We start from the raw sequence: 255929 nt of genomic DNA on the forward strand, positions 1-255929 counted from the left end.
CCTAGACTTATTAAAAGTTCTCCCCTGGGGGCTGACCCCGTGGCCGAGTGGTTAAGTTCATGCGCTCCGATTCAGCGGCCCAGGGTTTGGCTGGTTCCGATCCTGGGCGCCGACCCAGCACTGCTCGTCAGCCCGTGCTGAGGCGGCGTTCCACATGCCACAACCAGAGGGGCTCACAACTAGAATCTACAACTGTGTGCTGGGGGGCTTTGGGGTGAAGAATGGGGAAAAAAAAGAAGATTGGCAACAGACGTTAGCACAGGTGCCAATCTTTAACTAAAAAAAAGAAAAAAGTTCTCCCCCCAAATTTCCTAGCATCTCCTGCCTGCCTGGTGCCTGTCCCTTCAACCCAAACTCGGAGGCATTATTTAAAGTGGTCTGTCGGGGCTGGCCCGTGGCTGAGTGGTTAAGTTTGCGTGCTCCGCTGCAGGCGGCCCAGTGTTTTGTTGGTTCGAATCCTGGGCGCAGACATGGCACTGCTCGTCGAGCCACGCTGAGGCAGCACCCACATGCCACAACTAGAGGGACCCACAACTAAGAACATACAACTATGTACTGGGAGGCTTTGGGGAGAAAAAGGAAAAAATTAAAAAAATAAAATAAAAAATAAAGTGGCCTGTTATTTAAAAGCAAAATTTCTAGGACTGTTTAGCTTTCTAATTCACTTTAAAATTAATTCAATTTCTGCATATAAAAATTTTACATTGTCATTAGGAAAATTGCCAGAGTTTCCTACCATGTTTATCTATACTGTCACCTCACCAATTTCCCTGCACCAGCCCCTCCTCACTTCTGTATTATTTATACCCCAGTTTGATGCCCCTCCCACTACATTCACATTTTAAGTAGGAAACTCTTGAAAGCTTGGCCATTTTAAAACTCAAAGGAAGTGTACCTCCAACAGTGAGACTCAGGCTGTGTGACAGATGGTAGAAAGAAATATTTACACGAAGGCTGTGGCTGGGAGGGCAGACACGCTCACTGTTGCCGTAGGTGAACTTGTGTTGCTGCCTGTTGGACACGCAGGCACAACGTGGCAAAGCCTCCATCAGTCCTGACGTGTCTTCCTCACAGCAAACAGCCGCCACCTTTAGTTACTCCTTGGGGACCACGATTTTTCTCAGCCAGCCTCCTTCACGATCTCCTCCAAAGTGCGCTTGGCTCTCCCGGGAGAATCGCAGCTGAGAATGACAGCTGGACGGTTGCACCTGGCTCACCAGCTTCGCACACAGCTTGCTTTCAAGGAAGTGGGGCAGCAAACTGGCAGGTAGGTGATGGGGTGGTGGGACAGGTGCGTGAAGTCGAGGATTGGGAAGAATCTTCCCTGGGTGTTAGTGGAAGGACAGATCTGTGGGGGGCATCACAGCGACGGGCTTGGGAGTCAAGGGCAACTGGTGACATGGGGAGAAGGGAGGCAGCAGCTCTCACTTCTGCCATTTTCACGAAAGCCTACCTTGCTTATGTTTACTAAAATGCTTCAAAAATAAAATGTAGGAAAAGCAAAAATTTTTAACAAGTTTAATACAGGAAGGTGTTATGGTCTTTCTGCCCCTACAAATTTGTCTCCTCCAGGGGTCTCCAGGCAGACCCTGATGGGCTCTCCCCGTGTGGGAAACACTGCCACCTGCTGGGCATTTGGAGACTGTCAGCAGACCCTGCTAGTCAAACCGAGGCCCACTTTCCCAGCAACCTGTGTGTCCGCAAACTGGGCCACCAAAGCAGGGGCGCACAGCATCCAAGAGCTGTGACTGCCTTTCCCAGTGGCCCCAGGGAGGAATTACTCAACCGATCAGAAAATAGAGATAATCAATTCGACCTTGTTCTTAACCTTTAAGAGAAATGTATTAAATTAAAATTCTAATACTTGCCTTCTGAAATGATTTAATTTGTCCTACAATTATATTACCTCCATAGAAATGAAAACAAACAAAATAGCGTTGGATTATATGAGCAAAACTGTCCTTTTGCCTAGCTTCCCCCTTACCACCTATGACACATGAGGGGAGCCTCTGTTCCATATCTACACTATAGGGTTGTTATAAGGATTAAAAAATCCAGCACTTAGTAAATGCTCAATAAATGGTGGCTCTTATGCTTAATTTGGTTCTAAAATTCTATGAAACTTAGAAAAGTGGTAACATGTTAACCCATTATTAACCCAATACTTCTTCCAAGAATGTTTTTTAGAGAATCCTCTTTGTGCTCTTCCGTTGGGGTCCAGTCCTAAGTGAGACGTAGATCATAGGAATCCTCTGTCCCAGCCCTACCCTCTGTTGTTCCGAGGTTACCCTACTGCGCCATCTTGGTTTTCCTGAAAAAAACAAAACACACTCCCCAACACACATGCACACCAACAATTCTGACCAGAATGTGCCCAGAAGAGCTGCAGTGGACACCATGGGGGAGGAGAAAGGCTATGAGGATTTTTGGGCGGGCTTTTGGAGCCCACTTTGACTTTGGCACCTCCATCACCTATTTCTGGCCTTAGAATTTTAATCTAAGCCACTGATTGAAGCCCAGATATGATTCAGCAGCACATGGGGAAAAAAATCTTAGAAATACATTGAATCAAAACAAAATGAAAAAAGAAAAAGGCCATCTAAGGGAAAAGCCTCTGTGCTGGAGGTGGGGGTGGAGCACCGGGGAGGGGCCGTGAGAGGTGAGACAGCTGCCTTAGGGAACAGCTAAACATTTGCTAAGGGAGTGATAGAGAACAGAGGAGTGGGGAGAGAGAAGTGGAGAGGAAGTGCAAATAAAGTTCACTAGAGCTGGGAGATGACCTCCTGAGCCCATTCTTCATTCCACACACGCTTCCTACCCTCCCTCTCTGTGCTAGACTTGGGGTGGGGGCGTGAAGTGTCACCAGATGCAGCTCCTCTGGAAGGGAAACTCAGGCCTATGATTGCTCTTTGGAGGTTCAAAGCCTTGCAGGACTGTTCCTGAGCCTCAGACCGTGACAGACGTCATCAAACACTCTTCTGGCCTGTGTGAGAACAGGCAGCACTCCATTCACACTCATTTCTCTTTTGTTCGCAGAGGAATAATCTGCACAAAACATGCAGTAGTTTTGTGCCTGGCTTTCCAGCTGTGGTCTCGGGGGAGACATTATGTTTGGAGCATCCCAGCTTTGGAATCCGTTGACCTAAACATTATCAGATGTGTACTCAGAACCAATGAAATTGTGTTCTGTGGAAATATAAAACAAGGGCACTTCTGATTCCTGCAAAAGCAGTTAACTGTCTTGTATTCATTGCTGACAGACTAAAGACCACCCTCAAATTCAGCCAGCCAGGACTCAGCAGTGCCCAACATGGGCCGTCAGAGTTCAGTGACTGCGTTGTGGGCTTAGGCATTGTGTCAGTTCATGAGCAAATTAGATTAATTGAGAAAGTAAGTCATTTGTGTTTGGTCACAGCAATTAGACAAAATGTGAGATCACAACATTATGAGAGCAAAAAGTTTGAACCAGTCCTTCAAAATATGAAGCAACTTGTTGGGGCTGGCCGCATGGTGTAGCGGTTAAGTTCAATGTGCTCCAATTCAGTGGTCCAGGTTCATGGGTTCAGATCCTGGGCATGGACCCAAACCACTCGTCAGCCATGCTGTGGTGATGACCCGCATGTAAAGTGAAGGAGGACTGACACAGATGTTAGCTCAGGGCTGGTCTTCCTTAAGCAAAAAAAGAGGAAGATTGGCAACAGATGTTAGCTCAGGGGGAATCTTCCTCAGGGGAAAAAAAAAATAGAGCAACTTGCTGATGTGTAACTTCAGCTTTGGGTAGTTACAATAAAAATGAGGGGTGGGTGGGAGTACAGTCTGCAAGTTCATTAGGAGGTGGGTGGCATGTGCTTGATTTCTAAGCCAATCTAAAACCATAGAAACATAAGCATAATTTGGAAAACTGTGGAGCAGGATTCCACCATGCGATTTCAAGGCAACATTTTGCATGTGATCTACGATCCCCTTGGGGCCATATGATTATCCAAAGTAACAGAGAGTAACTGTTAATGTAGTCTTTTTCCAACTAGAACATTCTGAAGGACTCCTCAAGTTATAAATTAGCTAAACACTGCTAAGACTTGGAGAGCTTTAGAGCTCCTTGCAGCATAGTACAGTGACAGAGTAACCCCAGGGACGTTATATCTCAATGCAGAGTGGAAGAATCTGCTGTGTTCCCTAAAACTCCTTTCCTTTTCTTCCCAGACCCCCGGAAAGACTCAGTTTCCCCACCTTGGCTGCATTTAGGTGTGGCTGTGCGACTGAGTTCTGGCCAATGAAGTGTGAGTGGGAGAGGCCACTCACTAGTTAGAAACGAGTCAACATCACTGGGTACAAGGTCAGTATACAAAAATCAATTGTATTTCTTTACACTAGCAACAAATAATTTGAAAGTGAAATTTCAAAAAACAGTTCCATTATCGATAACACCAAAAACGAACCCCCAGGAATAAATATAATAAAAGATGTGCAAGACCTCTATCAGAAAACTATAAAACACTACCAAGAGAAATTAAAGAAGCAGGGGAAAAAAGGAGTTACATATCTTGTTCATAGATTGAAAGAATACTGTAAATCTGATAAATCTCCCCAATTTTATTTAGGGGATTCAGTTCAATCCCAAACAAAATCCCCACATGAGTTTTTGTGTGTAAAAACCGACAAGGAAATTGTGAAATGCAAAGTGTCAAGAACAGAAAACAATCTTGAGGAAAAACAAAGTAGAGGATGTAAATCACTGATTTTCAAGCTACTATAATTAAAACTATGTGGTATCAGTGAAAGGATAGACAAATGGGCCAAAATAGTAAAATAGAGTTCCCCAACTCAACCCACACATATATAATCAACCTGATTTGCAGCAAAGGTACAGTGCCACACAGCGGAGAAAGGAAGATCTTTTCAGTAAATGGTGCCAACCCATTGAATATTCAAATGGGAAACACCCTGACCCCTACATCATGCCAAAGACATAAATAAATTACAGAGAAATCATAGACCAAAATGTGAAAGGTAAAACAGCAAAGCTTTCAAAAGATAACAGAGGAAACACAGAACATCTTCATGACCTTGGGATAGGCAAAGATTTCTTTAACAGGACTCAAAACATACTACTCATAAAAGAAAAGATTGATACCCGCTATTTCATTAAAATTTAAAACTTTTGTTTATTTAAAAAAAATGAAGGGAGTGAAAAGGCAAGCCACAGAGTGTGAAAATATAATTGCAATCCATATAATTGACAAAGAATTCATATCCAGAATATATAAAGAACTTCTTCAACTCAATAAGAAAAAGAGAGACTATCTAAAAGAAAAATCAGCCAAAGATTTAAACAGGAAATTCTCAAAAAAGAATACTAAAGTGTCCAACGAGGCTTTAAAAAGGTGCTCAATAACATGAGTCATTAGGAAAATGCAAATTAAAAACACAATAAGATACCACAGCACTCACACCAGAATGGCTACATGAGAAAGACAGACAATACCAAGTGCTAGCAAGGATATGGAGCAACTGGCAGCCTCATGCAATGCTAAAGTTGGGCATGTAAATTTGCAGAACTACTTTGGAAAACTATTTGGCAACATCTACTAAAGTTTTATGTATGCACGCTCTGTGACCCAGCAATTCTACTGCTCGGTACATACACAACAGAAATTTATAGATATGTGCATCAAAAGACACATTCATAATAGCTTTACTGATAATAGTCCAAACTGAAGACAATCCAAATGCCTGCCAGCAGTAGAATGGATAAACTGTGGTATATTCATGCAATGGAGTATTATACAGCAATGAAAGAGAATTAATCGCTGCTTCAAGCTACAATATAGATGAATCTCACAGACGTAATATTGTATCAAACAAGTGTGTGTACCTTCCCTATGCTCTCTTTCCTCACCTGCCAACTAAAATGATAAAGACTCCGAGGATCTAGAAGAGGTTTGAGCAGCAAAATAGAGCTTGGGGGACCCTGAATGATCATGTGGCCAGGAACACCCCCTTTGTGCTGTGACGTCAGTGAAAATGACTTTTTGTGTTAAGTCACAAAATCTGGGTTTAATCTGTTTCAGCAGCCATCATTTCTTACCCTCAGTGGTAAACAGGGCAATGTATAGTTAAGTGAGAACAGGTGGTACCGTCAGAATGTGCTGGAGAAGCTCATAAGAAGGAGAGGCCACCAGGAGCTGGTGTTGTCAGGAAAGGCCTTTTCCCATATACAAAAGCTGGAAGTCAAATGGAGAATGGGGCTTGGGTAAGTTACAGGAGAAATTCTTCCAGGTAGACGCAGTGGTTTGGGGCCTGATGCCGATGGAGGACAAATGGAGAGCATGGCGTTCCTGCAGGTGGAAGAGAGGTTGGGGCCAGTTTCTGCAGGTGCCCCTGTCATCTGCTGAAGGATCTGGGAAAAGAAGGGTCCATGACTATTCTTTCCTCTGTAGATCTGTGACCCACAATTTGAAATGACAGATCTGCTCAGCTTACACATTCAGGGCAGTTTCAAGTGAGATGTATGTAATTCCTTTCCTCTGACAACATGCTCTGTTGTCCCTCTCTGTTTCATAATTGTCTACTTTTAGGAGAATTTATAGAGCCTGATGAATAGCTTAACATTTCTTCCTTTGAATTTCCAGATGTTCTGACCAAATTCCAACTTCCAGTTGGACGTTCCCAGCCCTTCTCGAGGGCTGTCTGGTAATTTTCTAATCCTCCCTGGGACATTCCTGTTTCCTGCTGAGAAATAAGAAAACAACAATGCTTCCCTAAGGGTGGTCTGCTTCAGCCCTGGGCCCTGGGATGTCCATTTTAGGGAAAGTGTTTACAAGGGTATAAAGCTCTGAAAGGAAGCGGGCCTGTGAGTCTCCTGGGAAAGAACATGGGCCCCCGCCATAAGGATTTGCCGCAGAATTCTGCTGCATTCCTCAGCGGGACAGACTGTTTAGGAAGTTCACTTTGATTAAAATATAGCTACATGTAAGTGTGTGTGAGTGGGTGTGTGAAACAGATCTGAGAAAAAGGCAGGCAAAAGTAAAGGGAGTGAGGGAGATAAGGAGAGAGGTCACAGGCAAATAGTTCTCTCTCGGTGCAAAAAGATTTCTTCGGTACACTTGAATTTTTTTTATTATGGAAATATTCAAACATACACAAAAATAGAGAAAATAGTGTAGTGAACCACCACGTACCCATCATCCAACTTCAACAACTATTAACATTTTGTCAATCTTTTTTACCTATCTGCTCCTCTCCTTTTTTTTGCTCTAGAACTGGGAATTGGCAAACTAGCACCCACTGGGCCAAATCCAGCTTGCCTCCTGTTTTTGTAAATAAAGTTTTATTGGAACACAGCTGCAACTATTCCTTTATGTATTATCCACACCTGCTTTCACATCACACCAGCAAGGCTGAGTAGTTGGACAGACATTGTATAGCCCAGGAAGCCTAAAATATTTCTATGTGAACTTTTAGAGAAAAAGCTTATACTGGGCATCATACCATTTCACTCATAAATGTTTCAATATGAGTCTCTAGCAGATAATGTAACTGTGGGCCTCCAGGACCAGTGCAACTGACCTCGTCTCTTACCACCAGAGTGATTAAGAATTGCCTTTCAGAAAGTGTGCAAAGTCACATAGCCAGGGCATGTGCAAAAGAAGAAATCGTGACCTGAAACGACTTCAGAACCAAAGATCCTCCTTCCCATGGAACCCAAGGACCAGGATATGACTGGAACTTGAAAGTCAGACTCTTCTCAGAAGTGAGTGGCCCCTCATTCAGGAAGATCTGGTGTTAAAGTTCCTTCCCCACACTGTCATAAATATTTAAAACCTCACCATACATGCTTGAAGCCCACCAATCAAAACCTGTCCCCCCAGTGTTTCCCTGTGCCAGCCTGTTCTCTCTAACCTCTTAAATATCCCCCCAAGTCCTGAATCGGGGAGAAAGATCTGAGGGCCCACGCCCCCTGTCTCCCTGCAGATTGATCTCGCAGAATAAAGCTGATTTCTCCCCCAAAGGTTGATGCCATAATTAATTGGCTTGTTTATGTGCATCGGGCAGAGAACCTTAATTTTGTGTGGTAACAATAAGAGCTTTATTAAAGCCATATCTATAATAGAATTATTATATCTAGCAAAATTAATAACTCCTCAGTCTCATCTAATACCCAATCTGTGTTTACAATTTCCCTATTACTTAAAAAACTGTCTTTTTACAGTTAGTTGTCTCTTTCACATCATGATCTAAACAGGTTCACACATTGCCTTTGGTTAATATGTCTCTGAAGTGTCTCTTAATCCATTGTTTTTTCTCCCTTACCTCCCTCCCTCCCCCTCACTGCCTTCTTTTGGTGACATGTATCTGTTGAAGAAACCAGATCATTCATCGTATAGGATCACCGCAGTCTGGATGCGGCTGGTTGCATCCTCACTGCATCATTTAACATGACCCCAGTGCATTTTTGTGTCTCGGCTATGTGTGGTGACATGGGGAACCTCCATTGCCCTTTCCGTGGGAGGTGTGTGGAGAGATGCGGAATGAGAAATCAGTCTATTCAGACCCGGGATTGCCCCTCCAGGATGGCGAGGAGAGCGTCAGTTACAGCTATCTGTAAGGCTCTCGTAATGTAAGCCAGCCCCAGGAAGGGTCCAGTGCTCCTTAACTCAACCATGTCTGAACTTATGTTGCACAAGGGTTAGAATAAAATAGTATTAACGTGAGGAACGCCAGTAGAGTAATCAAAGTAAGAAACAATGCTATTGACAGTGACACACCGTTTATAAAAATTAAAAGTACAAAACAAATCAAAACACCCCTACCTATGGGACAAGGACCCAAGCCTCTTCAAGGACCTACAGCGAACCCTTGAGGGAATGCCTTTGGGGAGGAGGCAGGGAAGGGAGAGGCCGTTTGAGGAAGAGGAAAGGCCAAGCAGGAGGGGATGAGGTAGGGCACTGACCCTCGATGGTGGGTTGCCTGGAACTGGAGAGGAGGAGTGACAACTCTGCATCAAACAAATAGACCATCCGGGAGGGGGTCTTCTCCTTAAAGGAGACTAGGCTATATGGTTGCCAAGAAAAGCCAATGCTTGTTTTGGAGTGATTTGGTAGTTTTTTTGGGAAAAGTGGTGAGCAGATCTGTCACACCTCTGGCTGGTGAGGAGACTGAACTGAAGTGGGATCCCCCACTGTGCGGCCACCTGTCCCTCTAGAGTCACAATGGCTTAGCTGAGCAGCCTTCACTAGCAGGCGGCAAGAACCCAGAAGAGGCCTCCTCCTATGGGCAGTGGCAGAGTTTCCTGAGGGGAGGATAAGGAGCCCTGGATCAGGGCATGTGCAAAAGGCAGCTGCCTGGAAAGGGGAAATCGGGGAACAGAAAGAGAAGTTGAGAAAGCCACCCCACAGGATGACCTTCCTTTGAAGGCCTAGGTCTGCAACTGTTATGGGTCGAATTGTGCCCCCACTCAATGACATGTTGGAGTCCTAACCCCCAGCACCTCAGAATATGACCTTACTGGGACACGGGGCCTTTACAGAGGTAATCAAGATAAGGTAAGGTCATTAGAGTGGGCCCTAATCCAATATGACTGGTGTCTTATCAAAAGGGGAAGCTTGAGACACGTACACAAGAACAGCACGTGACAGCTGTAGTTATGCTGCTGCGGCCAAGAAGCAGGAAGACAGCCTTCCCTACAGCCTTCAGGGGCTGGGCCTGCAGACACCTTGGCTTCGGCTTGCAGCCTCCAGCACTGGGACACAACAAATATCTGTTGTTCTAAGCCACCCAGTTGGTGGTGCTTTGTTCTCACAGCTCCGGGAAACTGATGCCGCCACACTTTTCCCTTGTGTTGTTTGAGAAGGTGCCAACATTGTATAGTTAGAACCTCTGCTCCTCCCATGGTGTACTGTTCTTCTCAGAACCACCTGACCATCCACAGAAGATGGATGCACATCTCCTTGGCAGCCCGAGGAAGACAGCAAGGCGGTTTGCACGCAGGTGACACCATCAGGTGTCCTGCCGGGACACTGGCGAAGTGCCACAGCCCGCAAGGATAGGGTAGTTCCCAGACCCAGGCATCAGAGGTTATGGGCAGCAGCAGATGGACCCATGGGGCTGCTGTCAGCAGAGAAGATTCTCCTGAATACCAGAAGAGCAATTTTCTGATTGCTCACCTCAAAGTTACAAGGGATGAGATAGGCAGGAGAGAGGCTGCTATACCTGCATCATGTAAAGTTATAACACCCGGACCCCAGAGTGTCTTGTCCTAAAATTCTCACAGCTAGACCCACAAAGCTGGGCAAGAGGCTTGAGGTTGTGAATCCTTGCGTACTTTCTTAGTCAGTTATGTGGGAGTGACTTTGGGAGAGTAAGGGCAGGCATCAGGATGCAGGGAGAGGCAGGCAACACAAGGGGAATGTTCCGGGAAGGTTAGAAGGAAGATGACAAATAAGGTGCAAAAGCCACGAGACTGACCCTTGAACCAAATTCTGAGGAAGGAGCACACAGTCAAAGAAAGTGGTGCAGATGAACCGCACTCTGGAGACAGAAAGCTCCTTGCCCAGAGGCAGGGACCATGACCTTGAATGGCTGGGTCCCCTGCTGGAGGTCAGACTGGGATGCCTAGGCAGGTCTGGAAACTGGACGGCAGTGCAAGCTGTTGTTTTGATCCTCTACCATCCCCCGCCACCCCCCAGCCCCTCTGCTCTGAGGGTAGGCCGTGCCTCCTTCCTTTGAGGAGCTCCATGTGGTCTTGGTGAGGCACCTATCACAGTCCCCTGCCTTCCTCTCACTACAGCCCAAGGGATGGGCCTGAAACTCAGGCCCAGCCACTCAGAGCCCTTCCTGGGTGTTCTGTCTTCTAAAGCAGGAAGTTCTCTTCTGTAGTGTTGCCAGACTGGCATGATGTGAGCCACGAGCTGCCTATAGCCATGTTGAACCTGGCTCAGTAACAGTCTCATCGCCGAAGGATAGTGAATCCTGATAACAACATAAGGTCACTCGGTTCCGTCCCCACCCAACCCATGGACACAAGTATGAGAACTAAAGAAAGAGGCTGTGAGTGAAAATGAATTATTTCAGTAAAATCGCCGTAAAACTGGAGGGCGAGGGCAGCACACTGGAGAGGAGAGAAGCATCTTTTTGCCACTTCTTCACAGAGCAGCTCCCAGCTTTGGTCCAGTGAGTTCTTCAGAGGCAATACCAGCGCCCGGTGGGAGACTTTGGTGCTTGGCCAGGAGCACTGACCCCTGGTGGCAACAGTGGTGCCTGGCAGGAAACAGTGATATCTCGAAAACCATTAGCAGTAGCCAAGGAGAGACAGCAAAACAGCACCCAGGGAGAGTCATACCTGCGTGAGACCTATTCCTCTTCTCCCAATTCACAAACATGCTTCTATTTTCCTATGGGGGAGGGAATGGTTAATTTACAGAAGATTCCAGGTCTTGCTTCAGCAGGAACGGCAAGAGCAATGAAATGCACATATTACTCTCCCTGTGTCCCCTTTTGTATTCATGGGCTGAGGTGGCCTGGGAAACTCAGGTTACATCTGGGTGACCTTAGTAAAGCTGGGCCACCTTATAGCCATTGTTTGAGTTATCCATTGCTGCACAACGAATTACTCTAAGACTCAGAGATTCTAAAATAACAGTAAATGTTTATTATCTCACACAGCTCAGTAATTTGGGAGTGGCTTAGCTGAGTGGTTCTGGGTTGAGAATCACCAGTGAGGTCGCAGCAAGCTGTTGGCCAGGGTTGTGTAGGACCCACTTCTTGACTGGGGCCAGAGGATCCACTTCTAAGAAAGCTCACTCATATGGCTGGAAAATTACGTTGGCTGTTGGTGGGGGCCTTGGTTCTTGCCCACGTGGACTCCTCCACAGGACTGCTCTAGTATCTTCACAACACGGCCGCAGACTTCCCTGAGAGCAAGTCGTCCAACAGAGCAAGGTGGAAGCTGCAGTGTCTTTTAGGATATAGCCTCAGATGTTCCACTCTTTCCTTTCTGCAATATTCCACTGTTACACAGTTCATCGCTATGCAGTGTGGGGGGATGGCACCAGGAGGCAAGGCTCGTTGTGGCCTTCTTGGAAGCGGACTGCTACAGCCAGTCTCAGCATGGTACCATATTCAAAAGAAGCACCTGTTTCACATCCAAAAGCACTGAAAAGCAACTAGAGTCTATACTGAAGTCTCCAGAAGGAGCAATTACATTGCAGCGTGCCCAGCAAAAGTTCTAAAGTTCCTCTGCACTCGTCTATTTCCCCAAGTCCCACTCATCACTCAAGTGCTCTCCAAAATCTCTCTTCCAAACTTACTCAAATCTTCGCATCTCTCCTGTCACCCCTCCCCACCTCAGTTATGTAGATTGTCAACCTCTGTCGATTCTCAACTCTCTTCTTTGCCTTGACGCCCCAGGAACCAGGTAGGCAGCCACAGACGCTCGAGCAGGGCACCGGGAGTGGGGATGAGGGGAGGCTGGGAAGAATGGTATGCTCACATTTTGTGCCTGTATCAGATTTATGGCCTAAGAGCCTAGAATCTAGTAGGTACTCAATAAGTGTTGGTGAATTAATAGATAGCAGCATTTAACAAATAGGAAATTCAAAATGAAAATGCTGGTATTCAGTGATAATACACAGCAACAAGGTAATGGAACACAAACATGACATGGTACTATCTTGTTTAAAAATGTGCATGATAAGGACAGGTAACGTTGCTACTTTTCTGTGTATGTAGTTTTTGTGTTGTCCTCGGAATAAGCCTCTTGAAAGCAGGATCTGTGGTGGTTTCTTTGTTTTTTTGTTCTTTTTTTGGTGAGGAAGATCAGCCCTGAGCTAACATCTGTGGCCAATCTTCCTGTTTTTGCCTGAGGAAGATTGTCAGTGAGCTAACATCTATGCCAATCTTCCCCCATTTTATGTGGGACGCCACCACAGCGTGACTTGATGAATGGTATGTAGGTCTGCACCCAGGATCTGAACTCCCAAACCCTGGGCCACCAAAGTGGAGTATGCAAACTTAACCACTATGCCACGGGGCCAGCCCCAGATCTGTGTTTTATTCATCACTATATCCTCAAAGCCTGGCAGTGCCTGCCTTAGGGTAGGCAAGAGTTTTGTCAGTAATTTATTGAACCCTTACAATGTGTTCTCCAGGGCCCATACATATATTAACTCAATTCTCATAGTAACCCAATGAAGTAGGTTATATTATTATCATGTCTGTTTGCCGGATGAGAAAATAAGGCACAAAGGGGTTGGGTAACTAGCTGGAGAGCACAAAACAAGAGCTGGGATTTGGAACAGGGCAGTCTCGTTCTAGAGTGTGCAACCACTGTCTCCACCACGTCTACGGGGTTTGCGGAATTGAATTAAAGTTGAGTGAGGGGATCTGTCAGACCTCTTCCAGGGAAAGCCTGTAAATTTACACCAGACACATCTAGGAAAATACTGAGGAAGTCCTGGAAACTGCCAGTGTGCCTTAAGGTGAGTCATGGAGAGCAGGGAGGAAGTCACAATGCCCCTGAGGGCGGTTGGTTTCGAGAAGGATGAACTATGTCTGGAAAATCAGTGAACACACAGATGGTTTTTAGGGCAGTGAAAATACTCTGTATGATACTATAATGGTAGATACATGTCCTTATACATTTGCCCACACCCATAGAAGGTACACCGCCCAGAGTGAACCCTAAGCAAACCGTGGACTTTGGGTGATAATGATGTGTTAGGGTAGGTTCATCACTTGTAACAAATGTACCATTCTGGGGCAGGAATGTTGATAATGAGGGAGGCTATGCACGTGTGGGGGCAGGGGGTTATGGGAAATCTCTGTACCTTCCTCTTAATTTTGCTGTGGAATCTAAAACTGCTCTAAAAAAATAAAGTTAAAAAAACATTATCAGCAGAAAAAAAAATCAATGAACACAAATAAAGCCAAGCAGCTGTGTTCACATTAGTGTCAAAACAGAAACCCAGCTGGAGCAGGAGCCTTTCCACCTGTCCCCCTTGCCTGCGTGACCAAGAGCCGGGTGAACATTCAGCTGATGCTGGGCCCATCACAAGTTCTATAGCTCTGGTCATCACTAAACTCTGGTATGTTGGATTCGTGTTCAGTCTCATCTGGCTGTTAATGTCTCAGTGAAATTTTTTAAATTACCATGGAAACCAGGAAGCAACACTCCTATTTGGGGAACTAACTAATGGAAAGTTTTATAAAATAAGTAACACAGCTTATGCTTCAGCAATGGGATTTGTGGCTCTCTCCCATGTTACACAGCTAATGTCCACCTCATTTCGTACCACATAATAGTATACTTGTAGCCTTCCGAATTTTGAAACTGCACAATTATTGGAGAAGTTTAAAAAGAATGAGGATATAGTGATTTCCCAAATATATAAAGAAAAGAGTTTGCACTGCTGAAGCAAAAGAAAGCAGAGTTATGGTAATGAGAGGCGGTGGTGCACCAGGGTGCAACTGGGCTGGCGTCGGGACACGTGGGTTTGAATTTCAGTTCTGCTATTTACACACTCTATGTCTTTCCACAGGGCACTTAACCTGAGTCTTACGTTCCTCACCTGGAAGTTGAGAGGGTTGCCCTGGCTAATCCTCAAGGACCCAGCCAGCCAGAGGTCTGAAGCCAGGAGAAACGTGGTGCGGGTTAAGGTCGTGGCGCCAGCTTCCACACGGTTCGTGTGCACAGTGAAGCCCATGAGAAGTGTTCTGTTTGGAGAAGCAGCTCCGACAACTGGGAGCAATGCAGTCATCTGCAAAGGAAGCAGCCTTCAAAAGTGCTCCCAGCCTGTTGTCCCAAGAGGAAGGAAGGCGTGAGCTCGTTTCTGAGGGCAGATCCGCCCTGAAGGAGCACTAACTAATTTTCCCTTTGCCCCAGTTCCTTGAACTCGTTCTCTCTCTTTATTGTGCATATTTTTCTAAACACCTCAAATCCTTTTATGGAATAAAGTTAGGATATAAATATGTTCATTTTTAAAAAAATCCTGAAAAGTGAGTTGCTTCAAACTACCATAGAACTACCATATGACCTAGCGATGCCACTTCTGGGCATATACGCCAAAGAATTGAAAGCAGAGACTCGAACAGACTTTGGTACACCCGTGTTCAAAGCAGCATCATTCACGATGGCCAAAATGTGGAAACAACCCAAGCGTCCATCAACAGATGAATGATAAAATGTGATACACACACAGTAGTATATTATTCAGACGTAAAAAGGAATGAAATTTTGAAACATGCTAAAACTTGGAAGGACCTTGAAAACATTATGCCAGCAATAAGCCAGACACAGAAGGGGAAATATTGTATGATTCCATTCATAGGAGGTACCAAGAATAGGCCAATTCATAGAGACAGAAAGTGGAATAGAGGTTACCAGGGGCTGGGGGACGGGAGAAGAGGGAGTCATTTAACAGACAGAGAGTTTTTGTTGGAGATGATGAAAAAGTTTTGGGTGTAGATAGTGACGATGGTTACATAACTTTGGGAATGTGTTTAATGCCACTGAATTGTACACTTATGAAGTGTTAAAATGATAAATATTGTGTTATATATATTTTACCACAATAAAAATAGTTTTTTATGGTGAAAAAATTATATTTGGAATTGGTCAGCTGGACTCAGTTCAGAGGATCCCAGCTCTGTTGGCAACATCCAGAGCATCAGAGTCAGGCCAGTGGCACGTATACCTTCTCTCTGTCAGGCCGGATTGGGGTGTGGACCTTGGCCGCATCAACGTCATGGAGCATCTTCACAGCCTGTTCGATCAGCGTTTCTGGGACTTGACATCCACAGTGAGCAGTGTGTTGCTGTCTTTTATCTTCTTCACAGCTGACTTGGTGGGGGGGTAACGTGATGATGAGGTAGTGGTCAAGCTGGTTCTCCTGGGGGCACTCTTCCGGGGGTATTCGGGCTTCCTTTGGAGGCTCAGAATCTTGGGCCGTCGGAAGGTGGGTGACGTGCAGATATTCTCTTTTCTGTGTGGCTGTGGGTGCCTTTCAGCGCTGCTTTCTTGGCCTTCAATGCCTTTGCTGTGGCTTCCACTTTGGGAGGTGCAGGGGCTTCCTTCTTTGCTTTCAGCACCATCCGTGTGAAAGCGTAAAAACAGTTTTTTAAAGTGAGCTGCTGTTTGTGCTTCTGTTAAAAACTTTTTTTGTGCGTGTCAATTGGGTCTCTGTAAAGTGCAAGGGAAAGGGGAGGAAATGAACGGGGAGGCAGCTGCTCCATTGTGAAATCTGCCTGGAAATCGCAATGACTGAAACGTCGGGCTGTGTATGTATTTGTGTGGGTTTGGGAGGATGTGAGGAGGACGTGGATCTGAGAAAGGGCAGAGAAAGTCAGAAAGGCAAGAGGGAGCCAAAGACTGAACCACAGAGCAGCTCCTCCCCTGAGAGGATCGCTGTCTCCAGATCCCAGAATCACAGAGCCCAGCTTGCTCCTGACTCAGCAGCTGTGGCCGAGTCAAAGTCTGTCCTTCATCCTCCTCCCAGGAACGTCTGGTGGCCATCCTTCCAGAGCTTTTCTGCTCCTCTTCACCATGGTAGGTTTTCAAATGGGCACATTTCTTCCACAGATAACAGACTCTGAACAGAATTGGGAGGTGACCTCCCATCTCTTCTTAGAGCTACCGTTGCTTACACAACCTCTGTGACTTGGGGTCCCTGTCCGTAATACACAGGTCACACTCACTATTACCTTTGAATAGCAGTAAATCCTTAAACGTGCACAGTGCTCGACAATTTGGAGAACACTCTGGTAGGCTGCGCCCCAGATGTCAGCTCTGTGGGGCCAAGGATTCCTATCTGTCTGTCCTCTGCTGTTTTCCCAGCACAAGGAACCATGGGGCCATGCGGCAGACGCACAATCAACTTTGCCTGACTATGTGACGAGCCGCTGTCTCATTTAGCCCCCAGAGCAAAACTGTGAGCTATTTTTCTCTTCATTTTACAGAGGAGAAAACTGAGTCTCAGCAAGACTGAGTAATTTGCCCAGTGACCCGGGATTAACACAGGTTGTTTGGCTCCAACTCCACTGAATAAGAAGTACATCAAAATAAGGGGCCGGCCCCGTGGCCGAGTGGTTAAGTTCGTGCGCTCCGCTCTGGCAGCCCAGGGTTTTGCCTGTTTGGATCCTGGGCGCGGACGTGGCACCGCTCATCAGGCCATGCTAAGGCGGTGCTCCACATGCCACAACTAGAAGGACTCACAACTAAAAATACACAACTATTTACTGGGGGGCTTTGGGGAGAAAAAGGAAAAATAGAACCTTTAAAAAATAAACTTATTTTTAAAACACCTATGAAGGTACACGAAGCAAATACTTTGAGCCCCTGGTTGATGCTGTCTCCTCCCACCCACTTTTTCTTGCCTCAAGCTTTCCTCCCCTCTCCTCTATCAGCTTCATTTTTTTCTTCCCAGCATCCAGCGTGCTGCTCTCCCAGACATTCTAGAATGCCCTTGTGGGGTGTCACCCTCCTCTCCAAATGGCTTGTTGAAGAATTCCCTCCAACCGCTCACATTCTCTCCCTAGGAGGAATCCTGGCAGACACAACCGCTTGTGTCCTAACACTTTTCCAGGGATATTGTTGGTCCCTTGTATACCAGATCTGGCCTCTGCCCTGCTGGCCCACTGGTCAAAGTGTATCAAAGGGTTTGTCAAGTGGGGCAGAATTCCAGGCTCTTGTAATCTTCCTTCTCAGGATATGACTCCAGGTCTTTGGTTAAAAGTCCCTCTGTGTTTACAAGGAATGGACAAATTGATGTCATGCACCTCCTAATATGATGCCCTAAAAAGAGCACAGCATCATTTTTGTGGTATTCTGCCCCAAACACAGAAATCATGAGGAAGCATCAGACAAACCCAAATTGAGAGGCATGCTGTAATGCAACTGACCTGTGCTCTTCAGAAATTTCAAGGTCACGAAAGACGAGGAAAGCCTGAGCACCTGTTTTAGAATGAAAGAGACAAAAAGGACATGACAACTGAATGCAACATGATCCCGGTGTGGATGCTGGACCTCTTGTGATGTGACTGAGACAGTCAGCGAATCTTGAATGGGGCCTGTGATTAGATGGTATTACTGAATCAGCGACAATTTCCTGATTGTCGTGGTTGAATGGTGGTTTTGTAGGAGCATGTCCTTGTACTTGGGAAATACACACTCAAGTGTTAAGTGGGAAACAGTCTCTCTGCCTTTGGACGCAGGACGACAGCGAAGTGGGTAAGAGGACGCTTACCCGCTTTGAAATCCAACACGCCTGACTCGCATCGCAGGCCACGTCTCAGTGCCCTCACCTGTAGAGTGGAGCTCACACTAGACCTACTTCCGAGGGTATTTTAAGAATTCGATGAGATACTGTTTGTAAAGAGCTGAGCCTGGTGCCTAGCACATACCAAGCCCTCCACGAACTCTAGCTGTCTTTATTGCCTGCACGTGTTTCAAGGGGATGAACCACTTTTATTGTACTAAACACTGGCTTTCCAGCTTAGTGGCTGTGCTTCGAGAACGTGTCACCGTAATCATGGGCATTGTTGTCTTTGGGACCAGCCACTGGTCAAAATTATTTTCTTTGGCCTGAATTCAAGTTCCCAAGTTCAAGCATTGACGTCTGAAGGAAAGCTCCAGCACTGAGCCCCTGCTTCGCAGTCTGGTTTCCTGTTCCTTGTGGCGGCATGCGGGGGCTCACTTCTGTCTCTTCCTGAACAGCCTGGGGCTTGATTGAATTTCCTCTTGGCCTCTGGAGGGCGTGACTCTGGATCTGGAGGTGGTCCATCTAAATCTCCTCGTTTCAGAAACTCTGGAAAGCAGTCAATTACTCTTGGCCAGTTGCTTCTGCCTCAAAGCTGGCCATCAGTTTCCCTTAAATGTAGGCAAGCTGGATTGGAGATGCATGTGGGAGGCCAGACCCCTGAGGGTCCGGGTATGTAGCCGCTGGGAGGGGAAGTGGCTTTTCTCCAGGCCAGACATTAGAGCATGTGGTTTGGGGCCTCCTCTGCCTCATCGTCTAAAGCACCTGTTTAGCAAGTCCCCAAAGGAGAGTGTGTCCCTAGATTAGGGAAGGTGTGCTCAATTTTCACAGATTTGATAGCAAAGCTTTCATTGCAATTTTAATCTTCACTCTCTTTAGAGACCTATGCAACTTGGTCTTTCAGGTATCGAATCGTCTAGATAAAAAATTTTTGAACTAGGTCTTGAAGCAAAATTATTTAACCATTTGTTATCTCAAGATCTCTGTTGGTTAGGAGTTCAGACCAAACGCAGTAAGGATGGCTATTCTCTGCTCCATGCTGTCTGGAGCTTCAGATGGCAGGCGTTGATGCAGGCTGGGGGCTGGTGTCATTCAAAGGCTGCCTCCCCCGCATGTCTGGTGATTGATGCTGGCTGCCAGCAGGGGCCTCTCTGGGGCTGCTGACAGGAAATACACACATGGCTTCTTCATGTGGCCTGTGCTTCCTCACAACATGGTGGCTTCTTTCTAAAGGAAAGTAGCCAGAGAAAAAGAGAGCAAGGTGAAGGCTGTATTGCCTTTTATGACCTAGTGTATTAGTCAGAGTTCTTGAGAGAAATAGAACCAACAGGATGTATATGTATATATGTGATTTATTTTTAGGAATTGGTTCATGTGATTATGAAGTCTTGCAAGTCCAAAATCTGCAAAGCGGGCCAGCAGGCTGGAGACCCAGAGAGGAGCCAATGCTGCAGTTCAAGACCAAAGGCCATCTGCTGCAGAATTCCCCCTCACTTGCAGGAGGTCAGTCTTTTGTTCTGTTCAATCCTTCCACTAATTGGATGACGCCCACCTACATTATGGAGGGCAATCTCCTTTACTCAAAGTCTGCAGACTTGAATGTTAATCTCATCCAAAAACACCCTCACAGAAACATCCAGAATAATGTTTGACCAAATATCTGGGCACTGTGGCCCAGCCAAGTTGACACCTAAAATTAACCATCACACCTAGTTTCAGAAGTCACACAGCACTACTTCTACCACATTCTATTGGTCAAGGCAGTTACAAAGGTCCACCCAAGTACAAGGGAAAGGAACATAGAACCCCCCCAACTCAGTGGAAGAATGTCAGTGTCAGGTCATAAGAAGAGTGTCTGGAATGCGGTATCTATTGGTGTGGCATCTTTGGAAAATAGAATGTCACAAATGCCCAACTGTAATATAAGGGAAAAGGGAACCAATTTATAATAAAATATTACGTCTTTCAAAATATAACTTCCCAGGTGTGGCTGCACCAGAAGTTCCAGCAGAGAAGTCTGATGTCCTGCACCTATACACAGCATCGCTTTGAATGTGAGCACTGCAGGTGCAGCCTCTACAGGCGTGTTGTGTGGGAAACTCAAAAAACACAAGTGGAGTTGCTGTGGGTGGTGTGACTTTCCAAAATAGTGAATACTGTAAAATTTGGCATAAGACAAAGTACAATTCTCCCTCTGTTTACATGGTAGTTGCATTCCTGGGAGTGGGGTGGGAAATCTGGGCATATGAAACTATGAAAAAAACACATTGTGTTTATGTGTAAAGTGGAGTTAGGTTTCAAGGCTCAAAACACTATAGATTGTTTTCTCCATAGAAATTCTCATGGGACATTCAAACATCGCATGAGCTACAGGACAATTCCTGCAGAACTTTCCAGCGCATTGCAGGAGGACTCCTGGCCTGCCTGACCTCTCCCTGTTAAGAGCCAGTAGTGCCCTCCGCAGCACTGAGACAACCAAAAAGAAGCCCCCAAAAATTTCTGAAACACCTCCTGGAGGGCAGTAGCACCCGCGTTGAGAACAAGCGCTGTAAAGGAAGGGAACAGAGACATTCTGCAGATGCCTGTGGAGAAAACAGGGAGAAGGTCTGGGGAGTATAGAAATGAACCAACCAGTGACAAAATGGAAATGGAAGGCAAAAAGTCCCATGCCACATCTGATAGGTGGGACCACCACATGTACGGGGGGTTGGAGAGTCTGGTCCACCCCAGAGACCTCAGGGAGGCACCAGCCTGCTTCTCCAGCACCAGCACCGGCCAGGATCAGCCAGAGGAGAGCCCTTTTCTACAGGTCCACTGTCATCTACATGGAGGGACCCTAAGCTTGTAGGATGTTTCCCACACCGAGGGTGAAGCATGAGAAAGAGCAACTGGAGGATCATACTGTGTTCTTTTTGATCATTGCACCCCAATACTTGGGCCTTTCCTTGGTTAAGGATGAAAGACAAATCTTAGGCCTTACTGGGACTGTTTGATAAGAACTAGAAACTTCGAGGAGCTCTCTGTTTTCTTTTTAAACAAAGCTTCATTCAGCAACTTCTCTATGTCTTTTAAATTCCTACCCCAGGGTCTTTGCACCCATCCTCTGCCCTGTTGGAATGCCATCTCTTTCACTGAAAACCTGTGTAGAGCCTGTCCATCCTCAGTCCAGTTTCCTTCATGAAGTCTGGAGTTCTCAGCCCAGCCAAGAGAATTCTCTTCCTCCTCAACATAACTCTGTCTCTTATGGCGGGAACATTCATGGGACCCTCAGGTGCTGCATCTATCTTTTATCAGGCTCTTCTCTCTCACTAGGTGCTTTCTTAAGGACAGAGACTGATGCCTATTTTCCTTTGTACCTCCCCACAGCACCTAGCCCAGGGCTTTGATCAAAGTACAAGTATTTTCGATTAATTCAACAGGAATGAAACTTTATAAATTCTACCACTTGACATATGATGATTTTAACATCCTGAGGTCAAACTAAACTTTCACATCACTGGGAATTAATTGGCAACATTTTCAGAGCTTTTCTTCTTCCTGCTAGAGGCTGAAGAGTTAACTTTCATTTTAAATAGTAGGACATTGATTTTGTTTAAACGAATGCTGGGAACAGCTGCAGGGAAGGGAAGCTGCAAAGGCAGGGGGCAGGTGAGGAAGGGAGTGAATCCTCTTTGGCCTGACAGAGGCATGGCCCCGAATCCCTCTTGAGGAGGAGGAAGCCAATGTGAGAGTTTCTTCGACAACGTCAAGGGAGTTGTCAAGAACTGTCATCCTCAAACGTTATGACCTGTTCCCTGCCCACATTTCCATGTCTAAGCATCCCCATAAATCATTCCAGACACTACCCCTGTATGGAGTTTCTCTGCCCCCAGATGGTGAGGACTTTCAGAAACTGAATCACGAGAACTGCTTCACTTTAGTTTCTTGGGAGGCTTTTTTGGTCTTGCAGGCTCTGGATTTGATGTCTCAAGAGCGTCTGTGTTCTGGTCCTGTCGCCCAGTTCAGTCCCCAGGTTGGGCTCCCTGCATTACAGTTGAATAGCTGCCCGAACTTCCCTTTTTGGCGTTTGTATGAGTGTGCTTAAAAGTCTGTTTTTTAATGCTCTGTTTTGTGCCTTCTTCTGCTGAACTGTATGCTCCATGAGGGCAGGTGCCAGGCCCGTCTGGTCCGCCACCGTGCAGGTGGTTCCCGGTGGAACAGCAACGTAGGTGTCAGTTAATAACTACTGAGTGGAAAAATAGTCTGGAAGGTCCTCAAAAAGCTAAACATCGGGTTACCATATGACCCAGAAATTCCACTCTGAGGTATATACCCAAGAGAATTGAAAACATGTGTCCACACACTAAACTTGTATGTGAATGTTTGTACCAGCATTATTCATAATAGACAAAAAGTGGAAACAAGCCAAACATCCATCAATTCATGCATGGGTGAATCAGCTATGCTGTATCCATGCAATGGAATATTATTCAGTCATAACGAGGAATGAAGTTCTGATATGTGCTACAACACACACGAACCTTGGAAACGTTATGCTAAGGAAAACAAGCTGGACACAAAAGGTCAAGTATTGTGTGATTTCACTTATATGAAATGTCCCGAATAAGCAAATCCAGAAGGATAGAAAGTAGATTAGTGGTTGCTAGGGGCTGGGGGTAGGAGGAGGTGACAGGGAATGACTGCTGATGGGGTTTCTTTTTGTCGTGATGGAAATGCTTTGGAATTAGAGAGTAGCAATGGTTGCATAACATAGGAAATATACTAAAAAACCTTGACTTGTAAACCTTAAAGTAGTGAATTTTATGTTACGTGAATTACATCCCAATGTAAAAAAAAATACCGCCATAAAATATTTATATTGATTGAGTGGACAATTCATCACTGAAAATGATGCAAATTTGGGGGCTCTGGCTCAACTCCAGGCCTTTCTGGATTTTCCTGCTAGCTATGGTTGGGAGGAATAGTTGGCCCCTGCAGGGTGAGATGTTGGCACTCTGTGTGGAAAAGGTGTGGCCGTGCCTTATCCGTGGCTGTGGGCTGGCTGCCGGCACTCCTGCTGGATATGGTCCGTCACCAGCAGTTTTATTACCTTCAAGAGAGGAAACAGGAAAGGGAGGCTTCCACCCTTTTTTCTTAAAACTGATTTCCCGAGGTGTGTCAGATCCACAAATACGCCCTAGATATGGAGGCCAAGTACATCATCGCAATCACATGGGGACGGGGGCAGGTGGCAAATACTCAAGGTAGAATTTTGATGTCTTGTATTCTAGGCTTTGGAAGTTTACAGAAGAGGTGAAAGAAAACCGGTTGGAGCTATCTGGAGCCGTGGCTTAGAGCTGCCATGAGTCCAGGAGATGTGCTATGCCTGTAGTTCAGACCCCAGCAGGGCATGTGTAGGGACGGGGGACCCTCCTCACGTGAATATTCTCAGGGGCCCTTGTCAGTTTGGTTGAACAAGGGGCATTTTCAAGGTTTGTCCTCGAAGATATGGCTCCTCTGAACGAGCAGGGAAAGCTGATCCTTTACCAGGTTATCTCTTCCTCTTGAGAAGCAAAGAGATTCTGAGAAAAAAACAATTTGGAAAAGAGTGAAACCACTTTTGCAGGAGAGACACAGTCACACCTGGAGCTGCACCGGGTCCCGGCCAGGGCCTCCTGGAGGTCGGGCCTGACCCGCTGTCACGTGCATGTTTTAAGGCTCCTAGTACTGAATATTAAAATGTGAAGAAATGGCTCCCCCGACCCCAAAAACAGTTGCTGAGAACAGCGGCATATTTTAAATGTTTACATTTAACAGGTTAATACTGTTACCACGGAAAAATACAGTAAAAGTAACTGCTTTTACAACATAATCCCAGGACGTACTTTAAATATATTACACGCGGTGCCCTATTGGCAGTGACGGAACACGGATTTTGAGTTCTATCCTGAACGTCACCTTCTTTCAATCCTGCATCTGGAGATAATCTCGAAAGACAGAGTGTGGAGCCCTTTGTGCACTGTGAGACCAGAGCCCAGCGCCCCTGTCTACGCCACCCTCAGCCCTAAATAGGCCCCACAGGCCGAGGCAGCTGCTGCTGTTCCCGGGGTTGGGGCGAGACGGTGCAGTCTCAAAGCCGTGTTTTTGTGCTGATGCCAGTTCTTATAGGGACCTTTCTCTTCAGTCAATAAGCAGTTTGCTCTTAAGACCTTAGCACTCTTTCTGGCCAATCCACATGCTTGTTTGCTACTGCCCTGAAATGCCTGGGTGTTTTTGTGGATTTTGTTTTTGTTTAATTTTAGTCAAAAGCAGTAGCTCATTAAAAGAGAAAAGGCAGTAATTATTCATTCCCCAGCTGCAAACAACCAAAGTGTCAAGCAGGCTCACACCTCAGCCTTCCGAAGTCTTGCGGGTTGGGCTGGCTCCTGTGAAAGGGCGTCTGTGAGGCCTTGGCCTGCCCGGGGCCCCTCATGCATCTCTTTTCCCGTAGCCTCAAACCCAGATGGCCACACCCTCAGGTGACTTGGTAGTGGAACTGTGAGCCCGAGGACCCACTAAGGACTGACCTTGAGAAATCTGGGAAAGGAGGGTTTGGCTTCTTTAGAACACTTTTAAACAAGAGTGACGGGACACATGGCATTTCAGATCATTGCAGAGGTCAAGCTGGAGTTCCCTGAAGGAGTCCTTGGATACTACGTCTCTGTGTGGGACACCAATTTTGAACTGCCTTGCCATCTCCCAATTGTAGCAGTCAGGGAACATTCCAGAACATCTATCATGTACCAGGTATTAATCTAAGCACTTTTCACGGCATCGTCTCATTTCATCTTCACCACAACCCAGTGAGAGAGCTACTATTCTCATGCCCATTTTACAGATGAGGAAACCAAGTGTAGAATGTGTAAGCACCTGCCCCAAATCACACAGCTAATGATTAGCAAAGCTAGGGTTTGGAGTCTGGTCCATCTGATTCCAGAGTCCAGGATCTCAGAAGCCCTATTTCTGGGTTTCTAGAGAACTTTCCTTTTCCAACCCAACTTTACTTTCCCCAAGGCCCTTGTGTGAACAGAAAGTCCACTTTACATTCCACACAGCAGTGAAAAGAGGGCTCCTACAATGTGGCTTTGTATGCAAACCACGGGGACGCGCAAAGCTCTGAACCAAGAGAGCAGAGTGGCAGGAGGTAGGTCTGAGCCCTTGTGAGACCAGCCTCCCAAACAGGTCACCCAACGATTCCCTGTAGCCTCTCATCAGGGGCTTGGGGTCCAACAGAGACAGAAAGAGACTTGGGAATCTCGGAGCAGGAAGGAGTTCACCCTCTCGTGTAACAGACAGGGAAACTGAGTCTGGGAGATTGAGTAAGGCACACCCTGTCTGCAAGCATAACCTAGGTCTCCTGGCTCCCACATCATCAGAAATGGGCCACTTTCTAAAGTAGGAAGCCAAGGCCCTGAGAGGTGATGTAACTGACCATGGACAGGGACCTAAACTTGACTCCCTGGGGGTCCGCCTCATGCTGAGGCAGCAGCAGGCCATGGATGGGAGGTGTTCTTCAAACCCTTGTAGGATGAATGAATCATAGGCATCCATGTTTTCCAAGCTTGCCTGAGCATAAGAATCATCTGGGGGCACGTGTTAAAATGAGAGCTCCAGTCTGACTATGGATGCTGCCCTTGCTATTCTGTTCTCACTCCTGGTCCAGAAAATCCCCAACTTGTTATCACCAACTTTTCATGAACTGAAAGGTGTTCTTTTTAGATCTATTTCTTGCGGGCCTGGACCTGCCTGGATTTTGCCCGGATTTTGAGCACACTTTTTCACTGGTGGCCTTCCTGCCTTTATTTCAGTGGTGCAGGCTGCATCCTCTAGGGGGCAGAAACGAGCCACTTGTTCCTTCTTTGGAGCTGAGCCTTCAGACTTCCCCAGAACTTTAATGAGAAAATAAATAGCCAAAGGTGGTTGGAAAGGAAGTAGATCTTACATATGCTTTTCTCCTTAGATTGAGATATGATCTAGAATCCTCTAAGAGACAGAATATGGGTAGGAAACTTGAATTCAAACAGACCCAAGTTTATGGATCTAATCTACAGCATGGTGACTATAGTTCACAACACCATATTGTATACTTGAAATTTCCTGAGAGAGTCTATCTTAAATGTTCTCACCACACACACACAGACATGCACACACACACATGCACAAGGTAACTATGTGAGGTGACGGATGCATTAACTTATTGTGGTTATCATTTCACAAAATATATGTATATTAAATCATCATGTTGTTCATCTTAAAATTCCACAATGCTATTTGTCAATTATATCTCAATGTCAGTTATATATCAATAAAGCTAGAAAAAAAATAAAACAAGAAAACAGACCCAAGTTTACATCCAGAGTCAGTCATCTACTGTCTTTATGACCCCAGCAGCCTACTTATTTATTTTCTTATTTTTATAGTTTTTACTTTGTTGGTGAGGAAGATTGGCCCTGAACCAACATCTGTTGCCAATCTTCCTCTTTTTGCTTGAGGAAGATTGTTGCTGAGCTAACATCTGTGCCAGTCTTCCTCTATTTTGTATGTGGGACACTGACACAGCATGGCTTGACGAGCATGTGTAGGTCTGCACCAGGGATCTGAACCCACAAACCCCAGGCCACCAGAGTGGATCTTGTGAACTCAACCACTATGCCACCAGGCTGGCCCCCCAGCAGGCTATTTAAATTCATTAAGCCTCAGCTTCTTGTTCTGTAAAATGGGAATAATAATACTAGGTAGACAAGATCAATGTGATCCTTATATTGCAATTGTGGGAAAAAAAATGTTTACTGTTATTCTTAACAGTATAACCTCAGCTATTACTGCTGCTCTCTAAACAGCACGACTGTTAAGTCTGGAGGGAAGGTAGACTCCACTTTCTTCAATAGTTGGCTAGAGCTCTTGAAAGAGGCATCCAGCCCATTCTTTTCCAGGCTCTGGCCTAGGATGACATTTCACATCCTGGAAACCAATAATATGAAGCACAGAGGCCCACTGGACAGAAGGAAATGTGTCGGCTTCCTTAATAAAACCAAATCTGCGTCCTCCAGCGTCGGCCGGCTGCAGGGGGGTCTCCGCATGAGCAGGGTGGCTGGATCTCTTGGCTCTGTCACCCGAGACTCACCCTCCCCTGGAGACCTCCCCCTAACCTCACCGGTGCCGCCATGGGTAAGGACAGCTGCACCCCGTCCCTACCCCCGTGAGAATTTCGTCTTCACCGCCAACGTTGGAGGACCTGGGTTTGATTTTATGGAGGGTGTCAGTGAGTGTCTTTACCCTGAGACTTGAGGATTCTCTTCTTTTTGGCTTCACCTGGAATAGCTTGAGATGTCAAGATCCTTAGTTCTTAACTGGAAATAATGATAATAACCACCACAGCAGCTACCACTTTTTGAGCCCTTCTTATGTGCCAAGTGCGTGTGGGTTCTCATTCCATCTCTGCTACTATCCAGTGGGGTAGTTCCTATGACCACCCTCATTTGACAGGTGGAGAAACTGAGGCACTGAGAGGTTAGGTAACTTGCTCAAAGCCTCATGGGTAGTCAGTGAAGGAGTTTAGGAGCAGAACTGGGCAATCTGACTCCAGAACTGAATTCCAGATCACTTGGCTAGGAGAATAAACAGGGACGCTTCCTTCCCACCCGTCCTTTCCCTTGGAGCATTGATAACGCCTAAGGTCTTTGATAACACCCATTTCATCAAAAAGTCTGACTACAGCCTGGGCTTCTTCTGGCCAGTCCCTGAGTCAGGTCAAGGTGTCAGCGACATCAGGGAAGAGTTGACACATAGGGAGAGAGCCAGCACCCCACAGCCACGCTCCCTTCCAGCACTTACTCTCTTTCCTACATGCTGCAGCCCTCCTCTCCCCAGCAAGTTCCCTCCCTGCTTGAGCCACCAGAGACAGTTGAAGGGTGTGGAGCTCCTCTGAGGCGCAGTCAGCTTGCAAATCTCTGGCACAGGCAGGAAGAGAAAGGTCCTCCCTTGTCAGACAAATTGGGCCCTGCCCTAAGCGCAAATGCTGTTCCTTCTTGTCTTACCTTTTCACCTCCCTATTTCTTCACCTGTGAAGGCAACCCTCTAGAGGGCATGTAAAGACACCGTCCCTGCCCTGGAGACTCAGAATCTGTCGCCGTGGCTGTGAGGTGAGAAGGAAATTGCAGTGTTGAGGTCCCTTGCTTCTTCCTTACTGAGAGAAAGACCCCACCTGTCAACAAACCCAGAACCAATCAACCAAATGATGCTGGGAGGTTGCTGGGCAGCAGGGCTGCCTTTGTGGCAAGTAAGATGGTAAGTTATCTGGGCACAGAAGCCAAGATGACCAAGGACAGAGGAGGAGAAGGAGAGGAGAAAGCTTGAGGAGAAGAAGGCGCTTGAAGCTCAAAGAGAGTGAGGCCAGCGTGCCCAGAGGGCCAGGAGGTGGGGAGGGATTCGAAGAGAGGGATCTGTATCCCAAGAGGTAAAAGAAACACATTCAAAAGAAAAGGGAACTTTCCAGAGAACCAACAGGATTAGAATGTTAAATATCCAGACCTGCTGACCCTGGGGTGTGGGGGAAGCCTGCACGGGGGCCGTTGTGACACAAAGGTTGTGGGGGGGCGGGGGGCGAGGGGTGAGGAGACTGCGAGACTGCTGCCTGTCCAGATTTGTCCATATAAAGCAATTTGCAGAGGAGGCGGAGTGGAGAAGAGGAGAAAGCTGAGGTAGTTAAGGAGATATGTTTGAAAGTTTAGCACAAAAGGCAACACAGTCTATGATTTCATTTATACAACATTCTGGAAAACACAAAATCATTGAGACAGAAAACAGATCAGTGGTTGCCAGAGGCCAGGGGTTGGGGGAAGTGACTGACTGCAAAGGGGTGCGAGGGAACTTTTTTGGGGTGACAGAACCGTTCTGTATCTTCATTGAGGTGATGATCGCACAACTTGTCAAAACTCATTGAAACGTACACTTTAAAAGGGTGAACCTGACTGGAAAACAAGCTGAAGGAGGTGTCGAGAATTACATACTACAGCTCAGCTGCAGAGAAAAAGAGAAAAATTTAGTCTCTTTATTTTTTAGAACCAAGCTCCTTCTTCACTTCTCATTCCCATTAATATTAGGTGGGAGAATTTAAACTTGCCAATTAAAGGAAAACCAGTCTGTTCCACTGTAAAATAGTTTTATTAAAGTAGATCAGCCTCTTTGGGATGAATGATCAGTCCAATCCCTGCCTGGACTGTTAACTGCTCTCAGGGTGTCCTCCCTCCCCCCTCCCCCCTCCCCCATCCTGTGTATAACTCTGGGGCAATGGGGGAAGATGGGTGGTCTGGGTGCTGAACCCTGTGCTGTCCTCTGGTCCTCAGTGGCCTCTGCAGAGCTGTCCTTCACCCACCTGGCCTGCTGGCATCCATGGCTGAGGTCCTGGCTGGTGTGGCCTGATGGCTCACCTGGCTCATTGGTCGTGTCTCAGCTGTGCTGGTTCAGGTACAAACTTGCACCTGTTCCATGTCTCCACATGTTTCCCATTTCCCAAGGCAGGTCCACAGGCTCTCAACTCTCAAGGCCCTTCTGCATTCCCTAGTGGCTCTAGAAACTTCTGGGTTTCTCCTGGGCCACATTCAAGCCAAAGGGAATTGGGGTGCGGCAGGGTGGGGTGGAGGGACATCTAAAGTCCCTCCCCCGTACTGAACATATCATGCAGTTGTCTTTACTTTGCTGCAGCTGCCCCAGGTGGACAAGGGACACACTGTGACGGGGACTGCTCCAGGGCTCCAATCAAGGAGTGGGACACAATCCTTTTTGTTTCTGGCGAGCTCTCAACCTCTGCGGAGGTTTTCTACTACTCTCCACACTGGGGTCAGGTTTAACATGGTGGGAGAGCACTGGCTTCTGGCCTCCTACCCACTCCCTCTCTCCCTCCAACACCAGAAGGGTTTGTACTTCCTCTTTCTGTTTTTCACAGGCTTCTTTAGTCATATCTTCCTTCTTCCCTGCCCTGTGGATTTTGTTCTAGATGGTATCCACCTTTCTCCTTCCATAGGACAATAAGTCCCATGGTTCAGTAAGAGAATGTAGCTCACTGATAGTGAAAATGTCTTGGAAAGTGTTTCCAAAACAGTATCTCCATTACTGTAGGATTTTAGGAATGAGGTAGTCATTTCCAAGGGAGTATTTTTGCTGGCATGTTAAGGGACTGGCTTTAAAATGATACAAGTTTTCTGGGGCTGGCCCCATGGCCAAATGGTTAAATTCGGCATGTTCCGTTTCGGCAGGCCAGGTTTGGTTCCTGGGTCCGGACCTACACCACCTGTTGGTGGCCATGCCATGGCAGCAACCCACATACAAAATAGAGGAAGACTAGTGCAGATGTTAGCTCAGGGCCACTCTTTCTCAAGCAAAAAGAGGAAGATTGGCAATGGGTGTTAGCTCAGGGTGAATCTTCTTCAGGAAAAAAAAAGATACAAGTTTTCTAAAAATGGTGGGCGTCTCATCCACTTGCATACACAACACACACTTCATCATCTTTCCCCAAGTCATCTCATTATCTTTTCTCCCAAGCTGGTCCTCCTGTGTTTCTAGTCTACCCAGGCACCCAAGCAGGAAATTGAGACGCCTCCTAGACTAGTGCTTTATGTCCAGCCTGCCCTTAGTCTTTCCTTAGACTGGAAGAATTCTTTTCTCTGTCCTCTCTCTCATCTCCACTGCTGCAGCCCTAGTTTAGGCCCTTGTATGTCTCACCTGGGTTGTTGGAATGGTTTTATGACTCATCTTTCTACCCCTAGACTTGTTACTGACTTTCCTCTACCTATCCTTGCCACTGGCATGATCTTTCCAAACACAAAACAGACTGTGTCATTCCTCTCCTAAAAACTCTTCTATAGGGTCCCCATGCCTCCATGACATGGCCCCTGCCCATCTCTCAAGATTCATCTCCTCAAACAAGCTCCAGCCACATCACAGGACTGGCTGTGCTGGGCTGGACCCCACCTCTGTGCCTTTGCACATGCTGTTCCCTCTGGCTAGAATGTCCCTCCTCACTTTCTTATCATGCAGCATTTAGCTCAGAGATTTTCTTCTCTTTGAAGCCTTTCTTGTTGCTCCAAGCAGGAACTCTATGCTTTGAGTTATCATGATACCAGCTTGCCTCTATTAAGACACTTGCCACACAGAATTGCATTGCAGTGCTAGGCTCCTTGGGGCCAGTGATGGGCTGTAGTAATCTCCGTTTCCCCACCATGTAGCACAGTGTCCAGCCCAAGCCAGTTGAATGAGTGAATAATGATGAGCATCAGCCCTGGAGTGGGAAGAGAGCTTGAAGGTCACTGGGTTCAATGTTTGCATTTTCCAGATAAGTCTCAGAGAAGTTAAGTCACTGAGTTGACCGCACACAGCTAATTGATTTTATAACTAGACCTGGTCCTTTGACTGTGGCACAGAGCTCTTTCTACTACTCTCAAGGCCTCTAAACCTTGAGGGGAGGGGCTTAGAGGTGGGGCCAGGCTGTGGGTAGGGGTCAGTGAGAAGACACCAGAGGCAAAAATAGCTCAGGGCCTGGTATAACTTATTCTCAAGCAGGAAAATAGGTCCACCCCACAAAGGGTTTTTGTAAAACCCTCTCACCTGTGCAGATGGAGTGATGTACACAATGTCAGCATGAGCAGCTGGCACCTGAAGTCACAATAGCAATACTGTGGAAGAAGTTTCAATAGCAAGCTCGCTTGTCCACTGCTGGGAGTTTGAGGCCCAGAGAGTTGATCTAGGCTAATTACACTACCATCATTGCAGGGATGTCATTGCTTTATTTCTTTAAGAACAAAATTTATATTTTATGATTTTCAAAAAGTAACCACACTGGCTAAGCCCTCACTTTGTTCCCTCCTGGAGACTCAGTGTGGGGTGATAGGAAGAGCATGGGATTTGTGGTCACAGGCACAGGTTCAATCTTGGGTCTGCGGCTTACTTACAGCACGACGTAGGGCAAGTCACTTAACGGTTCCGTGCCTCAGCTTTCACATCTGTAAAAATAGAGGTCACGCTAGTATACCCCGCCGTTGTCATGGGGATGAGAATAAGGCAGTAGAGAAGCAGCCAGCAGAGTGGGTAAAGCCTGGCCCTGGTGCCAGAATGCCTGGGTTCAAATTCTAGCTCCACCCCTTGTAAGGTGTGTGACTTCAGACACGCTACTTATCCCCTCTGTGACTCAGTTTTCTCTCTTCACAGGGCTGCTAGTGTCTGGGTGGCACTCGGACAGTGCCCAGCTAGTAAAAACACTGAGCATGGTGCCAGGCACTCAATACATGGGAGTTCCTTTCTCTTCCTCCTCCCAGAGGGAGCCCAGTCTGTGCATCCATCTGGTCATGCTCAGGACCTTGGCTCATGCCCTTCAGCCCACCCTGTAACAGCTCACGACAAATCTGGAGAAACCCTCCCTTTTCTCTGTTGAGCCAGTGACAAGTAAACTCTCCTGGTCACTGGAGTCACCACCTGTTGACCCACTGCTGACCCCATATAAGGGGCCTGCTCTCCCGCACCCCCATGTCTGCACATCAGGGATAATAAAAGCAAGCCCAGTCCTGGGCCATGGCCCCTGCTCCCAGTCCAGGGCAGTGTGGTCTCCTGTCTGTGTTGACTCAAGGTGCTTTGTTCAGTTCTGTGGCCTGGGCCCTGGCTCCCGAAACTTCCCTGAGGCCTGTTTGGACCTGTTGTTTCTTGGGTTTATTAGTCTCAGCTCACTTGCTAGACTCTCAACTCTGCATGCCAACCCAGTCACCTTCCCCATTCGGACACAGCCCCAGGCTCTGAGAGGAGCGCTCAGCCCCAGCCCCCAGTCACAGCCCTGGAGCAGGTGGAGGGAGGCCGGTGGGCCAGGGGCCAGACCCTGACCTGAGAAGAGGAGGAGCCTGAATCCTGCTGCTGCCGAGAAGTTGAAAACAAAGCCAGAAGAGGTCCATCTTCTGACCTTGAAAGTACTCCTTCCTAAGGACCCAGAAGGCCAGGTTTGAGGTCGGAGTCATCAGAGTCCTTGGAGTTCTGCACGGGAATGTGGCAGCGCAGGGAGAGCTGGTCTGGCACTCACACCTCCCCCCGCCCTGTCTTCCCACCTCAGCTCTGACCTGCACCTTGAGAGGCCTCAGGAGCATGCCAGTGGGCTCTTCAGCTCACACGTTCCAGTTCCAACCACAGCCTCCCCTTGGCCGCCCTTATGGCTAAAGGTATGCACACTGGTGGCGGGATCTGTCCTTGGGAGGCCGGACCCAGGGAAGACACCCTCACAGGCCAAGTGGGCTGGGGGCCTTTTGACCAGGGAATCCCGGAGCATGGTCAAGAGCAGTGCTGTACAACAGAATATTCCGTGAGATTGGAAATGCTCCACATGCGCGCTGTCCAATATGGTAGTCACTAGCAACACGTGGCAATGAGCACTTGAAATGTGGCTAGTGCACATGAGGAACTGAATTTTTAATTTAAAAAATTTTAATTAAGTATCACGTAAATTTAAATTGTCACATGTGGCTAGTGGCTATCATATTAGGTAGCATAGGTTTAGAAAGTGGGGGTGGTGAGGGACTCTGAATGGACATGTCCTGTGGACTTCATCCCATGGGGAAGGGACCGACTGGAGGAGGATCAGAGTGGGGCTCCCAGGTCTCAGAAAGATACTGGAGAGGGAAATGAGATTTGTTCCCAAAGTGAAACTACCATATAAGGCCACATATTCCCAGCCAGCTGAGCTCTCCAGATCTCCAAGGAGAGAGAGGCAGATGGCCGTGGGCCGGAGGAGGGGGTGTGACTTCAGGGTGCCCCCAGACAAGTCTTCCTGAGATTTTTACGGGGACCTGTTTCACATAAGGGGCCTGCCTTGGTAGTTCGGCCTGCAAGGACTGTGGGTCTTGGCAGAAAGAGAAGGCTCTGTTATTTTTTCTGCCGAGGCCATGTGAACAGGGCAGACCGTGTGCATAGTTTCCATGGCATAATCTGACTATAAAGCCCTGTGTGTCTGTGGGGGAGGGACGAGGAGGGGCCCTCAGTCAGAACTGGGCACTGGCCCAGGAGGCACATTCTCTCCCGATTCCTGCAGGGTCCTGAGCCGTGAGGCAGAGAGGGCCGTGCCTGGCTGGCTGGAGCTTCTGGAAGCTCATTTGGTCACTGACTGTGGTGAGGGTATCGGCTCTTCCAGACGTGAGGTAGAGGAAAGATAATCTCCCAAGAACTGGGCCGGGTCGGGGCTCAGGCAGAACACGAGATGTGGACTCACGAGGAGGCAAAGCAAGCGGAGGCAGGCGAAGGAGGCCCCCTGTCTGCACCTGGCCGCCAGCCCCACCTGCAAACAGAAGCTCCCCGCAGGCTGCCTGGGGCCCAGCCCCAGGAGGAAATGGAACAGGATCATTTGCCTAGAGCAATTCCAAGAAGGTTCCCTGAACACATTTCGCTGCTGGAGAAAAGATGTCTCTAAGAGAGAGAGGCCACTCTGCAGGCCCCTGAAAACTAGGGCTTTTCAGACAGAAGTCAGGGGTGCAGAGCACAGGCTGACGTTAATTAAGCAGTTAGAGGTACCAGGCTCCGTGCTAAGCGTTTGGCATTTCTGATCTCATTTGGGACAATATAAGATTAACAATCATTATGATAACTGATAGTTCTTGAGTGCCCACCAAGGGACCAGACATCAGCTCATTTAATCCTCACAAACCCCCTGTCTATGGGGTGAGGGAAACTGTGGACCATCTGTAATTTTGCCCCAAGTCACTCAGCCAGGAAATGTCGCAGTTGGGATTTGAACCCAGACACTCCGACCCCGCACCCCCTGCTCTTAAACACTGAGGGTCCTGACAGACGTTCTGGATGGAACGTTGGTTTTGTGAGGCTCCTCCCAGGGCCTTCGAAAGGATCCCTCAGCTCTGAAAGATCAGTTTGTCCAAAAGCTCCGGCTTCCCCTCTCTATCCCTGCTCTTTGGGTCTCGAAGCCCGGAGTCTCAAAGGCTCCCTGTCCTGGGAGAGTGGCTGTCCCTTCGCCTCCTCCGGGTTTGTTGTGACGTGCAGGGTGGCAGCCCCGGCCACGGAGGTTGCCCAAGACAATCCTGCCTTTCTGAGGGGCGCACGGTGCCTCCAGTCTCACGGCACAGCCGGCACTCACAGTGGCCTCTGTGTCTGCCAGGGCAGAAAGGCACATTATTGCTGTCAGTCGGGTGACTCGGGCTCGGCTGGGGTGATGTTTGCAGTCTGCACATCCCCCACTCGGCGCCTCCCCAGGCCAGCAGGCTGACCAGAGCTCGGCGGGGACTGGGCGTGGGCGCTCAGGCCTGGGGGTCCCTTCCTCTGGAGGCTCCTGCCATGCCTCCCACGTCAGACTTGCCCCCTCACCCTCCGCCGCCTCCTGTGGGTCCTTCCCCAGACCCAGCGCTCACACTCCTGAGCCTTGAGTGCTCTGATTTAAATTATTCCGGGAAGCACACAGCACTGAGCCTGGCACAACAGGCCCTCCCCAAAGTGACTTTCTCTTCTGGTTTCTTTCTCTGGCTTCTCACATTTGACTCTTTGCAGATTGGGGACAATTTTGTCATCAGGAATTTTGACCGAGACCCTGAAAACAAATGTGTTCTTAGTAGCACTAACAGCCACGGTTTACCGAATCCTCAGCATGTGCCGGGCACCGACCGGGCCAAGCCCGTCTCCTCACGACGGCCTTGGGAGGGCTGTGCTCGTTCTAGTCCCACGTGAAGTGTAAGAACCGGAGGCTGGGAGCACTTGAGGGGCTTGCCTGAGGTGGCAGAGCCAATGAGTGGTACAGCTGAGAGTCAAACTCACTCCTGAGTTCAAGTTCACGTGTTTGACCCCTGTGTTATAGCATCTGTGTTAGTTTCCCAGGGCTGCCGTCATAAAGTACCACAAACTCGGTGGCCTAGAACAGGCACTTATTGTCTCACGGTTCTGGAGGCTGGAAGTCTGAGATCAAGGCATCGATAGGGTTGGTTCCTTCCGAGTGCTGTGAGGCAGAATCTGTTCCATGCCTCTCTCCCAGCTTCTGATGGTTTGCTGGCAATCTTTGGTGCTACTTGGCTTGTAGCTGCATCACCCCGATGTCTGCCTTCATCCTCATGTGGTGTCCTTCCTGTGTGCCTGTCTCTGTGTCCATATTTCCCCTTACTGTTAAGACACCAGCTGTGTTAGATTTGGGCCTGCCCTAATGACCTCATTTTAATTTGATCATCCACAAAGACCTCATTTCCAAATAAAGGCACATTCACAGGTACTGGGGATTAGGATTTCAATATCTTTTGGGGAGGACACAATTCAACCTGTAACAGCGCCCTTCCTGGCACAGGAGCCTAGTGACCCAGGCTTTCTCAGGAGCATTAAGAGGAGGTGATGCTTCCCTCAGCTCCAAGGGCAAGGTGAGCCTCCTTCCAGGACCCCTTTCACTTGCTTACACAGTGTACACACACACACACACACACACACACACACACAGATGGCAATTGTCAGGACGGAGGCTGGATTGCCACATCAACATCTAGACCCCACGGAGATAGTGGCACAGCTGGCCAAGGCGAGGCATGGAGGGTGCCAGGTGCCCCAGCGGGATGGATAGGAAACAGCCAGCCGTGCAGGCACTCAGCCCCCAGAGCAGGCAGTGTGTATGAGGCCACACCAGATCTGTTCTTAAAATAACCGACATTTTGAACCCTCATACACTTCTGGTGGGAATGCAAACTGGTGCATCCACTATGGAAAACAGTGTGGAGATTTCTCAAAACAATTAAAAACAGAAATATCATACGATTCCGCTATCCCACTGCTGGGTATTTATCCAAAGAATTTGACATCAACAATCCAAAGAGACTTATGCACCCCTGTGTTCACTGCAGCATTATTCACAATAGCCAAGACATGGAAGCAACCCAAGTGCCCTTCATGGATGGAGAGATAAAGAAGATGTGGTATATATATACAATGGAATACTACTCAGCCATAAAAAAGACAAAACTGTCTCATTTACAACCACATGGATGGACCCTGAAGGTATGATGTTAAGCCTCATAAAATAAGCTAGACAGAGAAAGACAAATACTGCATGATTTCACTCATATGTGGAAGATAAACAAACACATGGACAAAGAGAATAGATTAGTGGTTACCAGAGGGGAAGGGGGTGGAGGGTGTGCAAAAGGGGTATAGGGGCACATATGTATGGTGATGGCTAAAATCTAGACTATTGGTGGTGAGCACGGTGCAGTCTATACAGAAACTAGTAAATAATAATGTACAGCTGAAACTATAAAGTGTAATAAACCATTATGATCTCAATAAAATAATTGGAAAAAAAACAAAAAACATCCCCCACTTCCTCTCCTATCCCTCTACCCTCCCAGATTCATCTCCCCCTTCCCTTAGCCTCGAGCTTTCCCTCTCCTCCAAGTCGGGCAGAGGCAGGGGGCCTGTCTCTGCAGCACTAGCATTTGGCGCAAGAGTGATTATTTACGGAGCATCGAGGGCAGAGGGAGGCAGCTTGCCAGTTGTGACATGAACTCTTCCATCCGTACCTCCAGCTACACCCAAATTTTCCCTCCTAGTTAGTTACCACTCCTGCTGGGTCTCAATTAACCAGCCCCCACTCATCTGGTGTAGGTGGGACCAGGGGAGACCTCAGCTGGGGGTAAGAATGTTGCTCCCTGGGCCCCTGGCATGAGGGGTTCTGGCCGTGAGGTCTCTTGGACCCCAGGCACGGTGGTGCTCTTCCAGCCCACTGAGCCTTCTCTCCCAGCTCCTCCCCTCAGCTCCACCCCAGGTCTGCCCCAGCCTCCACCCACTTCCTCCTCCCACTTCCAGTGGAGGCTCCTGGTTAACTTTCTGTCTCCTTGGCCTCTCGCCAGACTCCATGGTTGGTTTCCTCCATGTCAGACCTCCCAGGCCTTAGTGCACACACTCATACATGCTTTACACAGTTACACACATGCTCATACACACTTGCACATGCTCACACATGTTCACAGTTGCATATCCACGCATGCTCACACACACATTCACACACAACTACACACACTTACATAGCCACACACCCACACATGCTCACACACACTTTCACATACAACTACACACATTTACATAGCCACACAGGCTCACACACGTTCACACAGTCACACGCAATCACACACTCACATATGCTCACTTGCTCTCACACAGGCTTGCACGCTCATACATGTGCATACATTCACATATGCCCACACACTCACACACACCTGTGCATACTCTCTCACGCACATGTTCATACACATTCACACTTACAAATAAATGGCAAGCAATAGGATATATTGGAGTATGTGAGGAAGCCATTTGGTGCACACCTAATTAGGCCTGACTTTGTTTTTCCAAAAGGGCCTGATGTGGCAGTTGAGCACGCATTGTATATCTGCTTTAAGTATTTTCTATGTCCCAAAGACAAGAACAAATGGCGTTAGGATAAGGACGCAACTTCCCCCACACTGGCATTTCCTTAAGGATAAGCATTTCTCCCGAGTCTGGGAACTGACTGCTGTGCTCACCTGTGACCATCCCGCTGGAGACAACAGACCTGCTTCCTGCTGTGTCCACCAAGACAGCAGACCTGCTACCTGCTGTGTGAATAGCTGGGCTGACAGAGCAGTCTTGTGACTGCTGTAAAAAGGGCATTTCAATCACGTGTGAAACATGCTCTTTGAGGGTATACAACCACTCTGTACACCCCACTTCTTTGGTGCCCTTCTTTCCTTGGGGAAGGAAGGCCCTGGGCAATATGATCCTCACATCTGGCTCAGAATAAACTCACCCCAAATTTTCATGTATAGATTGATTATGGAGTATTTTCATTGACAACACACACACTCACATACACACAGCCTCACACACGCTCCCAGGACCTCCCTGCTTGGGGCTTGTCTGTGCCTGAGCAGGGGCTTCCTTGAGTTGGCTCCTTAGTGGCTGTTTATAAATGAGTCTCCTGGGATAAAGCACCCATGGGTCTTGCTGGTAGAAAGAAAACTCAGGTAGAAAGAGGGGTTCATCCCTCAGATCAAACATAGAAGCCTGCAGACTTAAGTCCCAGCTCCACCATTTTGTGGATGTGTGAGCTGAGACACTTGCCTTATTTCTCCAAGTCTCAATTTTCTTGTTTGGAAAATGGGGTAATGTTACCCATTTCACAGAGTTGTGCCAAAACCAAAAAATGAATTTGAAAGATATAGCTTGGCATAAAAGAGGCATTTGTTATTATTTATTTCAAAATTCTATTGTAGTTACATTTTAAAATAAGTAACCATCACGTGGTTCAAAAGGCAGAAAAGGGCACGTAGTAAAGTCTCCCCCAAGCTGCTCCCAAACAACATACTTCCGGCCCACAGCCACGACCACTGGTCTGCACCTTAGTTTCCTCGCTTAACAGCATATCTTGGAGAATGTTCCATATCAGAACATAAAGGGCTTCCTCACTATTTTATGGCTGCATTGAATTCCATTATATGGAAGTACCATCGTTTATTTAACCCATTCTCAGTGGATGGGACATTTAGATTGTTTCCAATCTTTTGCTATTTCAAACAAAGCCGCAGTGAAAAATCTTGTACAGACATCATTTCACCCACAGGTGTGAGTATATACATTAATACTGTAAATATTGTAAAATGGACACCAAAAGCCACTTTTTCTGGCCCATGGGTCCCTCCTCCTCTTTCACCGGCACTCAGTCTTACAACCAAGAAGTGTGATGGGCAATACTGCACACACCGAAGGACACTGGGTTTTCCCAGTGCCATAAACCAACCCCAAAGACCCTTGATTTGGCTGAAGAGACAACCCTTTCCTTTTGACTCTTAGTATTTCAGTTGGATTCATTCCATGTGTAACAAGCTAACACTACGAGGATGTGGGAGGACAGTAAGGAATAAGTTATAGATCTGCTGAGAAGGGTATTTGCAAGCCAAAGAGCCAAGAGCGCCTGCATTTGCCTATTGCTTCATTTAGTCAGCAGATCTTCACCGGACACACGCAACCCGTCACACACTGTGCTGGGGATGAGATAAGGCAGGGCAGGCTCTGCTGTCACGGAGCCTGTAGTCATATGGTGGAGACAAACACAAGGCAAATAATTCACAGATGATATGAGACATGATGGAAAAGCAGGGAGTGGAAAGAACATTCCTCAGCTTAGGTCAACCCCAGAATTCAGAGACAGGCGGGGGCCCGCCTTGACTCTTCTTTTCTGAAGCCCCTTCAGGTTTTCCCTAGAGCCTCCCCAGAGTCTCAGCCTTCTTCCCTGGTTATCCTTCTAACTGTCACACCATTTCCCTCAGGGGTCTGAGTAGGCAGGGGCTGTGGGCTAGGTTGGGTGGGTGGATGTTGTCCCCGAGGCTGGAAGCACATGACACCTCAGGCCTCTCCAATGCTGCCCAGGAGCAGCCTCACTGGCCTTGGAGAACGGCTTTGGTCACTGGTGAGAGTGGGAGCTAGAAAGTGAAGAAACCTTGGCTGTCACCCACTCCCCTTCCCAGGAGGGCTGGCCAGGGCTCTGTGGCTGCTTGGGGCCTCTGCTTATCAGGGCCAAAGCCGGCTCACCCGTCCTGACACACAGGAAACCAGTGATCTGATAAAACTGGGTTCCTCCTAGGTGTCAGCCACTTAATGTGGTGGCCCTCCCAGGACTATTTGCATGTTAGATGATACCACATTGAGGGCTTTGCTCAATGCAAAGGAGTGAATTGCTAATTATAGAGGCCAACCAGGCCTGCTGGTGGGAAGATTTTATTTGGGAGGATCATAGGGCACCTTCTCGTATTGACAACAGTTTACCTCAGTTAGGATGATGTTCTCCATAATCTCTGCCCTGATTTTATTGTTGTTTTAACTGTGAGGAATCTGTAGAAATGAAATGTTTTCTTAAACATGAAAGCCCCTCATATTCACCAAACACACCTTCTGAAAGGGCATCTCTGTTGTGATCATGAAGCACCACGGAGCAGGAAATGCAGTGTTGCCACACTGAGGGAACCACACCCACAAAGTCACATTATGTAAGCATGGTGGGTTGGTTTTCAACTTCTAGAATCAATCTATTGTGAAAGGGAGAGATTAAATTAAATGTTATCCACCAGAATGACATAAATGGAGAAGTAAAACTGACAGAAGTTGGAGGTAGAAGGGGACATTTTGGTGGAAAGACAGGTAAGGGTCCTAATTAACTCACTTTCCTGGGGAAGGAGGCTATTGAAAATGGTTCTAACCAGATCAAGCAAGTTTTAAGGACATTGTTTAAAGTGACAAAGATAACCAATAGAATAACTGAAAAGTGTAATGACTAAAAATGAGAGGATTGGGGAGGCAGTAGGGGCTTGGGTTAGCGAGCTGAATCCTCTTGTTTCTTAGGAAGGAGTCAGAGATGTCCGAAGTTGGTAAATAAACACGTAGCAGTGAATTACTTAGTGTTGCAGTGATGACCATCTAAAAGCAGAAAGGGGTAGAGCTGGTTCTCTGGAAAGGAGGACCAGAGTCAGGCAGGGCACTGTTGCTTTTCTCTGTAATCCCTGTTGTATCACATTTAAATTATGGACAGGTTATATTTTCACAAAACTTACAAGAAATTCTTTCTCGGTTTTCCACATTCTCCATAATGGGCATATAGGATAGTGATAATATATGATAAAAGGAGACATAAAAAGCTTAATTTATGTATTAAAAATTTTTAAATTGTGGTAAAAACATATGACAAAATTTACCATCCTAACCATTTTTCAGTTTCCAGTTCAGTAAGGTTGACTGCATTCACAGTGTTGTGCAACAGATCTCTACAAATTTTCATCTTGTGAAACTGAAAGTCTGTGATTATTGAACAACTTCCCATTTTCCCCTCCCCCAGCCCCTGGCAACCACTATTCTACTTTCCGTTTCTGTAAATTTGACTGCTTTAGATACCTCATAGAAGTGGAATCATATAATATTTGGCTTATTTCACTTAGCACAATATCCTCAAGTTTCATCCACGTTGTAGTATGTGACAAGATTTCCTTCCTTTTTAAGGCTGAATAATATTCCACTGTATATCTATGTCACATTTTCTTTACCCATTCATCTGTGGATAGACACTTGAGTCGCTTCTACCTCTTGACTACTGCAAATAACGCTGTAGTGAATATGGGTGTGCAAGCTTAATTTGTTTTTAAAAAAGGAGACCCCAAATAGATGCAGAAACTATGGTCAGAGAAGGCCCAGAACTTAAGTCCCTTCTGGACCAGAGCAAGCCCAAGGCATGACCTCTTGGGCTCCTCCCTTCAATCTCCTGACAGCTGGAGAGTTTGTCAAGGCCCAACCTCTTGGGATGGTCTGGAAGCTGGAGGAAGCATGATACGGAGTCATGGAATAGTGTGGAAGGTGCACTGAAAGAAGCCAAGTTGGCATCAGCCCGGCACATGGTCCTCTTTGCCATCCATCTTCCTCCACCGTATTTCCCACTGTCAGTGTTCTCCTAGCTCTGCCCATATCTACCCAGTGCCCCTGGTCTGGCATCTGGTGCCAGGGAACAGCTGTGATCTGAGTGCAAAGGCATTTGACTAACTATCTTATTTTCTCACAAGCTCGCTTTTTTCCTTTAGGCTTGGGCCTGTGCCTCGGTGTTAATTTGCAGGGCTGGTTTAGGTCTCTCCTGGGTTATCAGGACCTGTTCACCTAGTCCCTGTCTGTCCTGATAGAGCAGATCTCTTTCTAGGCTGGAGGCTGTGGGTGGAGCCGTGTGACTCCTACGGGCTAGCTTGGATGGTTTCCCATTGTGTTAGGTGACAGATTGTTCTTGGACAGGAAATTATTTAAGTTCAGCTTTTCCTCTGATGATCTGGGAGGCACTCAGTCAACACATGTAGAACTGAAATCCCGCAGAGACCTGGCCATTAACAGATGTGTGAGCTGGGTCCTCAGGCACAGCGTGAGATACTTTCCACAGTGGGAGAAGAGTGTGGGATGTGGGGTCTCCAAAACCATGGGGGGCAGGGGAGGGTGTTCCCTATGGGGCTATCGGGAGGCATGAAGTTATTTCCTTCCTCACTGGACTGTGGCTTTGGGGCCACCTGGTAGCCTCAGATGACCTTTTGTGAGGTCTTTTTCAGAGGTGGTGGCTCTCAGAGAGAGATGCTAGGTGACAGTTGCCAGAGTTCAGGCAGCTGATGTCGGTATCTGGGAAGGAGGTTGACACCAGGGTCTTCCCCATTTCCCATTCTACACCATCTGCCTTTTCTGACGTAGATGGTTGATTGGGAAGTTCCGTTCCAATTTATCCTGCCTTTTCCCTTCCAAGCCTTGCAGGTGGGTAGAGGAAGGATGTCCTCTAAGGCTTAGTGTCTAATACATAGCCATTAACCACATGTGGCTATTGAAATTTCTATTAGGTAGAATTAAAAATTCAGTTCGTCAGTTGCACTGGCCACATTGCAAGTGCTCGATAGCCACATGTGCATTGGCTATCGTAAGGGACATTGCAGATACCGAACACTTTCATCATCACAGGAAGGTCTGTGGGACAGCACTGCTCTGAGCCTCCTCTCTTTTCTCCTCTATGCTTCGGATCTGGAGTGATTGGAAGTTGCTGCTCCTTTAGGCGGGGGCCCCCAGAATGTGCTGCCTATTGAGAATTCAAGCAGGGCCAAAAGGCCTTCAGTCCTCATCAATACTGAGTCCAGGGCAGCCTCAGGCTCTGAAATCTTGCTCTTCCTGACGGCGACACCTATAGCTCTGAAGCTGCCACTTAAGTGGGTTCTGGCCTGCAACAGGAATTCTGTTCTGTTCACTAGCAAATCTATTTCATGAATTTTCCAGGGTGTGAGGATACACTGGCCTAACCCAGTCTTCTGGTCTAGGTCCCTTTCCTAAAACGCCACATCTCCTTGGGTGTTTATCTAGTTGCTAACCCTGCTTTAGTGTCCTGTGTTAGATACCTGTTGTCCTTATGCAAGCTCTCTCAGCAATTAAACATTTATTGTCCTGTGAAAAGAGTCTGGCCATTAGGGCTGGGAGGAGGTGGGGACATGTATTTATCTGGGAAGTCTGTAATACGGGATGAAGTTTTCCAGAATAATGAAGCACAGCCTTGCCTTCTTCCCTAGATCAGTCCAAGGCTGCCCTTTTAGTCTTTTGGGTCCACCGCACAGCACCAGGTATTCCCCACACGACAGCCAACTTTGGGGCTGCATCAGAGAAACCTACTTTGTCAGGGATCCCGACAAGGGGCCAAGAAGAGAGCTGGGAGGGAAACGTCCTCTCTTTCCACTGGGGTTGGTAAGCTCAGAGAACACAAATCTAGGGTTGTCAGCTGCTGGCTTCCTTGCCTCACAAGGAGAGCAGGGAGGTAATGTGGATCTCAGTGAAGCAGGAAAAGGAGAGAGAACAGAGCCCTGCAGTCTTATTAGAGGCTGCTATGCCTTAGTACTGTGAAAGCTAATGGACCTCCAGACCCAGACCTTCCAGTTATGAGACAATTAAAGCCTTTTCTGCTTTAGTTTGTATTCAGTCTTTGTCACTTGCAACCAAAGAATCCTAACTACTACAGAGTCATTAGGTCTGAATAGTTGGGAGGAAGAAGACTCTGCTTGAAGACCAACTTCAGGTCCTTGCCAAGATACCTGCATGGAATGACCGGACTGAAATAACAAATGATCCAGAGGTGGTCACACACAGACCAGTCATGATGTAGCTTTGCCTTCCCAGCACCGTCTTCTGCTCTTGACATTTCCTCTCCCCTTCAGCTCCCCCAAATCCTCCCTACCTCTCAAGGCCGTGTTAGAATCCACCTGCTCCAAGAAGCCGTCTCTGAGCATCCAGCCTCTATCCTCTGGCTGCTAGTACCAATTATAATTACCACAGAATTGTGAACTATCTTATAGCGATGTCTGCTTTCACTGTCTAGAATGGGTCTTTAAAGATTTTGTTGTTACGTGTTTAGAGTTTGTCACCTTCTTCCACCTGGTTAAGGTCAGAGATGGGGTCTGATGCTTTTGTGTCCCTGACAGGAGCCAGCATAATGCCTGGCACATATCAGATCCTCAGTGAATGTTTGTGGATTAGAAACTTGTGGAGGGGCCAGCCCCGTGGCCGAGTGGTTAAGTTCTCACGCTCTGATTCGGCAACCAGGGTTTTACAGGTTCGGATCCTGGGTGCAGACATGGCACCGCTCATCAGGCCACGCTGAGGTGGCGTCCCACATAGCACAACCAGAGGGACTTACAACTAGAATATACAACCTTGTACTGGGGGGCTTTGGGGAGAAGAAGACTGGCAACAGATGTTAGCTCAGGTGCCAATCTTTAACAAAAAAAAAAAGAAAGAAACTTGGGGAAACAAGTGTGAGAGCAACAGGAGTCCAGTCTGTATCCATGTAAGTGTCCAGGGTGAGTGGGTTACATCCTCCAGGAAAGCTGTCTGGTCTCTCACCAGAGGACTCTTTCACATCAGGGAGTGAGGATGAAGGAGGCAGAGGAGCAGAGGAGGAGAATGGAGAAGAGGTGAGAATGGAGATCCTTGCTTGATGGCTGAGACCTTCCAGGGAAGCTTCCTAGGTCACTGGTGTAGTGGAGAAGGGAAGTGATTCTGTGCCTCAGACATCTCTGAAACCCTGGGGAGGAGTGCAGACCTGGAGGGTGGGCATGTGGCACAGAAAGGCACAGGTCTGAAACCGCTCCTCTGTGGAAACGCCTTCAGAGCTGGCTCAGGAGACACGTAGGAGAAACTAGTGTCCTCACTCCACTGCTCATTCTGCATCCATTTTAATGCAGCTGGAAATTACATTTTCCACCAGACAATGGGTCCAAATTACATTTGGCTATTTCCCAAACATTCTACCCCAACCTTTAAAGACCAGGATTTGCCAATATTGAAGTCAACATATAATTTAAAGGCTTTTTGAGTGATGAGAAGATCTTTGACATAAGCACATACCCTGATTCTTTGAAAGCTGACACTATTTGAATAATGTGCATTCTGAGTCATTCATAAAAAGGGAATCACTTTCCTCCCTCCAGGTGTGCTAATCACATTGGACAGCACAGAAAATACCGCACAGTTAGGCCCTCATCTGTTCTCTCATTGTTTTCTGGCTCTTCTCTTTTTCATTTGCTTATGCACTTGCCTCCTGGGGCAATGCCATGTCTTATACTAAGAGTACGTCTCCCAGCAACCAGGACACTCAATGAGTGACGATTGGATGGACGGATAGATGGATGAATAAACACTCGGTAAATACCTACCCAAACAACAGCAAGAAAATTTGTACTAGTCAGGGTTCTCTCTCTCTCTCCATATATAAATATAATAAATATATTTATTTATTTATTTAATATAAGCATATAAATATAATTAATATAAAATACATAAATATGTTAATATAAATATGTAAATATACATATATATGAAGAGATTTGTCATAAGGAATTGGCTCATTTGATTATGGAGGCTGAGAAGTCCCATGATCTGCTATCTGCAAGGTGGAGACCCAAGAAAGTCAGTGATATAGTTTGAAGGCCCGAGAGCCAGAGAGCCAACGTAGATTCCAGTCCGGGTGTGAAGGCCTGAGAACCAGGAATGCTGAGGGCAGGAGGAGATCAATGTCCTGGCTCACAGTCAGGCAGAGAGCAAATTCAACCTTCCTCCACCTTTTTATTCTATGCAGGCCCTCAATGGATTGAATGATGCCCACCCACACTGGAGAGGGCAGTCCACTTTACTCAGTCTGCCATTCAAATGCTAATCTCTTCTGGAAACATCCTCACATACACACCCAGAAATAATGTTTTGCCACCTATCTGGGCATCTCTTAGCCCAGTCAAGTTGACACACAAAATTAACCACCACAAACCCTCACATTTACCAAGCATTTACTATATCCCAGGCATGTGCTAAGTACATTACTGATATAATCTCATTCTTAGAGACAGTATAATCTCATTCTTAGAGATATACATGTGTGAGAATTACATAGAGGAAAAAATTCTCTTATTAGGTGACTTCTAGGGTCTCTTCCTGTTACAAGATTCTTTGACGTGATATGACATTAGGGAAACTAGGATATTGAGGTGGGGCTTGAGAACCTAACACCTAGAAGCAGAAATAAAAACAACATTATTGGTCACCTCCTTCTGTGGACTGAGAACTGTGCTAAGTGCCTTACAAATATTTTCTCACTAATTCCTGAATAACACCCTATGAGATAGGTACTACTAGACACTCCATTTTCAGATGAGGAAATGAAGGCACAGAGAGGTTAAGTAGCTTGCCTAAGAAACAGAGCTGGCATTCAGCTCTGTTGACTCCAAGTCTGTGCTTTTAACCACCAGGCTTCCAGAGGGACTGCAAAGCCCTTTACCATGGTCTGGATGCTGGAGAAGGTGCCTTTCCACGGGGCCATAGGGGTGCAGGTGAGCTGGAGAGGGAGGGAGAGGGAGAGCATTGTCATAGGAACAGGGAGATTTACTGCGAGGACGGGTGGCATGCAGGCCAGCTGGGGCTGAGGAGTGTTCTGGAAACAATTCCAGAGGGGTCTCTAACTCCCATTCCCTTCAGCAGCACTTGGTAAACCTCGGCTTCGCTCCCTCTGTCTCTTCCAGGGGCAGGCAGGACAGGATGTTCTCCGAGTTCCAGCAGCAGGACCATCCCTCAGAACGCGCAGCAGAGCCATGATTAGGGCTGAAGCCTGGTTGTGGGGCAAAGGCCTTGCCTCACCTTTCACCACCGTCTCGCTTGAGATGTCGCAAGTATTTAGAGACTTGCCTTTTCCCCCCCTCTCATCAGCTTTATAACCCTGAACACATTCTTATTTTTCTTCCCATCACTCAATTTATCAGCCCCTGGAACAAGTCTGTCACTCACCCGTGAGCCTAGAAGGCTCTCTGGTGAATTGTAAGGCAGTTCACACTGGCTTGATTGGGCAGAACAGGGTGGTGGTGGTTCTTATCTTGGGTTTAATTTGCTTAAGTTGTTCCCACCTCCTCTGCTCAGGTCTAGCGGCTCTTTGGGAGCTCTGGTCGGGTATTTCGGTAGCAGGATAAGAGTGGTTAAGAGCATAAGTTTAGGCTGCGGAGGGGGCCTGGGTACATGGCCCAGGTCTGCCATTAAGGGCCACATGACCCGGGACATGTGGCTTGACCTCTCTGAGCCTCAAAGTTCTCATCTGTAAAATGGGAAAGAACATTACCTGCCTCAAAGGATTGCTGGGAGGATGGAACGAGAATGCTTATGGAGCACTTAGCACTGCTCGAGGCACAAGGTTATCCCCATAATCTTCCCAGCAGGACAAGGACAACCACAGGTCCGGGATAAGGGTATTGGGATCAGAGAATCAGGGGTTATGAAGCCAGGCTTTTCGCCCTAGACAAGGGTGGAAGTGAAGAGGAAAGAGCTTGTTCTAGTTGAAAGATCCAGTCAGGGTTCCTTAAGGTGGTAAAAGCCAAGATTTTTAGGATTGAAAGAGACCCTGGAAATCCTCTGACTGAAAAGAAGGTAGCTCTGTAGCAGGAGAGTGAGAAAGAAGACGGGCCCGAGTGACCTCCACAAAGCACCACTTATGAAGGATTTGAGGTTTTGACGGGAGTGCCTGGTGGCTAAAAATAGGACAGGACTGTGTGGGCTCCGTGAGCCTGGTTGCTCCTCAGGTGGAGAAAAAAGTTACCCCATCCACCAGAGGGTCAGTTCCTCCTTTCCCCTGGAGGAGATGCTGGAGACTTAGGAAACTGGATGGACCAGGTCCTCGTTGCCGTAATCTAGTTATAACCAACCCATGTTTCCCGTATGGTCTGGCACAGAAACCAAAGGAAGGGTATGCAGAGCTGGGCCCCGCTGGTTCCTTGGCATGGCTGCTCTGCCCTCTGGGAAAGATGGAGAAACCAGGGCTGGGAACCCATAGGCCCCTAAGAAGAAAACATCAACAACCAAAATTACAGTTGGGAAGAACTGCCTCCATCTGCAAGTAACTGGGCAATTACCTCCTAATTAAGCTCTCATTAATCTGTTTTCTGAGGGTGATAGTACAGTACTTGGTAGGTGCACCCCACCCTGCTTGTCACTAAGGTGTTGAAGATTAAGCATTTCACATCAATCAAGGTGGAACTCTTCTATCTGATTAAATATAATAGTCTGATTTATTCCAACATGATGAGGTCTTAAAAGCCATGCCCTTTTATCTTTGGAGCACTGGGAGGGGTTGCAGGATTTTCATTTTGAGTCCTGTGTTACAGGGGAGGAAGAGGAAGCACCAGGAGGGGAAAAGACACAAGGCAGAATTCAGACCAGTGTTTTTCAAAGTGTGGACTATGGATCTCTCTTGCATCTGAATCACGTGCCTATTAAAAATGCAGATTCCTGGGCCAGCCCTGATGGCCTAGCAGTTAAAAGTTTGGTGCACTCCACCTCAGCAGCCCAGGTTCAGTTCCTGGTCACGGAACCATACCACTCATCTGTCAGTAGCCATGCTGTGGTGGTGGCTCACATTGAAGAATTAGGACTTACAACTAGAATACACAACTACGTACTGGGGCTTTGGGGAGGAAAAAAAAAGGGAGGAAGATTGGCAACAGACCTTAGCTCAGGATGGAACTTTCCCAGCAAAAAAATAAAAACAAATAAAAATGCAAATTCCTGGAGTCTGCTTCAGTCTTGAGTCTGAAACTTCCCACGTGATTCTTACAAACACCCAGGTCTGAAAATCTCAGGGAGAAGCAGAAAGTCTTCAGGGATTTTAAAGACACTGATAAAGGAAGTACACAGACAACTCAAAACACCATTTCAGCCAATCATTTCTAAACCCATCCCAGAAAATCTTTCACTTTAGCATTTAGCCTAGGTAAAGCTTGACCATTCCCCTGGTTACACTTCATCCATCTACAGGTGGTGATGCAAATAGAAAAACATCTGGCCCTTTTGGGCCAGAAGGTCAGAGAAGGAGGAGCATGTTTGTGTATAAACCAACCTCTAGATCACCAAAGGCTGATGTCTTGGTTCTAACTCCCTGGGCTCAGGTGTTGCAAATGCTGACTTAGGGCCCCCTTATCTACTGATAACAAAGGTGAACAGAAGTGATCTCCAGAAATGGTTCACACACAGCTCCCAGGTTCTTGAAAAACCACAAGTGATTGGCAAATGTTTCTACTGTAGACACTAATTCAAACAAACAGCTCATTTCCTTCAAGAGCTGTGGCTGCGAGCCTGGACCGAGCAAGGAGGGGGGAAGTCTTCCTCTCCCTTCCCCCACACCTTCTTCCTTTTTCTGACATGGAGTCCGGACTGGGGGAAAGAAGCTACTGATAAAGAAGGTGGATCCCCCTTCCCCTGCCCAGGCCACTGTCCTCTCAGAGTTAGTTACAGACCTTCCATTTTACTCATTTCAGGAAGCCTGGGGGCCACAAGGCTCTGAATCACTGTCTTGTAAGGCGTTGTATTACATTGAGCTTCATTCAGCATGCTCCAGGGAAATGCAGAGTTGGGTCTTGCCCACCAAAGATTCTAACAGGATTCTGAAAGATTCTGATTAGAGGCAGCCTGCGTAACTCCAGAACAGGTGAAAGTGGCTCACACTTTTTTTTACATAACAGATTATTGAGATATATTTCACATACCACATAATTCACCCATTTAAAGTATACAAGTCAATGGTTTTTTTAGTATTTCAATACTTTTAGTATTTGTACCACGCCTAAAAGAAACCCTGAACCTGTTAGCAATCACTCCCCATTTCCTCCAAACCCCTTCGTCCCCCAGCTCTAAGGCAACCACTAATCTACTCTCTGTTTATATAGATTTGCCTATTCTGGACAGTTCATACAAATGGAATTATACATATGCGGTCCTTCGTGACTGGCTTCTTTCACTTAACACAATCTTTTCAAAGTTCATCTATGTTGTAACGTGAATCAGTACTTCATTCCCTTTTTATGACTGAACAATATTCCATGGTATGAATATACATTTTGTCTATCCATTCATCAGCTGATGGACATTTGGATTGTTTATACCTTTTGGCTATTATGAATAATGCTGCTGTGAACATTCAGCTACAAGGTTTTGTGTGGACAGACATTTTCATTCCTCTTGGGTATATATCTAGGAGTGGAATTGCTGGGTCACATGGTAACTCTAGGTTTAACCTTTTGAGGACCTGCCACTTTTTCCAAAGTGGTTGCACCATTCTACATTCACCAGCAGTGTACAAGAGTTCTAATTTCTCCACATCCTCGTTAACACTTAGTATTATATGTTTATGATTTTACCCATCCTAATGAGTATGAAGATATATTTCACTTTTTTTGATTTGCATTTCCACGGTGGCTAATGATGTTGAGTATCTTTTCATGTGCTTGTTGGCTATTTGTATACCTTCTTTGGAGAAATATCTACTTAGAGCCTTTGCCCGTTTTTAAGTTGGGTTATTTACCTTTTCATTATTGAGCTATAGGAGTTCTTTACATATTTTAGATCAAGTCTCTTATAGATGTGTGATTTGCAAAAATTTTCTTCCCTTCTTTGGGTTGTCTTTTCAGTTTCTTGATGTCCTTTGAGGCATAAAAGTTTTAAATTTTGATGATGTACAATTTATCTGTTTTTTCTTTTGTTGCTTGTGGCTTACAATTTGAGAAACACTGCTAAAATGCCACTTGAAACTCTAGAAGCTTTGAGACCACAAAATTTGTAGGTCGTCTTTGACAGGGATTTCCTCCAAGTTTGGGAGTTCATTCCCCATCCCAGCCAGCCCTGGCTCCTTCTCCGGGCTGCAAGCATAGAGGCCGGGGGCCCTTCACCGTGTTGACATCTCCTCCCTTTCCTGAGGTCTACCACAATAGAGCAGCTGAAATGACAGTTTGGAAATGTCCTTTATTGTGAAAACTCAATGGCCTTTGTCTCTGGGATTTGAAATTTTGATGCAAATGTTGGCAGCGAAGAGTTAGGAAGGAGGAGGGGAAGGACTGGGAGAAGAAACCCTGCCATTGATTTCCATGGTGAGTCATTCCGACTCTGTGTTGTCTCGGTTTTCTCACCCATAAAATGGGGGAGAATACCTCCATCTCCCCAGCTCAGTGCGGGTACTGTGAGGATGAATTCATCTGTATTGGTTAGAACACTTTGAGATCTTGGATTAAAGGCATTACCGGGGCACAGGGTATTATTATAACAATAAATGATTTAAGAGCAGGGAAGGTGAGGCCACTAAAGCAAGAATCCACAGGGGCAGGAAGAAAAGAGGCTCTGAGCTGTGAAGAGGCTGTGGGTCCTAGAGCGCCTGGGCCCAGACAGAGGTGTGGAGTCTTAGACGTGAGAGGGTGTGATTTCTCACAAACTGTTTGGGTTATCTCACCTGAATTCGCCATGGCTTTACTGAGTGCATCCTGTGACTTCTGCCCTAAGGAAAGATGGCGATCTTTATCGGAAATAAGCTATATAGATTAAAACAATTAGAAACAACGCCAGACATTATAATCAAGTGTTGAACTAAATATAACAAGTGTCAAAAAGAAAACAGAATAGGTGGTGAAGAGCAGCGTTCCCCTGTTACAAATCCCAGGTCTACCACACACTAGCTGTGCGACCGTGCCTCAGTTTCTTTCTTCTGTGACTGCAATCGTTCCTATAAAGGGCTTAGAATAATGGCTGGCACATAGTAAGCACTCAGCAGTTGGCTGGATTTGGGATCTTGTCAGGCTCTGCTTTTGCTGGTTATGTAATCTTGGCTAAATTGCTAGATCGGTGCCGGTGCCATCCTCAGTTATTCTTTCTGTAAAATAGGGATAAGGACACTTACTAGCTTAGAAGGCGGCTGTGAGAATGGAGGGAAACAATATTTGTAAATGGCATAGCACAGGCCCTGCAAACAGTCAGCGTTCACTAAGGAGGTATAATTACCGTCACGAGCACCGTTACCAGCGCTGGCGGAGGACTGAGGGGTGTGCTCCACAACGGCTTAGTGAAGTCAGCGGCCGCCTTTGGAAGCTGGAGTTGGAGGTAGTCAGGAAGGACTGATAGATGCAGTGATCTATCAGAGGAGGCGGGATCAAAGAAAGGCGGAAGCCCGAGGATGGACTGCCCTCGAGACGGCAGGAAGGGACTGGGGCTTCTCGCTTTTTCCTCCAGTCGGCAGCCTGGCCGGCTGTACCTGGGAGCGCAGAGGCTGTTCACCTCCGACCCCCTTCCGCAATCGCGGCTGGGACCTTCCCTGTCGGCGGGAGCAGGGCTGGAGCAGACCCTCCCCGCTGAGGAATGTGGGTCCCGCTTCCTGGGCCGCCAGGCAAGCGCCTACCTCTTCCCCCGCAGTCTGGAGCGAGCAGACCCGCTGTCTTCACCCCACCCTCCGCTGGGATCCTGTTTCAAAGTCACCTGAAAGCCATTTCCTCCCGCGCCCGCCCCGCCCCTCCCCTCCCCTCCACTCCCAGTAAATCACCTGGAGCTTGCGTTTGCCTGGAGCAGTTTTTTTGTTTTTTGTTTTTAAGGAGAACTCTGTGAGCTGTTTGCCAGACACACTTGTCTACACCCGGATATCAAATATACCCAGTGGTTCTGATACCACTGTCCCATTCCTCCTCCCTAGGAGCTGGCGATAACGCCTGACCAATGGAGCCTCTTTCTGGGTCCCATCCTGGGCTGCTCTCCTCCTGCCTTGTGCTGGGACAGCATCTTTCTTTCATGGCCTTTATTGATGAATTATTTCTGGTTTAAAAAATTATGTTCTTGCTCAAAATCCAGCCTGTCTTTATGAACGTCCCTGTCCCCTCCCCCCTACTTTCCAGGTGTGTACCTTTCCACGCCCGTATGATTACAAACAGACATAAAAACAAAGAGACAGGTTATCTGTCTTCGTTTTACAAAAATGTGGTTTTCTAGTACACAGGTTTCCCATCTTGCTTTTTCCCACCTAACAGTCTCTCGGTGGAGCTCCCTTCAAGTTATCGGCTTCAATCTCTTGTCAGCTTCTTTGAGGTTTGGATTTATATTCGTAAAGGGTCACGGGGACCGAGTTTCGCTGAGGAATTCAAGACGTGTCCTTCTGGCTCAGAAGAGCAGAGGTGACCCGCTCTGGGAGGATCAGGATCCCCAGATGCAACTCCATCTAATGACTCACTTGAAAGCCCACTTTCCTGTCTCTACGATGGGGGAGCTTTTGGCTGTCGGGTGCCCTCTCGGGAGGCGGTGATATCAGGTCTGTCACACCAGGTGACCTCCACCACGTGCGTCTTTGTATCTCAGAGCGTCTGGGCTGCCCGGGAGCGGCGCGCGTCGGGCAGGACCCACGGCGCGGGCCGCGCGCTCGCCCCACCTGCGGGCGCGCATCACCAGCCGCACGCGGGCCCCGCCGCCGCAGCCGCCGCCGCCGCCGCCGCCGCACCCCGGGCTCGGGCCTGCAGCGCCGCGAAGTTTCCCGGGGCCCCGGCGGAGCCAGTCGCCGGATTCCAGCGCGGACCCGAGTCTCCACCCACTGGAAAAATTCCTGGTCCGCCCCTCCCGCCCTCCTCCCCTCGCGCCGGCTCCGGCCTGGCTCCTCCTTCCTGCCCCGCGCTGGGGTCCCCGAGGGCCGCGCGCGCAGCTGGCCGCGTCCCTGGCCGCCGAGGGGCTGGCCGTGGGCGGGCGCGGCCGGCAGCCTCAGTCCCTTCCGAGAGCGACTTTCAAACTCTCGCCCGCGTCGCCGCGGCACCTGGGCAGCCTAGCGTTCTGCGTGCCCGACCCGCCAGGGCGGCGACCGCTCGGTGAGTGTCCCTCGGTTCTCCCCTCTCCCTCCGCCAGTGCAACCGGCGAGGTGGGGGGGTGCCCGGATCCCTCCGAGGCCCCCACCCTCCCGGGGCACCCGCCCCAGCCCTCTGCGGGGTGAGGACTCGGGGCGGCCGAGGCGGGCCAGGGCTGGGCGGGCTCCTCCAGGGCGACCCTTCCCGCAGAGGGCTGGCGCGCGGGAGGCTTGTGAAGGAGAAGTTTTCTGTCCTTTCGCCCCCACCCCGGAAACAAAAGGAGCCAGCGCGCCGGGTGGCTCCGGGAGACTCACTTTGAAACCGGGAAGGCCGCGAGGTGCGCCCACCCGCTCCCGCTGCGCGCTCGGTTGCCCGCGGGCTGGTCGCAGCCTCGGACTGTGGGCCTGGGCAGGGTGGACTCTTCTGGGGAAGGACCCGAGCCTCTGGTCCCGGGAGCCCAAGAGGAGCCCGCAGCCTGTTCCGGGTTGGTGCCACACGGCGCTCGGTCTTGGGAATCTCAGCTCCTGTGCTGGAGGGAGTAGAGTGGGTGCCGGAAATGGGGTGTCGGGAAGCCGAAAGCGCAGAGATCACTGGCTGCCACAGTGCACCTCGACCTCGCCCACTCCTGAAATCGGTTTGGTTATTTTGCTCCCCATCTTCAGCACTTTGGTTTGGAAAGCCAGGATAAGGCATGTAAACTTGAAATTTTCAAGACGTTTTTAGGTAGCAACTTTTATTCTTTGGAGCTGCTTTTGGAAACAAAAGAAAGAACGGAGTGGGAAATGTAATGGTGGGAGGCTGGAGAGGTGTGGCCTGGCGGAGGGCGGTGTTAGTGGCCGCCTGAAGAGTTTCATCCTTGAGGTCACTCGCTAAGCTGTTGTCAGGTGAAGGGACCTGTCCTCTGCTCTGGGGCCCCCAGGAGGGACCCAGACTGCATCACCCTACAGGGAACCCTGGACTGGGGCTTGTCAGAGTCTCTCCTGTCCTGTCTCTGCATGCAGCCCAGTCACACCCACCTTGCTCGAGAAATAATAAGCTGGGAGAGTAATGACAGCCCGGAGCGGGCTCCCACTGAGAACGTCACCTGCCTCGCTTCAGGAAAATGCCTTTCCAGCCCCCCCCCCCCCCCCCCCCCCCCCCCCGCCTGGCCTGGGAGTGGAATCCTGAGTGATTTAGGTGGGAGTGACTTCACCCCAGCTATTCCCTGCAGAAAACCTCGGGAGTGAGAATAAAAAGGTGTCCCCTTCTGTTTGTTACTCGCCCCTTCCCTGGGCTCCGGGGACACCTCAACTCCTCCTTCTGTGCCTGCTGTTCACACTCGTGCTGCCCCCACTCCCTTCCAACTCCTCGGCTCCCTGGGCATCTTGCTCTGGGAAGGGGCAGGGAGTTGGCATGGGGTAAACTAAGTCCTAGAAGCAGAGAGAGTGGATTGTTTAAGAGCTGTTTTGGGGGGCTTTTCTACTGCCTTTTATTAGAAGTGGCATGAGGGAGAGTGGGAAGAGCACTGGTCTGGGAGTCCAGCACAGCATTTTTGCCTGGGTTTTAGTCCTGGCTCTACTGCATGGCCTCAAAGGTTGATAGAGTCGCTGGGCTGGAAGGCACCTGAGATTAGCCTACTCCTTTTACACATGAAGGCAGCAGAGCCCGAGAAGTGAGGGGATTGAGCTTGGTCCCCGTTGGCCAAATAGGGACCAGAACTCAGACTTCCTGGCTCTGTCTAATCCATGCTTTTCCCCTAATCACCTGGGCAAGTCACGGATCTTTTCTGACTCAGTTTCCTCTCGAAGTAAAGTGGAGTACTTGCCTGCCCTTTCTCATAGAGACTGTGGGTAAGGACTGTGGGGAAAGTGCTCCATAAACTCAGACAAAATAAAGGGCTCACTGTGGCTGAGAGTGGCTCTCAAGAGCTTTACGATTTACTGGATATGTCCCACGTGTGCCATAAGGACATAATAGATACCAGGAGCCAATGGTGGAAGTCTACACCCCTGGCCTGTAATATCTCAGCTCCTGAGTAAACATTTGCCTTACCAAATCCCCAGCTATCCCAGGGTCACTGTGTTTACACTGGGGGAGGCCAAAGGCCGTGGTGTGAGGGATGACCAGGGCTGAGGGGAGAAGGGACTGTGTTCCAGATGTGTGGCTTGCCCCTTCACCTCCACCTGCCCTCTCAGACCCTTGTGAAAGCTCTGGCGCTGACCTTGTAGAGTTGATTGTGAAGCTATCGAGAGCCATTCTCTGTTGTGTTGGAGATTGAGGGCACTCTGGTGTTGGGAGGGTGTTGCTTTTGCAGCTGCACTGAGGACTGTCTTCAGCTCCTCATTTGTCCCCCTCCCCCATCCCAGGCCACTGCTCCGGCTCTGTCCCGCCTCTCTGGCCAGCTGCGTGTCCAAAGGCCTTTGTCCCAGGGCTGTAAGCCCGCCCTGCTTCCCTGGCAGAAGCCCTCATGCTGGGACCTGGAAGCTGGAAATCACTACTGCCAGCAGGAAGGATCCTCATTTCCAGAGGCCCCCGACTTGCCCCTGGCCAGATTCTCTCACTGACTTTTCTCATCTCTTCTTGCTTCCCCTGAATGGATGGATCTTCTTTGTTTTCTTCCTACACACTTGTCTCTTAGTTCTATTTTAAAGTATTCATTCATTCATTCAACAGTTATTTATTTGGCACTTACTGTATATGAATAGAGCTGGCCAGATGCAGGGGCACAGATATGCAAAATATATAGCCATCATGGACCTCATGGAGCTGACTTCTAGTGGGGAAGTGGACAATAAGCAAGACAGATAATTGGAATAGAAAGCATGTTAGTCATAAGCAGAAAAATATGATGGGGAAGGTGGATGTGAATTATCTTAGAAGGGGTGAGATGGCGTTTAGATGGGGTGGCCTGGGAAGTGTCTCCAGGAAAGGACCATTGAGGTCATGCCTGGAGGAGGTATTTCCCTTCATCTCTGATATCCCTTTCTTGAAACACAGTTCAAGCAACACACTGTGGCCTGGAGGAGCAGGGTTTGCAGTTGGACACACCTGGGTTCAGATCCCAGCCTGACAGCTTGCTAACCCTGTGGTGCTCAACTCCTTTGAGCCTGTGTTTCTCACGTGTAAAATGGAGTTAGTCATCATACCTACCACATATGGTATTGTGAGAATGAACAATGAGATAACATATATTAAGTGCTTAGCAAGCCCACAGAGATGTTCAATAAATGATCGTCTTTTATTGTTTCTCCAACCAAGTTCTGCAGGGGTAGCTCAAGATATTTAATGGCTTTGCTAAGGACTCTAGATGAAAGCTTTTCATTTCATTAGGCAGGAGTGGAGAATTAGAGGGAGATGAAAATAGAAACTCTGGTTCATGCAGATTTTCTAGTTAGTAAGACTTTCTCTCCTACCCCAGATTTCTGATGGTTGAGGATGCAGGACGCCCAGGTGTGTCCTGCTTCCCCTGGGGACAGGGTGAGCTGGGGGCAGCCTTGACCCTCCCTTGCTCTGGAATTCCCCCTGCTTCTTAACCAGCCCTGATGAATCACACCTTCGTCCCTGGCCTCTCCACTCTGCCTCACAGCTGGAAGGCTCTCCGCCCCTCCCCCAGTGTCCTGTAGAGAAGTTATGCTCCCAAGGGGGATGAAGGGGTGGGGAAAATGAGGGAGGGGCTCGAGAGAGCTGGGCAGATGGTGAGTGGAGGTGTTCTAGGAGGCCTGCAGAGGTGGTGAGAGGATTCTGATGGAGGCTCCGAGGCAGCCCTGGAAGAAGCTGCAGTGGACCAGAATTTAGAGTAGTAGAATGCACAGACACTAAGAGATCTCCGGGTCTGGCTGGAGTTGGACTGCTCAGCTCTGCGCTGCTTCCACCAGCCAATCTAGGAGTCTCTTCCCCTCTCAGCTGGAACCACAGACCTCAAAGGGAGGGGCCTGATCTGAAAGACTGCTGTCAAAAGCTGTGGTGAGCGGTTTCCTGGGGACCCTGCCCTGGCTCAGGAAGCAGGGATGGGCAGTGGAGGGTGAGGCCCAGGGAAGTGGTCATCAGCCAGACCACTCCCCCTGAGGGCCCCGCTGCACATGCAGGACAGCCAGGCAGGCCCTGTGGTGAAGGCACTTTCCAGGCCTGCCTGTTGGTGCCTGGAGACCCAGTAAAGCTAGATATAATCTGGCCTCAGAGGAAGTGGCAAATAGGGCTCTGAAGAGCTGGGGCATGTTTGTGATGTGGGGCGACCTCAAGTCAGAGGAGAAAGAAACTGGGCAGGTCAACTAACCTGTGATCCGAGGCAGGTGCATTTAGAGACGCTGGCAGCCCCTCTGGTGTTAGCTGTCTGGGGTAAAGCCTGGCCTTATTAACTGGGTCTCTCTTCTTATTTTGATCAGAAGCTCTCTGAAGGCAGGATCTCTGCTTGACTCATCGTTGTTCCCACATAGCATCCAGAACAGTAGAGAGTGTCACCAACTGGGCGTGATGGGCTTGCACTGGGGTCCCATCCTGAGAATAACTGGGGCCTGGTGATCTCATCTGCTCCAGCTTTTGTCCCATGGAGTTAGGGGGAAGAAGGCCATGGGGTGGGGGCAAGCCCAGCCCTGGTGGGCTGTTGCCCTCTGGCAATGCAAGCAAAGGGAGAGTGGGGGCTATTTACAGTTCTCTTGGCTGGCTTTTGGAGAGGCAGCCTTGTTTAAGCTCAGAGAATAGATTGTTAAGCATTCAAACTGTTTCATGGTGAGCAGACTCTAGGGCTGAACACAGGACCAGAACAAGGTTCCAATGGGTACAGTGGTGGCTGTGCGTGCAGCCTTTGGGAAGCGCAGTTTGAGGGTCCTTGAAGTCACTTTGATTGCTGCGGGAGTCTGGTTGAGAAGGCAGGGAGGGAGGCAAGAGCAGTGAGGAGTGAAGTCTGTTTTACTGTGGCAACAGGATCCTGAGAGGAGAGATGGGTTCTATACATACTGGAAGCTCTTAAAAACTCATATCCTTTACTCCCCAGGCTGCGAGACTCTGTGTGTATGTGTCACTCTCAGAGGTTCTTGAGCAATAGGTGGCAAGTGTTTATTGAAAGGAGAAGGGAACCAGTGTTCTTGCAGCCTCTATCTGCCCTCTGCATTTCTACATCTCCAGTGCTTGCTGCATGCGAAAAAATGTTTGTTGCATGAGTAAAGCCCTATTGTGTGATGAAACCTTAGGAATTAAAGAAATTTTCACCCTCTTCACAAATGTTCTATTCCTGCCTGAAAGTGTCTAGGTTATAAGATACTGAGAAGTTAACCTGTGGTCAGCTGCACTGGCAGAGGGCTAGGCAGCCCTGTCTTCCTGCAGTCTGGAAAAGCAAAAGGATGCCTGGGGTCTTTGGGACCAGTGCTCCCAGGCCTACTGCAGAGTTTGCCACCATGCAAGTTGGGCCCAAAGTGGACAGTAGGTTGTGCTTATAGTCTCAAATATAGTTCGTCCCATAATGTGTCCCACATAATATTCCATAACACCTCTCCTGCCCTATTCAGGACTTGGTCACCCGCAGCCTTGCTTCTCTGTATGGAGCAAAGAAGGCCTCACATTAGCCAGGACTCAAGTTCCTACATTTTTTTTCACACTAGCCTCCTCAGGCCCTGTTTAGCTTTTATATATAAGCTGTGTCATCCCATTTCCAAGCCCCCAACTGAAAGGAAGCAGCAAAGGGAAGAGTGTAAAGAGACTGGCATGGAGAGGAGAAATGACCACAGTGCACTGAGAGTTGACAGATGGGTGGAGATCTAAACATCGTGTAAAGCTGGTATTGGTGTAAGAGCTGGCGGTCATTTATTTCGGGGGATGGCTTGACACACCTTGGCCCATGTGGAGATCATCATTTTGATAATTGATGCTTTGCTGGTAATTGTGACCCTGAGTCATCAAGAAAAGGTTAAATTATATTCCCTTGACCGTTTGGGAAGGCGAGAAGGAAGTGTTTAACATGTTTTTAAAAGATTCCCGATCAGATTAACAAATTTTTAAGTGTTGATACTTAGGTGGTAATATCATTAATGCTCTCAACAAGACAAGATGAGTGGTGTTATCTCCACCTTAGAGAAGGAAACTGAGTCTGCACTAGGTTGGTGACTTGTCCAGGATCACTTGGTGAAGACTTGGCAGCAATGAGGTTTGAAATTCTGAACGACTCCGGAGTGCATGCTCTTAGCTCTACCCCAGACTGCTTTGAAAAACTCGAAGCTCGGCACTTCTCTCGAAAATGTAACTTTTTGGACAGCTCTCTGGGCAGGGGGTCCAGCTAGTCAAGGTTTTACTGTGTTACAGCAGAGCCAGGATGGGCCCAAACTTAATTCAGCTCTACCCAAGCAGACTGCCAGTTACCCACAGAGCACTTGCTTCAGTGGAAACAAGAATGCTTTCGATATATTTACGTTTTAATCACCTACCTGGGTGCCACACAGCACTTTCTGAGGCCAGAAAATGACAGGGAGGAGCTGCAGTTAAAAAAATTCCAGGCCTGTTTCCATCAGGAGCTTTGTTCCTTTGTTTTGGTTCTGGATGCTGCTGAAAGATGCTGTGCTGTGCAGTCTTGGTGCTGGTTGTTCCAGTCGGTCTCCAGGGCGGTGGGGCCGCCCCTGCATAGGAACCCCAGTCCCCATGTTCCCACTGTCCAGATCTGGCAAGTGATGATTTTATCATATCTACTTCTCATTTATTATAGAGACAGAATGTTAGAGGTACAACTGAAGCTTCCTTTGTTTTTCTCCCTAATCCTTTTCTCTTCCCTCCCTCCCCAGTAGTAACATTCTCCTGAGTATGTTGTTTATCATTCCTGTGCATATTTTTATATTTTTTACTGTAATCTGTAAGTAATTTATAATATCATATTGTTTTAATTGACATATATCATGTTGAATGTGTTCTTCTTGAACTTGCATTTTTAATCCAACATTGTTGTCTAGTTTTATTTGTGTTGATAAGTTCAAATCTAGTTTATTCGTTGAACTGTTTTATGGTGTCTATTGTATAATTATATCACAGTTTCCTGACTGATGGGCATTTAGGTTATTCCATTTTCTCACCACTATAAATAACACTGTATTGAACATCCACGTGCCAAGCTTCTTGTAAGTTGTGCTTTTCAAGATACTGCCAAATAAATCCCTCAAATGATTTGTAACCAGTTTTATATTCTTACCAGAAATATGAGAGCTCGTATTTCACCAGTGGTTGGATTGTCTTTCAATCTGGTAGATATGAAATGGTATTTTTAAATTATTTTATAAATTGGGTTTTGAAATTAGCACGTTGATTACAGGTGGGGATGAGCACTTTCCATGTTTATTGGCCAGTCATGTTGATTATTCTGTGAGTCTCTGCCCTTTACATTAAAAAAGGGTTTTTTTTAACTAGGTAATCCATCCACTTGATTCATACCCCGAAATGGAGTACAGTAAAAGCCTCTCACCTCTGTCCCGAGCTCAGCCTCTCTGCCATGTGTTAGAGGTTCTTGTGTACTTTTTCAGTTTTAATTGCCATTGTCGTTTTCTTGTTGATTTTTAGAAATTAAAAAAATATGTTAAATAATCTTTTGTAGGTTCTATTCATTACATATAGCTCTGGATTGTCTTAACTTTATTAATAATGTCATTTTTCATAGGGAAGTTTTAATTATTATTTTTTAAAGATTTTATTTTTCCTTTTTCTCCCAAAGCCCCCCGGTACATAGTTGTGCATTTTTAGTTGTGGGTCCTTCTAGTTGTGGCATGTGGGATGCCGCCTCAGCGTGGCTTGACGAGCGGTGCCGTGTCCGCGCCCAGGATCCGAACCAGTGAAACCCTGGGCTGCCGAAGCAGAGCATGAGAACTTAACCACTCAACCACAGGGCTGGCCCTGGAAGTTTTAATTTTAATGTCAGATTTACAATCTTTTGTTGTACTTTCTGTGTTCAAGAAAACGTTTCTTACTCTGATTTTATGTAAATATATATGTTCTTTTAAACTGAAGCTTTGCTTCCCACACTTATGTTTTAAGTTTACCTGGAATGCATCTTCTTTATATGACAGTAGTTCTCAACCCTGGCTACACATTAAAGCCTCATGAGAAGCTTTAAAAATGGGGACTGATGTCTGAGCCTCACCTCAGATCAGACCAATAAAATTACAGTTTCTTGGGGTGGGGTCCAGGCATGGTTATGAAATGCCCCAGGTGACTTTCATGTCCAGCCAGGGTTGAGAACCACTCAACCGTGTAAGGTGGAACTGATTTTATTTTTTCCAGAAGAATAGCCAATTTTTCCTGTACTAGTTATTGAAGTCTATAGTTTTCCTGCTGGCTTGTTACTTTTAAGATTTGGTTGATTGATGATTGATAATTTTATTGAAATATATTTCACATATCTTAAAATTCACCCATGTAGGGGCTGGCCCCGTAGCCAAGTGGTTAAGTTTGCACGCTCCGCTGCAGGCTGCCCAGTGTTTCATTGGCACTGCTCATCGAGCCATGCTGAGGTGGCGTCCCACATGCCACAACTAGAAGGACCCACAACTAAGAATATACACTTATATACTGGGGGGCTTTGGGGAGAAAAAGGAAAAAAAAATTCACCCATGTAAAGTGGTGTTTAGTATATTCACGGAGTTGTGCAACCACCATCACTATCTAATCTTCAAACATTTTTGTCACCACCAAAAGAAACCCTATACCCCTTAGCAGTCATTTCCTATATCCCCCATCCCCAGGTAACCACTAACCTATTTTCTATCTCTATGGATTTAACTATTTTGGATATTTCACATAAATGAGTTTATACAATATGTAGTCTGTTATGACTAGCTTCTTTCACCTAGCATAGTGTTTTCAAGGATCATCCATGTTGTGTCACATTATTAGTTCTTCATTCTTTTTTTTATTGCCAAATAATATTCCATTGTATGGGTATACTACGTTTTGTTTATCCATTCATCAGTTGCCGGACATTTGAGCTGTTTCCACTTTTTGACTATTATGAATAATGCTGCTGTGAACAGTTGTGTACAGTTTTTTGTGTGGACATGTGTTTTCAGTTCACTTAATAGGAATTTAGCAGGAGTAGAATTGTGAAGTCATATGGTAACTCTGTTTAACTTTTTGAGGAATTGCTAAATTATTTTCCAAATAGGCTGTACTATTTTACATACATTTTACCAGCAGTGCACAGGGTTCTAATTTTTCCACATCCTTACCAACACTTGTTATTGAACATTATTTTGATTTTAGCCATCCTAGTGGGTATGAACTGGTATCAATTATGGTTTTGATTTGCATTTCCTTAATGACTAATGATGTTGAGCATCTTTTCATGTGCTTCTTGGCCATTTGCATATCTTCTTTGGAGAAATGTCTATTCAAATCTTTGTCCATGTTTATTTTATTATTTTATTTATTTATTTAGGTTTTTTGAGGAATATTAGCCCTGAGCTAACATCTGCCACCAATCCTCCTTTTGCTGAGGAAGATTGGCCCTGAGCTAACATCCGTGCCCATCTTCCTCTACTTTATATGTGGGACACCTGCCACAGCATGGCTTGATGAGTGGTGCTAGGTCTGTGCCCAGGATCCGAACTGGCAACCCCTGGGCTGCCAAAGTGGAGTGCGCAAACTTAACCACTATGCCACTGGGCAGGCCTCTCTTTTGCCAAGTTTTAAATAGGGTTATTTGTTTCTTTACTGTTGAGTTGTAATGATTCTTTACATATTCTGGATACAAGTCCATTATCAAATATCTGATTTACAAATATTTTCTCCCATTCTGTGATTTGTCTTTTCATTTTCTTGTTAGTATCCTTTGAAACAGAAGTTTTTAATTTTGATGAAGTCCAATTGTTGCTTGTGCTTTTGGTGTTGTGTTGCTCAGTGAAGTTCATAAAGATTTACTCTTATATTTTCTTCTAAGAGTTTTGTAGTTTTAGCTCTTACATTTAGGTCTGTGATTCATTTTGACTTAATTTTTGTGTCTGGTGTGAACTAGATGTCCAAATTCATTCTTTGGCATGTGACTATCCAGTTGTCCTAGCACGATTTGTTGAAAAGACTATTCTTTCCCTGTGGAATTGTCTTGGTACACTTGGTGGAAATCAGTTGACTGTATATGTGAGGTTTTATTTCTGTACTCTCAATTCTATTCCGTTAATCTATATGTGTATCTTTATACTAGTACAGCACAGTCTTGATAATTATAGCTTTGTAGTCAGTTTTGAACTTGGAGCTGTGAGTCTTCCAACTTTTTTTTTTCAAGATAGTTTTGGCTATTCTGAGTTCTTTGATTTTCTGTATGAATTTTAGAATCAGCCTGTGAATTTCTACAAAAATCCCAGCTGGAATTTTGATAGAGATTGGATTGAGTCTATAGATCAATTTGGTGAGTATTGCCAACTTAAGAATGTTAAGTATTCTGATCCATGAACGTGGGATGTCTTTCCATTTATTCAGGTCGTCTTTAATTTCTTTCAACAGCATTTTGTGGCTTTCCATATATAAGTCTTGCACTTCTTTTGTTAAATATGTTTCAAACTGTTTTATACGTTTTGCTACTATTATAAATCAGATTGTTTTGTTTCTTAATTTCATTTTTGGATTGTTCACTGCTAGTGTACAAGAATAGAACTGATCTTCGTGTATTCTTCCATCTTGCTGAACTCTTTTATTAGTTCTAATACTTTTGTAGTGGATTCTCTAGGATTTTTCTGTATATGAGTAGAGATAGTTTTACTTCTTCCTTTTTATTCTGGATGTCTTTTATTTCTTTTTCTTGCCTGATTGCCTTGGCTAGAACTCTAGTACAATGTTGAATAGAAGTGTCAAGAAGGCATATCCTTGTCTTGTTCCTAACCTTAGGCACAAAGCATCTAGTCTTTCTCCATTAAGTGTGAAGTACCTGTGGATTTTTTTGTAGGTGTTCTTTATGAGGTTGGGGATGTTCCCTTCTATTCCTAGTTTATGTGGTGTTTTTATGATGGAAGGGTGTTAGATTTTGTCAAATGTTTTTTTCTGGATCTACTGAGATGATCACGTGGTTTTTGTATTTTATTACTATCTAGGATTATATTAACTGATTTTCCCATGTTAACTCAATCTTGTATTTCTGGGATAAATCCCCATGATGGGATAAATTTTATCATGGGATAAATACCCATGGTCATAGGGTATACTTCTTTTTATATGTTGCTGGATTCAATTTGTTAGCATTTTGTTGAGAATTTTTGCATGTATATTTATAAGGGGTATTGGACTGTAGTTTTCTTGTGATGTCTTGTTTGGTCTTGATATGGGGGTAATGCGGCCTCATAGGATGAGTCGGGAAGTGTTCCTTCCTCTTCCATTTTTTTGGAAGAGTTTAAAGAATTGGTGTTAATTCTTCTTTAAATGTTTGATAGAATTCACCAGTGAAGCCATTTAGTCCTGGGCTTTTCTTTATTGGAAGTTTTAAAATGATTAATTCAGTCTCTTTACTTGTTAACAGGTCTTTTCAGATTTTCTGTTTCTTCCTGAGTCATTCATTGGTTTGTGTCCTTCTAGGAATTTGTCTATTTCATCTCAGTTATCTAATTCATTGGCATATAGTTCATGGTATTTCCTTATAATCCTTTAATATATTCTTTTTTGTCTTTGGTGTTCTGCATTTATGCTATGTATGATGTGGTTAAATGTGGGCTTATTTTGTTTTATTTATTTATTTATTTTATTTTACTGAGGAAGATTTGCCCTGAGCTAACATCTGCTTCCAATCCTCCTCTTTTTTTTACTTGAGGAAGACTAGCCCTGAGCTAACATCAGTGCCACTTGACCTCTATTTTGTATGTGGGATTCCACCACAGCATGGATGGTGAGTGGAATAGATCTGTGCCCAGGATCCAAACTCATGAACCCAGGCCGCTGAAGCAGAGTGTGTGGTACTTTAACCACTCAGCCATGGAGCTGGGCCCAAAATGTTGACCTGTTTTAAATTTAACTTGGTGTGTGTCTTCAAACTGAGGATGAATGTCTATCTTCAGGTCTGGAAAATTCATGTACATTCTATCTTTGAAAATTGCCACTCCCCCGTTCTATCTTTTTTCTTTTTTGGAAATCTGTGGAGCTCTGTGTCTCTTAATGTTCCTATTTTCTATCTTATCTCTTTGCCCTGAATTCAGGACAATTTCCTCAGTTTGTTTTTCCCCATTTCACTAATTCTCTCTTTAGTGATGGTAAATTTCCTGCTTGACCTACCTATTGAGTTTTAAATTTCAATATCATATATTTCATTTCCATTTAGTATTTTTTCAAAGTCTTTTGCAGACTTTTATTTCTAGCTCTTGGAGTATCACTTTGTTCCATCTTCTGGCTCCCTTGTGATGGCTTGTTTCCTTGTGTGGTTTGTAATTTTTATACTGAGCTCCTCTTTAGTGGTTGCAGAGAGTGGGGTGCTTAAAAGCAAGATATTTTGGGAGTCTGCCCTTATTGGTGATGATGAGGTCTAGGGCATATCGGATGTGTGGGTGGGTGGCTGAGGTGGGGTAGAGGAAAAGATTGTTGGAAGGCTCCTCCCCCAGAGCTCTGCAGGTCTGGCTGCTGCTGCTTATACAAGTCTCTGCTCAAGAGATGTCTCCTCAGAGCCTTCCCAGGGCGCCCTACCTAATGGGGCCCCCCTCCCCCAGTCCCACTTTCTTTTCCCTGCTTTGTCTTTCTCATAACACTTAATCACTTTCCAGGACTACATTAGCTATATGTCTGCCTTTATGGCCTTCTTCCCCACTGGAATGTAAGCTCTATGAGAGCAAGGATTTGTCTTATTCATTCCTGTGTCCCCAGAACCTGGCATATGGTTTATACTGCCAATAAATAGGAGTTTGAGTAGTCCTCTTTTCAGACAGGAAGTCATCTGAGCCCTGATTTTGCAGCTTTCAGCTGGGCTGGGTCTGACTGGGCAGCAGAGAAGAGGTGAACAGATAGATTGGCTTCCCATTCCCAAACCTTTTCCTGTGCCTCCACAGGGGGCGCCTTTCTCTCCCATCATAAAAACCCAGAAAATACCCATCCATCCTGTGTGTTTAGACTTCTTCTGGCATGTGTCTCCACAGCTGCCAAATCGGGAGTAGGGAATTGAGTGCCAGAAGACCTGGGGGGAAAAAGAGCACAAAACCCCAGGAAGATCTGGGCCTTACCTTTAGGAGGCTATAATTAAGAGGACAAAGCACTCACAGAAAACAGTTTAGGATACTTACTGCTTAGTTTCCCATACTTGTGACTCTGAGCTGCCACCATACAGGCTAGTACCCACTACGTTGCACGGTGAGAGCCTGTGGGTGAGGCGGGGTAGCCTGTGTGCTGGTCCTGGGTCATCTTCTGTGGTCACATAAGCGGTTTCTGGAGGCATCTACGGACGAGTTAGGAATTCCCAAGTGACTCTATTTTGGCCTCTTTCTGAGGTTGTGCTGCAGTGTAGGAACTTGTTCTGAGTGAAGTGTTGCTTGTAAAAGGGCAAAAAGTGCCTGAGGGCATTCCCACGAGGTGGGCTGAGGGATGGTACCTTTCCCTTCCATCTTTGGCTCCATCTCCTGGGCCCCGTGGAGCTGGTCCTGGAGAGTGGTGATGAACGCAGGCAGCGTGGGTTCCCGCAAACCCTGGCTTTCCCTCTCACCTTGCTGTGCAGCCCTGGGTAAGTGGGTCAGTGGCTCTGGATCCTTGGGTTGTTGTGAGGAGATCACATACAGATGTGATTAGCACAATGCCTGGTGCTCCCTAATGAAATGTGAGTTTCTATTATTCCAGTCTGGCATCTCGGGAGCCACTTGTACCTCACTTCCTGATGTGTAAAAACAGGGATAATAATATCTGAGTCCCCCCATGTCCCTCCCCTCTGCCCCTGGCTGTTGTAAGGGCCGAAGGGTTAATATCCTCAGGCGTTGAGGGCCTGGGCTGGGGGAGGAGCGCATAAATGGAGTATTGTTGTGCTGGTGAAAGATCTGGCTTTGTTCGTGTGTCTTCAGTATTTGACTTCCTGCAGTTCGTGTCCCCTGTGCTTAATTGCTGGAGATATTTGCATGTCCTGGGCAGTGTGGCAGTCACCTGTGGGGCTGTGGCCTGGGTCCTCACCTAAGGGGACCTGCTGAATCGGGGTGGGAAGCTGCATTTCCTCTGTTAGGGGCCCCCCAGAATTCAGGAATGAAAGCAATGCAGAAAGTATGACCCACACGCGGAACTGGTTCTGAATAGGACGTTTATTGAAGAGGTTCTGCAGGAGGCGGCGGGCGCTTTAATTCCCGAAGCTGTTGGTGGCAGCCCGCTGCTCTGCTCGCTGGGCCTGTTAACTGCTAGGCTGCCGGCAGCGCCGTGCTGGGGAGGATGCTGCTCCCCGGCCCCACGCCGCCCTCTCGGTGCTGGGATGGGAGCCCTCTTGAGGAAAGCGGTAGGTACCTGGCTGGGGCCAGGCCAGGGGATGAGAGTGGGGTGTGCCCAGGACCCTCAACTCCAGGCCTCAAGTCTTGCCAAAGTCCCCTCTGAACCAGGCCAGCCACAGGCTTTGGGGCAAAAGGTGGGTTTTCCCTTGGAGGTTCAGAAACTGAGAATCACGCAGGTGCAGGTGTAGGAGGGCTGGTCCTTTTTATGCCGCGCTGGCTTCTTCTGGTGGGTTTGTCCATCGTGGCTCGGTAAGAGCAAGACAATCCTATGCTCCTTTTGGAAGTGACCACAAATGGTTCTGCTAGGGGGGTCATCTGATCGCTGAGCATTCAGAGTTGGGTGGTTCAAGAAGGGGCCCAGCACACACATGTTGGGAAAAGCAGGGCTAATCTCCCACTTCTTCCTAAAGTTTCCTTTTCCCCGAATTCACAGAGGGTGGTTATTTTCGATAAAATCAGGTAGTGGCAGGTGGACGATGTGAAAGGAAGTCGACCCCACCCTGTCTTGTGCCTGATGGACGCAGCCAGGCAGGGGCAGTGCCCACCCCTTCAGAGTTCTGGGCTCAGGTCAAGGGCAGACTGCCACCCGGACGTGACTGTCTCTCAACCTTGAATCAAGGCCTTGCTTTTCCAGGAGTGGGACTCTGCTGCCTGGGGTGTGCCACTCTATGCCATGTGCACCCCTCACCCCAGAATCTGGGGTTTGGTGACAGCTGCCCCTCCTGTCTGCATGCTGGTCCGTATAAGCTCTCAGCTGAGGGAGAGAGCTCCTCTCCTCCCACGTGGGAACTGGTTGGATGAGTTTCTTGGGCCTCCCTGATTGAGGCTCCTCAGAAGGGAAGGCAGCGAGCTGGGGTGGGGGCTGGGGTGGGGGAAGGTGCGTGGGGTGGAGAGGCCCCCCCTCCCCCTGCCCCCGCCCGAGGCGCTGTGGGATAGGGATCCGTGAGGGGAAGTGCGTGAGGCCCTGCTATCTGAAGGGCTGGCTGCCTGCCTTGGAGAATTGACCTTGTGTGAGGCTGTAAGGTCTGCCTTGGAAAATCTACTTTCCTAACTTTTCTGGGTCCGGTGCCAGGCCCAAGGTCAGCGTCCAGGGCAAAGAGGGGGTGTTGGTTGGAGCTCTTCTCTTGCTGTAGTGCCTGAGGGATGAGGAAGGCCGGGCTGGTTGGACTGATTGCAGCAGTTCACAAAAGGGGGCTGCTCGCATTTATACACTTTACTGAGTCTGGATGCTCATGCGTGGAATTGGAGAGGAAGTTGTGTTTGGGGGAGCCACCCTGCTGGCAGCCTTGCCCCCTGATTCCAAATTGCTTGGGGACAGAAAGTGGGAATTGTGGGAAGGGAAAAACCCTCGGGAGGTAAGATGTACACTGACCCCTCCCCCAGCCCCTTTGGGAGCTACTGTTCTGGAATCCCAATGAAAGAGTCCCTTCCCGATAAGCCCTGGTATCTCAGTTTTCTAGAGTAGATGTTTTCTTCCTGCTTTTAGAAGCATTTAATTTATGCATGGCTTCGTATCTCCATGTTTATTTGGGGCCTTATTTCTTCCCCCTTCGTGTGTTGGAATAGGTCTCATTCTTCTTTCTAGCAGATGCTCCCTAGGTCTCTCTTTGTCCTCCTTGAAGCTCTCTATGAACAGTTACACCTGACTAGGCCTCTGGGTTCTTCCTGAACACTCTTTGGCTATGTGGACACCTGTGGCCATAGCCCACATAGCAGTTTGTACCTTTTTAGGGCACATTCTCATACCTCATCTCATAGAGCCCTGTCTCTACCTGTCTCTTGAGTTGTTCTTCCAGGCCTGGCTTGGGAGTGCCCTTTCCAACAAAGCCATTGCACATTCCTTCAGTCTGTCCTTGGCTTGGCTTCCTGCCTGGCCTCATGCTGCCAGATGCCTCAGGTCCTTGGGTGGTCCAGGCCCTTTCGGGACTCAACTTTCCCATGCTGCTGCCTTTGCATCAAATGCCCTCAGATCTCTTCTTCACCTGGCAAAACGTTACTCATCATTAAAGACTCAGCTACAATGTCACCTGCTTTAAAGCTGCCCTGGTGCCCCTGGCAGCACTAGCTACACCCTCTCCTGCTAGCACAGTTCATGTATTCGTACTTCTGTAGCATCACTCAAGGCGTTGCTTTGTGCATAATCTGTTTACATGGCTGTTTTTCCTTCCAGAATTCAGTTCCTCAAAGACAGGGACAATGTCTTATTCATTTCAGTATCCCCAGGGCCTAGCATCATGCTCAGAAGTGTTGAACGAATTCCCAAACTGGAGGCAATCTTGAACTCCCATGCCGCTCACGACACCGCTCTCCGCCTCCTCTTATTGCTGTTGCACTTGTTTCTCCTGGTAGAATATCAGCTCTTGGGAGCGGGCTCTGTGTGTGGGGCATCTTTGTATCTCCCACAAGGCCGCCACGTCTTTGTGCAAACTGAGTGCTTGGAAATGTTTGTCCAGTGAATTCTGAAGCTCGCAGCTTAGGAAGGGCAAGTAGCGTTATCCCTAAATGAGAGGTAGACAACGCGGCACTAATTTGTCACTGCCTTGCTCCTTATCCTCTAGCGAGTTGGGAGCAGAGCTAGGGCTGGTTTGGAGCAGTGCTGGCTGGAGTCCCTGGGCTCATTCAGACACATTCTGCTGCTCCCCTCTGTGATACTCCCTGTGACTAGGACATGGGTGAACACCAGGGCTTTTCCTCGCATCGTTGTCTTATGTTCTGGCTCTCCCACATGTCCATCCTGAAGCTGGATTTTGTTTTTTCTTTAAAACCCAAGGACCAGTGTCAAGGATGGTTTTTATTAATCACTTATTTGCGTTTTTGCTGCCTCACGTTGCCTTAAATTCTGTTCCTGCCCAGGCCTGTTGTCCCCCATGCTGTTCCTCTCCAGCTCCTAGCAGTCTATGCCGCCTCCCTCTGTGGAACCCTGAGGAATGCGCCCTGCCTGCTATAGCAAAGGGCTCTGACTCGTTTATACTTCATCTTCCAGTTTGACCTTCTGTTGGGCATGGATGTCAGACTGTTTTTCCTTTCCAGCTGAATTGCTTCATATTTCCCTTATCAGATCATGGTCCAAATCCATGTTGGGATCATAGATGACGGATGGTTGGTGGGAGTGGGTTAAATCATACTGGTTCACCAGGTTTAACATGTTTCTTTATTTTGAGATATGGATCAGAATTTGAGACACAAATCAGAAAAAAATCTCTCTCGTCCTGGTGCTTGTGGAACAAATAATAATTTATCCATCCTCATCATTTCTACCATTTATGATGGGTTTCCTGTGTGTCAGATGTTGTACAAATGCTCTACTTGTACCATCTCAATATTGGAGACCAGTGAGGTTGGTACTGTTGTGCTCATTTTGCAGATAAGGAACTTGAAGCTTGGTGACATCAAGTGACTTGCCCCAGTAAAGTGGAAGAGCTGGGGTTCAAACCAGATTGACTTGATACCAAAGCCTGTGGATCGATTTGGTGCATTTAACTTCTGCTCTGTGGCCTCCCGTGTACACACCTGCTTGCTTGCGTATTCTTTCCTCCTTTGCTGAGAACTCAGAGAGACCTAATGGGGCCCCTCTGTTCCCACTTGGTTCCTGCTGAGATTCTCCACTGCCTTTGAATCTAATGAAGTAGAACATGCTGCAACTCTGGAAGATGTGGTGCCTGTTCTCTCCCCTCGCTAACCCCAGCCTAGCTCAAAACAAGCAGTCCCTACACTGAGGATGGGGGGGCAACAAGATGGTTAATTTTCAGGGCGGGGTCCCTGAATTTTGCTGATAAGGAGCGGTGGTCCTTTTAGCCTCTTTGACCTAGAGGTGAGATAGGTGGGGCCTCTGGGAACATTGGATTTGTCTGATTTCTAGCGCGATATTTAGCTGCTCCATCTTCTGGGGACATTGTGTCATTTCCCTGCTTAGTGACAAATTGTGCTGGGAGCCAAATTGACCTACCCTGGCTATGAGCAATTGCAATTTCTAATGAACAGTAATTGCTTTCGTTTGTCTTTAGTGTGTGTTTATGTGGAACCTCCTGGTGGACTGCTTTTCCTAGGATATTTGTAGGTGGACCTTATTGCTGTCCCTTCTCCAAACTCCTAATTGGTCCCTTGGCCACTTTTGCCTTCCTCCCAGTTTTTTGTGGCTGGTCACTTACCGTGTGGCATGGCCGGGCAGCTATCCCCCTGCTCTAGTCCCTTCTTTGGGGCCAGGTGGGATAGGACTGCTGGAGTGAATGAGCAGTCACAACTCCTGGGTGCCTCTTGGCCAATGGGAAACTTGCTGGCCGTGACTAAGGTGGGAACTCATTAGTCTAAGAGGAACCGGCTCAGGTCTTGACTTCGACCACTGTTTATCTTTCACCTGACTGTGGGGGTGGTGAGAGTCGCTCTAGGGGCAATCCTGCAGTCCTTCCAGCAGGCATTTATTGAGCACCTAGTGTGTGCGTTGCCATCTGGGGGTAAAGGAAGGGTATGGGAAAGAGGGCCCAGCCCACTGGGTTTTACTGTCTAGCCCAGAAGACAAGCTTGCACATATGAACCCCCAAGGACCAGCGCTTTAAGCAATATTCAGGATCATTATAGTTCAAAGGAGTATGTGTGTATCAGTGTCTGATGGCTGCTGTAACAAACTCCGCAAACTCAGTGGCTGAAAACAACACACAGTGATTATCTTACAGTTCTGGAGGTCAGAAGTCAATCTGGGTCTGCAGGGCTGTTTTTTTTCTGGAGGTTCCAGGGGAGAATTTGTTTCCTTGTCCTTTTCTAGCTTCCTGAGGCTGCCTAGATCCTTTGACTTGTGGTCTCTTTCCTCTATCTGCAAAGCCAGCAGCCTGCACTTTCGAATCTCTTTCTCTGGTCCCTCTGCTTTTGTGGTCACATCAACTTCTGACTCCTGCTGCCTTCCTCTTATAAGGACCCTTGTGATTACATTGGACCTACCCAGATAATCTAGGATAATCTCAACTTGATCACATCTGCAAAGTCTCTTTTGCCGTGTAGGGTAGCATTCATAGAGTCCTTATATCCAGAGATTAGGGTGTGGATATTCTTGGGGCCAGGGAGGAGGGACGTTATTCAGTCTACAATAGTGTCTGTGTTGGATGGGTTGGGAATGATTGAGGAAGCCTTTTTTAAGGAGGTGATTTGACCAAATTTGTGTAGGGAGAGAATGTCTTGGACACATTCCAGGTTTGAGAAACAACGTGAGCAAATGTTGGGGTTGTGAGGTGATGGGAATGGTTTGTGTGACGGAGAGATCCTCCCACTGAAAGAAGATCCAGGGGCTTTCCTTCCCCTTCACGGCCAGGCTGTGGGAATTTTCTGGATTTCAGTCTGTAGGCCCAGACTTTCTCCCGGAATTCAGGTGGCAGGTCTCCATTGGCAGCACAAGCCTTTTCCTTCCCAGCAGCTGAAGTCCTGTTTCAAAGACTCAGCCACACTTGGTGGCCCTCTGCTGTTCTTGGGTGGCAGAAAAATGAATTCATGAGGGAAAATGAATTCATGAGGGAAAATGAATTTGAGCCAGCTGGCCTGGGCTTGGGTGGCCCAGAAACCCTGGTCACACTGTTCGCACAGCCTCTGTGACAGTCACGTTGCTCACATTGAACACAGTCACTCCCCGGGGAGCCTTCCCTTGTCCTTTCTTAGGGTGCTTAAGGCCCCTGTGTCTCCGGGGAGAGATGGGAGGGATCAGAGTGAGGAAACCGCTCAGGAAAGGGGCCCAGAGCCAGACCCTCTCAGGGCTCCTCCTGTGCTCAGGAAAGCCTCCGGGGCTGTGGTGAAAGGTGTTCTCTGCTGGCCCAGGGTGTGCTCACGGGGAGAAGGGCCTGAGGTGGAGCAGTAGGGACAGCAGCCTTCTGTAGGGACAGAGCTGGGGACCACATGGGGTGGGGCAGTGCTGAGCTGCAGGCTGGAGCCCAGCTGGTGGCTCAGGACCTCACCTGAGGTCTCTGGAAGTTCACGTTGCTCCTGCCTTGGAAAAGGCAGAAAAGTTCTGGCTTTTCTCTATGCTTCCTTCTGGTACCCTCTCTGAGGAGATGCTGACAGTGGAGTTGGGGATTGTTCTGAGGAAGGTCAAAGGCCATTTGGCTGCCCTGGTTTGGGGAGCTTTTGGAATGTCTAGGAGGTGTTTGTTGCTGAGGGGTGAAAGCCGGCTGGGAAGGGACGGCCATGCAACCTGCTGTCCCTGAGGAGGGGGTTGGCCACAGGCAGGCACTGGTGAGTCCGTCCGCTCCCCGCTGGGGCTGGTGGACTTTGGAGCAGCGCCTGTGGTGAAGCCCCTCACTCCTCTCCTGCCCGGCCCAGAGCAGGTGTAGTGTGTCGGGCTTCCGCTTCTCGGGCAGGAGGTGAGGAGATGACATCAGCCACCTCCGCACCTGGCCCCAGCCTCCCTGAGCTGACATGTCTTCTGGGGAGCCTCCAGGGCGCCAACTCAGGCCAGGGGGCCCCTTGCCCTCTCGTGCCTCCTCAGCCCACTGGCCGGGGAGAGAGGGCCAGAAGGGAGTGTTGCTGAGTCCTGGGGATCCCCCTGGACCAGAGAAGCAGAGGTTGTGCAGAAGGTTCCAGGTGAGTGCCCCTGTGGCACCATCCTTTCTGAATTTGTGGCTGGGAGGCGAAGCAGGGTCCTATTGCCTCAGTGGCAAGAGGCCTGAGGACAGAACATGGGGGCTATTGGGGATTTGGGGCGGTGTCATTTTTTTCTTTTGGAGGCAGAAGTACGTGTCACATTGAGGGCATGGTGCTGAGGCCTAGTGGGCAGGAGAAGGACATGGGCCTTGGCCCCAGTGAGCTGAGCTGGGAATGTAGGGGGCCTGCTGCAGCCTGCCTGCCTCCTGCCTGGGGATATTCAGGGAAGGTCCTAGGAGGTGGGGCCAGGTGACCTGGAGAGGTGTGGCTGGAGGAAAGGTGTGGAGTATATTTAACTTTGCAGAAAGTTTTTTAAAAAAAGAAATTGATTTCCCTTCTTCTTCTATCTCCTGGACCCTTAAAGGTGTATGTCTCAGCAGCTTCTTGGGCCCTTCAAAAAGAAGAGTCTTTTGGGGGACCTTGTCAAAGAGGGCTTCACAGGTGTGGGACTTGAGATATAGGGTTTTCTAGAAGACTGATTCACTGATTGATGATTGACTGGATTGATCCATGGTCAAAGATGGAAGAGGTCATGGCTGGGGGATACTTGGGAGCTGGAGATGGGGTGTGGTAGGATGGGGTGGACATGGCTTGAGGATGTTGGCCTTCCTATGTGTAACCTCCTTCTCTGGGCTCCAAGCAGATGGTGTCTTCCAAGATGAGTTTGAAGACCTGAGTTCTACCTTGGCTTTGGGGTGAGGCTCAGTGGAGAGGAAGGAAGGGTTGCCTCTACCCAGGGGTGTGTGGGCGGGTACTTGAGCTGTCTCTGTGAGAGTCTGAACTACATACACAGCAATGGTTGGGATCAGGCTTTTAGGACCAGAATGCACTCAGAGTGGGTGTGGTGTCTCCTTTCCGTCACTGTCACATGGTGTCTGCTCACAGACCCATGTGTACTCTGTCTGTTTGCTCTTTGTCCTTCCTTCCTTTTCTGGGTCTCTCCGTTCTTTTCCGGTGAGTCCTCCTTCCTGGGAGAAAGAACCTTGTGATCCTGCTCTCCTGGTCACTGAGGAATGACAGTCCAAAACCAGTGACTTCATGCCTTTTCCTTCTCTCTGACCTGTGATCTTTTGACCTGGAATTTACATTTTACCATTTTGTTCCAACAGGAGGGTAAATGGTCAAAGGTCACATAGTAGCAGGTCTAGAAATAGCTGTTAAGGAATCTTAAGTCTCAGTCCTTTTCCTCCTTTGGCCTTCGTTGGGTAAATGAAGTGTCATGCTAAAAGCTCTAATCTTTCAAGTCTTAATATGTCCCCTATGGCTTATGCTGAGGCAAACCCATGGCATCCAGGGCCGTGACTAATCCTTTGCCTGTGGCCCTGGCTGGTGTGAAATCCATTAGGGAGGCAAGGGCAGGGGAGCGTGGACACTGGAGCCTCAGTGCCTGAATTCAGATCCAGGCTCTACCATGTGCTGCTCCCGTAGCCTCAGTTTCTGCACCTGTGAAATGGGGATAGTCGTAGTCCCCACCTCATAGAGCTGTTCTGAGATAGAAGTGGCTTGTTCTGTCTATAGCACTTAGGAGATTTTAGCTGTTGGCCATTACGCTTTGTTTTAGCCCCAGGAGGATTTGGGCATGGGCACTACTTTGAAAATGTGAGCTTGGTTTGCGGGCAGATGGCTATGTTCAACTAGAGAAAATTTCTCCAGGTAGAAAAGATGCTTTAGTTTCTGGGCTCAAAGTGTGCTTATGTTGCCACCCTATGGCAATGGGGTCCCCAAAGAGTGACCAGAGGTACTCTTTAGAGATAAATCACCCTGAGGGTGTGTGTGTCCGGGGTGGGGGGTGGGGGGGGGGGCTGTGACTAATCCTTTACTTTAAGGCTGTGAGCTGGCCAGCTGTGAAATCCATTTGGGACTTGGGCCTTTTCCATTTAGCGTCCCCAGAGGGGCTGACTGAACCCCGGTCTGATCTGGGAAAGGTCTTAGGCCGTAAGTCCCTGCCCCATTGTTCCAGCTGGGGCTGACAGGCAAGGAGTGGGGACGGGTAGGCAGGGGAGGAGTGCCTGACTGTGCCATGTGCATTAAAGGACACCAGAGTCCCCCAGGGCTGGGGGTTGAGGGCTGGGGTCTAGTCTGGGTCTTTGTTTCTCCCCGTGCTGTAATGACATGGTGCCCTCCTGGTGGCTGTTCTGTAGAACGGCGTAGCTGATTAATTGTAAAGGCTATTCCCAGGAGGGAGGAAGAACTGTGCTGTGCTTCCCAGGGGCTCTCCTCTCAGATGCTCAGAGTTTCACGATGATCCTGTTAATTAATTCTCCTTGTGTTTTGCCTGGGAGGGAGGGAAGGAGGGAGAACACAGGACTGGCCCCAGTGCTGCCACTGTGTCCTCACCTGCAAACTGAGAGGCTCATGTAGAGCACTGTGGAGGTGACCCCCCAGCTGGGACCCGCAGTGACAGAGCTGTGCTTGAGAGAGTCCTCGCTGGGTTAGCTTGGATTGGTAAATAGCTCTCTGCTTCTGACTTGGAGCTCAGTAGAAGCATCAGCTGGTCACCATCAGTATCCATTTGCCAGATCACCCTTGACTAACTTACAGTCTAGGGCAAGGGCTCTCAAACTTGCCACAGTCTCACACAATGAGTGCTACAACAGGGGTAGCCCTGGGGTGCTATGTGTACATAGAAGGGACCCCCTAGGTACAGTTTTCAGGGAGGTTTCTAGAACAGGAGTATGTTCTAATCTAAGACCCGAGAGTTGGGCAAAAGTGACATAGGTTGGGGTGGTATGGCATGGGGTGAGTGGGGAGGAAACAACATCCAGGCAGAGAAAACATTTGCAAAGCCAGAGCCCAGGGGTGCTGGCACAGGTAGGGGCACTGGTGCCAGGTTGGGGCAGAGGCACAGAAAACCAGGGGGCAGATTCAAGGCTATGGAGTGATGGCACCTTCTAGATCTTTCTCATAGCTCTAGCCTGTGGTCCAGTAGCTTCTGAGCTCTGGAACTAGAGGGAAGGCTTTGGGTCAGTGGAGGTGAGAGGGTTGCTCTGGAACTGTTTTTCCTGTGGAAGCAGCAATCAGATGTACATTCTGGAAAGTGGTGTTGGTGAGTTCTGTCCTCTGTGTGGGGGTGGAGTGTCCCTGTCCTTCCCTGACTTGTTGCTCCAGGCAGCCCTACCTGTGAGCTGCACCATCTGCTCAGGGAATAAAGTCCACCTGAGGCTGTGTTTGCCTCACCTGGGAGCAGTTTCCTGCTTGTCGTGCTGAGGGGAGCTTAGGGACACTCACCGGTGGCTCAGCCCTGGGGAATTTCCTGTGCCCTAGGAGCCGGGCTGAGTCAGGGGCCTGTACCAGATGCCGGGGTGGGGCAGGGCTAATACGGCTCAGCCTTTGTACCATCTCCTCTGCCTTCCCTGTCAGTAGCCAGGTGTCTGGTTCCTGGTGAAGCCACTTATGCTCAAGAGATTTTGCAATTCCTGGGGAGAATCTTAGTCTCTGGCATGTGTGTTGTTCAAGATCATAAGAGGCAGATGTCTGCCTGTCCTTGTCTGGTGACCCCCGCACAGGCCCTGACAGATGGGCACTTGGGAAGTGCTTTTGACAGCTACCATTCTCATCATTGTTCTGATGGTTCGTGGAGCCCTTGCCCTGTGGCAGGCACTATGCTCAGAGCCGTCCCTGCAGCAGGTGGCTGCCTCCTGGAGGACACAGCCCTGCAGTGGATGGTGGGGAGCGGAGGCCCTGAGAGGCGTTGTTCTTCGCGGGTACAGGGAGGCTGGGCTTGGGATTGCATCAGAAGGCGCCCCTGACCCCGGGCTGGCGGAGCTGTCCTCTAGGCTCTTCTAGGGTCTTGGGTTTCTGAGCCCTTTATGATTTCAGGATGTGATCTACTTCCCTCCACCCTGGGAAAGATGGAGGCGGAGCTGCGGAAGTCAGGAAGGAGTGTTACTTGGGTATCCTTGTTGACACTCACAGCGTCTCAGGGAAGGGATCTCAGAGTTGTTTTATTTAATTATGGTGAAATACACATAACATACAACTTAAATTTTAACCATTTTTAAGTGTCCAGTTCAGTGGCATTAAGTCCATTCGCTGTTGTGTATCCATCCACAGAATTTTAATTATCTGCAAAACTCAAACTCTGTGTTATTTAACAGTAACTCCCCATTCCCTCCTTGCCCAGCCCCTGACAACCCCCCCTTTTACTTTCTGTTTCTGTGAGGTTTGACCCCTTCTCTCTCCTGCCCAGAATCTCACCAGGGTGCCCGAGCCAGGCAGCGATGCCAGGATGCCCGTCTCTGCCTCCCTCCGCCAGGATGGCAGCCAGGAGCGGCCGGTGAGCCTGAGCTCCAGCACCTCCTCGTCGGGCTCCTCCCGTGACAGCCGCGGCGCCATGGAGGAGCCCAATGCCTCCGAGGCTGCAGCCGAGAACGGGGCGGGCTCCCCACGCGGCCGGCATCCCCCCAACAGCAACAACAACTCCAGCGGCTGGCTGAACAGGAGGGGGCCCCTGTCCCCATTCAACAGCCGGGCGGCTGCAGCGCCTGCGCACAAGCTCAGCTACCTGGGCCGAGTGGTGCGGGAGATCGTGGAAACGGAGCGCATGTACGTGCAGGACCTGCGCAGCATCGTTGAGGTGAGGCCCGCTGTCCCTACTGCCACTGCGGGGCTGCATGGCTGAGCTTGCGAGGGGCTGGTCGCTGGCGTCAAGTGGCCCAGCTCTCTCGCATAAACCTACTTCCACCCTGGAGGAGAGTTCTCCCAGACATCTGTCTCAGAAGGTCTGCTTCCCCTGGAGTGGTGGGGAGGTCTCAGGTCTCCTGCCCTGGGGAACTGCTGGCTGCTCACACGGCCTGAGGACTTCGGGTCACATCTGCAGCTTGGGCCAGCAGAACTTCCTGCAGATCGCCGGGGAGTAGGTGCCCTGGATAGGGAAGGGATGGGACTACTGTGCTCAGCGCAGACTGAACACGGGACCCCGCCCGGCTGCGCCCAGATCCCTGCTCTGTTGCTTTTGGCTGTGGGGCCTCGGGTAGGTAGGTAAGCCTCTGAGCCTCAGGATCCTCACCTGTAAAATGATGCACCTATCTCCCAGGGCGGGGTGGGTGACGTGTTTCACGCTGTGCAGGGCACACGGGCATGTACTGAGGGAGCCCTCTGCCCCACTGCAATGGAGATGCCTGCCCTTTCTAGGGCTGCCCTAACAAATTACAAAACTGCATGGCTTAAGACACACAAATTTCTTCTCTCAGTTTAGGAGGCCAGAAGTCTGAAGTTAAGTGTTGACAGGGTTGGTTCCTTCTGGAAGCTCTGAGGGAGAATGCGTTCCATGCCCGTCTCCCAGCTTCTGGTGGTTGCCCACAGTCTTTGGTGTTCCTTGGTCTATAGCTGCATCACCCCAATCTCTGCCTCCACTTTCACATGTCTTTTCTGTGTCTCTCTGTGTCCTCTCCTCTTATAAAGACACCAGTCACATTGGATATCATCTCGATATCCTTAACTAGTTATACCTGCAAGGACCCTATTTGCAAATAAGGTCACATTCTGAGGTTCTGAGTGGACGTTAATTTCAGAGGGGGTACTATCTAAGCCAGTATAGTAGATAATGTCTGTGAAATCATGTCATAGCTGTGAAATGCGGTACAAAACGAGATGTGGTCAGGGAGGTGGGCAGGGGCGTAGGATGGTGCCAGGTGGGGCCAGGCTCTGACCGCCTCTCTCCGTGCAGGACTACCTCCTGAAGATCATCGACACACCCGGGCTGCTGAAGCCAGAACAAGTCAGTGCCCTCTTTGGGAACATAGAAAACATCTACGCACTGAACAGGTGTGTGAGTGGGCCTGACATGTGCCATGTTCTGCCTGTGAAGTCCATCTTGGGGCCCGGGGGAGCCCTGAATGTCCCTGGTCTTATAGGCTGTGACATGTGGGCCCAGGGCCTGATCTCTGAGGGTGCAGAGAGGCGGTTCCTCCCTGTACAACCGTATAGTTAGCACTTGCAGGAGAGGGCACCAGTTGGGTCCACGTGCCCTGGGGCACATGTGCTTCCTGTCAGATGGGGGAGATAATTTGAGGCCATGTGCTTGAGGCCATGTGTGTGTTGGGTCCAGCCTGGGCCAGCACCCTCTCAGGGGACCGCTGGACCTTGCACCTGATGTACTTCCCTCTGGGTGGCCCCTTAGTTCCTGTCATCTTCATCCTCCACTTGCATCTCTCTTAATTTCTTCTCCACCTTCCCACTGACCCCACGGGAAGTCAGGGCTCCTTGGAGATGATGTGACCCATTAGGGGTGGTACAAACCAGGCAAGAGGCAATGGGGGAGACAGAGCAAGGCCTGGCGAGGGGCTGCCTCAGGGTGGAGGGGCTCCTCTGGGGCCCGGGTGTGCTGCCTGGGCCCACAGACTCCCCAGGGAAAGGGCACTGGTTGGAAGGAACAGAGTTTGAGGGGATATCATTGATAGGAAGAATCTTACCCCAGGCCTTTCAACAAGGCAGAGGAACCTCCTGCCGTGCGAGCCAGAGAAGTCCGGGAGGGCAGGCCAGGCCAGGTGAGACTTAGGCTGATGGTGGGGGTTGAGAAAAGAGGAGGCAGGGGGAAGCACCACTTCTAGGGGTTTCTGTAGTGCCCCCGTCTATGAACAAGGGTGCAGGACTTACCCTGTCTCTCACCCTTTCCCTCATCCTTCTGAACTGGGGCTTTGGTTCCTTTGTGAATCCCCTCTCCGTCCTCTTCGCCCTTTAATCTCTGCTTTTGTGTGTTTGACTCCTTCTGCCTGCAGAGGAGCTGTGTGCCCTCCCGAGGTGGGTACTGGTGTTTCCTCCCTCTCCCCTTGCTGAGCACAGCATGTGGTTGCTGACATGGCAGGGCTCACCCTGAGGGTGGAAGCCCCACTCTTTGGCGTGACACCAGGGCTGGCTGTGTGTCTGGGCACCAGGAGCTTGGGGAGGGGGTGTGTTGCTGGCCATAGAGGCTGAGTCATCTGGGGTCTGATGAGCACTCTCCCCTCACCCAGCCAGCTACTCAGAGACCTGGACAGCTGCAATAGTGACCCCGTGGCTGTGGCCAGCTGCTTTGTGGAAAGGGTAAGAAGGGCTGAGTCCTTGCCCCCTTGTCCTGCCTTGCTGGCTCAGAGGGACAGAAACTCCCAGCTTAAGAGGACATCTGAGTGCTGGGGACCCCTTTCCAGGGGAAGTGCCAAGCACCCTGCTTCAAATGAGAAGGGCGTTCTGGGGTGGAGCCAGGGGCTGCTGGGGAGATGGGATGTCCTACACAGGTGGGCACAAAGATGCAGCTGCAGACACTCGGGGGAGAGGGGCAGAGTGTGCTCCGGGGGCCAGGAGCCTGTCTTTGGTATAACCCAGTCAACTGAAGTCACTATTTTTGGTCTCTTCTTAGAGCCAGGAGTTTGATATCTACACCCAGTACTGCAACAACTACCCCAAGTGAGTAATTGGGTGGAGAGGGGTGGCAGAGCCATTGGTGAGTCTGGAGAACCCATCGCCCCATCCAGGCCTCCCTAGTCAGTGACAGCCCCTTCCGCCCGCAGCTCGGTGGCAGCCCTGACGGAGTGCATGCGGGACAAGCAGCAGGCTAAGTTCTTCCGGGACCGGCAAGAGCTGCTGCAGCACTCACTGCCCTTGGGCTCCTACCTGCTGAAGCCTGTGCAGCGCATCCTCAAGTACCACCTGCTGCTCCAGGTAGCCCAAGGGGCCTCCCGAGTATGTAGGTGGTGGGGGAGGGGGGTGTTCAGGGCCCTTGAGCCTGGGTTCCCTATGCCTGTATTCCACACAGGAAATTGCAAAACATTTTGATGAAGAAGAGGATGGCTTTGAGGTGGTAGAGGATGCCATTGACACCATGACCTGTGTGGCCTGGTACATCAACGACATGAAGAGGAGGCACGAGCATGCAGTCCGGCTCCAGGTGCTCCGGGGCTGGTGGCTGGAGGGACACACAGGGGTGATCGGCAGGGGCCATGGGGCTTGGGAGAGGGAGTGTGGCTGCCTTGCTGTGTTGAGCTCAGGGGTGGTGGCTGTGTGGGGCGGGCTTCTCTGGAGGGACCCTTGTGACAGCATGTCCCTGGGGGACCTAGGTGGTGGCTGGGTCTACGGGAGCCTCCTGAGGCCCCATGCGGTCCCTGTAGGGTCATGAGCAGCCTGACCCTGGGGGTCGGGACTTCTCTGCTGCAGGAGATTCAGTCGCTGCTTATCAACTGGAAGGGGCCAGACCTGACCATCTATGGGGAGCTCGTCCTGGAGGGCACGTTCCGTGTACACCGCGTGCGCAACGAGAGGACCTTCTTCCTCTTTGACAAAGCGCTGCTTATCACCAAGAAGCGGGGCGATCACTTTGTCTACAAGGGTCACATCCCGGTAACCAGGCTGCTGCCGTCTCCTCTGCCCTCTTCCCTCTGTCCCTCCCTCCCAGTGGCCCAGGCCCCTCTCCTGGCCCTCTTCATCGGCCCCCGGTCAATGTGGATGCAACTCCATCCTTCGAGAGTACTCTCCCTGCCACCCCAGATGGTCTCAAGGGCTGGAACCCCTGCCCTGGGTACCGCCCAGTCTTGACTGCTCTCCCCCTCTGCCCCAGTGCTCCTCCCTAATGCTGATTGAAAGCACCAGAGATTCCCTGTGCTTCACCGTCACCCACTACAAGCACAGCAAGCAGCAGTACAGCATCCAGGTGAGGAGCAGGTGGGATGCTTGGGCTGGGGACAGAACCTCCTCCTCCACTTGCTTAGCTGTGTGAACCTCAGGTCTCTCTCTGGAAGGTCGGGATCCTGATGGACATCCCTTTAGGCTTGTGCTAAGGAGTCAAGGTGTCCTCACAGGGCCCCAGCACAGCCCCTCCTTCCCCCTCTGCCCACCTTGGCGGAAGCATGGTCCCCCCGGATTGCTTCGGGCCTGTGATAGTAACCCTGGCTCCCTCTCTCTTGGGTCCTTCCAGGCCAAAACAGTGGAGGAGAAACGGAGCTGGACTCACCACATCAAGAGGCTCATCCTGGAGAATCACCATACCACCATCCCCCAGAAGGTGAGTGCCAGGGTGCCACGGCCGGACTCCTGATGGGGCGCAGGGAGCCAGTGTCCCTCAGAGGCAGCTCCAGGGTACCACTGGGGCCTCACCTTCTGGACCTTGGATCCACTGGACAGCAGGGGTCAGTTCAGAGGATGCCATGGGCCTCAGTGCAGCTCTGTGGGGTGTCCCAGTGCAGCAAGAGTGAGTCCCATAGTAACTAGGTGGGTTTCCTTTCCTTCCAGGCCAAGGAAGCCATCCTGGAAATGGATTCCTACTGTAAGTGGAGCCTTTCTGCCTGCTTTGTCCATAATTGTGCACATCTCTGCATCAGGCTGCCTTCTGGGGAAGCTTTGCCTGATACTTATATTCTGGGGAGCAGGGAGGATGGAGAGGCTCCTATTGTCAAGGGCTGGGGGTCTACTGCAAGACTAGGGGCATGATGCTGCACAGTGGGACTCTGTGCCTGAAGCTCTGATGGAAGAGGAGGGAGCTCTGGAGGCTTCTGGCCCCTGGAGCTGGGGTGGTGGGAGAGGTGCGGTCAGCAGTGGGCAGTGTCTAGGCCAAGGCTGGTGGTTACCCCAAAGGCCTGATTGTCTCTCCTGGGTGCAGATCCCAATCGGTACCGGCATAGCCCAGAGCGGCTGAAGAAGGCTTGGTCCTCCCAGGATGAGGTGTCTACCCACATGCAGCAGGGCCGCCGGCAGTCAGGTAAGGGCAGGGCTCTGTGGGCAGGAGGTCTCTTCACAGGACTCTTGACCAGGCAGGAGATCATCTAGAGCCAGCATCTGGGCTGCCCTCACCTTTCCAGAAATCCTGGGAAAGGGCAGGAGGGAGATTGATGGGCGTGTGCGGGCCATCCTCTCTCTGTGCTCCTGCTGCCTCCACCAGCCACCTCTGGCCCTTATTGCCCACCAGGGACCCTAGGGGTGCTTGTTTGCTCAGGCCTTGGCACCCCTTCTTGGCTCCCCTGTGATCAAAACCTTCCTCCTTAGCCACTCGGAATACTGGGAGTCAGCCAGGAGTGATGCTCAGACATCATGGATGGTCCCCAGTCCAGTTCTGGAATAGAGAAGAGGCAGGACATGGGGGAAACGAGTTAGACGTCAAGTGGCACCAAATCCAGACGGGAAATATTTACTTTGGGTCTCAGGAAAGAGTTCCATTTTCCTCTTCTGGGTTTTTGTCCATGCCTGGGCCTGCTACCACGTACTTGGATTTATTGGAATGAATCGTCTATTGAAAAAGAGAAAACCTTGCTTTTATTCTTCTCTCCCGTGGTGACGAATGTGTGTGTTTTCACTCTGCCCTTCGTCTGAGGCCCAGGGACAGATTTAGCTTCAGCTGGGTACCTGCCAAATTCGCGAGATGGGAGTTGGGGTGAGAACTGCCTGAGAGTCCCCTGGAGAGAAAGGTTGTAGAGTGACCGGGAACAGTGCCCTTGCTTGGGTCTCCACAGTGTGTTGGTCTTTGGTTGGCCCTGACCTACGGGTCCCCAAAACGACAGTGTGGATTGACCTGTGGGCTTTGGTCTTCTGGAAGATGGAGCAGAGCGGTCTCTGGAAAGCGTCTGTGTTTTGTTTTGTTTGGTGTTGCTCTTGAACCCCAGGCCAACTTGCCATGGTCGCTCAAGTTTTACAGTGCCATGTGTTAAAAGGCCCAGATTGGGGGTGTTACTTGGTAAGTCTCCAGCCCTCTTTGTTTCCCTTCGTTTCCTTTCTTCTCCTCGAATTCTCCTCTTCTCTCTCTAACATTCCCCCTTAATTTGCCATAGCTTTGAGTTGGAAACTCCTGGCCCGGTGAAGCATCCAGTCAGTGACGGTGGTGGAGGTGGTAATAGCAGGACCACCTGTGCTAACAGCAGCAGCTCAGCCACAGCTGTCAGAGAGCTCGGGAAATGGGCCATCTTAGAGCTAAAGTTTCCACATGGCTGCGATTTTAGCACGGAAACACTAAAAGAGTTGGGTTTTGTTTTCATGTTTTAGTTTTAACCATTATGAAACAGACATCTTTCTAAAATGTGCTTCATACTCCTGAGCCTTTTAAAATGAGGATGCTGACCACAGCTGAACTTGTCCTCTTCTAGCGTCGGTACATCACATCCCTGTGCCGTGTGACCTGGGGGAGGAGGGGCTGGGGGTTGCCATAGAGACAGCTGCCTTTGAGGTGTTGTGTCTGTCTTTCCTGAAGAGTGTTGGTTCTCATTGGCCTTGACGTGCTTGCCTGGTCGCCCTTCTTCCCCCTTCTATCTGTGAGAGATCAGTTGACTGAACTTGTGAGAAATGTGTGTAAAAGCAGGCCAGGAAGTTGCTGAGAGGGAGGACGCAGCCCCCTACAGGCGCGTGAGTGTGCGCTCTCAGCCGTCCACTCTGCCTCTGGGCTTTCCTGCTTCTGCTTCCAGAGAGCTGATGGGCCGCTAGTGCGCTAAATGGCTAAGTCAGTGCTCCTGTCGTTATTTGTCACTGACTAAATATTCTTGATTACCAGTTTTAAAATGAAGGAGTAGAGCATTTTATATTTCTCACTTTAAAAACAATTGGATGTTTACTTATACTGATGCAGATAGAGAGAGAGAGAGAGTGTGTGTGTACACGCACATGTTAGTAGAAAATAGTTCTTCAATATGCTCCTCTGCCCGGGAACAGCTAAGAGACCTCAATAGACTTTCTTTCTGGCTCCATGTCTATAGTGGGCCTCCCACTTAATGCCAGTTGGTCAAGGGCCGTATGGGCTAAGGCCCAGGCTCTGTAGAGAGGGCTCTTGAGACAATATCCTCGTATCCTTGCCTCCCTGTCTCAGGCCTGTCCCCAGAAAGGCTGGGGTACAAGGTGGTGACACCATCAGCCTAATGGATGTGTTTTGTATCCTGTCCCCAGAGCCTCATCAGCCCCTGTACAGCCGGGCAACACTCCCCAGCAGGCAGCGAGGCCTCGTAGTGCCAGGCCTTAAGGGCCGCAGAAAGTCGGGTGCGACCTCTGCTTTCCAGCCCGGTGCTGTCAGGGGGCTTGGTGTTAGGTGTAGCTAATGTGCTGATGTGCTCTTGTGGCGAGGGTGGGGCTTGAGGTGGCACCAGGGACCTCCAGAGACCAGAGACGTGGCTAGTTGGTCTCAAGGGGGCAGCGTGGGGCTCTGGCTACAGAATCGAGGGCCCTGGGTACCGTGTGCTAATGCGGGGATGGCGGGCAGTGCTGCTCCTGGGGGATGGCCGGCAGGGGCTGGCGGGAGTGGCCTGGGCCCTGTGGGGTAGATGCTAGGGCAGCCTCGCTGAGGCCCTAGGGCTGCAGGGGCCACGCCGGAGTGGACTTTGAGCTGGTGATGGGCTGGTGGTGCTTTGAGCGTGGGATCAGGGCCAGGAATGGCCTGCGCTGACTCTGCCCATTCTCTTTTTCCTCCTCAGAGCCAACCAGACACCTGCTCAGGCAACTCAGTGAGAAAGGTGAGTGGGAGGGCTGGACAGCTGTTCCCGGGGAGCTCTAGAGTGCAGGCAGGAAGGGAAAACAGTAACCCTCGGGTGGAGGTGTCGAGGACACTTTAGAGGGGACTCTGCCTCTATTCGTCCCTGGAACTGGGCCTCACCCCTTGCTAAATGGGGAGGGGGCTTGAACCTTCCCCAACACACATGCCTCACACCCTGTCCTTGGATAACAGCAGGAGTGAGTGACAGGCACAGGCCTGTGCTGTTCTGCTTCCCAGCTCCTGTTCTGTCGGTCATTCCTTTAAAAGCCCGGGAGACTGGGTGAGGGTTCTAGGAGTAGGAGCCCCCGTGAGGCCTTTTCCGGGGGGCTCTGGGCCTCAGGCCTCTGTAAAGAGGCTCCTCCTTCTGCTTACTGATCTCTCTTCCCCTTCCTCTCGCCCATGTGCTGGGACCTGGTGGTGGTGGCTGCAGCCAGAGCAGCGGGAATGAAGGTAAGGCCAGTGGATGGAGGGGATTGGCTGGACAAGGTGGGTGGGACTGCCTGGTCAGACCCCTGCCCCTTCAGCCCCCATTGTCTTTTCATTCATTTAACAAATAGTTATCAAGTGCCTACTGTGTACTGGATTCTGTCATCAGGGTCACAGAGTTGAATAAGCTGTGGCCCTTGCCCCAGGGACCCTTCTGTACCCTTTTCCCAGAACACCACCGTGGTGGTGGCCTGCCCGGCCTGGATCCTCCCTCATTTCTCCCGCTCTCTGGGGCAGGCAGGCCTCCCTGGGTCTGGGTTCCTGACCAGGCACCAGTCCCAGCTTTCCCAGGTCCCAGCTTCCCACCTTGAGAACCCCCGTCCTCACTGGGCCCCAGTGGAGACCAGGGGTTGGTGTCTAGATGTGGCTTTCTCTGTGAAGCCTCCCACCCCCAACCGCTGGCAGGAGGAGAGGGGGGTTTCCCAGAGGCCAGTCACGAGGGGATCTTGTGCTCTGAACAGCATGCGGGCAGTGCCGGCACTCTCCTGGACTTTGGGCAGCCCGCCCATCCTCGGGGCCTGCAGCCGGAGGCTGAAGGGGCTGCCCAGGAGGAGCAGGAGGAAGAGGAGGAGGAGGTGGTGGAGGAGGAGGAGGAGGAGGAGGAGGAGGAGGAGGAGGAGGAGCAGGCCTTTCAGGTCTCTCTGGAGGACCTGGCAGGGCATGAAGGCAGCGAGAAGGGGGCCAGGCCGGAGCCCCCAGGCTCGGAGGAGGAGGAGGAGGAGAGCCTGGCAGTGGCGGAGCAGGTAGCCGACTTTGCCAGCTCCCTGCTGGCCGCCCTCCACTGCTGGCACTATCGGGCCAACGCTTTACTTTTCTCCCGGGGCGCTATGGTGAGGTGTCTCTTTGATCTCCCCTCCTCCTTGCATGTTCCCTGGCATGTGCATGCCCGTCCAATTGTCCCCTCCGCTGCCCTCCCCTCTCCTCTGTCCTTGTTCCTTTACTCCTACAACCAGCACTTCTTAATCCGTTGCTCACTGTCACACCCTGGTGAGCCCCTGGCATGCGCTGTTCCAGTACTGGACTCTAACCAGTATACTACTCGATCAGCATGACTAATGGAGTGGGAGTGGTGGAGAAGGTGGGAAGCCAGCACACAGAGGGGCTGGAAGGGTCTAGCAAGTTTACTTTTCCAAGGCTGCATGCCTGGCAGGGATTTCTGTGTCCCCACACCTGGCAGTTCAGGTTGACTCTGGAGTGGCTCACATCCAGGGCTAGCTCTTAGTGCAGCCCAGCCCCCTTGGGGCTCAGGAGGTGCTGCCCATGTGGGATGCAGAAGGGACCAGCTCCCAGTCGTCCCCGGAGCTGACGACTGCCCTCTACTTGCTGCAGGCAAAGGGGCGCAGGGAGTCTGAAGGCTCCAAGAGCTGCAGAAGCCCCAGCGGTCGCTCTCCAACCCGTGCTGAGAAGCGCATGAGCTTTGAGTCGGCCTCCTCCTTGCCAGAGGTGAGTGGCCAGCAGTGGAAGGGGATGGTGCAGAGGTGCCGGGAGCAGATCTTCAGGTCTGCAGGCAGGGCTTTCAGGTATGAGCTCTCCCTTTGGGCCTGTGGGGACAGGAATTCCCCGCTCCCAAGGACCCTCGTCCCTTCAGGAGGCCTGTCTGGCCTATGGGCACATCGGAGCAGACGGCCCTTTCTGTGGATTAGAAGAAGGTCCCCTTCCTTTGCGTAGTCTCCCTTGCCAAGGGGCACAGTTAGTGGCAGTGGCCAGATTTTAGATCCCCTTGCTGCCTTGTGGAGGCATAAGGCCCTGCCCCTGCCAGCACGCCAGACTTTCAGATCATGCCTGTGCCCGCCTGAGCAAAGGGGCAGGGTGGTGATGTCTACTGGACACCTCCTACATGTCTGATGGTTTATTTCTTCCTTCCATTCCCTGCAACGGCTTTACCAGGGAGAATATGCCTGACATCAGGCAGCTCCTGAGGGGCAGAGCTGAGTTCACACTTGGGTCTGTGACTCAGATGCCCACCTTCCTCTTCCTGCCACCCGACACTGCCTGTGGGTCGTGTGGAACAGAGTCCTTTGCTTTCTCAAAGGTACAAGAGAAAGTTCATGAGGCCTAGACCACAGGGTGGGCCTCGCAGCCAGGACAAGACTGAGAAACCTGATGACATTGGATAAGAGTCTGACGTCCAATGATAATAGAATGTGAGCTACATGTGCAACTTTGAATTTTCTAGTAGCCATGTTAAAAAATTATTTAACCCAGTATATCTAAACTATTATCATTTCAACATGTGATCAATATAAAAAGCTACTAATGAGATGTTTTATACTTTTTTCTAATGAGGTTTTTGCAGTCTGGTGTGCATTTTACCCTTACAACTGTTCTCAGTTGGACTAGCCACTTTTCAGGTGCTTGGAAGCCACGTGTGGTGGTGGCTACTATGTTGGACAGTGCAGGCCGAGGTCGTGGGTCCTGCTCTGCACATTCTAGACTAGAATACTCAGAGTCAGCTCTGACTCCTCAGAGCACGGAGGGTTGGCTCTTGTCTTCTCTCTAAAGACCCCTCTGGAAAGTTGCCTATGCTGGCCAGTTTTATGGGTTAAATGACCTTCAAGGTGGTCAAGAGGGAGTTCTCAGATTTGCTTCCTTCCTCGCCCAACTCCTGGGCACATGCAGAGTCGTGCACAGGGCCGGAGGCTGGCTGGTAGGAGCCAAATCCCCAACTTTGCCCTGACAGGATTCTAGCATGTGGTCCCATCGCCCTCTGGACCCTGATCCATGCAGGAGGCCCTGGCCCCTCCAGGAAGTTGGAGTGGCCTCTCATGTTGCTCAGGCCTGGGTTTGAACCCAGAACAACCCCCATGTGGGAAGCCTCTAGGGCTTTAGGGAGCTGCCACTCCATCAGGCAGGGGAGTCCTGGTGCCACACCTGTGCCTGGTGTGTATGTTCCCACCTTGTCCCTATAGCTCCCAGGCTGCCATTGACAGGTGCCACTACTCTACTCCATCCTAGGGACATGGGCCCAGCACCCCAGCTGCAGGGTGACTCAGGGACATCATCACGCTCTTCTCCCTGAGCTCCTGTTGCCCACTCTTGAGTTGAGCTCATTGGTTGCATTCGGTCCTAAACCACAGCCCTCTCACTAGACTTTGAGCAGGCTGTGCTGCCCCTCATCCCCTCATCCATCATGAGGGAGGTTTTTGGCTCATGAGCTGTCTGTGCTGTCCCAGGTTGAGCCAGACCCTGAGTCTGGGACAGAGCAGGAGGTGTTTGCCACTGTGGAAGGTCCCAGCACCGAGGAGATGCCCTCAGACTCAGAGTCTCCAGGAGTCCTGGATGCACAGCTTGACGTCCATCAGGAGCTGCTGGGGCTGGACCACCCAGGTGGCATAGTGGACTTCGTGGTGGCTGAGAGCACTGAGGACCTTAAGGCCCTGAGCAGTGAGGAGGAGGAGGAGGAAATGGGGGCTGCCCAGGAGCCCGAGAGCCTCCTGCCCCCCTCTGTGTTGGACCAGGCCAGTGTCATTGCTGAGCGGTTTGTCAGCAGCTTCTCTCGGCGGAGCAGCCTGGCGCTGGAGGACAGCAAGTCAAGTGGCTTCGGGACCCCGAGACTCACCAGCCGGAGCAGCAGTGTGCTCAGCCTAGAGGGCAGCGAGAAGGGCCTGGCCCGAGGTGGTAGCACCTCAGACCCCCTCGGCTCTCAGCTCCCCCAGGAAGTGGACACTACTGTGGGGGCGGCCATGGAGAGTGGCCCTTCTGTCAATGGGACACAGCCCCCAAGCCCAGGCTGCCCAGTGGAGCCAGACAAGTCTTCCTGCAAGAAGAAGGAATCTATGCTCTCCACCCGAGACCGGCTGTTGCTGGACAAAATCAAGAGCTACTACGAAAACGCAGAGCATCATGATGCGGGTTTTAGCATCCGGCGCCGGGAGAGCCTTTCCTACATCCCCAAAGGGCTGGTGAGAAACTCTGTCTCCAGGTTCAACAGCCTTCCCAAGCCGGACCCAGAGCCAGTGGCTCCGCTGGGCCACAAGAGACAGGCAGGCTCCCGGCCGGCTTCGTGGGCCCTGTTTGACCTCCCAGGACCAGGCGAGGCGGGCGCTGGGGAGCCAGCTCCTATCACAGATGCTGAGTTCCGCCCATCTTCGGAAATTGTTAAGATCTGGGAGGGAATGGAGTCTTCTGGGGGGAGCCCTCGGAAGGGGCCAGGCCAAGGCCAGGCCAATGGCTTTGACCTGCACGAGCCACTCTTCATCCTGGAGGAGCATGAGCTGGGGGCCATCACCGAGGAGTCAGCCACTGCCTCACCGGAGAGTGTCTCCCCGACTGAGCGGCCCAGCCCGGCCCACCTGGCGCGGGAGCTGAAGGAGCTGGTGAAGGAGCTGAGCAATGGCACCCAGGGGGAGCTGGTGGCCCCATTGCACCCCCGCATTGTGCAGCTCTCCCACGTGATGGACAGCCGCGTGAGCGAGCGAGTCAAGAACAAAGTCTACCAGCTGGCCCGCCAGTACAGTCTCCGGATCAAGAGCAAGTCAGTGACGGCCAGACCGCCACTGCAGTGGGAGAAGGCGGCTGCCACCGTTCCCCGCCTGCAGGAGGAGGCTGGAGCGCCGTCAGGTGGCTCAGGTACAGTGATGGGGGCAGGGGGTGGGCCCTTCCCTCAAATCTGGGGCAGAAGAGCCTTTTAGGAGCCAGTTGGCTCCTGTGGGAAAGTGACCCCTAAGAAACCAAAGAGAGGGCTGGACCCCACACTGAGGGCGGGGGTGTGCCCTGGCAGCTGGTCTAATGCCCCAAGGCCGAGCGTGCAGCCTGGCTGAGCCCTTCCTGTGGAGCAGAGGCCTCGGAGGAAGCGTGGCCATGTGCCCCTCTTTTCCAGGATAGCAGAAGCTCTCATCTCTTCCTTTGACTCCCGTTGTCTCCCTTTGTCCCCCGCCTTTTCTTCATTCTTCCTGTTTCCTTTTGATAAACGGGGCCGTGGATGGTCAATGAGATTTCTCTTCCGTCACACCCCAAATCCCACCCACCACCTTGCCTGGAAAGTGAATGGGAGACAGTCGAGCCCGCCCCGCTCCCGCCCAGTGATTCAGGCCGCTCTCTCTCCTCACAGGTAGGAGAAAGCCGGTGCTGTCCCTCCTCAACCCCGAGCAGCTGACGACAGGCCAGGAGCCCAGCCCGCCCAAGCCCTGCTCTGCCGGGGGGACGTCGCCACGGCGCTTCTCCTGCAGCCCCTCTGCTGCCAGCCCAAGGACCCCCTCCTCTGGTGTCCGGCCCTCCTCGAGAAGCCCCCTCAGCCCCTTCAATACTGAGACCTTCCACTGGCCTGACGTGCGGGAGCTCTGCTCCAAGTACGCCTCCTACGACGAGGCACTCCAGGCTGAGGGCAGCCGGCCCCGCGGCCCGCCCGTCTACCGCAGCCGCTCGGTGCCCGAGAGCATAGTGGAGCCGCCTCTGCCGGGCAGGGCGGGCCGCTGCAGCAGCCTGAGCTCCCAGAGGGCCCGCGCAGGCCTGGAGGCCGCCCAGCCGCAGCCTCCTGGGGCGCTGCCCCCAGGCGGGCCGGCCGGAGAGGGGGCCCTGTACGTGACCGCAGACCTCACCCTGGACAACAACCGGCGGGTGATTGTCATGGAGAAGGGGCCCCTGCCCCAGCCCCCTGTGGGGCTGGAGGACGGCGGTGGGCACGGACCAAGCCTGCCAGCGGCCAGGGTGGGGCAGGGCCAGGATTTCCAGGAGTCTGCAGAGTATCGGCCAAAGGAAGAGGGTCCCAGGGACCCAGCGGACCCCAGCCAGCAGGGGAGAGTGAGAAACCTGCGGGAGAAATTCCAGGCCTTGAACTCCGTAGGTTGACTCTGAGTCCTGGGGGACAGAGGAGCCGTGCTGGGGACAGAGAGGACCTGGCATGCTTCCCACCCGGGCGCCCACCAGCCCTTGGAGGCTGTTCGCCCTGCTCTCCTGGGAGGGATGTGCCGGTGTGCTCGGCGTGCCTTCCCTGCTGTCTGTGAGTGCCTGGGCACCGCCCTGGGCTCCCGGCGACTTTCCACAGGCCCAGGCGAGCCCTCCCTTCCTCTGAGGCCAGTGTGGCCACTTCCCTTGTATATAGTTTTTCTCTTGTAAGAAGCCAAATATTTAAGCTCGCCTCTTCCCAGGGAGAGAAGGCCTTGCTCAGGCCTCCGGCGTCTCCCGACCACTGCCAGACCGAGGTCCCCACCCAGCGGGGACGCAGGAGGGGGCCTGGGGAGGCTTTGCTCTCTGACTGTGCCTCTTCGGATCCAGGAGGAATGAGGCGTATAATTTATTGCTTTCCATTCTGTGGTATGTTAGTGTGCGCATGTGCGTATGTGTGCTTCTGTTGTTGATACCCCTCCCGGGAAGAATGTAATAGACTCAGTGTAGGTACTTTTTTGGGTTGTCTTGCTGACCTTGTGGTTGTCGCTAATGTACACACATTTCATTACTTGCCAATGGTGCAATAACCACTGCTGACCAACCGCCCTGTGTGTGGCCTCCTTCCTGGGGTCTGGCAGGGCTGGGGAGAGTTGACCGTGTCCAGGGATGTCTTAGGGAAGGCAGGACATGGCTGCTGTTGCTTCCACATTTACTCATTTGTCGTCTGTGCTCACGAAGCCTAAGGCAACCCAGGTGCTCGTGGGGGAGGCTGGGGCATCAGGAGGTGTGGGAGGGAACTTGTTCTCTGCTATTTCTACTCCCAGGGACTTCTCTACCCTCAGCCTGGTGTCCTGTCTGGGATGGGGTGGGGGGAGCTCCATGCCAGCCTTTAGCTCTTTTCCCCAAGGGCCAAAGTTGGACTGAAAAAAAGGGGGAAGGGTGAATGGAACATTTTTCTAATAGGCAGAAGTCTCCAGTGTCTGGTGCCTTTTACTCTTCTCTCCCTCTCTAGTTCCCAGGAGACGTCAGGAGGCAAGGATTCTAAACTTGGAGTCTAGAAATGTCTTAAGGTGGCTGCAATATTGAGTGAGGAGTAGAGGTGCATTTTTTCTGGGACGGATCCTCAGTTTTCATCCCATTCTCAATAGTGTCTTTGATTCATAGGGGGTAGGAATACCTCTCTTTTTGTTTGTTTGGGTTTTCTGCTCTTTCTCCTGGGTGGACCAGCCTTGTTTCACCCCGTCTCTTCTGGCTGGGGCCTGGAGGAGTGCAGCTGCGGGACTAGGTGGCAGAGCTGTCCTACAGGTGGACCCACATGTCTGCTGGGTCAGGGCCATGCGAGTCTTCTGACCTGGGGGCACGGACTCAACCTGAAGATAGGTCCACTGAGTCTGGTGAGGTCAAGGGAGGATCGGAGGCACTTGGAGGCCTCTTCTGAGCAGAAGGAGACAGCAGAGCCAGCCTCTGTTCCGCCAGCTGCCCTGAATGTTCTGTGGCCATGTCCAGAGTCCCTGAGGAGAGAGCTGGCTCCCAGGCACGTCTCGAGTTACAACACTGAGGAACCACAAACGCACTGGAGTGAGAGTCCAGAGACCCAGCTTCTGGTCCTAGCCCTGCCATTAACTAGCTGGGTCACCTAAACGCTTGCTTTGTCCTCATCTATAAATTGAAGGAGATGGATGAGTCACTGCTTCTCAAACTGCTTGACTCAGACTCTTTGGGGGGTGGGGCCTGGGAAGTGGCAGTGAACACCTCCCCTGGGTGATCCTTACACAACCACCTAGGTGTGTCTGAGAACCTTGGACCAGCTCAGTGGTTCTCACTGACTGCCCGTTAGAAAGAATCATCAGGGCCTCAAGGGAACCTTTCAAAAAAATGGCGATGCTTAGATTCTATCCAGCACGACCAACTGACATTGCCCCTCGGGAGATGAATCCCAGGCGTGGGGATTCTGGGGATTCTGATGTCCACTGAGGCCCGAGCTCTCCGTCCTGAGCTCCGTGGGAAAAGGCCTGCGGCAGGCCTTCAAGATGGCTAACTACATGAAAGAGCAAGCTTTCCCAGGGTCTCAGCTGAGACGTGGGGCCTGGGTGCTGGCAGACAGGTCCTGTGAGACTCCTGCGGACAAGCCAGAGAGTCTGGCTGGCCTTCTGTCTCTGTGGTGGTCCTGTGAGCACAGATTCCCTCCTTGCTCGCTCAACTAGCCTTCCTTGGCCTAGTTCAAAGGGAAACAAGGCTAGTGGAATAAGAAACTGAGAGAAATATGTAGCGTTATTGATTTATTAGAAAAACTAGTAACTGGGTTTCCTCTGGTTGGTGGAAGCACATTTGAGCAGGTGGAGGACAGGCCCGGCCGGCCCCAGGGCCAGCCCCAGATTGCATGGTCTGTGCCCTACAGAGTTGCAGTCCTCTGCAGCCACCTCCTCCCTTGCATCCTCCCTGAGCTTGCTTGTCCAAGGGACTGAGCCCTGTGGTCCTCTGGATCTCTGCTCCCTCCACTGAAGGGAGGTGGGAGAGCCAGGACCAGCCTCGGGGACCCCAGTTGCCCTCCAATAGGCAGGAAGGAGGAGTGGCGGGGTGGGGAAGCAGAGCCTTCCACAGGCTGCCTGTTATGGGTGCTGGAGGCGGTGGGAAGCCCATGGACCCTCCACACCCACCTCAGCCAGAGTGAGTTGAGGCCAGGGGACAAAGGGGAAGGGGAGAGGGAAGGACTGCCTGACCATGCCCAGAAGGAGCTTCCTCTAAACTGCCCTGGGGAGGAAGTCTGGTATGCTGGTGTGGACTGGAGCTGTGTCGGCCTGTTTGGGAATACTGCTGCAGACTGCAAAATAGAAAATGTAAGGAGGACAAAGAGAAACTTTGGCAGAGCACTTAGCCCCCGTGTGGCACAGAGTCTCCCCACGTTGGGCGCCTGTGGTCTCAGTCCGGTTGGTTGAGCGTCTTGGGGCCTGTGTGATGGGGGGGCGGGGGGATGCATGGGGAGCTGGCAACAGGTAGTGGGTCACATGCAGCTGGCTGCCCTTGCCCAGCCCAGGGCCCTGGCTTGGGGAAATCCTAACTCTTCCTTTGGGCCCTTTCATTCTTGGGTCTGTGGAGTTGCTGGAAAGTCCTCACTTCGGGTGCAACTTTGGCACACATGGAGGGGAGAGGGTGGCCCCTTGTCCCTTGGCTCCCTAAAGCCTGGCCTAGCGGAACAGTTGAGGGAGACACCTGCGACCGTTTGCTCTTCAGCAAGGACCGTACTATCTACCCTGGAGCAGGACATGCCCTCGGATGCATCAAAGGCCTTCTTTATTGCCTGGTGAGGACAGTCACCTCACTGCCCCTTTGGTTTCCCCAGGTCTAGAAAGAGGCTGGTGAATAGTATACACTACATTCCCTGTAGGTGCAAAGAGGGCCGTAGGGTTAGATGCAGAGGCTAAATGAAGACCCTGGCTCCAGAGGTGGGACCACCTGATCTGGGGGTGTCAGGCTCCATTGGAGAAAAATGGTTCTCGTCTCCAGGAGTTGGCTTCACCTTGACGTGGGTTGACCTCCGAGCTGAGCCTGCGCTAAGGGCTCCTTGGAAGGCCTAGTAACTCTGGATGCCTACCGCTGTGGTTTCTTTTGGAGCCTCACCACTTCCCGAGGAATCACCTCAGTGTGCCTACGGCTCCCTCTCATGGGAAGGTGATGGGAAGAGCAACTGCAGGCCTCAGGGACCTTTATGGTCTCCCCAGGGGAAAATGTCTGCCACCCCAACTTGACCCCTTTTGGACCTAACCCCAGTTAAGATGCTGAGCTGGAGCTGTATTGCATTCAGAGTGGTGGGGGAAGATCCTTGTGGAACAAATGGTCGCTTCCCTCCAGAATTCTGGCCGCAGTAGCATGGGGAAGCCTGTCCCTGGGGATAGAGGTTGCAGGGCCCCTTTTGGATGTGCTTGGGGCTGGGGGGTGGTACATGTCTGAAGACCTCTGTACCCATGTGATCCGCACCCCTCCTCCCCCATACCCAAGGCCAAGACCTTCAGGAGAAGCTGATCAAGGGGTGCCACACCTTCATGGCTCTGGCCCCGGCATTGTTCCAGCTGTCCAGGAGTTGTGTTACATGGGTGGCAATAGCTAGATGTGGCCACGTTTGCCACTCCAAGGTGGCAGGTCATAAACTTTGCTATTTGTCCAGCCAGTACCCTCAGATGGTACCAGCTACAGACAGGATGCCTTTGGCATTTGGCTTTGGGAGGTTTTACTCCAGGTGCTGGGGTATCCATCTTGCATCTAGGGGTCCACTGTCTCCCTAAGGGGTCCTGGGTCCAAGTCGGCTATTGCTGGTTTGGCTGCTCTTGGGAGTAGGGGAGGGTCCCAGAGTGGAGAGGCAGAGCCTTGGGCAGTGTGACCTGCTACCTCCTTCAGGTCTGGGCCCTGAGCTCTGACGGTAGTTTTAAAAGAGGCGGCTGAGAGCTTACTGATCCTTCTACCACCTGTGGTGGGAGCAAAGGGGTGCCAGAGGCCCCTTGCAGTTAGGACCCACTGATGGTGGACGGTGCACCTCCCCCCCCATTTTTTTGGTGAGTGGAGGAGGGAGGAAAGGACGTGGTGCCCCCTGAGGTGAGAGCCCCAGTTCTAAGGAAGCCCAGTGGAGAGGAGGCCTGTTGTGTCCCCTCAGTCCCCGGCAGCCCCTGGCCCAGAGCTAGGTATCTGTGGGCCCACCTGAAGGCTCCTTCCTCATGCCCCTAAGCGGCAGGTCAGGCATTTCCAGTGTCCTCTTCCCTTTCCCTTTCCCTGGCTGTGGCCAAGAGGAAGGTGACCCCAAGCAAGACTTGCTTTGGGAGTGGACAGCGTCTGAGGAACCCCATCTTTTCCTCCAGCCTTTAGGGGGTCTCGGACTGGCACGCCCTCGGCTCGGGAGGTGGGGCGGGGGAGAGGAGGGCATGTGTCCCGAGACCTTTCCTGCTCCGTCCCTGGGCCTGGCCTCTGTGGGGAGCGGAGGGGCGCAGGAAGCCGAGCTGCCTCCACATGCCTGCGCCCCGCCCCCCGTGGGCGCCGCGAGGAGCTACTTCTTTTTGGGGAAGAAGCTGAATCTCTTCTCCTTGTCCTTCTTGCCAAGGCTGGCGTCAGGACCGGCGAGGGAGGGCAGGGGGAGGCTCTGTGCCTTGACGCGGATGCTCTGCGACTCGTTGATGGCTGTGCTCACACCCTGCAGCCAGGACAGCATCTCCTCCTGCAGGGCGGGAAGGTCAGGGCCCCTCAAAGGATGGGGACCCCTGGGACTGCCTGTTCTGGGGGAGCCTTGAGATCAGGTGGCTTGGGTATCCTCCACCAGCCCCTTTGTTGGTACGGTCTGGGCTCGGACTCTTACACTTACCTCATCCTTGCCATGGAAGAGCCACTCGCTGCCATTGCTCAGCCTAGGGGGACAAAGGGTCTCCTGTCATGTGGCCACCTCTGGAGCCCTCTGCCTGAACACAGGGCTGGCTCTGATCCCACAGCCTCCTAAGCCCCCAGAAGCCCAGCACCTTCTGAGAAAGGTAAAAATCTGGACCATCGGCCTGTTTGATTTGAAAAATCCCTGAGGAGAAACCCAGGCCTGGAGCTGGTTCTTTGTAATGGGCCACTAATGCCAAATCCAGCCCCCAGGGAAGGGGCGGTGCACAGGAGGGGCCTCACCTCAGCTTGAAGACGTGCTTCTTCTTCTTGTAGTTGGCAGCAATCTCACAGATGGCATGTCTCAGGGCCAGGGGCTCCTCCCCATGGTAGGGCACCCCCAGGGCCAGGTTCTTGGCATCCTTGTAGAAGGTCAGTTCGCTGTTCCTGAGCACACAGTACAGGTTGTTCCAGGACCTGCAAAGATGCAGACAGGCAGGTCACCCACAGTCCTGATACAGCATCTCTGTAATCAATTCCTATAGCTTTTCCATTTTTTCTATTCCATCATTTTTGCCTGATAAATAGTAACACATTTTACTGTAAAAAAAAAAAAATTGGAAATTAAAATCATCTGCATGTAATTTCACTACCAAAAGTTAACTATTATTAACATTTTATGTATTTCTAGTCTCTTTTCTATTCACATATTCACATTTATAGCTAAAATTGGATTACACTATATAATCCATTTTTGTCTTGCTTTTAAGCTCAATACCATATCATGAGTATCCTGATATCCTCAAATATTTCTTGAAAATAATTTTGAATAGCTATATGGTATCCTATCATATACATACGTACTCCCTTTATTGGTGGACCTTATAATACTGGAAAATTTATCCACAATTTTTTTTTTTAAAGAAAGATTGGCCCTGAGCTAACATCTGTTGCCAGTGTGGTTTTTTCTCCCTTCTTCTCCCCAAAGCCCCCCAGTATGTAGTTGTATATTCTAGTTGTAGGTCCTTCTAGCTCTGCTATGTGGGACACCACCACTCCAAGGCTTGATGAATGGTGCTAGGTCCATACCCAGGATCCAAACTGGCGAAATCCTGGGCCGCCGAAGTGGAACGTATGAACTTAACCACTCGGCCGTGGGGCCAGCCCCTACCCACAATTTAAATAGCTATGTGATAAACATTCTTGTGCATAAATTTGCCTATAATTCTGATCTTACCTTGAGATCCATTTCTAGAAGTAGAATTATTGAGTCTAAGACCAACAGTGTAAACTTAACTTTTCAAAGATTTCCACAGCATTAGCATATTAGATTCTCACTACAGAGCTGTGAAGTGAATGGAGCAGGGTTTTGTTTTGGTGGTTGTTTTTTGTTCTGTTGCTGCTATATGCCCTGTGTACTGTACTAGCACTTTATTTATTTATTTATTTATTTAAAGATTGGCACCTGAGCTAACATCTGTTGCCAATCTTTTTTTTTTTCTTCTCCCTGCCAAAGACCCCCGATACATAGTTGTGTATTTTTAGTTGTGGGTCCTTCTAGTGGTGGCATGTGGGACACTGCCTCAGCATGGCCTGATGAGCAGTGCCATGTCCGCGCCCAGGATCCGAACCAGTGAAACCCCAGGCAGCCAAAGTGGAGCTCGTGAACTTCACCACTGGGCCACAGAGCTGGCCCCTGTACTAGCACTTTTTAAAGAAACACATTTGTGCAAATCACGGCTCATCTCAACTGCTACGTTTGTGGAGAACAAGAAGCTCATAAGCTGATGTGCGCTGACGTGACTCCTTCACTGACAAATGGGAAGCACATTGCACTTTCACAGTAATGAACGCTGAGGACCATTAAACTTCTCTTCCTCCTCCGTCTCCCTTCTCCCTCCCTCTCTTTTGAGGGCAGGCAGGTGGAGAACCAGTAGGGCACACAGGGAGGAGGACTGGAAGGTCAACAGAGAACATGACCCTACAAAGCCGGCTGCAGAGCCATTTTACAAAGCCCAGCTCGGGGTCCTTCCTCCAGCCCTCACCACCACCTTTGAGCTCGAGTAAGGTGGTTGCTAAGAAGGAGCAGGTCTTGGAGTTAAAATCCTGCCTTGGACAAATGACTTAACCTCTCTGAGAGTCTATTTCCCCGTCTGCAAAATGGAACCTCAATATCACGGGGTGGTTGTGAAGACTGTATGAGTCCTAACAATGCCTGGCCCATAGCAGGTGCTCAGTAAATGCTAGTTTCCCTATCCTGGTAGATTCTCCTTATAAGTAATAAACCCCTTTGGGTTGCTGGGCCCCCGAATTCATTTTTGGAATTTCAGATAGCTTTGTTGTGTCCCCCAGGACAGGCTCTGTGTGCTGCCAGTTGGCCTGGGAATATGGCTGCCCTGTTTTCCTGGGACCCTGGACTGCTGCCTGAGGCATCCCTGGGTGGACTGAACCCAAGGACACGACTGTCTCAGGGTCAGGGAAGGACACAGCTTCTGAACGAATTCCTCAGGGTCATAGAGTCACCTATGACAGCTCTGGGAGGGGCTTCCAGAAGGCATCTACAGGAACCCCTCCTCTCCTATTTTACAGCTGGGGAACCTGAGGCCCAGGTTGGTTAAAAAGTGAGAGTTGATTAAGGATGTGTTGTTAGTGCCGAGACCTACCTGTCTGTTACCCAGCCCTGGATAATAACAACTTCACTAGTTCCTGCTCCGCCCTGGGCGTGCTGTCTGTACTGAAGGGGCTCTTATCATCCCCATTTCACAAATCGAGAAACCAACTTAGGCTGAATCACTTGTACAGGTCATGGGATTTGAACTCAGGACCAGAAGTGAAGCTAGGCTTTTCCCATCACGCCAAGTAGCCCTGGGCTGGCCCAGACCAGAGGCAGAGGGCACCCTCCCCCGCACAGAGCCATGTTGCCTAGGCTCTGTTGATGGAGAAGCCCCTAGGACCGCCCACCCCTCCCAACTGGGGCCCCTCGCCCACACACCTGTTGGATGCCTTCTTGTTGGGCCCCTCCAGGTCATGCTTGCGGCCCAGGTAGCCCTCCATCTGCACGCTGTGCCCGTGGTCCCGTTGGGCTGGCAGCGTCGTAGGCTCGTCGCCCTCGCTCAGAGGTGTGTCCAGGACCTTAAAGAGGGGCTCAGTGGCGGGCCTCTCATCCCCACCGGATTTCTCCTCCGGCCCTTCCTCCTGCTGCCCTGGGGGGGGTGGCGGCTGCAGGTCCTGAGGCCACTGCCTCTCTTCTTTCCCCTGCTCAGGGGCATATGGGAGGAGCACACCTTGCTGAGGGTTCAGACCCAGGGATGGCTGCTCAGCAGAACTGGGAAGTCAGCAGGCCCCCCACCCCCCCCCCCCCAGCCTGGTTCCCTTCTGCCTCGTGGCCCACCCTGGCTCTCGCTCGACTTGCCCGCTTCCCTAGACTCTGCCCGTATCTCTGCTCCATTCCCACCTCCCCCTCCAATCTAACACAGCAACAGAAGGTTCTGAGAGTGAGCTGAAGGGGCCCCAGTGAGATCTCCTGGGGTGGCAGGTTCAAATGCTGCTGGCAGAGCCCTGGCAGAACCCTGCACGGCTCCAGGCCCCAGCTCTGCTTCAGCCAGATGCTCTAACTCCAACTGAGTTACACGTGGGCTCTGGCAGGCTTTCATATGAAGAAAGGTTCTGCTGCTAAGACAGATTGAAAACACACTTGTGCTAGGGTGTTGAATGGGAACTCTTCTGTCACCTTCCAATTGTGTTTAAAGCCTCTGTTCAAGCTAGGGCTGTGCAAGCTAAGGAGACCAGGCCCTAAGTCGGCCCCACCACCTTATAAAGGGAGACCCAGACCCTCCCAGCACCCCGGGGGAAGGCTGTGGCTTTGCCCTCCCTGCACCTCCCTGTGGAGGGCACGTGCTCCTGGCCCCGCCCAAGGCAAGTGAGGGGCCTACAGTCGAGCCATGCATGGTATGTCAGGAGCCCACGAGAAAGGAAGCAGACCTCCCCTTCCCCAGCTGGGCACCTCCTATGCAGACACCATGCTGATCTGCCCTTGTGTCTAATGCAGCAGAAGAAAGAGAGGACCGATCCAGGCAGCCAGCCTCCCACCGCTAGGTGGGGCAGGAAGGGATAAGTGTATAACCATCTGGCCAGAACCCCGCCCCAAAGGCCTGACTGCTGGGGACCTTACAGCATCAGTGGGAGGGGTCCTGTAGACCCCCAGGCAGGTCACACCTGGATGCCTGAAGGATGAAAGGCATCGACAGCTCAGGAGGACCAGAGCCACCTCAGCCAGTAAAGAGACACTGCCCCTTTTTCTACTCCCTACTCCCTGCCCCAACAACTGAAGATGGAGGCCCAGAAGAATGCCGGGGAGGGTCAAAAGAGACCATGTGCTCTCCATTGTGGGTCCTTCAGACCACGGGTCAGACCTCAAGTAGAGACGTGGAGGATGCAGGTACCATACTGGACATCAGATTGACGCTTTCAACTGAAACAGACTGTGTAGACTTTCAGTCTCAGTGGAGACAGGGGTTGGAAGAAAGATAGATGCTCATATTTGTAGCCCATCAAATTAGGACTGTTCAGTAAATAGGTTATAAGTTGGGGTTCCAGTAAGATCTCATTAAAAGAAAGGATAATGTAGCCGGTAAAGTTGAAAACCACTACCCTAGTCTAACACCTTCAATCTATGAGAAAGCCAATACTCAGAGAGGTTAAGTGACTTACCCAAGGTCACACAGCCAATGGGTATAGGAGGCAATTAAGAGCATGCATTCCAGAATTGGACAGAGCTGAGTTTTTATCACATCTTTAGGGCTCTCATCTTTTCCTGCCTAGAGCCCCTTGAGAGTTGTGGCTGGGCCACACTCATCTTTATGCCTCTTGCAGTGTTTGTATCTTTGAGTGTCTGCAATGAGCCAGCATTGGCCACAAGGATCTAGAGGCCCCAAAACCCTGCCTGGATTATCCTCTAGGAGGGAGGAAGGGCAGGCATGGCAGGAATGGGGCTGGGAGCCAGTGGACCCAAGCAGGCCAACCCTCTGGCTTGGGGATAAAGGTCATGGAGGTGGATTGTCAATGCAGAAAGTGAAGCCTCTTCCCACCTGCCACCTCCCAGCCGGCTGGCTGCTTCTCCCGCTGATGGGCCAGAGTCCCTGCCCCTGCCTTGCCCTGGGGTCTCAGGGAAGGGGCAGTGGCAGACAAGGGCAGGGAAGCCCTGCAGACCCTCACAGCCATGTCTGCTCCTTTCCCCCAGCCTCCACCCTCGCGGGACTGGTTTTACTAGAGACCTGGTGCCCACATTTTCTTCCTATACTTTCACTTCCATTTTCCTTCCTTTCGAGAACTGTCCTCTGAAAATAAAGATGAGTTCTGCCAGGATTGCCCCCCAACTTAACGTCACCTTTCATCAGCTTCCTCCTGATGGGTACCTGACCCACATTCCCTGGCAGGGCCATTCAAAGGCCACGGCCAGCATGACTGAAAGTTATATGGCTCCACCGTGGGTTGGCTTTGGAAAATGGGAGGTTTCCAGTGTATACAAAGATTTCTTCTGTGCCCTTGACTGTTCACGGGGGGACAATTTAAAATGCCCCCTGTCCCCTCTACCCTGAAGGCCAAGGCCTGAGGAGGAGGGGTCAAGAATGGGGGTGGGAGTGGAGGAGTTTGGTGGCGGCTGCCCCTTCCCAGGCTCAGGGGTCAGGACTTCTCTTCCTCCCTGGGCTGGGGGAGGGGACACAGATGAGAAGATGGGGGCGTGCTTTGGGCAGGAGGGCCCTCCTTTCCCAGGCCCCAGGGGTAAATATGCTTTGTGCTGTCTTCTGAGGGAGAGCTGGGGAAGAGAGGGCTAGAGCTGGGTTCCGCCCTGGAACCGTGCCACGCTCTGATACGGAGATGCTGAATGGCCAACAGGTGGAGGGATTTGTGGACAGCAGAGGGCCAGGAAGGCACCGGCTGCTCGTGATGCTGTGGGGGCCGGCAGGTTCTGCCAAAAGGCCTTGGATGGATGAGATGATCTACGAGCCCCTCCTACCCTCCATGCCTAAGGCAGAGGGCCTGCTGCTTTAGCGCTCAGGTCATTGGGAAGAGGCGCAGGTTACACCTGCACTGCTAGGGGTACCCAGCCTGAAGTCATCACTCAGAGGAGCTGGGAGCACTCTGAAGGGGACAATCAAGCTACCTGGAGGAAATTATGGATGCCAGGCTGGGTGGCTGGGGAGTCTAATCCATAAGTGGGAGTGAGAGATGAGAGAGCATGGCCCAGCCTGGGGGGCTGGAGTAAGGGGAGGCTCACCTGCAGCGTGGGGCCAGGTTCCCTGGCTTGGGGAACAGGTGGGTGGGTGGGGGCGTCTGAGAGGAGGTTGTGTACGCTGGCTGCTGGGATCGTGATGTCAGAGGAGGGCAGGGGACAAGCAGCACTGGTGGTTTTTTGGGGGGATATTGGGAGGAAAGGGCACAGACAGGAGAGCCTTTAAGACCTCCCAGAATTACAGTCAAACAGGGAGAGGCCCCAGCTCCAGAAGCGGAGGATGGCCACCTTGGAGTCTTTGCAGGGTCCTGCCTTGCTAGGAAGCTGGCTTGGGCAGGAGAATAAGGCAGAGGGTTTGAGGGTCTCCTCCACAGAGGAGGTTCAAAAAGGGGAGGGAAGGGATGGGATCCCTACATTTCTTCTCTGGTGTTGAAGGTGTACTTCCAGGCCCAACCAGCAGGTGGTGGAGGGGACGAAACACAGAGCTAACTCTCCAGCTCCCAGAGAAAAATAACCCGGCGGGTGACCAAAGGGTCTTTTGGAGGTTCTAGAAGATGCTCCGTGAACACAGATACATTAACAAGCAAGGAAACACAAGCGAGGGGCTCCTCCCTAAAGGAAATGTCCATAAGTGAGAACCAAGGCATGAGGATGTGTCCCAGAAAGAGACTGTTGTACCTTAGCTGTGTGGTGGTCTTGCCCACCTATCTCACAGCAAGGCGCGAGCCCCAGTGTGTGTGCAGGGATCTCCAGGGAGGGGCACTGCAGGAAGCTTGGTTTGGGAGACTTTGGCAACGGATGTTAAAATCCATACGGAGGATGTTGCTTTTAAGAGATGAAGCACTGCGGTGAGGGATGGAGAAATGAAGGGAAAAATGAAGACAAGTAAGCACCTACTAGGTGCCAGACGTTCCACCTCCATTCTCCCTTGCAGTCCTCACACCCTCTCTGCGAGGTGGGTATCATCACTGCCCCTATTTTACAGATGAGGGAAGCGGGGTGTCAGGGAGAATGAGTAACTTACCACAGTCTAGTGAGTGGAAGGTTGAGGATGCTGCAAGTGGGTGGGTACTATTGCTCCAGAGGAAGGTACCCATCGGATGGGGCTCATGGTCTGAGACGAGCCCGGCTTGTGTAAGACACATGGCCGACTGGCTGAGGCAGCATGATTATGTCAGAGCCACACCGGAAGGGGCCGGAATTGGGGCTTGGGGCCAGACAAGATCTACTGCTAGACACCTTAGGCAACCAAATAGCACTGCGAGACTCGGGTGGGGGAAGCTGGCCACTTTTGCAGCCAAGAACATCTACCCTCCCCTGGCATCTGATGTCTGGGCTCTGGTTCTCTGGGTGAGAGGTGAGGGGGCTGTCAGCAGATGGCTTGGGAAGGCTGTTCAGAAGACAAGTATTTGCAAGAGAAGAAAAAGAGATGGTTTGTTGAGTTGAGAACGGCCAAAGAGATGAAGAGATGGCAACTTAGAGGCAGCAGAGACAAATGCCTGAAGAGAGAAGGGAGCAGCTGTTGCCCAACAAGAGGAAGAGCATGGGAGGAGCTGTGTCTGGAGCAGGCAGTGAGGGGTCCCTAGGGTTGGTGGCAGGCAGGGTGAGGGGCTCTCACAAGAAGTGAGATGGGGAAGCACGGTGGCTCAACACTGTGCCCCAGGGGGCAGCTGTCTGCGATGACAACTGGGGAACCAGGGAACACAATGGGAGGGGACACAGAGCAGAAGGCCACCAGGTAAGGTGAATGAGGGGGAGTGTGTGTGGGGGGGTCCCCTCCAACAGGGAGGAGGAGATCTGGTCCACCGCCATCACAGGGGAGAGGAGAATGAGGCTTCCTTGGGAGCCATCTTCACCATTCCCACCACTGGTGTGGGCTCTTCAGGTCCCTGTCCTGGAGGAGCTTGTGGCTGCTGGATCCCTTGCTGACCCTGAGCCAGCCACTCATCATTAGAAGGACTAAAAATAGTTAGAAAACACTGACTGGCCCATCCAGATCCACTACCAAATGGTCAAGTTGGCAGCTCCGCAATGCCTCCAATGTTAACTGAGTCCCATCCTGACTCCATGAGTAACTGGGATGCTCTGAAACACAGCTTGGAAGAAGGAACTTAGGAGAAGCCTTTGGAGCAGTGGGCCAGGAAGACCACATCTGACCACAGCAAAGAGAGCTGGGCACACCCAGCAGTGGACAGATGTCCACAAAGAGCCTAGAGCGGGTTTCCCTGGAGAGCCTGCAGTACCAGGGCACGGGGGCCAGACTGCAGGCAGACCCGCCCCTGCCGCGCTGACTCAGGCATCCTGCAGAGACAGGGACACGCCCAGGTTAAGGGGAAAACTGACGTTCTTTCCAGGCCAGGTCTGCTCATTACGAACAAATACACGATTTGCATTTGCTGCAAAACGCCTGAGACAGCAGCCCAGCTCAGCCTCCCAGGAGGAGGGAGGAAGGACGGGGCCAGCTTGCTCAGGCAAGAAGAAACACAGCTGCTGCCTCCACACCCACATCCCTTCCATCCAGGGACGTCAGAGCCCTGCCGCTGGACGCTGATTAAAGCTCCCGTCTGCCAGCAAGGCTGCCGCTGGCGGGAGTTACCCAGGTTGCCAAGAAGATGACAGCAGCTGTCTGCAAGCTCAGGGCCCGCTTAGCCCCTGGGGCACCCTCCCTTACATTCGCCAGTGCTGGTTACCTCCCCAAAGCCACAGAAACCTCTAAGACTACGGAACGGAGAGGCAAGGGACCTGGGAGTCTTGACTCCCCATGTGCATCCCCAGTGAGGCATCCAGTCCTCTCTCCGGGGAGCCAGGTGCAGGCAGTCTTGGGGGGTCACGGTGAGAGTGATGTCTGAGCGTGGGGCTTAGGTAAGAGTTTCCCCTGACAATCTGATGATGAATGGCACCCAGGCAGCTGCTTTCTGGAGTGGCCTCGCACCCCAGGGTCCCCCCTGCACCACAGACTGGATCTAGCCTTGAGGCCTGGAGGCAGACAGGGCATGATTGCCCCCAACCACCAACCCTGAAGACAGACTCTTGTTGTCATAGCCCCTAAGAGCACCAATCCGTTTCAAGGATGTCACTCTAGTTGTCACAGCAGCCCTGCCGGGAGAATTCCTAGAGCTGGCCCCACTTCCCACCCGGAAGCCAGGAACTAGACACAGTGCACAGAAGACAGCCCAGGTCTGCCCGCTGGGGACCCTGAAGGCGGGGGTGACTTGCATCCTCTGCAACACGTTTCTTCTCTGCGAAGTCAACCTCAACATCTCATGACAAATGCAACACTGGGGGTTCTGAGGCACCCAGAGCCTGGAAGATGGGGACGCATTGCAGGACCGCCAAGCCCTTCCCAGAGCCACACCAGGATAGAGGGGAGACACATAAAGCGGAGGACGTTGGGGTGAGGATGCCCCAGGCACTGAGAGGAAGGAGAATGGCTCCGCCTGCTGCCAGGCCCCTTCCAGTACCAGGGGGCCACCTTCAGGGCCCTGACCTCGGCAGGAGCCGTGGCCCACCCCTGTCTCTCTTCCCCAAACAGGTCGAACACCCAGCCCTCTGCCTCTTCTTCCCCATCTGCAGCCTCACAGCAGCTGGCACCTGACAAACGAGCCAGGTTTCTTTGAGCTAAGGACTCAGGATGAGATGAGAGGGATAACCACCCCTCCCTTGATTCAGGGAGATTGTTGACATGCAGGAACGTTCTGGACTTTCTGTAATCCTGCAGAGAGGGTTTTATAAGGACAAGGAGACTGAGGAGGATCAGGTGGTTTATCTAAAATCATGGAGGAAGTTTCCGGCAGAATTAAGGACTAGAACTCAGTGTCCTGACTCCCACATCTGACTTTTGTAATACCTCATTTCTTCTGCTTGGCCTCACAGGCACTTACCTGCATGAATGGGTTAGTTTCTACCAGAACATGCTCTAATGTGGAAAGGTCAGAGGTGAGGGAGGCAACGAATTACACAACGATGTGCTTGGGGAGAAGACCAGTGCAGGGAACAAGGCTCCAGTCCCTGCGTGTACCCACGTGAGCATGCACACACCGGGCCAGGAGGACGGGCAGGGCCTGGAGGGTGGCCCCCAGTGGTGTGCAGTCTAGACAGGGGTCTGGGTGTCTGGTCCACTCCCGTCTGTTCCCCAAGCAGGAAGCCGGCATGCAGTAGTGATGGGTTTCACAGGAAGCAGCACTGCATGGGTCTATGCTACGGGGCACCGACACCAGACCACACACGTGGGACAGCAGGAGAGCCACCGTCAGTAATTCAGCCCTACCCCGGGAGGAGGCGCAGCAGCCAGCCGGCTCTTCCTGGGGGAGGCCTGTGGTTTCTGTAAAGGTTTCCCAGCCTGCATGGGACCCATTCATATCAAAGACCAAGCGGGTATCATACCCTCCCTTGGAGTTTTGTGGATCCTCATGAAAACTCAACAAAGGGCTCAGAAAGGAGCAGCAGCAGGAACCTGTTTCCACAAGGCCATGGGCCTAGTGGGCATCCGATTCGCCATCTGGTTTCTTCCTGGTACCAGGCACAGGCCAGTTTTCCCATCTGGTGGAGTGGCTGGCTCCCTGGGAAGGGTCTCAAAGCGGGGCTCACTCCCTCCTTTCAGGCAGATACTCAGGTCCAATCAAATTTTATTCCCCCCAAACCCAGTGACATTCAGGTGTTGGATGGAGGCGGCTCTGATGCACACGTAATTACATTTGACAGACATACATGACAATGACACAAACAATGGATGGAATTGCTCAGGTGGTCACAAAGGAGCCCGCAGACCCGGGACACCACTGCACGCAGACACACAGGATGCACAGCCGAAGCACAGGTGGGGGCGGGAGGCAGGGATGGTCCCAGCCCCAGTGTCCGCAGTCCATGCCAGCCCCCAGAGTTGTCTCTCCTTCCGGCGGGGGCTGTTGCTGGGGAAAAGGGGCTGGGACAAAGTCCACCAGAGCCCCCCACATGTGACGATGAGAGCTTCAGAGGGAACTTCTGGGAGAGATGGTCCAGTGGAGCCCAGGACTGCCCTCTGCTGGACATGAAGGGCTGGTGCAGCTCAGAAAGGGAGGCTCTGGCCAGGCTCGAGGTGGCAGAGAGAGCTCAGAGTGTGTGGGAGTGTGGTGTGAGTGTGCATGCGTGTCACTCTCAGAAGTGTCAGAAGGGCTGAAATCTGAACCTGACAGGGATTCTGCACAGGAAATGCTCACTGTATGCGCATTTTTCTGGGGTGGTTGGTGTACCACAAATTTCCTCCTAGTGTATACAACCTCCCTAAACACCCAAAGGTTCAGGTGAGCTTGCCTGGGCCCCTGGAGAGGTGAGGCACATGCAGGATGAAGCCATGCAAGGCACATGCTGAATTCTTGCTGTCTTCTCAGTCAGCAACTCCCCTGGGCATTTCCCGAATACCTGGGTTACAGCCTCCCAGGCCCCCTGCACAGACCCCCTGGGTCCTTTTAACTAAGGGACCACATGAAGCCATATACCCCAGGCCTCTGGCAGCTGGTCTGTGTTGGGTCCCTCCCTCCCCTCCCCTCAGCCAGGACTCTGCCACACCCTCCTTTTCTACAAGCTGGGGGGACTGGCCCTGTGACAGAAGCCCTGGGCTCTCCCTGACTCGTGCAGGGCTCCTTCAAGTCTGTTCTTGCCTCAGCACCAGCTGCATATCCAAACTCACTGCCCCACAGGCATCAGGCCGGGACGAGGCGAAGAGGAGGGGCTCTGCACAGGAGGCACGGATCTGCTGGAGGGGGGCTGTCCCCGCTTCACTGCCCTAAACGCCTGAAGCGGGGGCAGGCGAGGGGACAGTCTATTTGTGAGGGTGCGAGTGTGTGTGTAGGGGGTACTGTGTTAAGGACGGAGTGAGAGGGAAGGTGGGAAAAGGGACAGTGTATACAACGAATCAGCCCTGTATAAACTGCTTCCCCTGACGTGGAGGGTGATGTCTTTATACAATAAAACTTATTAGACTAGATAAAACCAAACTAAGAGAGTCACGTCACTGGGCGGGCCTGTTAGTTTCTTCTGGGTGGAAGGGGGAGAGGAATTACTCTTGGAGTTAGGAAAACCTAAGTAAAAAGGAAGACGGATGGGAAGGAGTCTGGGGGGCGGGGCGGCACGTGTCCGTCCTGGCCTTCCGCCCTGGTTGAGCCTAGTCGGGATGAGACTACTCTGGCAGCAGCGAACCCAAGGAACTAGACAATTGGGACATGAAACTGACCGGGGACGTTCTCTCAGTGGCCGCATGATGGGGACCTCGGGGAGCCTCCCCTGCTGTCTCGCCTTCCTCCTCTTGAGGCCTATGGAAGACAAGGTGCCTTTAGAAAAACAAGCACCTCCCGAGGCCAGTGCCCATCTCCAAGGCCCGGCTTCCCCCTCTCACCCCAGGGGAGCACGGACCTCCTGCCCAGGCCTCCCGCCAGCCTGGCAGGAATTTAGCAAGGAGCCGCTTAATCTGCCTCAATCTGAGAAGTTAAGGCAGAAGCTTCAGAAAGGGACATGGCTCCATGCAGAACGGCCTCTGGGGCACGTGTTCAGGCGGTGCCCAGAGCGGGAGACAATTCTGCAGCAGTGGATGTGTGGGAAATAAAAGCCCCTCTCCGCCCTCAAGCTCCAGACACTGGATTTCTCTGACTAGTGGCCCAGTGTGAGAGGTCACCTGTGTATTGTTCAAACATCAGGGGGCCTGTTTCTGAGTATGGGCGCCCTCCTCTGCCTGCCCCCAACTCCCCGCCTTGGCAGAGTGCTCCCGCGAAGCCACCGCCTGGCACTCCCACACTCACCCAGTCTCCTCCGCAGGTCTCGGTGGGGTCTGGAGTTCTTTTAGCTCAAGCTAGAGGAGGAAAAGGCCGAGGGGCTCAGAGTGGCCACGAGGGGAGCCTGCTCTCAGACAAGCTTTCTCTAGATGGCTCCCAGCACCTGACGTACCCTGGTGTTTGTTCCTTTTGGAATTACCTCCTTTTGTCTCCTTTTTGCATTTGAAGGTCAGTACTTTCTCTCTCTCCTATTTCCTTCCCTCTCTCCCCCTTTGCCAAGCCTTTTACCCCGTCCATCCGTAGGTGCCAAATAATGGGCTGAGAGTTCTGGACTTGAGAGACCCCCAAGGCGAGGCTGCCACCGCCCTGAGCCCCAGCTCACCGTGGTGGGCTTCTCCAGGGCCGCAAAGCGCTCCGCCCAGCTGGCTGTGGACTTCTCAAAAGCCTCATGCCTCCTGATGAGCTTCTCCACACTGTCCACCGTGTGTCCAAAGTCCCGGCTGGCCAGGTAGGGCTCCTGGGCGATGAGCCACGCTTCAGCCACGGAGGCGTCCCTCGAGAACTGGCACACTTCCAGCACTGCCAAGAGAACAAGCCACAGACCCACCCAAAGGCCCAGGGGTCTGTTAGCACCCGGAGCTAACAGCAGCTCCTGCTGGGACCTCAGGGGCCACTCAGTAGACAGACACAGAGCTGGCGGTTAGGGAAGAGGCCTGCACAGGTGTCCCTGAATCATGTGGACACCCTGCTCAGTGGTGACCTGCTGCCTGAGGCCCCTCCATCACCAAGTGGGCCCTACCTCATGTTCACCAAGAGCTATAGTTTAAAAACATGCTAATTAGAACAAACGCTATTCTGAAAACAAAATGCAGTTTAGATGTACGCCTTTGAGGAGAGCTTTCTCCTCAGCCCTTGGCTATCTCTCATAATTGTGTGTGAGCAGCCATGGCGCCAGCCCCTGCCTTCGTGGCTCGGAGCTCTGACCTGAGTGGTGGGATTTCCTCCACCTCTCCTGGGCCTCCAGCTGCAGAGCAGAGAGCTCCTTCCACCTGACACACCTCAGACCAAACATCTGGGATGCCCCTGACCCCTCCTCAGGCTGCAGCTCTACAGGGATGCCAGCCCTTCATCGGGAGGGGGGGGAGCAGAAGGATGGAAGGCGGGCAGGGCGCAGGTGCGCTGGCTGGTTAGAGGTGGGCTTTCAGCAGTGTGTGTGCGGACCCTGAGGCCCTGGGCCCCCAAGCTCTGCTGACCAGTGCACGGGGGCTCTTCTCCAGGCAGCAGTGAAAATCCACCACCTTGGGACATCACCCCACCCCCAGCAGGGGTCCAGCCCTGCCCCCAGTTTCCCCAGCTTCCAGGCTGCACTCACACAGGCAGAGCCGCTCCCAGCGGGCCTTCCACTTCTCCATCATCTCCTCCCTCCTGGATACCACCTGCTGCCTCTTCTCTCTGATCTGCGGGGAGGAAGGGGGAAATCTCAGGTTTTGGTACCCCCCCCCGTCTGAGGTGGTGGGCACGGGGGTCCTGCAAAGTCTGGGCTCGGTCACACAGACCTAACTTTCAAGCCTTGGCCCTGCCACTTGCCACCTGTGTAGCCTTAGGCAAATCATTTAACCTCTCTGAGGCATGTGTGCCTCACCTGGAAGCGGATTTGGCCAGCTCCAAAGCACGCACACGTGTGGGCGTTAGACAGGCTATGAGTCTGCTCTCCCCACTAAGCGGGCAGCTCCTTGGGGGGGGGGGGGGGTTGGTGGAGCTCTAATTCTCAGGCCTGCACACAGTCCACAAGTGAAGGACAGCTGAGCGCCCTCGGAGAAACCACAGCTCCCTTCCAGGAAGCCGTCTGGCCTGGCCAGAGGGGCAAGCACCTGGAGGAGGCTGGCCTCTGTCCCGCCGTCCCCTCACCTCGTCCGAGGCCTGGTGCTGCCGCTGCAGCAGGGACTCTCCGAGCTCCAGGCAGGAGCTGAAGTTCTTGCTCCGGGTTTCGATCTCTGCCTTGATGCCCTCGTGGTACTTCTTGAGCAGTTCCACTGAGGAAACGTCCCTGGCGGGGAGGGAGTTTGGGGAAGGAGGAAACTCTGGGTCACTCTGGCCTGCTAGATGCCACGTCCTGATCAGAGGGGCCCACCCCCACCTGCCTGGAGTCTGACCCCATGCCCTCCTCTCTGGCCAGCCAGGGAGTCCTCTGCCGGCCCTGCCCCAGCAACAACACTGATGCCCCAGTGTCTTCCATTGGTCAGTGGCCAGGGCATGGACAGGGGGTGCAGGGACTCCAAAAGAGGCCTGGGAATGTTATTTGGCAATACAAAGGAAGGAAGTACTGGCCCATGCTACAACATGGATGAGCCCTGAAAAGATTATGCCAAGCGAAAGAAGCCAGTCACAAAAGAGCACGTATTACATGATGCTATTCAAATGAAAAGTCCAGAATAGGCAAATCTAGAGAGACGAAAAACAGATTAGTGGTTGCCAGGGGCTGGGAGAGGGGCGGGGATGGGGATGATGACAGCTAAGGGGTACAGGGTTTCTTTCTAGGCTGATGAAAATCTTCTAAACTTAGATTGTGGTAATGGCTCTACAATTGAATATACGAAAACCCACTGGATGGTCCATTTTAAACGGCTGACTTGTATGGTTGTGAATTATATTTCCATAAAGATGTTGAATATAAAGCTTGGCCATCAGGACAGGCACCCTCAGGGCAGAGAGACAGAGATGGGCCAGCAATAGTTGCTAAGATGATGCAAAGTGCGTAGAGAGCTCTGGCTCTTGCCGAGGCTGTCCCCACCTCTCATGGACAATGAGCTCCTTCTTGAGTTTTGGGGGAATGGCCCCCTACATCCCAGTGCTGGGGGAAGAGTGATCAGTCTCAGACCTGCCCAGTTCTGGATGTGTGAACTGCTTATTTTCACTGACAACCATGGTCATTGCTCCCACTGTAGAATCTGAATGACAGATGTCTTTCTCGCCATGCTCAGGACTCCCTTCACTCTTAAATGGTTGGTCCTCCCAGCAGAAGCTGAGCCACTCAGTTTCTGCCTGGACCCAGCCTCTGGTGCCCCCCAGGGATTCCTGTGCACCCACAGTCCAGGACTGTCCCTCCAGGGCGGAGCCCCAGTGCAGCACCCTGGTCTGCCAGCCTCTGGGACAAAGTGGCTGAATGTTGCTGCCTTGAGGATGTCCCCCTCACCTGGGCCTCTCCTGGGTCTCGATCTGCCGGATGATGCTCTCCATCCAGGAGAAGAGGTCTCGGACCATGCTGAAGAAGCGGAATTTGTCCGCAGTGTCCACCAGCTGGGTGCGGCGCCCGGTACAGGCCTCGAGCAGTGCCTGCCACGCGGCAGACACTTCCTGCTCCTTGTACTGGATGGCGTCTGCCTTCTCCCCAGCATAGGCTGTCTGCAGGTGGGTGGCCACGTCCTGGAACTGCTGTACCTGTGGTGGGGTAAAACTGGACGTTGTTCCCAGGCAGACATGTCTTGGGCCTCTGATGGGTGAGGAGTCTATCTCCTCCTGGCCTCTCCCACCCAGGGCACTAGTGGATCTTCAGACTCTCACCCAGTGGTGCTGAGGGACAAGGTGCCTTGCTTTGGCACCTCTGCTGACCCAAGGCACCCCTGGGGCCTTGAAGTGGATTTGGGAGTGAGAAGGACTCTGTGCTCTTTGATCTCCTCAGAAGTATGACAGTTAAGTGTAGCTACGTACCAGACACTGTTCTAAACACTTTCTATTTATTAGCTCTCTCCCTCTTTACAACAATTCCATGAAAGAGGTACTACTATTACCCCTGTTTTTGAGATGAGAAAACTGAGGCACAAGAGACCCAGTGACTGGCCATGGTCACTCACACTAGTAGAGGGGCGCAGCTGCGACTGGAACCCTGCACTGAGTGCCTGTCCTCAATCACTGTGCATGCTGCCTCTCCAAGGAGGGGGCTGTCCCAGACCCCCTGTTTAGGGGTGGCCCCAGGGCAATGAAACCTCCTTCCTGAGACCTCAGTGGGGCTATCCCTGCCTCAGGGGCTCTGGTACCCCCAAGGCACAAGAGTCACATGCCAGGCCCCACCTCCAGCTGGAGGACAAATCCCTCGGAGGTCCCCTTCTGGTTGAAGCAGGGGCCCAATCTTCCTCGGTGTTCCATCCCTGAGCCTGCTGGGTTGGTGCAGGTGCACAGCCAGCCCACCTCTCCCTGCTCCACTGGAAGCCCCGTGAGCTCCCGGCAGCTGGGGCTCCTCGCCCTCACCCTTTCTATCATACGCAGCTCTGTGGAACCCTATAACCCTGCAGTGGTGCCTTGGGGCACCCCAGTGACAGGAGGGGGGGTTCTAAGCGGATCTTGGGGCCCCTCCAGCTCCCATGTAGAAAGGCTGAACAGCCCGGTGGCTGAGGGCACGGAGGCTACAGCCAGACTGCAGGATCCGAATCTGGCTCCACTGCTTATCTGCAAGTTCCCGGGAAGTGTCTTTACCCTCTCTCTGCCCTGCTTCCATCCTCTCAAAGACGCAGATAATATGAGGACCCTGCTCAGAGCGAAGCTGTGAGGTGACTACGTATATTGCTCAGAACAGTACCCGGTGCTGCATGAGCACCACACGCGTCTGCTAATAATGCTGTTGCATAACCAGAGAAATTGCATTGTAAGGTATTTCATGCTTTGGGTTTTGTGAAGATTCAGCTTAAAGAACTAGTTTGGAGCTAAAGAATGACTGAAAGCCACTGCTCCCTGTCCTCCTGCCCTGAGCTGTTGCCTCTCTAAGGAGGCGAAATCTACTGGTGCTTGTTCTAGAGGTTTCTCCTCTGGAAGCCAGGAGGCCCCCCAGGAAGTTGGTCGTGGGGAAGATGTGGAAGGCAGGTCCCTGGAACCTGTGGGTGGGCCGCGAGGGGCAGAAGGCACCTGCACGCCCAGCAAGTGGAGCTCCCGCTCGAAGGCCGTGTGCACGCGGTGGAAGGACTCGGCGGTGCTGGCGTCCAGCCCCACGTCCTCGGGCAGCTCGCGGTGCTTCTCGTCGATGAGGCCCAGGATCTCGGCACCTGTGTAGAAGTAGCGGTGCAGGTCGTAGGAGGCGGCCAGCAGCTGCATGCGCGTGTCGATGAGCTCCAGCAGGTCCGCCCACATCTCGTTCAGCCCGTCCTTCCACTCAGCAATGGTGGCTGCCTCACTGTGGCCCGCGTCGATGAGTCGCTCAATGAAGGCATTCATGTTGTCCACCCGCTCCTGGCCAATCGCCCCAGTCTCCCGTGCAAAGTCCCGGAACTTGTCCCGGAGCAGCTGGACATGGGGTAGAGAGACGTGGTTACCAGGGCTCGCGGGCAGGGTGCTGTCGTCACACTAGCTGCAGACCCACCCGGGCAGCAATGACAAACACCTGGAGCTGTGCTCTCACACCCTCCCCAGGGCGGCCTGAGCTCACAGGGGTGTGTCTGCATCTCTGCAGCACTTGGCAACCGGCAGCCACATTGTGCGTGTCTGAAATGACGGCTCCTGCGTCTACTGCATTCAGGGAAGACAAAGCAAGCGATTGCTGTGAGTACTCACAGTAACGTGGTCAAAGTCTTGCCCCATTTCGGAGGAAGAGGCCACGAGCTCCTTTTCTGTAATCCACTGCTCCAGGCCATCTGCCTCCCTCTTTAGCTGGAACAGGTGGTACATGTTCTCCAGCTTCCGCTTGCGTTCCTCTGCCAAGTCCTTCAGCCCCGCATACTGCTTGTCCACTTGCCCCTGAAGTCTGATGATCTGTTCCCTGGAATTCAAACCAAGAAAGCTCTCAGAGACGGTGACAGAGGGCCCAGAGCAGCCAGTTCAGAGGAGCCGACCTCCTCCTTCCCAGCCCGGCTGCAGGGAGAGGCGGGGAAGCGAAGCGCAGGAGACATGGCAGCGACTTCTACCGGGGAAGAGCTGGAGACAGAAGGAACCATCTCTTAGCCCATGAAGCCTCAGGAGATGACAGAAACATGTCCTCCCTGGAGGTGGTTCCAGCGACACAAAGGAGGAACTTCTCCATTATTCTTCCAAGGAGGCTGATGGAGCAGCGCTGTCTGAGCGGGGCTCCAGTAGTAGCAGGCCCTGCTCGGCTCCTCAGGGACATGCCATACCAGGGGTTCAGTCCTTGGGCTCCTTGGGAGATGCTAGGGTGCTGCTGAGGACCCACAGCTGTGGACACCCTAAAGGCAACTGAGGACAGGGCCACATGTGAGGGCAGCCTGAGGTGTCTGGCCCAATGGGCTCCCGTTTAGGCAGAACCCACACAACTGATGTGCCTAGAGGGATACAGGCTTTCTACCTTCACTCCCACATGATGATTTTGCTGAGACACTGTGAGACCGTGAAGTACCTTCTGGACCATGAAAACAAACGCAAAGTTAGTCTTCAGTGTCTCTTAGCAGAGTCTAACTCTTCAAAAGATTGGAGCTCTCGGATCACCAAGAGGGTAGTTTTGCTATTCCATTTTCTGATCTTTTTGCAAACCAGGCCTTAGTCAGCCCTGCTTGAAGTTACTCACAAAAAAACCACGACATAAAAGGGAACGGGAAGGGTCAGCAGTCTAGAAAGAAGTTCTCAAACCCATAGCTTTTGGGAAAACTGTTTCTGTTTTCCCACTTGGACCTGAAGGGATCCTGTTGGTGGGGCCCCTGGCCTGATGCCCTGGGAGGCACACGCACCCCTCGGGGTGGCCTGCGGACAGTAGGCTCTGGGCCCGGCCGGCCAGCTGCTTGATGTTCCTCCCGTACTCCTCCACAGCCCGCTGCTGCCGCAGGTGCCGCTTCAGCATCACGATGGCACCCTCTTCATCCTAGGAGGCAGCGACTGTCAGTGCAAGCTCGGCCAGGCCCAGGGTGCAGCCCAGCTCCTGGAGGTGCCCAAGGTGCGGGGAGCCATGCTCACAGGACACCCACAGGAGAACCGCACACCACGCCTTCCTGCTACCCTCATTTCCGGCAACGCCCGCACCTGCCTTCCTCTCGACTCCCCAGGTCTGATATCTGCGCTTCCAGGCCCAGCTCCAACCTTCTATCCCCTGAAAGCTTCCTATATCATTCCAGCTTTTAGAGACCCCCCCCCACCTCACCTCTCACCCCCTCCCACCGTAGGTCATTGACACAGAATCCATGGCACAAAAAAGGTGAAGCACCCTTGGGTTAGAGCAAATCTCAGCTGGCACACAGGGCGGCAGCTGTGGTTCGCTGCAGCAGGGTCTTCTCAAGAGGTGGGGGGCTCCCCGTGCAGGAGGGCTCCTCGGACACCCTCCCCAGGCTCCCACAAGGGATGTGACGGTGCCTCAGCTCCTGCTCTGGCCTCGGGCCCCTGCCTGGCACCCCAGCTGAGCCCACCTCGGGGCTCTCCTCGGATAGGACGTAGAGCTCCTGCTCGCTGATCCAGGCTTCGGCCTCGCCCGCGTCCAGGTAGTACTGCTGCGCCTCGCTGGCCTCCCGTAGGCGCCGCAGCCGCCCGGCCGCCGCCTCCTGCAGTGTCTCCCAGGAGCCCCGCAGCTGCTGCAGGCGCTCGGCAACGTCCTGGCAGTCGATCTCCGCCGCCTCCACCAGCTGCTGCCCCCGCTGCAGCACGTCCTCGACGCGTGGCGCATGGCCCAGGATCTCGTTCTGCAGTGTCTGCGGCCGACAGCAAGGGCTCAGGGGCCGCCTCCCCGGGCGTACCTCGCCCTCCTGATCAGGGAGCTAGGGCCCAGCAAGCGGTGGCCAAAACTGCCCCTGGGCCTGGCCCTTCACGTGTCCTCCTCACCCTCCCGGGTCTCCTGAGACAAGCTCAGAAACGGGCACAGAGCTGCCAATCAGCGGAGGCAGCGGCGGCAGAGCCGGGCTGTCCAGGATCCCAGAGCCCCTGCTATTGACAGTCCCTGTTCTTTCTGTTTCAGAGCTTGATTTCTCAGTTGTACAAGGTGGGCAAAAGGAAAACAATTTTTAAATGGCCTTTTGATACCTTATTTTAGCAGCTTTCATTCCACATAAAACAATAGTCAACAGTTACTCCCTGTTCAGACTAGGATTTTGTTTTGTTTTTCTCCATTTCTATTTCTCAAATCTTTTGTGAGCTTTGTATTATTTCCCACTTGAGCCTCTGGTCATCAAAATGGCATTTTCCTCCCACTCTGGTGACTGGGTCACTTTTTTCTTCAGGAGGCCCACGCGTTACTCACTTTCTGGGTCCTACAGGCCGAGGCTAGCTGCTTCTTGCATGTGGGCTCTTGGCTCCTTACCCCTCATCTCCTCCCTTTCTAGAATTTCCCCACAGCCTTTGAAACCATCTGGAGGGCAGGGCCAAGAGCAGTATACATGGGCAGTACAGTGACATCAGCATTTAAAATATATAGAGATAGAAACATCCACAAGTCCCCTAACTTCCTGAAATGCATTTTTCTTTTTTCAAAGATTGGCACCTGGGCTAACAACTGTTGCCAATCTTTTTTTTTTTTTTTTCTGCTTTATCTCCCCAAACCTCCCTGTACACAGTTGTATATCTTAGTTGCATGTCCTTCTAGTTGTGGGATGTGGGACGCCACCTCAACGTGGCCTGATGAGTGGTGCCATGTCCGCGCCCAGGATCTGAACCCTGGGCCGCCGCAGCAGAGCACGCGAACTTAACCACTCAGCCACAGAGCTGGCCCCTGAAATGCATTTTTACACTTTATGCCCAGAGTCTCGATTCCAACAATTTCCCATGGTCTGTGCAATTATAGTCAAGCAGCCCATGGTGTCAGCCCCACTTGCCTCTTTACTTCCCCTGAGATCTTATGACCTCTCAAGGCATTTCCCTCTCTCTTTGTAAGTGGTTCCTGCCTAGGCTCCTGTGCAGTGTGCTTACTTAGGATGTCTCTCTCCTTCCCTGACTTCATTCATTCAACACGTATTTACTAAATTATTTTCTAGGTACCAGGCCCGGTTCTAGATTCTAGGGACAATACAGAAACAGTATAAACAAAACCCTTGCCCTCATAAAGTTTACGCTCTACTAGAGGAAAGAGACAGTAAGCGTGTAAATAAGTGAATGAACGTAGATAATGGGTTCCCTGGAGTGGATGCAAGCCTGGACTGTCTGAAGGCCAAGGAGAGGGCCAGAAGAGCTGAACACTGTGAAGGAAGGCAAAAGTGAGAAGAGAGGGGAGTTAGAGGCAGACGGAGGCTGGATCAGACAGGACAGTGGTTCTTAACCCTGGTTGCACACTGAATAATCTGGGAATACAGACACAGCCAGGCCCTCAGCCCCAGAGATCCTAATTAATTGAACCAAGGTGGGGCCTGGTGATTCTAAATGCAGCCCGAATGGAGAACCATTCGGGTGGCACCTTGCAGGATTTGTTCTTGCCGCAATGAACAGCCATTAGAGCAGTGGTTCTCAAAGTGGGGTCCCAGGCCAGCAGCATCAATATCACTGAGGATCGTGATAGAAATGCAAATTACCAGGCTCTACTCCCAGCATTTGATTCAGTAGATTGGGGTGGAGCCCGGTCAACTGCACTTTAACAAGCCCTCTGGGTGAGTCTGACACACCAAAGATTGAGAACCACTGCAATAAAGGGAATGATGAAACGGGATTTCGGCTTTAGCGGGGCTAGCCTAACATAGTCTTTGCTAGGGCAGCCATGCTCTCCCAAGAAATTATATTCCCCTTCCTGATTAGGGGAATCCCATCCATATTTGTCTTGCCCTTTTCCTGAAATAGCAACCTTCAGCCAGTGGAGCTCAAAATTGCTTGGCAATAACACTTATTGAAGCTAGAGAGAGTCAACATCTTCAGTGTGGGAAAGACCAGAGTTGCCTCATTTTACAGTTGAGGAAACTGAGACCCTGAGGATACTGTCTTCTACCACCTCCCTCCTTTATCTGGAGGTTGTGGTGTTAACTGAACCCCTGCCCCCCGCCACCACCTTCCAGCTGAGGTCCCTGCGTGTGGCTGTCTGAACCTTAGTGACCAGATCATGTCAAGTGGAAGCAAAGGGCCGAAGGAGCTTTTAAGAAACCTCTTTGGACATAAACCATTCAGGCCCTTGCACAGTTGCTGGGTTCTGTGAGCTGATATTCTGGGGAAGGAGGTACTGTCTACCATGACCTTCCTTCCCCAAGGAGCTGCAATACAGACTGGTACTCGGGGACACACCGCTCTTCTCTGGGATAAGTTCCAGACTCTCCTTGCTTGTGGCTGCAGCTGCCACTTCCTGACCCGACCCAGACAGCAGACCAGGCAGGAGGGACTCTCTGCCCCAGAGTAGGCCAGCTCCTGGCCAAGCACAGAGGCACTGCCACCCTAGGTAGCTGGCCTTTGTGGAGGATGCAGGCTTCCCCTGCAACACTGATACAAGAGGAAATGTGTGTGCTCCCTTCTAGGATTCTGACCAGGGCCCCAGACGTTCCCAATCAGGCCTAAGTGAGAGCAGAAGAGCCGACAGATGTTAGCTCCAATGGTTCAGAGCCCAAGTTTAGTGACTTCCTAGTGGGGTTTGAGTTCCACAAGTATCCTCATGTATCCAGAGAAATGGGGCCTGCTTACCCCGAGGACACCCAACAGGCCAAACTCAGCCCTGGAAGAGGCAAGGCAGCGTTGGAGAGAAACCAGGAGCTATGTGGCCTCTCAGGGAGGCCATGGAAACAGAAGCTGTACAGCACATTAAACCCTAGCCAGGCCTCCAGGTCCTGTGCTCACCCGTGCCCTGATGGGTCTGAATGGCCCCAAATCCCAAAGCACCTGGACCCTCCCTCCTCTGTGTCCTCCCAGAATTCTCTCTGCCATCACTGAAGCTGCTCTTTCTGCTACAAGACTACAAATACAGACTGGGCACCCCGTAGCTATCGAGAAGAACAATAATCTGTAATCTGCTGTCACTGGCCTTCTGCAGGTCAGGGCTGGCTCTCCCTCCCTGGGCGGGGACGGGGTGGGGGTGGGGCAGGTGGGACTGACGAGGTGAGGCAGACTCACCTGGTTCTTCTTCATGAACAGCTGCACAGTTTGCAGATTAGTGCCATAGTCAACCGACTGGGCCAGAGGCAGCCTCTCCTCCACCCAGAGCTGTGGAGACCAGAAGGCAGGGGACAGCCGATGACAATCATGGCCACTCCTTCCCAACCACTCACCATGGGCCAGGCAGAGTTCTGCCTGCTGTGTCTCCCTGGTTCTTCCCAACACCCCATAAGGTTTTGCTCCCATTTTACAGATGGGGACATTTTGAAATTTTGAATTGGGGTTTCAGATCACTTGCTCCTGGTCACACAGGGGACAGGTAATGTAGCTGGATCTCAAACCCAAGTCTGTCTGGCCCTAAGGTCAATGAGTGAGTTACCGTTCAAAAAGCACTGGATTTAATTTTATGTATAATGTAATCATCACAACAACCCTATGAGATAAGAGGGTGAGAGGACCAGACATCTGCTGCCAAGGATCGCCCTGGGTGGCAGCCAGTTATCCTGACGGCAGCTGCCGGCTCAGCTGCTTGGGGCAGCGGTGAGGGGGCTGCAGCCAACGCACCGTCTCATCCTCTATATCCCGGCTGATCTGCAGCTTGGCTCTGGATGATTCCAGCTGCTTCTTCCTCCTCCCCAGGGGCTCCAGGAGGTTCAGGAACTGCTTCTCGATGCTCAAGTCCATGTCCCCCACCTCCTCTCCTTGTGAGGGCACCTGGGCAAACAGCTCCCCCAGCTCCTCCTTCCGCACGTTCACTTGGTCCTCCACACGCTGAGATGCAAGGGGACGGTGTCAGCACCAGCCTCGGCCCCTGGGCAGCCCCTCCCTCCTCTTCGTCATCTGTATCCTACCCATCCTCACAGGCCTGGTTTGAGCTCAGCCTCCCCAGGAAGTCTCCCTGGACACCCCCTCATCTTCTCCTCCACGGAGCGTCTGTCCCATTCTTCTCACGTGTGCATTTATTAACCTGTTGGGACCCCTGTCTTACCCATTGCCAAGGGGTAGGAAATGGGTTGTGAACCAGGAGACATTTTTGCCCTATAAAGCAGACCCAGCTAAGAGGAATGGATGGAGTACTCTCTTTCAGGTTTCAGATTTGCTCCCCAAGATCCCCTCTATTCCAGTGTGCTTACGTGCCTTCAGCTTAGCCAACATCCGGTTGACGCTGGTCAGGTCCTTGCCCGGGTCATCCGACCGCAGCTGGTCCTCCATGGCGCTGATCCACTTGTTGAGGTCTGCGTGAGTCTGCGAGCGCAGGTCGGAGCTCCTGGCAGCTAAGAGGTGTTGGGCCTTCTCCTGCGTGGTGGTCTGAAGCTCATCCCAGAGCTGGTGCAAGGCTTCCAGCTTCTGGGACACCAGGGCTGCAAACTGGGGCTTCTCCTCCATCAGCTCCTTCCCTTCCTGTGTGAGGAAGGAGGAGAGCTCACCCTCTGAGCTGGGCAGCCTTGGAGCAGCCCTGCTCCAGGTGGGTGCAAGGGGCTAACCGAGGGGAGGTCAGTGAGGCAGAATCTGCCTGGAACTCAGGCAAGGCTCAGCTAAAAGACTATGCATACCCAGAGTCATCTGCCGTGGAAGGTGGGACAGGGGGAGATGTGGTTGGGAGACTGCAGTATGGGGAGCTGCAGACAAGGGTCAGCGGGTACTCAAATTTTTTTAGATTAAAAAAAAAAAATCCAAGATCCATGCAGTCACAACCAGCCTGGAAACCTCCGTGTGAACTGCACTCTCTCGAGCTCATCTTCCCAGAGGCTGTGCACTAACCTTTGGTGATATCTTTCAGTTACTGGGTTTGTCCATCTGTTTTTCACCTGCATAAACGGACCTCTTTTGGGTGGGTGCAGTATGCTCTGACTTGGGCCCAGGAATACATAGTGCTAATAACAGTCAATCCTTACGGAGTGCCTAAGGATGCCAAGCACTATTCTAAGTGCTTTATGCTCACAACCCCCTGGGGGAGGTCTGTTAGCATCTTCATTTGACAGATGAAGACTCTCAGGCACAGGGAGGTGGAGGAGTCAGAGTTCCTGGCTTAGAGCCTGCACCCTGTACCACCGTGGAATGGCCTCATGTGGACCGCAGGCCTGATTCTTCCCAGACAGTCACAGCAGGGAGAAGCAAGGGTACCTCATCCCCAGATCTGACTCCAGCCGCATTTTGACTTGGGCCCCTGGGCAAGCTCATTACCAAGTGGACTCTTGGTTCCCCATCTACAAGCGGGGGTGAAAGACCACTCCCTGGGGGTTGTGCCCATCCAAACGGTGAAGGTCAGTGGCCCCCTGGACCTCTTGGCTCATCTCACATATTGCCCTGTGCCTGGGCAGAACAGTGTGGGGCCCTGGTGAGGATGATGGAAGGCAAACAGAGGTAAATGCCTTCCTGGCACTGGGGAAGCTGAAGCTCTAACTAGGGTGTCCTCAGTGTCCAGGACTGTCCCCAGACTCAGGTCACCCAGAGGAGGCACCAATTCTGACCAGGCTTAACAGGACTACACTATCAGGAGATCTGAAAGTTTAACTACTATTCAGAGAGGTTTTTTACTTCTAAGTCCTATACTGTCCAGCAAGCTTCAGGACAGTGTCTATGCCCTGGGTGAAGCCCATTCAAGTAAGTCTAGCTGAGCAGAGAGCCTCCACCACTCGCTTTACTTACTGCGTCGATGTTCTCCAGCCACCCTTGGTGGGAAGCCAGCTCTGCCGCAAACGCCTGGTGCTTCAGCCATTTGTTATGAAGGTTTCGCGCTTCATCATAGGAGACATCCGGAGATGTCAGCAGCTTGTCATTGATCCAGAGAGTCAGCTGTGGGTAGAAAGAGTGAGTCCAAGGGTCCCTGATGCACCTCTTTGGCCAGGGGCTCAGGGCAGGACCTGCTGCCCACCTCTGGCTGCAGACAGAGAAGGCCGAGGGGAGGAAGTACGAACACAGCAGGGTAAGGGTACTACTCTCCACTTGGATCCCTAACTCCCAGCACAGGCAACTTAACCCATATTGTCTCAGGGCTAAAAGATGTGCACTGGTGGTCTCCCCCACCAGAGTGTGTGCTGTGACACCAGGGATGTTTATTCTTCTCTCCATAGTTCCAGGACCTAGGACAAGGCCTGACCCATTACAGGAACTCAACGTGTGTTTACTGAATGGATAGATAAATCCACCTTTTGGCAGTAGGGTGAGAAATCATCAATAAACACAGGGAAAATATTAGTGGAGGAAGAAGCCAAGGGCAGATCCTATAATTAACAATGAGGGATGGACTGTGATGGGTATCCAATGTTTCCAAGATGTCCTGGCACTATACCAAGGCAGGTTTGTGCCAAGGGCAGAAGGAGACAAAAACAAAGTCATTTGGGCTGAGTGGAAAGGGGCATGAAGATGGGAGCAGGAAAGAGGTCATGGAAAGCCCCATTCCACGTGGAAGTACTGTCAACAGAGGGACTGGGAGTACAGGTTAAAGCCCTACCCTGTGTAGCTCAGCCCAGGCTGAACAAGAACCTTCTGAGTCAGCCGTTCTCCAACTGGGAGGCTTGTTGAAAATGCTGCTTTCTCTCTCTCACTCATTAAGATTCTGATTCATCTGGGCCCATGTGGGGCCCAGGAGTCTGAATTTCACTAGGGCCAGGACTGGCTCCATAATTTCCAGGGCCCAGTACAAAATGGAAATGTTCAAAATTATTAAGAATTTCAAGATGGCAACAGCCGAGCACTAAACTAAACATGGGGCCTTTCTAAGCACTGGGCCCTGTGTGAATGCACAGGTCGCATGTCCTTGAAGCCAGCTCTGACTAGGGCTCTAGGTGACTCTAACGTAGATAGTCCTCAGGTCACTCTTTGAGAAACCTTGTCCTAGACTTGACAAATTAAAAGATACCTTTACAGATTTGAAAAAAATAATTGTAGAACCTAAGATTCTAGAAGATGACCTAAGCTGCCAAGTACCCAGAGTTCTCCACCCATGGGATCCCAGACTCCTGAGTTAGAAAGGATCCCTGCGGACTTCCCACCTCTAGGGCACTTTGCTCCTTGAAAGGAATCTCCTGCAAAGGGGCCTGCCTTGCTGGAGCCTCACCTCCTGGCAGTTCTGGAGAAAGTTCTGGAGCGCCAGGTTGTCTCTCAGAAGATCTGAGGCCTCCTGGGCCTTCTCATTGTTCTTCTTGTGCCTAGAAGGGAAGCCAGAAGCTGTAGTCACAACAGTGCTGAGCCTGGGGTCCTTGCACAGCATCCCAGCCCTACCTGGCTCCTGCCCTGTGACCCGGGGAGTGGAGAGTACCTGTCCTCAATAAGCTGCACCTTCTCCTTGATCTTGTCTGAGTAGAGGTTTCCCTCAGCTACCAGAATGTTTCCAGAGTCCACAGGACTCAAGACCTTATCCCGGTTGTTCTCCATAGATGCCAAGAAATCCTCAAACTTCCGGATCCCCGCCTCTGCAGCTTCTAGGGAGTCTGGGGGCTCCAAGTGAGCCAGAGTATATTCCTGTTGAAGCAAGTTTCCAGACAAGGCATGAAGACAAGCTCAGGAGGTGGTGAGGGCACCTGCCAGGCAGGAGGTCCATGTGCAGCCATACAGGCTACAGCGTGAATGGCGCCCCCTGGAGTTGTACAAGGAAGAAGCTTTCAGGCCTTGTCACCCCACCCCGACCCAAGGGCACCTGATGAGCAGTGTGCCTAGAGCCACAGGGAAGGGTAACTACCCAAGCGAAAAGTCGCTTCTCTAGCCTCTAACTGACCCAAAAACAAGGCACAGTTTGGGACACAAGGCTGGAAAAGGCACATGATAAGGAACAAAGAGGACTGTCCCCCTAATTAGTGGCTAGAGAGTCCAAGAAAAGCATAATTTGGTCCCTGAGTCCTGTAGCACATTCGAAGACTCACCTGTGCTATTACCCAGGGCAGCCCCCCCTCTCTGCCCCCAGCCCTGAATGCCTCTCTCTACCTGGTTGCTGAGGATGGCTTCAGCCTGCTTGGCATCCTTCTGGAACTCCTGGAAGCCGAGGCACTGGGCAAGGGAGCGGCCGCGGCTAACCCACATCCGATGCAGGGCATCCCAGCCACTATACAGGCCTTCCAGCCGCTGGCCCAGGAGCAGGTACTCTGGGTCTGTCTGGCCATGGATCACCGTCTCTCCAGAGGCCTTGATGTGATGGAAGTTCTCTTGATGCCTGTCAATGTCGTCCTTGATGGCCGCATGCTGCTGCAGGAGCTGCTCGGCCTCCGGGAGGGACTCGGGTGTGTCCTCGGAGGCCACAGCCTTCTGGGTCACGGACAGCCAGGACTGGAAGTTATCCAGATCCTGCAAGAAGGCCTGTAGCTGGCTGGCTTCACCCAGTGAGGCCTCCTGGCCCTCCAGGGCTCGCTGCAGGCCCTGCCACAGCTCCTCCACATACTTCTGCCGCTGGCCAATGTCATCTCTCTGCTCAGGGTGTGACTCCATCAGCTGCAGCGACTCACGCTCCAGGGCACCCATGCGGGCCTTGATGGCAGTCACATCGTGCTCCAGCCCTGACAACTTCCGCTGGATGGCGATGACGCCTGCCAGGTCTCGGCTGAGGTCCTTTGTGGACTCCACTACCTTCGTTTTGTCCATGATCCACTTGCTGGTCTCCTCGCAATCCACGCAGTAGTTGTGCACCCGGAGAGCTGAGTCTACTTTTCCCCGCCGTTCTGCCACCATGGCCTGGAATGCATGCCACCTGCCAAGGGGGACACAGCGGGGGCACAGAGAGACACCATCTTCCTTAACTCTTTCCACAGGGCATCTCTTCCCAGATTTCCCACCAGAGTCTCTCCCCACAGATCTCACATGCCGAAAAAAAATCATCTACCCAAAAAACTGTGGTGAGTAAAATTCATTTATCCAGTTTTACCCAAGATATATATGACCAATATGATCTTTCCATCAGCCGGAGGCGAGCAGTGATGTGATTCCAACCATAAGTAAAGGAACATGACGCTTAGGTAGGCTCTTTAATGTAGTTAAATTTCAGGCAAATATATGACCTCCCCAGATTTTGTGAAATACTGAAAATAATTAGAAAGCCCACATTATGAACTTCAAGAACGCTTCAGGACAAAGGGTCCCAGCTGCCCTGGGGGAACTACGAAAATGCCTAAGACCATGTTCAACATGCCCAGGGCCAGAAAAAGTCACCCTGGCTCTAAGAGACAAGAGGCCTGATGAAGTAAAGGAGGAGGAAGAGGAAGTAGGGAGGGGAGAAGCTGGGATTATAATTAAAATAGATGACATGATCTTAACCTTCAAGCGCAGTGCTGGAATGAAACTGGGAAACGTGCAAAGTTCTGGCAGATGTGCTAGGGGCCTGAGGTTGGTCTGCAGCCCACAATAAGCCTCTTCTAAAGAGCTGCCCATCAGCCTGGGCCCAGACCCCCAGGAACACCTGCCTTGGGCCTGGGTTTACTCATTCTACATTACTGTACCACATAAGCACACGAGAGTATGCTGAATGCCCATTCACGAATCAAACCCATCTCTCTTGAATACCCCCAAGGTTTAACCATTACGTTAGCCTTTAGGATAATATAGACATAGCCAGACTTTGCCTTATGGACTGTACAATTTAGAGAGAAAGTAAGAGCTCTCAAAATAAGCTCACAAAATAAGTATGTACACAGCACATACCAGGCAAAGGGGACTAAGGGAGCTGTAGGAGCAATGGGGTGATGGTGGCAGGTTGTGTGATGGTCTTCTGAGCTGTATCTCAGTGACCAGATCTCTAGAGCCTCCACTGGAGTGATCAATAAGGTGGGGCCCTGAGTACCTCTCTCATCTTTGCATCCCCAGGATCTAGGGGCTTGGGGTGGAGGGACTTGGCAGAGGGACTGGATAGAGTACGCTGTGGGCATTTCCAAGGTGTGACAACAGCTGCTGTCCGGATTGAAAGACAGGTCTGCAAAGAGAAGTGGGAGATAGGCTGGGAAGGATCGAGACTATCAGGAGAGAGAGGAGCAAGAGCCCAAAGATTGCTCAGCTCCCCTCCTAGACTGTAAAGAATTCTGTGCCTGGCATGCAGATGGTGCTGAGGCTGGGAAGTCAAAGGAAAGGAGCTGAAGATTTTCTCCAAGTTGGTCTGAAACCAGCAGGAGGCGATAGTGAGGTGCTCCAGGGCTGTGAGATCTCCTGGCCCCATCCAGAAGCCACGGGAGAGGGTCTGGCTGTGCCCCAGGCAAGAGGCCCCATGGTGACTTCCCAGGCTTTTCCTGGTGTGACCTCACTGGAGCCGCCAAGCAGAGGCCACACAGGGGACACCTTGGGGTTTGGGTCTAGTCTGCCTCCCAAACCCTCTATTGCACCATCTCCAAGAGGGAGGAAGTTGACAAAGCCGCTCGAGTCAGCACTGGCCAGGCCATGCTGGGAATCCAGGTTTGGTCCTGGGCCCAAGATTATTACAAAAATGGTCAAGTGGAATGCGTACTGTGGAAGGTGATCATGCATTCAATAAGTGTTTGAATGACTCATATGTGCCAAGCTTGGCAGAAGATATTTCAGTTTTGTCCTGTTCACTCATTCACTAAGCATTTATCACGCAGCCATCACGTGCCTTGTGCCAGGCACTGTTCTAAGCTCTGGGATACAGCGATGAGCCAAGTAAAGGGCTTGCTCTCATTGGAGTAGGGCAGAGACAAATCAATGAGTCTACAACTCATCAGGTGCTGACAAGTACAAAGAAAAAATAAAGGTAATAGGATAGAAGCAGAGGGGCTGAGAGGGAGGGAGGAATTTAATATTTCAATTGAGTGGTCAGTGAGGACTGCTCCAATAAGCTGACATGTGAGCTGCCATCTAAATAAAGTAAGGGAGTAAGCCAAGTGGATATCTGGGAAAAGAACATTGCAGACAGAGAGAACCTCAGACAATAATGTGCCTGGTGCGCAATACATGAAGATTTGCTTGTAGTCTGGTAGGAAAGTTCTTCAGGACCAAAGTAATTATAAAACAAAGCAGAATGTGAAGCTCAAAACCAGTAAGAGGAGGGAAAGATAGATTTTCATCTGGGACTCTGGGCAGGAGAGGAATGTGGCCTGGCCTAAAGGACGGACAGGACTGGAAGTATGTAGTTGGAGGAGGACGCACTCTGGGAGAGAGCACAGCGCGGGCATGGAGGCAAGACTGCTAGTGGAGGCGAAGAACGATAGTTGTTTAAAAAATATCTGAAGAGCTATTGCATGAAAGAAGAATCAGAATAAGTTTTGATCTCTCTAAAGGGCAGAGCCAGAACCAGTGAGTACAAATTTCACTTCAATCTGAGATCACACTTTCTAAGTGAAAGGAGTTGTCCCAAATTGGATTGGATTGGTTGCATGGTGAGGGGGTGAGCTCCCCATCCCTGGAAATGTCTGTGCAGGGGCACAGGCTGTGTGGGCACGTCGCTAGACTAGATGACTTCTCAGGCACCTTTCAACTCTCAGATTTAACGGAAAGCCATCTTCCCAGTCCATCCCTTAGGTTCTCTCTCACCTGAGGATGGCAAGTTCCTTATGCATTTCACTTAGGAAGGTGCATGGCTTAGGGTCTTTAAAGATCAACATTCTCTGACTACAGCTCATTAAGGCAACTGATGTATAGCTGACAACTTCTTCCTGTGTCTCGCATATGTGCACACTCTTGCACACGCACCCCCGTTACCGCCAAACCTAAAGAGCAAAGAGGCGTTCTCCTCCTCTGCAGAAACCTCACAGTTACAAAGGAATCCCTGAACTACATCCCCTACATTCCCATCTTTGGAGGCTGAGACAGTCGGCCTCGTTCTAGTGGCTCTGAAGTGTCCCAGTCCCCCCCTGCCTCCCAGTAGGCCCCTCCAGAGTCTCCACCATGCTGACCCTTTTCTTCCCTCACTCCATCTCAGACTGCCTGAGGCCGAGCAGGGCTTGGGCACAGTGTAGGGAAAGGGGCAGGCCATGGGGAGGTGGTGACCACGCAGCATTGTGTGTGTGGGGCCCCAGGGAACACACGTGTGCTGTCCTCCGAGATCCCGAGGAAGCCCTGGGCAGTTAGGCCCTGTACTGAGAGCTCCTCTGGGCCTGTTTTTTGTTCTGGCTACACAGCATGCTCAAGGCTTCCTGCTAATTCTCTTCTTCACTCAAGCCAGCCTCATGATCGAGACTGCAATTTGGCACAGACAGGAGCTTTCTTTTGTGGATAGTACTTAAGAGCTGTCAGAAAGCAATTTTCCCTGCCTAAGAATGTCCGGGGCAATGTGGCATGAGTACCATATGGCCTGATTCTACGGGCACACTCAGAATGTCTCCTCTTTCACACAGGATACCCACCCCCCACCAAAGGCATAGCATTTGCAGCTCTGTGAACACATCTCTCTCTCCCTCCCTGGGACAATCACCACCCAGGTCCCTCCTCCTTGCTGCTGCAGCTCCAGCGTCAGAAGGAGACCGTGGCTGAGAAAGACAGGAGCTCTGAGGGCTCAAACCTGGGAGTGCATAGGATGCGTCCTGACTTCTAGGCCACATCCCTGGGGGTGTGTCATGTGCCAAGAGGAGATGCCCCCAGCCCCCAACCCTACCGACACCCCACCTGGTGTTCAGTTTGTCTTGGTACTTCTTCACTTCCCCACTACGTGGGTGGCCACTCTCTACCAGGCTGTTGGCAGCAGAGTTCACGCCTTCAATCTGAGCCATCAACGACTTCATCTCCTGGTCCAGAATGTCAAACCTGATATGGACAGAGAAAATGAGGACTGGAGAGGCAGCAGCAGGCACTTCATTGCCAGTGGCCACCCAGTCTCCAGAACATGTAGCTCCTGCTTTCTCCCTCCACCTCCTAAATAATTTGACCAGGTAAGGGAGAAGAGAGGAGAAAGATATGCTGACACACCCTATTTTCTGGTTCATGGGTCCAGTTTCATGGTTTAGCATTTCCTGGATCAGGCTAGGAGAGAGCTGGTTACTTACTACATGGGCCACTGGCTCAAGAGAGAGGTGTTGGGGAACAAAGAGGTGTGTGTGGGGGGCTAATCGCCACAGAGACTACCTGGCATGCCTACCAGCTGCTGCTCTGAGACCCTAATTCCACTGCCCTGACATCTTGACCTGAAGGATACCCTCCCCAGGCAGGTGCTCTGTCCCTGAGCAGGAGAAGGGAGAGCTGCTGTGGGGAGGGGCACTGTGTGGTTATAAAAACTGACCCTTCTGGGATAGGAGCCCAGGTCTATCCAGCATCAGTGTGAGACCACCTCAGCATGCTCCCAGGAATGTCCTCTTCTCCTCGACTCTCCGGATTCTGTACTTAGAATGCTAGAGTGCCACACAAACTGGGGGCATGCCTTCCCATGCTGGAGTGTGGATGGCACCGAAACAGCAGAAATGAGGATGGCCTTGAAGACTGGTGGTTTGCACACCGGTCTGCGGCCCTCAGGGTTCTGTGGCTTAGTGGCTGCCACAAAAAGCTAGAGCTTGTGGGGTTCCAGCCTCTCTCCTCCCCATTAACCAGGTCAGCTCCCCTTTCCTCTGTGTTATATGTCAGAATTCTAGATACAGTTCATTTGAACAAAGGCTGCTATAGCTGAAAGTAGTCAAATACTTGGACTGGAAAGAGCCCCTTGGTTTTATTTTGAGGAAGGCCCCAGGGGATGAAGTACCCAAAGCCACAGAGTCAGATTAGAACTCATGACTCCTGGTACCTGGGCATCCTATGACCTCTCAGAGACCCTTGTTGACCCAGAGGCTGTTCCCACGCTAGGGAGAGGGGGACTGCAGCTGTTGTTCGCGGCGGCAAGGAAGAGAAGGGTCAGCTCTGACCTGTGCTGCACGACCTCCAGGTCCTCCAGCGTGTCTGGGATATCCATCTGGTCCAGCCACTTCTCCTTCTCACCCATCCACAGCTGACAGGCATCTGTCTCCCCAAACACTGTATACAGGTCTAGGGCGTCCTGCAGCCTCCGCTGACGTAGGTCCGCCTGAGCCACCACCTGCTGGTAGAGCTCCTGGAGGGCCTGCAGCCGATTGGTCACATCTGGGGAATCCCGAAACTCTTGTGGGAACTCCTGGGCCTGCTGCTCCAGGTGCTTCATCACCTCGTGGCTCTCCTCCAGCTCCTCCAGGAAGTCCTTGTGCTTTTTCCTCAGGGCCCGCGTGGCCCCTTCATCCTGCCCCACGTCTTCGCCTGAGAGCAGCCGGTGGGCATCCTGCAGCCAGGCCTTCAGTTCATCCGCATCGCCCTGGAACTGGAAGAAGTTCTCAGCATCCTGGAGGTTCTTCTTACGAAAGGCAGCCAGCTCCTTCAGCTGGTCCCACTGGGTGGCCACCTCCTTGATTCGGGCCTCGATCTGTGGGTACCCAAACTGCTTGCGAGTGACCATGCCTTCAGCTTCCTGGAAGATCTGCCCCAGGTGGGCGTCCAGCCCACGGAGCTCATCCTCAAAGGCCTTGTGCTTGCGTTGCAAGCTGAGCACGCTGGTCAGGTCCTTGCCGTAGTCCAGGGAGGAGTAAATCTGCTCCTTCTCCTTGATCCAGCTCTCAGCCTCATCCATTTCCCAGAAGAACTTCCAGAGCCGCTTGGACTGCTCCAGCTGGGCCTTCCGCCCAGCTGCCATGTTGCTCAGCTCTGCAAAGCACTGCTCCAGGTGGCTGACACGGTCCTGGATGACCTGGGGGTCACAAGGCTGGTACCCTGGGAGGAATTGGAGCAGGGAGGACAAAAGGGGTAAGAGTTTCATCGATGGGCAAGCTTCAGACCAGCCGTCAGGCTAGAACCACACAACCAGCCTTCTCAGTGGGGCTTTAGGATTGGAGGCAGGGATTCCCAGCTGCTCAGAGGGCAGGCCACCTTCTTTATAATTAATTCCCACTAAAACTTCAGGAATAAGGGAGGTTACAAGTTGAGTCAGCTCTCACTAGAAATGTACAATGCGAAATTACTTTTTTTAAAAGCCCAGACACAAATTTCAAGATGATTCTTCAAGGAGGCAGCAGGGTCTCCTATTTAAGACCCAAAGCTATAAACCTAAATTGTCTCTGCTGTAATTTGAACCAGCAAAGAGAATGAAAGATGAACAATGCCTTATTGGTGCTTATTAACACCTTCTGATTATAGATACCAAAGCAGTGGCCTGCTCGCTGGAGAGTTTTGCTATCCCTCAAGCTTCTTTCTTGCACCATTAGTTGATGAAAGAAGCAGAATTCTAAAGCTAGATTTATCCAAGCCGGGGTGCTGGAGCACTGAGCTAGAGGCCTCAACAGGGAGATATTGCGGTCTCACCGTTCCCCTCAGTGAACTGCCGGGTAGCTGCGATGATGGCCTTCACTTTGTCCCCTTGGATGGCGATGTCAGCCTCCATCAACTTGTGCTTCTGTAGCAAGTCCTCGACCTCCAACAAGTGTTTCCCAAACTCGGCAGACAAGAGGTGAGCCTGGCAAAGAGGACAGACAGGGTAGAGGGATCGAGGAGAGGTGAAGAGACCTACATGCTAGAAGAGACCCGTCCAAATGGAGTATCCATGGTCTCAGGGCCAGGGTGAGTCAGGGGCAGCTGGAAAATGGCTGCTGTTCAATATGGAAGAAGCTACAGAGCAGGAGCTCCTACTAGGGGTGCCCATCAGAATCATTCATGGATCATCTTACAGCTCAGGCCCCATACTTGATCTCCTGCATCTGCCCTAGGTTTGGGCCTGGGCATGTGTATTTTTAGAAAGTTCCATGGTCACTCTGATGTGCGTCCTCAGTTAAGAGCCACGGTGGTAGAGGGAGAGGAGATTCAGACTTCCTGGCTGCCCCTATCGGGGGAGGTCTGGATTCTAACCAGTCAAATTGTGATTACTCGGGGCCTGAGTCTCCACACTCCTGATTAATGTCTATCTCTTCTGGGTCCTGCAGGTTGGCACCTGTCCTACTACGAACCCCAGATTTCTTGATCACTGGGGAGACAGGGGACCTGGGCTGGTGACTTGTCTGGAGCCCAGTGAGCCAAGAAGTCAACAGGCAGATGCAGCCAGACACCGTGCTGCCTGTTTGTCCATTCTGACTCAGACATGATTGGCTGGAGGGGCATCTAAGGAGGCATACCCTAAGTGCAGGGCCAGCATTGAGGCCAGAGGGGAACCAGGGGCATGGGGGATGGGTCCCAGGGCCCACCTTGATGTCATCCATCCAGTCGATGCTGTGCAGCATATCCTGGAAGAGCTTCTGCAGCGCCAGGGTTGTCTCGAGTCTCTGGCGCCGGGACTGCAGCAGCTCCTGCAGGTAGTTCCACAGGCGCAGGATATTGTCCTTGCGGGCCGTGATGCGCTTCTGGTCGTGGTAATTCTCCTTCTCCAGCTCCTGGGCCAGGTCCTCCAGGGCCCTCACTCGCTCCTCGTAGGCGGCTGTGTCCGTCTCGATGGCCTCGTGCTTCTTCTTCGCGGCCTCCACGGCTGCCAGGTCATACCCAAAGTTGTCCTGCCCACAGGAAGAAAACAGGCAGCTCAGTCAGGCTCCCCTTGGCTCATCCCAGTTGCAGAGACACGGCAGGTCCCTTCAGAACAACTGCTACCTGGGAAAGCCAGCCCATTCCCAAGGAGTTAGTCCTGCCGTCTTTTTCAGCCAATATTATCAGAGCTAAGTTCTGGAAACTAAATCTCTCACAAGAACCTTTAAAAGAAGCTCAAGATTTTGCTCACTGTGCCACACGTGTGGGAATGCTGTGTGTTGTTACCAACTGAGCCCTTTTGAGGCCCGCTGGCACTCACCACCCTGCCTCGAGTGGACCTGCCTGCTTCTGGGCAGGAAGGGGCTTCTCCCCAGGACTCCACGCAGCTGTAAACAGATGGCCTGCCCCCACGCTATCTAGGGTGCACGCACACCCTCCAATTCTCTCAGAACACTCGCTTTCCCCTTTCTAGATGGAATTTAATTTGATTCCAAGCTCCAAGTGGGAAGGAACAGGTGCTCTCATGGAGAATCAGCCCTGGGGCCAATTTTTAGCTAGTGAAATATGACACTGTCCTAGAGGTCAGAGTCCAGAAGGCATGTCTGACACACACGAGGCGCACTCTGTGTTCATCATGTCCCCTGAGGACCAGTGTTCAATGTCAACTCGATCCCTGGCTTTAGTTGATGCCCCTGGCTCACAGAAGACAACCTCAGGGTCATTTTTGGATTGTGATGCTTGTTCCTAAAAATGAGACTTAGTAAATCCTGGAGAGTTCTTCCCCTGATGTGAATCTTGGTCCCCCCTAGTCACGGGGAGCAGGGCTGCAAGGCCTGCGAGAGGCTTATCCTGCTGCTGCTGAGAGGCCAGCCTGGACTGCAGCCCAGCTGACTGCTAGCGGCTCTGGAAAGCCTCCCCTCTCCTGCCATCCTCAGACCACCTCCCGCCCCTCCACCTGAGCCACAAGGCGCTGGTTTTCATTGAGCCACGTCTCTCTCATCGCGGCCTTTCGGTCAAAGCGCCGGGCCAGCTGCTCTAGCTTCTCCTGCCGAATGAGCTCATTTCTCAGGGCCAGCTCTCGCCGATATTCAGCTTCCTCCAGGCTTTCCCAGGCCTGCAGGAGGGACAGAGAATTCCTGGGGCACAAGAGGAACACCTGGGTTTGGGGGTTCCACCTCTCGCCTGACACTGAGTGATTTCAGAAATCATGCTCCCGGGAGAGGTGGTGGCAGATTCAAGTTCAGAGCAGCCTTCTGCCCTTCATGTCTGGACGATCAAAGGTCGAGGAGCACTGGTCATGACCTCCCAGTTCCCTCTTCCCCTACACCTGCCTCAGATTCTTGGCCTAATATAATGTTAGTTTCCTCTGTGGGTGCTCAGTACATTCTTACTGACTGAATGGCTATCTCCATTCTATTTGAACTTCCAGGTGGGGTGTTAAGCCTTCAAACCTTTGAAATGGCATAAGGCATTTCCTTTCTGTTATGGGTAGTTAATATTCCATACTCCAAGATACTCAAGGTTCTATAGAGAATAGGCTATACACTTGGCTCTAAAAACATGGATTCTGGGCATCTGAATAGGGGGCTGAATTGATGGATGTTGGTGGAGTTGGACTTCTCAGAACTAGGTTCAGACAGTGCCCTCAAATAGCCAGCAGGTGCCATTAATAACACCAAAGAAAGTGGCTTGGTTTAACCCTGTCCAGTGACCACTCCCTCTGCCCTTATCAGGAACTCAGCCAACCCACTGGAACATGTAATGGAAAATGCTGCCATACCCGGTTGATGTCAGACACTAGTTTCCCATCATGTGGCGTGTACACTTTCTGATTGTTGGCTCTCATCCGGGACTGGATGGTAAAAAGTAGGACCTCCAGATTCCCCTTCTCCTGAAACCTGTCAACAAAGCAGAGGAAAGGAGATTTGTGTCAAGATCCTAAGAGCTAATTTTTTTGCCAAAGTCAGCATGGAACCCTGGAATCTTGGAGCTTGGATAGCAAAGCGTATTTCCCTTAAAAACAAGAAAAGTAAAGGGGTCTATAGGTCTACTTCCCTTCTAAAGCATCTATCATCCGCGCCAACAGAGACCTAATGGGGGTGAGTCTTTACAGTACAAAGCAGAGCAAACACAGCAGCCACCACAGCGTTTGCTTATCATTTGCTTCCACAGGGGAATGGCTAACTGCAGTATTCTGGTAATTCCTGTAGATATCAAGTTTTACCAGTCGATAGAAAGAAACTCTCCCCTGTTCTGCAAATGATGAAGGCTTCTGATGCACTTCTGTCAGTTTTTTATTGAGTGAGTCAGTAAAAGCTTAAAAGCAGCGTTATCCGCATAGGAACATATTGCACTGAAAGCAACTTTCATCTGAGTACTAATGAGCCAGCTCTCCTGACAAGCCCTGAAGGCCAAATCCTTCCCAGGGAGGCGGAAAGGCTGGGCTCCGGGAAGACTTCAGGTGTAGGAGATGAGAACTGGCAGCAGGATGGATGCCTGGAACTTGGGGTCCAAGCTCCAGGTGACTGGGCACTTTCACATTTCTGCATGAATGCAGGTATTTACCCACTTCTACATCCTCCACATGGCAGGTGAGGATCGGGTGTAAGCAGGGTCCCCACCCTGAGGCCAGCCTAATAGATCTGACTGCTCACAGGCACTTCAAGAGAGTTGTGGCCCTGGGTGCAACCTACATAGCCAAGAGATATCACCCCTGTGTGTAGTGCCTAGTAGACGCACAGAGGATGTTATCTGTCATGAATTTAGGACTTTAAAAATGGGTTAGTGTCAGACCAGAAATCAGCTACTTGTTTATAGTGCATTCTAGACTCTGTGTCTCACCTTTCCCTGTTTGAGAGTCATGAATGAAGAGTGTGGAAGATGAGCGGGGGAGGAACAAGGCAGAGGGTACCAGTGAGGAGCTAGAAATAGGTTTCAGGAGAGCTGAACAAGCTAAAAGTAGGCGAGCTGGAATGCCTGATGTGTATGTGTGTGTGTGCGCACATGTGCATTGTGTGTGCACGTGTGCAGGCCCTGCACACACTGGAGTGGAGCAGCCTCCCAAGAGGCAAGCTAAGTGCTCTACTGATGAGCAGTGACAGAGGGGAGAGAAAAACAAGCATGTACTTGATGATCAAAAAGCCCCTACACTGAGGGCTCTGGGGCTGAGAATAGAGGTCATTACCACAAAACAAACCTGTGGCTCAGTGCACAGACAAGAGAGGAACTTTCTAGCACTGGTTCTTTAAGAGACTCGGAAGCCTGGGATTTCACTCCTATTCCCCTTCAGGGATCTGGGAAAGGACTTTCTTTGGCTATGAGTTGGGGGTTATTCATCGATGCCCATTTCCTATAGGCTGACGGCTCAGGAGCAGGGGGGCAAGGAAGGGATGAACTAGGCGACAGAGGTGAAGCTCCCTAATCTCTAGGATATGCCTCCCAGATACACTTCTCAAGGCCCAGAGCCTGGCTCTACCTTTTGGCAGTTGGTTTCTCAGCCACGGTTGACTACCCTCCCGAGTGCCAGGGCCTTACTTGGGCGGCTTCTCTGTGGTACGATAGGTGCTGAAGGCCTGCAGCTGCTGCTGGACGCCAGCCAGGGAGTTGGCAAACTTGCGGCTGTTCAGGACAGTGATGGTCTGCTCGATCCAGGTGAGCAGGTCTGAGGCCAGCCCGCTGTACTTTTCAATCATCTTCTCAGTGTCAATGGCATGGTCAATTACCTAGGAAATCACCTTGTTACTCAGTCATCAGAAGGACAGTGGGGACCACAATCAAGGTGGGCTCCCTCTCTCAGGCCCTGGAGCATTCTATGTTGGGTTTGTTCCCTGAGCCCAAGACTGTGGCTAAGGCGGAAGGAGTGGACTGGCAGTGGGTGAAGTCCTCCTCATGCACTGGCAACATCAGCAGGGAGCTGGTCCTGCTTGGAGCTCAGGAGCAGCTCCCCGCTTCCCTTAACCCTGCAAGAGATTGGTAAGATCACTGTGCTAGGACATCAGCCCCTAGAGGGGCCAAGGTCTTGTTTATTTTAAAATGCATATTAGAAATTAAGGGCTTCCAGGCACCATCTTTGCTAAACACCAGGTGCACAAAGATGAATGAGAAATGGTTCCTGTGCTCAAGGAGCTAAGGACCCAGAGGGGAAAGGAATCTGGCCTGAGGGCCTGTCCAGTGGGGTGGATGCCTGGTATACCATGGGCACCTAAGGGGCCTGAATCCACCATAAATCAGAAGATAAAAGCCCATTTTGTTCCTGTGGAAATGTTCATGAGACTTGGGTCTGAGGGTGGAAAACGGGCTCAGAGCTGCAGGCTATGACAACTTTTAGGACAGACCATCAACTTGCTTTGGAACTCAGCTTGGGAAACAGGAACTTGGCAATGCCCGGCTTCAGAGGAAGTTGGCGGGGGTGATCCACAAACCCCACCACAGCTGGGACCAGACATGAAGCTCTCAGGATGGAAAGGGAACATCTCACTCAGGGCCTGGGTGTGGCAAACAGGGAACAGAGGTGACAGTCTGGTTACGGAACAGCTGGGTACCTTGCCGACGCGCTTGCCCTCCACCGCCAGCACCTTCATCTTGGAGAAGTAGTGGTAAAATGCTACCACGTAGGTAATAATGGATTTCTCATCAGGGTTTTCTGTGAAGACATCTGCAAGGGAAAAGGGTGTGCTCTCAGGACCAAAATGGAAGTCAGAAATGCAGAGCTCAGACGGTTTATCTCCCATTCCTCTGCACGAAATTCAACTATAGGCACCAAGTGACAACCAGTGGGCAAGAATGGAAGAGTAATGGGTCTGTGATTTTAGCGAGAGGATGAAATCCATATTAGGACCACAAGAAGAAAAAAGAAAGATCCAAAGACTACTACACTTTTCCTGGGCCAAGCAAAGTGTCAGGAACCAACTTAGACCTGAAGAGCAGGCCTCGGGTGGAGCCAGGCCCGGCCACCATCCCCTCGCTGTGCCCACAGCTCGCCTTGCACTTGGCCTAGACAGTCTGGCACTCCCTCTAGCACAGTGGGCACCATCTCCCACTGTCACAGTAAAGGAATGGGTGGCAGCTCACCTTCAGGGTCCAGGAGCGGGATGATGCCCAGCTGATGCTCAGCCACGTCAAACGCATGCTCTAGGTTGTGTCGGGCATTGGAGTCCTTCAGCTTATCAAAGTCAATCAGGTCGGGCCTGGGGATGAAGCCAGACTGTTAGAAGAAAGCGGCCACAGCACCCCCACCAACAGGGCAGCCTGGCATGAAGCAAAGACACTGGCAGATGCAGGCAGCTCGGCAGGAGAAGTAGAAGGAGGAGATGGGAGCAGAGCAGGGGGCAGCTGTGAGCGTCAGCATGTGGGGACATGTGGGCGTGACTAGAAGCTTGAACTGTAATCTATAGGTTGAGCGCAACGTGTCGAAATACCCCCAGGGATTCTGCCTCATTCCCACAGCCCCCTCCTCCCTCTTACCGATGTTTGTGGATCAGGGCATTAAAGGCCAGGCCATCTTTCCAGCTGGTGGTGAAGTCAGTGACCTTGACTTGGGGATAGCTGCAGCCAAGAGAAACATTAAGACCTAAGAAATCGATTCTTTTGGGGTCCCAAACAAGTATATGAAGTGGGGGGCCAATATACCAGGAAAGGAATGGACCCATCCCTTCTCAAGCTGCTTCAACATGAGGGCAGCAGTTAAGCCAGACAAAGAGGCTCCCCCATAAGGTGGGCTCAAGAGACTCACACCCAATAGACCCTACGTCTGACCCAGGCAATGCTGGAAAGGAATCCTGTATTCCAGGCCTCAAAGAATCAGGTCAGGATAGACTCTGCATCAGTTACGTGGAAGCTGCTATAGTTCTGGGTGATGATGTCTATGTCCCTTGGGGACGACAATGCTTGCAGGGAGCAAGGGGGGAGGGACATGGTAGTGGCTGGTTCCCAGGGCATACTCTGCCGTCTTCATCTGACACCATAACAGCAACGCATCCTTGGCTGAGCGCGTCTCACGACCTTCTTGAGTTTGGACAACAATGTCCTGAATCTGGGGGTGCAGGAACAAGAGGGAGAGGAATTAGATTTGCATGTGGCTCAGTGCCTTGCTGCTCTCCCTGGAAGGCTCCCCATTTTCCTCTTCCACAGCCATCCCATCTGCATGGCCAGCCCTGCAGCAACACCACACCCTGAGGCCCTGCCTCCCAGGGCCTCTTTCCCTGCCTTAGTCAGCTGCAACGGTACAGGGACAGCTTCCTCTGCCAGAGGAGACAGCTCTACCTTGATAACTCTAACAGGGTGCTGAGAATAAATGACAAGACACCTTGATTCCTCCTCGGGAGATATGATGCCCCGCAAGGCCATGAACAACACAGACGTTGGAAGGTATTATATTTTGATTAGTAGCACCTCCCGCCTTTCCATTCTTCTCAATTCTGCTGTTATTACTCTTTAATTGTATGTATCCACACCGAGTGAGACTGGACACCCAAGACCACTTAGATGAGATCTTCAGTCTGCAAATTTTGTGCTCTCCTCCTCCTCCCTGCCCTTCCCTCCTCCCACTGGGTTCTTTCTGTCCCCGAACCAGCAGGTGGAAAACCCTGCTCTCCTTCTCTCGCACCTTCTAATTTCCTTACCAACAATCTGAACCTTGAATTTCAGGGCAGGAAGAGAAAAGTTTCTGACTGAAACACGGAAAAGCAGATCTTCTGCACTGTTTTTGCACCTTCTCAATAAAACTATTTCAAAAACCAAAAAGTTATGCCTGGACCTTGTGTTACAAGGATGGACCTTGAGGGTATTAGGTTAAGCGAAATAAGCCAGAGAAAGACAAACACCGTAGGATTTCACTCACACGGGGAAGAAACTAACACACGGACAAAGAGAACAGATTAGTGGTCACCAGAGGGGAAGGGAGCTGGGGGATGGACATAAGGGGTAAAGGGGCACATTTATATGGTGACTGACAGATAATAATGTACAACTGAAATTTCACAATGTTATAAACTATTATGACCTCAATTTAAAAAAAGAGAGAGAAAAAAAGTAGATCTTTCAGGCAGATCTCAGCCCAGCCACTAATTTCTATCCTCTCCCTCAAAAGACTACACTACTGATGGAACGGCTCACCCTGAGCTTCCATGATTCGCGATGCCGAAGATGGTCACTCCTTCCTACAAGCATCGTCCCACTGGACAGGTTTCTAGCCTTCCAGAACGTGCACAAATGCTCACACTTTTTCAGCATTTTGTAAGATTCCCAAGCCTTGTCCAGCCCAGAGAGGCTCCCTCCACTCCCTCTGCCTCCTCACCCCCAGAACCCACCTGGAAGCGTAGGATGATGGTCCAGATGAGGCCCAGGACCAGGCGGTGGTTGCCATCCACGATGTCGTGGGAGCCCATGTTCTCCAGGTGCACACGCTGCTCCTTGAGGAACTGCAGGGCCTTGTCCACATTCTCCAGGCAGTGGATGCGCATCTTCCCCTTTGTGGGCCTTGGCTGAGAGACAGCATTGGCCCCCGTGGGTGTGGAGTGGTCACCCCAAAGGTAGTTACAGGCTGGACATAGCTCCTGTCATCAGCATCCACCTTCCACCTTCCTGCCCAAACCCTGACTCCTACGCTCATTCCTTGACACTTTTCAACCCCATTCTTTCTGCAACCAGTCCACATAGGTACCACGCCCGGGCCTGAGCAAAGCCTTCTGAGGGCTGACAGATGGCATTCAAACACAACAACACAACAGATGGTTAACTGAGCACGTACTGTGTGCCAGGCACAGTTCTAAGAACTATTTACTGCTAGTTGGTGATAAGAGTGGCTTTTAGTTTGGTGATTGATAATAAGTCCATACCATAATCCTTTCTCTCCATCCCCAAATGACCCCAGCCAAAACTCAAGGGGACCACCATTGATGAGTAATCACATGATCTGAAGGGTTCCAGTGGTCACTCTCTCTAGTGGGCTTTCAATGCAAGGTAAGAGGCAGGACTTCAGTCTGGAGTTGAAAATGCAACAGAAAAAGGTAGGACCTTTCATTCAAACACCAAGGATCTTAGAGTCCTTCATCAGTTACAGGTATCTTTTCCCCCATTTTACACATGGGGGAAATGAGGCAAAGAAGGTCCTGCGTGATAGGCCCAAGGTCACAATAGAAATATCTGAGCAAAACATGAACCTTAATCTAGTTCTTCCTCAGGCGCAACATTACTGCCAGGTAGGTTACAACTGAGGGGCCTGTAATAAATTTCCACTTGTAAGAGTGATAGAACATATAGGAAAATATCTTCTAATGCTTTCCTCTTGGTTCCAAGCATGCAAATTTCTCCAGCTAGGTAATGGAATCCAACTTAGCGTGTGTGAGGAGGCTGAGGGTGGGCCCACTGCAGGGCAGCCACAGATGCCCAGACCCCAAGTGGAGAAAGTCAAGAGCTTGGCATGGCTTTTGGGAGAAGCATGAAGGGGTGGGAGTGGCCAGGAGGAGGCAAGAAATTCTGAGAAGAGGTCAAAGAACCCAGTCAGCCAAGTGGACACCTTGCCTCATTAAGTATTGAAACCTTCCAGAAGAAGAGAGAGAAAGCTTTGGAAGGCCGTGAGAACTGGAGATACCCCCAGACCATGTCTTTCCTAAAGAGGGGACATAGCACCAGTCCAGAACCCCAGGAAAGGAGCCACAGCACAGAAAGGGGCTTTACCAGCGTCTCTCCAGAGAGCACCTCCAGCAGCCTGATGAGCATCCGCCCATCCCGCAGGTCCCTGTAGAGGTCCGTGATGCGGCAGGGCACACGAGCCAGGTGCGAGTTCACCCATTTCGTGAAGGTCTTCTTCTGAACAACTTCCCGCTCATCTGTGGGGGGAAAGAGTCCTGGGTCAGGTACCCAAGGTTGGCAAGGTCAATGTACGATAACATGGGGCCAAAGGGTTTTACCTTAATCCCAAGTCCCCTCATCCCTGGCAGAGAGCTTGATGGATCTATTCCACCCCCTTCCTGGGAGTGTTTGTGATCAGGGTGTTACCTTCTGGCTACATGGGGTCCACGTGCCATGAGTGGGGCAATGAAGAGGTAATGCCACAACCACATTCTATGCACAGTATCAAGACACCCCTAATTCAGCCATCTGTTTCCCTGTGCCCGTCAGAATGCTCTTCACCACTGTGCCAGTGAGCTCAGATTCCAATGCCAGGTTCACCCATCCACCCAATACTCCCTCTGCCCAGAATGGTTTCTCTTGGCCCCTCCACCCCACCCTACTCCCTACACCTAACTCCTCATCATCCCTTAGGAGTCAGTGTAAACAGTGCTTCTCCAGAAAGCTTTTCCTGACCCCTAGCCTGGGTCAGGTCTCCCCTGTGTGCCCAGACCCCTCCGTTTGCATTTCTCTTTTCTGTCTCGCTTCACACTCGTATTACTTGGAAGTCTGTCTGTCTCTCCTGCAAGCCTGGGCTCCTTTAGCCCAGGGAAGTCTGTCTGTCTTGTTCACTCTATATCCCCAAGGCCTGGAGCCTGGCACACAGTAGGTGCTCCAGAGCTGTAGTGTAGCTAACAGCACAGACATTTATTTGGCTCCTATTGGTGGCAGGCCTGTGCTAGCCTGATGATACATGAAGTAAGATAAACTGCCTGTCCTCAAGGAGCTCCTGGTAGGTAGAGGAGATGATGAGCAAGGAAAGAGTGAGACTATGGGAGTGGACGACCCACACGGGGTTAGGGACCATGGAGGCTTGGCTGGGGGCTGTCCATGGATTATGCTATCTTTCTCACCCCCAGGATGACAGGCAGGGTTCTCCATCTTCAGACCTGAGAAGTTGACATGACATGACACCCCCCACCCCAAATCGGCATCAGCCCAAACCAGGCTTCTGTACCAGCTCAGGTGGGGTCCCACTTAGCACTTCTGTGCAAATAAAGGCTAGGGCTGTCCAGTTAGGGCTGGGAAGCTTGAACATGCTAGGGAGAGGACAGATGGCTGGGATAACAGAAATAAAGAGGGAGGAGTGAAAAATAAAGAAAGAAAGAGAGTGGCAGAAAAGACAGAGACGAAGGAGGAGAAGAAAGGAAGAGGAGTGACCCTGTCCTGTGGGTTTAGTGAACAGTCTGTGGCAACTGGCTTCAGGGCACTTTGCTTGAGGATTCCAGGCAGGAGCTGACCCGGCAGTGTCAGCTGAGCCTCTGGCCAGGGAGGATCCCTGGGGAGCAAGCGTGGGGGTCTGTCGGGGCCAGGGCAGACTCAGAGCAGCCCAGCCAGGAGGAGCCTGCACCGTGGGAGCGGGCTACGTGTGCTCAACTGAGCCCAAACTGTGGAAGGGCTGACTTCATAAATTATTAAATATCTAATTTAACAACAACAAAAAGAGCTGCCCAGCCAGTACGGCCTCAAGGGTATAAAGCTGGCGGTTCCTCTGGCTCACAGCATCCAATTCTCTCATACTGCGTGGCTATTTTAGTGTTAGGAACTTAGGGCCTTTACTCACTTATTCATTCATTCAGCAAATGTTTACTGTATAACCGTTAGGTGCTGGGCTCTGGGTGGAGGCGGGGAATTCAAGGAGGGGATAGGCAGACATATTGCCTCTCCTTGAGGCAGACATACTGTATAATAAATAGGAGTGCTGGCGTCACATAGAAAGAATTCTATGACAGACATCTAAATAAGACTTCCAAGGAAGAGGAAAAATACTACTGTTGACTATACAAATCTTAAGTAAATATAAAATTAGGAAGGCATTCATTCATTCTGGGCCTCTGGGCAAAGTTTCAAGGGGAAGCTCCCTTACTCTGGTGTCAGCTGCAAATGTAACCACTTTCCTGATTCCAAGGACAGCTTCAGCAAAGTGTAACTAAAGTGTTGATGATATAGTGGATGGAAAGCGATCGCATTTATTCTGGGGCATGTTTGGGTTCCACAGAGCCAGCCCCATCAGATCTGTTCTTGAAGAGGTTCACCCTTCCAATCGGCGGTGGAGCTTTGACAAAGGGGCTGAAATTTTGAGCCCCTTTAGAGGTAAGTGTCTCAAAAAAGTAAAGCCCTTTCTTATTTTCTTGTCTTTAAGAATCCCCAAATTTCAGGGCATGGGTGCTGAGACCCATTTATTTGTGATTGGCAAAGGGTAAGGAGGTGATTTTAGCTGGGGATGTGGAATTTCATTCTAGGATGCTGGGCCGGCCCATGTACCAGTGCACATAAATCACCCTTAGATCTCCCCAGTTTTCAACACACCAAGGCCGCCTCCGAGACCTCAGAATGTTAGAGCCGCAGGTTCAGAGCCTAGGCGAGCAGCCTCCTTTTACGTGAAGGCTGGGGTGAAACTGCCCAGAATCCCCAGGACCCTGAAACACCTGCAGTGTTAAGAGGTGGGAAAGATACCGTGAGGCCAATAATGATCCTAAGGACAGAAAAGGCCCGGGGGTGGGGACTAACTCCATTAGCTTGTTCACTCCGGCTGCTCCACATTGGCACGCTCAGCACATTCATTCCCAGCATGCCCCAGTCGCCCATCAGGAGTCTTCCAAGTGCAGGAGAGGTGGGTGGCCCAGAGGTGGGTGCACAGACAGGCTGGGGAGGCGGCTGTGCATTGGTCCTGCTGTCACCAGAGGACCTGGGCCATCCTGCAGGGACCCCCTGTGGAAAAGAGGCCTCAGCAAAGCCCTGCCAGGGGCCAGGCTTTATTTCCAGAGCCCTAGCCCGTCCAGTGCAGGAAACGAGGCAAGTCTACCAGCAGGGCCTGACTCAAAGCCTCCAGAACCTCAGAAAACACCCGTGCCTCTACGCCAACAAGCCCAGGGCCTCTCCATTCCTGTCAGTTCCTCTCCACCTCCTTCCCATGCTGTGGCCATCCTCACTCCTCCCTACATGTTAGGGCTTCCCCCAGAAAACTCACCTTCCTTTCTGACCACAACTACTACCGAGAATTACTGTCTAGGTAGCCGGGTGACCTTTCTTTTACATTCCCCTTCAAAGGTTTAGTTTGAGGTCAAATAAAGCCACAATAGCAAAACTCTCAAATATTTATCCATTAATCAGTGAGTTCATATGTGGAAAGTGCTTAAAACAGTACCTGGCACACCAAAAGCTGGCCGTAAATGTTACTATCACTGTTACTGTCACTACGACTACCACAACACACAGGGAAGCACAGGCAGGCTCGCTGTCCCCAAGGGCTTCAGAGTCTAGCTGAGGAAACAAGACACAAACCTACAAGCAGCTAACTCGCAGCTGCACAAGGGAGAAAGGGCAGCTCATTTTAACAATGCAAAATCTGTCACACGGTCAGATTGGATTAACTACCAGATAAATGACACACACAATAAATGGCCAGGGATCAAAGAGGACAGAGGTCATTTCTAGTTGGAGTAGTCAAGGGGCCTCGTGAAGAAAACCACTTTGGGTGGCAGAGGAGGAGGGCAGGAGACTGGAGGCACCCAGCAGAGAGGCCGGCTGCTGTGGAGCTACAGGTGGGAAGAAAACGCATGGAAGGAGGTTTTAAACTGGATGTGAAAGCCTCTAGTGAAAGGCTAAGAAGCTTAGATTTAATTCTAGAGGAAAAGGAAGCACGGAAGGTATAGCAGGATCATTTCCTGAAATACTAACTTGTAAGGCTCCCACTGATAAGACGACGACTGTGTGTTTCAGCTTAAATGTAAACAGAAGTGTGCAAAATCTATATAAAGAAAAGTTTAAAAGGCATCCAAGACACACCAAAGATCTGAACCAATGGAAAGGCACTCCCAGTTCTCAAATAGGAAAACAGCACCACGAAGATGCCAGTTTTATCGCTTCTCAGCCTTTGGCTAAGATCAAGTGTAGTATATGTTCTTATCAGTTTAATAAAGATGTCCATGTACCCTGAATTAATCTATATACTTAATATTATTTTAAATATATTTAAATTACATAATTTAATTATATAATTGCCTACAATATATATAATAAATATACAATTACATAATTAATTGGGGGAACGAGACAAATGATTAGAAAATTCATTGGAAAGATAAACAAAAATAGCTAGGAAAATTACAAAAAAGAAGATTAATAAAGGGTGACCAAGCTTTCCAGGTGTTTTTTTCTCTGAAATATTAAAGCACAGTATAAAGTTATAATAACGAAACTGTGTGGTATGAGCACAGGAATAGACAGACATTAATGGAACAAAAATAGTCCCCAGAACATATAGGCACTTAATGGTTCCCCTGCCCTTAAGGATTTAAAGTCTACCTAGGGCTGATTCTAAAAGAGAACTTTAGGATGCTTATTACAGACCTGCAAATGCAAGAACAAAGCACATAAAACTGACTTTAAAAGTGACTGGAGTTGAACACTAAGATGCTGGTTAACTAGACTGGGGTACATTAATACAAAGGAAGACTGTACAATCATTAAAATAATAATCTGCACATTTACTGACATCATGAAAAAATATTCAAAATGTACGGTAAGTGAAAAAGGTTCTAGGATTATAATAATAAAGACATTTTAAAATTAACACATATATATACAGTCATATATTTATAGGCATTGAAATATCTGTATGGGACACTAACAATGTCTCTAGTTTTCTCTGCTTTTCTAATCTTATCAAGACTAAATATATATTTTTGTGTAATAAAAATACTTAAAGATATAAAAGCAATCATCCTACTGTTTTTTTAAATAAAATAGGGTCTTTATATGTTATAGGGAAAGAAAACAAGTTATCACAGACTAGTTTAAATTTAAAAAAATTAATTTTTTTTGAAAGTTAGTTTTCACCTGAAGTTTGAAGACCATAATAGTTTTAGAACAGCAGAGAAGGCAGGCGGGTCTTGTTCAAAGCCCCTGCGGTGGAAACCGGCAGGTGTGTGTGTGTGTGTGTGCCTGTGTATACAGTGTGCGTGTCTGAGGGCTGAAGGTGAGGAGCAGTTAACTTACCCAGAGCCAAGAAGTCGAAAGACAGTATAGGGAATCTGAACTTTATACTCTAGGTAAAGAAGAGCCTGGAGGTTCTTAAGTAAAGCAATACGTCATTAAAAATTTGTTGGAGGACAATGATTCTAACTGCCCCATGTAAATGGGATTGGACAAGCGTGAGGCCAGAGCCAGGGAAACCAGCTCTGAGGTGGCTGCAGAAGTCTCCGCATGACACCACTGACATGTGAACTATGGAAATGACATGACAGGATCTGATCTGGACAACAGCGCAGGACCAGGATCAGCTGGCCCTGGCAGGTGATAGTATTTAGAGGCTATAAGACAAAAGTAAAAATGAATTCGAGGGTTTGATCAAAGAGGCTCAAGAGGCTGGCGGTGGAAGGAAATACGGGAAGGGGCTTCCCGGGTAGGCTCGAAGGAGGAGATAATGCAGGTCTGAAGGACATTCAAGAGGGCCCAGGTGCGGTAGCCCAAACAGCACTGGGATGATTTTAAAACCCTGGGCTTCTAGTCCTGTCTCAGCACTTCCTGCGGTGTGACCTTCCTCATCTCTACAGGGGAATCGTAACAGCTAGCCCCTGCCTACTTTAGAGTGGTTGAAGGGTCAACAAGATCATCTAGATAAAAAGCACCCAGAACACTAAGCAGCCACACAGACACCGAGCACCGTTACCATTCATGCAGGCGGTGGCTGCATGGAGAGACCACGATGGCTGAGAACATGAGGCCAGAGGTCAGGATGGTCTAGGACTCAGCCTCAGACTAGACTTCAATGAACAGAGAGAATTTCTGGAGAATCCACTGATTTGCTAAAAAGGATCAATTCCCTTTGCCCAAGCCAGGAAGCACAGCTCCGGGGTTCTGGGTAAACTGGCACGCGGTCAGCACCGCTCCACAGGGGGCTTCTTCCCAGGTCGCCAGAGCTGGAAAGGCCTTGCGCATCATTTGGGTCAAGGCCCTTGTTTGACAGGTGAGGAAACTGAGTACCTGAGGAGCAGAAAAGTGCCTTGGCCAAGGTCACCTACCTAGGGAAAGTCCTTGATAGCAGCAGGACAGAAGAATGGTATCACCGGGTGGACTACTTTCCCCTCACCTGTGGCCACCAAGCTGGCTCATGCCACCACCTTCTCCTTCCTGGACTTTGCATAGCCTCCCCACAACCTGTTCTCCCCAATGAGGGCAGAGTCACCTTTAAAAAACCAAACCTAACCATGTCGCTTCCTTGTGAACAGAACTGTGATGGGCTGGGAGCGGCTCCATCCCTCTGGCCCTCTACTGAAGGCTGCAACTCCCAGTCCTAAGAGCCTACAGCTCTCCCTGCTAAAGGCTCCCACCCTTTGACCTTCAACCCTGCCACTCCCTTGCAACTAATCCCCTCATTAAACTCCTCAGCCACCCCTTCTGAGTTTCCTGCTGGTTCCTGCCAGGCCCCTGAAGATACCCATGGCCTAAGGCCCTCTGTGATGCAGCTCCTGCCTGCAGCTGCATATCCACCCACCATTCCCCTCATGCTCTCATAGGACAAGTGCCTACTCAGCCTTGGATGAGATGTAAGCTGCAGGTTATGTTATAAACTCTTACAGTTCTCAGTAAATCTTTATAGCATTTACTGCAATCTGTCATTATGCACATGTCTATATGTATATAGACACACGTGTGATTATTTTATCTACCTCATCTCACCAGACTGTAAAACGAGATTCCCTGGTTGATCTAGTTTCTCCCAGAGCCTGGGCTGCTAGCAGCCTCCCTGTCATTCTCTCTCAGTGACATGACAAAATGGGAACCTGAACAACTGCTACAGATGCTCTGAAAACAACACCCTAGGCACCTCTTCAGCCAAGCAGCACGCAGGGGGGCGCAGTGGAGGGTGGCGGAGTGGCTGCTGCTCCCAGGAGCCATAAGCACGGTCAAGGCCTGGTGTCAGAGCCTGCCCTTGGGAACAAAGCTGACAGCCCACAGAAATGTCCCAAAGATGGAGGAGACTATTAACATGGCTCACTCAGACTGCACCGCACGGGGAGGGTTATTATTAACCTCCATGTATTAATATTTGATAAAGCATCTTCACAATGATAGATAGCAGTCACCAGAGAAGGGGAACAGCCTTGGTTCTGCAAAGTGTTCTCAAGGAGGAAGAGCAGCTTTGATCAAGAGGGGAGAGGGGACAATGGGAGAAGGTGTTATGTCCTGGTCAGGGGAAAGTGCCCTGGACCACACAGTGCATGTGGCACGCTGGCCTCTCTCATAGGTCTGTCTCCACAGGTAAGCGGCAGAGTTGTCAGCGATGTGGCCTGTCTTGGGGGAGGGCGGGGAAACACAATGGCTCACATCCAAGAGAAAGCTGCTGAGCCAATTTTTTTTTTTCTTCTGACAGTACATTAAAATGATTACTGATGATTACAGATATTTTCATGAATAGTACATTTTTCCAATATATAGTCTTTAAATAGAACTTCATTTCATGTTTTGAAACCTGAGAAGAAAACATTGTAAAAACCTCTCACTAATGACACCATCTTTGTTCTCACAGGTAGCTTAAGAAGACATTCAGACCATCAACACCTGACGCCTTGGTCTCCAGCAGCTGCATCTGAATTTGTGGACTTAGGCTGCCGAGAAGCTGCGAACCCTCACCCCACCCTCATGGTGAAACCGGGGCACCTGGGCTCAGCGTCATCCTGGTGCAGGTAGGGAAAGAAGCCCAGGGAGAGGCCAAGCATCACCTGCCACCAAAGTCAGGAAGGTGCCCAGGCCACCCTCTCTGGGGAGTTCCCAGGAAGCCAAGGTTGGGGGCGGCAGGCAGCAGGGTCTGAGGGCCACTGTCCTAAGGCTCTGATGGAATACCTGCCGGTCACAGAACTCAAGCTTGGGGCCTGGGCACAGTGGGTCTGGAGGACGTTCAAGGTTTAAAGTGGCAGCAACGAAGTGCTCCAGAGCACAGGGACGCAGCCCGCAGCACAGCTCCTGCTCTGTGGCGTCCTCTGAACTGTCCTCAACCAACCTCACCACTCAGCCTCGTCTCACCTCCAGTAAGAAGGCTACAAAGCGAGAACACAGGAAGGAAGTGCATCTCTAGTTTGAAACATCGCTTTGATTGTGATTTAAAGCCAAAACCAGAGTGGGCTACACAATTTTGTGCACTTTGTTTTTAAAAGGGAGCTCTGTGTAGTCTATCCCTTAGCAATTGTTCAACAAGCCAAAGAAGATAAAGGACATGTCAGGCCCTCTCCTTCTCACAGGCCTTCTCAGGAGGCCCTGGACTGCTCTCTGCACTGAAACCTGCCAGATGCAAGAAGCTGGAAATCACGCAGCGGGCGGCACACGGGATGCTGGGATGCCGAGCTGTGTGCGTGCGTAAGGCAGGGGGTGGGAAGGAAGCTAATGCACAGGCGTTCTCTTTTCAGGGCATCTCTCCCTTGCATTCATCCTCGCCCTCCTCTCCCAGCTGGGCCACATCTGCCCTGAGGCAGCACCCTCACCCAAATCACTGGGGTACACAACCTGGTGCTAGGGGGTGCACAGGCAGGGAGAGGCCTCCTGTGGGAGGAGGGGCAAGAGCACAGAGGGCGGGCATTCTGGCTGGTACATTCCCTGCAGCCTGCAGGGCTTCATCCCTCATCCAGACAGCCACAAATGTTTACCGAATGGTTCCCAGTACGAAAAGGGGAAGGACAGGCAATGGGGTGTGAGCGACAACGAGGTGGCTCTAAGGAGACACTGGGAGCCTTCTTACTGAAACACAAAGGCTGGAACCTCTTGAAGGGAAAGAACTTGGGCTTTTCAGCTTCTCCCCATCCTCTAATCCTTCAAAGCAGATCCCCAAAGTAGGAAAGTGCCAGAGGCAGTCATCAAAGCATAGAAGGGCTCCTTGTTCAGGAAGAAGCCTCAGGCTTCTTAACCTCATGAAGCGCAGCCAGCTTTGGAGACTGACATTGAGAGCTAACATCTGCCCAGGGACCTACTGGGCAAATATTCCTGCTGGGCCCCCAGCCCTCCCCGTGGCATTGCCAAGGTCAAATCCACTCCCTTCCAGGAGCCTTCTGTAACCTTCTCTTATCCACCTCCCCCTTCACTTTAGACAGGCTGATCTGCCGTTTCAAATCCAAAGTAATTCATTCTGGAGAGAGGTCACGTATTTGTATACCAACGTGGCAGTTTCCATGCAGAATAACCAGATGGCTTGTTTATTTCGGCCCAGGGAGAAAGAGCTGGAACAGTTTTAAAGGCAGAACAGGGAATACTTCCTCTGGAGCTGAGAAGAAGCTGACTTAAGAGGCAGAAAAGATGGAGTCCAGTTAACCAAATGCACGTCTTCTAACCATGGGTCACTAACTGAAGAAGGACCCTAAGAGCTGCCACACCAGGAAGAGCATCTAACAAGGCCTCAGGGTCCTTTGGTTTCTTTGGTTTCCCAGGTCACCCAGCAGGATGGCAGAGACACAGCTGGGATCCTGGCTGGATGGCCTTAAGGAGAAAGATCTACACAGCCTAGGGCTTCATCCCCAGGGGCATTAGGTCTCCGGGACCAAGCCAAGAGCTCCAAGCACAAGCATTAGCCAAATTTCCCTGGTTCCTGGCTCTTTCTTCCAACCTAGGCCTTTTAAGACAAAGGAGGGTGGGGTTAAGAAGGAAGAAACGGGGCCCAGAACAGGCTGAGAGAACAGAAAGGATAGAAATATTACTATTACCAAGAAAATCTCTTATAAATACTAATATTTACCTAGCATTTTATTATTAATAAAAAGTTTTCATAAACTTCATCTTACTTGATCTTCACAATAACCTTGGGAAAGTACTACAGTCCCCATTTTACAAAACAGGAAATTGATTTGACCTCCATAGAAGCAGCATTCGAGGTGGAACCAGGACTGGAATCTGGGTCTTGTGACATTTTCCTCCTCACTCCAGGACCTTAAATTTCAGAAAGAAAATGCCCGGCCAATCTCTCCAACCTTGCCACACAGCTACACAGCAGATTACCACCACCTTGTAAGAAACACAGGACTGAACGCCTTCCTTGCTTGAATACTCTTAGGAGCTGGGGAGTGGCTGTGGAGCATGCTGAAACAACGGGGACCAAAGGGAGCTTCTGCTTCCTAAGCATCTTCAGAAAGCCTGACCCCCACCTAGACTGCCAAGGCAGGCCCAGAGACCGTGCTGAAGAGGAAAATGTCAGCAAGTTAAACTGGGGAAGACTGACGCTCCTTTTCTCCTCTCTGCCTACCCACCAGCATGGGTCCAGCCACCACTCCACTTTGGACCTTCTCAAAGCTTTAGCTTCTCCCACAGGTCACTCAGAGTAGACTCTCAGAAGAGGAAAGTCAGTAAATTGCTTAGGTTTTTGTTTATTTAAAAAAATCCAGAATGGACCCCAAACTTCCATGTTCACTTGTTAGCCAGATGTTCTGAATCGTTAAGATCTGGTCATGCAACTCCACACTCTGTGTTCCCCTCTCCTGGGGGGCAATCAGTTTCTTTGGTAGATAAGATGCACACTCTTAGTGAGGAACAGGCAAGGCTGGCAGAGGCTCTTTCCTGATGAACCCGATAACCCATTCCCACAAGCTTCCAGGCTGTTCATCAGACTTGACCACCATACAAATACGCCACCTGGACAAACTCTGGGCCCAGCGGCCTGTCAGAATCACACACACCCTTCTATCTCCAGCCCAGGGCCTCCTCCTCCACAAGTGAGTCCTGATTCTCCCTGCCTCTCCTCCTCTGCTCTCTCGTCACTATTTAGCTATGTGCCTTTCCTACAGTTCTTCTCCAGTTCTACGCATGCTAATTAATTATGAACATCACTCATTTTCCCTAATAGATGATAAACTCCTTAGAGACGGGTGTTACGTTGAATTCATCTCTGCGGCTCCCCCTCCACTTTCATGTCTGGCCAGGGGTTTAACTTTACACATAGTAGGGGTATAAGAGAGAACTGTCAGAATGGAAGCTACCTTGGTGTCTTAAAAACCAGGGTATCTGTGGAACAGATCCAAGGATCCCTGCATAAAAGACAGTCCCACTTCTCACACTGTCGTTTGGGAAAGCTCATGGAGTATGGTTCCCTTCTCCCTCCAGCTGCATCACCAGGGTCACTGTGGCTGGATCCAGCCGGCACAAGGTAGAAAGAAGGTAAAGCCAGACTGGCAAAGACAAGGGTTTCAAGTCTGGAGATTTACAGAGGTTAAAATTACATAAGCAAAAGCAAGGGGTTGGTGCTATTACACATCCCCAAGGAAAACCAGGGAAGGATTTGTGCGGCAGGGGGTAGCCAGAAGGAAATGAAGGAGAAGAAAGGGAATTTCCCGCAAAGAACACGGACACAAAGGGTGACGGCTGAGGCCTGAGTGGACGCCCCCCGTTGACAAGGGAATGAGACACTGCATTCCTTTTACAAGGATGGAAGCCCAGACACTGTTGTGGTGAGAGGCCACTGTGGTCTCAGAGAGACCCAGGGCCCTGCTCATGCCTCAAGCTGGAGACCAAGGCATCTGGGAGCAGAGTGGAGGGAGGGAAGTGGAGGGTACAGCCATGAACTTCAGACAGGCCCACGAGCGATGCGGGTGGTGGGAGAAGCACTCCAGAAAGGGCTCACAGGAAATGCTGGGCCCTTCTTACAAGGAAGAAGATGGCAACAATCACTGCTAAGTCTGATTCGGGCCGATCACTGGTGGAGCAGGTGAAGGGGCCCACCTGCCTCCATGCATACCACCCACACTCCAACTTTCTTTATTGGCCAAGGACTTAGGGTCGGAACATAGCTAGCTACCCTGGGCCAGGCTCCAGGGAGGCAATGATCACAGGGGTTGGTGGTAAAAGAAAATCCCAAGAATCAGATCTCAACCAGCAGGGGGAGGAGAAGCCATTTCCACTGGAGATTTACGATCTCCTTCTCTCTCTCTTTCTCTCATGCACACACACACAGAAATCTATTATGAACCTGCTAAGTAAAAATCTAACTCCAGTTTAAGGATAAGAGGTTTAGTCCAGAAAATCCTCCTTTCTGAGGTGGTGTGGGGAGGATGTTATCTGTTCTCTATTTCCTATCAAATCGCTCTTTCCTTTTGGGGCCACAAACAGGACGATAACAATTCTTCTATCCAGGACCAGGCAGGAGACCGAGGTACGTGATGAGGCCCCACGCACCTCTGCCCAGCTGTCCAGCCCCTCGACACTCCTTTGCCCAGACTTTCTCTAACTTCTGACTTTGGCCACAGGTCACTCAGGACAGAGGGCAGGGCCCACCTGGCACCACCTCCTGCCTGGGAGGAAGTGGGGGACATGTGAGAGCAGAGGCTACCTGAGCCAGGACTCTGTCCCCAGGGGCCTGGCCTGAGCCACGCAGCCAAATCTCCATCGCCGCCTTGCCAGGGCTCACGCCAACACACACAGAGCACTCACCACAGGCGGGGAGGGGAGTAGACCTCAGGATTATGAGAACAGCTCCCTTAACCCCCACGGCCCCAAACGGTACCTGCCAAGGCCTTGATCCGGGACCTCTCAAAGAGCCTGGCTGAGCTGTTGTCATTATCCAGCTCATCGTCCGGGGCATCCCAGCGGGCATTGATCCGGCTGTATGGTGGCTGGTTGCCCAAATTTTCAACCTCCGTGGCCGATGTCATGTCAGCAGGCTCTCAGCAGCTACGCCTGCCTCAGTCTTCATGGAAGGGTCCCTAGGGGGGACAGCAATACAGTCAGAGGGTTAGCTCCCACCCCCTTGGACTTTTTCTCAGGGGAAACTTATTCGGAGCATCCGACAGGAGTAGATCCTTGCGGGAGCAGCACGCAGTGCCACCTGCCTGGCCATGCTTCCTACCCGGGGTCTCGGGGTCGTTGGTTATAAAATATTGCAGCAGCAGCAACAGTAACGGTGGCAGCGGTGGCGGGGACAGAGAGCTGCATGCAGCAAGGGTCGGGATGGCCAGCAGGTGGAGACGTCAGTCGCAGCAAGCCCGCTTCCTCCAAACCCCTGCCACCACGGGAGCACCGAGAGGGGCGGCTCTCCTGAGAGCCAGAGGCTGGCGGGGACGAGCTGGCAGGGAGGAGCAGCCGCACCCTGTGGACTGGGGCCAGGACCCAACCTGGGCAGGCAGTGGGAATACGGAAGGAGAGAGGAGAAGCTGGAGATGGCTGAGTCCAACTCAACACGAATCAGTGGGGAGAGGGATGAATGTGAGCTTCAAAATGCCACTGGTGCCTTGACGCTGCGCGGAGGGAAGTTCACTCCTCCCAGAGGCTGCCCAGGAGCCCTCCGAGTTCTTTCCCAGCAGCTAATGTTCAGAAAGCTGCCCTCTTGGTTGGTTTTGCCTTCTTTGAAGTGTGACCAGGTGCTTGGACAAGGTCTCCTGTTGAATCCCAGGACAGACCAAGGAGCCCAGACAAGCCTGCTGGCCCATCAAGGCTGTCAGCATGACGGTGGGGCGGTGCTGGTGAGGGGATCCCACAGATGGTGGGCTGTGTGTGTTCACCGATGCAGTGCACATGGGCATCAGAAGCACTGGGTCCTCAATCACCCATCATTTATTATGTTTGCTCATTCATTCATTCATCCATTCACTATTAATCCAAGTATGTACTAAGAACCAGCAAGGTGGCAGGCACGGTGCTAGGTGATTACGGGTAAGGCAGGAAGGTCCCTGTCCTTACGGAGCTTATACTCTGGCAGCAGAACAGATGATGAAATATGCAATTACAATACAGCGTGACGTGTGCCACCACTGGGAAGGAATGGGGAAAGTGGGGGACTCCCCACAGTGGCTGGGTATCAGGGGGAGGGAAGGTTAAGCTGATTCCTAAAGGAAGCTTGGAGACATCCTGAGAAGGAACAGATGAAAAGGGACGAGTCTAAACAAAGGGAATAAAGAGCAGGTACAAAGTTCTGAAGGTGAGAAAGGACATGGCAAGATTCAGGAACCTTATGATGTAACTGGAGGGTGAGGGCAGGGCCGGGGAGAAAAGCGGGGCAGGAGGCTAGGGATGCCGGGCTAGGTCCTGAATGTCCTGGACCTCTGGAAAAAGATGAGCTTCCCTTCAGCCTTAACTTCCTCACCTGCACCTGCCATTCAGTCATCTCCCAGGGAGCTTAAGGGACTCCAAGATCAAGTCTGTGAGAGGGAAAAGGGAGCCCAGAAATTTCACTCCAAGAGAGCAAAGGCGGGGGGAGGCTGTGAGGCAGACAAATGACAAGGGCAACTAATGAGCTGTGAGGAAAACCACTCCCTCCACGAGCGTGTGCACACACACGCCACACAAGCCCCCTCACATCTAACACAGACATGCTCCAATACACACAGCCAATTCACACATACCCCCCACACATTCACACACACGTGCATTCACATCCAACAAACACACACACTCCAACACATCCAATACATACACACACCCTAACACACACGCACACTCGCCCACCCAAGCGGCAAGCGCTTCAAGAAGAAATGAAGCAGCTCACAATCCAAGCATAGCTGCAGTGCTCTAGCCCTTATTTCTCAGACAGAATCACTTCAGACTCTTTTCCCAGTCTATGAATCAATCCCACCACATCCCTTTGAAGTAAGACAGGAGCCAGAATTATCCGCCCTGATGGCTCAAGGGAGAAAACCAAGACCTACTGTCGGGCAGGCCTCCCAAGGTCATGGAGGGAATTACGGCCGTGGCTGCAGCCCAGTTTGTCCCCCTTGACCAGGCAGATTTTAGGGAAGCAGTGGGGAGAGAACATGGCACAGGGAGCACATTCCCCAGCCTCCAGGGTCTGGCAAGGGTGTTTGCTACTCAGGGGAAGGGAAGTGAAGGTGGGGAAGGCAGTCATCACCCCAAACGCCCCACGATTGCCAGTCTGTGCCCAAGAACAAATGGACATGCTGCTTCCAGGGCTGAGATCTCCCACTTCACCGGCTGGGGAAGGACTCCCCACTCCCCAGGCCTTTCCCCACTTCCCTGAAGCGGCTACCACCGGCTCTGGGCTCTGAGCGGGAGAGGGACTGCCAGGCTGACCACCTCCTGCTGGACTGCAGGCCGCTGCCAGACACAGGAGGCGAGGTGAGATCAGATCCTGCGTGCGGGAGGTAACCAGACCCTGGCTCTCCTTCTTGACTTGGGCTATTTTTAAGAGTGGCCGAGAGAGGCCCAGGCCTGGGGCCGGGGGAGTGAGATTACCTTTGCCATGGCTCCGTAAATAGGTCTGCCCCAGAAAGATGAGCCTGAGCAGGCAGACAAGCAGGCCCGGCGTTCAAGACAAGATTGATGGCCCCGGGTGCAGAAGAGCAGCCACTTGACAGCAATTCATCCTGCTTAAAAACGCCATGTCTCCTGCGACCGCAGCTCAGAGGAGGCAGCAGCCAGGCAGCGGCTCTGCCAGGAACGTGAAAAAACACATAAGTGTGTCTAAATACACAATTCTAGGGTTTTTTGTTTGTTTGTTTTTAGAAGGGTCAGATTCCTGAAGACAAACACCAAGGAAAGAAGATTCAGAAACTAAAGAAACGCCCTCTTTCTCCTGTCCCCAGCTGTGCCCACCCCAGCAGCCTGCCCAGATGGCGCTCCATCAGAGCCAAGGGGTGGGGGGCGGGCCAGTGTGCTCAGCAGCAAGGGGAGAATCTTGGAGAACCGGGTATGAGAGGCAGCAGAGAAGAAAAGAAAACAGGAAAGCTACAGATGGTTACTCCAGGAAAACAAAACAAAAAACCCCAACAAAGCCTAAAACTAAATTCAACCCAGTGCTTTCCCAACGTCACCCGTGTCTATTTCCACTACGGTCATAACGTCCCCTCGAAGGCCTGGCAATAAAGAAACTACCATGACTGAAAAGAATATCATCTGTTGAGGGCTTACAGTGGGGCCACCTAACCAAATGGGGAGTCATGGAAATGACGTTTAAGTGGATACCTGAGGGGAACTTGGAGAGGAGGTGCTCCAGTCACGTTTTTAAGGATGTAGGTCATCTATGTATCCAGAGTGGCCCTCCATGAGCACGGAGGACAGCGAGTACATGGCTAACGTTAGACCCTAAACTGCACCTTGCGCCCCTGCCAGCAAACTCAGGAAAAAGGCGTAAGAAATAGTTCCTTGAGCCTCCACTCCCCAATTCACCCTCAAGCTCCCAAGAAGTCCTTCTTGTAACCCCCCAGACCCTTGTCAAAGTGTGGGTGGCTCTTCTCTGGTGTGTGCAACTCCACGTCCAGGAAAGCCCACCTTCCCTCTCCATCTGCCTGCCTATCCAGCAGCTGAGCGGGCCCGTCTCCAAATGCACAGCCCAGAGGCTCACCTTCACCCGGTGAGCTTCTGCCACCCCCAGACCCCAGGTTATACTCTGAGCAGGATGGGTCCCTAGAAGACCTGCCCACAGCTCAGTAGTGGGAGCTCATCTGACCGCCCTGGGCACAGACGAGCAGACGGAGCACCTGCTTGGTAAGTGGATTTCACAATATCACTGACACAACCCCCAGTTCCACCCTGCCCACGTGTGCCAAGGAACCCACATGCTTCTGAGACCAGGTGGTAGGCCCTGGAATCTCAGCCTCATGTGCTATGTCCAGTTACTCCCTGGGCGGTTAGGAACCCAAGAAGTGGCTGCAGTGACAGCTCCTCTCCCACCTGCAGGGTGCTGCCGGAGCCCCGGCTAGAACCACCCCCAGCCCTCCCTGTAGTGCTGAGCAGAAGAGGATGGATGCTCTTTTCTTCTTCTCCCCACCCCATCTCCTCTTCCCTGGGCCACAGGAATGCGAGAAGCAACAAAGCCCAAAGGTCTACTGTGGAGGGGGAAATGGGGAAATACAGGGTCCCAGGTGTGAGTGTTACAACAGCTTAGACATGGGCTTCCTTAAACAGGGAATTTAGACCCACTCTACCTTTATTTTCTCTCTAGCTGTGAGGTTTGACCCCTCGCCTGCTTTCATCCTTTTTTTTTTTTTTTGGTGAGGAAAATTCACCCTGAGCTAACATCTATTGCCAATCTTCCTCTATTTTTGCTTGAGGAAGATTAGCCCTGAGCTAACATCTGTGCCATCTTCCTCCCTTTATATGTGAGACACCACCACAGCATGGCTGATGAGTAGAGTAAGTCCGCACCTGGGATCCAAAGCCATGAACCCAGGCCAGAGAAGTGGAGTATGCAAAACTTTAACCACTGTGCCACAGGGTGCTTTCTATTTTGTGCTTCCCCCTTATGCTACTCCCACTCCGCTTTTAACATATTTTGGTACTATGGCAACCCAGTCAGGAGATTACATCCTAAAGTTTCCCTGGTAACTTTTCCACCAATGCATTTACCAAAAGGGAATATCCTTCGACTCCCTCCAATCATAATCTCATTGCACATTCACAGACACCTTAAAGAACAGTCAAATACAGAAACACACATACACACTAAAACAGCACGAGAACCAATGAGACGCCCCGAGCAGAGTACTCTAAATCTATCTCCAGTCCTAACATCCTTCCCGCCTCCAAGCTCTAGTCTGGCACCTTCATTTGTCTACCAGACATCTCCACCTAGAAAGTACAGTTCAGTCTCAGTATGACTAAGATGGAGCACACGGCTCCCAGGGCAGGAGAACAGGAGAGTTTCAGGACCATGGGGTGACCGGTGAGGCCCAGGCAAGCACACCACCTGTGGGGGACCTTTCCAGCAGATGGACAGCAGCACAGTGCCTGGACCAAGCTGCTTCCCCTCCCCAGAGCACACTCTGCTTTCCCACACTGCAGTTTCCATCTCAACTGGCCTGGCCACCAGTCCATCAGTGGCAGGGTGTGGTTTGGGGTTCTTAAAGTCTCAAGATTCCTGTCCATGGTTGCCACCATCAAGGATCCCCACACATTTGCAATATCCTAGTCATTGTAGTCCACTGCTTTTTGGTGAGGCCTTAGCTAGATCCTTCTGCTCCAGTTTTTGTCACCGGCCAGGGACTTTAGGCCCACATGTCACAACTTGTCCACCCTCATCATGGAAACATCTCCTACTAAGAACTGGCTCCAGTTATGCTGCAGCTGTTGGAATGGGGGGAGAGGTCACAGCCCCAACAGCTCTTACAGGGATTTGGTTGGGGAACAGGTGCTGCTCAGCTCTGCCATAGTGATTGCCCCACTAGCCCTCTGTCTTCCCAGCATCTATCGTCCTACACAGAGGCAACTGTCCACTAGGAATGATTAAAGGAGACAGGAGGGATCATACTCTTAATATATGTAATTTTCGAAGATTATCCTCCATTGGGATTCTTGGGCTCAATATCTACATTTCCAGAAAGGTATTATAACTCAGTCCTACTTCTTACCTCTCCCAACTCACCTTTTCCAAGATAGCCACTGGTCTCCTCTCCCAGAATAAGTAATAATATGTGGTAGTTAAATTGAAAAGTTGAATGCCCAATTTCTCTTGTTCCATGAAGACTTTTCCAGAACACCCACAGTGACCTCTCTTTTCTCTGATGAAAACTGCCCAGGGAGAAAGTGAGGTCTCAATATTGGAAGTAGTCAAGAAAAGGTTGGTATAACTGATTTGAAATAATTGTTGAGATATTTCTAATGAAGTAATTGATTCAGAAAAGATCAAAAAAATAAAAACATTAAATAAAACATAGATGGGGAACTATACAATGGTATCAATTTCCCAACACCTGAATGCAGAGATGAATCTTAGCATCACTACGAACAGGACAACCAGATACTGTGTTTCACCTAACATGATGCAAAATGATGGACAGCATGACCAATGGCATTCTTGCCAAAAAAACTGAACCTCAATCTGATCAAGTCTTTATGGCTAATTTCCTATTGACAGAAATTATAGGAGATCGAGAAACAAGTTAAATGACAATATGAGGAATCTGCAGATGACTGACTCCATTTTAACAAGTCAATGCATTAACACAAACAGACAAAAAAAAGGAGCAAAGACTAGGGACTGGTGTAGATCAAAAGAGACTTAGGAGACGTAATAACTGAAATGTAAAGTGTACCCTGTTTGGATCTTGAATCAAACAACTATCAAAACACATTTTTGAGACAACCAGGGATATCTGAGTTATAGACTCAATATTGGATGATAACCAGGAATTATAGTGAATTATGTTAGCTCTGCTAATGACATTGTGGTTATGTAAGAAAATGAACATATTTTTTAGAGATGCTGAAGAATGTAGTAGGGGGACATGACATGTTATCTGGGATTTGCTTCAGCAAAGTGGGGAGCAGTGAAGCAAGTGGGGAACCCCTAACAACAGTTGACTTGGGGTGATCCACACATGGGAGGCTCATGATACTAGTCTACTTTTGCATATGTTTGAAAATTCTTAAATATATTTTTTACGTATTTTTTTGTATATGTTTGAAATTTGTACAATAAAAATGCTAATTTGTTATTACAGTTAAGTTTTATCAGTTTCATAAAAAATAGCCATATGCTCTGAGGACAGCTAGAACTCAGAATAGAAATCAACCCCTTACCATGGCCCTACTGCTTGGCATGCTCTGGCTTCTGCCTCCCCACACTTGCTACATGTAATCTGTGAGCCTCCTTCCAGTTTTGCAACTAGCCATTTCCTCCCCAGCTCAGACTGTTGTGCACGCTGTGCCCTCTGCCCAAGACACTTCCTGGAGCATCTCGCCTGTCTGCCTCCTTCTCATTCCTCAGGTCTCCTGAGATATCACTCTCCTATACACGGGGCTCAAAGTTTTCCCTGAGCACCCTATCTCAGATGGGTCCCTCCTTTGTCATCCTCACTCGGGGCACCCTACTTGATCCCTTCATAGCACTCACTATAATTCTAATTATTCATACATCTATTGGTTTACTTTTGTTTTTGCCTCTCCCTGCTTAGACCATGGGCTCCTTGCAGGCAGCAGCCATGTCTGTTTTATTCATAATTGTATTCCAGTGCCTACTACTGTGCCTGGGACATATAGGTGCTCAATAAATATTATCCACCTCTCAGAGGCCTAACTCTGGAGCCTCTATAAACGAGTGCCTATTCAGTATTTACTCATCACCAAGGCCAGTCACATACCTGTGTAAAGTGTCTGTCATTCATCATTCTTTTATGTGCTAAAGCTTCCCTTCAGGCCCTTACCATTTCCCACCTGGATGTGTGTGACGGTCTGTCGGTCTGTCCGTGCTCGGCCTCTTCAATCCATCCTGCACAGCCCCCTCACAATGACACACCTCTACTGCGGGAGCTTTCAGTAACTCTCTCTCACACACAGTCCACTCCAGCCCTACACCATTTAGTGCTGAGTTCATACTGTCATGTGCTAACTCTGCTCCAACCAGGAGGGTCCACGTCCCCCACCCCCATCATTGTGTCATGTACCTCTACAGCTTTATTTCTGCCACATCCCATATACTGAAATTTTGGCATCTTTCCTCTCTCCTTGCAATTTAATACAATTTTTAAACATTTAGAAACACAAAAACAACGACAAAAAAACATATAGCATTGGAGATTGGATTGGTGGTTACCATAGGGGAAGGGGGGAGGGGGGAGGGCAAAAGGGGTGATTAGGCTCACATGTGAGGGGATGGACTATAATTAGTTTTCGGGTGGTGAACATGATGTAATGTACACAGAATTCAAAATATGATGTTTATCCGAAAATAATAAAACCCCCCAAAAAAGAAAATAAAAATAAATAAATAAAATAAAATAAATAAGTCCTGGAATGTAATGTACAGCTTGGTGACTATAGTTAATAATACTGTGCTGTATATTTGAAAGTTGGTAATGGAGTAAATCTTAAACGTTCTCTTCAAAAGAAAAAAAAAAACGAAACACAAAACATAACATTTCCCTAGAATCTGAACGAGGCCAGCTCTCCCCTCCTATCTAACCTCATGGATCCTCTACCACCTCTATGCCCAAGTGGAGGGCAGTGAGACGGGCTCAGGGAAGGCTGGTGATGATCCGTGCACTGACTCCCTTCTCAGCCCCACTCCCTTCCCTCAGTCTCGCTGCCTTGCCGGGTGAGGCCAGATCCTCACCACCCTTCCTTATGCCCATCCCTCAAATCCTGGGAGGAAGATGACTCTTCAGCTTTTTCTCCCTCCCATCTTCATTTTAACATGCTCAAGTCTTTCTTATCCTAAATATAAAACTCCTCCTAGTCATCCTTTCACTCTTCCCTTTCAGAGCCAAACTTCTTGACAAAGTTGCCAAGGATATGAAGAGGTGATTTACAGAAGAGGAAACTGAAAAGGCTAAAACCCTATGAAGAGATACTCGGCCTCATTAGTTACCCAAGAAATGCAGATCAAAACAAGGGGACACCACAGGCCAACATTATCAAGCTGAGTAATGCAAGGTGTAGTTAGCGATGTGCAAGCAGGAACCTCATGCTCTGCTGGTGGGAGTGCATACTGGCCCAGTTGTTCTGGAGGGCAGCCTGCCAGTACTCAGGCAGGTTATGTATCTGCAACTCCACTCCTGGGCAGAGAGACCAAAGAAATTCTCACACAGGTCTAAAAGGGGACATATGCAAGGATGTTCAGTGCAGCATGGACTGTGGTGGTGGGAGGTGGAGATAACCTGTGTGTCCATGCCTGGGGATGGACAGTAAAATGTAGGGAATGTACACATGGAGGACACATGGCAGCACTGGAAGATCTTAAGAACATAGTGCTTGATAAAATAGTTAAGAAATAGAATGAGCTCTATAATGCATCACTGACACAATTTTTAAATATCTGCATATAAAACAATATACATAAGAACATATACAAACAAAAGGAATTTAACTCTTAAACATATGAAAATGGTTGCCTCTAGATGGAACGAGGGGAATGGAAAAGGAAAATAGAGACAAAAGGAAATCCATCAACCAACCAATCAGGAGAGTGGCCTTGTCTAGAAAATGATGACAATGAACTGAGAAGTATGATGACCTCAGCCCTCTGCTACTAAGACAAAAAGATACAGTATATTTATCTATATTGATGAGACTTTCCTCATCCCATACCCAACTCACTCCTCAATTCACTGAAATCAGGCTTTGCCCATCACTTCATGAAACTCTTCTCGTCAAAAGTCACTGACACCTCCTTTCCTTGTTGCTTAAAACAACTGATGTTTTTCAGGTCTCATCTTGACTTCTCGGCAGCATTAAGCTCTGTTGGCCATTCCAAAATTTCCTGAAATCACTTCCTCTGTCTTCCAGGACATGCTCCTCTCTCAACTCTCTGGCCCTTCCTCCTTGGCCTGCTCTGTGGGCTACTCTCCCTTTCTCTGTCCTTTGAACGGTGATGTTCCCCAGAGTTCTCTCCTGGGCCTCCTCCACTTCCTCCTCTGTCTACAAACTCTTCTTAGGCTATCTCCCTCACTCCCATGACTTGAATTACCATCTCATGCTAATGGCTTCCAAATCTATCTCCTCAACTCCCACCCAACTGCCTTCTGAACATCTACTGGAAGGCCCACAGGCCCGTCATATTCAACATGACCCCCAAGTGAATCTATCACCTTCCCTGTCCCAGTACTTCTTGTCATGTTCCCTGTCCACCAATATCCCAATGGCCCCAACCGAAATCTGGGGTTGTGCCCTACCCCTCTCCTCTCCTAGTCTTTCATCAGTTCAGTCCCCTCAGTGTCTCTCAAGTCTCTATTTTTCTATGTCTCCACTGCTCCCCATCACTTCTGGCCATCATTATCTCAAGTCTAGTGGTTTCCTGGTGATTTCTTTGTATCCTATTTGTCCTTTGCCCACCATCTCAACCCATCTCTATAGCGTAGCCAGAAAGGTCATCTTAGAATAAAAATATGGTAATGTCACTTCCATACTTTTTTTTTTTAAGATTAGCACCTGAGCTTATGACTGTTGCCAATCATTTTTTTTCTGCTTTTTTCTCCCCACATCCCCCCAGTATACAGCTGTATATTCCAGTTGTGGGTCCTTCTTTAGTTGTGGCATGTGGGACGCTGCCTCAGTGTGGCCCGATGAGGGGCGCCATGTCCACGCCCAGGATCCGAACCAGTGAAACCCTGGGCTGCCAAAGCGGAGTGCGCAAACTTAACCACTCGGCCTTGGGGCTGGCCCTCACTTCCATACTTGAAGAGCTCTTCTCTATCTCAGAAAAAAAGTGGAAACCCAAAACAGAGCCTAATCAAAGCCCTTTGTACTCTATCTCCTAGATGAACACCATTTCCATCCAACCCTTCCTACTTCCCCAAAGCCACATTCCAGCCATAATGAACTCTATTCGGATCCCTGGCTCTCTCTGGACATGATCTTTGCACATGTTCTTCCCTCCACCCAGAGAACCCTCCCTCTCTTTCAGAATAATTTCTTGTCCTTCAGAACTCAGCTTAGCCTTCACTTCCTTCGAGAAACCTCCCCATCTCCACACCATCCCCTGCAGCAGTGGGAGGTGAGAGGGTTTCTTTCAGGTTCCTGTCATACGCAGTGCTCATTTTCATCAAAGCACTTAGCCACATTATAGGATAATCATCGATTTCTCTCTCTTTCCCAATAAACTATAAGCTGCTTGAAGCCAGGGACATCCTTATTCATTCTTTTTGTCCCACTTGCCCAGCATAAATGCCAGGTGCATGAAATGGGGCTACAAAATGTTGAACAAATGGGTGAAGACTGAGAAATGCAGAGCACTGCTCCTTCAGAGTATAAGAGCAGCTCCTGCAGGGGACACACTATTTGGAGGCCAATTTGGAGGTCAAGGTAGTAAGGGAGGTGGAAACATGGTGTGTGTAGGGCCATGGGTTCAGACTGGGCACTGGTGCCTGACATTATCACTGTTGCCCCTGCTGTCTCAACCACACTTTCCTGCTGCCTCTTCCTCTTTGGCTGGACTGTGGTGGCATAAGGGATGGGCAGTGACAACAGGGCCCAAGCTCCTACGAATGCCTACAATCTCGAAACTTCTCAGAGTTGTTATGTTTCAATCCATGCCTCAATTTCCTCACCCGAAACACTGATGAAAGCAGCAGCTTCTCACCCAGAACTCTTCTAGACAGGGAAGTCCCACCCCACTCAGCTGAAAAGTCTTTTATAGTTTCTTTCTTGTGTCACAGAAATGTCAGTCATGGAATTGTTTCTCTCCATACATCTCTGCACACAAATGAAAAGAGCTATTTTAAAAGTTGAACCTATAAATAATATATAAGTTATGGGTGCCAATTTAGTTATTCATTCATGTCAGAGCTTTTAAAATAATTAAATTAAAATTAATCTTTTAAAAGTTGCTTGGGCCCATAATGACTCCTGAGGGAACAGGTAGGTGCTGGCTGGAGGATTTTCCCATCCTGGGCCAGGGCACAAGCCTGGCACAATGGGGCCGTCCTCTGGAGACAGACACAAAGTTGCCTGCAAGGGCAGCTCCAGCCTCACAGCAATAGCAAGTAGAGCCTCTTCAGGCCTGGCAGAGCCAGTTCCTGCCGTGCACCACCTCCCAGGCCTGCAGAGAGAGCACCTCTCAGCCGCTGGAGTCTATTCAGCCCCTTCCCCGGGCTTCGCTAATGCTGCTGGCTCATGCAGTCACTCTGCTGCCCAGAGTCCTCAGGAAAAATACTTGGCTCTTTATAGGATTGTGCGGCCAAACCCAAGGCTAGGAAGGGAACCTGGAATTTACTAAGACCTTTATGTACCTTGCCCCATTTAATACATAAACCACATTCATAAGCTGTTAGATGTTATTGTTATTATCATCACTGTTCCCATTCTGTCAAAACAGAAGACCTGGGTTGAAATCCTAACTTCTGTACTTAATAGCCTTGTGCTCTTCTATAAGTCACTCAACCACTCTGTACCTCAGTTTCCCCATCTGTAAAATGAGGGAAACACCCTGTGTTTCCGTGGCAGTGACTGCTTGGGCTTAACAGTGTCTGAATTCTACTCTTTCTACATGCAGAGCTTGGAGACACTTCCAGTCACCCTGTGGGCAGGTGTAACTGTGTGACTGAATGAGCAAAAGTGACGAGCACCACTTCAAGGTCTTAGTCATTAAAATCTTCCCCATAATTCTCTTATTCCTTCCCCTAAAACTCCTATAACCCAGAGGACGAGGCCGCAAGATGGAAGGAAGCTGATTTCCTGGATAAGTGTGGGGAGCAAAGCCTCGCCCTCCATTTACACCCATTTACTCATCTGTGATGTGAGCGAGAAATAAAATCAGATTTTCAACTTCTTTATTAGAGCAGCTAAGGTACCCTAATTAACATACCCACCACTTACCACATAAAGCTGTTGTACAGACTAAATGAAGTTATACGAAAATGATGTATAAACTGTACAGTACCATACAGTCCCAAGATATTGTTATTTACAGATAATATACAGTATCTCTCAGTATGAAGTTCATGGTTCTGCTCAATATGTAAGTTCTCACAGTAAAAACGACAGTGTACAGTAGGTGGAGTCCCCTGTCATTACCCTACTGCCCTCTGCAACTCTCTTTCCCTTTCACCCCGCCTCAGGCAGCCACGCTCTCCCGACCTCCCCTGATGCCAGCTTCCCCTGTTGGTCTGAATGACCCAAGCACCACTCCTTCTTCAGACCTACCGTGCCAGCCCTACTTCCAAACAAAATTGACTTCAACAACCTAATTCCCTATGACTGTAAACTCCTTAAAGGGAAGGAGGCCATTGTCACTTCGGAGGTCCTCACACTGGTAAGTCCTCAATTGGTACATGTTAATTGGATGAAACCGATGTACCTACCTTCCCGAGGAGCCAGAGTCTCTCTCCTAGGGAACAAATCTTAATAAGGGCCTTATGGAAATATAATATCTTACTCAAAGGAGGGATATGAAAGAGGCAGTTTAGGAGCCAAACCAGGCCAACGGGTGAGAAGTGGTTGGTGAGACAGGCTACTCGGGCATGTTAAAATCATGCAAGGGAGGCAACCTCTTTTCACCTACAGAGAAAGCAAGTTGTGCCTAGAGAGTCCCTGAAAAGTGTAGACTTAACATACAACTTGAGCTAGAAGGCCAACCTGGTCAGGGAGGAGGAGCTGTCCAAGGTTAAAGAACATGGTGAAAAGGGTGTCAGAATGAAGCCCACATTTCCTGCCTTCTAGAGTTATGCTCAGACCTCTTAGCCTCACTGCTGGCCTAGCCATAACCAAGGTCTTTGATGAATCTGCCAACCCTGTTCTAGCATCTTGTATTTGATGACAGAATCAAGACAAGTATTCACAAGGAGGTTGGCACTGTTAATTAATTAATTCAACAAATTTTTATTGAACAATAACACCCCAAAAATCCATGAAATACTTAGGTATAAGTAGAATAAAATATGCGCAAAAACCACAGGCCAAAAACTACAAAACACTGATGAAAGAAATTAAAGATCTAAATAAATGGAAAGATATACCATGCCCATGGATTGGAAGATTCAATGTTGTTAAGATGTCAGTTTTCCTCAAACTGATCTATAAGCTTAGTGCAATGCCAACCAAAATTCGCACAGAATTTTTTTTAGAAATCAACAAGCTGATTTTAAAATTTATTTGGTTAAGACAGAGAAAATAGAACAGCAAAACTATTTCGAAAAGAACAAAATAATGAAGGACTCACACTACCTGATTTCAAGACTTACCATAAAGTTATAGTCATCAAGATAGCCTCATATGGCAAAAGCTTGGACATATTTATCAACAGAACAGAATGAAGTCCAGAAATAGACTGACATATATATATGGTCAATTGATTTTCGACAAAGTTGCAAAAACAACTTAATTGAGAAAGAATAGTCCCTTCAACAAACAGTGCTGAACAACTGGACGTCACATGAAAAAGAAAATGAACCTTGACTCATACCTCACACCGTATACAGAAATCAACTCGAAATGGATTATAGACCTAAAGGTAAAATCTGAAACTGTAAAACTTCTAGGAAAAAAATAGGAGAAAATATTTGTGAAGTTGGGTTAAGCAAAATATTTTAGATACAACATCAAAAGTATGATCCATAAAAGATCAGGTATTACAAGAGAAAAATTGTATTAATTTAACCACCAAGAGTAAAAATTTCTGCTCTTCAAAAGACATTAAGAGAATGAAAATACAAGACGCAGACTGGAAGGAAATGTTTGTAAAACACATTATCTGATAAAGGACTTGTATACAGGATACATAAAGAACTCTCGAAACTCATTAACAAGAAAACAAAACCTCAATTAAAACTGAGCAAAAGATTTGTACAGGGGCCGGCCCCATGGCTGAGTGGTTGAGTTCACACGCTCCACTTCGGCCACCCAGGGTTTCTCTGGTTCAGATCCTGGGCGCAGACATGGCACCACTGGTTAGGCCATGCTGAGGTGGCGTCCCACATACCACAACTAGAAAGACCCACAACTAAAATATACAACTATGTACTAGGGGGTTTTGGGGAGAAAATGCAGAAAAAAAATTAAAAAGAAGACTGGTAACAATTGTTAGCTCAGGAGCCAATCTTTAAAAAAAAAGATTTGTACAGATGTTTCATCAAAAAAAAAAAAAGACATATGTATGGCAAATAAACACATGAAAAGATGCTCAATTTCTTTTGTCATTAAACAAATGCAAATTAAAACCACAATGAAATACCACTACACACCTATTAGAATGGTTTTTTAGAAAACCTGAAAATAAAAAGTGTTGGTCAGGATGCAGAGCAACCAGAAGTCTCAAACATTGTTGGTGGGAATCCAAAATAGCACAGCCACTTTGGAAAAGAGTTTGGCAGTTTCTCATAAAATTAAACGCACACTTACCATAGGACCCATAGGACCCAGTAATCCTACTTCTAAGTATTTTTACCCTAGAGAAACAGAAACTTAGATTCACACAGAAACCTCTGTGCAAATGTTTATATCAGCTTTATTCATAATGACCCAAAACTGGAAACAGCTGGTGAATAGATAAACCAACCATGGTACATCCACACAATGGACTACTACTCAGTGATAAAAAAAAAGAAAGGACTGTTATACACTCAACACGAATGAGTCACAGACGCACTAGGCGAAGTGAAAGAAGTTGGGCTCAAAAGGCTTATACTGGGTGATTCAATTGATGCGACATTCTGGAAAAGGCAAAACTATAAGCACAGAAAACAAATCAGTGGCTGCCAGGGGTTAGGGCTGGGAAAAGAGGCTGACAACAAAGGGGCCTGAGGGAATCATTGGGGGTGACTGTGGTGATAGTTATACACTACATGCGTTTGTCAAAACCTATAGAAATGTATACTGAAGGACAAGCCCCGTGGCCAAGTGGTTAAGTTCGTGCGCTCCACTGCAGCGGCCCAGGGTTTCACCAGTTCAGATCCGGGGCGCGGACATAGCACTGCTCATCAGGCCATGCTGAGGAGGCATCCCACATGCCACAACTAGAAGGACCCACAACTAAAAATATACAGCTATGTACCAGGGCACTTTGGGAAGAAAAAGGAGAAATAAAATCTTTAAAAAAAAAGGAAATAAAGAAATGTACACTGAAAAGAGTGAATTTTACTGTATGTAAATTATACCTCACTACATCTGAAAACAAAACATTAGAACTAGGAACATAAACAAAAAGACTAAAACTAAATATTTATTGAGCACTTAGTATGTGACAGGGCCATTGTTATGAACTACTCTGATAATAATGATGTAGAATTATTACAATTTATTTTAAAATAATGAGAGGGTTTTCTGGAGCAAGGTATGATAATGGAGGATATAAATATGGTATAGACATGGATTCTGCCCTCAGGTTGCCTAAGACACGGATATAAGTAATGACACAACAAGACAGAATTATGTAAGTGTCAAAAGAGAGGCATAAAGAAAATGCCATGGGATTTCAGAGGTAGGAGAGAATATTGAAAGCTGGAGAAACCAGAGAAGTCTTCATGGAAGAGATGACATTTGAGTTGGGTGCTGATGACAGGGAGTGATGATTTCATTGTCCATGTAAACGATGTTTATCAGAGATTTTTCTCATGCAGTTTCTCTTTGATCCGCCTAACAACCCTGCGAGACAGGTGAGGGAGGTACATCAAGCTCAGTTTCAGTTAAACAAACTAAGATTTAGCAATCAAGTTCCTTGCCCAACACGTGGGCGGCAAAGCCAAAGTTTGAACTCATCATCTCAGAGTTCGGTCCATGCTCCGCTCCATGGTACACCCATCCAGAAGAAAAGCTCTTCTTTCTCATAAGATAGAGAGAGACTGTTGATGGCCCATTTCCACCTTAGGATCTCTTCAAGAGAATGGGCTACTTCTAGCATTTCTGGCCATTGAGAAGACCCCAAAAGGACAACAGGCTTATTTGAGTCTTTCCCACATATGGAATGAGAGCCAGCAGAAATTTTTTTGTGGCATTTGTTTAAACTCACAGATTAAGGTCTCAAAGCATCTTTTATAAACATTAAAAAAGCAAAAGCCTTGAAAGTTACAAGGATAATGTTGACTGCCTCAAATGCACATTCATATACACAACCCTGACATTGTTTAAGATGCACCCCCGGATCTTGTAGGGCAAATTAGGAAAGCTGCACTCAGTCTTAGAGGGGATCAGCTCCCCAAAAGAACTCTGAGGCTATTCCAAGAAGCCTCCTTGTGACCTCAAGGAGAACACTTGTTCACACACCTCGCCTGGCCGAGTCGTGACCCACAGAGCCCTTTCTCCATCATTTCTTCACGCGTCTGGGAGTTCATCTGGCACACACTTGCTGAGCTCTTGCTTTGGGGTCTGTCTACGTGCTAACCACTGGGTTTAATCACCTTTCTCTAGGGAAAAAACACGTTACCAGGGAGATATATGTGGCCTCTATGTTTTCTGCTATCTCCATCCTTTTTGCCCATTGCTAACTTAAAAAACAATGAAATAGTGCTGCTATGAACATCAATTTAATTAACCAAATATTTCCTGAATGGATACTATACATGTGCTCATAATGAGATGGTCCTTGTCCTCGAGGAGCTTTCCGTCAGGCAGGTAATTTAAACAACTGGAGAAAGTGCTTTCTCCTTTCTGTGCTCCAGTTTTCTTACCTGGATAACAGGGAGTGAATTTCTCCAGCTATTAAGGTGCTATCATCAAATATTTATTGAGCGCTTACCCAGTGCCAGGCACTGGACTTTACAAACACCATCACGTCGAATCCTCAGAACCACCCTGTGAGGCAGCCACTCCCCATATTATAGGTGAGGAAACTGAGGCTTAGAGGGGCCAGGGATTTGCCCCAGTCCATCAACCAGTAAGCACCAGAGCCAGGATTCAAACCCAGGCCATCCAGCTCAGAACTCCTGCCCTAACCACTGTGATCACAGGCCTGCCTGACCCGAGCCCTCTGCAGGAAGGAATGTGGAGATCAAAGGAGCAGGCTGCTAATAAACAGTCTTTAAATCATCTGAGACAAATTCTTCCACACCAGGCAACAAGAACATCCAGATAGGCAACAGGAAAGAAAGATGATCCACATCGGAGGCCAGAGAGGCCCTCTAGGGTCACAGTTAATCCACACCCTGCCACTGCAGAGCACAAACACGTCCAGCCCGCATTGGACCCACATTTCCTCTGACGACCCCCAAGCATCTTTCCTCCACACTGTCATGGACACAGAGAAGACAGGAAAGCAAGAGGGGGATCTCTCCCAGGACAAACGAGTGGCAGAGTCAGAAGGGAAACATGTGTGTCTAATCCCCAGCTCCCTCTTTAGTCCCACTCTATTTTTAGGGTCCCTCTTTAACACAGCACACATCTACCTATTTATAGAAGAAGGGAAACCCCAAGTGTGGAACTAGAAGAGGGCTTCTTGCAGAAGGCTTTCCAAGGTGCTGCAGTTTGATAACACTCTCCTCGTAACTGTTACAGAGCGCGGCAAATGTTATCATCTCAAAGCACCCAGGGCAAGGGTACCCCAGTTCTGAGCATTGTCAATGGCCTACCCAGAAGCTCCCAGCCCCATAGCAGGCAGCACCTCACCCTGTAATCAGGCGGAGCTGCTTGTGAAGTAACTGCTCCCACTTTGCCCTCTTCAAGAGGCCTGACCCCAGAGTTTGGCTGGAGCAAGGGGTGGCAAGAGCGGCCGAGCGCCTGCCGCTCCTGGGGAGGCATGTGTGCACGGCCAGGGCGGTGGACACACAAGCCAGGGTAGGTCATCTGAAAGGTGCAGGGAAGTGAGTGGCCATTGCTAAAATAGTCTGCAAGCAACTCCAAAAAGCTTGCCACACCTCAACGTACTCCTCCATTCAGCAAGGGCTTGAGCCAACTTCCAGAAAGAAACAGAGGGTAGCACACAGAGGATTTAGTGCCAGAAATAGTAGACTAAGGTGACTCTGATCTGGGGAAGTGAACCAGACAGTGTTACATGGTGGTTAGGGGAATCTGGAGGTAGAAGGGACTCTGAACTTAGCTACTCACCAGCTGTGTGGCCTGAGCCCACTTATTTAAACTCTTTAAGACTCTGCTTCCTTACCTATAAAGTGGAGTCAATAATAGTCATCACCTCACAATACTGCTGTTTGGATCAAATGCGAGAACGTATTTCGAGTCCTTCACAGAGTACCCGGCACGGAGTGCAGCCCTGAAGACGTGTGGGCCACTAACACTGTGCCAGGCCTGTTGCGGCTTATACAACACACAAGAATGAGCTGTCAGCTCCTCTTTGTGCTTCAGTTTCTTCAGTAATAAAACAGCAACTATTCCTCCCTCTGCTTGTGGCACTTAAAAGCTGGGGATATGTAGAAGTTGAGGGTTTTTAATCATCAGAAATCATCAGTGTTTACATGGCATCTACACAGGTACTGGCCATCCAGCCCTTTTGGGGCATGTGTGTAGATCCTCCAAATGTTGGGTGACACATTTCTGATTGAAACAAGCCATCTATACTTTTGCACTTCTCCAGGCGTTCATGGTGCCAGGAGCAGACAGGTGGGAGCTGCCATCTCCCATGATGTCCAAGACACATCTCTAGAAGAGACGCTCAGGGGAAGGAGGCAGAGGAGGCACACTGCTGCCACTCAAGATGTGCCATGTGACCTCTCCTGCTTCTTTCTCTCCAGTGAAGGGAAAAAGATGTCTGTATTCCACTGGAGGAAAAAACAAATCAGTATCTGAATGTTTGCCACCATTCTTCACAACAAACAAGGCAGTAACTTCCTTACTTTCTCATTTCTATTTGTCACAGCCCCATTACAACCCCTGGCTTCTCACGCAAGAGAAAAAGGGATGGGAGTGACATTCTGTGGAGAATCGGTACAGGTTCCAGGCTGGCTCTAGTGGCTGCCTTCTCTGGATAAAGGCCATCAGCTGTCAAGCCAACCTGAGGAGCCGGGCTCTGAGAGAAGAGTGGGTTTGCAGAGACGGGAATGCTGCCTGGCTCTCCTCAACAGCTTACCCTTCACGGTCAGTCAGCGGGCTCAGAGAATATCAACAGTCACCTTCTTCTCTTAGCATTAGCTCATGTGCCTTGACCTGAACCATTCCACCACCATCCCACCAGCCTCCCATCCCACAACAGAGCTGTGCTTTAGCCCAGCCAGGACCACTATTAATTTGGTGTATTTCCTTTCAGCCAACCTAATACGTTTTATTCAATTGTTTTAATTATAAAAGTGGTGTATGCTAGGCCTTTAGAAAATCAAAGTCTACTCATCCTCAAAATGGCGCATCCAAGCTGAGCAGAGAATCCTGATGTCTATATGTGACATTTGTGCTCGCCAAGAGTTGTTTAGTGGAAGTCTCAGTGTAAAAATGATGGGCTAGAAAGGCCAACTGTGCTTTATTTTTACAGTTACTCTGGATTACCAGTGAATGAATGCCCTCAGTGTTAATTATCCACAGCTATTCCCATCCAAAGCCTCTCCCCAGATTCTAGACAGTCGGACCACTGGCTACTCATACGTGAAGGGATCAGGTCCCAACACAGAACAGGAATTTGTATCTCCAACAACAGACGTTTGTAGACCATCATCACAGAAAACAACAACAAGAGCAAAAACAGTAGCAATCACATTTAGCAAGGACTTAGTACATGGGAGGCTCTATGCTAAATGCCCAGAATGTATGGCTCGTTTCATTACCAATACACTCCTCTGAGTGATTTTCACTTTCTCCACTTTATAAATGAAGAAATTGAAGCTTACAGAAGGGAAGGAACTGGCCCCGGATCACGCAACCATGAGAAGCAAGGGGTGAAGAGTGACGGACGCCCACCCAACACTGGTCTGACAGCGTGACTTGTGGATGAAATTGCTGCTAATGATAAATCTCAACTTTGCTAGCAGCCCAGTAGTTCACATTAACATTCAGCCGGGCTTCAACTGAAAAGAATGAAGAAGACGTTCAGGTTCCCCATAAATACCTCCTACTTGCAAAAGTCAGATTTACCATTCTTCTCTCCCACTCCCCAACCAATTTCTACCAAAAATAGCCAAACACTTCATAAAATACATCCAAACCACATTCCAGGGATCCCACCTAATCTAAGACCTCGGTGTTTAGAACGCTGTCTGGCTTCTGTGTTCCCTTTGTGACCACGGCTACCAGGCCTTAGCATTTCCATTTCACGTCACTTAACCCAACCAGAGTCCTTGAGCTGTTGCTCTCTCGACAGACATATACTACTCCCTTGTTAAAGAGACAGACAGACAGACAAACATGGAAAACAAGCAAAACGCTGGGAAATAAAAGATCCAAAGTATCCATAACCATACCAGCCTGGGACTGCCTGAATGAAAAGAGCTCCTCCTAAGCCCCCACCCACTATCTGGGCAAGGCAGATCTGGCCTACTCCTCTTATCTATCTCTCTTTGTGCCCCACACAGTTTGCTACACCCACTGCATGTGGACATCCTTATCAGAAAATATCCACTTAACAAATGTCTGCCTTTGAACAGAAGTAGCTGTTTAGCCCGCCAAAGGTTGATAACTCTGTGTATGCTGATTGGTACCTATATTACGAACACATACACGAGGCTCACGAATACAGAACAGACACTGACTGCAGAGCACAAATGGCATGTGTCTTTGGGGACTGCCAACCTATTTACAAGCTGTGGTCTTAGCCCTTCAACTAAAATACCTGCCACTCCCCTCGTTCCTGTCAACTAGAAAATGAGGACAAAATCTACTGCTCTGTGAATACTTCTTTCTTCCACAAATATTTTCTGAGTGCTGTGCTGTGCTCTTAAAGTTTTACAAACTATAGGATTCTCGAGATGAAAAGGAAAAAGTTGTCCTCTAGTCCTTCTGTGACACTAGTATTAGGAGACAGCAGAACCACCCATCTTGCAGACTTACCAAGATGTAACAGCCTTTGACAGCATCAAATTATCATTTTTTTAGGGATCAGAGCTTCCCATGTGTGTATCCGATGTTGTAAAATGATGGCCTCTGCAACAGGCTCATCTACTCTCTTCATTTTTGAGTCAAATTATTTTTGACTCTTTTTAAAGTTTACCATTTTGGTTTTTAATGTGTGTGTGTTATTTGTTAAATATATTTTGTGGTCAGGCATTTGGGGCCAATACTGATTTTTTAAAAATACTCTCTACATTTTATGCATAAAGTAGATAGACCACAGAGTCGAGATAAAATTTTACGGCTCCACGGTTCTTAGAAGATTGAAAACCACCACCGTAAAGCAATGTTGCCACCACAACCTAAGGCACCCAGCGAAATTCGAGATGCTGCATTCCTGTATCACCTGCTGTGATCAGAATGAAAGCAGAGAACTGTTACTCCTGACTCTGGTAAGTAACTTGATTGTAATGCATCAGGATGACTGGGATTCCCTTCTCCCTACACAGAGAAGCCTGATATCAACAACAGAACAAAGCCTACAGGTGATCAAAAACTTGGCCCCAGAAATGGAGTGGGAGCAGACCTCGTTCTCCTTGAACTTTTGGAAAGGTCAGGAAACACTAGGGGTGGAAGAGAAAGGGGGAGTTGTGAAGACCCTCAAAGCTGGGTGTATGGGTTACAGAGGCTGTGTGTACAAGGGCTAGTGCAGCCTCATACCTTGCAGAGCATGTCTGGCAAAATGGGGCTAGAGAACGCACAGCTGCAGAAAGCCTGTGCAGGTACAGAGGTGGGGGGACCACGCTCCTGCGAGGGCAGTAGAATGCTCAGGTTGTATCTGTAGCTGGAGGAAAGCACAAGGCAGATAAATGTGTGCACCTATGTTGTGGCAGCTGATTAATTCAATTAATATTTATTGAGCACCCGCAGGGCTCATGGCAGCATATTGTGGGGAAAGACAGTATCTTCTGCCTTCAAGGAACTCACGATCTCAGACAAAAAGACAACTAACAGGAAGGTGATATAACTGAGTATATTCAGGTACTGTAGGAACCATAACCATGCATGGCTTATTTAAATTGGGTCTAAACATGTGTCAGAAATGGTCTTTGTCTCACTGATCCTACACATTCTCGGATGCTGATCACAAGAAAGTAGTCAACTCAACAATCAGAGTCCAGGGGCCGGCCCTGTGGCCGAGTGGTTAAGTTCACGTGCTCTGCTTCGATGGTTCAGATCCAGGCCACGGACATGGCACCACTCATCAGGCCATGCTGAGGTGGTGTCCCACACAGCACAACCAGAGGCACTCACAGCTAGAATACACAACTATGTACTGGGGGGCTTTGGGGAGAAGAAGAAGAAGGAGAAAAAAAAAAAAAGATGGGAACAGTTGTTAGCTCAGGTGCCAATCTTTAAGAAAAATAAAATCAGATTCCAATCTGCTCTAGTTTTGCTGACAAGGTGAAAGGGGACATCTGGAGCTCTGGCCCCAGCCTCAGAGTAGAGGAGCTGGGGGCACGTGTGCATAGAAGCACTCGCCAAAAGCATGGATATCAAGATTCAGGGTGGTCTGCAGCCAGCTCATTCAGCTATCAGGAACCAATCACCTACCAGTAGCACCTCCATCCTTGTATTTCCTAACAGCCATAAAAGCCACTTGTCTATACATAGAATCACTGAATGTGTGATTTTTACAGACTTTGCAGCCTCAAGCCTAGCCAGTTTTTGGACAGGAATCCAGACCTCAAAGCCCCAGAAAATTAAAACAGAATTTCACTAGGAAACAGTGATCCAACAAGCCTGTGAAGAGAGCCCAACTTGGCTAGTCTTCTCCTAAAAAATGGCAAAGGCCCAAATCCTGGCCACATGAGAAAGTGTCTTCCATCCACACAAAGAAGAATGGCAGGACACTGATGCAGACTACCCTCTCCCAAGTACAGTACAGAGCCTTGCTACGAGGACCCTAATATGGGCATCCAGGGGAGATTTTTCCAAGCTGTGTCCAGTGGGCCTTGGGTAGGGGGTGTGGGAGGATGTGTGGGGAAGAGCCTATTCATCTATCCTTCAGGTACCTTGCCAGGTTGTCTATTGCTCCTTCAGGCCACACTGGCTTTGTATCACAACATTAACTCAAAAGTGGAAATCCGGGGCTGAGAGGAACTAGCGAATTCCTAAGTCAAAACAGCAAGCAGGACTCAAGAGAGTCTGCATTTTCTTCCTTGAGACACCGAGCCAGCTGGTGAGAAATGCCGACCTGTTATATTCCCTTCCTTTCAGGCCACATTCTAAATAAGCCACTTGAAACTCAATGCAGAGTTCATGCCTAGGGGGCATCCCACCCTTTGCTGTGGCGTCAGCCAGCACAGACCAGCTCTTGAAAAGAAGTGTGCCTTGTTTCCGTTGATGCAACCCTCTCCATGGTGAGGCAAAGGGAGGCCCCCCCACATCATCGACCTCACCCCTCCACTTCCCCCCCAGTCTCTGACCCGGTGATCGCATGCAGCCTTCCCCTTTAAAGGGCTTGCGCTCCTCTCATCCGTGTCCTCATATTTATGCCAATATCAAGATAAGATATTTAACGTCAACCTCAAATACCTTCAGAGAATAGAGGCATCCAAGACTCTTTTTGATCATCTCTTCTGGTGACTCGTAACATCACAAGTTTTATTTTGCTTGCATTCTTTTACTGTCATTTAAACCTACTTTTTTTATAACAATAAATGACGGTTCCTTCTATTTAACTTTCAATACAAAGGTAGCAATCTGATCACAGGCACTTGAAGAAGTCCCTCTCACTCCTCCTGTTCTCCGACATCAATCCAAACCCCTTCAGCCTTTTATGGTGGATCATATTTATTTTCTTTGCTCTCGTTAACAGCTCCTTCCAATTCCCTCCTTTCTGTCTAGGGGATCCCGAACAAGACTCGGCCCTATGTGGAGAGCTGTCCAGACACTCCGAGAGGAGGACCTCATCACTCCCCTCCTGCTGCTGCTAACATTTTCAGTATCGTTCGTACACCACTGTTATTTTGGTTCATGGTTTAAATAAACAGTTAAGACTATGGCACAATAAAGCTCTGATATTCAGTTTTCATCAATATTGTTAATAAGTGAACTATTGTGCATATTATAGTCACTCAATTACGAAACCACAAGACACTTCCACAAATTAGCCAGTCCCTGACCTACTCACCCAGCAACACACAGAGTCCAACTGCTTTTATTTTATTTTGCACTTTCCAATCTATGATGCATCAAGGCAGCTTTTGGTGTAATTATAGCTCATAAGGGAATTCCACCATTTTCAAAAATACATTTTGAAATTAGAAAAATGGAAAAATAAATAACAGCTAGGTGTTTAATATCTACATAACACTCTTGGCTTACATCATATTTACATTAATAAAAAAATCATAACTTTTAATGAGCAGCTACTGCGTACATGCACCATGTTAGACGTTGGGAGGATACATCCCCTACACTCAGAGCACTTCCAGTCTAACGTAAGAGACATAATATGGATTATTATCCCTTATCTACAACAATTCTGAAATTCAGAAAGCTCTGAAAGCAGAAAGAATTTGTAATTCATTTGGTGGCAAAATCTGCCCGAACTGAGGTTAGGCCAATTTATATTCTTTATTTATCCTCTGTGTAAGTATGTTTTGCTGCAAAAATAACGTTATAGGATGCCGTCCCAAACACTGTACAATGTTTCTAAATCTAAAAAATTCTAAACTCCAAGCATACATACCCTACTGGCTTCAAACAAGTTGACCATGGACCCGAAAATTAACATGAAAGAGGAAACAACACAAGCCAAAGCTACCTCATCCATTGAGTGAGGGATTAGGCACAAGGTGGGTTAGCCTTGTTATTCCCTTCGTTCTCAATAATTCTAAAAATCTACTCTATAAGTGACAAATGAGTGTCACAGAAATATTTAAATGAACTTACTTCCTTTAAAAAAGACAGGGACAATGGCCACAATTGGAAACTTTGGCCCAATTTTATTAAGACTTGGATACCTGAACCTAACATAATCCAGACAAAGCAATATTTGGGCATCTCTCTAAGAGCAGAACTTTGCATTTTCACCTACTAAATGGAATCTTATTCATTTCAGGTCCTTCTCCAGCTCCAACGTCAGGGATTCCCATCTTGGTCACTAAGATTAGAGCCATCCCTAATCTGAAGTCACCCTCAGAGTGAATTAAGACATTTGCTGTTTTCGTGAACCAAAGCTCACCTTTGTTGCCATTGTAACCAGGAGGCCTGGGAGCGGGGCTTCCCACCTTCAGCAGGAACAGGAAGCCCCTAACTGAGTTCCAGGTTTGACCCGCGGCGCCATGGTTTGCAGACCCCAGGTCTACGGTATTTACCATCTCATGCCACAAGGGCTCTGCTCCTCAAAGAGAGTTTAGCACAAGCTGGGGTCTTTGGAGCACTCACTGCACAGGACAGAGCCTGAAGCTATGGTTGGGTTATTACTCTAGACCAGGAGAAGTCAAGCGACAGCCCCCAGCCTGTTTTTGTACAGTCCATGAGCTAAGAGTAGATTCTACATTTTTAAAGGACTGTAAAACAAACAAGAATATGTGACAGAGACTGTATGTGGCCCGCAAAGTCAAAAATATTTACAGGAAAAGTTCACCGACTCCTGCTTTCTCACCTGGGAAGAGAGAAATGTTTGAACGCCACTAAGTGTGAGACGCTGTGCTTGACCGCTTACGGTGGCAGGATAGGGGCCTCCCCAGACCCCGTCCACACAAACCTGTGGATGGTTTCTTTAGAATCTCACCTTGGAACTCTCCAGCAGGATTTCAGAACTAATTGATTCAACCTCGGATTGGTTTTAAAAACAGCCCACTTTGCCTTACAGTACCTTTGTCCCCATCACATCAATTCAGACACGTTGGCAAACATCTTCAGGGTTCAGGCCCCTCACCCAGGGCCCACTCACAAAACAGGCTGCTTTCAGAGTCCAGACCCGAGCTGCCACCATAGACGTGCCCCCTCCCTTAAATGAAGGTTCCAATTATTGGGTGAAGCCAAACAGGTGGAACGCCAGCACTTCACACTTTCTCCTCCTTCTTTGGGTTACTCGTCCGTGTGAAAACTGTGAAGTATAGGGACCCCAGCCTTCCCTTCTTCTCAAGGGCCTCCTTTCCCAGTGATGCCATAGTTCTTTCTGCTCTCTCTCTCTTTCCTTTCCTCCTATCAAATTCTGTTCTGAGGGATTAATGATGGCCAGAGTTTAATGTGTTCCCACCCTCTTTCAACAGGGTGACAGTCAGAGGACCAGAGGATTAAATGTGGTCTTTGAGACACTGGAGATAGAAGAGGAATTAAACACAGGACTAAGCTGGCCCCATCTGGTCATCTGTCTGTCTACCTACAGGTCATATTCTTCATGAACCTGACACAATTTCCCATAATAACCTACTTCGCATAGAAATGTCCAGGGGCCGCCCGGTGGCACAGTGGTTAAGTGCACACGTTCTGTTTTGGTGGCCTGGGGTTTGCCGGTTCGGATCTCAGGTACGGACATGGCACCGCTTGGCAAACCACGCTGTGGTAGACATCCCATATATAAAGAAGAGGAATATGGGCATGGATGTTAGCTCAGGGCCACTCTTCCTCAAAAAAAAAAAGAAAGAAAGGAAGAAAAAAGAAATGTCCAGAGAGACACACTGCTTGCCCTATTGGCCAATTTTGGATTTTTTTCACCTCCAAGGACAGAGATCCCTATCAGACTCACCAAGCAGCCCAAGGAGTTAGGTGCATAGTTTTTAGAAGTCCAGGCATGTTATCTCTGCTGGTGGAAAGGCAGTAGATGTGACTAAGAACCAGATCTCTGGAGCAGACTGCTACGGTTCAAATCCCAGCTCTGCCACTTATCAGCTGTGTAACCTTGGACAAAACAACCTCCCTGTGCCCTGGCTTCTTCATCTATAAAAAGAGGATTCTAATAGTCTCTACTTTATGAGGCGGCTGTGAAGGTTAAAAACTTCGTATATGTAAAACACCTAGAACACCCAGCACCTAGAAAGGGTACAAAAATTATCTGTTAATATCAGTAGTAGTAGTATAAGTCTGCCCCTCAATCCCATTGTTTTGAGCTCATTCATTCTTTCCTTTAAAAAGCATATGTGCCAGGCACTTTGCCAGGCATGAGGGTTACAAAGATGATTAAAACCTGGTCCCTGCCCTCAGGAGCTGGCAGTTGAGTACTAGAGACAGTCATAGAAACAGGCTAGGTCCTAATACAATGCGGAGAGAGAGGAATTCCAGGGCTTTATCGGAGCACCGTAGAAGCATACAGGGACAAGAGATGACGTAGGCATGAACTAGGGTTTTGGTAGTCAAGAGGGTGAGGAGAGATCAGGTGACAAAACTATTTAGGATATTGGTGGGGAGTGGAAATGGCAAGTTAAAGGAAGGGAAGAATCAAGAACGACTCCTCCACCTCGGGTGACTATGCAGATGGTGGTTCTATCATCCAGGATGGTGATTACAAGAGAAGGAGGAAGTTTGGGAGAAGGAAGGAATGACTTCGGTGGGTCAGGAATACGCACCAAGCCCATACTCTGTGCTGGCTGTGGTGTCAGGTGCTGGGTAAGTGATAATGAAGCAAAAGAGAGTGGCTCTCTGCTCTCACAATGCTTTCAGTCCAGTAGGGAAGACAAATAGCCAGTGAATTATTACAAATAATTTATAATTTATAAATTACAGAGGGCTGCAGAGGAGAAGAACAGAGTAGTAGGCAAATGTTAACAGGGTGGCCTAACCTAGCCTGGTGCGACAGGAAGGCTTCCCTGAGGAAGTATCCTTTAAACTGATACCTATAGGACAAATAAGACTGAGGCACAAAATGGGGAAAGAGCATGTATAAGGCCAGCGCAGGAGTCCCAGACACCCTGTGGGATGTCAAGGTGGAAATGCTTAGCCTGAGGTGAGGCATGCAAGTCTCGGAGATATTTAGAGTCATCAGCAAAAAACAGGTGGCAGCAGAAGTACTGAAAGTGGGCAAGATTATCCCAAAAGAGGGTATAGGGTGTCCAGAATGGAAGCTGAGGATGGACCATGGGGAACTCTTGTCTGGGAGTATACTGAAGAAGAGGAGCCAGCAAAGAACAAGGTGAGTCAGGAAAAAGCCACACCTGGAAGCCTAGGGGGAGAAAGTTTCCAGAAGCAGGGAGTGAACAACAGCATGCAACACCCCAGAGAGCTTTAGTTATTGACAAGTGGTGACCACAAGAAGAACAGTTTCTGTAAAGTCATGGGGACAGAAGCCTGATGGAAGCGGGGAGTGGAATAAATGAGAGCAAAATAACGTGTAGCTCGTTCCTTCAAAATGTTTGGTGGGAGAAGGTATAGGGCTTTGAGGGTAGGTAGACAGAGATGCAGGGCCAAAGGTAAACTGTATCCAATGGGAGAAACCTGAGCTTGTCTACAGGCTACAGGAAAATAGCAAGATAGAGGGAAGGACTGAAGATTCAGAAGAGCTTGGGATCTCACACACAGGGGGAGTTTAACAAAATTTAACACTTACCATTGGGTAAAAAAAAAACATTCAATAGCTTTTCAGACCCTTGACTGGGTATGGCTCTTTCTCCCTCTACCAGAGGGTCCAACTCTGGACTCCCTAAATCAATGATGCCTCAGCTGGTCTTGCAGAATTTCCACTAGCTGGGCCAGGCCCAGAAAGCCACAGGGGTGAGAGGAAACCTCCTCAAATTACCCCCCATCCCATCCTCTAGGATGCTAGGAGACTCAATCCTGCTCCAGGCCAAGGCCTTGCCCTTCATTAGGAGGAAAACTGAGAAGCTTGGTATTATTTCCTGGTGAACAAAATAATAGTGCCACCTCACTCCAGAAACTTTCCTACAAATGAGTTCTCTGTGCAAGAGAGACGCTGGCTGCTGATGCCCCTCAGATGGGCCTGGCTCCGTGGGCACCCCTTTCAGGAAGTGGCGCCTGAATGAGATCATCCTTGGGGCCCTTGCCCTTAATTTACAGCTACTCGCCAGAAAGCAGGCACCTCTCACAACCACTCTGTGGTCAAATGACAGCAGAGACACCTGGAACCATTGGCTCCATGGAAAAGAAGGACAGCTCTGATGCTCCACTAACCAGACAAAGGGCTTCCCAACCAGCAGAACGCTTTGAGGAGAGACGAATAAAACGCAAAAGCAGCAGCAGCAACAGCTTGGAAAAAGCAAAAAGAGAGGCAGAGAATGTATGAGAGAGACAGTCAATGAGGGGCCTATAAGAAGAAAAGTCTGGGTGGTTGAACAGGGGTGCACCAACATAGAGACCCTGGCCCATCACCAGAGGGGAACTCATTCTAGACACTATTCTTTATGAAACAGGAAAACAGCACTCTAAAAAGTTATTCTTTATTGTTTGGAGAGATTGTATTAGACAGACTATTTCTATCACAAGATATCATCACCTCTTGTCTTCTAATACAATGTAATTGGCTGAAGAGAAATGTGAACTCTTCTTAGTAAGTGGCCTCCGAAGTTAGATTTCCCACACAATTCCTCTTGCAGCCACCGGGTCCACGAAACTCATGAAAAACAAGCACAACAAAGCAAGAACCAGGGGACTGTGGTATCTGAGCGTGCCAGCCTGGGAGGAAATGCAATGGCTCCTTCACTACCACGACTGCCTCTGAGGGAACTCGCTCGAGCCCCACCCCTTCCTGTCTTCTCTCAGCAACACTGCTGTGTAGGGCTGGAGCAGGACCCTGGTGGGACACCTGTGCAGTGCCACCAAAAGGCTCGCAGGGCTGGGGCACCGGGCAGACCTGTGGAAGCACTGGCTGAAGCCCAGGCTCCGGCTCAAGGAGTGAGGCTTGGCAGATGGCAAGGACACACACAGCCCAGCTGGCCTCACAGCCTCCTTGCCTCGTTCAGGGGAGGGAAGAAAAGGAAGCAATGTGCTAGTGCTGGGGTCTGCGGCTCCCACTGGCTCAAGCAGGCAAAAGGCAGTAGAGGCCAGGTGGCAGTGTCTCCAGTCATCTTGCTTCAGGAGCAGACAGGACTGCTGTTGTTTTACAAGGCAGCTCACCTCCTGAGAGAGGAGCTTCCTGAAGCTCATGTTACATGGTCGGGCCAGGAGCCTTCCCTGAACCTCCTCACCAGCCCTGAATCTCCACAGCTGCCACCTGAGAGGGAATATCTGGCAGGAGGGAGGGGCCTCCACCACCAACTTCTTTTCCCTCAGCATCAGACCATCCAACTTTCTCAGCACCATTGACCTGCCCCTGAGCCATCTGCTAAGCAAGCTCAGCATGATGCCCCTCAAGAGGCTTAGCCAAGTTCAGTAGGGGGGCAAGAGTTGCCAGGTTTTGAAGAGAAAATTCATTCCTGCTAATAACTCTGGGATGCTCTAGACAAGTCATTTCTCTCACTCACGAAGCATTCTTCCACTTGAAAAGGAAGAGATCATACCACCCAACCTGCCCCAAAAGAATTAGCAGGAGCAAACTTCAGGAAGAGAATGCCTTGAGTTTTCTAACCCCTCCATCCAGGGTGATGAGATTCCCAGGGTCTACGGAATGCCTGACCATACAGGTGTTCAAAACACCTCAAAAGAGATGGGCTGTGCCTGAAGGGCAGGAGGTCTCAAGAACTCATTCCCTGTTGGGCATCAGAGGAGGGACAACTCAGCCCCAAGTGTCGGGGAGCCGCTGTTGAGAGGCCACAAGGATCGCTGGCACAAGAGATAAAAAGCAAGCTGTAGCTGTTGTTGACACGTTCTGGGACCTTGGACAAGTTCACCTCCTCTGTGTGCAGCAAACAAAGTTCTTAGCTTTCTTTGGGGACTTGAAGAAAACCTGGGTCCACCTTTGACTTTCCTTATCATTTGTCCATATGGTCCATACATCACCTTGAGGGATTAGCACCGGAAACCAGTAAACAAAGACTGGACTCAAACTAAGTAACTCCAGACTGCTGAGTACGAAACCCAAAAACACAGCACGGCTGCTGCAAGCAACCAGTGTATGCAGATTTGATAGGGAGGGTATCAGAAAACTACCGCCATTTTAACCTATGACAAACTCTCAAACGACCCGGGAAAGCCTTTGCCTAGAAACTTTTTGGGTGCACATTTGTGACAATGATCAAACTACAAAAAGCATTCCTCAACTCAGTTTCTGGATCTCAGACAGAAAAAGGATCCAGATTCTGGAAACCATTTGGGGCAAACGGGAACAGCTATTCTTTGGAAAATACAAATTATTTCTAGCACGAGAGACTTCAAAGAGACATCTAAATTCTTGTCCTAAATTTTTGTTTTATTATTTTATTTACTATTGCCAGGAATAGGAAAACCATTAGTTGGCAAAAAATATTTATGTTCAAAATTTTACATCATCATAGGATCCATTTCTAATAGGACAATGGATGTATTGATTCTTTGACCCCTTATAACACTTAATGAGATCAGCTGAAAATTACCAGATTTGCTAAAGAGAAACCAAACTATAATGACAAGAGTAGCTATCATTTTTGCTCACCTACCATCTGACACACATTTTTATCCAGTCCGTAGCACAATCCTATCTGCAAGGTAGGTATCATTAGTCTCCATTTTCCTGAAGAGGAAAATGAAGACCAAAAAGATTAAATTACCTGCGGAGGCTACATAGCTAGTAAGTGTTGGAATCTGGATTCAAAGCCAGGTCAGACGGTAGCCAAAGCATGTACTCTCTCTGCCACACCGCAGGGCAGGAGTTTCCAACAGAAATGAAGTCGCCTCGCGAGGAATGGAAATTTACTATTCACAGCACAGGGAACAGAGGTTGAGGATCAGTACCGGGTGACAGCAGGCAAAGGGGCCGCTGTATTAAGCTTGCTTCATATGTAAATCCTTTGAAGGGTAGGGCAAGTGACTTAGGGAAGCAGTAGATTTAATATATTTTGCAGAAGAAACTACAGTGGAAACCAGAAGATACTAACAAGGGCACCATCTAGAGAAACTGGAAACACGAGCAGGGGATAAAATGAGATCAAAGTGAGGCGCAGTGGGAGGCCCCGCTGAGGGAGAGGAAAGTGTGCAGCCCAACACTCAGGGAGACTGGAAGAGAGAGAACTAGAGGGCAAGGTGCAACGGGACACCAAGTTAGTAAGAGGGAGGGAGGGAGGGAGGAAGGAAAGGGGAAAAAGGAAAGCAAAATGGCAATATCATTTGGTCTATGTATGCTTCTCCTAGGCCCAGCCTGAGAGAAGGGGCAGGTGACTCCCCTGGCCTACAGGAGAGTCTACCCCTACTCTGTCTGTTAGGAAGGAATGGAAGGAGTCATGGAGACCAGCCTTCCACTTCTCCAACAAACCTGGCCTCATTTTATCAGCCCCTCACCTTAAACAGATCACTAGCTCTAGTAGTTTAAAACTAGCTCCATATTACTGGTTAGAGCAAAAACAAAACAAAAACACACAAAATAAAAGCAAACTAATTTGGCATAACTTAAAAATTGGTTAAGTAAAGTATGGTTCTTCTACACAATGCAACCATTTTGAAGGAGTCAAAGCTATAGGTATGTATGTGTGGAAAGATGACCCAGGGTACTGATGAGTAAAACAATGTAAACTGTTAAACAATATACATCATATAAATATTTTTCTGTAAAAATAAATAGCCATCATCTATTTTATTAGTATATGTATAAAAATGTTGGAGGAATATGCATCAAACTATAGCAAATGATTATTTAGGGGAGAAGGAAGGTGGATGATGAGGAACTTGCATTGTCTATTGTCTGTATTCCTGCAATATTTTACATTAGTAAAACTTTATATTACATTTGTAAATAGAGAAGAAGAAAAAATATATGTGTCCCTGAAAAGACCATGAGTAAAAAAGGTAAGTCTTCCATCTCATCTCAATGACCAAAGGTAAATTTGCCAAAACTTAAGTCTGATACTTCCCACTGAATAAAATACTTCATACTCCTAGAATCTAACAGAATTACAGCAAATATGGCCTGATCTTTGGGCTTCTGCCCTTCCTATAAATAGAGTTTGGGATGGCAGGAGCTGGACTTCCTAGATTGTTCATCGGGCATGAAGGAAATCCCCCAGTGACATGAACCAAAGCAAAGAAAGTGCATTCACACCCAGAGAGCTTTCAGGAAACAAGATCCCCTCTTATCACCATCAACAAGGAGACTCATCTTTCACCAACTCATTGAATGAGCCCCTTTGTTTCCCCTAAAGGATCACCATATATTCTTTCCCTGCTTCGACAGCAAGTCCAGGTGCCCCAGAATTTGGCACTGTGAGGCACAGGAGGAGCCCCAGTAAAAACTTCCTTGTGCAAATTTTCAAGAGAAACAGGACCTGAGGTGGCAGGGGACTGAGAAAAGGGGAGGGGCATGCAGGTAGGTACAAAAGTGTGAATGTGAGAATGTTTGCTTTATAACTATGCTTCCAACAGACACGTATGTCACACACATCATATGTCCCAAAACAGAACAGTAAAAAAGAAGAGAGGGATGGAGCCTCCCTCAGGACGTCATGGGACAGGTGTAGTAAGTCCGCCAGTGTGTTGACAAATATGCGCTGACGCATCATCCTCTGTGCCAGGCATGACTGAAGGCATGGGAAACAAACAGTAAACACAAAGTCCCTACCCTTCAGGGGTCTAGCGTCACCTCACAGCCTCCTAGAAGTGTGGGAGGCCACCTGTCCACCTATCATGGTGCCTTGTATGTGGTAGGGCTCAACAACCGCTTACGAGCTTACACTGTCCATGTATGCTCTGTACCCTCTCAGCCCCAAATTGTGTTCTCCATCACAGAAAACCTCCTTGACCTGTCTCAAACCATCCTCTTCCCATCAAGTTCTCAGAAAAGCAGTCTGCATTCACTGCCTTTTCCTCCTCACCATGGCTTCACTCTAATTCCTGATAACTGAGTTTTGACCCTCCACTACAGCTGCTTTCTTGAGGGTCACTTGAGCCTCTTACAAGGCTAAGGGCCTCCTCCCATCCCTTTCCCATGTGGTCCCTCTCCTGCACTAGACACTATTAACCATCCTTTACTTGAAGCTGAATTTCCATGGCTTTGGATTCCCTTGGTTCTTCATCCTCAGTACGTTGTGACATGGCAATCACATTCTCTAAATCCTCTTCCCCGACCCATCCCTTAACTGTAGGCATTACTCAAAGTGAAGACATCTGTTCTCTCCCCTCACAGAATCCTCTACCCTTTCTGTGTTGACTGAGGACTATGAGATGGACAACTGCAGTCTTGGCCCCTCCTGGGCTCCAGATTTGCTCAGTAGCTCCACCGACACATGCTGCTGTACCTCCCACTTAACATGGTCAACGCTGACCTCTCTGACCCCCTCCCCACTCCCAGAGCTGCTCCTTCTTTTAAGACTTAAATCTCAGTGAGTTAGTAACACCAATCTCCAAGATACCTGAGCTAGAGAGCTCTAAGTCATATTAAACAGCTCTCTCCCCCTCACCCCAGTGCCATCAGGCACAATGCACCTACAAGCAAATTTTAAGGACCTGTAAAAATGCTTTAAGACTTGGAAAAAAGTGATTGGAACCAAAGTGTAAAATTAAGACTTTAAAATCAAAATTAAGAATAATTCCAGGGGCCGGCCCTGTGGTGGAGTGGTTAAGTTCACATGCTCAGCTTCTGCAGCCCAGGGTTTCCCACGTTTGGATCCTGGATGCGGACATGGCACCGCTCATCAGGCCACCCTGAGGTGGCATCCCACATGCCACAAAGAGAAGGACCCACAACTAAACTATACAACTATGTACAGGGGGGATTTGGGGAGAAAAAAAAAGAAGATTGGCAACAGTTGTTAGCTCAGGTGCCAATCTTTAAAAAAAAAAAAAAAGAATTGCAGGGGTCGGCCCTATGGCCGAGTGGTTGAGTTTGCGTACTCCACTTTGGCGGCCCAGGGTTTTGCAGGTTTGCATCCTGGGCACGAACATGGCACCGCTCGTCAGACCACGCTGGGGCTGCGCCCCACACAGCACAACTAGAAGGACCCACAACTAAAAATATACAACTATGTACTGGTGGGCTTTGGGGAGAAAAAGGAAAAATAAAATCTTTAAAAAAAAAAGAAGAATTCCAAAATCCCTTGAAATAATTTTTGACATTATTTTTAATATGTTTGGTCCTTTATATGGTGGGGCCCATAAAGATCAACAATGGGTCGTACCTCACACACAGTCTGGATACTTTGACTTCTTGGAATCTCAGATTCACTTCCTCCCTTCCATTCCCACCGCCCTGGTTTAGACCCTCTTGAGCCCTTCATTATATTTCTGCAGGGTGTCCTAAAAGACAGCTGACAGCACATCACTTCCCTGTCCAAAAATTTCAATAGTGTACCCAGGACCTGAAATAGAAATTACAAGCTCTTTATATGGCATTCAATACCTGCTACAGTCTAGCCCCAACCTACGTCTTGGGTCCCTCTGTCACTCCATCCTCCCACTCACCCTCTGCTACAGCCACCACACCAGATTCGCCATGTCCCACATGCCCCTATTTACCTCATCCAATACCTTCTCCCCTACTTGGCCAGTAGAAAATTTGCACTGGTTCAAAGATCAGTTCAGATGGCTGCTCCTCAGTGAAGGCTGCCTTCCTAAGATCCCTAGCCCAAACCAGTCTTGGCTTCCTAGAGACCCTGGAGCAGTTTGCAGCCCCACAGTGGCGCTTGCCTCCCTCCGCCTTGGGTTACACTCAGTCTCTCTTGTGTCTGCCCCACTGTGAAACCATAGCTTCTCAAGAACAGAGAGCTTGTCTTAGTCAATCACCTCTGTTTCCCACACAGCCTAGCATGTAACAGACAATAATGCATCCTGAAGGGCAGCCACCTCCTGTCCCTCCTCCCCGCACCAATCTGTCTATGCCCCACTGCTACTTGGTCCTCCACATCACTGCCATGTGTGTAGTGGACCCTTAGTTAGATCTAAACCAACACAACTCGGAAGCTGTGGAAAACACTTAGCTTCAAACCCACCATAACCATTCTTCCTAGTGTCCTAGATTCCAGACAGTGAGAAAGAGCATAGGCTTTGGGGTCAAGTAGATCTGGGTCCAACTCTGGAGTCTGGCACTTAATGGCTGTGTGACCTTAAGCAAACACGGCTTGACTAGCCTCAGCCTCCTCATCAGCAAAATGGGAATTTTATCTAACTCACTGGACTGCTGCGAGAAGTAAGTGAGTTAAGGCATTTAAAGTCCCTGGCATGACACCTGGCATATGACAGGGGCCCCTAAGCAAGTAGCAGCAGGAAATAGAAGCAGGGTCTCAGATTTCTCAAACCATGTGAGCAATGTGACCTTGTCAGAAGTCATTCCTCTGCCTGGATGCTCATATAAAATAGAGACTCTTACATCAGCCTCATCAATTCAGACTCAAATTCCATGGTGCTGCTTATAATTCTGAAAGTCATTATGGAGAAACAGAAGGAGCATAGCCTATTATGCAACTGTTAAGAATGAAAGAGATCAATCTCTATGTCCTGATAGAGAAAGATGTCCAAGGTGTTTCATCAGTAAGTGAAAAGGGCAAGTTGCTGTACAGTATGAAAAATAAACTACCACAACATATACTCTCATACAAATGTGCATATGTACATATGTGTGTATATGTGTATGTACATACACACATCCACATTCACTTCCCTACACAAACCTTCACGTATCTGTATCTACGGGTGTATGTCTATATGTGCCTAGAGGGACAGAGGGGAAATTGCTAACAGCGGCTACCTCTGGCAATGGGTCTAGGAGTGCCATTTATACTCTTCTGTATGCTTGCGTTATTTGTACCATGGGTACACGCTCATGTTATAATTTTTTAAAAAGCTGTAGGAGAAAAAGAAGAAGGAGGAGGGGAGACGGGAAGGGAGGAAGGACTAGGCCACGGATCAAGAGCCCTGGGCTCCACTTAGAGTCCTGCAACTAACTAACTTTGCAACGTCAGGCAAATCCCCTCCCCTCCGTGAGTCTCCCCTCTGCTCTTCCGGGATGATTTCTAGGTTATCAGATGACGGCTGCAAGGCGCTCTGAGTACACTTTATCTCTCTTTGAGATGGTTTGATGCTTTAAGAGTCAGGTTTTTAAAAAGGAAAATATGTACACTATTTCCTTTCGACTCCCTTCACATTTCAATGAAAAAGCACTGCCACCATCTTACAGACAGAGAAACCAAGTATAGACTGTAATGATCACTTGCCAACCAAATACACTGCTCACCAGACTGCTGTTCGCAAAGAATTATGACACCAGGAGTCTTATAGCTCCCAGTGCATTCCGCGCCTCTTCCGCAGAGATGACACAAGGCTTCTGCAAAACAAGCAGAAGGCACTCTTTACTGGTGGAAACAGCGAGATGTAAAGTGACTTCCTCTGGGTCAGAGCATAAACAGAGCTCCCTCCCAGCGCATTTAGGAAGTAAGCATTGAACCCTTGGGATCAACGCCGCATCCCTCCCCCACCTGGACTGAAAGCTTCACCTTGAAGACGCGTTTCGCTGCAGTCATTTTCTGAGTGTTTTCTGGGTCAGAAGCAGAGAGAGCACTTAAACCGAGGCTGCTGCTGGAGTTGCTACATTGAGGGCACAGTTCTGAGGTACAGCTCTATTACACACTCCCCAGCTCACCCAGTCATGCGGTGAGAAAAGCCCACCAATATTTTTCTAGTCTCCCGGGCAAAGTGACTTCACAGGGCTTTGAATGTAAACAACCTGGTTTGTCCTCACAGGTATGGGTCTCGCCTCACCACGGGTACTTCCTACTCAGAGCAATTGGCTCTGATTCTACCATTGTTATCTCACTCTCTATGCCTGTAAACACCTCTGTTCTTCTGGAAACTTCCCACAGTGAGGGACCCTCCTGCTTCAGACTTGAAGTTGAATGTCTTGGCACCAAGATTTCCCAATAGTTGCAGAAAGCGCACACAGAATGCACATATCCACCTTGCAGAAAAAAGCAGAGCCTGTTCCACCAACCTCAGAAGCAGGAGCCTAGATAAGAAAAACTAAGCCCAGAGCCTGGCTAAAACACTATATAGCAAACCATCCCTGTAAATGAAAAGGACTGTTCACTCAAAAAGCATGCAGCCAGGCCACTAACCAGCAGTCAGCCTACTGGTAACTTTTACTATGGTGCCTGGTAATCCTTGAGACAGGATAATGATCCCTGGCATCCATGGGATTCTAGAGCTTCTAGAAGCTGCTACTGGTTGACCTCACTTTCACTGTCACCTCTGGATCAAGTTTGCTGACTGTTGTCTGCTGATCACTGGCCTCACTGTGCCCCTTAGAACTCACTGGGGCCGTCCCTTCCTTGTCTCTCTACTGCCAGGTCCCCTGCACAAGGCCTGACTTTGTCCTCTGCCCTTCTTTATCCCTGGGTACATCTTTCCAAGACCTTTTGAGGGCTTTCCACTTATCAGCTCATCTTAGACACCCTCCACATATTTATAAAGGCCTCATCACCTCTGGAAGCTAAAAACCAGCTCCTATGGATCACCAGGTACAGAAGGCAGCAAAGGAAGAGAGCAGTTGGACTGCAGTAGGAGTGTGTCCACGACAGAGAGTTTTGTTGAAACAAACAAAACACGCTCAGAGGCCTGAGCAAGCAGCATTTTGGTGGGTCCAGACACGTGTGAAACTTACTTTTTGTCCGGGGCAGGCAAAAACCAGGGCAGAACAAACCAACTAAGAAACACTGTAATATTTTACAAGGTCGTTTCTACTTTGACATGTCTTAAGGACAAACAAACAAAAGAGGTTAAACGTATCCAGAGAAAAAGAAAACTTCTGTACAGGAATTTTTGGTCTTTTTTCTGCAATATTTTTCTTAACTCTTCACAATTATAAAAGAAAACTTGTGTATATTGGTCTGAAACACCCACTCAAAGAGCCTTTCATAGCTGCATTCTGAGGGTTAGCCTCCAACATTCACTGAAAAATGAGGTGGGAGTGACTATGCTGGATGAATAACGAAATTTTTCTAGCAATAGACATATTCTGATGATGTAAGTTAAAAATCAGTTGTCACTTTTCCCTTCAATAAATGGAAAGCAACTGGGGAATGCAGAGGTGGGACGATAGCCTCCGCTCAGGTCTGAAGCATTCCTCTCCCACCCCATCAATAGCGAGCGTCTTCCATCACCGCTCTTCATAATCTTCTACCGATCAAAATTTGGGGGATTATCTACAGTGCTGAATGTTCTTGAAACTTCCCCTATCACCCAATTCAACCAGCATTCCTTGAGTACCGCACGTGAGCCAGACACTGAGTTAGGCACCAGTCTCCCATGGACACCAGACAAGTCCTTTCTTGAAGGATCTAGAGGAGAGTCAGACCTGTACAGGACCAACCAAGGTACAAAGTGAAAAGTGACAGCTTGAGAACTCAGAGTTGAGAGTGGTATCTTCCTGGGATAGGGAAGAGAGGAAGCATGGAAGGGGTTATGTGTGAGTGGGGCCTTAAGGGATATATGTATGTAAGAGGTCACAGCTGAGGAAAGGGAGAAAGACATTCTAGGCACAGAACAGAGCAGAAGCAAAGTCATGGAGGCACGAAAATGCACCTCGAGCTGAAATAGTCACAAGCATCCAATGTGGGGTAAATGGAGAGGGCATGAAGCTGGGCAGAGAGGTTGGAACAGATTGTGAAAGTCCCTGCCTGGCGGTTTAAACCTTATGTGGGGGCAACAGGGAACAATTGAGGGTTTTAAAGCAGTTGAATGACTCAGTCAAACTCATGTTTTTAAAAATAATTCTGAGGTCAGGGAGTAAGATGAGTTAGAAAGGCAGAGACTGAAGGCCAATTACTCAAAATAAGATAAGAATAGGGACAGTAGAAATTGAAAGAAAGGAACTAATTTGAAAATTTTAGAGTAAAAATGCACAGGGATTGGCAGCCAACTGGATGTGGAAGTGTAAAAAGAAGAAAAACCAAAAACGTTGCTGACGTTCTTACTTGGGGTGGCAGTGACTACACAAACCTACAAAATGAACTACAAAAACAGGCAGAAGAGCAGGTTTAGGAGTGAAGGAGAGAGACGAGACGTCCTATTGCTACACGGTGGGTTTGAGACACCTTGCTACAACCAAAGGAAGACAGCTAGCAGACCGCTGTAAGCAGATCTGAAGGTGACAGGGGAGGTCGGGGCTAGAGACAAGGATTTAGACACATTGGTAACTTCAACAATTAAAAGCTGGAGAGAGGAAGGAACAACAATAACAAACAAACAAAAAAAAAACAAGAAGGAAGTGATGGTAAGCAAGGTAGGAGGAGAAAAAGGAGAGCCTGGGTCCCAGAAGCCAAGGGAGGGCTTGGTTCCAAGGGAAGAGTGATTAACAAAGTCAAATATTGCAGAGAAGTTGGGACTCGGGTCTGGGAGGAGGCCATCTCATTTGACGACACCAGAACTCTTCTAAAGCAGGTTTAGCACCGTGGTAGGGAGAGCCGCCTTATGACAGTGGGTATACTGTGCAGTACTAATCAGCAGCTACATCCTCAGACGTCAAAGAACTAAGTCAGAAGTAGGATTCAGAATATTAATTATTTATTAAAAGCTAATAAGGGAATTCAAGCGTATTAAGGTTAAATCATTACAAATATCAAGCAACATATGAAGGTATACAACTAATTATCTCCCTAACTTCAGACCATTAAAGATTCAGGATAAAAGAAGCTCTTAGAATTAAGAGCCACAGAAGGTTACCCTCCCCCCAAATACGGCAGGCACAGTGATTCCAAGCAAGCACTCTACAATAAATACGCCTGGGTTCAAGTGCAGCTTTGACCTTCTCAATGTGTAATCTTGGGTAAGTAAACTTCTCTAAGCCTGATTTTTTTCATCTGCCAAATTAGGATAACAATAGAAATAACAAATACACATAAAGCTCTCAGCATAGTGCCTAGCACATAATAAATGTTGACTCATTATAATAATGCTTCATTTCCAAGATATATATAAACTCAGTTATATATAATTGCAAACATTCATTCTTTAATTTTTTGCCCAATAAATATTTTTGAGCCACTCCCCTCTGTGTACCAAGCATGGCTCTAGGTGCTGAGAATTAAACAAAAAAAAAAAAAAAACAGAGTAAGACCCAATTCCCCATCATAGAAAGCATGGTCTGATGGTATAGAAGGCAGGTTGACAGTTACAAAACAAGATGAGATGTCCTGTACCAAAGGAATGAGAAAGACGTTGCAAAAATACAAAGGAGGAAGCACTCAGTGCTGCCCCAGAACCTGGTGAGGGAGAGGGGCTGTCAGGCGAGGCTATGGAGATGAGGCAACACTTAGGCATTACAAGGAAATACACAAGAAAAATTTTAAGGATAATAATAAATATTAAGGCACCATCTCAACACACAAAACCTTGAAAAAAATGTCAGAGAAAGAGGAAGTTCTTTGCCCAAGGGCACAGCAAGAGAAATGTGGCTGGAAACAACCCAAACTCTTGTCATCCACCTCAAGGAGACATTTTGGCTGAAATACATCATCACATAATATTTACACCCTTCCCCACCTGAGTTTGGGCTACATGCTCTACAAGGCAAATTAAATATCTCCTGTCTGTCCTCTAAAAGTCTACAATCTAAAAATAGGCAAGCTAATATATGAACAAATTCAAGACCTTTGATGACAAATGATCTCCCAAAGATAGTGCTCTCAAATAAACACTTCTCAAGTTCAGCTTAGTTCCAAAGGCGAGGAAGTTAATAAATTTTGCCCTTCCCTTTGAAGACATCGAATACCAGGGGGAAATATTAAATCCACACAGTTTGGTTCCTCAAAAAATTAAAAATAGAATTACCATATGATCCAGCAATATACTGGAGTATATACTTCCGAGTATATACCCAAAAGAAGTGAAAGCAGGCTCTCAAAGAGACATTTGTATACCCATGTTCATACCCATGTTATTGGCAATAGTCAAGGGGTGAAAACAACCCAAGTGTCCATCAACAGATAAACAAATGTGGATAATCCATACAATGGAATATTATTCAGCCTTAAAAAAGGAAGGAAATTCTGACATACATTACAACATGGATGAACCTTGAAAACATTATGCTAAGTGGAATATGCCAGTCATAGAAGGACAAATATGGTATGATTCCACTTATATGAGGTACCTAAAGTAGTCAAATGCACGAGATAAAAAATAGAGTGGTGGTTGCCAGATGTTGGGTGGGGGGATGGAATGGAGAGCTAGTGTTTAATGGGTACAAAGTTTGAGTTTGGAAAGACGAAAAAACTTCTGGAGATGGATAATGATGGTGGCTGCACAACAATGTGCATGTACTTATGCCACTGAACACTTAAAAATAGTCAAAATGGTAAATTTTATGTGATATGTATTTATCATAATTTTAAAAAATAAATTTAAAAATTGCTTGGTTGCCATGCCCATTAAATAACTTCTTCATCATTTAGGGGCAAATGAAAACACCTTGTTTCTGACATTTAGATGCAATGTCATGTGAAGAGAGGATGAGAGCATGAGATCAGGCACATTAGAAAGTTCTTTATCCAAAGGAGCAGCGTGCAGTTACCATTCCCTGGGAATGGACACCTTCATAACCCACTAAGAAGGTGGCTTTGTTAGCGATCATCATCTGATAATTTTTAATTAATATAATCCCCATGCACCAGCACCACCCCTTTAGGGGATGATCATCAAAGTGCACGTTCCAAAAACTACTAATTGAACTTCTATGGGCAGAAGCACTAGACAGGGCTTTTATGTAAAACCGACGACTCTAATTCATAAATCAGTTCTCGTTCTTAAGTGCTTCCTGTGTAGTTGAACAAATAATAGATGGACACAAGAAAAGTTAAATAATAATAATAATAAAAGAACTCTATGACTATGTTCAATTAAGTAGTGCATAAAACTAGCCTTTCAACAAATTTGGACACGGGAGAGATTACCGTAGGCTGGAGTGCTCCAGGATGACTGGTGGAAACCACTCCAAATCTGGGAGAAGTGTTCAGGACTCAGTAAGTAGAGATAGAGAAACCTGGTTCAAGCAGATGGTTTGCCAGGGGAAGACGTAAGAGAGCAGGGTAGAAAAAGAGATTGGAGCCAGACAACAACGGCTCATAAAAGTCAACTTTATGAATTTGGATTTCGACCTCTACCCAGAAGGGAACCCGTGGAGGTTTTTGAGACGAGGTATTATCTGATGAACACAGTGTTTCAGTGCGGGAGGGGTTTGGAGAGAGAGAGCCTCAAGTGATAGAAAGGTGGACTCTGAAGGCCACTGAAGTATACACCTGAGGGCTATTAAGTTATCAAAAATGAAAACAAATGTGTGCTTTTACTCGGTTAAAGCTATGACTTTAAAAGACGTCAGGCCATATGTTTATATATGCAGTGAATTTTTCTTGAAGGATACACAGGACACTGTTGACACTGGTAACTGCTAGGAACAGGACTGAAAGTAGGGAGGAAGACTTTTACTTTTCAAGGTATACCCTTGTACAATGTGGACACACTTATAACCATGTGTATTAATTCACTTTACAATTTTAAAAAATTTTTCTTTTGGTGAGGGAGATTGGCCCTGAGCTAACATCTGTTGTCATCTTCCTCTATTTTGCATGTGGGACACTGCCACAACGTGGCTTGATGAACGATGCTAGGTCCGTGCCCAGGATCCAAACCACTGAACCCTGGGCCACCAAAGCAGAGCACACGAACTTAACCACTACACCACCAGGCTGGCCCCCCAAAAACTTGTTTTTAATATGACAACCAGAAAGTAATAAAAAATGTTTGGGCTCTAACCAGCAAATTCAAAACATTTCTAATTATAAAGTGAAATATATTTCATCTCGTTTGTACCATATCTAAATCTGTATCACACAGTGGAGATGTTGTAAGAACGATCTAAATGTAATAGTACAAAGTATACAGAACTAATTGCACACCTAAGCCTTTACTTCAAAACAAACAGATGTCATGAGTCACTCATAATAAAACACCTCCTTTTTGGTGTACTTAAGTGAAAAGTCTGCCTGCGTCTATTCCAAATCAACTCCTCAATGAAAAAAAAGTCAAAAATAATAGTCCACGGTACATTTGACAAAATATATCCCCATCTCAGCAAATGGCTTTTTCATTTTTCCAGTTGCTCAGGCCAAAACGAATTGAGTCATTCTTGACTTATTCTTTTTCTCTCATTGTCTATATCCAAATCCCATTGACTCTGTCTTCAAAATCTATCAAGAAACCAACCGCATTGCACCACCCCACCACCTTTACCCTAGTCCATCACGTCTAACCTGGACATGATGCTTTCATTCCACTCCTATTTCCTACAATCAATCTTCCACAGGACAGCCACAAAGAGCCTCCTAAAGCACAAATCTGAACAAGTCACTCCCCTGCCCACAACTTCCAGTGGCTTCCTATCACATGGCTAAAACCCAAAGTCCTGGCATGGCCACAAAGCCTTCATAATCCAGACACCATTTCCTCCCAAACATCACATCGTACACTCTCCCCTTGCTCCCCCAACTCCCGTCCCCCTGGTTTCCTGCCCACTCCTTGGACACAGCAGTGACCCCACCTTGGGGCCTCCACACTCAACCTGAATCTCTCCCCCTAAACATCCCCGTTCCCTCCCTTGCTTTATTTAGGTCTCTGCTCAAATGAAAACTCATCAGAGAGGCCTTTCCTGACCGCCCTACCTCAGATAATACATCCGCCTCTCTTTCCCTTCACACTGCTTTATTTCTTCTTTATATCACCGGAAATCACGATACATACTCGTCTGTTTGTTGTTAACTAGAATCCAACTAGAATGTGTGCTCCATGACATCAGACTTTTTTTATGCCACGTTCACTGCTATATCCCGTGGGCCTACAACATGTCTGGCAAATAAATGAGAGCTCAATAAATATCTGTTGAAGATTGAAGTACAAATCAAGGCACTCAAGATCACTGGACAAAAAGAGGTTTTTGAAGCACAAAATGAGGCATAAACACAAGAACGCCCAGTAAATTTGGGGTAAGGGAATGAAAATGCCAAAACATCGATTGACAGGCATATAAACACATCATCTATCTATGGCATGCTAGTAATCCACATGCACGCTCGACATTAACTCATGCTTTGCGACATCATCTGTGTACGTTCTGAAAGGTGGTTCTTGAAGTTTTGTGGCTGAAGAGTAAATACTGTAACAAGTTTCCTCCTTCCTCTCTCCAGAACCAATGAACTTAGGCAAAGTTATGCTGAAGAAAGAAAGCGATTACTGTCTCAACCAGAAGGTCCAGAATATTCAATTACTCCACTGAGGAAAAGACCTTGGAACTAGGAAACTGGGTCAAAGTCAGGTTCTGCCACAATCCATTAGAAGGACCCTAGGCAAGTCATTGTATGTTTCTAATCCTGTTTTCTTGACTGTAAAGCAGAAATGGTGAGATCTTCCCTGCTTCTTCAAGTGGTCATTGTAAAATAAAATAAGATGATGCAGATACAAAATGGCCTCCTGAAAACTGCGTGCACCATACATCATCTGGGTGATCGCCATCTTGGACTAAATGATCTCCAGTTCACATTCCCGTCACTGTCACTAGGGAGCTTTGTCTAAACAAGGATCTGATCAGGTCCCTCCCCTGCTCAAAAAGCTTCACTGATTTCAACTTGAACCTTCCATGTTCTTCACAAACTGAACCCAAACCATCTTTCAGGTCACATCTCCAGCCCATTCCTGGGCTGTACCCTACACAGCCACACGGAACTACTCCTCATTCCCTAATCTAATCAAGCTCTACTGCACCTTTGTGCCAGGGTAAATGCCTAGGCCCCCATCCCTGCCATCCTCCCTTCTTCTACTAGGGAAATCCTATGCACCCCTAATCTGAACCAGGGCTTCCTCCTGTGGGCTTTCTCTCAGAACATCCTTCCTCTCAGGTATCCTGTTGAATCGCTTATTTAAAAGTCCATTTCCCCATCCGACCAGCAGGTCTCCATCTGATCCCTTTTGGTGTCCCCAGCACATAAGAGTGTAATGCACAGTTAGTACCCAATGTTGGCTCTTTTTGAATATTTCTCAAATGGCTCTCTCAGGCCTTTCCAGCTCTAGCTCTCTATGACTGATGGCTTAGAGTCAGAAACATAAAAGGGCTTTTCTTACTTCCCAACCAGAGGGAATACGCTGGAAGGTGAAGCTGACTGACCACTCCTGGAGCCTCAGGAAACAGGCAGGCACTGAGCAGAGGCAGAGAACGAGGTCAGGGACCTCTTTCCAGTCCTTGTAAGTGATGTCTTTCAAATATGCTTTGTTTTATTTGAAGTGCTATGAACTCTCAAACGAGATGCACCAATACTTAAGTCAGGTGCAAATGGAAATGATTTTCAACTTATTCATTTTCAGGATGATCCAAGTTTCTGCTCCTTTTCATGATAGTAGAAACTCCTGAATTGACTATAATTCAAAGCAATTATTGTTCTTTAGTTGTCAAGGTGCCCTGTTATTCTTTTCATAAATATCCTGGATGATCTGAGCCCAGCGCAATGCAAAGTCTATTTTTTTCTAGGCCTGTGCCTTTTCACTTGCTAAATTTATAGTATTCAAATGAAAGGAAGAAAAGAAGCCCCTCTTTTGCTCCCACTGATAATATGATATATGTCTGGATTTTAATTACCCTTGTAATTATACCCTTGGCTGGGTCTGCACAGGTGTCGTGTAGAAATTAAACATTATGGCACAGCCTGAAAAGGCCTTGCTGAGGTAGGAAGGTGATGGCTTTGTAATACTTCCTGCCACCAGGAGAAGGAAAGAGAAAAATGGAATGGGGTCTGGGAATGTCATCAGCTACCCAGCACTCCACTGAGGACGCACTGTCTGTCTATGACGGCATCTGAGACTGTGCGAGCTGTAAGGCTGGCGATCCCCCGCGGTTTGATATTCAGCTAAGGCTGGCTGAAAAGGAAGAACTTGGATCGCTCGGCTGTGAATGAAGAAACAAGCACAGTAACAAAGGGAAACACGCTATGGCATTTTCTAAATATTTACCAAGGGGAGTTGTCAATTCAGTGAGTGGGCCAGATCTGACAGTGAATTCTCCTGACTGCCTCCTACACCTCCTCAATCACCATCTCCATCTCCAAAACCAGGCGACCTTTACCTCTTGGAGTTGTCAAAGGAAAGAAGCATCTCTGTGATAAACCCAGCAAGTGCTCTGTGATGAGTCTGGCACACAGACCACGGCATTTACTCTTCCTCCCCGGACTTCCTATCTAAAGTCAAGGAGTAACCAAAGGGCTGTCCGTAAAGAACAACAGAGTCAATGCAAATTACTTTTAAGATAAAATACTGCTTTCCACAGTAACTTTCAGCTAGTAATATCTATACAATTTCAGAACCCAGTATCCACGAACTTCCCTGCCAGTCCTCATTGTAAAATCAAATTTCTCATCAGCCCACATAGTAATTTTCATTCTTCATCCTCCCATGGTCAATTGACAAATGTTAACCTGCAGGTCTGAGGTTATAAAAGCCACAATGGATAATGAAGAAATGTACTTTGTATCACTTTAAACCTCCTGCTGGTCACGTTTCCTACCTTTTCAGATCTTGGACATGGAGTATAATTTCGCCTTTGATTTTGAAATTTGAAATAACACACTTCAAGAGCAATTTGGTGATTAGATTAGATGAGTTTAGATTAAAATAGGTATCTGACAGTCCCAATAATTCCCTAAAGTCCTTTTCTTCCTCACTGCCCAAGAAAGGCTACGCAATTGTCTTAAAATTTGTACTGTCTTGAGATAGTGATGCACACACCTATTGTGTAAAAATGTATATATCTGTACACCTAACAGGCAATGGGAAGATTATGGAACAGTTTAGAGCTTAATGTTCGCTAGTGTCTTCTCTCCCACCTATCTCCAATACTTTTTCTTTTAAGATTTCACTAAGATGAAAGTATTGGATATTAAAATATATCCTCTCAAAATCTCCCTCCAAGGAAAAGAAAACTTGAATGGTTTGATTAGGCAGAACTGCAGGAAATAAACCCAATATTGGCCTTGAGAGAGAGACCAGACAGAAACGGGCTAGAATGATGAGCAGCATGGCAGGCACGTCCCATAGCTGCTCACAAACAACCGAGTCCACTGCAGACAGCTCTCACCTGTAAGCAAGCAGCTGCACCCACAGAAGGCTGGACTCAATGCCCTCTAAGGTCCCTTCCCACTCTGAGAGCGGTCGCCTCATGAATTTTTTATAGTCATCCTCTGTCCTATCACACTGTCCCCATGCATCATCAAGCCCTCCTGGCCACTTCCAGGACTGAAAGGAAAATCTGTTCTCAAAAAATCCATGCTTTGACGACTGCCAAAATTACAGTTCTGGCCTTGAAACAATGACCTGAACACCAAGAGCAAGGCTGAACACCTCCAGGCAAATAAGTGTCCAATACCGTCTTCAGGCAGGATTTTTAAAGCTTCTCTGATATATGCAGAAATATTACCCGAGGTCTTGAGAGCGAAAGATTGTGAAGCTAATAGCAATCCTATAACTAAATCTTTTCAACATGTTCTTCTATATGCCCCACTGAATGTCTAACCTTAAAAAGAGTGGAACCAAACAGCTGAGTTTGAATCCTGGCCCTACTTCTCAACAGCTGTGTGACATGGGGCAAATTATTTAATCTTGAACCTCTTTCCTCACTTGTAAAAGGCTGATAATATGAGCTATCTTGCAGAGTTACTGTGACAATTAAGTAGCACAATATAAAGAAAACTCTGAGTATTCATTTACTCACTCTCTCATTCATTCAACAAAGATTAACTGAGTGTCCACTACAAGCCAAGAAGCAAGCTAGGCACTGGTACATAGAAGACCAAAAAAACGAAAGCTACAATTTTTTTTTTCCTGAGGAAGATTGGCCCTGAGCTAACATCTGTTGCCAATCTTCCTCTTTTTGCTTGAGGAAGATTGTCCCTGACCCAACAACCATGCCAGTCTTCCTCTATTTTGTATGTGGGAAGTGCCACAGCATGGCTTGATGAGTGGTGTGTAGGTCTGTGCCCAGGATCTGAACCCACAAACCCTAGGCTGCCTAAGTGGAGCAAGCAAACTTAACCACTGTGCCACCAGCCCAGCCCCAATGATTTTTTTTTTTTTTTTTGAGGAAGATTGGCCCTGAGCTAATGGCTGCTGCCAATCTTCCTCTTTTTGCTTGAGGAAGATGGTCCCTGAGCTAACATCTGTGCCAATCTCCCTCTATTTTGTATGCAGGACACCACCACAGCATGGCTTGATGAGTGGTACACAGGTCCATGCCCGGGATCTGAACCTGTGACTCCTGGGCTGCCAAAGCAGAGCGGATGAACCTAACCATTAGGCAACCAGGCTGGGACCCCATGCTTATTTTTATGTATCAAAGACAGTCTGTTTTCAGAAATGGCAGAACCATCAGATTTTGACTTTAATTCAAAATTTTCATTCACACTTAATTTGCCTAAAGTAGTCATTTTTAGTTTGTCAGATATGACCCCAGGTGGGAGTCTGCCTCCCGCCATACCTTTGTCTACCCCAAAGCTGATCATCAAGCAGGTCATCTGCTAGAGGACACCTTCAGAACTCTCAGGAGAAGCAAAGACTGGAGCAAAAGATGGTGTCCCAGCTCTCAGCTGGGCAAGCCACTCAGGAAAACTTGATCTGCCTTGCTACATGGCCCGCCAGGATGCCTGGGAGTTTTCGGGTGCTTTCAATTCCACGAGTGGACTCTGAGTCTTCCGAGAACTCAGGATTAACAGGACTGGCTCATCCCCCATCATTGTGACAGGGCCACTGATAAAGCTAAGAGCAACAGCTAAGGGGTCTATAGGCCACGTTTTCATAAAGTTGGGTTGACATCTTTCAGCCGTGCTTTACTCTAGATTTGATCATGTTCTGCAAAAATGACCCACCTCTGAGGAGCCAGCTGGTTTCGAGACTGGTGGGCTCTTTCTCAATGTGAGCCTAATACTCCTTTTCCCAACCAGCCCACGGCCTCTGGGAAAGTACAAGCCTAGCAATGTCGGGTGCCGGGCAATCAGTACACATAAGATTCTGCACTTACAGAAAAGAGTTTTCAAAGATATTCTGGAACGCAGGGACCCCAGCAAAAGAGTAAAAGTCCAACCCTGGAGTAGGAAGTGACCTGCCTGGGTCATAGGGTCAGAGGGTACTCAAAGAGGGAATTCTAGAATAAAAGTCACAACCATCTGTGAGGCTGAGAGGTTAATGGATAGTACAGAGGTGCCTAAAACTCCTGAAGTGCAGACTCTTTTCACTCGGGAGCCACCTGAATCACTCTCCTTAGACGCCGAGTGCAGCGTGACTACCTCAAGGCTGTGGATTTTGCATGGCTGCCTCCTACCTGGAGGTGACAGCCTAGCCACTCCTCACAGGAGCTCTCAGTACAAAAATACTGTCACTATTTTGCCCCTTGCCCCATATGATGCATCTAAAATGTAAAAAAAAAAAAAAAAAAAAGAAAAGAAAGAAAAGTGGCTTCTTGGCATTTTCTTTCAGTGAGTTAAGCGTGTTATTATTAACTCCTGGCGCCTCTAATTGCTCGCTGAAAACGGTGGTTTGGATATTAATAGGCTGTAAAGCAAGGCCCTACCTGGGGCTCGTTGTCACGGAAACAGTACTCAAGTCCTCAACTACTTCCCCAGCCTGGAAAGTCTGCGCGAGTTGGTGGGAGTTGGGAATTGTTTTAAAGCTCCGGTTATTTCTCCCACTTTCTGCTCTGTCTCAGGGCCAAGTTGTTGGGAAAAGAGGAACTGGTGAGGCGGGGGAGAGGAGAGCGGACCGCAGCGGCTTGGAGGAGCAGAACTCTTCGGGAGGGGAAAAGGGGTGGCGTCCTCGGAGTACGGCTTGGGGCACCCCGATCTTTTCCTCCTTGCATCCGCCCCCGGCCACTGTCCGCGTCGTCGCCGGCGCCCGGCGGCCGCGCCCTCGGCTGCCCTGCCCTGTCCTCCCTGCCTGGGAGCTGGGCTGCCCGGGGAGCGCGCAGACAAGTTCCCCAGAAGAGAATCTGAGCAGCCCCACGGCTGAGAAACCGGGAGGCGCGGAGGTCGGACAGGCTAGAAGCAAAACCCCCTCCGCCTCCACGCCGGGGTCCTGCAAGAGGCAGCCCCGAACAAGAACACGCACCCCCTCACCGCCCTGCCAGCGCCCCCGGGCGACGCTCCAGGAGCCGGCTCTCCAAAGCAAGCGCCCAGCTCGCCAAGCGCCTCCGAAGCCCACGCGGATTCCCGCGCCCCGGGGTGTTCGCTGCCGCAGCCGCCAGGGCCTCCCGGTCCCCACTCCCGGCACTCGGGGCTGGGCCCCCACCCAGTCCTCTGGGCCCCGCGCGTCACGCGCCCCCTGGGCCCAGCGCCTCCTCTGCCCTCGCGCCGCGCGCCTCAGCCTCGCGCATCCGCACCCGCACCCAGCCTCCTCAGGCTGCCGGACCCTCCCAGCACTCACCTGCGCTGGGGCTGTAAGGGCGGCCACCCCGAGCCCGGGGGCCGCAGTGGCGGCGGCGCAGGGGGAGGAGGGCAGCGCGGGGCTCCTGGCACAGCGGCCGCCGGGCGCCTGGTGCTGCCGAGCCGCAGACCCGCCCAGAGATATAAATAACATTATCTGAGGAGGGACATTCCTGCCGGGGGACATCGCTGCTGCCGGGACCAGATAGTCCCGCGGCGGGGGCGGGGAGGCGGGGCCGCAGCCTCCCGCAGCGCCAGGCCCAGCCCCAGTCTTCCCCACCCACTCCCGCACCTGCCAATCAGCCTCCGCGCCCCGGGGCACCTGCCCAGCCTCCGCCTCCCGGCCGCCGCCTGGGCCCGGGACATCGGAAGCCTGAGCCGCCTGCTGCGTCCCCATCGTCGCTCACCTCCCCTAACCGCGCGCTACCTTGAGCCCCCTGCAGCGGGAAAAGGGTTTGACTGCAGCTTGGGCCTAATTCATGCGCCCGGAGCTGCGAGCCTGGCCTTGAAAATGAGCCCTCCAGCCTTTCCCGCCCTGCATGCCCACTGTATACCGTCAGGTTATAAAATATATTAAAAGACACGCTTAAGCCTTAGGGTGGGCGAGGCGGGCGCCCCGGCAGTGCGCCCCCGCTGCAGCGGGTTTGGTAAGGACAGATTGCTCCCGGGGGCTGGCGTTAGAAAGCGCGCTCCGGGGCGGACTTCTCCCGGCTGGCGGTAGCGGCAGACGCTGGGAGAGTAGGGGTGGGCACTCGGCCGGAGGCCCCCGCCCCGAGCCAGCGGGCTCGGTGCGTCTGTTTCTATCTGCAAATCGGCGTGGTCGGGGCGGACCGGCAGTGCTGGCCGGGCGCAGTCCGCAGTCCCGCGGCGCTTGCACATTGCCGGGACTGTAATTGTAATTGTAATCAACAGGCAAGCTGCCCCACCTGCCCACCGCCACCTCCTGGCCGGCCCGGGTTTCCAGGCGAGCGGGGGGCTTCCTCACTGCAAGCCTGGGTGGGGTGGGCTTCAGTAGGCCAGAGAAAACACTAGAACCAATGGTGCCAGAGAGGACAGACAAGGCATCTCCGAGGCACCTGGAGAGAGACTCACAAAAGAACATGCGCAGTTTGCAAGGCTGTTCATTTTCTTGACTTTCTTACAACACAAGGTCATTGTTCAATAAGGCTTGGTGGTACCCCTAGCTGTAGGTGTCATCTGTTTTCCCCACCAACCGTGCCCCAGACGGTTGCTCACCAGTTATCAGCCCAGGTAATCTCAGGTATTATGACGATGGCAGCGGAGATTAAAAGCGCAAAGATGTGGAAAAGAGTTTTAACTTTGATGCTGCCTGGTATTCTTAACAACGGAACAGTCTTACTCCCGAGTTATTTGCTTGGGAGTATAATTATGCCGTTTTCCAGGATTCACCAGGAAAAGGGTGTTTAATTGCCAGATGTGCGTGCTTAGTTTATGTATTGAACATACGCAAAGATATTTCACTTTCTGCTGCAGCCGCATTCTTGAGTGGGCATTTAGACACTGAGATGTGCTAAGTGGGGCAAGCTCCACAGATATTACAAAGCCACAGATCTCTCCACCCCACCCCTCCGTTGTCTGGGCCCTCATTAAGCTCAATTTCCCAAGAGACACTAGCAATATAGGGAAGATGACGGAAGAGTATTCGTGGTCATCCATTAGACTAGCAATGATCCGCCCCGCTTTCTGATAACACTTAAGAATCCATTTGTTTATTACTGAGTTAGACACAGAAATGTCTTTTTCATTTAAAAAATTATTTAGGAAACGAATTCTGGCAAGGAAAGCTCAAGAAAAACAGGCCAACTTCAAAAGCTGAGACTATCATATATCTCAAGCAGAAATTCTTGATCTATTTTTGAAAGAAAAAAATGAGGAGAAATTATCTATTTATGTTTTTTAAAGCCTTATGTGAATAAACTTATTTTAAAAATTCATGATCCCTAGAATTGCAGCTCTGCAGCTACATAATTATACACTACATGAAACAGGTAATTCCTTAGCTACAGGTTTGTGCCGCTGAACTGAAAAGTTGCACACATATATTTCTTTGCAGCCTCAACATTTATAATTTTCAACCACAAGAAAAAATTAATATGATAAAAGCACCAAATCAGTGGACAGACTACCCCAGGATTTTACAAACCAGCTCAGCTGCTTTACTTATCTCCGCTTTAGCTGAAAGCTAAATAATTCAATACAACCTCATTTGCTACAGAGCCTGTTATCCTGACAGCATCCCCAAATGCTTCACAGCTAATAGAGTTACAGTGAAATGATAAATCAGAACAGAGGGAGAGTGGAAGTTTAGAAGTACAGAGGAAAAGGGCATTGTCAAATAAGGAGAAAAAAAAAACAGCAGATCCCAGGGAGTGGGAGAATGAAACAGGGAAGAAGGAAGAGCTGATATAAGGGTTCATAATTGAGGTCACTGCTGTGGACAGCAGGGATTAATTCTGCAGGGACTTCCTGAGAAGTGTATAGAATGCCTCCCAGAATTGTCTATCTGAAGGATGGGAGATTGGCTCTCATCCTGGGTGGTCAAGGGGCTGCCCCCTCCAGCCCTCCACCCATGTTGACACCCTACACCTCCAAGCTGCCAGGCAAGTTTCCCACAGGGCATCTGTAGCTTTGGAAGAGTTCTGGGGCCAGACGGCAAGGTGTGCCTTTGAGACTAGATGCTGTCAGCCAGGAAGTGAGGAGAAGCCCTCACAGAACTGTCTTTCGCCCTCCAGCCAACATCCATAGGTGAGGCCTAGAGGATGTAAGTTGAGATACTGGAGGAAGCTAACACAAGAAGGAACTTTCACTTTATATCTATTTCTGTATTCTCTGAATTTTCCACATTGACCTGGTATTAGTTGACAATAATAGAGACAATAAAACATTAGGTAGAGATTGGATGAAGATGGTGGATTGAGCACACATATTTACCTTCTCTTGCATCTCAAATCTCATAAAAGGATATATCTTAAAAGAAAAGGAATCTACTAGCATGGAGAAATAAGAAAAAAGCTGATCAACTTTCAGGAAATCCTGAAGAAAGAGGCAGGATCTGATTCAGAGAGAAACAAAATCAGAGAAAATGAAAATAGGTTCAATACTATGAAAGAGAAGCACCAAACTCAACTAACAGAAAGAAGTAATATCAGAGGAAACTAAGTTGATAAAGGAAACAGAAGATAAATTTAAAAGGAATTTAAATTTTATTCAGCAAGATTTGAAAGGATATGCATCCATGACAAATAATCAGAGAGAAAACATAGATAATTAAAAAGTAAATTTCTGAAATTGAAAATTCATCAGCTGATAAGCAGAACAGACCATGTTGAAGAGTAGATTAGTGGAGGTGGATATTCTCCCTAAACACAGGGCAAAAGACAGGGAGATGGAAATTTTGTGAGAATGGTTGAAGGCCATGGAGGTGAGACCCTCAAGGTCCACTATCTAATAAAAATTACAACAGGAAAGAAAAGAGAGAATGAAGGACCTAATAAGGAGAAAGTAGAATAAATGTCTCAGAATTGAAGAAAAATATGAATTTTCAGATTATAAAATCCTGCAGACTTTAGAGAAGAATGCAGATTTTTAAATATAGTTTACAGTGTCATATAAAGTTTAAAGTTCATAATTTTATTTATAAAATCCAAGAACTTCAATAAAATCAAATCATAAACCAAAAACTATAATAAACTAGACTAACTTGGTGTGCCTTGAATTAAATTAATCCTAAAAAATTATTTTTACTGACTCACAGAATCAAATTTATTTGTTTGAAATGAATTTTAAAAAGACTTTGAATTAGAAATAAACATATATATCAGGAAGCTACTTAAAAACAGAAATTCAAAACCAAATAAACCTGAGCCTACTTGATGTTCCATTAACTCAAATCCCTGCTAACAACAATGGGGGAAACAAGAACTCATGGTAATGTACAGAAAACTTCAAAAAATAGTGCCTAGAGCTCAAAAAACGTTAGTTTCCTTCTTCTTTACCCTTTCACCAAGAGATACATTTCATGAAGCTAAGCTGAAATTTCCATTCCATTTCTGAAAACATCTAGGGAAAGCACAGCTTACACAACTCCCAAAGACAGAGCAGCAGCAGGACCAATTGGAAAAGCCCACCGTTTACTGTATAGAGGCGCTGAGAACGAAGGACCAGACTTCCCCTTCAGATGCCTCAAACAGAATGGTCATGGGAAGGAATCTAAAAGCCTGCAGCAAGTGTGCAAATACCAAACTGACCACCCTCTGAAGGAGAGGTGACCCCAATTTCAAATGTCCCTCCACCAACAACGGAAAAGAGCAAAAGAGCAAGGCTTGCATCCTGTCATCCACTAGTCCACAGAAGCACTAACCAGCCTGTGGAAGGATGAGCATCTCTCCTTCTACGGCTGTTCCTGAGCTTCTCCTCCCCTTTCAGGATTAGATTCTCTGGGATGGGAGGGAGCTTGTGCGGGTGTAAGAGCAGGCTTACACTGGGGTGCTAATGAACTGGGGCCTCAACGTGCTCATGTTCTGCAGTTGCCTCATTCCACCTGTATTAGTTTGCTATGGCTCCCATAACAAATACCACAGACTGGGGTGCTTAAACGACAGAGATTTATTTTCCCACAATTCTAGAAGCTAGAAGTCTAAGTCAAGGTGTCGGCAGGGTTGCTTCTTCTAAGGCCTCCCTCCCTGGCTTGTAGCTGGCCATCTTCTCCCTCTCTCTTCACCTGGTCTTTCCTCTGTGTGTCCGTGTTCTAATCTCCTCTTCTTATAAGGACACCAGTCATATTGGATGAGGCCCATCCATATGACCTCATTTACATTAATTACCTCTTCAAAGGCCCTACCTCCAAATACGGTCCCTTTCTGAGGAACTGGGGTTAGGATTTTGACACGAATTTGGGGGGAACACAATTACGCCCATAACTCAGGCCTCATCTTTTCTCACATGAGTTGCTTCTGTAAGCCTCTGACTGCTCTCCCATTCTCCAGTTCACTCTCCTTCAGTTCATCCACAGAGTAGCCAAAGCATACTTTCTAAAAAGGAAATCTGATCACGTCACTCTGCTACTTTAAATCATCCAGTGGCTCCCCAGTGCTCTCAGGATAGAGTGTTAAGTTTCCCAGTACTTAGCACAGTACCTGACACACAGGATATACTTAATAAAGGCCTGATGACTGAATGGGTGAATAAATGAATTAATGAACAAAAAAATCACATAAACTAAAGGAGGGTTACAATGTTGGAGATCAACCAAAGAAGTAGATAATTCAAAGTCATTTCTGTTTGACTTAAAAATACAGATTTGTGATTTCTCTCAGGAGATTCACTTCCTACTTATGTTTGAGTAAGGTTATTTAAACGAATTTACATTCCCTGAGACACAATTGGCAGTATTTGTGCCTGAATTTCACCAGCTCCTCAGCCACCTTGGCACATTCATACTTAACTTACTGTCTGTGGGTGAAAAATGGGGTCAGTTAAGGAGCTTTTTTCTTCACACCTACTTCCAAGTTCACCAATGGGAGCAGGAGCCTAGTATCTTCCAATGTCTCATTCATAACAAAGCACAGCAAATACAATAGTAATGGTTCAGCTAGGTGGACTTCTGTCTCGATTTGTTCTGCCTCGCAGTGCCATTTTCAGACCTCATCCTTGGGCAGTGGCCCTGCTCCAATCCCCAGGCTCCCCTATGCCAAAGCCTTGAGCACACAGGATTAAGAAGGTAGGAAGGTGGATCAAAAAGCATTACAAGCAGTGACTGGATGTTGTTTTGACATTACCACTCTATCTTGAGTACTCTACAAAGTGGATAATCTGTATTTGGGCAATCGAGAGTACCTAAACCTAAAACCTTTGTTCTCTTCCTTTATGAGTATTTATCAAGCCAGGAACTCAAATCAAGGGGAGAAAGTATAATTTTAAAACCGAGTTGTTAACAAGGAATGACAGCTAGAGTTATTACAATCAACCAATTAAACAATTTTGTGTTTACATGATAATTATTGCCAGCATAAATGGTCTTGTTAATTGCTTTTATTTGTTAGTGAGCAGTTAGCAAATTCACAAATTTTTTTTTCATAATATTAACCAAAACCTTTGGGAAATTTTCAATAAAGTTTAGGAAAATACTGCAATAAAAGACTCCATTACCTCTGCAAATTCATCTCATTTTCTATTCTGTGGGATATTTCTGCAGCTGCTCGACTTCTTCTGAGTATTTCTTCAATGCTTTAAAGTCTACAAGAAACTGTAATTCAACTCAAACATGATTTGTTTTGTAGAGTAACCAGTTCTTATCAAAAACATCATTTTTCCTCATTTTCCTTTGCAAATGGCAAATTCTATTTTTAAAAGATTATTTATCATTTTCTTTCTGTCAAATGACATATAATCATTTTTATTCAATTTCTTGAAGTAAATTGCTATCATTATCCTTATTGCTACATAAAGAAACCAAGAAACTAAGAGTTCAAGTAATTTTCCAAAAATCGCATAGAACTCCAAATCCCTGGTTTATTAGTTTTTTTTAACCCGGAAGCAGTGTCTCATGGTTTTTTAATTAACAGATTCCCATGATATTTAATGTAGATAATCTATGTTATAGCCTAATATTTTAAGTCAAGAATTAAGGCCCAAATCATGCTGAGTATATGCAAGGTAACAACTCTGTGCTGCTTGTTCTGGTCTATCATCATCTCAATCATCAAAATACACTTAAGCATCCAGCTCTAGACCTGCCAGAGCAGAAACTGAAACAAGTGAAAGCTATAAACCCTTCTTTTGGAACAGTTTCAAAGCTATGATGAGCATCAGTATTCCATCTCTGACCCCAGTCACCGCCTAAATCTATTTCTCATCTTCCACCCCTCACCTCTACCAATTAGTGCCAGAAATTGATAAGTAGGAGACTGCCCCATATCATTGAAAGTACTTGAGATATTCCCTGCCCCCATTCTGGAGATTATATAGGAATCTGCTAACTTACAACTAAAACAAACCTTAAAATGCAAATGACCCTGGGAGGAGTTAGCTTTTTTGGTAGACCCTTTTGGCTACAGGAGTAAGAAAAAGTCAGTGCCGCTTAGTGGCATTTTAATAGCCAAGCAATTTTTTAAAAAGAGGGTAGCAGGGTGGACTGGAAAGATTGGTAGACATAGAGTCAAAAGACCTGGATTCTACTCCCCTTAACCTCTCTATGCCTCAGTTTTTCTTCTGCAAAATGATGGCATTGAGCCGGTTAGTTTCTAAGGACTCTTTCAGCTCCAGCTTTCTATATTTTACACTAATAGTAAGAACTTATCAGATGTTCATTATAACGATGTGCAATAAGTGGTCAACCCGTGGCCGAGTTGTTAAATTTGCACTCTCTGCTTGGGCCACCCAGGAATTCGCCGGTTTGGATGCTGGGTGCAGACATGGCACCACTCGTCAAGCCACGCTGAGGTGCTGTCCCACATGCCACAACTAGAAGGACCCACAACTAAAAATATACAACTATGTACCTGGGGCCTTTGGGGAGAAAAAGGAAAAAATAAAATCTTTAAAAAAAAATAATGTGCAGTAAAATGAAAAACTGGAAATCACTTCAATGTCCATTAAAGTGGAATTTGTTAAACCAAGTCTGTGTGTATACACACACACACATATATATACATACAAATTCTATGTAGCCATTCTATAGTTTTATAGCTATGGATAAGAAAAGATGTCATGACACACTGTTGACTTTTTTTAAAGTAGGCTTCAAATAATTTCTACTTGATGAGGAAATAAAATATTTTATATTAGGAAGTCTACTCATAAAAATCTTGCTATTTCTAGATGGTGGGATTTAGAGTAATTCTTATTTCCTTCTCTATTTTTCTATAATGTTTGGGTATTTTATAAGCATAGAATATTTTCATAGTAAGCAACAAAGTGATTTTCAATTTGGGAAAAATATAGTAAAACATAAATAGCAAATATTAGATCCTTTCCTGTGAGCAAGTTTTGATGGAGAATAGGGTCAGGGCAAGAACAAAACAGCAGTGAACTAAAGGAAAACGATGTCTAAATATTTTCATCAGTAACTCAGAAAATGAAATAAATATGTGCCATGAAGGTAAAGAACTGTTCTTGTTACACAAACTGGGCACAGCTGATCTGTTTTTCTCAGGGTACCATCACCAGTGTGGGAGATGAATTTGCCTGAGCTGTGCCTACTTCCACACCAGTCCATCCCATGAACAATGGGAAGATTTGTCATGCCATCAGACTGCCCACTGGATCCAATCCAAGGCTAGCCATTTTATGACAGGATTAATCCCAGAACTTTGTTTTCTCTACCACCATGCTTTAATTATTTGAGTTTCCTAAGGTTGCTAATCAATCTTGATAAGTACACTTATCACTCAAAACAAATTTGAAAAGATGTAGAACTAATTATTAATCAAATAGGGATTCATACATGATAAGTCAGCAAAGGAGGAAAAATAAGCCTCCTAAATACAAAATGTGAATGACAGTTTTGACCCAAGTTGAAAATTGGTAGGAAAACAAAGTTGCAAGGGAGATCATAAACTAAATACAGGTCAACACTGTAGTCGATGTCAATCAAAAAGCATGGGGTGTGGCTGCAACACCCAATGGGAGGATCTCAGTGTGAGGTGGGAGATCTATGATTCCAAGCCAGCTAAGCTTCTGAGGCACTCTACTTAAGGGATCCTTCTGTTGCCAACTTCAATTATTAGTTCCATATCATTTCCTTGTCACCAATCGTATCATGCCTTCCATGCTAAAATTAAATTCCTTGATTCAATTTGGGGGGTCAATGGCTATATAGGTTTAACTATCCAGGAGCTAGAGAGGGCACCTGAGAGAGGAGCTATGCTCACAAGGAAGAGAATTTCTAAGGTTCAGACCCAGAGCAGCTCAGGAAGTCAACTGGTCTTTGCCTACTGGAAGTGCTGGAGGTACATAAGGACTATGGTGGGAAACTGCAAGTGAATCACTTTAAGTCAAGGACAGCCTATATTTAACTAAGGGTAGTATTTTTTTATGAATGCACTTATTATTTATTTTATCATATTCTGTCACCTGAAAGGACTTTTGAGGAGGTTCTTATATTTTATTTACCAGATCAGCTTCATGTATTAATAATCTTCCCTTCCCAACTAGATTGTATAATGCCTGATACTTAAAAGCATGTCTTCAGTTTCTTTTCTATTGCCCAAGGTACCCGGTATAATGGTAAACAATGACAAGTGGGCATACATAAAAATAATACTGAAGACTTTGGTAATCAGCATAAACACTTAGTTACTACTTGTTGCTTTAATCAATAAAGCCATGTTACAGATTCCAGCTCTTCTCCCAGATCCCAGAGAAGACAGGTGACCTTAGGGTGACCACATGTCCCAGTTTACCTAAGACAATCCTGGTTTACACATGCTGTCCTGGTAGAATTAATAGTCTTCCCTTGCACTCTCAAAAATGTACAAACTATATAATGACCCTATCGATCAGACTTCCCAGTAAATTCCGATCTACGAAAAGTATTTGGCTTTAGCAGTAAATGAAAGTTTTGTGGCAAAAGACAACCACAAAGTACAAAGTAAAGATTACATTATTAACTACTTGCTATTTCCTAAGACAGCTTATCTTTATATAAACTTAAGTCAGCTCTGCCCTCTACTGTCTTATGACAGTATTATGACATCATGAAGAGAACACTGCTTTTTGGCTTCGACTAAAGCTGATTCTAATAGTCTTGTTGATTACTGTAGAAGACTGGTCTTCAACCTTGCCTGCTTTACCTATACTATGCTACTATAGTATAAAACCTATACTAGCTTTTGAAAAATCCCCACTACCTATGCCACACCCCCGACCAATTAAATCAGAATCTCTGGGGATGAGACCCAAGTGTCAATTTTTTTAAAGCTCGTTAGTTGCTACCAATGTATGGTAGAGGTTGAGAACCACTGCTTAGAATGTCAGATCAAATAGACTGTCGTGGTTTATTTAGTTTTTGATTCCACGGCCCAAATTATACTATACTCCTAACATATCTGAAGAAGGCTTGGAGATTGGAGGGAAAAGATGAGTGCATCAGGACAAATCTACGTCATTGCTGGGAAAACGGCATTTAAAAAAACCATTCTAAGGGATGGTGCTTCCTTGGGCATAAAAATATTTTTTAACTTATAGTGATGACACAGACATACCTACTAGGAAATGAGTCTGTTTAGCCATCAGCTTTGATGCCACAGCTCAGCCCTAATTCTCTGTTGTTGGAATTATGTGCTAAACAAGCTCCAATATAGCAGAGAAAGTCGGACCAGAAAAGATGGGGGCAAATGAGGTGGAGCCCATTGCATTAAATGACTGCTTCCTTTTTCCTGAATGTTCTGAGACTTGTTAATGAAGTTTATTATATGGAAAAGCACTGATGTGAAAGCCCAGGAAATCTGCTGGAATAGAAGTCGCACTAATTAGAACATTAACTAAATTAAGTCACTGGGGGGAAGAGAATCCCAAAGGGAATAAGAGAGAAAGGAGAAAGATACAAAAAAAATCATTAATAATCATCAAGAGAGAGACGCTTTTGCAGGAAATTAACCAAGAGGCAGGTTTTTTAATAATAAGCCAAAACTTTAGTTCCCACTCCCTTTTTCTAAAGTTCACTAGGAAAAACTAATGGATCTAGTGTCTGAGACTGGCCCTGTTAGAAGAGATTTTATTCTTCTTAAAACAAACTCTTAACCAAAACTGTGGGATCAGCCAGAAGTGCTGGCATATGTCTTGGTATTTGTCTTTCTCTGTCTGACTTATTTTATTTGGCATAATGCCCTCAAGGGCATTTATTTCACCACATACTCACAGGGGTCTGTTACCCAGAAAAGAGTAAGAACGATTCTTATGAATCAATACATTTACAATACAAGAAAGAAGGAGTCACTTGGGGATTCTGATATTGAGCATCAAGGTAAAAATCCCTGTGAGAATAGCAGAGGACTACTCATACTAAAAAGATGGAGAGGAAGATGTGTGTGACAGATGGTGAGGTCCTTACATGCCACTTCTGGAACTGCATTATTCAGTTCTTCAGTCCTTCGCATAAGGGGAGACAGAGTAGAGGTTGGGAAGCAGCATCAGGAATTATTCTAAATGATTCTATCTGTGCTGGCTCTATTGTCTGTGGAACAACTACTGATACTTCTTAAAATTCCTTTGCAAGAAATGAATGGAGACAAAGTAAAAACATTTCCATAGATGTATTGATTCATAAGAATCGTTCTTACTCTTTTCTGGGTAACAGACCCCTGTGAGTATGTGGTGAAATCAATGCCCTTGAGGGCATTATGCTAAATAAAATAAGTCAGACAGAGAAAGACAAATACCATATGATCTCACTTATATGTGGAATCTGAAAAAAAAAGCCAAGCTCATAGATACAGAGAACAGATTGGTGGTTGTCAGAGGTGGGAGGTAGGGGCACGAAATGGGTGCAGAGGATCAAAACATACAAACTTCCAGTTATAAAATAAATAACTCATGGGGATGTAGTGTACAGCATGGTGACTATGGTTAATAATACTATATTGCATATTTGAAAGCTGCTAAGAGAGTAGATCTTAAAAGTTCTCATCACAAGAAAAAAAGTGTTCTAACTATGTATGATGATGGATGTTAACTAGACCCTACTGTGGAAATCATTTGCAATATATACAAATATCGAATCATTATGCTGTACACCTGAAACTAATATAATGTTATGTCAATTATACCTCAGTAAAAAAAACAGAACCCTTGATTTATAAAATAACCTTCTGCAAATGGATTTATCCTTAAATTATTATAAAACATTTATTAAGAACTTATGTACACAAATCTTTAAATTGAGCATTACATAGACACTAGGTAAAATAATACAAAGTTCCTGTCTTCTAGCTACTTATAATCCAACATATAATGTCATTATAGCCATGTAAAGGACATGCAGTTGCTATATTGAAAAATAAAAAGATTTTCATCTTCACAGGAAGGGGTAAGGACATTTTGGGAGGTGGTGGGCAAAGGCAGAGTTATTTAAGGCTTCACAACCTCTTGTCAATAGTCAGGGAATTTTTTAAAAAATGTATTGACTGCTCCCAGTGCAAGGCGTAGTACTAGACCCTGGAGGAAATCAACGAGACCCATATTCTTTGCCCTCAGACTGCATTCACTCTAGTAGGGTAGAGATAGGAGAAGCTCACAAATGACTCTAATACAATGCAGAATGTGGTAAATGCCATATAAAATTACAAACAAAATATTGGGGGGAAGGGTTCAGACAGCAAGCTCACGTTTACCAGGATGTGAAAAATGACCCCCACACCTCTCTCAACTTTCCTTTCTCTGTGAATCTCCTGTTGTTTTCATGGGGAAATTTCATGTGGCCACTCCAGATGGAAAGACCAAATGACTCCCTCTTTTTCATGCCTGTAAATCCGTTGGAATACAAGAAAATTGTGGAAATGAAGACAGAAGAAGTAAACTAACTCATATTGTGGCTGGCTTTGAAAGCCAGGATGAGAAGCCTGTACCTAACTCAGTGGACAATGGGAATTTGTTGAAGGCTTCTAAGCAAGGCACAGATAGGATCGGAACTGTGCTTTAGGAAAATTAATCTGGCAGCAGTGTGGAGGAGAGCTGGAGCAGAGAGAGATGGCAGACAGGCTATTACAGCAGGCGAGCTGAGAAGTAATTGTGGCCTGAACTAGGATGGTGGCTGAGGAAATGGAAAGCAGGGTGGATGTCAGGCTGGGAAATTTGTAGGTCACTGAGGGTTTTTTAATTGGGAGGTTTTTTAACTAGGAGGGGGATTTAGAGAACTCTCAACAAAATAAAACAAAACAAAACCCTCCTCAGTATTTTAGAGATGTCCTCTCCTAACCTAAATGTCTGCCCCAGCTATAAATACGTGTAGATTCTGCCTGAACAGAAAGGAACCCCAGCTCCACGGAAGAGATTAGATCCATTGTAATCACTTGTTGATGACTGTTGAATCCTCTATCAGTTTTTTTCCTATCTGTATTTTCTTCCTCCCTTGTTCTAGTAAGCTTTTTGCTTGGAATTCAGAGAAAAAAAGGTACTGTGAGCAATTTGAAAAATCAGAATATATTCTAAGCAAATAAAGTGCTATGTACAGTCCAACACGGAACATAAATCCCTGACCCTATCCTTTAGAAAATCCTTCCTTAATCTGGCTATTCCTTGAATGTTCATCATATATTTTCTCCCTTTACTACCAAATTTCTCACAAGATCTGCCTTTGTTCATATGTCCCTTGAATCACCATCTTTCATTGCTTAACTCTTATAACATGGAGCCCATCATGTCATATGACTACAATAAAATTGTTCCCTCCCTCCAAAGACTCCACGTCATCCTCACCACCAAAAATGATGAATTTCTCAGTCTTAGACCTCCTTGACCTCTTTCCAAGATTTGTCTCTTTAGATAAACCTCTCAAGCTTCACGCTTTCGTTTCCTTTGTTCCTCCTGACTACACACTGTCCTGTTTCCTTCCACCTCTGGGACCTCTCTTCTGCTATCTTTGCAAGCTGTATATCTTCCTATTTTATAAAATATAATTGCAACCCAAGTGATAACATCAAGCTGTCTGCTGTTTCTGATTTTTTCCCCCCAAGATTTTATTTTTCCTTTTTTTCTCCCCAAATCCCCCCGGTACATAGTTGTGTATTTTTAGTTGTGGGTCCTTCTAGTCGTGGCATATGGAACATTGCCTCAGCATGGCCTGACGAGTGGTGCCATGTCCGCGCCCAAGATCTGAACTGGCAACCATCGAAACCCTGGGCCACCGAAGCCGAGCCAGCGAACTTAACCACTCTGTGGGGCCGGCCCCCTGCTGTTTATGATCTTGAAGGAAGAAACCTTTTCAGTCAATTATTCAACGGCCCACAGAATTCCTAAATCTACATCTCTAGCCAGAACCACCAGTCTCAGCTACAATTTAATATTTCCTGCTGGATATTTCCAAGTGGATGTCTCAAACTCATCATGTCTAGAGGAGAGCTCATCTTTTCCCCAAAAAGCTAGCTTCTCTCAACTCCCCAAGATTCATGAATGACACCATCATTTTCTCAGGACTCAAGTTCTAAATCTTGAGTCATTCTTGATTGTGTTCCCTCTCCTTGCATACTTGGCCAGTTACCACACTCCATCAACCCTGCCTTTTCAAACTCTCTCAAGTCTGTCTCCTCATATCCCTTTCTACTGCCACTGCTGCACTCTTGTCACCTCTCTTGGGCATTTACTACACTTTTGGAACTAGTTCTTCTCCTTTCAATACATTGAACACTTCAGTTGGGAGTATCAATCTTCCAAAACCATTTTGTTGTAGGTTTCATTCTCTGCTCACAACTCTTCAGTTAAATCCCAGTGCACTATAGGATAAAATGCTAAGTTTCTTTTATTTTTTTTAATTGAATATTTTTGGTGAGGAAAATCAGCCCTGAGCTAACATCTGTTGCCCATCTTCCTCTTTTTTTTTTTTCCTCCCCACAGCCCCAGTACATAGTTGTATATCCCAGTTGTAAGTCCTTCTAGTTCTATGTGAGACGCCACTTCAGCATGGCTTGATAAACGGTGCGTAGGATCCAAACTGGCCAACCCCGAGCTGCTGAAACAGAGTGCATACTTAACCACTCAGCCAGAGGGCCAGTCCCTAAAATATAAATTTATTAATCTGGCATTTAATATCCTTCACTATCTGTTCTTTGCTTGTTTCTATTCTTATCTCACACACGTCCTCCAAACAAATATGACATACCTTTAGAGCTAACAGTTGCGCAATTCAGAGGGCATGATTCACAGAGAACATAACGTGAATGGTGTTCCCTGGAGTTGTGCTGGGGCTGTTTTTATTCCCACGTCCATTTTGGTACCTTTGTTCTTGATATTCTCCTGTATAACACTCTCCCTTTGCCTCCGTCCTAACTCCTCCTTCAAGGTCCAACTCAAGTTCTACCAGCTGCATGAACCCCCTCCAATTGCCCTAGCCATTGATAATCAATACCTCCCCTTAATTCCTAGACCACTGGTCTATACATAAGGTAACCATATAATTTATCATCCAAACTGTGATGTCTGAGAGTTAAAGGGGGCACAATTACTCTGGAACAACAGGAATAAACTGGGACTAGCCAGGACAAACTGGGGCATATGATCAGTTCCTTATATAGTACTCCTTTGGCATTCAGTATGTGTTATCTGGCAGTTATTTATTTGTATGTTAAATTATATGCATGCATTTAATGTATGTGCCTCATCTCCTCAAGACAGTAAATCCTCTGAGTACAAATCACGTATTCTCCCTCCTTGTTCACCTGCTGCCTGGCCAGTGTCTTACACATAGTATACACTAAAAATTGTTTGTTCATCATGTTGATGTCTTTACCGTTATTTAGGAATGAAACTTGGGCTAAGAGTAAACTTTCAAAAGCAGTAATTTACCAAATTATCCTTCTGGCAGGAAGACAAAATCAACAAATTTCCTCAAGATTTTGCTGAGGCCTAGGTCGTGACCTCTGGCACACAGTTTGGCTTGCTGTTGCCTTGTTACTTAGTAATGTCCTTGGTTTCCATTCTTACAGCATCCTCTTTCCTTTGCTCTGTCATGACACCACACAGAAGAAAGCTCACAGCCCCAACCAGAGGCTTATGTAACTCACGTCAAAACAAAACCACATCTAAGAAACGCTGCTCTGACTAACTCACCTGAAACCAAATATCGGGGAGTTTTGATTTGCTTGACTTATTTTGCTTAATTAACATCTGGCTCCAGTTTAGCATTATCCCTGCTAACCTACAAGTAACCAAAGGAGGAGAAGGAAGAAGCCTATGAACAGAAAAAGGCAGCAGGTGGTCATGATAGCTTAGGCTCCAAAAATAAAGTGGAATACAAAATGAAAAATGAAAGACACGTGGAAAAGAGAGAATTAGGGCAGAATCATCTCTTGGGAGTAAATACTCAACAGAGAGCAATGTTACCAGAGAGCACCGAGTCAAAATCAATATGGGGTGTAAGTGGATGTTGAAAGCTCCCAGAAGGAAAACCGTTCTGTTCAAACTCCTGAGGGTTTAGGCCTTACTCAAGTCCGTCCTGCCAAGTAGGCGACTGGTGCTCGGCAGCATTCCTCTGTTTTTACGCGAAATAATATAAGGAATTTTGCCTTGGATTACTCCTCTAAAATTTGGTTCACAGAGAGATTTCATCTGTAAACCTGTGGGCTAACGTTTTTGCTTCTATCAGGTAGCAGTCTCTGAGCCCCTCCTGACATCAGCAGTCTTAATAAACACAATAATCTATCTCGAGGTTTTCTAAACATTCTCCAGAGTTTGATGAAGAGCTCCTTAGCAAAGATGACTCCCAAACACTCCCAGAGACACCCTTCTTCCTTAGGATCCTTTCACACCTAGACCTCTCTGGGTTTTTTTTTTTAAACAAAGATTAGCCCTGAGCTAACATCTGCTGCCAATCCTCTCCTTTTTTTTTTGCTGAGGAAGACTGGCCCTGAGCTAACATCCATGCCCATCTTCCTCTACTTTATATGTGGGACACCTACCACAGCATGGCTTTGCCAAGCGGTGCCATGTCCCCACCTGGGATCCGAAGTGGTGAACCCCGGGCCACCAAAGTGGAATGTGCGTACTTAACTGCTATGTCACCAGGCCGGCCCCTGGGTTTATTGAGTATATGACCTCTTGGAGTTCCCAAGCCTTTCATTTGGCTCTTTTTATCTTGAATAAAGTCACTGTCTCCTTTGGAAGATTTAAGCCAGGAACTAATGGCAGACCCACTGAAGTGTATTTCCTATTGCCTTTGTCTGATCATTCTACTTCCTTCTCCCTTTATCTCTCATCTCCTTCTTTCTGCCTGTGATTTTATTTTGCTCTCTTTCCCCACCCCATCTTTCCTCAGCTGTATTTAGTGCCCTTGAAGGCAGGCAGAGCCAAATACTGTTGACTTAAGCATTGATCTTCTTGGATGTAGAGAAGTATATTAGACAACTTCTTGAGAGTTCTTCTACCTCTGGAATTCTCTGGGGCTGTAGTTAATCACGAAACCTTGATTACCACCCACTTATTCTTATATCTTTTATTAGATTCTCTGGACTCATTTTTATCAATGGAACTAACATTTATGGAATACTTAATACATATATCAAACCCTGTGCTAAGTGGATTATCTCTATTAATTCTCACAGCTACTCACTGAGGCAGGTGTATTCTCATTTTGCAAATGAGAAAAAAGGCACACAGAAATTAAGTATCTTGCCCAATGTGTTATAGCTAATAAGTGATGGAGGTGGGATGTGAATCCACATCTGTATGTCTCCATACAACCTCTTTGATGGAAATTGTGATGCTGATATATAGTAGGAAGAAGCCCGAGCAATTTTCAAGTTCATTACATGATAACTTCCACCGGAGCTGGCCTTATGCATAGTTATGAAGTCAGTGTCACCTGACTTAAGAGTCAAAACTTTACCCTTCTCCTGAAAGGACAGGATATTACTTAGATCCATGCTACCCACTCTATGAACCAGCCTTCCAAACTTGTTTTCCCACACAACTGTACTTTTGCATGTGTTCCCCCGTCTAGGGATTACCCCCCTGCCCAATATCCTCTAATGTCCACCAATTCTTAAAGTCTGCCAAATATCAACTCTTCTGGAAAATCTTTGCAGACACTGGGTCCCTCCTCTCTCCTCTTCTCCTGGGCTGAGAGGCCTGACCTTTCTCTGGGTCCCAGTAGCATCCCTAAGAGTGGTTATTATACTATTTGTGATCATTGGTTTTTCTTTTCCCCCAGATTGTAAGCTACTTAAAGGCAGGCATGGAGCAGGTACTCCAAACATTGCATGAATTGAATTGAATTCCTGAGCTTTAATATTATCATATTACTTCTCCCAGGTTTATTTACATTTTGAGCACCATTTATTTATTTATTTATTTAAAGATTGGCACCTGAGCTAACAACTGTTGCCAATCTTCTTCCTTTTTTTTATTTCTGCTTTTTTCTCCCCAAATCCCCCCAGTACGTAGTTGTGTATTTTAGTTGTGGGTCCTTCTAGTTGTGGCACATGGGACGCCACCTCAACGTGGCCTGAGGAGTGGTGCCATGTCCACGCCCAGAATCCGAACCAGTGAAACCCTGGGCTGCCGCAGTGGAGCACATAAACTTAACCACTCGGCCCCGGGGCTGGCCACTTGAGCACCATTTTAAGTTTTGTAATAAAAGGCTCTCTGATGTAGGCATCTCAAGCATTGAGAGAGATGAGAGAGGACTAAGAAACCATATTGGTAGAAGAGTCATCTACCCTCCTTCAACCCAAATCAACAAACCATTATGGATCAAATTATCTTTAAAAAAGACATAGTAGTGTATAGAACCAATTGAAGTCAGGAAGATGTTGCTAAATTTCCAGGAATGAGGTGACAAACTGAATTCTAAGTTTACAGATCATTTCCCAGAGAGCAATGAGGTGTTAAATTGAATGATATTAGGGCACGTTGTTCTCCTCACTGAGTCATCCATGCCTTAGGCAGAATCTTCCTTTCAGTGGGCACAGCATGAAGACATGACTTAGCAATAAATTCTTGGTGAGTAATTAAAGAAGAAGAGGATATTAGGCTTAAAACAACTTTTTTAACCAAAACTCCTCAAAAAAAAATTTGTTTTCCTCCTCAAATAGTAAACTCTTTGAAAGCAATGACCAAGAGTAAACACGGTGAAGTCTAAATGAGACGGTGAAATAGTGGCTGCTTTTGGCCATGGAATTTGGGGTAAGATGGTGGGATGGGTGAAATTATGTGTTCAGTTTTTGTAATCAATAAAAAAACATTACTGAGCGCCCACTATGTGGTAGGCATAATGCTAAAAGCTGGGAAATAAGTATCATTCTCAAGGAGTTGCATTCAAGTGGTGACTGTGTATTCCATAATGAGGGGATGAATAAAGTGTTATTATAGGAGTTCAGAATAGGAAACTAATATCCAGTCTTTATGGAAGAGGTGATGTTTGAAACATGTCTGAGAGACTGAATGTGACTTCAACAGGCAGAAAAAGGGCCATTCTGGGCAGAGAGAACAGCACACAAAAAGCTAGAAAGAAAATTTGGAAGAATCTGGTGTGGTTAGGGCCATGAGAAATTTGGTGAGACTGCAGACAGTTAACATGCCATGAGAGGAAAAGGACAGCAAGAGGAAAGGTGGGGAGCAGAGGGCACGAGGCAAGAGGAGACTGGGCCAAATTTTAAAAGGCTTTGAATGCTGTAGAAAGGAATTTGGTCTTTATCCTAAAGGCAATAGGGAATCATGGGGCTTTTAAAGCAGTGACATAATGAGACTTATCATAACTGTTACGTTCTTGGCACTGTCATTCATCATTGCTTAATAATATGCCTCAGTTTTCTCAAACCTTGGTATGTGGTTTCTCATTAGTTTGCAAAGAAGATTTTGTCAAGAGAAAGAAGTAGAAGGAACCAGAAGTCGGACTAGGAATCTGTGATTTGGTAGGAGCCCCAGGTAGCACTTACACAGAAGGCTCCCTGACTCTTCGCACCTTCTGGTAACTTTCCAAGTCTGCTCCCGGTAGGAGCCCGGCGTTTTACTCTCTCTCTCCATCACCTGTGGTTTCCCTCCGTAACACAACCCTTCCCCCACAGTGTCCTCTCCAACACAACATGCTCACTCAGTCTTTTCAAGTGCACACAAACCACCTTTACAAATTAGTTGAAGTACACAGTCTTGTATTACCCAGCTCAGCTAGACACAGAGTCACACACCCGGCAGGCTGTCAGTCATTACCAATCCCCTTTTCCTAATTTATAATCCTCCCTTTTACCACCTCATGCTTATGGACAGAGGTATTTTTCCTAGCACCCTGGAGGCATAAGTGTATACTCATATATCTAAAACATTTGTGTATCATTTTATAAAGCAACTCTTTGAGGTAGGGATATTCATTATTGTCATTATTTTACAGAAGAGAGAGTTGAAGCTCAGCCAATAAGCCACTTGCTTATAGCCCTACTGTTATTAAGATACAATTAAGACCAGAATCTAAAATTTTAACTTTAAATCACCATGTTATTTCCCAAATACTCCTTGCAGCTTCTATGTACTCCTTCTCCACTGCAAGTCAAAACGACTCTTTTCAAAACTACCCAAGCTTCTTGATGCCTCAGATTTTGTGCCTGAATCACCTTGAAATAAGGCCTCCCTCTGTTGGCCCTTCTCCAGGATGAAACAGGAGCCTCTTGACTTGCCTTTCCTCATCCCTGGGCTTCTCTGAAAATTCCAAACTTCTTCACCTCTCAGAGTCGACATAGGTGGTAGAGAACAAAAGTCTGCTCTGAGTCTTACTATACCTTTGGGGCATGCATTAGAAATAGAAAATAAAATAATCGCATATCTAAAACCCAGTTGCATCCCGATACATGTAAGATTTGAGAAAGAATATTTTCCCAAAGGCCACGACATCCGAGATTTTGACAGATATCGTGGAAATGATCATCTGTACGTGAAAAGAAAGTGAGAGCTGAAGAAAACAGAATCAAAGAGAAACAGTAGCTATTCCCTTGGTTTCAAATACCATACATTTGAAAGCTGGCATTTATGACCTCAATAGCCATGGGAACCTTAAAGAGAAGGAAATCCAACGTGGCCACTGAACTAAAAAAAAGGCTGACCCTGAAGTTTTGGGAGCTCTGTTGTACCTGCCTTCAGCCAGGCTCACCTGTGTTCACAGTGTTACCCCAGAAGTGCTGCTAACTCATTCACCCCAGGCAGGTGATACCAAGTAAACACAACCACTCCTATTTCACACTTCCCTTGAGACGATGGAAAGAATGACATATACCTTCACCAAGCAGATAAGCTTTAGGCTTAGAGACAAGCTTCTGCCTGAAAATGAGCTTCCCTCCATCTGTGAAATTGGTTTGACAGTGGTCCCATAAAGGCTCTGGGATGCTTCCGTACCCTTTACACAAAGGATGAAGAGGATAGGTATGCTTGCACTGCATCCTAGCCTCTTGGCTTAGGAGCATCATAAAAGGAAAAGGTACTAGGAAGGTTTCAAAAGGAGATTCAAACTGCACTCTTAAGGCAAAACTTTAATCTCACCCCAGAGATGTAGTTTAGCATATGTAATTGAACCATATTAACATTTAGAGTTTCCTAAATGCATTCCTTTTAGCAAGAGATAATCTCATGCATAAACTGCAACATGTGAGTATATTTGATACACATTATTGACATCACATGTTTATTATAGAGAACATTCTATTAGAAGGTAATCCTTAAATGCTTCCTGCAAACTTTACTTATTTTTGCTTATTTTATGCTACTACTTGGTCATTCCTTTCAGATGCTAATCTCCTGCTTTGCAGCCTCTATTTTCCTTTCTTCCATGTGTCAAACTCAGAGACTTTCTTATTCCTATTACCATAATCGCACTTTAATTTCTGGTCCTGTCCACCCCCTCCCGCCAGTCCATTTGCAGCCTCTCATCCCTGAATGTGGTTAGATTTGAATGGAGAACTCCATTGAGTGAATAACCATTAGCTCTTGAATTTTTGTGCCTATGAATAAAATGACGTTTTTATTCACTTGCTCATTTTAGTAACGAGATACTATATCATTCTGGGAAGGTAAAAGACACTGGTAAATATGTAGATTGTCTTTCATGCCTCAGCACATGAAATCAGTTCATGCCAAAGAACCTACTCTTTGAGATCTTTGACTGCAGTGTAATTTTTTACTTATTTTTTTTATCATGCATGTTCTGTACTAGTCATGAGGCAGAAAGCTATACATCTCCCCCTTGTGGTTGCTGTTAGTGTACGCCTTTGCATGTCCAATTTCTTCCAGTTCTAAGCAGTCTCGATAAAAAGCTGCCAAAATAATCTTCCTAAACCACGACTCTGATATCACTCTCCTGCTCAAACTTTCAGTGGCTTGTTATCACCTGCAGGATAAAATCCAAACTCCTTGGCATTGTCCATTTGAAATTTCTATACTACAACTCTGCTTTTTGAAGTCCTATACATCCTTCAAGGCCCAAATTCCTCTTTCCCAATCCCCTATTTGGAAGTAGTCTCTCCATTTGGTGCTCTTATACCACAGTCTGCCAGTAGTTATACATATGGGTGCTCATTGTCTCTCTCAGACTCAATTGGGAATATCTGGAGAGTAGGAAAGGACAACGTCTTTTTTATCTTCCTGTTATCCACATAGGTCCTTTCATAGCAAAGGCACTCAACCAATGTCTATAGAATTGAATAAAATAGATACAGTGGTTAGTGAAATGAAAAGTCAGCATTAGGCTTTAAAAACAGAGGATGCATTTAAAAATGGATCAAGAGAGAGAATTTTATAGACTAGCCCTGTCCAGAAGAAATATAACGCAAGCTACCAGTGTAATTCTAAATTTTCTAGTAGACAAATTAAAAAAAAGAAACAAGTGAAGTTAATTTTAATAATATATTTTTATTTAGCCCAGTTATTTCAACATATAATCAATATAAAAATTAGTAATGAAATATTTTATATTTTTTTTCATAGTAAGTCTGCTAAATCTAATGTGCAGAATGTACTTACAACACATCTCAGTTCAGATTTGCCACATTAAAAGTGCTTTATAGCCACATGTGGCTACTGGCTACTGGCCTAAAAAGAAGTTGAGCTTAGGGTAGGAATGAAGTCCTAGTCCTGGCTGACTAGTGAATAGTTTTGTTACATAGACAAGACCTTTAACTAATCATTTCCTTGGTTTCCTCATTGAAAAGGGGAGACGTAGCTTTCTTGCCAATCTTACAGGGCTGTAAAAGCATAAAATTAGAAACTGAAATGGGGACACTTTGAAAGTTTGAAAATGTCATACAGATGGAAGGCACTATAATTATTCCAAGAATAGAGTGAACGCTGACGTTCACTGCAGTGCTTTAGCACACCTGTGACTTTTAGTAACTGTTGCAGCTCCTTACCAAAGCCTGAACTACTAAAGGTTACACTTTCAATACTTCAGCGAGACAGAATTCTTATACTAGCAAACCCAGTTAAACTGGCTTGCTTTGAAATGGTTACTAATCTCTTCTTAAAGAATCTGAATCCCAGAGTCTCATAGGCTCCCTGATCTTTCTTCACTGATTTGACTGCCATAAGGCAGGGTTAAGGGAAGATGCTTGCTGATGTCGTAAAGCTAGATCTTAAGTTAACATAAGCAAAGCCAACTTAGGGAAAAGAAGCAATATTGTACCTATGATCCTGACTCACTAGTCTCTGTGAATACATTCTAGCCTGCACGTAGCCGAGATGATTAAGCACCTCTCACATTTACAAAATAGACTATCTACTAGTTCTATGACTCTTGCTTACGTATATCTCCGGGCTGCGATAAGACAACTTTGTTCTCTGAGTTCCCCAGGAACGTGACAACCTCCAGAAAGGAAAATTCTGTATTGGTACCCATCACAAATGACGGAAGAAAAAGATAATGTGGTGCCTTGAAATTCGTCACAACAGATAGTTGACATCCCTAAACCCCCTCCTTCCCTGCCCATTTCCCTTATAGAACTGCCTCAAGATTCTGTATGATTTTAAGATGGTTCTTCAGGACATAAGGTGCCATCTTCTGATTATGTTCCCTAATTGTATAAATTTTCCTTTCTCAACCACCGGTTTGTTTGCAATTGATTGGCACCAGATTGCCACTGGCAGAACAAGCCCCTTTTTGCTCGGTTACAATGTTCCCATTAAATATCTCTATTGAAGTAGCTCGGTATAATGAAGACAGGTTTTTCAGAAGCATAAAGACAAATTTTGGGGATTCGTACCAAGTTAATCACATCATTGTGAATAGTAAGATGCTTTCAATATAGAGGGAAAGAAAGAGGTAGGGCACCAATCACAAGCATTTTGAGCTCCACGGGACAGAGATATGAGGCAGGGATAATTGACCTGGCCATTTTTTATTGGCATAGTGCTTGCCTGCCCCTGAAGTGCTTCTGTGACACATAGAGCGATAGAAACCCGTTTCCCATCGCTATGCTCTCCAGAGGACTCTGGGATGGTCATTAGTAACATTTTCAGCGTTCTTTTTAGGAGATTCTTTGCGGAGCTATAAATGCCTCTTCCCAAACACTTCAGTTATAGCTTATTCACGGCTGAGATCAGATCTATCACTCTCACTGCCCTAAGAAATAGTACGGAAAGACATTTAAATTATTAGAATTTCAGCTTTATATATGGAGTAAGCCGAGGCAGCGAGAAACAATTCCCTTTCTTGTGTATTGTGACTTGTCTTTCTGTCAGCCTATACTCAGGAAGGCGCCTATTAGAACTTTGCTCAGACAAGATCCCCTTTCGCTTCCTGCCACGTGATCTACAGTCACTTCCTCTTTCTCGGATGGTTTCTGAAGTCTAACTCTCTCCCCAGCGTTGTTGCCTGGGAGCCCAGGCACTGCCCTAACAACAGTTGCTAATGGGCGGAGACTTCGAATGGTCCCCGAGACCAGCTATTCCAGGGTCGTGTACTTGGGGCGCATGCGGCAACCTTCTCTTAGCTCTCGCGATGCTTCGTCTTCCCGGAAGCGCTGGAGGGCCTTGCCTGTTAACTGCGTCGCGATGTGTGGGGACTGTGTGGAGAAGGAATATCCCAACCGGGTGAGCGAGTGGGCGCCGAGAACTTCCCGCCCTCTTGGCCCATGGCCGCCCCTGAGGCTCCTCGTGCCCCCGGCCGGCCATCCCCGAGAGGCCGGGCGCGGGGCGGACTCCGCCGCACTGCCCATTCCGGTGACCCGGTAGCTGTCCTTAGGCACTTGACAGCGAGTGCGGCCTGTGGCCGACCTTTCGCGCTGGTCCCCGCCCTGGCGGCTGACATCAGCCGTCACCCCGCTGCTCTTGAGCTCTAGGGGACAACAAAGGAAACCCCACCACCAACAGCCCGGTCGACAACAGAGAGACACCCCTACCCCCACCCCTGGTCTCATCCTCTAGCTTGATTTAATGAAGTCCGATTTTCTTAGTGATCTCTGATGCTGGAAGGAACCTCTGAGTCGTCTCTTCTAAGCCGGTTTTGCAGATGAGGAAACTAATGCCCAGAGAGGGGCAATCACTTGCCCACGTTCACATTCTAGTTAGTATGAGAGCCAAGACTAGAATTCAGGTTTCCTGGCGGCTACTTTCTTTTAAATCTCTTGTTCCTCTCAGGCGCGAGAGGTTGCGATGTTTGTTTACTCTCGTTCATTCGAGGTATACTTCCTGAACATTTACATGTGTGTAGCTAGATTACTTTTCTAGGCCAAAAAAGTCTACCAAAGAGGAAATAAAAAGCAGCTTACGTGCTAAGGGCTTACAGTTTAGGGGAGTATGTGATTAACAAAAAATGAGCTGTACAGTCCGTAAGTGCTGTTCAAGTTTAGAGAAAGGGGAGAGCAATAGGAGATAGCTCTGTTCTCCCAAAAGAAAGGTGGACTTCAGTTAGAACTTTAAGGGTAGTTGTGACTAGGGTAGAAAAGAAGGAACGGAGGAAAATGAACCTTGGTGTATGTTGAGATGATGGGGTCGGGAGGAATGTAAAAGGAGGTCCCTACAGAGCGTTTGGGGAGCTATGGCAACAGCAGGGTAGGCGTGAGATAAGGAAGACCTCATTTCAAAGAAGAAATTAACGACTCAACCAGTTTAATGTAGGAGAGAAGAAGGGAAGAGCTATAGATGATCTCAGGGTTTTCAGTCTAGGCAACTGGAAATTGGAAGTATCATTACAGAAATTGGAGGCATATGGGAGGAAGAGCCAACTGGAGAAGTGGTCAAATTGTTTTCACCGTGTTTCATTCGAGGTTGAGAATGTAACATATGAGGAGTCAAGTGAAAATACAAGATTGCAGTTTGGGTGTGAGATTCAAACAGATGAGCCAGCCAAATAAAGGTGTCAAAATAGAAAGGATTTGTTCTCTTAGGAAAAGAATGTGGAGAATCGAGGAGAATCAAGGACTATGCTTTAAGGAATAAATTAGGAAGTGAAAGTAAGTGTAGGGAAGAGTGAAGGATTGAGTGATTGAAAAACCAGGAAAGTGCCTTCATAAGCACTTTTCTCTGTTTGTGTTCTGTTGTAGAATAATTAAAGGGCTGTCAAGAGGAAGAATTAAATTTTTCTTTGGAATTTCAGAAGGCAGATTTAGAAATAATTAGTGGGTAGATGTTATGGGATTGTAGGCTTTGAATCAGATTAAAGAACTTTCTAACAGATTTTCAAAAGTGGAGTGGGTAACCCTTAGAGGAATTGAACTCTTCCTGTTATTGACAATAGAGACTAACAGACCATTTGAAATCTCAAGGATTCTTCCAACTCTGGGATTTTTTTAAGTCATGAGATATTTTTAAGGGCGGTGAGAGCAGAAGCCACTTTGCTTGAGTTTAGCAAAGGAAAGGGTAATAAGATGGTGGTTGCAAGTATAGTCCATTCATTCAAAAACTGGCAGAAAGAAATAATGGATTAGCATGTTGGAAAGCTCTAAGTGAAAAATGGGTAGGTAATAAATATATAATTATCTTTGGTTTCATAAAATTTTCTGGAATTTTGTGATAGATGCTTTTCACAGACTAGGAATACACAGTAATGAATTCCTAACAGAGCTCTGGCCTGCTTGCTTGTAGGTTACACTGAGAAATTGAGCTCAAGCGTGAATCAGATGGGAAATGAACCATATTAATTTTCAGAACCCCAATTTTTTTACTCAACTGTGAACCAAATTATTTTTTTTCTTTCAGAAAAGCATTTAGGAAACTGGAACTAGAACTCAACTGCATTTTCTAAAATTACTGATCAGGCACAAAATTGTAATAAAACATTTTCCACATCAAACTGGAAATGGAACCTGTATTTCATATAGTTCAACTTTCAGCCTTAAACTTCTTAGTAATGCAGCAGCAATGCAAAAATACATCATTAATTTTATATTAATCAGAAGGAAATGATCAGTGTGAATTAGTGGTATGTTTAAATTAGAGATTACATGTTTTATATACATCACTTAAAACTAAGCTACTAAAGTTGCTATACTCAAATTATTGCTTAGCATTAAACTATATTTAATTAAATGCTGAGTTTGATATATAATTAGTAAAACAGTTGTATGTAAATGATGCTTTAAAATGATATTCTGCATTTTTAAATGCCTATATTAAAAAGAAAATCTTGTGTCAGTAACTTAACCTTCTTTGTAAGACAGTAAAAAAACAAGAGCAAACTAAACCCAAACAAGCAAAACAAAGGAAATAATAAAGATTAGAGAAGAAATTAATGAGACATAAAATAGAAAAACAATAGGGGAAATAAGCAACACTAAAATTTGGTTCTTTAAGAACTATATTCTCAATTTTTAATTTCAAACATTCCCTGACAAAACATATACACTGTTAAGTTGTACCATCTGAAATAATAGTTTTCTGGAAAAAGCAAACTGGTCCAATCCTTGTCAAAATAATTGCAGGTTTCTCAAATTTGTAAGATTTTATCATAATGTACTGTCATGCTAATTATCATCATAGTATTCAACCATTTCTTCTTGTACACTTGCTTACCTTTACAAATCGTCAACCAGGATTTGTCTGAATCACATTTTCTAAGGGTGTTTAATATTTGACTTTTTTCTTGCCTTCTTGAAACTATTATAGCTTACTATTATTACTGTGGAATTAATTTAGGTTGCATTCTTCTCTTTCCTCCCATTGTGGGAACCTCAAAAGTGTCCCTGAATATTGTATACTTTAACTTACTTTCCCAAATTTGGACATTAATAATCTTGCCTCATCTAATAAAAGAGCCATGACTAGGGGCCGGCCTGGTGGTGCAGCGGTTAAGTGCACACGTTCTGCTTCGGCAGCTCGGATTCTCCGGTTCGGATCCCGGGTGCGGACATGGCACTACTTGGCAAGCCATGCTATGGTAGGCATCCCACATATAAAGTAGAGAAAGATGGGCACGGATGTTAGCTCAGGGCCGGTCTTCCTCAGCGAAAGAGGAGGATTGGCAACAGTTGTTAGCTCAGGGCTAATCTTCCTCAAAAAAAAAAAGGAACCATGACTCACTGCTTTCAAATGACCAGAAAGTATCAGTTTCTTACATACTGTACTTGCATTTTGCCATTTCAAGTACTTATTTCCTTATCTCACAACAGATACATAGATCTCTTTTCTCTTATCTCAGTATTTCCTTAGAGTTTACATCCTATCTACTTACAAGGTCAGATTAGAGAGGTTAGGCCACATTGTGTAAGGTACCCATGTTTACGGGTTCAGTCTTGTTCAGAGTTCTGTTTACTTGCAACTGGTATTTAGATCTTTATTATTTTGACTGTTTTTCATTCCTTAATATCTTAGAGTCCTTGGTAATCAGCTTTTATAGATTCAAGGCAGTCCCAATTCAAACCCCAGCAGACATTTTTGTAAAAGTTTATAAGATGATTCTAAAGTATATATGGAAATAAAAAGAACGTAGACTCAGTAAGTTATAGGACATAAACTGCCTGATTTAAAGACTTACTATAAAGCTACAGCAATGAAGAGAGTGTGACATTAGTGCAAAGATAAATATACAAATCAAGGGAATAGAATAGTCAAAATGCTGTAAAGCATGAAGGAACATCCTGGGAAGATCTTGATTGAGGTGGTGTTTATATTGGCATATGGTTTGTTCAAAGTCCCTAACCTATACCCTTACAATGTGTGAATTTTATTGTATGTAAAGTGTGCTTCAATAAAGTGGTTTTTTTCAAAGCAAAGCACTTGTTCTTAATAGCTGATTTATACTTTAATCCTAAGCCTTTTTGCCCCGCTTTTAGTAGTTAAGTCGATGTGCCTATGGTTTCGTATCTCCAAACTATATAGTTAGCTTGATTTCCTCCCACCAGAGCTAATCTCTTCCTTAATACATTAGCACTAAGGAGCACTCAGAAGGGAGAGGTTAACTGTGGTGCTGGGAATCCAGGAAGGCTTCACTGTGGCATCCCTTAAGGTGGGTCTTAATCCCTCCTGATACTTCTTAAGCTCCTTGAAGGCAGAAACGTGACTCATCCTCGAAACCTCCACTGTGCTTTGGTCAGTTTCAGGCACATAGCTGCGTTGGAGAAAGGTTGATTTGAATGGTTTTTAGTGACATTAATTTTTAAAAATATTCTTAAGTTTATTGGTCAGAAATGAGATTGAATTAGATTATTTATAAAATGACTTTTAGTTCAGAGCAGTTATTAGTAAGCCTCTAGCAAAGACTTCCCTTAAGCCAGGAATGGGAATTATTTACAGTTTCTTAGTGACGAAGCAAAACCCTTTCTCTCCTGAAAGGCACCGTGTCACTCTGATGAATTGCAGAGCTTACCTTCTCTGTCTCAAACACATGTATCCTTAAGGACTGACATCTGTAGAGCTGAGGGTTTATTTTTGTTTATTTTGTGGTATCTTTAAGGCTTCAGAAAATGCTATTTCAACAATCAACTGAGCATCATGGTGTACAAGATCATTTCTATCATTGGCTCAATGTTTCCATTTTGATTGAATTTTAATTCTAGTTTTATGATAGACCTCATTTAATATTGTTGGCTGTTATATTTTTCTAGTTTTTCCTTTTCACGTTTTATGTTATTAAAGCTTCATTAAGTTGTTTCTAAATATCCATTTGCATAATCTAAATATCCATTCTTAAACACAGTTGCAGTCCTCAGAGACTTACAGCTCTAGCAGTGCTTCAGTTTGATTTATCGTAAATAATACCTCTAGAAGAAAGCTAGTAATTTCCAAAATGACTTGGTATAGCCTTCAAGCAAGTACATTCTGGCCATGATTTTTGCCTTTAGAGATTTTAAGTCTATTAATCATTTTCACCAAGAATTTTGAAATATAAGAAAAATAAATTCCTATTTTTAATATTTTAGGGTACCATCTGCCTGGAGAATGGATCTTTCTTGCTGAACTTTACAGGCTGTGCAGTATGCAATAAGCGGGATTTTATGCTGATCACAAACAAATCTTTGAAAGAGGAAGATGGAGAAGAAATAGTTACCTATGATCGTAAGTAGGCTTTTTCTTCCCTTGTGAGTTTGTTAGCAGATGTTAGGTTTTGGAAGTTGATATAGTGTAAAGCATTATGAGGCCTATTTCAATGTCACAGTGCAACACATAGTTACTAGTTAGGTTTTTAAGAGGCAAATATAGATAACACCCATTTATCTAGCATTATCAGTTAGTTTTCATAAATGACTTTTGCAGACAACTGAAGGTTATGATTCAGGCACCAATTTTTTTTTGTTTATTTTTAATGCCTTCTGAAACAAGATATAGAGATTTTTTTTTAACTTTAGGGATGTCCATGTGAATTTTCGCTTTCTACTAAAGTATATTATAGTAATACTCTCCAACAGTCATTAAAGTGTTTAAGCTGTTTCCCATATACTAAAGGTCACTGGAATGCTATGGTTCTTTTAGTCTTGTTTTTGCTTTTATAGCTTCTTTTGTCTCCTATCTCACTGTCAGTCTGTTGTTTCTTTGTTTCGCTGCTGTAAATATGCTACCTTCATGTGCTGCTCCTCCTCAATGCTGGGAAACCAAATAAATAAACCACGTATAGTAAAAATAAATCAATTCTGAAGTTGGCACTAAGAATTTCTGTGAGCAAATTAAGTATATGTACGCTTTAGGGCCCAGGTATTGTGACAAGTATTTAAACTGTTCACAGCCCCTTTCTATTTGTCTCCTGGTTTTTTGGTATGTTCTGAATATATGAGGAATGAATGTGCAAATAATGATATCTTGAAAGAGGGTATGAAAGACGCTAAGCCTTTAGAATAGAGTCAGACTGTCAAAAAATGTTTTATGTGAGAAGAATCATCTTCTTTGTTTTAGCATATACCCCTTTAAACTCTATTTTGTTCCAGGTAGTAGGGCATCGTGCTTAAGAGCAAGGGCTCTGGAACTGGAATGCTTGGGTTTGAATTCAGGTTCCAACACTTGCTAGCTCGATGGTCTTCCTAGCTACTTAACCACAGTGCACCCGTGTTTCCTTATCCCTAAAAAGGTGGTAACAATAGTGTGCACCTCATTGGGGTTTTGAGAAGATTAAGTGAATGAATAGATTAAAAGTATTTAAAACATTATCTGGCATGCAGTAAGCACTCAATAAATTATAGTTATTATCATATTGTTTGCACTAGATTCTTTTGTTTTTTATTGTTTATAGTAGCATAATTTCTATCATTCCTGAGAAGAAAAGCTTTTACATAGTTAGCTAGGTCCAGCTAGTTTAAAAAACACACTTACATATCTGTTAATTGATTACCTTAGAGAGCTTTCAATGGTAATTAATATATGCACTTAAGTCTCTGAGTTCAGGCCCTTAATTATGTAGTGTTGCTATGTAACAGATTCTGGATTTCTTATCCAGGTAGATATTATAATGGATTTCTTTGCTGTGTTAAATATGACAGGATTAAGATTCTTTTAAAGCAATATCAAGCTGAGAATATAAATTTTATTGTCTTAAGACACCTTCCAAGGCTTAACTGTTTAATTATCTCTCTGTTTTGGCAGATCTCTGTAAGAATTGTCATCACGTGATAGCCAGGCATGAGTATACATTCAGTATCATGGATGAATTTCAGGTGAATATATAAATATGGGTATGTTATTGTGGGGAGGGGGATAGTAAAAGTACCCCTGAAAGTCTAGATGTAGTTTTCATAAATGAAGTACTAGTGGCTGTGAGAGGAGACCAGCACTCTCTTCTCCTTGTGTGAGTTGAGAGAGACATAGATGTGGGTGGATCTGTTCCAGCCTGTCTTCACAAGAGTCGCAAATCAAAATGCATTCCTTACAAATGATGTCTCAATCCCATCATTTTTGTTTATAAAGAACCGCTCATTATGGCTTCTTATGAGGTTACCGTTGTGCCCTTTTCTTCTCTACTCAGTTATGTGGTTGCACAATTGTTGGCTTTAAGTGTTGGCCTGCACACTGCCATCATACTTACTGGTCATGGAAATTGTGATAAGGAGGTTATCTTTGTTCTCCCTAGTAGGCATGTGTAGTTGAGCAACTCTGTAGTCTCAATTGTAGTAAGACATTTTATTATTATTTGTTAAGTAAAATGGCAAGATGGATGTATCAAGGCTGGAAGAGAGAAGCTGAACCACTTGGGATTTAGTATAAGGATTAGTCCTCATACAATTGTGAGAGCATGTGAAGAATTCTACAAAAGGCTGTTGTGGGCCTGAAATTGCTGAAGATTCACAGATCTGATGCTCAGAAAGAAAAGCTGGACAGTGAAGGAGAGCCAGGGACAAACAGGAAACCAGAAGGACACGCTGGAACCTGCGCCTGTCCCTCACTGCCTCTGTTTTCAAGTCTTCAGATTGAGTTACTTATTTAGCGTGAACTCCATGTTCATCCATAAGATATAAATATCAGGTTAGAGCTTTTAATAGGCAAGGGAATTTTTTTTTAAATCCTTCAAATTTTGGTAGTACTATAATTAGGAAAAAAATCTTCCATAACAGAAGCTTATAAAATAGCATATTTTTTGTACCACTTTTGTTCATCCTCATTTTAGTGTGGAAGAAAATACTTAGTTACCCGTCAGAATCTGGTCTAATATGTTGTGGTTAATCTAAACAACATCTTTTTTTTTTTTTAAAGATTTTGTTTTTCCTTCTGCTCCCCAAAGCTCCCCAGTACATAGTTGTATATTCTAGTTGTAGGTCCTTCTAGTTGTGGCATGTAGGACGCCACCTCAGCATGGCCTGACGAGTGGTGCCATATCCGTGCCCAGGATCTGAACCGGTGACCGGCAAAACCCTGGGCCACCGAAGTGGAGCTCGTGAACTTAACCACTTGGCCACGGGGCTGGCCCCTGGACAATATCTTGACCATATCTCCTCAGCATCCAAAAATTATGCCTCAAAAAATATTTATATGGGGCTGGCCATGTGGCTGAGTGGTTAAGTTCGTGTACTCCGCTTCAGCAGCCCAGGGTTTCGCCAGTTCAGATCCCGGGTGCAGACGTGACACTGCTCATCAAGCCATGCTGAGGCAGCGTCCCACATAACACAACCAAAGGCACTCACAACTAGAATATACAACTATGTACCAGGGAGCTTTGTGGGGGAGAAGAAAAAAAAAATTGGCAACAGTTGTTAGCTCAGGTGCCAATCTTTAAAAAAAAGAGGAAAGGGGCCTGCCCAGTGGCACAGCGGTTAAGTTCGCACGTTCCACTTCGGCGGCCCAGGGTTTGTGGTTCTGATCCTGGGTGCAGACATGGCACTTCTTGGCAAGCCATGCTGTAGTAGGCGTCCCACGTACAAAGTAGAGGAAGATGGGCACGGATGTTAGCTCAGGGCCAGTCTTCCTCAGCAAAAAGAGGAGGATTGGCGGCAGCTGTTAGTTCAGGGCTAGTCTTCCTCAAAATAAATAAATAAATAAAAGACAAAAATATTTATATGATATATGTAACTTAAGGCAGAATCAAGATTTCAGTGAATGGTGGCCAAATAGGAGAATGAGCATCTCATGGGCTTAAAGGAGCAGTTCTATCCTTTTATGAGAGAAAAGAAGTGCTTATAGCTGTTTTCCTGTAGCTCCTGTGAGCTGAGTCTCTAAATGGATATTGAGATTGCCTCTTTTGAGCCATTATATGTCACTGCCATGAGACCAAAGTCTAGCTGATGTTCCGTTATAGCTGAACACACATATTTTCAGAGCTCCCCTAGAAATTACTCTAGGGTGGAAAGAAGAGAAAGGAAGATGGTTTATAGTCACAATGCCTGGACGGTGTGAAATTCTCTTGGAAAAAACTCTTAAACTGGACTCTCTATCTCCACTCTTCCCTCTCCCAACATCTGCTTCCCCCTACCCAAACATATTCTATATTCTGACATCAGACTATTATTTTTTTCAAATGATGCTTTCAGACTACCTGATTAGCCTTTCCATAGCTCACCTTTAGCTGTAGTATGATATCCAAACTCCCCATCCCAAGGTTTTCACTGGGCTGCCCAGCTTCCCTCTCTCTTATTTCCCACTACTCTCCTCGTGTACACCAGACACAGCATTGACTTTAGACTTTCTTCCTTCCCTCCTGTTATCAAGGAAGATTTTTATTTCCTCCTCTCTAAGGCTACTTCTACTGCATTGCCTCAGGAATCTCATGTTATCTTCTCTCTTTCTAGCATCCTCTTGTTCTCCATGGGATTTAAAACAGTGTTTACATTAAATATACTTAGTTCTTCTTTATTTGTTAAAAATAAATTAAAATCCTTCCATTTCACTCAGCCACCTCTTTGGTTCACCCTCTTATCATCTCTGGCCTTCCTCTTGCTTCTTGACCTGAGTAGGTCTTTCTCTCTTTCCCCTATTTCCCTGTGCTCCTCTTAACCACCGACAATCTGGTTTTCATGTTCACTTTACTGAAAGTATTCTCCTGTAGGTTTCCTGTAATGTAGCCAAGTTCTGTGACCTCGCCTCAGTTCTTACCTCTTTTGACATCTCTCCTGGATCTGGTTTTGTTAACCATTGTTGTCTTCGAAGCATCTCTTCCCTGGTGGTCCATAGTGCTAGACTTTTTTCTTTCTTCTTAAATCATTTTGACCGCTGCTCTGCTTCTTCTGTGGCTTCCTTTCCTGCTTTGCCCTAACTCATTTTCCCCTGGGCTTTGGTCTCTTGTCTGGAACCTTCTCTGTACTCCTCAAATAGTGGGCACACACAGTCAGTCTCAGTTGAAACCTATCAGATATCTTCCAGATCTCGTTCTCTAACCCTAACACCCTTCCTGCCCTCCTTTTTCCCTTTGTTTCTCTTGTTTTTTGGCTCCACTGCCACACCTCCTGTCAAGGACCAGACCCACTCAAACCTAAATTACTGCAGCAGCCTCCACACTGTAGTTCTCACACTGCCCTCAGATCAGTCTCCCTTAAACACAGCATCCTGTCGCTCCTCTGCTACTCCATGTACAATATGCTTGCTCTTTTCCATATCACCGTCCTTATTCATGCCTTTTCCTTGACTTAAATTCTCGTTTCTCTTTACTTGTCCCTCAAGCCAACTAAATCTTACCTCTTTCAAGCTGACCTTAAATTCTATTTCCTTTTTGCTCTCGAGAGTCCTGCCCACACTGCTTTGTCCCTTTTCTGCACTCTTCTTGTACCTATAGCAGGCCCTGACTCCTGTGAATAGCCACTTGGGAACTTCCGTCTCAGCATGATGACCACAGGAACTCTTCAGTTCTCAGCTGCTATGGCTTACTTCCTCATCCCCGCCCAACTCCAGCCCCCATCTTATTCCTGCAATAGTTAAGTTCAAGGTCGGGTACCCACCATTGGTAATGTTTTGGTTTGGTTTGGTTTATTTTATTTTTTATTTTTTTTAACTTTTTATTAAGATTATGATAGTTTACAACCTTGTGAAATTTCAGTTGTACATTATTGTTAGGCATGTTGTAGGTGCACCACTTCACCCTTTGTGCCCTCTCCCACCCCGCCCTTTCCCCTGGTAACCACCAATCAGTTCTTTGTGTCTCTAAGTTTAACTTCCACCTATGAGTGGAGTCATACAGAGTTCGTCTTTCTCTATCTGGCTTATTTCACTTAACATAATACCCTCAAGGTCCATCCATGTTGTTGTGAATGGGATGATTTTATCCTTTTTTATGGCTGAGTAGTATTCCATTGTATATATATACACCATATCTTCTTTATCCAATCATCACTTGATGGGCACCTAGGTTGCTTCCACATCTTGGCTATTGTGAATAATGCTGCGATGAACATAGGGATGCATGGGACTTTTGGAATTGCTGATTTCAAGTTCTTTGGATAGATACCCAGTAGTGGGATGGCTGGGTCATAAGGTATTTCTATTTTTAATTTTTTGAGAAATCTCCATACTGTTTTCCATAGTGGCTGCACTAGTTTGCATTCCCACCGACAGTGTATGAGGATTCCTTTTTCTCCACAACCTCTCCAACATTTGTCACTTTTTGTTTTGGTTATTTTTGCCATTCTAACAGGTGTAAGGTGATATCTTAGTGTAGTTTTGATTTGCATTTCCCTGATGATTAGTGATGATGGGCATCTTTTCATGTGTCTATTGGCCATCCGTATATCTTCTTTGGAGAAATGTCTATTCATGTCCCCTGCCCATTTTTTTTTCATTAAGGTTATGAAAGTTAACATCCTTGTGAAATTACAGTTGTACATCATTATTAGTCATGTTGTAGGTACACCACTTAACCCCTAGTGCCCTCCCCTCACCCCCCTTTCCCCTGGCAACCACCAATCAGTTCTCTGTGTCCATATGTCAACTACCACCTATGAGTGGAGTCATACAGAGTTCGTCTTTCTCTAACTGGCTTATTTCACTCAACGTAACACCCTCAAGGTCTATCCATGTTGTTGTGAATGGGACGACTTTGTCCTTTTTTATGGCTGAGTAGTATTCCATTGTATATATATACCACATCTTCTTTATCCAATTATCAGTTGCTGGGCACTTAGGTTGGTTCCATGACTTGGCTATTGTGAATAATGCTGCAATGAACATAGGGGTGCATGAAACTTTTGGAATTGCTGATTTCAGGTTCTTAGGATAGATACCCAGTAGTGGGATGGCTGGGTCATAAGGTATTTCTATTCTTAACTTTTTGAGGAATCTGCATACTGTTTTCCATAGTGGCTGCACCAGTTTGCATTCCCACCAACAGTGTATGAGGGTTCCCTTTTCTCCACAGCCTCTCCAACATTTGTCACTCTTGGTTTTGGATATTTTTGCCATTCTAACAGGTGTAAGGTGATATCTTAGTGTAGTTTTGATTTGCATTTCCCTGATGATTAGTGATGATGAGCATCTTTTCATGTGTCTATTGGCCATCCGTATATCTTCTTTGGAGAAATGTCTGTTCATGTCCCCTGCCCATTTTGTAATTGGGTTGTTTGATTTTTTATTGTTGAGTTGTGTGAGTTCTTTGTATATTATGGAGATTAACCCTTTGTCAGATAAATAACTTGTGAATATTTTTTCCCAATTAGTGGACTGTTTTTTTGTTTCAATCCTGTTTTCCCTTGCCTTGAAGAAGCTCTTTAGTCTGATGAAGTCCCAATTGTTTATTCTTTCTATTGTTTCCCTCATGTGAGGGGTTATGGTGTCCGAAAAGATTCTTTTGAAGCTGATGTCAAAGAGTGTTCTGCCGATAGTCTCTTCTAGAAGACTTATTGTTTCAGGCCTAATCTTTAGGTCTTTGATCCATTTTGAGTTTATTTTAGTAAATGGTGAAAAAGAATCGTTGATTTTCATTCTTTTACATGTGGCTGTCCAGTTTTCCCAGCACCATTTGTTGAAGAGACTTTCTTTCCTCCATTGTAGGCCCTCAGCTCCTTTGTCAAAGATTAGTTGTCCATAGTGGTTTGGTTTATTTTAAATGTCTCAGGGGAAATTTAAATATAATCAGAAGTAGGCAGAATAGTGTATTAACCTCCACTACCCAGCTTCAATTTGCTTTATTTGTACCTTACCATTCCCACGTTTCCCACAGGATTATTTTGAAGCAAAACCCAAACATATCACTATGTCTATAAATATTTGAGTAGGTATCTCTAAAAGATAAGGATTCTGTTTGTAAAACAAACACAATACCATTGTTAAACAAAATAAGGTTTTCTGATGACAGGAGTAGAGGGGAAAGTAGAGACAAGTACAGAGTTTAAATGGAAAATACATTACAAATTATTGCAGGGATCCTTTAGTTTTTGTATCTCCCTAAAAGCCATTAAAAGGACTCTGTGTGTGCCTCAGACTGCTTTGTTCCTCTGTGGACCAGGGAAGGAGAGGACTTGGGTCAGGATTAGCAGGTAGAAATAAAGGAAAAGGGCCAAGGGGCGCTCAGAATGAAACAAAGGATCTGGTCTGACCCGTAGGTGACCTGCCCCTCCATCCTTCCCACTAATCTCTCTCTTTAGGCTTCTTGGTAGGCTTCGCACAGGTGGAGCCCTTCGGGGTCTCCATGAGAGACTGGGGGGGATTTTTATTCTCCCAACTTGACTGGTTTTGGCAAAAGGTGTCTTAAGTCCCCCATATTCCTGGCAGCACTGGGAGATGTGTTCCTGGCATCCCCAGTTAGAATTCTAGACATATTTTCCCACAGAAGCACTGCTATATATGGTTAGATTCTATAGCACTTGTTCAATGTAAGTTTAAAAGACCCCCTGGATTTCCCTGGGAATCTAACTGCCCTATGCAACATTACTTCTGTGGGAAACTGCTTTTGAATTCCAAACAATTGACCTACAGTGAAATCTGGATTCCAGACTGCCTATAAATTGAAGATTAGAGGTGTAATCAGTCTTACTGATTTAATAATCAGTAAGATTTATAATCTTTATAATTTGTAACCTTTCCAGATTATACTATGTTTTAGATTTTTTCTTTCTCCCAAGTTAGAGCATAAGTTTTGCAAGGTCAGACCTTGCCCTTGCCCTCTCTCATGTCTGCCAGTCACCTAGCACGTTGCAGAGAGTTTGAGCACTTAATAAAAACTTGTCAATGGATAGATTGGTTGAAAACTCAGTTATTTGTCTAGCTTCACACATTTTCCTATTTTGGCTTTATTACTTTTTTCTTCTGCATTTCCAGTGAGAGGTTTGACATCCTACTAGTAAGTCTGGTGAATGAAAGCAGAAGTATTTGAGAGCAGTAAAAGACCTTGGAGAGAATGGAGTTTTATTTCATTTTTAATTCATGAGACGTGTATTTGTTTACTGAGCTCTAGCCTCTGTTTATTCCTACTGTGTGTGTAGAGTAGAATTTAAAATTAAGTGTGGTCTTAATTTTTGAAGCAATCTTTCCACTGCCACTAAAGTCCCTGCCGAACTCACTGTTGGAAATGGAAAGTCATTGTTCTCTGAGACCCTCTCTGCAGTGACTGTCCAGGCCCATGAAACACAAACTGCCTCAAGTGATCAAGTTCCAGACAGCAGCACTCTCAATGTCAGGTGTGGAAGTACTAATAGATTTCACACGGATGTTTGTTTTCTAAAGAAGATAAAAGGTTTTTAAGCAAAAGTTTTAAAAGAAATATATTTGTGTAGTTTATGACCATATTAAATATTCTAGAAAGGGACAGCTATAAGAATAGGACTTTGCCCTAAGGATTTTTACCTAAAACAAAATCCCTTATGTCACCAGTCTGGACATTTAAGCCCAAGGAATATAAAACTTCTTAAATAAATCCAATTCCAGACAACTAGCTATCTAAATATGAGGCATGACATACTAGTGGGTTTAACACAATTGTTTTTTTTCCCTGGAGTAGATAAAAGTAACTTTTTTGATTTGAGAATTTTCTCCCTTTTTTGTTGTTTTTAAAATCATTTCTATTGCATATTAGTGTAAAATATCCTAGAAAGGAACAACTCTGAGAACAGGAATTTGTCCTTAGGGACTGTGCTCAAATTGCCTCATTACTTTAGATAGCAGCACTAAGCCCAATATGTGTGGTGGCTTTTTTTTCTTTTTTTGGTGAGCAAGATTCACCCTGAGCTAACATCTGTGCCAGTCTTCCTCTCTTTTCTATGTGGGATGCCACCACAGCATGGCTTGATGAGCGGTGTGTAGGTCCATGCCCAGGATGTGAACCCGCAAACCCTGGGCCGGCCACCAAAGCAGAGCGAGCAAACTTAACCACTCTGTCACCAGGCTGGCCCTAATATGTCTGTTTTTTAAGTCCAAGAAATTGCAAGTCATTTCCAAGATGGCGTTCTTGTATACATAGTAAACAGAGCATCAGCATGTGGTAAATTTATATAAACAAAAAGCTCTGGGATACACAGAATAAACCTAAGACATTACTGATAGGTGTTGAAGAAATTGATCTATTGTACAGAAAGAATATCCATGACAATTTGTAGAGAACAACTTTACCAGAGTAAGTTATGCAGTATCTTCTTCCCTGTTCCTCAAGATAATTATGCACTTTGTCTTGTTCTAGGAGTATACCATGCTGTGTCTGTTATGTGGCAAAGCCGAAGATACTATCAGTATTCTCCCTGATGACCCCCGACAAATGACTCTGTTATTCTAAGGATCTTTCTGCAATTCTGTTGTAGCTATGTTGTGTTGGCTTACAATACAGCAAGCCTGATGGTTTGTCTTACTTAGTTTATAATGGAAATTATTTGCTTTTTTTTTTAAAGATTTTATTTTTCCTTTTTCTCCCCAAAGTCTGTATATTTTTAGTTGTGGGTCCTTCTAGCTGTGGCATGATGTAGGACCCCGCCCCAGCATGGCCTGATGAGCGGTGCCATGTCTGCGCCCAGGATCTGAACTGGTGAAACCCTGGGCTGCCAAAGTGGAGTGCACAAACCCAACCAGTCGGCTGAGGGCCAGCCCCTGCATTTTTTTCTTGCTTAAACTTACCTATTCTTTGACAGAAAAAGTATTTTAGGGGATTGCTGTTCTCTAGAGCTGAGCTCTTCTGCTAAAGTTCCCAGTTCACATTAGTGCAGCCAGAATGAAGTGTCTTTGTGAGCAGTTATGTGGCTAAAAAATAACTAGAATGGGAGCGCACCTGCTGGCCAGATCTTGGTTCCAATAAAAGGAACCAGGGCTCACTGGAGAAATGACTGATTCTAGGACTGGGGCAGTAAATAAACAAGATAAGCTTGGAGTATATTGCTTCACAAAAAAAAGGAAGTGCTCAAAAGGAAAATCACAATGATTGGGAATACATCAAAGGAACAGAAGAGCCGACCGAAGGAGCTCCCAGTGATCAAAGCTGGAACAATTTGAAGAACAAAATAAAGTACCATTGGATTGTAACCCCAACTATAAAATAAATATCCATGAGTCCATACTGATATAAATAAATGATTGAATAAATGAATACATAAATTGGAGAGAATAGACAAATCTTGCATGCAAGAGAATTTCAAATAATATTTGTAGGTACTCTGCATTCATTAAGTGTGGGTCATGCATAGTGACTTCCTTCCAAAGAGTATAGTATGGAAAGGAGGAAAAGTAACTTTACAGTGGAGAAACCTGGTGAACACTCGCCACGTGATCAAGATTAACGTTATTGATGATAAGCCACCTTGATAGCATGTACGCTTGGTAGGATGCGGTGAGAGGGCACTTGATCTTTGTGGTCCTCCTCCCCAAAAACCCATACCCCGGTCTAATGATGAGAAAAACATCACACAAATCCCAACTGAGGAAAATGCCTGAGCAGTTCTCCTCAGAACTGTCAAGGTCATCCAAGACAAGCCTGAGAAGCTCCTACAGCCAAAAAGAGCCTAAGGAGACATGACTGTAATGTAATGTGGTGTCCTGAGGGGGAGCCTGTACCGGGAAAAGGACGTCTGGTAAAAACTAGGGAGATATGAATGAAGTGTGGACTTTAGTTCATATAAATAAGGACAACGGTTTCAGCTGCTCCAAAGAGATCTGGAATATCTTACCTTGCATAGTGGAAAGCACACTGGCTTGGTGTTGTGAACCCTGGCAGTTAGGCCTCTGTGCCATTTGGTAGCAGTATAACCATTAAGCAAAGTGTTGCTCTGGACTTTATTGTCCCCTTTCTATAAAACTGGGCTAGTAAAAGTTCATGTTATACTTCCTTCACAGTATCGTTAGAAGGTCCACATCAATAATGAATGTAAATGCTTTGGAAGCATGTAAAGTACTAGATACAATAAGCTGGTTTCAGTTAGTTTTTCTCATTCTGAGACCAAAACTTAAAGGGTCAGGCATTAGAAACAAAATGTTTCCTATTCATATCTAAGAAACTTGGACATTCTGAATGAAGGCTTTGCTTATAAGAAAAAAAGTGAGCAAAGTGTTCGTTATTGATATCATGGGAAAGCTTGGTTGTATAACAAGAATAATGATAGCTGAGGTTTATTAAGTACTTACTCTGTGTGCCAAGGCTTTTTAAGCACTTACTTAATCCTCACTAATGACCCATGAGGTAGGTACTATTGTTATCCCAGTTTTAGAGCTAAGGAAACAAAGGCACAGAGAAGTTAAGTAACTTACTCAAGGTCCCACAGCTAGTACAGCAACTCCCTCTCAACAACAGTGTCCAGTACACATGAAGCTTAAGGGTCTGGCGAGGTTAGGATGCCGTTGAGAAGAGCAGCGACGGCACTCTGAGGAATCCAGGCGTGTCAGACCGAGACTTGTTATCTGGAAAAGTTAAGTCAGCTGCTCCTCAGAGATCAGTGGTTTTATTCCTGGACAATGTTTTCCACTTTTGCAAATCTATATCTGACCTGCTGAGGAAATCGTTTGGTGAAATGAATCCAGAGAGCAGAGAAAATGCTTCATTACTTTAAATAGCAGCACTAAGCCCATTATAGCCTCCGAATCGTCTCTTCTTGGAGTTTGCTAATGCTTCCAACTTAGTCATTTGGAGCTCAAGAGTATGATTTTATATGCCTTGTCTGATATCCTCATCTACTGCAGAATGTATAATTTTCTCTATGTTTTGGACTATATGCTACAAAAATTTAAAACACAAGATCCTATCCATATATTTCATTATTATTAAACCAACGTTGGGCAGTGTTTTATGATACTTTCTTCATCATCTTCTGGAATTCTTCTGTGGATCTAATAGAATAAAGATCTCTTCAACCCAGTTCTACTGAATCTGTATTTCTCTGTTCAAATAAAGGGGAGCCAAGCAAAAGCATTTGTCTTCTTCCCTTCCTGAGATTCAAGAAGGAAAAGAAATCACCTGTAGGTGTTACTGAGAATATGGGCTTGTTCCAACACCTCATTCTTTCTTTGCTTGCTCCATGACTTACAGATCTGGGCTTTGCCTAGTGAGGCTTTTGGAGTTCAAAGCTCAGCATGTTTGTTGTTGTGTTGTTTTCGCTAGCTCTGTCTTTCTCAAATGGTCTTGGGTTCTCCTGATACTAATTAATTGGCATATGATGTAGTCTGGGCACAACCAGATATGCTTTGTTCCTTGTAAGTCATCAGTAAGTATATATGTTCACTGTTCTTTATCTCAGTGTATCAAGAATCCTTTCATGGGGCCAGCCCAGTGGCACAGTGGTTAAGTTCGCATGTTCCGCTTCTCGGCGGCCCGGGGTTCTCCGGTTTGGATCCCGGGTGCAGACATGGCACCGCTTGGCACACCATGCTGTGGTAGGCGTCCCACATATAAAGTAGAAGAAGATGGGCACGGATGTTAGCTCAGGGCCAGTCTTCCTCAGCAAAAAGAGGAGGATTGGCAGCAGTTAGCTCAGGGCTAATCTTCCTCAAAAAAAAAAAAAAGAATCCTTTCAGTTTCATTCTTGTGTTTTGAGATTAAGGCTAAGTTACTTGACAGAATTTGAGACTCTCAGTTTTAAAATGTATGTTTCTTGACTGTAGTACAAGTCTCTATTGTGAGATACACTATGATTGGGTAGAAAGGAAATCAAGAGACCTGGGCCTAAAATTAGCTTTGCCACCTGCTCATGGTGGACTATTAGGCAAGTCTCTTATTCTGTCTGTACCTCAGGTTCTTCAATGGAAAAATAGAAATAATCATGCCCCCTCAGAATTTTTAAATCAAAGGATGCAACGTGAAATTGTTTTTAGGTTGTGCAGTGCTGTGTACGGGCAGCCGTCCACGGTCTTAATGCAGGAACTCTGAGATAGAAGGAAGTGCTGTTGTGGCTAATAGTAGAGGCTTTGGAGTCAGACTGACCTGGATTTAGCTTTCAACTCTGCTACTCATAGCCCTTTGTCCTGGGCAGGTGTCTTGCTCAGTTACCTTCTCTTTAAATAGAAAAATTTCTCACGGGTCGGTATGAAGATTAAGTAACCTAATTATATATTAAAGTACTCAGCGCAGTGTGTGAGTCTAGTATATGGTGGTCTGGATGATGGTTGTGATGGTGATTATAAGAAATCATCAGGTTTGAAATCACCAATTAGAGTTTGGCTCAGTGTTTCTTAACTAAGGAGATAACAGCTGTGGGAAATAGTCATGGAAATCATGATCAATTTCATTCTGCGTATCTTGGCCCCCTAAAGTCACTTATTCCAGGCTGTATTTTTTTGTAGGATCCCTCAGAGAAGTGGTTCTGTCTCTCCTCTAAATTGAATAGCATTATCTCAGCTCTTCTGGGAAAGCTTGTTTATAAGACTTCTCCCTGCTTCCTGAATGCCCGTAGGGAAATTGGATTAAAAGATTTTGTTGATCTAGGAAAGTACTGATATATTAAGCTTTGCTGTGCCTGTTTATGACCATAAGCTGATACTTCTGAGGATGAAAAGGGGAACAAACAAGCTGAGGAATAAAAGAAAGGAAATAATTTCTCATTTCTCTTCTTTCTAACAGCAGCACAACTAAAGATTTAGTAAAACGAAATGTCCTTGTAAAACAAGTTCCCCCAGTTTTGCCTTCTCTGTGCCTTCCAGAGCCAAACTGGTCAGGTCCCTTCTGAAGCAAATAGCATTTCCCCTTGCAAGTGAGGAGCCCTCTTCCTAGCATTATGGCCCTTCCTGTCTCTCTCTGCAAAATCACTTATGCTGTAATTCTCACTCCTTTAGGAATGTCTAAATAATTCTTTCAACTAGAACCTTATGGGAAAGACGCAACACATTGTAGTGGCGTATCAGGCTCTAGATTGCATGTGGCAGAACGCCAGCATCCAGGATAGCTGACTGCTATTGGACCTAACAATAGGCAATAGCACTATCAAGATGAATAAATCATACTAGCATCCAAGATGAATTCTGAATTCCATTTCTTCGGGGAAGCATTTTGTCTTTGCAGTTACTTCTCTAAAATCAGTGCTGGATCCTGCCCCCAAAACCCATACCCCAACTGTTGACATTAAGAGCGGGAATCTTGAAAGGCTTGAGTTTTCATCAGTCAAGTTAAGGGCGGCCTGAATTTAGCAGAAGGCCATGCAGAAGGATGCCAGGGGATTCCAACTATAACACTCAGGTTACCCTTTTGAAATAAAGCACCA

At 47.9% G+C, this 255929-nt stretch overlaps 3 protein-coding genes, 1 long non-coding RNA gene and 2 pseudogenes across 21 annotated transcripts; 4 read left to right on the forward strand and 2 right to left on the reverse strand.

The window, feature by feature from the left end:
* Positions 1–874: 874 nt before the first annotated feature.
* Positions 875–14529, forward strand: LOC123287120 (uncharacterized). The gene is made up of 3 exons (XR_011504624.1): positions 875–1267; positions 4204–4336; positions 7611–14529. It is a non-coding gene; the product is annotated as an uncharacterized lncRNA (long non-coding RNA).
* Positions 14530–14541: 12 nt separating this feature from the next.
* Positions 14542–16089, reverse strand: LOC139045699 (large ribosomal subunit protein uL23-like; annotated as a pseudogene).
* A 17272-nt stretch (positions 16090–33361) lies between these two features.
* On the forward strand, positions 33362–95256 carry PLEKHG3 (pleckstrin homology and RhoGEF domain containing G3). Of its 12 annotated transcripts, none has more exons than XM_070513784.1 (21): positions 33362–33463; positions 37115–37268; positions 47585–47665; positions 47855–48001; positions 80117–80503; positions 81596–81693; positions 82881–82950; positions 83264–83310; positions 83415–83565; positions 83660–83791; positions 84058–84240; positions 84458–84550; positions 84815–84901; positions 85129–85162; positions 85496–85594; positions 88281–88319; positions 88770–88789; positions 89287–89655; positions 90155–90268; positions 91999–93394; positions 93876–95256. In XM_070513784.1, the coding sequence occupies exons 2-21, from the start codon at positions 37137–37139 to the stop codon at positions 94610–94612; spliced, it is 4416 nt and encodes a 1471-aa protein (XP_070369885.1). In that variant the 5' UTR covers positions 33362–33463; positions 37115–37136; the 3' UTR covers positions 94613–95256. The 12 variants fall into 12 exon arrangements, with proteins under 12 accessions (XP_070369885.1, XP_070369886.1, XP_070369892.1 ...); XM_070513785.1 differs by having other exon boundaries at positions 89287–89568; XM_070513791.1 differs by lacking the exon at positions 89287–89655 and having other exon boundaries at positions 33363–33463.
* Positions 95257–96913: 1657 nt separating this feature from the next.
* Positions 96914–210995, reverse strand: SPTB (spectrin beta, erythrocytic). 5 transcript variants are annotated; one of them, XM_044773759.2, is made up of 37 exons: positions 210857–210986; positions 196596–196685; positions 158610–158808; positions 145919–146070; positions 144550–144723; positions 143182–143273; positions 142706–142786; positions 142313–142428; positions 141784–141896; positions 140777–140964; positions 139023–139140; positions 138198–138356; positions 136969–137271; positions 136097–136247; positions 134638–135508; positions 133415–133552; positions 128804–129560; positions 128142–128344; positions 127941–128031; positions 126530–126676; positions 125018–125281; positions 124445–124651; positions 123899–123988; positions 120301–120579; positions 119632–119762; positions 118508–118712; positions 117866–118240; positions 116163–116407; positions 114878–115016; positions 114342–114426; positions 113352–113548; positions 112997–113046; positions 112435–112513; positions 102987–103282; positions 100298–100471; positions 99996–100038; positions 96914–99851 (listed from the first exon to the last, which is right to left on the reverse strand). In XM_044773759.2, the coding sequence occupies exons 3-37, from the start codon at positions 158755–158757 to the stop codon at positions 99684–99686; spliced, it is 7029 nt and encodes a 2342-aa protein (XP_044629694.2). In that variant the 5' UTR covers positions 158758–158808; positions 196596–196685; positions 210857–210986; the 3' UTR covers positions 96914–99683. The 5 variants fall into 5 exon arrangements, with proteins under 5 accessions (XP_044629694.2, XP_014718091.3, XP_044629693.2 ...); XM_014862605.3 differs by lacking the exon at positions 196596–196685 and having other exon boundaries at positions 102987–103249; positions 210857–210995; XM_044773758.2 differs by lacking the exon at positions 196596–196685 and having other exon boundaries at positions 210857–210995.
* LOC123287533 (U2 spliceosomal RNA) lies at positions 149994–150115 on the forward strand (annotated as a pseudogene).
* A 24308-nt stretch (positions 210996–235303) lies between the features above and the next one.
* CHURC1 (churchill domain containing 1) lies at positions 235304–253594 on the forward strand. Of its 3 annotated transcripts, none has more exons than XM_014862616.3 (4): positions 235304–235587; positions 240852–240987; positions 242503–242573; positions 250943–253594. In XM_014862616.3, exons 1-4 carry the CDS (start codon positions 235423–235425, stop codon positions 251033–251035), a joined length of 465 nt encoding a protein of 154 aa, XP_014718102.1. In that variant the 5' UTR covers positions 235304–235422; the 3' UTR covers positions 251036–253594. The 3 variants fall into 3 exon arrangements, with proteins under 3 accessions (XP_014718102.1, XP_014718103.1, XP_044629707.1); XM_044773772.2 differs by lacking the exon at positions 250943–253594 and adding an exon at positions 243055–244619 and having other exon boundaries at positions 235363–235587; XM_014862617.3 differs by lacking the exon at positions 242503–242573 and having other exon boundaries at positions 235346–235587; positions 250943–251107.
* The last annotated feature ends 2335 nt before the right edge of the window (positions 253595–255929 follow it).

This window comes from Equus asinus, chromosome 7 (genome assembly GCF_041296235.1).
Source record: "Equus asinus isolate D_3611 breed Donkey chromosome 7, EquAss-T2T_v2, whole genome shotgun sequence".
Classification (NCBI taxonomy): domain Eukaryota; kingdom Metazoa; phylum Chordata; class Mammalia; order Perissodactyla; family Equidae; genus Equus; species Equus asinus.

What these genes read in the sequence shown, in the direction of transcription:
- PLEKHG3 (XM_070513784.1), top strand. Translation starts at nt 37,137, where the DNA reads ATGGAAGCAACCCAAGTGCCCTTCATGGATGGAGAGATAAAGAAGATG. An exon ending in CCAGCTGCTTTGTGGAAAGG is followed by an intron (nt 82,951 to 83,263) that starts GTAAGAAGGGCT and finishes GTCTCTTCTTAG; the next exon opens with AGCCAGGAGTTTGATATCTA. An exon ending in CCTGGAAATGGATTCCTACT is followed by an intron (nt 85,163 to 85,495) that starts GTAAGTGGAGCC and finishes TCCTGGGTGCAG; the next exon opens with ATCCCAATCGGTACCGGCAT.
- CHURC1 (XM_014862616.3), top strand. Translation starts at nt 235,423, where the DNA reads ATGGTCCCCGAGACCAGCTATTCCAGGGTCGTGTACTTGGGGCGCATG. An exon ending in AGAAGGAATATCCCAACCGG is followed by an intron (nt 235,588 to 240,851) that starts GTGAGCGAGTGG and finishes TTAATATTTTAG; the next exon opens with GGTACCATCTGCCTGGAGAA. An exon ending in GTATCATGGATGAATTTCAG is followed by an intron (nt 242,574 to 250,942) that starts GTGAATATATAA and finishes GTCTTGTTCTAG; the next exon opens with GAGTATACCATGCTGTGTCT.
- SPTB (XM_044773758.2), bottom strand. Translation starts at nt 158,757, where the DNA reads ATGACATCGGCCACGGAGGTTGAAAATTTGGGCAACCAGCCACCATAC. An exon ending in CCCGCTCCTGGACCCTGAAG is followed by an intron (nt 141,897 to 142,312) that starts GTGAGCTGCCAC and finishes TTTCCCTTGCAG; the next exon opens with ATGTCTTCACAGAAAACCCT. An exon ending in TCCACTTGCTGGGCGTGCAG is followed by an intron (nt 116,408 to 117,865) that starts GTGCCTTCTGCC and finishes ACCCCACCACAG; the next exon opens with GTACAGCAGTTCCAGGACGT.